At 43.3% G+C, this 280,001-nt stretch overlaps 5 protein-coding genes across 6 annotated transcripts; 3 read left to right on the forward strand and 2 right to left on the reverse strand.

Annotated features, from left to right (window-relative positions):
- Positions 1-25,173: 25,173 nt before the first annotated feature.
- Positions 25,174-208,047, forward strand: SYN3 (synapsin III; the record flags this gene model as incomplete). 2 transcript variants are annotated; one of them, XM_082013648.1, is made up of 13 exons in its annotated part: positions 25,174-25,490; positions 38,737-38,794; positions 50,764-50,855; positions 65,274-65,430; positions 71,897-71,986; positions 175,573-175,635; positions 185,470-185,612; positions 190,451-190,525; positions 193,734-193,836; positions 199,395-199,529; positions 204,575-204,659; positions 206,116-206,413; positions 207,915-208,047. In XM_082013648.1, 13 exons carry the CDS (start codon positions 25,174-25,176, stop codon positions 208,045-208,047), a joined length of 1,749 nt encoding a protein of 582 aa, XP_081869774.1. The 2 variants fall into 2 exon arrangements, with proteins under 2 accessions (XP_081869774.1, XP_081869775.1); XM_082013649.1 differs by having other exon boundaries at positions 204,590-204,659.
- Positions 78,747-116,970, reverse strand: TIMP3 (TIMP metallopeptidase inhibitor 3; the record flags this gene model as incomplete). Its single annotated transcript, XM_082011303.1, has 5 exons — positions 78,747-79,533; positions 80,167-80,288; positions 80,948-81,059; positions 87,476-87,558; positions 116,847-116,970. The coding sequence occupies 5 exons, from the start codon at positions 116,968-116,970 to the stop codon at positions 79,336-79,338; spliced, it is 639 nt and encodes a 212-aa protein (XP_081867429.1). The 3' UTR covers positions 78,747-79,335.
- A 5,967-nt stretch (positions 208,048-214,014) lies between the features above and the next one.
- Positions 214,015-225,970, reverse strand: FBXO7 (F-box protein 7; the record flags this gene model as incomplete). Its single annotated transcript, XM_082014172.1, has 9 exons — positions 214,015-214,419; positions 214,797-214,834; positions 215,535-215,711; positions 216,676-216,768; positions 217,880-217,963; positions 219,134-219,275; positions 221,901-222,128; positions 224,073-224,367; positions 225,849-225,970. 9 exons carry the CDS (start codon positions 225,968-225,970, stop codon positions 214,015-214,017), a joined length of 1,584 nt encoding a protein of 527 aa, XP_081870298.1.
- Positions 225,971-245,907: 19,937 nt separating this feature from the next.
- BPIFC (BPI fold containing family C) lies at positions 245,908-258,159 on the forward strand (the record flags this gene model as incomplete). The annotated part of the gene is made up of 12 exons (XM_081996264.1): positions 245,908-246,680; positions 247,405-247,468; positions 247,556-247,616; positions 249,157-249,248; positions 250,849-251,022; positions 252,006-252,059; positions 252,905-253,075; positions 253,711-253,778; positions 255,262-255,304; positions 256,370-256,436; positions 257,478-257,554; positions 258,103-258,159. Exons 1-12 carry the CDS (start codon positions 246,616-246,618, stop codon positions 258,157-258,159), a joined length of 993 nt encoding a protein of 330 aa, XP_081852390.1. The 5' UTR covers positions 245,908-246,615.
- A 7,176-nt stretch (positions 258,160-265,335) lies between these two features.
- Positions 265,336-279,648, forward strand: LOC309416982 (BPI fold-containing family C protein-like; the record flags this gene model as incomplete). The annotated part of the gene is made up of 15 exons (XM_082014369.1): positions 265,336-265,441; positions 265,789-265,900; positions 266,027-266,155; positions 267,593-267,748; positions 268,550-268,613; positions 269,422-269,482; positions 270,409-270,500; positions 272,206-272,379; positions 273,089-273,142; positions 274,467-274,637; positions 275,222-275,289; positions 276,644-276,686; positions 277,543-277,606; positions 278,385-278,461; positions 279,607-279,648. The coding sequence occupies 15 exons, from the start codon at positions 265,336-265,338 to the stop codon at positions 279,646-279,648; spliced, it is 1,413 nt and encodes a 470-aa protein (XP_081870495.1).
- Positions 279,649-280,001: the final 353 nt, after the last annotated feature.

Below are 280,001 nucleotides of genomic sequence, written 5' to 3' on the forward strand. Positions count from 1 at the left end.
GGTCATTCATTCAGTCTTTCGACCAATTTACAGGATTCTCTGTACAGTAGAATAATTTATGCAGGAGGTCTAATGATCTTCTGAATAGCTGATAAACTCTTGTTGCAGTTACTTTCTGCTCTGGAGAGGACCCAGAGGTGAGTCTTCAGTTTGCTTTGTTCAAGTTTGGGCCCACTATTTCCTGCATCTTAAGTGAGTGCCATACCTTTGGGATATAGCCAAATGGAATCATGGAATACATGGACTTAGGGCATGTCTCTCTCTTTTTGAACCTTTGGGAGGGGGAAACTTGTCCCATAAGTAAACAAGAATATTCTTTTTGCCTTGGAAACTTCCACAGCTGAGGAACAATGTTTTGCAAAATGTGGCAGGTAATATCGTGAAGAAGTGGTATACTTTTATTTTTAAAGTCGATTGTTATTAAATAGATTCTCACTCAAAGAGCCTCATGGAAAAATGTGATATTTGTGTTTTCTGGTGTTAGAATAGCATAGTGGGATAAAATATGGCTTTTTAAGACCTCATATTGCTGTGGTGTTTGAGACGGCAAGCAGTCACTGCAACCAATAAACATTATAGAAAAAAGTTACTGAAGTAAGTAAATACTGTCAGTAGAAAAATTGGGTTTTTTTCCTAGATTAAGACATGATGCAGCCCAACCTACTCCTGCTGCTGACAATGTCATTAGCTAATAAATGCTTTTTGCAAGGCTTTGACAGGATACCGTGGAGGGGCAGGGAGGGGACACAAAAAGAAATAGCTAGTCTCATTTGCAAGTAGATAAACTATTAAAGATTTGTTTTATATTCAGTTCCGAACCAGTCAGAGGATGAATCTTATTAGCAACACATGAAAGTGGTACCCAGGCACAAGGAAGAAGACCTCATCAGATGTTCAACACCCCCAACTCAAGGTGCTGAAATATTGCCACAACATCCCAAGTAAGGCAGACTGACAATCAGTCTTGGCACTCCAAGAGTGAACAGGACATCAGATAGGGGAGTACATATATCTTGAAAATGCATACTTGTTATTAGTGTTTTTTTCATAATTTCTTGAACTTTTTGATCCCTGTACTATGTACGCTTTTGCCTTGGCAAGTATCCTACTTGGAGTTTAACACTCACAACAATATAGTCTCGTATCTCTCCCTAAATTTCTCAATTGCTTCTTGTTTTCATCTCTAAACACAGTTCCTCTCATCTAAACATGAAGACATGGGGGACAAACTTTCACAGTTTACTCCATTTCCCTGTGTGTTTAATTTTCTCTAATTTTGAATATTCTCCGACTTATTGTTCCTAACCTCCAAAAGGGGCTTACGCCCAGTGAGGCATAATTTCAAAGGAGAACACCAAAACTTCCAATGGCAATAAATTATCTGATCAAAAATAATTATGAGGAAGGAGAGATCTTCCATGTAAACTACAAAGCTTTCTGAATTAAAAAAAAAAAAAAAGTTCTTCGCTTTCATCCAAAAATATCTCAGCTATTACAATTGATAACCAAAAGACTTCACTGAAGAATTTCTAGCAAAATAGTGATTTTCTTAGAAGTCTTGCAACAGAAAAATTGTTCATCTGGAAAAATAAGATTACACAGAGAACCAGCTTTGATGGAAAACACTCAGCAATCCTACCAAGGATTTAATTCCTGTAAAAGAACTTGAGTAGCCTGTCTTCCATTTGCTCAGCCTGATGGTTTCTTCTGACACTATTGATCCTGCTTTTTGACTTGCCATTTGGTTCTCTTATTTGCTTTGATTAATTTCTTGGAGTTGGTGGAGGACTGCTTACCTTACTCCAACTTCTGGAGGGCTTCCACAAGCAGTGGCTGGGACCCTGCTTCCTCCTCTGCCTCCCCATCTACTCTGTGAAAGTTGTCATTCACCTTATTGCACTACAGAGCCATGATCTGCCTTTCGATTCAGTGCTTGTCTGCAATGAAACCTCAGGAGGCCACTTCTCCCACCCTGCCTCATGTCTGTTTACTGCTGCCACTTCTGTGATTGCTCTGTGGAGCTCTCAGCTGAGCACCTCTCACCAGAAGTAAATTCACATTAGTGCTGGGAGAGCTGGCTTATGCCCTCTTTAGCCAAAGCTCCCGATTATTAAACCCTTTGTCAAGGAGGCTTTGATGCTAGGAATTAACTTGAAAGGGATTTGATAACCAAGGGCCATATTCATGATGCAGAGCTGTCCATTGAAGAGCTCCCCCACCTGCCAGCATCTCCTGAATTTTGAGCAGATTCTCTAGTTGTCATAGAAACAGCCTAATTTGCTCTCTTTTTGTGATTTAAGTAAGCATCATGTGAAAACTCTTCAATAAATGATGCTAAAACATCCTGAGTTTTGGTAGTGGCACTGGGCAACTTGCCACATGGCTTAATTTAATTGCTCTGAAGCGATCATCAAGTGCATAATTCAAGGTTTCCTTCAACACAAAAGCTTTTAAAAGTTTGGATAGCTGCAAGGTAAAGAGGAGGGGGGAAAAAGAAACTGCTATTCTTCGAAAGTGAAGCATCTTCAGGAGCAGGAGGGCAGTTTTGTCCCTTTTTGTGGCAGAGAAATCCGTAACAGACGAAGGCAAAAACTTGATCGAGACTCTTCCTTTTTCTCTCCTTAGATCACCTTGAACTTGGTGGGAAAGGCAAAAGCACCCACCATTCCCGTGCACCACTCTCCTGGGGAAGGCAGCATGACTCCCCATCCTGCACTGGGGCTGTGACAGAGGTAGACAGCCCAGCAATTTAGAAGGTGGCAATAGCTGTGGGTTGTCCCATCTTCCTAACAGTCCTTTGCCATAAAGGCAGTGCCTAAAGAAAGACATTGCTTTTAGGAAAACTGCTGGTCTGTCATTGGTGGTCTGCTTTGTAGCCATGCTGCTACTTGGGCTTGACTTCAACGTCATGTTCCTACTGCCTCTAGAGAGGCAGGGCTAAGGGCTACCCAACCAGCCAGTCCTGGGAGCCAAACTGAGAGCTGGTGTAGGAGTTACTTGGATGGTTTGGGCTCTAGTGCAAGTTTGAACCTCACATTATTATGATAGTAGGTATATAGACTCTGCTGAGTAAATATTAGCACAGGGGAAGCAGAGTGCAAGGGGTGTTCTTGGACTCTAAGGGACACAGGCTCCTATGAAGGAAGAAGAATGGCTTCTTCATCCTGTCTATTTATTTTTCAGTTGCAGTGGAATGATATGACTGTTTGTAAATATTGCACACGTGAACATGTATTAACAATAGCTTTCAATACAGCTATCAATTTTAATTGTCATTAAAAAGCCCTGATGGCTGCTTGGTCTGATCTGGGGGTCGGAGGGGTTGTCCCACTGAGGTCCTCCACTTCCAGCATGGGTCCCACAACAAAAAACTCGTCAGGCAAATGATGTAGTCTGAGGCTTGACTTTGATAGTGGTGACCCTGTTAAGGGAAGATGCAGTGCACTGTAACTCCTCAAACAAAGCATTACATGAGGAAAAAGAGCAGTGCTTATTTGGGGAAAAATACTTCTTGGGAAATACAGATGTAGTTAGTTGTCACTACAAATTTTTGGTCAGAAAAAATAAAAAGCAAAACAGAACAGCCTAGTCATTTGGTCTGGGGGAAAACTGCCACTTTGGTGTGTTTTTTTTGATGTGGGGATTCAACTCTCACAGCAGGCATGTGAAATCACAGTCCCCAAGTGGTGCGTAGATGAGCCTTTCTTTTTCAGGAACCATGTACTTGCATCCCTTGGGTGTCTGAACTGACAGGATGACAGCGCAGTTGCTGAGCCGGAGATATCATGATACAAGGCAGACTCTCCCATTTCCTTGTGATCTCCTTGTCTTGTCACTCCCTTCTGCAGAATGGTTTTATTCTTTTCTCACATCTTGCATTCAGGAAAGAGGCAAAGTGTTTGACGTGCTGCAGTATCGCTTTGCCTGGACAGAAATCTCTGCATCCACTGAGATGGTAATGACCATTCACCAGGGAAATACTGTGTTGTGGGCTGGGGATAGACGTACAACAATAAAAAGGGAATGCCATAGCTTGAGGAGGAGGAGGAGAAGAGGGACAGAATGGGAAATACAAGTGGGTAATCTAAGGTCTCCTTTTCAGGAGAGTGACAGATTCTGGCTTTACCCGCCTCTCTCTGATAAAAGCCTGCCAGTGGGGGTGAAGTCTCTGACACCAGAGCCTGCACACCCTTGTTGTTTTACTAAATTATTCATGCTGTTCCTGTGATAATATAGTTATAAGGAGGAGCCTAATTGAATTTACTGTTTGACTTTGGCCAATAAGGCGATAAGGATCCAGCAGAATGGGATGACGGTGAATCCTGCTAGTGTGCTGTGAATGTGAAGCAGGAGGGACTGGCAGTTTGTGTGCAGGAGGGAAAGCGAATAGGTCCAGGGGCCCCAGATTAGCAGGCTACGGAAAGGTAAGGGAGCGAGTGGGAACGGGGTTTGCAGAATCATATACTGACCCGGTGCTGCAAGGGTGTTTTGTTGGGTTTTTTTTAATAGGAAAGCACTCTGCAGGCAATGTTTGGTGCAGGGTTTGGAGGGAACAGAAATGTGCGTAGTAGCACTTGCTCAGTGCATGTAGCGTACGTCTTTGTCTTTGTATGTGCTGCAGGGCTTTATAACATTGCATGTTCATTGTACATGTCTGTACGGAGATGCCTGTGTTTTATGTGGATAGAGCAGCAATGTATGAAGCCTGTGCATTATAAATGTACTGAGAGGAGTCAAAAGGGAGAAATTACTGCATGGGCAATGTGGGGTAAACAGTAGTGTTTTCTGGTTTGATTGAAAATGGAAATGCCAGGGCTCTTGGTGAGCTGTTTGCAATCAAAAAAGAGCAAGTGTGTGTGCATCTGGCTGTGTATGTATCAAATCTGCAGTGAGATGTGAAAATGGGAAAGAGGAGGTCAGACCAGAGCATTAGTCATGGCAGGTGGAGATAAATTGCAAGCAATCTGTGTAATCAGATTCTCTAACATGGAGAGCGCAAGTGTGTAGGAAAGTAGATTAATCCTACCTGCTGAGCCAGCTACACCTGGAAAGCAAGGGGGTGGAATCCGGACAGGTTATCTGGCTGGTTCGAAGAACAGATGCTGAAACCATGCTGTTCTCCTGCTGCTAAAGCGATAACCTATTGAGTTGCTTGCACAGATTTGCTATCTCCCTTTTAATGATGATAAGAAAGGGTGAGCGACTCTGAGGATCAAGTTAGAGTCCACAAGTTAGTGTTACCTGGAAGAGCAGGAGCACATGAAGGAAATTAGCCTCTGCTCTTCCCTTTGTTTCACTGCCTTTGCTCTGATGACAAGCGACTGCTAAACAGACAGGGCAGGTGGGGGAAACTGGATTACAAAGGTGACAAGTGGCATTAAGCCATGTAGGCAGGGAATGTTAGCAGCTATGATGCTAGAATTGCACTTCTGCAGCTTAGACCTTTGCAAGCCTTTAAGATGAGGCTGTCCCAAGCTGGGTCCAGTCACTAACCGGAGCGGGGTTCGCAGCTTGCTGTAAGGCATTAATATTAGCTGCTTCTCATATGTTTTCACCACCTCATTCTTTTTAAGCCAGGATCCATTGAGACAAAAATGCTGCTCACCTGTGGATATCTCATCTCGTTTGGAAACTAACTCTTATGATGAGTGCTGAGGGAGGTATGCTTTCTCTCCTTGATCAGAAAGCACTAGCCAGAGGCTCCCTCCAACAAAAGCAGTAAGGCAGAAAACCCCACAGGGAGCAGCATCAGAATGGCTTCTCTTGGATTAAAGAAACCTGTTTGCCCGAATAAGTTCTTCTTCTTCCCTGACACCAAATCTCTTACATCAGGGATTAACTTTCCTCTACCCAAACTCCTTTCTTTTCTGTGGTTTTCTCATGCAGCCCAAAGATGGGAAAATACAAATGACTGATATTCCCATCAGCAAGCACCTCATGTCTACCCTCTGCCCACAAGTTCTCCTGAAGTCTCTCAGATGTGCTGCTGGGGATAGCAGGCTGAGTCTGACCCCTCTGTCTCACAGCTTGTACACATGACCCAAGTGAGACCAAAGGGGCACTCACCTGGCACAGATACAAAAAGGCTCCACCTTACAGAGGATATTTGTATCTGATGATAGAAAACCCAAAGGGAATGTGCAGCAGCTTCTAGTAGGGTGGAACCATGTTCTTCTCATCTCACCTGCAACAGCTGACTGTAAAACAAGTCTAAGACAGGGCTAGCTTTTTTTTTTTGCCTCTTGATTTCTCTAGCCTCTTTCCTGTCCTTCAGTTCCTCTAAGTTAGCAAAAGCTTGGTCATTGTTGAGTTTGACTCCAACTTTCAAAGCACTCACAGCAACAGAGTGAGTTAAGAAATTAAGCAAAACAAGCTTTGCCATCTGAAAATAAACTCCCTGGTGTAATAAACTTCTCTCACCTTACCTCTGCTCCAGCAACAGAGGAATAATTAAATAACTTGCTTATTCACACACTCCAAAAGGCTGCGTAGCTTCCAGGTGCAGAGCAGGAGGCTCTCCTTACTCAAAAGGGGCCAGATACTGGATGCCCCTGCAGAGTCCATCTCTTTGTGCATCAGAGGAAGCCGTTCACACTTGCCTGTTTCAGGATCTCCCTTGGGAGAGGCACGTGGGGGTCTGGCTGGAGGAGCGTCGCTCTGACGCTGCAGCGGCAGCAGCCTGGCATTCGCTTGCAGCGTTTATCGCCGCTTGGGTGACTACATTGTTTGCTTCTACCCTCAGAGTCAACAGCGAGGCTCAGGGGCGGGCAGAACGCCAGCGTATTCCCAGGGAAGCTTACGTCATTTCAGTGGTGCCAGAGACTGTGCTGGAAACCTGAGGTCGTTTTTGCCATTAATTGCCCAGATGATTAATTCATGCAATGATATCATTTGCCTGGGTGTAGGTTAGGAGGTTATGCACTCTAGTAATGAGGGGCGTAAGGGGATGCAAAACTCGTGCTCCTTGTTAATGTTAACGCTCATAACAACAAATTAGCCACAGTGTCCTCCACATCATTCTTCCTCCCCTAGAAAGGGCAGAAAGGGTACCATTTTTCTCTAGCTCTTCACTCTTCTCCCACCTCTTTTTTGGGGGGGTGGGGAGGGCATGTGATATGTGAGCAATTGCTCTTATGGGATTTGTAGTATTGCAAAATTCTACCCTAGAGATCTGAAACATAGTGCCCTTAACTTCCACAATTCCTCCATAATAAGGATAGTTGCTTTAATTTTAACATTTAATTCAGGCTTTTGCCACCTTGCAAATCTCATTCCACCTTCCAAAAATTCCTTGTAGTTATGTCATTTATGTTGCACTTTTCAGAAAGAAAAAAACCAATTATCCTCCTTTAAAAAAAAAAAGAGGGGAAAAAGTGAGTTTGGCTCTTTTTGGACAGTGACTGGTGTATTGTATTGTGGCATTCTCCCCTCAGAGGATGCTGCTCTGGCTGTAGGGCTGTAGGATCACTTTTTAATCAGTCTGGAAATTCTCCAGAATATCAAGCTTTGCAGTAAATACTCTAGAACGTTTTATACTTTTTTGAAATTTTTAGGCTAAAAATCCCTTTCCTGCCACTTTATTAGCTAAGCAAATAAGCACAGAATTCCCAGATGGGCATAACAAAGAGCTGTCCTGGCCAAGATACAATTAATAGCTGATAAAGGTGCAGCAACCTGATCTGATGATAATCTATTCATAGGTGAAACTGCTAGTTCGAAATGTCAAACAAAACACCCAGAGCATTTTCAAAGCTGTTGTAAGAGCATTTTCTTTCAACCATGTCACTGTTCTGCCTCCTGTATCCCTCCATGTTGCTCACTCCAGTGTTTATCTTCTCCCCTCAGGCCTCTGTGTTTTCAGCTGGCTTGCATCCCCAGAGGTGTACAAAGCCCTGGATCATAAGTTTTTCAAACAGACTTGGTAAGACAAAATGGAAACCTTCCAATTTCTAGATACACGTGTTATTTGTGGGACAAAATGGTTTCCTTTCTATTTAAGCAGTGGGGAAGCCATGCTCTCTTCATTCTGGATAATTTTTCACTTCTTCCCATCCTCCATGGTTTGTCATGGTATTCTCCTACCTCATCTAGAGATTAGAAAATGTCAAGGAATTTTTCTTGAATACTGACAAACAGCAGAGATCTAATTAGCAATTGTAGCAGATCTGTTGCTGCTTCAATACTGTAGACTCAAATATATTTATAATATGGTTATCAAGGAATATTAAGTGATTATGCAGAACTAACAATATCTGTATTAATGGCTGTCAGGTTCCAGACACTCATCTATTGTCTGTTTAATGAGAAATAATCCTACTGTTTCTGGGGAGATCAAATGTTAAAAGTGAGGGTTCAGTATGACTTTGCTACCATTAGCAGACTACACTAGCCACAGGAAAGGTGGCCCAGGGCATGTGCTTGTAACTTAGACCCTGCTCGTAAAGGGGAAAGAAGTAATGAGGTGGTCTTGGAAAAGTAGGAGAAAGAGTCCGTGATGTGGCCTTCGGGGTGGAAACGATCCTTTGTCCTGGTGACAGTGCTCCATTGCAAAGGGCTGAATTCTGCATTGCCACCAGCATGACACAAAGGGGAAGAAAAGATCGTCTGCTTCCCAGGGTGGCCTGTGGTGGGCTGTCATGAAACAAAGCAGATTGGACGGGGTGGGAAAGATACCTTTTCCAGGCTTCCTGAAACTGGGAGCATTGCCTTCAAATCACTTCTGAGAGAGTAACTGCAGTTGTATTTAAAGGCACATTAAATGTTGCTGTAAACTATCAGACTGGGATATGAACAAGACAGACACCTTCTGTGTTGCACAATACACCATCCTGAGGAACATCAGCAGCATTATCTTCCTATGGGTCGGAAAAGAAGCCAGAGTTCATGTTAAACGGAGGAAAAAGGAAGGACTGGAGAGACAAGTGAAGAGCTGTACAAAGTGGGGGAGAGGAGCTGTACAAAGTCGGGGAGAGGGGTGTGCTTTTCTTTTGAAGAAGGAAATTTCATTTTTGCCAAATATTGTGGAGTTTGGCTGACATCTCCTGCTCCCAGCATGAACCAGAGCCAGCACTTCTTCCCTGTATACTTCAACTGGGAAGCATGGAAAAGCGTTGGCTTCCTCATTTCTTCTCATACACAGGAGCAAACTCACACATACAAACTCCTTTTAAAAAGATGGCAACCAGTGTCTTCAGTCAGGTCTTCATGGTTTGAAATGGCTGTTTGTTCAGCTTCTTCAAGTGTAAAAAAAATGTTACCTCAAGCCCTACATTCTAATTTACAATCTAATTTTACATTTAGTTGACAATGGCACAAACACAGAAGGCAATATTTTTTTAACTTGCTGGTTCTAGCCCTTTAAAACCACAAGGCTGTTTAAGAAAGGATACTAATAAGCCACTTTTGGTAAAAGTGATAGCTGAAACCATTCACATTATCTGGAGCAGAATAAGAGGTTAACTAATGCATCATTCCCATGCAAGTGAATGGAGAAAGTCCCACTCCACTGGGACTCAGGCTTTCCAACCCTGGTGGAAAAAAACAGCCAGAAATGCTTACGCCATACCTCTTATATAGCCAATGCAAAATATTTTTAATCTAGAACGTCTGGTAGGCTTTCACCAGCACTAAATTAATTTCATAAGCAAACACAAGCATATTTACATAGGACTATTAGAAAAGCAAAACTAATAGCAGCAGATCATTCAAATCCAAGATGATTCAGACCTTTAAACTCTGTTGTTTAAAATATAGTAACACTCCTTTTTTTAGATAAAATGTATGATTTTTAATATAGGGTATCTTGGCCCAATGTGGTTGTCTTCTTTTGTATAATAAGATGAACATATCTGTTACGCTGTCATCTTCCTGCTCCCACTTTAATCTGTAACCTGCTGGGTTTACAGTAGGGCTGAACAGCCCTGTAGTATGTTGCAGCCCAGGAACATGTCAAAGACCTTCTTGCTGCAGAAGCACTTTTGCTTGACTCTGCAGAACAAGCTGATAAACTCCAGAGGAAGATGCTAGAAAATACAGATCCTCCTCAGAGAAAGAAGTCAAGAAAATCAGGAGTTTTCTCATTCAACTTACCAGCATAGCACAGCTGTTTATAGCCACTGCTGTAGTGCAGTAGACAAAAAAATGGAAATTTGGGATAAAGAATGATCACATGGTCCCAGAGGTGATGGACTGGGTGTTTCTGTCCCTGAGTCACTGCATGTACCTCTGGTGCACTGTGCCCATCACAGGCAGCTGCCAGGGACTGCGGACACAACATGTGGGCAGGGAAACACACACAGCACCTGGCTGTTTTCTGAAGTGTGCTTGACAAAACCAAATGATGTGACAAGTTAGGAAGTATTTATTCTTTTTTTAGCCTTGAATTTTTTGGTTTTGCTCCTTAAAGGTCTTTTCCAACCTTAATGATTCTGTGATTCTGTGACTTAGTGCCTGTATTTCCCTTCCGGTTGCTAAAGCGTTAGTGCACTTCGGTGAGAGGGGTTGGGTGAAATGCTGCACTTCCTCCAGCAGCTGAAGGCTGCTGCAATTTAGCTTGATGCATCTATCTACAATAGGCCTGTGTGTATTTATTAATCTTGCAGGCAGGCTTTCTTACTTCAGCAGCCTTGTGAAGTTTCTTTTAACGGGAGAGGGAGGAGTAGGCGAGGTAAGGGAGGTACTCTTTTATAACAAAACTGAAAGCGGCTGTCAGGAATAAACATGAAGGTTACCCTGGTTTACTTTGGGCAGCCTTAATAATTCAACAGAGCCTTTCAGTCAGGGCTTCCCCTGCTGTTCCCCACAGGGGCAGTTCCGTGTATGAGAGTTTCCTGAGGCTATTCAAAGCGCCAGCTCCTAAGAAACACAAGGCATAGGAGAGGATGGCGCCTGTCAAGAGCCAGGGCTGACAATCCCTATTAACGTGCAGGGAGGCTTTTCCCCGGAAGACTCTTTGATGTCTCCGACTCTTGGTCACAGGTCATGAGCCTCTGGCTTTACATGTCATGCCTGTGTCTTGAAAGAAAGTGCCGCCTCTTTTGCTGAGCCCTGCAGCCCTTCCTTGGAGCGACCCACAGAAGGAGCAAGATGGTGCCTTTAGTCACCTGCAACAGTCACAGATCTTCTGAAGTCACTAGCTGGCATCTCCTGCAACAGTCATACCAACCATGCAAGATCATCTGCCTTCCACTCTGGTCAGAAAGAGAGAGGGATCATATCCAAACCCCAAACTTTTTTTATTTCAGTGAGAATCCCATTGAAGTTGATGAGAATTTTGCTTGAGCTGGAAAGTAAGGAATTGACTCTCTGCTTTCTGATATAGTTGCTAGTTAAATAGGTAGTATTGCAGCTTATTCTGTGCACTCTATTCTCGTAACTCGCAACATTGGGGTTTGGTAAATGTTCTGGTAAAAGTAATGCAATAATCAGAGGAAGATATAAGACATGAGCTTCTGCATTGCTGTGACATTTCATTTTTCGGACATAAAAGTTTTGTGGCCAGCTTTGGTTGCCTGGAATAAATAACAACAGTAACATGCTGTTAACTTGTGATATCCAAACTTCATAATGCTCCAAGCCTGCTGTTAGAAGCTCTCAACCAGCAACATTTCAGCACAGCATCTCTCCACTGAGAGACCACAGCTCATCAGCTGTGAGATGGGAAATGCCATCTTTGAAAATTGGTGTGGAAAAGAAAGCCTGCAAATGAATGGGATATTTGATACAACATTCACATGTTACAAGAAATTTTAGGATATTTGTTGTGCTGTTTTGGAGCAAAAACTATTTTGAAATTGCAAAATTTCTTTGAAATGAGCAGTCTGGTTGAAAACTCCTACAAATACAAAAATTTTCAACCGGACGATTCTTAGCCTGACTCCATATGTCTCCCTGCACTGTAATTCCTCCCATACAGCCATGGCTGAAAGGATCTTAGTGCTTCTGTTCGGAAGAACCGACACCTTCAGCTCTGCCTCTGTCAGTCTGCCTTTCTCTCCATCTGGTTGTCAGATGGTTGTGATCTGCTGAGGTCCATGAGGTAGTTCTGAGGTAGTTGTCCTCTGGCTTGAAAACAGAGAGGACACCAACAAGGCTTAATTTTTAGTGAGGCATCTATAACTGCAACTTCCTCCAGAGCCTCCCACACCTTGGACTAGCAGAAGCAATAGCCAGTTACCTTCACATGGTGCTGTAAGATCAGTATATTTTCCCAGAGCAGAGTAGATGGTGAAGAATTAATAGACTCTAATCTCATAAGTGCATGTTTTTATGCTTAGTGGTAGAACATCAAGGTCTATGGGTAGGTAAGAAAACCTCTGATTTTTTAAAGAGAGCATAGCACATTCCTGTTTTATGCTATGGTCAGGGCTAGAAGCTGGTGGGGGAGGTGGAATAATCATCAGTAATAAATATTTGTGAGCCTCTAAAGAGAACTTCTGAAACCCAAAATACAGCCAGGGTGTCCATTCTAACTAACAGCAAGTTCTGCGCTTCCTCTTGGCAAAACTCAAGTTTCTTTGCTAACATAGAGCAGTTGTAACACTTACTAGGTGGGAATACTCAGTTACTAACCAGGTTTTCCACCACAGTTTCTCTAGCCAGAAGGTTCCTACTGCTGCTTCATTAGTATTAAGGAGCATCGAGCGAGTGCTGTGATTCCATGGAGATACCAGCAAAGACCAACAGATTGATCGACGTCTGCAACCTCGCTGCTGCTTCCTAGCAAAGAAAGCTTGGTGGGACATTGTGATGGCTCAGTGATGAACAGTCAGAGGGATGACAGGGCCAAGGCTGACAAACCAGCTGCCATCTCCTGCATCGCTTGGCAATATTTCTTGTTCAACCTTCAGGGTAGCGCAAACTGAAAAATCAGCTCAGGTAGGGATTGCTGCCAGGCACTGATTAGCTCTGCAGATGATGCACTGGCAGCAGCTGCTGCTCAAGATATAGCTGCCCAGGAGACAGCAACTGCTCTACAGTGTGAACATCTGAGATCTTCTGGGGTGCTTAAGCAAATGTCTTTGCACTGGGATATCATATGGTCATGCAGTCCCTGCTGAAGTTGGGGAATCCTCATAGCCAGACAAAATCCTGTTTTCTTCACTTGGGCTTTCAGGGAGCTGCTGCTTTTTCCTTGCTGCAGTGGTGATGGCTTAGATACAGGGCTGATTTGGACCATGCCAGTGAATATTTACAAACTAGCCTTGGAGATGGCTTTTCAATCAGAAATTATAAACTCACGACAGGAGTTGTTGGGAGAAACTACACAAGCTGCACTATGTGGGAGGCCAAGCAAAATGATCCTAGTCTTCAAATCTATTTGATTTTTTACAAGTTCTTTGCAGTGCTTTAGTAGTAAACAGAGATCCAAAGCAATTATTCTCTTTCAGAAATGAGATACTAATGGTGGAGAGCTGAAGCAAGAAGAGAGCAAGTGATCAAGCTGATAATAATGAAGGATTTGTATGTATTTGTTATCATGCAGTGTACATTACTATTAGTGCTCATAATATGACCCTCTCTTGCCCTGGTTTTACATGTGGATTCCCATATGAAGTGATTTAACCAGGGTTCTTCCTGCAGCTCTTAAGAAAATACATGTGGGTGTGCAGGGCCTATCACCAACATGTGAAGGTGATCCACTACTTCGATGGAGTTCAGTGATGATACCAGATTTCCATAAGCCCATCACTGGGTCATGTTTGGGTGATATTTTGCATTGGAGTAGGTAGGAAAGGGGACAGAGATCCTTGTATCTAACCTGGCTTATTTATAAAGGATCACCCCTACGCTACTTTCTTGCACAGTTAACATCTTCTGGGTACACAGAACAGTTTTTGCAGTGATCAGCTCTGAAACTGGACTCTGGTGACCTTAGCAGCTCTCATTTGATCTGAGAACTCTGTATATTCTTCCATGTTAAGAAGTATTCAGGTAGATTTAGGTTTAAACAGCTGCTATACTTACTTTGTCTATTATAGAACACCTCTGCAATCTGCACTTATATCACTGTGCATCTCAGTCTCTCCCAAATGTGACCCAATTTAGCCTTTCCATGTTTTATTTAACAGAAATATCATTACACAATCAGGCACACCAAGGCACAAAGTAGTTAAGTGACTTGCTCCAGGTAAAAAGTCCATAAGAAAAAAAAAAAACACATAAAGGAACCGCTTTTTTTATCCACCAAAAAACCCCCCATAAGATTGGTTTCCTTTTGTGTGCAGTCTTGAAATAGAGAATAATGTTTTGTGTGTTTTAGTGCACTGACTGCCGTACCACAACGTGCAGGAATATCAGCTCTGCACTTCAGCTCAAGCCTATGGAGAGCACTGAATATGCAAGTGTAAGTGCGGGCAGAATTTGGATCATCTTAGCTGGCAGAGACCAGGCTCCATGAGCGCGTAGCTCTGTGCAAAGCTGCAGGGAATAAACACACTTCTCAGCCTGCTGTAGCTAACGCCCTGCCATCCACGCCAGCCTCCGAGATCTCGAAGCTAGGAAGTTGTGCCTGAGGGTTTGTTCGGGGTTTTTATAACCAGTTCTGTGGCTGCACAGGGATGAGAAAGCCAGGCGGTTGTTACGAGGTGGCCAGTTTCAACACGCAAAGTTTTAAACCCGCTGGCCTTTATGAACCTGAGGGCTCAGCCACTGGGCTTGGGAAAGAGCTGAAAATAAACCCAAAGGCGCGAGGCAGCTCTCGAGCTATTACTCGGAGCTCTGTTGAGTCTCTTTTGGACTCTTCAGCTGATCTTACAGCCCACTGTTGGACACACATTTTTTTCTGTAAACACATATCCGCAGTAAAAGTGTCTTTCACCAGTAAGCTTCAGTCACATGGGACTGCACTACCGGTTGTCCCACAGGGGAATAGGAATACTTAACAATACTGCTTCTATCGTTGGCTAAATCGTCATATAATTATACATAAATAGCAACGGCTTACCTGTCCTGCTAGCCAGGACACAAACGCAGAAAGGCAGGCCCCAGTGTGGCCCCCAGATAACCTCTCTCTGAGATTTGCAGGTTGTCCCCGTTTCTGTTCTGCCTGCTGCAACGCTCGTGCTCTCTGTAACCCATCAGTCACACCACGTGTGCCCATGTACCCAGCAAGAGCTCAGGCACGTGGCTTGAGTTCCTCTCACTGCGCCCTGCTCGGGCTGCCCAGCCGCAGAGCCACGGCGTGCTCTCCCTTCCCCTCCTCCCCTTCCTTCTCCCCTTTCTAGGCTTGGGAAAGAAGTTTGGCAGGTATGGGAGAAGGAGAAACTAAAATACCTGTGCAGATCAATCCTTTACATTCCCAGTTGCAACATGGTTCTAAGTGACACTTTTTTTCCTCCAAAAAAGCTGCTTTTTTTTTTTCCCCCACTCATGGTGGCTACCTATTTGCCAGCCCTTGAAAGGCTTGGTGGTTGGGTTCTTAAAGCAAGCTGGCCATTTTTGTAACCCTTAAAAGCTTTGTAACTCAGCTATTGATCAGCAGGGGAACGAGAGCTCTTGAAGCTGCTCATGCTTGGTTCACTGGTGCAGTGTCGTAGGCGTGTGAGCTGAGCCTTACAGTATCTCCTCACTCTACAGAATAAAGCTTGGATTCCTAAATAAGGAACCAAGGTACTGATGTTGAATGGCAGAGGACTCTGTTAAAATCATATTGTGCCTCATTTCCACGTCTGGGCTCAGTCCACTAGCCTACCCTCTCAGAACTTTGTCTGGGTCCAGAATCTATTCCAGTCCTGCACTCGTGTATTATATTTTCTGATTCTTCTTGCCTAAACATAGTTTCCAGCACTGGAGCCAATTATGGAGGGCTCCTACACCACTCAGCATGAATGCAAAACTGGCTAGGCAAGCAGACAGGAACCGGGAGAGAAGACAGCTTGATAAAGGACAGCTAGTGAAATAAGTTAGTGAAATAATTTATCATTAGGCTTTTAAAATATACTTTTTAATTATAGCAGTGCACCTGTGGTGATACAACCCTTTGTTACCGCCATATTCCTATGGAGCCAGCATAACTTATTCGATGATGTTTGAAACCTGGCCAGATGCTTTATTAAGGAAGTGAAACACCTGTCCCCTGACTGTCCTGCACAGGGGCCTGCTGGCACTGCAAATGTATTTGGCTTGTAGCTTCAACCTGGAACCATGCTAGAGCATGGACATTTGTGAGGTTGCAGCTGGGAAGCAGGCACTGGTGATGGTGCAAAGACTGGGGTGCTCAGTCCAGCTCTGGGAGAGAGGATCGTCACCCTTGCTGAGGTGAGAAATGTGTGGGTACATGGTGCGAGCAAAAGGGATGTTTTTGCAAAAGCACACCCACACAGCTTTTCACGTGTCCCCATGTGATCAATAGTAATCATGCAAAAACAGTGAAGAAAAACACCTCCTGGAAATGCTCAGCACAATTTTGGTTGGTTGCCACAGAGCCTGAGACAGAGATAACCAGCTGAACCCCTACAGTGCTCCAGATGAGGAACACAGAATCATATAATCACTCAGGTTGGAAAAGACCTTTAAGATCATGGAGTCCAACCGTTAACCTAACACTGCCAAGTCCAACACTAAACCATGTCCCTAAGCACCAAGATCTACCAATCCACATTTTCTCTGCCTCTTTGGAGGGAATAGTCTAGCTGGTCAATCTCCTACCAGTTCTACATTACATGAAAACATTTGGCATCAAGCTATCTTACAGTTGTGTCAGAAATCTTTCCCACAGTGCAGTAAAACATTGCCTTTCTCTTCCATCACCAGTCAGCAACGGTGCTTAAATTCTGAGCTTATTCTTTTCTCTAAGTGCTGCTACATGAGACGGTCATGTATGGTTAGAAAGCAAATGAACATCTTGCTGCAGAAAGGCAAATCACAAGCTTTATTTATCCAGGTATCTGTTGTTGACATCACTGTGTCAGGTAAATCTTAAGTATTATAAGGGGTTCTCTGCCATGTAGGAGAAATCTGGGAAACTGGGATATGGTGATGTCTGGAATGGTACAGGGGGGAAAAAAAGTGTGGATGCAAATTAGATGGAATATATTAGTAATACAGATGGTTTAGAAGACTTCAGATGTTTGAAGAAAGAATTTTTAACTCCCAAAATCATAAAACATTCAGGAAAGAAATTGTATTTTTGTGGCATTTTAAAATGACTTTGAAGCATTGATACAAGAATTGCAGAGTTGTATTTGAAGATTGGTTATTTCGAAATGTGCAATCCATCTTTGTCTTATAAACATATGAAAAGTAATGCAATCCGTGCTCCTAACAGAAAATCCTTCTTATTGTCATCAGTTAATTAATAATGATCTATTTGGTGTATACTGTGACCTCTTAGTTAATTGTTTCTTCCCTTTCATGACCCGTAGCACTTTTTTTCCCCCAAGATATCTAGTTAGTTCTAGTGACAAAATATTGTTTATCTGTATTTTGAATAACCAGTCTATTGAGGCAGAACTGAAATACACTAGAAAGAAAGTGGCATAGCGATGAGGAAGAGTATGTGATCATAATCAAGACAGAAGCCCCATTAGCAATGGGCAGGCTGCTGCAGTTTCATCTGAGAACCCGTGAGTTGTCAGTCCCTTAGGCATCTTTTATCTGGACGAGCCCTAATGCATATTGGCAGGCCCTACGTATTAAATACATCCAGCTTCTTGATTTTATTCAGACCAGCACTCTTCAAAGCAATGCATCTCTCAGCTGAAGGAAATCCCTGCTCTGTTAATGGCGTCTGGTGCCGCTTTCACTCTTATCACCATGAAATCAGGACTTGTACGGTTACTGTAGGAAACTTGGAGCACGTCTCACAAGCACACAACATAAACTGCATCAGATCCAAGACTGCAAAGGAAAAAGACAGGGGCTCCAGAGCCCTGCTTTCTTCTTTCTTACAATTTCATCTGCCTAATATACAGAGCATTTACCTCTACAAATTCTCCAGTTTGTACTGCTGTCTCCTGCTTTTCTTTAATATAATCATGAGGAGCCACTTTGGCATGTGTGTATTAGCCCTAATGGAAGCATTAGTGTCACTGTTGCTCAGGGTGAGAATGACCACAATACTCTAGGGAAATGAGAAATGGAAACAGTATGCCAACTCAACTGACTTTCAGATAGAGATGGCTCTATAGTATTTAAGGATTAGCACAAGATTTCTTCGCACCATACTTCCTGCTCCAGTTGAGCTGGGTCTGTCTTTGCTGATAAGCAAGTATTGATATTGAACAGAGACAGGCCACAAAAGGCCTTCCTAAGCTCTTTGACAAAGGGATATTGCCACTGAGACAGCACTGTGGCTGTTAGGTGCCAACAGGATTTCCACAGTAAGAATAAAATGAGGAAATATTGTATTGTTTCCAAGAACTAGCACATCATAATTTGTTCTTTGGGGTATTAAAGCATTAGAGTATTATCATAATATTCAGATTTATTTTTCACTAGAAAATTTTTCACTATTGTTCATGGCTTTAGTCATCTTCCTTTGCAATCTACTTGGAAAGCCTGATGATCTTGCAATGACATTTTGTCATTTTAGAGTCTTTTTTTTTTTCCTTCTTTTCCTTGCCCACCATTATGAAAGAACAGGCAAAGGAAGAAACAGGCTAACTCATTTTCTGTGCTGGGTGTTGCTCTTGGGAAATGGTCCCATTGGCACTCAGTTTGGTATGCACACACCCGTTATATTCAGGGCCAAATAAGGCAAACCCCCTATAGTGAAACTGCTATATGGAAAGCACTGACAGCTTTGCAAACTGAAAAAATAAAAGAGTAAGATTTGTGAAGCCTAGACTTCTCCAGTTAAACAGCCACCCCAGAATGTAGAGGAGATTTTTTTAAGGTCTACAAGAATGCAGCAATAGTACAAGAGAGTTGTTGCACCTTTATGTGCGTCAGAGGCTTAAAGAAACATGCTGCACATTGTAAAGCAATCCATTTCTGACAAAGAGACCACCTGGCATGTCTGAGGATCTCTCTAAACAGAGACACTGGATGCACGAGACACTGGATGCACGAGACACTGGCGAAAATCCTTAAAGAGCACATTTCCGAAGGAAATCACCGCTGCTGTGAAAGGTAATAAAGAATTTGGGAAGCAAGTGAAATTCTGGCGAGCAACTGTCTAACACAACAGCCAACTCTGGCTCTGGGTAGCATCACTGTCCTGACAGCGTGCTGTCTCCGCTTTCCTGCCCTGCCACCCCCTCCAGCTGCAGGGTCCTGACTTCTTGCAACCACCTCAAAGAGACAGCATAGCTCTGCTAGTGTCAGTCAGAGCAGAGAGATACACAATTTCTGGAAGTGTCTCTGACGCTGGCAGGAACAAACCCCTCTGATTTTAGGTGGAATTTGTGCTGTAGTTGTACGTGTTTTGGAAAATTTCCACCAGCGTCTGCATTAAGAGCTGTACCGCGTTGCTGATGCTTGGGAAAGCTCTCTGCAAACTGAATGCCAGCATGGAAACTCTCTGCTTTCCTCTGTTTTTCAGGATGGCATACAGTCTTTCCAACCCTTACAGTTTTTGTATATGCTTCACATATAAAAAATATAGGGGTTTTAGTAGGGTATCCTTTTCTTTTTCTTTTTCTAACCCCTGTTGTTTTAATTTCCCAATTTATGGAATTTCAGCTTGCATTGAAAAATACCAAGAAATGTTTGAATATGTGTCCCTCTTGAGTCCAAAACTGTGGCAAGTGAGGTAAAAACACAACAAAAGTTCCAATTAATTTCAGAACTAATTGTTATATTCTGCTTTCAGTTTCTATGCTTATCTTGAAGCCATTCAGGGTGAAGCACTGAATGAAAGCTTGACAATAATAAAAAAATCTCTTGCTTCCCTCTTTTTGAAAATATATGTGGAAAGCCATCTAGCTGGATTTGGAGCTTCCTAACATACTTGTCCCTCTACGGAAGTCCACTCCCACAGTGTGTCAATATGCCTGAAGGCAGAAAGGGACACCTGGGGTTATCTTAAAATGCTGATGGATGCTAATGGCTATCCACAGCATGGATGTGAGGGGTATTAGTACCAGGTGAGGAACATCCTCTCACCTTTCAATCAGTCATGGGGCAGAAGTGTGCAGTTCCCTTACGGCGAGGTGGGAGGATAATCTCTACTATTGACATCGATGTTGGCTTTCCATCTTGCCACCCCCAGCATTGCTCCATCGAGGCTGTCAAGAGCAGGAATCAGACACAGGCTGGTGTGGTCATGTCAGTTCGTTACCTGACAGCATAGATAACAAGCTCAGGGGCAACCTAAGCACAGCTAACAGGTATCAGCTAATGAGTTTGGTTCCCTCTGGTTGCTACTGCACATTAGAAAGTAACCTGGCAAGAGGTTTAAGTGAACATTTTGTTCTTGTTTTCTAACACATGTCAACAGGTTTTCTGAGATAACTTGCATCTTTGCAGAGTATATCCTTGAGAAAAAACAGGTAGGTGCCTGGCTGCTGTCAACGTGCTGAGGGAGCAGATTGCTTACCCTCCCTTGCCCTTCTGAAAATATCAGCCAGGAAGTTTAACTGCCTATTACTGAGGGGCTGATGGTGCCAGCCTCTTTGCTGTTGTTTTCAAGGTCAGCTCTAATTGACCTTGTTCTTGCTTCATTTAGTTGCTCACATCGTTTCCTTTTGATTCCTTGACCGTGCTCTCATTGTTGGGATTTCTGCATGTTCCCACATTGTCTTCTCATTAAGCCGATTCCTGCTTACTTCCTCCCTTTCTGCTTGTGCCTTTTCTTTCTCCTCCTCTCCCTCTCTCTCCTGCCTGCTCTCTTTCCTCAGGACTCACTCATTCTCCTACGCCTTGTTTGTTATTTCCCCATCCTGAAATACAGCCCAGATCCCCAACCTACAGCTCTATAGATGCCCACTGTTTTCACAGCTAGCTTTTGGGAGCAGCTGTTTCACGCAGCAGCAGATTACTCCTGCGTGGTGGGAGGCAGCTGCTGTATTGCAGCTTGAGGAACTCAACAGGAGCTGTTGCTTCTCCTGGAAGCAGCCATATTTCAGCTGTGCAGGGGGCTACAGGCCTTCCTATGGGCAGGTTCATTCCTGGCACAGCATTAAGTAGGTGGCATGTCTCCATGGGAGCCATAGGGAGCCTCTGGTGTGCACAGAGGCGAGGTACGAGTTGATGGTGTAGAGCCAGCAGCTCTCCTACCTGTGGCTCTGGTGTGACAAAATACCACTTAGCAGATTTGTCTGAAAGAGGTGTTGGCTCTTGGCTTTGTTGAAGTTGCAGCCCTGCTTACCTGCTAGGGTAGGATTTGTACGTACACCAGATGGATGGCATGCTGCACGAGAGCTGCATGCTGTGAGAGCTGCACAGAGCCAGGTTTGGCCTGACACGCTGAGCCCTCAGGATGTCCACGGGGAGTTTCAAGCAGTAGGAAAATGAGGTCCTAACCTACTCAGCCTGTGCCTGTATGAAAACACCTACTGCTGAAAGTTAAATAGCAGCAAGTGTGCATGATGCAGAAGCAGACCATGGGGTTTTCCAGTAAGCAAAGGAATCTCCTGGCAGTTTACACTGCTGCCATTGCAGAGAATCTCTCTGCTGTGGTTGCACAGATGACAATCAATAAATTGATACAGTGAGGCCACCAATAACTACATTTTTAAAAAAAGAGAAAGTCTGTTTTAATTACATTACCCAACTCATTAGAAAAATATATGTAATGTGAGGAGGACAGTCTGTGCCATCAGTCTGGCAGACCCAAAGTCAAAGTTCCTGGCAGGTTTGCCACTCCCCACCCCAGAGCAGAACCAGGCCTTACTCTCTGCTGCAGCAATGTCATCCTGTTTGAATTTAGCCTCCGTGTGCTTTTCTGGAGGGAGATTTCCCTGTGACATCAGTTGCTTAGGTTTTCTCTCTTTCTTCCCCGAGCCAACGGCACGCAGCCCAGCCTTCACAGCAAGCAGAGGCAGTGCCAGCCGGCAGAGGGGAAGGCCAGCCTCAGTGCAGTGGCCCAAACTCTCTGGATAAGAGAGTTTTGCCAGGTCCCAGTGTCTCCTGGGCAACATCTTCCACTACCAAACCCCCGGTGGAAGAAATGATGGGGCACTGTAAATATTACTGTTTAAAAGTGTCCAGGAGCCAAGTGGTCATGACCTTGCAATAAGTATGATAAATTGTTTATTGTAAGCAGTACACTGAAGGGCACAATTTGTGACGCCTTGTTGCGGAAGAAATCTGCGTGCCTTCCAGGCACATCACAGGGTACTCTCACTCTTCCCAGCCCTGGGACACCCTACACCACGTGCCTCCAGGCCCTTCTTCCACAGTGCAGGGCAGAGCAGAGACATCTCCCGTCGCTTTACTCACTGATGCTTTGTAAAGAAGCCCATGTTCTTCTGGAGAGCGCAAGCCTTGCAGAGGAGAAAGCAGCCATCCAAGCACCTGGCAGTTGGTGAAAAACACTTTCAAGCGCATGCAAGTCCTGCTGGACCCTGTCCCAAGGATACTGGCTTGTGAAAAGAGCCTTGTCCAGCCTGTACAGCTGGGACCAGGTTCCCTCCCGTGGCTGAGAGCTGCCACAGCAGGGACCGGCAGCTCCTCAGGATGCTGTGCAAAGCGTGTGAGGGGCAGGCGTCTCGTGCTATAACCACTTCTCCTGAGACTGGTATCGAAATTATGTCCCACCTCTTGCCAATTAACACCAAGGTCCTCCAAGAGAGCACACCTAATTACTGTACACAGTAACGGGACAGTCATTTGGAGCCCTTCTGACAGTAGACGGATCTCTGGATGCTCCACTTACCCAGAACCAGACCTACTCTCGTGTCGACTGTCATTAAAGTGAGGGGATTTTTCTTATCTGTTATGCAAGGTAGAAAACACAGGCTCCTGAGCAGAGGGCAGTGTAGCACATTTTTACCCAGCCTGTAGTATATAAATCCCCCAAAGCCTTTGTAGGCTCTACCACTCTGGTCATCCTGGACAGGCAAGAGTGGGTGGCTCTGTGCTGGCACTCAGTTACTGCGGTAGGATGTGAGTAGGCCAAGTGTTGTATGGGTGTATATATGAGCTGAGTAGCTAGCTCATAATTCATGGATACTATATGTTACCTGCCTTTTGGAACAATTGCTGCATAAATAGTTAGTGCTACCGAAGCATTCACCAGCGCATGCGTTTGCTGATATTATGCAGTCACCAGCCGCTCCAGGACCAGGCGGGAAGTCAGCACAATGCCTCGAGATACGTTATCGACTGTAAATGTGGCAGGAAATCATTAAAGATTTCCTGAGCTATTCCCTGGGAAAACACTACCTCCAGGCTCCAGCAAAGTCAGAGGACTTGTACTGCCAGGGCTGAGAAATCAAAAGAAAAATTGCTCTAATAAGCCGATGTCAGCAGCTTCAGCAGGGAGCCCTCTGCTCCAGACAGATCCTGTGCCCACAGGGTCGGGGTGGTGATGGATGACGAGATTTGGGGTACATGTGCCAAAGGGCTCTTTGTAGCTCTCTTACTCCAGACAGGCTCATCTGAGCCTCCCTAAGACTCTGGGGGCTAAGAGAGATACAGACACAGACAGGTCTGAATCCTTTGTCTCTAAAGCTTTGTAAACCCCTATAGGTGAAAATAAACGGAATCTTATTTTAAGAAAGCTGTTTGGTTGCTCCATGAGGTCTCAGACACAGCTCCAGGAGGGAGATTTGCAGACACTGAGCTCTCTTGGACCAACTAGGCAAAGAAATTTTCCTGCCATCAGGAGGCAATCAGAGACTGGGACCAGAGCATGAGCTGTGAGGGAGGTCAAACAGGCAGGTCAGGACAAGGAGCCCCAGTGTTTGTAGGGGGCTTGTTCAGAAAGACTTGAAGGTGGTTTGGGCATGATTTCACGATGATACTAGGAATTCATGTGACTCATCTCACTTGATGTATGGGATAACTCTCACTTTCATTACTGCAGATACGTCATTCTTGAAAAACGTTTATGTTTTACCAACAATATGTTTCTGTGTTTCCTGCCCCCCCCTCCCCCCCAGATCTCACCAACCAGCCTCCGGTCAAGACTCAAAGGCTGTCTCAGCAGCTAAAACGTCTTGGGGAATTACTGTGGAAATCTCATTTGTGGGCTGTGCCTACAGATGCAAAATTTTTTTAAAAAGTAACTACTAACTCTGTGAGACTATTTAACTGCTGAAAAACTTAGTGTTCCGGGTAAAAACAAAGTCATCATACTATGGTCAAGGGAAAAGAGCCAGATAGCTATATTTCACAGTGTTCATTTTCTCACTGGAAAAGATGAGCAGAGTGAGAGAACTTTCTTCTTAAAACAAAACAAAACATCCAACAACAGAAAAAAAAAAAAAAGTATGTGAGGATTAGGCAGCCAAGCTCCAAAAAATCCTACAAGTGAACTTGTAAAATCAGGTAGTCTGCTATAGCAACCACCAGTATGCACCTGGCTCAAAGTCTAATTTTGAGTGCCGAGAGCAGCAGGGACAGAAACAAGTAGTTTGAAGCTGCCACTGAACTTCATGAAGATGTGTATGGGGATTTTTCCACTACTTTTTTCTATATGCTATTTCAATTTAGGATGTTTGTCCTTAAATTCAGAGCCTTGCTTACAAGCCTGCCAAAAGTGATATAAACTTTTATCCTGTTGGATCATTTTCTGGTTATTCTGTAATGAGCATGTGTTATTTCTAACACACATAATACCAGAAATAAGCTGTCTCTCTCTTGAAAATTAACACTTACAATCAGAATAAATTTTCTTTCCCCACAGTGAACAGTTATAGAACTGTTAGCCCTTAAGTTAGTGTAAGCTGGTCTGCCCTAACTTGAAAATGTTTTGGGATGACAGCCATGAAACATCCTTTGCCTTACCTGCTTGGCTGTACCAGAGTAGCATACTGCATAGAAACCAGTAGGTTTTTTTCCTCTTATTGTTGATTAAGGTACCCATATAAATGGCCAAGAGTTCTTCTTATCTCAGACACAGTATGTATCTCATATATATGTCTTTGATTCTCTTCCCACAGGAGAGAAAGAACATATAGCTGAAAAACAAAGGCATATTTCTCGAGCAGGATTTCAAGGGGGAAAGCCTGCCTCCCTGGACTGCAAGGAGGTACCCTACGCGCACACAGAAACGTTCCCCAGGCCTGGTGACACCATTGTGCAACCTTGCTCTTGCTGAGAAGGTTTCCAGACAACTCTTCAACAATGAATTTCCTCCGGAGGCGTCTCTCAGACAGTAGTTTCGTGGCAAATTTGCCCAATGGCTACATGATGGACTTGCAGCGCCCCGACAACTCCACAAGCTCCCCGGTTTCTCCTGCCATGGAGAGAAAGCATCCGCAGCCACCACAGCCCTCACACTCTTCCTCTACTGGCACCAGCATCTTCAGCTCCATCTCCAGTGCCATGAAGCAAACCACGCAAGCGGCTGCAGGACTGATCGATCACTCGGCCAGCCCCACACCACCTGTGGCCCAGAAACCCAAGATCCTCCTGGTGATCGATGATGCGCATACAGACTGGTAAGTCATCGTGGTCCTCCCTGCTGAATTCAGCTCCACAAAGTTTGGAGGATGAGAGGGATCTGTGAGGCACGGGACATCTGCAGCAGGGTGCACAGATACGTTCACCAGCTCTGCCCCCAGGTCAGTGTCTGTCCAGTGACTTGCATAAATGGCAGAGCAGGCTTTTCTCAGATCTTGATTGAAAAAAATGTTCATTTGTCACTCATTGGCAACTTCTTGATAGCTTCAATATATGAGCACACCTAGGGCATTCTTGGCTCAGCAGGCTTATTTGTGCTGTCCCATCTAGCAATGTTCCTAAAAGGTCACAGCTGAAGGTGTGTTAGTGATGTGGTTCAGGACCTTAGCCTACTGGTTGTGCTGGCTCCAGAAGTGAAAGGGGACTCCCCTCTCCAGCTTTCTCTCTCTTGAGCTTTTCCTTGTGTGCAGATTTGTATATAAATTAATAAAAGATTACCCAAGCCTACTACTACCAATAGTAAAGACTGTATTTCATCAACTGGTCAAAAGCCCTTCACCTGCTAAGCATAGTGACTATTGGCAAAAGGCTCTCAGGCTCAGATAAGACTCAAATTTGTCTTGTTCATGCAGGTCTCTGTTTACAAACAGAAGTTTGGAAGTTTGTTTGCTGTGATATTGGGCAGCAGAGGACACTTTCCAAAGCAGAGGACAACTGAAGTCTTCTGGCTAGAGAAATGACTTACTGCTCGCAGTGTGAAATTACTTATTGCTTGCAGTGTGCTCCCTTTCAAAATTGGCTCATTTAGAAAGCTTTAGGAAAGCTGGCTGAGGCTTGTTTTGGGGGAAATCCTGAGCATGTGTTGAGGAGATGCTCATTGTTTCATCTGTCAGCTTGTCACAACACAGAAAAAAGGAAAGGGTAGCACAGGCAAGGAGACTGTGCTGAAGACTTAAAAATGAAAGAAGTTGCATTACCAGATCTTGGCCAAAGGAGATTATTTTATTATTCTTCTCATCCCTCACCACTCTCCAGTAAAGTTGCCACCTTTGGTCTTCCCTGCTTTCCGAGGAGAGTGAGGACAAGGTGGGACCTGCCTCCCCAGGTGTATCTTCACAAAGCAAGAGTTTAGCTCTTATCTAAAAAGGGGGAATGACTGAGTACAACTAGGTCAGGCTTCTTCAGCCAACTTGAAGTAAGAGAGGGAAAACAGTGGGATTTTTCTCAAAGGAAAAACAGCTTTTTAACTGAGTGGGAAACTTCCTGATAAGGTAGTCATCATATCAAATGTTCCATTGGCCTAGCATCTTTTATCACAGTAGCATCCTCTTAATGCTTCTTCCTGAGTCCACCTGCAAGTCTCCCAGAAGGCTCACCAACCTCCACCTCTGCTTAGCTTTTTTGCAGTTCCTTGAAGATGCTGCCAGGTGGCAGTCCCTCAACATAGCATCCTCCAGCTGAGGATGGGAGTGCCTCTAACGCACAGCTCTAGCATCTGGGACTTAGTGGGAACTGCTTAGTCCAAACACTGTAGTCAGAGAGGAAAGCCCTAGCTCAAAGGCCAATCTAGTTTTTCCTTGAGATTAATGGTGCTGAAGTTAGCCGGGGCAGGGGAAAGTATGAGGAGGGGTTGGACTCTGTTGCAGTGTTTTCATGTTTTAAAATACACACTGTGTTCAGATCCCTGCCTTTATATCTCCCAGCTGCTGTCCTGTCATGCAGACTTTGTGGTCTGTGAGCTGAGCTTGCCCAAGGAGAAGCAGCTGGGAGATATAAAGAGGAGGTATGGCTACCCATGCTGTCTTCACTCCTCCATTCATGTGTAAGTACTCCGCACATCCTGCTGTCTTGGATATCCCTCTGCTGTCTAGAACATAGAAGTTTTCACACATGATGGGGGACTCCTTTCTTTCCTCCCAGCTCTCTGCCTCTATCCACAGGCTTGCAGATATCAAATAATGCTGCTTGCAACAGCTTCCTGCCTTCACTCTCTCTAAGGTTGTGAGGGCACTGAACAAAATTAGTGTACACATTCATGACCATATCATGATATATGTATGACATGAAAACCAAGGAAACATTACTAACCCATGCCTGCCACAGATTTCTACAGCTTTTTGTAGCATGGACAGAAACATATGCCTAGAAATTTCACCAAGCCTAAAAGTAGCATGTGGTCCTTTTTGAGAGAGCGTACCAGTAGGCCAGGAGTGCTACTTGACAGGGTTTTTTGTGGCAGAGATTTTCATGCCTCCAGGAAACTCAGTGAACCCTTGAGACCAACGCTGGAGAGCAGTGGCTCCATGGCTCCATAGATGTTTATTCTTGGTAAGGTACTTCTGAGCAATGCCAGTCATCTTCTAGATCTCAACCAGGGTGTTATGTGAGCTCAAGCTGACCAGCCCAAGGCAGCAGTGTTTGCCTTGTGAGAGCACAGCTGAAGAAGCTGGTTATCCAGGGATTCTGGCTGTCCACTCTGCATCACGTACTGAAACAGTCTCAGACTTTGGATGGTGAACAACAACCTATTGTTACTTCTGTGCGGGTGATTTTGCATTTGGAAGAAGCACCACGTTTGCAATGCATTTCACCTCTGCCTGCTGTGGTTCTGCTACTTGTGAAACCTTTGTATTTGGTTTTCAAGAAACCCTTTCCTTCTCCTTTTGAAATAGCTAACTCTACCAAAAAAGATCCCCAAGAAATAACTACTGAAGCACTACCTTTATTTTAAGGATAGGGGTTTTCCACAATACCTCCTCCCCTACAGCAAGTTGCATGTGGTTTACAACAAGGACTAGCTTGTTCAGAGGCAGGAAGGGTGAGAGACGATGGAATCTGCCATTTGATTTCTCCTCTCTAAATGAAAACACTTTCTCATAATTGGAGACTGTAGCAATATTGCCAAGCCAGATGTTAATTTATCATCACTGTTTGTATTACAGCAGAGGCAAAGAGCTGCAATTGTGGATTAGGATGAGGGGTTGCACAAGTGCATGATGAAATGCTCTAAGAACCCAAATAGGTGAGTGCATGTTGAATGCACTTTAAAGTGACAAATGGCAACCCTTTCTATTTTTAAGGAGCTACTATGTCTCTGATGGTACAGTATAGCACTTGACTTCTCTCAGAGGTCTGGAGGAAGCAAAGAGCATCCATGGGAATCCATGGCCTGTCTTCCTCCATAAAATCCTCACCACACTTGACAAGCAATATGCTCTGGTATATTCCAAAGACAAAGTACTATAAAAATAGTGTGAGACCCACAGAATATGATCAGCTGCTTTCTGCATTAACAGCAGTAAAAGAAAGGTATGTTCTATTAAAAGCAAGGGAACTCACCCAGCTTTCTGTTAAAGTGGCAAGGTTTTCACAAATTTTCCATCCTTCTCCAAGACCCTGCTGTAGCATATTGCAAGGAAGCACACGGTGAATCTGCCATATGCAGGATGTGCACAAGAGGAAAACACTATCTGTGCGGCTCCCTCGTGCTCTTGGGTTTGACAGGCAGCCCTCAGAGGCACCCATAGCAGCGAATGTACCTGTGCATCAGCATGCTAGGGAAACACTCTGCTTCTCTTCAGTCATTAATGGTACATATCTCAGCTGGGTAGCCTCCACCTGGAGAATGAGGCACCTTCTTGTGGGCTGGGAGTATCTGTGCCTTGGGAGACTTCCAAAAATGCATCCACAACTCACCTACAGCAGCTGCCAGAAAAAAGGAGCTCAGACATCAAGACACGCACACGCACGCACGTGCCAACGCACAGCAGAAGGGAGCGAGGCCATGAGGAAGGGGGATGGCAGGACTCCATGTAATGGCAGATAGGCCAGCTCCGGCAGCCCGACCTCATCCAGGAGTAAAACGTCCCACCTCTGGCAACTTCCTCGCCCGACATGCTATTAAGTAAAATCATGCTCTTGCTGGATTGAATTTCTCAGCAGATCAAACAGGATTTAGTACTGTGAATTGTTAAACCCCATCCTCTGCAAAAGTGCTCAGCTTTCTCGCCTAATGCTTTGTGTTTAAACAGCTTATTTGGGAAGTGATCAAGCACAGCTAAGGCTCCTATTAACAACGTATGCTAAAAACATTGCTTTTTGGACCAGACAGCATAACAAATTTGTTCTTGTTGCATTTGTTAGATATCTTGGTTGCATTTGTGAAATACCTCGTGTCACTTTGCAAAGCCATCAGTGTGTTTTGTCCAAATTCAGGCTGTTTCAAGAGCTAACAGTGTTACATGCTGTCTTATACAAAATACATGTGCCCTACATGCGGCAGTTCTACACATGAGGATTGTGCCATGTTTCACAGAAAAAAAAAGTCACAGAGGATATTTTAGGAGACACAGAATTGCATTGTTGTTTTCCCATTTACTTTACAGCCAAATGTGCCTGAACGTACTGTCTCCAAAAATTTAAAGATGAAGGAAGAGAAAAACTGTGATTAATACTGAATGAAATCCTCTTAATACATCTGAAATGGTTCTTTGTATAACAATAATGTCATGATTCAGGTCTTATTATGGACTGACCTGACAGGATTACCATTTTATACTGTTCAGAGGAAATTACCAACCCTTTTTTATTAAAATAAAATTATTTTTACTTCTGATAGTACCTGACAATATTGAACATTAAATATGTCATTTCTCCAAAACCATAATTGGTCAAATAATAACAGTCTAGTACTGAATTTTAGTATCATAGGACTTCTTAAATCCTAATTTTTTTGCAAGGAACTCCTTTTCAAAAAATATTCAATGACTGTCATGAGTCATTTCATGCTTTCAGTAGGCTGAAGATGATATACTAAGGCTCCCATTCAGAGGAATATTTCTGTACCTAACTCAGTTAAGTATCATGGGAAGTTTTAGACTAGCTTTTGGCTTTGGACTTCATTATCATTTACCTTTATTATTATTATTCAACACTGGTACTTCAAGATTGACCTCAGGAATTTGCAGGTTAAATTGCAAAGTTTTGTCTATATTTCCTGATAAGAACGACACCCAAAATCATTTAACATGGTGGCAACTGATAATAAATGATTATGAATTATTTCTTATTATACAGGAGTGACCTTTTAATCTTTCACAAGTTCTGTGCAACTATGCAGCTATCATTTGAAAAAAATTTAGAAATGAAATTTGTGTTTTCACAGATCTGGCTAAAAAAATGACATTATTTTCATCATTTAGCCATGTCTACTCAGGACTGAGTATTTCTGTTCCTACAATTCATGCTAATGTGACTTGATGGCAAAAAGGAATTTTAGGGAAAGAGGAGGCAAGTTTGTGTTAAATATACATGTGTGCGCTTGGAAGTAGCATGAAGAGTTTCTGTATTCCCTAGCAAACAGATATAGGGGTGAAAAGGAGGTAAGGCTGTCAAAGATATTCAATAAATTGCATTTATCACATTGCCTTCCAATCTGTTTTAGGTACATCACCATCATATCTGCCTGTATTTTTGTCCTGCGTATGTAAAGCAACTCGGGATCAGTCCTCCTGAATGAAAGGTGATACAGAAATGTAAAGGATTAGTATCATTACAAAAATAGACACAGGGAATATGGAAAACATTCCCCACCAGGTTATAAATATGCTAATGCAAGTCAAATCTGGGACCTTAATTGCTTTACCAGAGTTCCTATAAATGCATAGAATTTAACCTCGGAATGTCCTGCCTAGTCCCGTACATATTAAAAAAAAAAATTTAAAAATCCCTCAGATGTATTTCTCAAGGCTTGTGAGCCAGACTTCTTCTGCTTGAAATCCCGCAGCCCTGCCGCCGTGTTGGTTTGAGTTAGCCTGGTTCCCTTCTCCTCAGGTTCAGGGAGGGCAGAAGTGGGCTGGAATAAAATATTGCACAATCCCCAACAAAATGATACCCCTCGCAAACAGCTCCACGGCGTACCATCTAGATTTAGCAATCTAGAAATGTTCCAGCAATGTACTATTTTGATAATAGGCAAAATAAAGTTGCTGCCTCATGTTGTACTCGAAGCAGCCCCCCACCTCCACTGCCCAGCCCCCAGCTCCTTGTGGCCGGGAGGAATGTGACCGCGATGGAGCCTGGCTGGGAGATCAGACCTACAGCGAAGTGTCCTTCCTCTCCTGGCGGCTCAGAGAAGCACAAAAGGCTGTGCCCACAAGCAATAGCACGGCACTGACCAGTGCTGCTTCTCTAGCGGGGGGGTGGCTTTGATTAGCCCCGTTTCACGAGCAGGAGGTGGCACAGGAAGATGCTGGGAGGCCGATATTGTGTGGGACTCCATAGTTCCTTGAATAGAAAGAGCGGCCTGAATGGTTGTCTGCGATCGTTAAAGTGCTGGTGGCTCGCCAACCCAGGTCTCCCCCGAAAACAGGCCTTCGGTTCCCTGAGAGAAAGGGAGGACTCACAAAAGAAAATTTAAAAAAAAAACCCTTCTCCCTTCCTGCCCTAAAGCTTCTCTCTCTGTGTGCGTTCAAGCCAAGAAAATCCTTCCAGCCCTGTAGGGTGGGACCTTGGGCCTCATCAAGGACTTCACCACGAGGACTTCCTTATCCAAAAAAAAAGAAAAAAAAGAACCTTACCACCATCACAGCCCGATACAAACCTCTCCAGGAGAGGTGTTTCTTCCCTTGGTGTAACCCCATAGCTAATAATGCCTCGAGGGTTGTTTTACGGTAACCAGAGCAGGCTGGGTCTTGTGGTTCTTCCCAGAAGGCAACAACGGCGGCCTGCTCCCGCGGCCCGACCTCGGACACCCAGGGCCTCCCTGCAGCACCACTGAGCTGGCTCTGGATGCAGTGGCCGCAGCCAGCCTGGGGGTGACAGTACCAAGAGCAAGGTGGTCTCGCCCTGGAGAGGCATGGGGCTGAGCGCAGCAATTACAGGGCTGGAGCTGAAGCTTTTGTGGAGCTCCTGGCAAAGTATCGGTGTATTCAGGGCTACTTCTTGACCCAACCCAAAACTTAGATTTACCTCTTGGTCCCTGTCTGTCTGTCTGTCTGTACAGTTTGGGTGTCCTTTTCTTCTTTCTGCATTTGCCTCTGGTACATTTAACCTGTAGTTCAGACCTTGTTTTCTAAGGCATCAAAGCACCCATCCATCATGCTTATCCACCATCTTTAGCATCCTGACAGCCCCCATCTCTGACCCAAGGTACCCTTACAGAATAAATATTAACTACTAACCAGTCCATCCCAGAGCTGAACAGTGTGTCTGGGCCAAAGCAGATGTGGACAAAAGCTCCAGGAGGTCGCAGACCTCAGCATTCATGAAGTGATTTTTCTCTTTCCTATGCCCTGGGCAGTCAGGACTTGACCATCTCAAAAGTGCTCACTATTTGCAACTGGGAACTGCTAAACTGGGGAGAAGTGGCAAAGGGGTTGAGGGCTGGCCCCTGAAAGGAAAACATTCCTTGTTTTCACCCCTGAAGAAAAAAGGGCACAAATGCATCTCTCCTCCCTGGCCCCCCCCCCCCCCCCCCGCCTTTACAGCGTGTAGGGCTGGGAGGGTCGGGGCATTCCAGCGGCTGCTGGCCAGTATCCTGGAAACTGTCTCCTTTTTCCCAGTCCCAGCCCCTTTTATGAAGGAGACAATGCAGACATACAGTGAGTGCCTTGTGCATCACTTGGGCCCCCAGGCCCTCTGACACGGGGATTTCATACGGTGGCAAACCCCCGCCCTCCCCCAGGTCCCCCCCACACCCAGTTCAGGGGGCTTCAGCCTCTCCTTTTCCAGGCTGATCCAGAGAGAAAATACACGCCTTATTTTCCCAAGGGGCTTGAGAGAAATATGTGTAATGTGATTCCAGGGAAATAATTCAGATAATTCTAGGATTTTCCCGTGGATGCCTTTTGGCTTATTTACCCATGTCTCTTCTTCACCATTTCTCTCCCTCTTTCTTTCACCCACTCCCTTGCCAACCTCTCCCCAAGAGTCCCACACATTTCCCTTCTCCTCAGCATCTCCTTCTGGCCCCTCTGCAGGGTAGGAAAGTCTGCTTCCCACTTCGGATAAGAAGTGGTCTCCATCCAAAGTGTGGCTTGGCTTTCTTTGCCTGTTGTGTCTTGCTCCAGAGGCACAATCTCAGTCAGAGGATTTGGAGGAATTTGCTATTACAATATCCCAGTGCCCCTCTTTGTCACACTCTCAGTGATACTGAGCCCATTTCCGGGTTGAAGGTACAAGCTTGCTCCTGAGTTCCTAGGTCAAGTCCTCTGTCGAACAATGATGCCCCAAGAAGTGCCTGGATTCATTCACATTACAGGGCATTTGGGCTCAGGCTTATTTGTCCATCTGAAGGATGGCTTCCCAGTTACTCCAAAACATAATACCAGCCATTGCAGCCACCTTTGTGACGTCAGCTCCACTAAGGTCTCTCACAAGAAGATTTGAGCTATATTTCTTTGATCTCTTCCTATCCTAGAGAATTGCTTCATACAGGAGCCATTTTACAGGATACCCTGAAGAAATCCCATGAATTTAATACAAAATACTGGGCTGTGTTCAAAGCTGCATAAGGTCTCATAACCTCTGCTTCATCCAGCTGATGGACCTGCAGGAACAGCTTTAAGCTTTGAATCATTGCACTCCTCCAGGCCATCATGATCACTTCAGATCTCTTGTCCCTCCTGGCTACTCACGTCCTAATGCTGAGGCCAGTGTTCTGCACCTTTTCTTACAGGGGCTGCTGTCTAGTGGCACTGTACCCAGGGAAGAGCTCCTTAGGCACTTCCTCATGCTTGATACCTGGGCATCTTTTCCTATTCCTCACCTGTGCAGAGCATTTTCCAGCCTGGCAGAAGTTGTGCAGTCCCCTGCTGCATCCCTGGTGTCCCTGTTTCCCACAGATCCAGAGAACACTGAAGCAGTCCTCGAAGCAGCTTGGATACGCTGCTTTGCACCAAGAGAAAAAAAGCAGAGGGAAGAGAGAAGAAATAACTCCAGGAGAGACAGTACAAACTCTGCACAAACAGCTTTTCCTGGATTCCTGTGCTGAGTAGGTGTATTGGCTGATGGGTTGAACACCCACTGCACCTACTTTTGTTTTAAAGCAGAAAGAGAACAAGTCAGATGTAGTGGGTTATTTATGGCACAGGGAGAAATGGCAAGATGATCTGTGCTCTCCTCTCAGAAGTAGCTTGTGAGTTTTGGCCCTGTGCTGTGGATCCTGGAAGTACCTACTCCATGTGTGGAAGCTGCTTCTCTTGTACCGTGTCTCCCCGTGGTGCAGGAGCAGCGCAGCGGCGCAGGAGCAGCACAGCAGTGCAGGCTGGCCCCGGCTCCCATGCCTGTAGCCCACTGGCCCAGCTCTACCTCCCCTGGGCCTGGTGACAATGTGAGGTTTTGCTGGGGGAGTTGGCACTGCATGAGGGCTGAATCCTTGTGTTTGCAGACTACGGGCATTAGTACAAAAGTGCAGGGGAGCGCGCCTATTCAGGCAGCCCTCACATAAGTGCAGCATAAGCTGTCCCGGCTGTCCGTGACACCACAGGGATAAACTCTGGTATTTGAGGGTCTTACAGGTGTGTTTGCAGTCTTGCATCAGTGCCGGTATCCCTTGCTCAGAGAGATGCTTTGCAAACACCTAAGGGCACTAACGTTATACATGGACTTTCTGTGAATTAGCTCTTATGTAGGTAATTGGAGGAGAATTATCATTTATTTTTCCATGCTGCTATTAAGAATACACTTTATATCTGATAGAAAATTGTGTATATGCTTCCTCCAGCCATGGTCACTGAGGCAGACTGGGACCGTTTCATAGCAGGTCTGGAAAATAAGTTTTTATTCTTTCCAAACTACTTCATAAGAAGCATCAGGTTTCTTGTGGCCCTGTAATCATGGCAGGGCTGAGGCAGAAAGTAGAAATTATGTTTGTCTGATGCCCTTGCACCCAGAAAAAACGTTCTTTTCCAGACCGTGTGGCTTCTTCATTGCAAAGAGAGAGGGGTTCAAGGCAAGCTCTCTCCCTGGAAGCTGGGACAGACCTTTGGCTGTTTATTACGGTGCTTCCTCCCTCCCAGCTGGCGCGGCCACATTTAAATGCATTGCCTAGCGCTGTACATCCCACCCAGGAACTGCTGTTGAGCATGGCCCTGCAGTTTTCTTCAGTCAAAACATGTTTACATGCTAATTTTCTGGGATCTCAGCAACCGCACCACCCCATCTGCACCCTGCCTAGCCAAACTATAATGCTGTGTTCCGGTGGGTTGAACATCTGACATGCTTTAAAATAAGGGCGTAGCCAGCCAAGCACTGGTCAGTGCTGCAGGCTGCCTGGGAAAGGGGATGGGTTTGTGTGGCCAGTGCCTTGCCCAGTGTCCCAAGCTGGGACATGGCAGGCAGACAACTCCCCTCCCAGGGTAAAGAGCCGCTCCTCTGATCTGCTGGCCATTGGCTGTGTTGGAGGTGAATGGGGACATTTCTGAGGCTCCCCAGAAAGGCTTTTGACTGGTCTTCTGGGCGTCATTCTCCTGCTGCACTACAGGCTGTCTAGATAACCCTGCAGCATGTCACTTCCTAGGCAGAGGTCTGGAAGAGCCTTGCTGAGGTCGTTTTGGGACAGAGAGCATCCACAAACATCTTGCACAGTCTCACTTGCCAGAAGCATCCATTTTTCTTTCTCCTGCCAGAGCAGCATGGTCTTCCTTTCCTCCATCCCACATCCATTGTAGGGACCAGAAGTCAGTTCATACATCACAAAGTACTGACCAAAACTGTCCCTCCAGCAACAAAGGCATCATGATATCTGCAGCATCAGCAAGAATTTCAGCTTGCTTGAAATTTCAGGGACTCCAGGGTGAGACTAAAGCAATTTTTCATTTCAACATGATAGCCTCTACTGCCCAGGGGCTCCAAAACCCCAGGTGCAAATTGAAAACATCACTCCATCCATTTCAGAAATGTTTCAGTGAGAAGTGTTTCATTTTTACCCTGGGCTGTGTCAAAATGATGGGCTGACCAAAATATTTGGCTGCAAATTGCTTAGCACCTGTAGTCTTCAGAGACATTTGGAGCAGGTTAACCCTCTTGGGGGGCTGCCTTTGAAAGAAAGTGATATATCGTGCTGTTAAAAGAAAGTTATCTGAGACACGGCATGAGACAACCTGTGTGGAAAGAGGGATAAGAAGGAGAGTCAACACAGTGTCTAAGTCAAAGTCCCTTGCTCTACTCCAGAACTCTTCATACTGGATGTGCGCTCTGTGTGACTATCTGTGAGCAAAGCCAGTATTGTAGAGATGGGAGAGAGGACTTCTTATCCATTTGAAGGCTGATTTCCTGGACTAGGCAGTGGAAGCCTCTTTGCTCCATCTGTACTGGGCTGAAGACTGTGGTTAATCACACCTCATTACAAGCTGAAGCAAAGCAGCACCAAGGAGTTTGCAACCAGCTGGTCGGCAAAGAGGAGAGGCCATAGAGGAAGGAAGTGTGCTTCATAAATGTGGGTAAGGAGTATACATTATGAGCATGCTGGGAATAAAAACAAGCTTGTACCAGTGAATAGTGCGCCTCAAATTTCAGACCAGTTCCTGTGGGCCCACTTAAAGCTTATTCCAGTCTTTGAGAAGTCGCTGGTTCCAGCAATATCCCAAATGTTTAGGAGCAAGGAATGCTGCCAGACCCTCTGGAGTCATATCTCCAGAAATACGATGGAATTATTAAGTGCATTTAGCGTTCCTGTTTATTGTTAGAGGCGTGATGTCTCAGCTTGTCTTCTGAGTTGCTTTTTTATGTGCAACACTCATAAATTCAGAAGAGGGAGGAAAATGGACAGAGTTCTGCTTTTTATACTGGACAGGAGTTGTTCGAGCCACTTGGTCTTGGTCACACCTGGCCGCTACACTGTCCCTCACTAACATCTATGCAGGGGTCTTATTATCTTATTAGCACCATCTGGTGGTGGGGGCTGTCTGGGAAAAGAAGCATGACACAGTTTTCAGATACCCTCATTAAAGCAAAGCGGAAAACTTTTGACACTTTTAATATCTTTTTCTAATAAAATGAAAACTTTTGACTTGGTTCTGAGCCAGGATGACAAAACAAAACAACTTTTTTTTACATTTCACATCGCTGGGGGAGGGGAGCATTCAGCTGAAAACTGCTGTGTTTCAGCCATGGGGAAAATTGCCTTCCTACTGTCTCTCCTTTTTTATTGGAACAAATAGACACATAATAAAAATGTAAGCCAGCTTCTTTTTTTGCTAATACTATAAAATAGGGAGCAAAGCCGGCTTCCCCTCATTTTCCTTTACTTCTTTATTTTGTGCTGTCTTTGCCAATTGGAAACAGAATGCAGAGTTACTTTGTCTTTGGAAACAGCTCTTGCAGGGCTTAACTGTGTTTTCATTGCTTTCCAAATAGAAGAGCTTTTTGGATCGTACATGGTCTTCCTGAAGTTTTAGGGGGAAGGTCTTTGAAAATAATATTTTCTTCTGTCAAGCTTGTTTGTCAAGGGGAAGAATCGGGGAGAAAGATTCACAGGGGAAATTATATTGGCAATTTCCCTGCTGAGTAATCAATATAAGGGGCATTATACACAAATATGAATATAAAAGCTAAAACTGCCTGCCCTCTTCCTGTGTTTTCTTCTCCAGCACTCCTGTCAGCTTTCCCCTCTCATGAACAACCGGTCCTTCTGAAAGCGCTTTGTTGTCTGCATAGCATAGGCGGCTAGGAGCAGAGGTGGTGGAAGGAATATGTCCTTCTCATGACACTGTTCAACTCCAAAGCAAACACAGTTTCTCAGTTCAGAAGAGATCCTTCATTAGTGACACTGCAGATGCAGATACTGTTTCTCTAAATCAGTAGCAGAAAGACAAACAGAATCAAAAAGCAGCTCTGTAGCGAGACAGCAAGAGAACAGGCTTCACAGGTACTTCATCTGTGATGATAAAGATCCTTGCTCAACATGAGAAGGAGTTTGTGATGCCGTGCCATATGTTGCTCTCCTTCTTTTACAAAATAAAGGTTGAGCATTAAACGAGATATAGCAAGGAATCATTGATTGGAGTTGTTGCTCTGGAAAAGATTAAGAGAACATTTGGTTTTCAGTTTGAAAATAAAATGAAAAAGTCACAAGCCTTGAAGGAACTTTCCAATGTGGTTTTCATCTGGCTTGGCAGGTTTCTCCGGGAGAACAGAAAGCTGAAAGAAGATAGGAATTAGGAAAACATGCTGTGACCCGGATAGAAATTCTTCAGCAAAAAGGGAAATGCAGAAGCAAAACAGTATGTAACAAAAGCCAAAATTCTTCTTTAACCATGTTTGTCTCTCTCCTTTCTTCTGCAGGGCCAAATATTTCCAGGGGAAGAAGGCAAATGGAGAATTTGATATCCGAGTGGAACAGGTCAGTGACAACTGAATTTGGCTCTAAGAAATGTGTGTGGACAGGGCTGAGGTCTTAATGACAGATAATCTGTGCATATTTCTCCTCTTAAAGAAGGAACTAATAATGTGTTTTAAGACATGTCCATTTTATGGAATTATGAAGCTATAAATGAAAATATTTTATTGCACCATCCCTTCGTCCTCTCTACCTTTGCAGAATCAGTCGCTATTTCACCTTAAAATTAAGTTTTCTATTCTGGTGATGGGATTATAATTTCTTCCATTGAAAGACTACCTCACAGCTCTGTATATATGCCTGAAAAGATGCAAAGCTAGTATGCCACAGTACATGTCGGTGATGATACGTTCCACATGCGAGCTATACAAGTCTTCTGACTTACCGCAATTTAAGCCTAAAACCTTTGGTTTAAGTATGCAAAATAACTACATATGCCCAAATCTTTTTATCTGTTGAAAGTCCATAGGAACAATAAGGAGGTTCATGGCCTGTTTTCTGATGTGCTCTGCAGGGCATTGGACAAATTCTCTATTTCTCTGTTAGCCTTGGCACTAGCCATTCATTTCAGTTGAAAACTCTTTATGTTGGGATCTGTCCCCTTCTCTCTGTGTTGGTGCAGTGTCTGTCAAAATGAAGTTCCAGTATTGACTGAGACTTTGGATACTACGCTCAAAGTATAAATGATTATTAATAATCACCTGCAGGAACCTAACTTGAAAGCAGGCATAAGGAGAGATATAGAGATGAGCTGGTGATTCTGAAGGAATTATATGCTTGTTTTATACTCATTAGAGCTACAAAACTGCTTGGATGGATAACAAAAGCTGGTGAACATTGTTTGAATGACCTGATATTTTCTGTCTTTATAAAGTTGTTGACTCTGCATGTGTGTACGTGTGCACATGTGTGCACGTGTGTGTGTGTATAGAAGTATTAATGCAGTGGTTTTGAAGACTTTCTCAGGACCCATTGCCCTTGATAAGGTGTTCCTCCCCTTTTCAATAGGATGCTGTCCAGTTACTTAGGACTATACATGAGTACACATGCTCTGATCAAAGGCTGTGCCTGGGACAGGAAAATTAAAGTCATTTTTTTGCAACTGTGATACTATGAACACTTAATTGTCCTCTTTTTATTGGTATCACACGTGTCAGTACTGGGTGGTATTAGCAAGAACAATTCTCACTGGCACTTCTTTATCAAAGTCTTTGTTTTGCTGTCTGCATCAGTAAATGTTCTAAAAGGGAATAGGAAAAAAAAAATCACACTTCTCACATAGAAGCATGGAATCAAATAATAAGTCAGATTTTCCCTTCAAACCTCTGATCCAACCCACTCCACCACTCAAAGTGTGATCAGCTTCAAAGCTAGACCTGGTGCTCTTCAAAATGACCTGTTAATTCTTTCCTAAACCTCCAGCCTCAGCCTTTCCCCTCATAGTCCTTCTTCTCAAATGTTATTGCACTTGAAATTCTTATAAAGCAACTGTCTTCGATTGCTTGGTAAGTGGAGAAAAGCAGAAGTGGACTTTTGATCCCTGATAGGTTAAACCAAATAATGACCCTCGTCATCATCACTAGGTAGCTTATCGCATTTCCCCAAGGACTCTTTCAGGGGGACTCCCCCAGTCTGTCTCTTGAAACCCTTCACACAGGCTGAATGCTCATGTTTGAGAAGAGGCACAAAATTGCTCCAAACAAAGACCAAAAGGCTGGCATGACCCTGCTAGAGAGGACCATTGCCAAGTCCCTTGCGGCCACCTTTAAATACTCAGCATAGTGACTGCAACATTGCCCAAGGGAATGAAGCACACAGTGGGTAGGAGAGTTGACGAACAATGAACAAGGGCCCTGGATGCTTCCCCTCACCCCCTCCCTGGCGCTCAGATGTGGCAACTGAGCCTCCATGTAGTGGGCAAGGAACTGCTCTTGTCTCTCTCAGACCTCAAAAGCAGAAGGGATGACCACTTTCCCCAGCTGGATCCACTGTCCATCAAGGGAAACACAGAAGCTGCATTGTCAAGGACAGTCCTCAAATCTGACCTCAGGTCCCCCTGCATATCATTGAGGCCAAGAGAGGGGCACTTCTTTCTTCAAATTCTGGCTTTTTGTTCCCTTCTTTTTTTTGCCCATCCATCCTTTCTCAGTATTTCTTGATATTTACTTTTCATTCGTTGTTCCTTCCCTGATTATCTGGAGCCTTCCTCACTTCTTCATCCTCTTCCTCAAGCAAAATCTAGGAGCCTAAACTGTTGTGGAACAGGTCCCCTGAGGCTGAACAAAGACCCTCTCAACCTTAAAAATGAATGTTCTTCCACTATTTTATTACAGGAAAAAACAAAACAAAACAGGAGACAACTGTGTTTAGCAGCCTGGTCCACATGTTGCTCTTTGAGTTCCCAGCTCACCAGTCTTCACTACTATAACTGTCCTGTAAACAGCACATAGACTGTGCCGTGGTGCATAAGCCCTACCCTGGCTGTTCAGTTCTGAATAAATTCTGCATCAAAGAAAGGTTTGATTCTTGGGCACTTCTTGAGCCACTTGGCCTGCTCATTAAGTTCATTTAGTTTTTTCATTTTTCCATTTGATCCTGCTTCCAATAACCACACGTTATTGCCTCAGTCAGAAATACAATTTGCCTTAGGAAATTTTTTTGTATTTTATAGGAAAAAACCATTTTTGATCTGAAAAGCTAAGTAAGAAAGATTTGAATGGCAGAAAGCAGTGAAAGGAAATATCCAAATGTTAAATACTCTTGAAAAACTACATTGGGAAAAAACAACTGCCCTTTTCTGATAGTGCTAATTCTTTTGCCATTCTTCCAGGTTGCTCTGCAGTTGGTTTAAACCTAAAGAATAGTTTGCATTGTTGCTTTTTCTCTTCCTCTTTCACCTCCATCTCTATTACATCTTAATTCTTTCTTAGCAAGCTATTTCAGCAGTCTTTTGGGGAAGCAGAGAAGGATAGTAGGTGATTTTTTTTAAAGTCATGACATCACTTATTTGTAATGGAGCAAGAGTGCTGAAAGCAGCACTGTCTGTCCCTCTCTCAGCAGCGGGAAATCAGTTATCTAATCTGGTTATGCACCCCTACCAGCTCTCTGAGCTGCTTCTCCCTCTTGGCTGTCATCCGAGGAATGCAAGACGTATGTGATCATGCTGTCTCACTCCGTCTATCCCCCACACCCAACACCATGGAAGATATTGGCTGATTTCAGCTGAATTGGAGAAACAGGCATAAGTTTCAAGATACTAAGTTTCCACAAGAGGTGAATTCATTTCTTATTAGACACTGGATAATCCTCAGGGAAAAGACTGTTAAATGCCATCCTGCTACTCAGGGAGCTTCTCCTTTAAGTCTCAGCTTGCATGAAAATAGGTTTTATGGACTCTCAAAGAAGGTTTTCTGGTTCTTTAGTAGAGAAGTGAATTGCATGACCTCAATACCACAGCCAAGCCTTTGTTCTTCAGCTAGGTCCACTACCACTAGCAAGAGACAAGAGACACTGTGGGCACCAACTGGTGCCAGTGAATAGGAGAAAGAGTTACCAGGGTCACTGTGGTATACGCTCTCCAGCCTCTGCTGTCTCCTGTCATTCATTAAAATGACTGTGAGTCCTGACTTTGTTTCCACCTTTGTTTCTTCTCTTCTAATCTTCAGCGTAACATCCAAAATATATTTATTATTGTGCTTTAGAGGTTGCAGGATTTACTATTGCCCACCCTTGGCTGAAACCCAGGCATGCAACACCATTGTCTCCTCCATGCTGGCTGCAGGGGGAGAGGTGTGGGGCTGAGGGCTGGAGCGGTGGGAAGCAAGTGCAGGGCCCCTTTTTCTTTGGAGGCAGTTTGGATTACATTTCATTATTTGGATACTTTTACACTACAAGTCCTCCTGCAGCAATGATAGTCATTCATAAGACTGAATGAAACACTGATCAAAAAGTGAAAATCTGTTTGACTTATTCCCATTAAAACCTTGATGGTTTAAGTTTTATTCAGTGTGGGTAAACCTCTAAGCTTTAAGGAGTGACTGAGTCTAAAAATACTATCTCTTGTTCATGTTAAAAATAAGGTTCTTTTAGATTTTGATCCATGTTTTTGCTTTTACTTGCCTTGTGATTTCTAGCTGTGAGAACTAGCGTATACATCTCCAGTTCTTTTCTCTAGAAATACAAAAGCTAGAGAAATTCTTTTAGAAATTAAAAGTATAAGTTTGATTAAATAGAATGCCTCTAAGGCTAAGCTAATCTTAGAGAAGAATCTTCAAGTGCCACAGGAGTTGACCACACTACTTTTAGTCCCTCCTGAAATCAATTCTGCTTTTATCTTCTCAGTCCTCCTTCACTGGTCAGAGGACAGGAGACATTCATAAACACAGTATATTCAGGAAGAGGAGGAATAGTACCATAGACCTTATGCTCTGTCAAACATTTTCCATGACTAGAGGCAACTGGTAGTAACTCAGCACCTCCTTCCCCACCCTCTCTGCCCTGTCCCAGAGAAAACCAAGCCTTGCATGCTCGAAGGATGTCATATGACTCTGTGGTTTCCCATATGCATCATAACATACCCCAGGTGGGGGTCTCCTTGGGTGTTAGGCATGCCCCATGCACAAAGGGGGATGCCACACAGCTGTGCATTGCCAGCACAACCAGGTACGAGCAGAAGAGGGCAGGAGAGCTGGGGCTGAGACCTGGACAACCACAGACCCATCAGACAGACCGTGACACTGTGGGTGATGGCTGGATGAGTGGGACACTTGCCACAAAGCAGGAGATGTGCACTGGGATGACCACGGAGACCTGACCTATGAGAGGCGGCTGAAAGAGTTGAGTTTGTTTCTCTTGCCAAAACAGAGGCTAAAGGAGACATGGCTGCTTTTAATAAAAACGCTGGCTTAAGAAAAGGTTTTGTTACACAGTTCCTGCAGTAGCAAGAGGTTGGATCCGATGGCTCTGGTGGGCTTTTCCAACAAGATCTACAAGAGCACAGGAGGGAGAGAGAAGACCACAGACCAGGCAGGCAAGAGCAAGCAGCACTTCTCACAGAGAGTCTGCCACCTTCGGGGTACCTTTCCTTCAGGTATTTCCTAAAGGCTTTTTAATATATTCAGAGACATCTTTCCTGGCATTGGCTAATTGATGGTGGAGAGGGGTAAAAAAGGTGGAGGAGAATTGATGAGGCCAAAAGGTTCATCTAAATTTTTATTCCTGTTGTTTGTCCACCCATCTCCTTCCCACCATTTCCTGCTGTGACGAGGTGGGTCTGTCTGTCCGTCTGATGTGCATTCTTCTTGCACAGCTCATTCACTTGTTCCCGCTGCCTGGTTTATTTTCAGGGAATGATTATTCAGTGAACTCCTATGTACATGCTTCTGGAAAAGTCTTGTGGTATAGATTATGACTCCATTGGCAGCATTGTCAGGAAAAATGTTGTACTTGGCGCTCACAGAAGATAATTGTAATACCAATCATGAATTGCAGCTCCATTGTACTTCCCGTCCTAAAGAGATATTTTCATGTGCAGCATAAAGTGGTCCTTTCAAAAGGTAGAGTCTGATAGGCCCATGTGTGATGAGAGGAAAATTAGCCTCTCATCAAATAACTGTATAATTTTTATTCATTATATGCTTAGGGATTTTTTTTTCCAGATGAAAGCCAGAAAGCAGTTCAAGAACAGCAACAGCAGTTCTCATAGCTTTGCCACATACAAGCATTCAGAAACCATGAATAAAAGGGAACTGGAGAAATAGCAATAATGACTCAAAAACCATTATTTTCCTACATAAATAGTATCTTCATGGTGGGTTTTTTTGTTTTCCATTGGTTTTTGGAGGCTTACAGGGTTCATGTTTTTGAGCTATTTCCTGGGATCAAAAGGATTAGAAATGTGTTTTTGCTAGAGCTCCAATTTTTGGGCAGTCACACAACATCTGAAAAGAAAATTTAAGAGACAGTTCCAAATGCCATCAGAGCTGATGCACCGAAAGGTACTCATACAGGTCAAGGCATGTGGACCTTCAGCATCACTGCTGCCTGTAGGCCAGGAGCATGCATCCTAGCTTCAGGGCTTGTGAAGAGCAGTTGTGGAATCTCCCCTTGGATCCACACAGCAGCATCCTCCTCCCAGCTGGACCCTCTCTATCATTTTCTCCCAGGGAGCAATCCCAGTACTTGGGGAAGGTGGGGAGCAGAGTGTCCCCCCAAGGGAAAATGTCTCAGGAAAGAGACATGGGGAATCAGGATGTGTAATCTCTAATTCTGCATGCATGTGCACACCAAGCACGCACAGCCCCAGCCCTCCCCCATCCATATCCATACAATCTGTTCACGCTTCTGCCTGTGCAGGATTTAGGGATAGCTTACTCCCCCCGTGAAATGCTTGTAATGGTTGTAGTGAAATGTGCTGTTACAGGAATGCAGTCTGGTGTCTGCCAAAGTCTTTCTTTCCTTGTACATATTGGAAGATCCACCAAAAACTAAAGCCTAAAATCCACTGAGGAATGTATGTTATTTGATTAGACAGCAGTAATTCCTCATCCCAAAGTGCCTAAGCCATGACACAGACCAGCCTGTTATTCTGACTGCATTTTGTGTCACGGGACAGGGGGAGAAAAACAGGCATGTAGTGTTAATTGGTGAGGAATTTCATGAGCAAGACTGGGAGAGAGGAGAGCCTTGGTCAGAGCACAATCAGTGGGTAGGAGAGAGCCAAAGGGGACATGGAGACTGGGGAGCTCTGACCACGCAAGAGACCCAGTGCCCTGCAAGCCACCTGTGGCTCCAGTGACACAAGTCAACCCACCTTCCTCCATGCCCACGTGAGTGAGAGGGGCTGGTCAGAGTAACTACCGAACTCATGCTTAGGATCCTGATGAGAGTACTCTGCATTGCCTTATGGAAAGCTACATAAGGTAGTGGTAGCTCAGTGCTGTGATTTGTGTGATGGAATAACCCCCCAAAATGCCAGTGTATGTGTTATAGCACATGGTGTGTTGCACTGAGGAAAGTGCAAATGTTCCCCAGCAGTGCTAAAACCCTCTCTGCTATTTATGTGTGTATGTGTGTGCAGTAAATATGCAAATGGGGATATGTAGGCAAATTTTCACACAAAAGTTTAATATAAATTTGTGTCTTCCTTTTAAGCAATAACCAACCTGAGCAGCTTTTAGTTAGGTTGTGTACAGATGAGGGCTTAGAAAGTTCAGTAGCTCAAAAAAACCAAACATGCTTGTCACTGCATGGACACACTAAGCCTGCTTGCTTTAAAAAAATCAGCGACCATGCCCCCAAAACACAAACCTAAAAACCTGTTTTGCATCCCTATTCCTGCACTTTTGTGCCACAATGAAAATGAGCTGAACCTCAGAATCTGTTCAAGGGGCAAACTGGAACACTTTCCTAGGGTTCCCTTTTGGCATGCAGAGAAAAGTTTAATTAGAACATCTGTGAGATACTAAACATCACAGGACAGTTGAGGCTGGAAGGCACATCTGTGTATCTTGTAGTCCAATATCCTGCTCTGAGCAAGTTCACCTAGAGCAGGCTACCCAAGACCATGGCCAATAAAGGTTTTAGTATCTCCAGGGATGGAGACTGCACAGCCTCTCTGAGCAACCTATTCCAGTGTTTGACCATCTTTACAATAAAAAGGATGTTTTCTTGTGTTTACATGGAATTTAGTGTATTTCATTTTGTGCCTGTTGCCCCTTGTCCTTTCCCTGGGCATGACTGAGAAGAATATGGCTCAATCTTCTTTTCTACCTCCCAACAGATTTTTATAAACATTGACAAATCCCCCCCCTTATGCATCAATCACCAGTGGCAGATGCACAAGATGGGGCACTGAAGACAAGTCAGTAGCCTGGACAAAGCAATGCAAGGATTACAGTGGATCTCAGACAGAATATGAGTTAAAAAATAGTCACGTTGCTGCAAGTGTGACAAAGCCTTACTGGAACATGTGGACAGCAGTATTTAAGGCGGGCGGTCTTACATCTTACTCAACAATGGTCAGGTCTCTGCTGGATCATGGTGAGTTTGGACCATTACAACTCAAGAAAGTTGTGGACCTGTCAGAAAGGATCCCAGTGAGAGCAACAGCATTGATCACTGTGCTGAAATACATCACGTACAAGAAAATCTTACAAGAATGGTGTTGGTTTTGTCTAGGGAAAAAAAGGAAGAAGGAAGAGTAAGTCTTCAAGCAGTAAGCCTTCAGAGTCTGCAGGATGAAGTAATGGACAAAAAAAAAAATCTTAAAAAGTAAGGTGAGAGACTTAGGTTGGACATGAAGAAAACTTTCCAAGGGTTATTAAGGCACAGATTGCCTGAGGAGGTACCTCACCTATGGAAGAAACAAGAAGCTTGTGTAGTGTCTGCACACAACAGCAGAGGTAGAGCTGATCTTGCCTTAGGAAAGACAGACTATGTGATGTCTTGAAGTCCTTCCAACCCAACTTTCTGTTATTTTATAAAAAATGCTTAAAACCCACATTGTGCCTCCCATGAAGCATTAAAAGTTTTGGCTACCAAGCAAGGCATTTCTACTATCACATGATTTTAAATCACAGAATCACAGGATCATTAAGGTTGGAAAAGACTTTTAAGACCATCAAGTCCAATGACACAATCCTCCTTGTTTTATTATCAGCAAACAGAAACAGAAACTCTAAAATAGCTCACCAAAAAGATCTCCAACACCTAAAGAACACTGATGGGAGAAACCGAGAGTAGCTTAAGATTTAGTCCAAAGGATCTGGAGAGATTTCTGAATCTGAATACCTGAAATAGGCACTTTTAACAGAACTATTGTCAAAATATCTGTGGGCATCTTCCCAAATCTGAGCCTCACAGAGATACAAAATATTTCTATTCTCACAGTCTGTATTATGCTATTCTTCAAGACGGATTGTGTCACGTTTGTCACACATGGTTCACTCTTGCCCTAAATGTTTTTGCAGCCACTGGCACCATTGCAAAGCAAGTATAAAACACCATCAGGCTAATCTAATGCCTCCTTCTATTCAACGAGTCCTAATGCAAATGACTCTGTAAGGCCATGGGGAGTTGGGCTCTCCTGTTCTATGCATAGTTACCTGTCACTCTATCTGCATAGGCTGCTTTCAAAGACCTCTTTGTCTGCAAGGTAAATGCACGTTGGAGATGATCTCAGACTTGAAATCCCAGCCAAGGGAAGTCATCAGGCTACATCAAACCCACAAAGCTAAAAATACAGGGAGCACTGGAAAATCAACAGGAAACAATTTCTGCTGACTGAAGTTTTCAGCCTTCTTCCAAACACCAGCTAGCAGCAGCCTGTCAGATGGGACAAAGCAGCTACATGAAAGCAGCAATGGTCCTTAACTTAGTCTTTTAAAGCAGGAGTGAATGGCAGGAAAAGATTAGGATTATCCTTCAGCTGTGACTGTGTATCTGGATGTCAGCAAGGTAGCAGAGTCCTGCAGACCCTCTCTCCACTCCTCTGCCTTTGCCAGGGTAGCCTGGACAAAGGTTGCCAAAGGGGATTTCTCCCTTTCTTCTGGCTTTTGACATTAGCAGGCCTGAAATTGGTCCTGGCAGTTTGGTATGAAGTATTCACCAGCTCGGGGGATTCCCAGGCCTGTTTGGATGTCAGGTATCCGAACACAGCTTTGTTTGGTCTGACTGCCTCTGGTCAATGCCTGTCAGACCGACTTACTTAGATTGTAAGTGCCAGCCAATGAAGATTGCCTATGTTCACCCACAGCAAAACAAAGTGTTAAGCTCTTCAGTAGAAAACATTACAGAAAAAAATACAGAAAAATGCACAAAAAATATGAAAACACAGACCTAAAACTTCCCTCTGTTGCTCTGGATTTCACATGGGATGATGTGTCCCTCAGCTGCAGAAGGTGAAGGTCCAGCTCAGTAACACTCTACTTTCAGCATGGGACATCCCTGAGGCACACACAAACACAGAGGTGGGAAAACCATCATTTCATCTTCCCACTCTATAAAGCCATACCAGCTCACGTGTAAGCTAACAAGCAGGTATGCTGTGTCTTACTTGCCTTGACGTGCTGGGGAGCTCACTGATGGTACCCAGAGCTTCTCCTCTTGCTGAATTTGTTCAAGGTGGATTCCCCTCTCCCTACATCTTTTGATCTTCTTAAACGTATAAAATTGCAGGTGCCTTTTAGAGGCACATATTTTCTTATCTCTGATCCAATATGATCACTGAAGAAGCATGGCTGTGGTCAAGGCAGCACTGTGCACTCTCATAAGAAAAGCCCAGCCATTCACCTGAACCACTGCCATTCTCTCTGTGTGTGTTTGAAGTAGGATTTATTTCTCGGCAACAGGAATTTTCCCTACCCTTTCATTGTAATTGGGAGTTAGAATGATGTAAGATCATGTAAGGGTGTTGCTTTGAAAAGTTTACACAGGGCCGCAGACATGAAATCTCATTACATCATCAGGTCACCAGTCCATGGTCATTGCTTTAAAATTATGCGGATTTTAAAAAAAGAAAGTTGGAAGTGATTTTTTCATTTGTTGACTGGCCTCTGAGCCTTTACAGGTGCACTAGTTCTCCATTAGCACATTTTTTCCATGCATTCATGAGGACAAAACATACTTGTTTTCATTTTGCTTTTTTTCCTCTATAAAAGCTGTTCCTGGCACTATCTTTTGGTTCCAGCTAGTAAAAGTATCAGAAGAACATTAAATACTACAAGAATATCAATAAAATCACAAGCATTAGCAACGCCGTCTGAGCATTCTGATATTAAGTAGCCACTGGTTAGAAGATGGTTTTACTGCTGCTCAGTATCCAATCACACTAAGTGTGAAAGAAATGTGTTAGCAGGAAGGGGACAAAAATCTGTTGAAATGGAGAAAACTAAATTTTCTGTCTCAGGAACTGAAACCTGATTATTTTTATACACAGGCACTATTTTAATACACAGGCACTATTTTAATACAGGATTCTGAATCCGTACAGGCATGTTTGCCTCGTGCTGGAAAGGGAGGACTTACATGGCACAACAATAGGCTGTTCCAGCCTGGGATCTGCTCATTTGCTCATAAAGGACGGGGTTAAGATTTGGAGCCCAAGATGAGCACTGACCAGCTAATCCGGCCATCCTCCTCCTCCTGAGAGTGGCCGGAGACCATCGAGTCTCTCTGGCACTCCTGTCTGAGAGGCAGCAGAGCCAGCGGCCACGCTGGAGGATTATCACACCTCTCGCCCAGTTAATCGCTCTGATTTGTGTCTTAACCTTCACTGACACCCACTGCAGTCGTAATCACCCCCATGCACGTTGCGTTTTGCTCCCCATAGCTGAAATACTCCTCACCAACCTTTCCGACCTTGTAAGTCGCACCTCTTTTAAAAGATAAAGTGTTTTAATAATTGAGCAGTACTGTTAATAGCTTATCCAGCTTTGCTAACCCTTTAATAGTTAAAATCTTAATACGTAAACCGCATTTGGTAGGTTTCTCCGCTTATGACCTTCCTGCAGCATAATGAGGCTTTTTAGCTATTTAGGGAGATTTAAATCTTTTGTATTAGGTTTATAGCTGGCCAGTGGCATGACAGCCAACTCAGACATAATTCTAAATGGATGTTTCCAAGTGGAAACTTGGAATTTGAATTCAAATGACCTTACCTCTTTTTATTATTATTATTCTTTCCTGTATGCATTTTTATCTTGCTCATTCTTAATTCCTTCAGTACTTATTACTGCAATAAGACTAATCCTGTATACTTATACACCCCAAGTGTGGGAGCAGTAAATACTTCTGCAGTCTCTCCAGGGCAAATCAGCTGTAATTGGATCTCCTGTTGCCTGATGGAAAAAAAAAAAAAAGAAAAAAAAAAGAAGGAAAGGCACATTCCAGCTGAAGACAATTCTGCATCTGTGTCCATGTGTTTGTGTCTCTGCTGTCTTTGAGTAATGCTCTGTTCTTTTGCTCTGCTCCAGGCTGAGTTCTCCGAGCTGAACCTGGCTGCTTACGTCACGGGTGGCTGCATGGTGGACATGCAGGTCATGAGGAACGGCACTAAGGTGGTAAGGTGAGGAGCACCAGCTTTTCTTGACAATCAAGCTTTCTGGAGGAATGTAGGAGCAAGCAGGATGATCTCAGGGTCTGACCGGTATCTGAACTAGGGCAACGCAGTCCTGATGACTTCAAGGTTTCCTGGAAGCGGTGGAAATACTGACCTGATTCTGGTGGTTTTATATCAGGTCTCAGTTACACATTATGCCATACAGTCATTGTTTCCAGTCCAGACCCCTCACGCAACCACAAATGCCTCCTTTTCAGGTTCTTTTTAGCCTTAGGCCTCCCAGTAAAAGGGACAACAAATCTTCTTTTCCCTTGATTTTTCTCTCCTGTGTCAACTATCCTTCATTGTAAACAGTGCCTTGCATTCATTAGTCTACCTGTGTTATGTCCTGATCCCGGTGGACTATCCTCGCAATAGCCACAAAGCCTTTCCATGATCCTGACCCTTGCAGATTAATTTGCTCCTGAAGTATCACCTTTTTTGGCAGAGATTCCCAATGCTCCAACCTTGCCCTGTGGTATATCTCAGAGGTAATACCATATCTCTGATGGGGATTTCTGTCCCTGCTAGTATTACTTCATAATTGCAGTTATTGCAGTCTCTACTCCTGAGCAATGCTTCTCTAATCACACACCCAATTCACTTTCCAAAAGCATTGTTCCCCTTCTTTCTGACATCAGAATGCCTGCAATTTGGATTTAATGTTAGATGCATTCTTACTGGTGCTATATAAAGAGCAGTGTAAGTTGTCAAATCTCTGTATGACAGTAAAATGCCTCTGTTTGCATAGCCCTGATATTACCTTTCCCTCTAAAGCCTACATCTTTATGAATTTCTGTCATTGCAACTTGCAACTCTATATTTCATCTTTGATACAGTAACTTTGCTTTGTTTGTGTTGAAATCTCATTGCTATTCCCAATCCAGTTTTCTAGCCTCCCTACAGCTTTTTGTACAATTCCTTTGCACTTTTTGGTGCATACAGGATCTCTGAGTTTAACATGGTTCACACATTTAATCAATGCTTTTGTCTGTTTGCTTCTAGTTCAGAAATAGAGACACATAATATAGCATGCAAGGATATTTTTGAAAGGGATTATTAGAACAGCTGAAAAACAGTGATTCTGAGCATGCTGTCCTCAGTTTAATTTCTCAAGATGTCATTTCCAGTCCAAAGAGTGCAAACCAACACTTGTCACTGTCAATTAGCTATGACTGTGGCCCATTAATTCATTTCAGGTCTTGACAGCTCTTCGTATGTCCACAAGTCTCTATTTGTTCTTTGGTACAATTTCACGAGCCTCTGCTAAAAACTTTGAAGGTTGAGTCTGTTATACCCATTTGCTTTCTCTCATCCCACAAATGTCTGTTTCTCAGTGAAGCAAAGTGTATGTCCCGTGAACCAGCTGCTGGAGCATCCATCAGACAGTGTGCCATGCTAATGTGCTCTTGTGTTCACTTGCTCACGATGCTGGAAGATTTCCCAAGAACCATTTCCTAGGTTGATCACATCTTTTTCCTTCCCGTGCCTTTCCTCCCAAAGCCATTCATACATCTGGCAGAAAGATCTTGAGCTATTAAACTGAAACTGAAGACAAAATTTATTTCACAAGAGTGTCTGGGCCATGGTGTTCATGTTTCTGCTCACAGTAAACACACAGGTATCACAGTGAGCCTTGTTGTATGGCTATTTATATCTGAAAATGCGTATTTTTATGAATGGCATTAGTTCAGGGTTTTTGTTTTCATCTATGCATGTTTAAGGACATACACATTTGTGTGGTGGGAGATGGATTTAGCAAATACATACTTGTCTGGATAGCCAATTTATCTGGCATGTGTTGTCCATGGTTTTTTATACTCCTTATAAGCCCTAGCTGTTTGCTTACAGCCTGTGATGATGTGTCCATGTCCTGCCCAGCTCAGCAAGTTTAAGAGCTCAGGCCAGCCAATTTCCACAGCCACTCTTACCAATATTTCAGAAGTTACGGAGATAATAACTTTTCTTCACTTTAGAAAGTGAATTACAGAGCATAGTGCTACTGAGCTCTGTGGAGTCCCCTCAGCCCATCCACCTGGAGAAAGCTGGTTTCCCATCTCCCCCCAAGTCCCCCATCCTGCCCACAGCCATGTCCTTCCTGGCCACAGACCAGGGTGCCCGGCCACAGACCAGGGTGCCCAGCCAACGGGAGACACCATGTGGGTGCACTAACCCTGCTGATGATGACGTGGTCATATGAAACTTTTCTCCATCACTTCTTAGGCCTCTGTTAATTATTAAGCAAGATACTCTGTCACAAGTCAGAATGTTTCTAGATGGTGAGATATAATACTCGTCATGGTTTTTGAATACTCACTGACAAGTTATAGGAAGGAAATATGACAGCATCTTGCTAACAGACACATTTGGGATTCCCCCTCCTCTTCGAAGTGAGGGCAGGAGAGCATGGCAGTTTAATCAAAAGACTGAGTATACTACAGACCAGTGGATTTTAAATCAATGAAATCATAAATGTTTATAACAACAACAACAACATAATAATGCAACCACTGGGCTATTCTCTCCAGTTTGAACTTATGTTAATTGATAAACTATCTGACAATCTATTAGCCTATTAAATTCTGTCATTTTGCAGCAGATCTCCTAGTTCTTTCTTTAAACTGGGGACATCCTATTGCATATTTAAATCAAAGCTCGCTCTTTGCTGATCCCTTGATCCTTTCTGGCACCTTGGAGTTAAGGCTTTCTTCAACCCCATGCTAACTGATTTGAACTGCACCAGGAAAGAATTGTGGTTCTTTAACCTGGAAGATACACTTACCACTTGCCTTAGGCAAAATTTGAAAATTAAAAAAAAAAAAAAGAAGCTTTAGAAGCATTACTGTCAATTAAAGAGAGCAAGGAACTGGAAGTATACAGACCTCCATGACTACTACCCTGTGTATCTTGAAACAAGTAGCTACAAGTAAGTTAGCAAACATAACTGAAACCAGGCATTATTTTGCTTGCCTGATTTTTAAAACAAGTGTGGCTCCAAAATTCTGGGTCTCCACCTCCTCTTTTTTAGCTACTAAGTTCTGCACATCTGTAGGATGGGGTGAGAGGTTTGATAGTCTCAGTGAAATGTGCTGCTGGAGAGACTATCATCTAACAAATCTAAAAAACTGCATATGTTTTTTTCTGTGCCACTTCCACCGTGGTATGCAATGGCTCCATCAGCCTATTGAGCACATTTTCTTCAGAATTAGAAGAAAAAGAGCTGGCCATGGAGTATCTCATGCAGTCTCTAGCAAGCATTTTCTTTATTCATGCCCCATAACTTGTGCTCTGACTGAGGACAGTGCAGGGGGATGTGCTGGGCACCAGAAGCAGCATTGGGCTCGGCCACGGCTGGCAGGGGGAATCTCCCACGCATAGGTCTTTGTTACTCCGGCACTTCTTTGGGTGCAATTGGCACCAGAGCTTTCCCAGTGAAAAGTTAAATACGGGAAGCAGGAGGTGGCATTTATTCATCCCAAAGGATACCTCACCAACTTAGACATAGCAACCCATTCAACAGAGAAAAGGAATAATTTCTGGATGTGATGGCTGGACTACTAAGCAGTGTGAAAAAACAAATGTGGGATGATGCCTGCTTTTAAAACACCCAGGTGGATTCTTCATCCTCCTTCCAGAGCATCCACAACTTCCTTTTGCACAGGTCTACACACACACAGAGACAGATTGAACTTTCTGGAGTCTAATTTACCTTAGAAAGCTCTTGGGCTGTGTCACCTCTACTGGGGTTAGATGTAAGGAATGGACTTTTCATTTAGAAAGGCCGGAAGGAGGATCCTGGGAACTACAGGCCTGTCAGCCTGACCTCCGTACTGGGGAAGATCATGGAGTGGTTCATCCTGAGAGTGCTCACAGGGCATATGAAGAACAACCAAGGGATCAGGCCCAGCCAGCATGGGTTCATGAAAGGCAGGTCCTGCTTGACCAACCTGATTTCCTTCTATGACTAGGTGATCCGCCTAGTGGATGAGGGAAAAGGCTGTGGATGTTGTCTACCTGGACTTTAATAAAGCCTTTGACAGCGTCTCCCACAGCATTCTCCTGGAAAAACTGGTGGCTCGTGGCTTAGACAGGTTTACTCTTCGCTGGGTAAAGAACTGGCTGGATGGCTGAGCCCAGAGAGTTGTGGTGAACGGCGTTAAATCCAGTTGGTGGCCGGTCACAAGCGGTGTTCCCCAGGGCTCGGTTCTGGGGCCGGTCTTGTTCAATATCTTTATTGATGATCTGGATGAAGGGATCGAGTGCTCCCTCAGTAAGTTTGCAGATGACACCAAGTTGGGTGGGAGTGCTGGAGGGTAGGAGCTCTGCAGAGGGATCTGGACAGGCTGGATCGATGGGCTGAGATCAACTGTATGAGGTTTAATAAGGCCAAGTGCCGGGTCCTGCACTTCGGCCACAACAAGCCCATGCAACACTACAGGCTTGGGGAGGAGTGGCTGGAGAGCTGCCGGGTACAAAGGGACCTGGGGGTGCTGGTTGACAGCCGGCTGAATATGAGTCAGCAGTGTGCCCAAGTGGCCAAGAAGGTCAACAGCATCCTGGCCTGTATCAGAACTAGTGTGGCCAGCACACTAGAGTAGGGAAGTGATCGTGCCCCTGTACTTGGCAATGGTGAGGCCACACCTTGAATACTGTGTTCAGTTTTGGGCCCCTCACTACAAGAACGATGCTGAGGTGCTTGAGCGTGTCCAGAGAAGGGCAACGAAGCTGTTGAGGGGTCTGGAGCACAAGTCTTATGAGGAGCAGCTGAGGGAACTGGGCTTGTTCAATCTGGAGAAAAGGAGGCTGAGGGGAGACCTTATCGCTCTCTACAACTACCTGAAAGGGGGTTGTGGCGACGTGGGTGTTGGTCTCTTCTCCCAACTAACTAGCAAAAGGACAAGAGGAAATGGCCTCAGGTTGTGCCAGGGGAGGTTTAGATTGGATATTAGGAAAAATTTCTTCACTGAGAGGGTGGTCAAGCATTGGAACAGGCTGCCCAGGGAGGTGGTGGAGTCACCATCTCCGGAAGTGTTCAAAAAACATGTGGATGTGGCGCTTCAGGACATGGTTTAGGGGACATGGTGGCACTGGATTAATGGTTGGACTTGATGATCTTGAAGGTCCTTTCCAACCTTAATGATTGTGTGATTTTCACTTGTCTTCATTTTTCTGAAGGGCCTTTCATACCAATATTTCCACAGTGTGAAGAGGCCATCAGTGCTGGCTCGTAGGTGCATTTCTGCTTTCAGGATATTATAAAAGTGTCTTAGTATAAGTGAGAATTTGGGCTGTCTCTGCTTCTGACAACACTTAGACTCCCAAACTATGATCTCAGCCTCTGCATTAGATTAAATGCAGTCCTGTGTTTGCCTTTTGGGCTTTATAAGCCTTCAGCTATTAATTCCAGTAGATGTGGGAATAAGGCAGGGATATGTTGAAAATCTGGACAGCTTTCTTACATGGGGAATACTAATGTCTTTGGGAGCATTTCAGGCTTTTAAGGACATAAATTAATAATGCACCAGACTGCTCTCATCTCCTGTCTCCCTGTGGAGCTGGGTCTTTTGCCATTGGGGCTGATCATCCAGGGAAGAAAGCACATTTTTGTGTGTCTGCATGGGACCTACCACAGTGGTGGCCATACCTCTTACAGTGTGGTATGCAGTTTCACTGTAATACCACAGCATGGACAACAGCTGATGGACCAGGAGATGCCCAGGGTCTGAAATGAAGAGCATGGAGCAATGGCCCTGGCAAGTGGGGAAATGTGACAAAACAGACAGCAAAGCAAAGCAGAGTCAAGCGCCTTGGACAAACCCTTCCTACGGGGAAGGATCTCTGCCATGGAGTGGTGTTTAGTCCTACACTCCTTGTCTGAATTTGGCCAGTCTGTATGAGAAGGTACATCTCTCACCCTGCTCACCCTGGCTGATATACCCCTGTCACTTGCAGCTGTGGTGGGGTCAGTGAATGCTCTGATTCCTCCATACAAGCCCATTCATTCCTGTAATTAACACTGACTCTCCTGTTGGTTCCAGCTGGTCCAGTGCTTATACTATGCTCTGTGCTCTGATAACAGGATGGCAGTCTGCTGAATCAGGGTCCCAAATAAAGCAGGAACTGAAAGTGCTTTTTTCCCAAAAGGTATTTTTGCACTGCAAGCTGCAGTACAATCACAGCATGAGGAAGCAAATCCAAAAGGATTTTGGATGGGGGGAGTGGGGAAGGAACTGGTCAGCCTGGCAGCAAGTGTTTTCCTACTTTCCTACTCAGAGTTTACAGACCCCAGGAGATACGTACTCTGGCTAAAAAAGGTCTGCCAGCTGCAGGATGCAAGAGTCTTTAAAGCCCAATGAGGATACTGTCCCCTTCTCACTGCAACTTTCCCCATCCCAGAAGGTTCACCCACCCCATAAGGCCATTGACAAGCTGCTTCCTGAAAGAGGTGTGTGGGTTTTCTAACCTACAGAGGCCATGTTTTCTCACCACACATAGCACATAGCTATGAGATGGATATTTTCCTTTCTCTCAAGGGCTATTTATTCACAAGAGTTGGTGGTTTCTTGCAGTCCCTCTACAGGGATAATACCCAGGGAGGTCATGGGTGTAGCTGCTGTCCCTGGACACTGATGCAGGACATATTGGTACGCAGTAGGTCGTTTTCCAGTTTCTCATCTTCCAGGAAGCTTGTGTCAAAGAGGAACCCTAGGCTCTGTCTAGTCCCTGTGGTTTTTAATTTAACTCTTATTCTAATTGGGGTCTTTTTTAGACTGTCTTTTTCTACTTTTTTGTTGCTTCTAAACCAAAACTATGAACATTTCTGCAAAGATGCAAATGGGAGAAAAAAATGGGACAAACTGTTTGGGAGTTTAGGTTTCTAGTAGCCAGATGGAAAAATATGTTGAGCGCATGGGTCCCCCAAGATTGACAGAATGTGCCACACAGTGTAGTGCAGTATGTGCTATATATTAACACTGAGCAACATTTGGGCAATTTTTTTTATTGATGGCATGGCAATCTATAAATGTAATGGAGAAATGTGTGTAACAGTGTGTGTAAGCTTTTGAAAGTGCACTTCAGGCAAAACACCAACATGCCACATGACCGCTTCCCTTACCTAAATACCCTGAAGAGATAATGGACTCGGACAAGGTGTCAAATAGGATAGACCCTGGCAAGCTGCAGTTACACACAAAGCAATTTAACACCTCCACTAAACACTTATAAACCGAGAAATTATTTCCACACTGGGGATGATTTACCATCAACTTTCACTAATTATCTCTCCCCTCCTCACCTGCCTGTCCCTCTCCTCTTTTTTTGAGCAGGAGCTAAAAAAGAGAAAAGAATTTGGAGTGTTCTTATTTATGTATTTATTCTCAGCTGCTTCCACCTCAGCTCCTGCTGCTAAACAGCTGCCTGGAGGCCTGCTTCTCTCCTCGGGGTTTACTGATCTCCCAGATGAATAATGTCCCCCTTCACCTCCCCAGCAGCTGGCGCCCAGCCGATGTGCAGGCAGGATGCTGACAGTGATTGGGAAAACATTTGGTGTGCAGGCAGCTGCCAGAAAGCAAAAGTCACTCTGAGCAGACCAGGGTGGGGAGTATCTCAGAGACTAAACTACTCCCTGGCCCTTTTCGCATTTACAGTAATTCTTTCCAATAAGAAATGTGCTGCCAGGGCCTAGAGCACTCATTAATTAGTTAATCCTGGACTGAATGCAAGAATTATTAAAGCCTGTTGTAGATTGGTTCAGTCTTCATCAGGTTTTTTTTTTTCCCCAATCTTGCCTTAATTCATCTCCTTTCTACATGGGTTTTTACTAAAGTTTCTTCCAGAGAATAGCAAACGAGTAAGTGAAGGACCGAGGCCTGCTGCACCTGCGCTGTACTGGTTAAGGTGGATCTTCATTAATGACCTGATACCTGGACAGAGTGCAACCTCAACAAGGTTATGGGTGGCAACAAGTTAGAGGGTGGGGAGCGATAGATATGCCAGAGAGCGGATCTGCTATTCAGAGGGACCTCAACAACTGGGGAAATGGGCCAACAGGAACCTCATGGAGTTCAACAAGGATAATCTCAATGTCTTGCGGTGAGGGAGGAATAACTCCAGTACTGCTGGGGACAGCTGGAGAGCAAACAGCTCTGCACAAAAGGACCTGGAGGTCCTGTGTGCCCTTGCAGGCAAGAAGACCAATGGCTCACTGGGTGGTGTTAGCAAGTGTGTAGCTAACAAGACACTGTTCACATCTGGAGTACTGTGTCCAGCTGTGAGCTTCCCAGTACAAAAAAAAGCATTGACAAACTGGAAGTAAATGAGTGAAAGGCCACCAAAGCTAATTGAACTGGACCAAAGAGATCCAAGGAAAGACTGAGAGATGGTTTTGTTCAGTCTGTAAGAGGAGGCTGAGGGGGATCCACCTACAGCCCTTGGGCAACTAAGAGGAAGGTGAAGAAAATGAAGCCAGACTCTTGTTGAAGGTGTGCAGTGAAAGGAAAAGAAACAACAGACACAAGTTGCAGCAGGTGAAATTCTAATTAGATACAATTTTTTTTAAAATTTCCACAGCGAGGGCGGTCAAATACTGGAACAAGTGCCCAGAGAGGATAGGGGATCTTCATCCTTGGGAATATTCAAACTTTGGCTGGACAAGACCCTGATCAACCTAATGCCACTTTAAAGTTAGCCCTGCAATGAGCAGGGTGTTGGGCCAGATGATCTCCAGGGATCCTCTCTGATCTAAATTATTTTATTCTGTGATGTTGGAAAGTATTTAGATCACCTTCTCCAAAAGCTTTGGGTCACAAGCATTTTGAAGGCAAGCTGCTGTTGGTGGGTGTGGTTGTTACTACTTTGAGACATTGTCTGGGTCCACATGTTTTTCCTTGTCAAGGTTGATCAGTTTAAAAGTAAAATATATGGCAGACTTAGGAGATTGCGACAGTACAGTTTGGAGAGTGTGTGACATGATTTTATGGCTCATTGGTCTGTTGCTGAGAACCAAATCAGAGCATCTTCCAAGGTATCCTGATCTACATATAATGGTACTGGTCCTGCTGCAGCCGTGATTCCTGGTTCCTGCTGCTTTTTCTACACTTATCTCCCTCACACCCCATGGTTTTAGCCCAGCCATTCCCTATTACAGTGTCCCAAAAGATCCACTGTTCCTCTCCTCCAGCCTGGTAAAGCAAGGTCATTCTCTATTCTATGTTGCTTTCTTGTTTCTCTATAACCAGCTCTGCGTTACCTTATTCATATGAGTCATCACATTCAGTCTTTCTTTGAATAACTTCAGCAGGGTTTACTTCTTTCTGTGGAAACTATGACATGAGTTTTGACTGAAATGAGTATTTTTCTCAGCAAGTTTCCCATTTCACTGTGACATCAAACATAACATTAAATCTAACATCATGATAGGTGAAAATGTTATATATTTCTTATTACTTTTCACTAATGTAATAACAATACTATTAACACCCAAGTAAAGCACTCAAAGAACTTGTTCCCATTTGTAAATGCCATTTTCTATTAGCTTTCAGACACCTGAGGCGCTGCATAGTTGGAGGGATTATTGCACTTCTCAGGTAGCTGCAGCCACTTATGTCTTGGACTTGTGCCTCAGAAGCTTGCCTGAAGGCTCCATTAATTGCCAGTAATGCAAAGCTTGTTGTATCATATTGCTTAATTATCCACTTTCTTCCTCTCTGTGTCATGCCAAGCAGATAGGAAAGGCTTTGGAAGAGAACTTACTCAAAATGTGTTGATCACTGGGAAGTGTCAGAAAACTGAACAAAGCCTCCTTTGAATAATGGAGAGTGGGCAGAACCTGAAGTGAGGATGTGCTGCTTCATTGTCCAGGGAAGATCTTTTTCTATTGACATGAAGGGAGAACTACCTTGTAAGACTGGCACTCTTTAAGAAAGAGAGCAGCGGAGCCCACTCTCCTCCTGCAGCATGGGCAAAAAGCTTTCTAAATCCATCATGGTGCTGAATTATAAAGCAGGTCTACCTTTCAGCTGCAGGTGATTATTTACAGTGGAAGGAAACATTAAAAGGTATTTTGACACAATAATCTATTCTTGTGTGTTCTTTCTTTATGCCCATTAAACTGTTTGTGCTTCAGTGAGAAAAGTTAAAGGACCAGGAAGCATGCCAGAGTTACGGCTACATGCAGAGATAAGAAATACAAAATCTCTTTAAGGCATGAAACCTCCCAGGAGGATTTGCTGTCATCATCTTCTCTACCCCAAAGCAGTTTGGGGACCTATTTTCTGCAGAGAAATGTTATCGATGATCTTTTCAGAGCTGATATCTCATAATTCGAAACGTTAGACACACGGTCACCAGAATAGCTACTGCTGCTCCTGAGATGTTTAACTTCCATATTTAACATCAGGAATCTCTTACATTCTTTTATATTCACTCATTTCTGACAAAACTATTTCCAAGGCAGCTAATGCTGTCACAGATTTAAGGGTAGATGGGTACAACCTAAGAAATTATATGCTGCAGTCAGATGTCTTCCTATTAGGTATTTTGGATCCAGGCTTTATACTTAGGTTTGTCTGAAGTATAGTTTTACCACTAAGAAAGAAAGAGATTGCTCAAATGCATTGGAACCAGTTGAAAAAGAGTTAAATGCAAACAAGCATCCTGCACCGCAGTATCAGAGTCCAGGCCCAGGACTGGCAGCGTTAGCATCTTCCTAGACAGACACTCGTCATCACCCAAGGGTGATTGACTCTGGCAATCGCTGGCCGATCTCAGTTGCCAGGAGGGGAGGTAGGCTGAGCAGCTGCCATGTGCCTTGGCTAGCATGTGGGACAAGGAGGCTACTGCAAAGTGAGAAAAGCCAGAGGGACCTGTGGGGGGCTGTTTCGCTCTGGGGTGGACACTTTGGTCGTGCATCACTCAGAGCACTGAAAGGCTCATGCCATGTGTGGCAAAGGCCATTGCCTGTGGCTACACAAGCTGAAAGGAAAGCACCTTTCCATTCCAGAGGAAAAGGAAATCTCACCAGCTATTTCAATCTGAAAATAAATTTTTTCCAGTCTCATGGATTTTATTTTTTTTTAAATAGAGGATTCTTGTACCTCTACACCACTCTGGGAACATGTTACATGCATTTTAGTGGCCTTTATTTTGCCAGGCAGTGCTAGGAGCCAAACTCTAAATGAGAACTGAGCTCTTGGAGTCTAAGAAAGGGCTCCTGTAAAAGGGTTGTGGCCAAAGATGGGCTCCAGCTTTCACCTGGAAGCTTCATCCATCTGGCTATCAAGCTAAGTAAGATTCACGACATCAGGTAGGTATCTGCCATGCGACCCAGGAAGGGCACCGCACCAACATGCAGAGCACAGCTTATTAGAGACACATTTTAAATCTGTGGTTTACTTCTAATTCCATTCACCCATCCCATCTCCCTGTCCGTTAGATGTTTGAATGGGCTCTCCTGTATTCTTCCTGTGATCAAACCATTCCCGTGACCTGACTTTGGCAGGGGTCTAGATGCAGTTTTATTCAAAATTGTTTGTGGTCATCTAAGCACTGGGTGGACAGATGTAGTGGAGAAGAAAGTTACGTGCTCCTGCCATTGCTTTCCTACTCCTGCCAGACTCAGGTACTTAGGACCTCAGCACAGTAGGTGCTACGAAGTTTGGCTCACCCAAAGGTTTTGGCAATGGTGTTTCAAATGTGGGACTTCTGCCTAACGTGTCTGTCTGCCAAGGATTTCGATTTTCTGTCATGGGAGAAGTTATTGGGTTGATCTAGCAAAGAAAACAGTTATACAACTAGCTATTCCAAATCCAAGGCTTGCTATGTTAGAGTAAGATTTACACTCTGAGAATGAGCAGTAGCTTGCAAAAGTAATCTTCTACCAAAAAAGTAAGAATCCTTGTGTGAAACAATTAAGCTGTTTTCTCCCCAGATCACTGGTACCCCCAGTTATCCAGTTTTCATGTCGCCACTCTTACCATGACTATTCATTTTCCTTTTACTGCCAGCTATCTTTTCTAGCCCCTCGCCTCACATTTTGCCACTGGTCTCTGTTTCACCATTACAGACGTCTCACAGACTCCGGAGCTCTCTAGCTGATGTTTATTCGCAGCTAGTCCCAGGCCCTGCACTCCTCTGCCTCGTTCTCAGTATCCATGGGAACATCCTCATTGTCCCACGGCTCAAAACAGGGATTCAGTGTCCACCTTCACTTTAGAGATTCACTCTTCATCTGCTGCATGAGAGAGTGCCCTGCCTTCCTACATGATGCAGAGTTTGAGAATAGGCTTTTCTACATTACTTCTGTATTCTTGTGTCCATCTCCTAAGTTGAAAAACTCTTCCTTTGCCAGGACCTGAAAAGACAAGAGCTTTTTTCTAAACTTTTGGCTGGCAGAAGTGAAGCCCCTGAAGGCGGTTTCCCAGCCGCTGTGTGTCCTTCCCCCCTCAGCTTGCCACACTCATTTGCATCTTTCCTCCCCACCACAGCACCATGTCCCACCCCAGGTTGTTGGGGGAGATGTTCAAGGGCAAATACTGCTGCTTCCTCTGGGGAGACCGGAGCAATGGTCTGAACCATTATCAAGAAGCTCCAGTAAGTGCTGCTCCCTAAGTCAAGTCTGGGGAAAGACTTGAGCTGTAATAGGGACCATTTTCTTCTTCATGTGCTCGGAAAGCTGCATGAAGGAGGGACATGCCTCAAGCTCCTGCCCCTCCAGGCACCACAACTGTTCAGTAACTCAGCGCAGACATTGAGTCCTGGTCTTAGGAAGCTTCCTGAGGGCATGTGCCTGCATCTGGGGGACTTTCTATACAACAAGTCCAGCAGAATGGAACAGCTCAAGCTTTCCAAGATTTGTATTCACTTGCAGTTTCTCAGCAGGGAGTCACCACTTGCCTCACCCCCATTGACACGAGGGAGGTCCATAAATCAACTGCACAGTGATAGCGCAGCCCTCCCAATGCTCATTATGCATCTCGCTGCTGGAGGAAAGCACCACCTTTGGTGCCAAGTACATTAGGGAACATGCCTGGGTTTAAAAACACTCCATTGGAGAAAATCACAACATTTCAAAAGCTTGGCCTCTTGCATCACAAAAGCAGAGCGTGCTCCTCACCATGTCTCGGGCAATAACAAAAGCCCAAGGCCATCAAAGAAAATGAACAGCTTTAAAACAACAAAGCTGCACTGGGTTTTGTATACAGTGTTTGTTGCCACAATCTGGCCCAGAGTCACCATCTCAGATTTCCCTGCCAGAATGATGGAAATATAAATAGGGGCTATAAACCCAAAGTATTTCCAGCTCATACATCCAAAGGATAGAAATTATAGTCTCCTAGCAAGGAAAATGTTCAAGGGTAGTGAGGTAATGGTACATGGTTACAGAGCTCATTTCTCTGAAAAATTTAACACAGCATGGAAATTTCTCCAATGCCCTTGATGCAACCTCTGTTAAAGTACAAAATGATCCCCTGGTTCAGTGGAAAAGCCCCTTCCATGCCTTCGAGAATGGACTGCTGAGCTCCATTTTGGGAACAGTTTCTTTCCAGCTGCCGTTTCTAGAGATTTCTGAATGGCTCCGAAGACACAGTGTGAACAAGGAACGAGATCTGGCTGTTTGGAAGATAATCCATTGCCTGTTGGCTTACCTAGAAAGGGCCTCACTTTGCTGTGCATTTGCTGAGAGCTGCTGCTGTCGAACTATAGGAGTCCCAGCTCCAGTCTTGCTAAATAATATTCTGGAAGTCCACACCATGAGTCACAGCACTGGATGAGGGGTTCTGCTCATTTGATTAATTACATTACCATGCCTGCCCTTTACTTGTTGACTTATAGTCATAAGAGCTTGGGATGTGCTGCGTATGTAGTAAACTGATTAAAGGGGGAATGTATGTCAATGTATGGATGTGTAGGGTAGCTTTTTGAAATCCCTCATGATCTTCCCACCCACTGGGCATTGCTTCAATATCAAGTTCAGTCATCAGGAAACAAACTTGCTCCCTCATCTGCATCGCACATTGCAACAAGCTTGCCAAATATGGCCAAGCTTTTAGAAAGAAAAGAGAATCCCCCCACCAGTGAATTTATGACCCTTGGCTCTGCTTGTGGCTTGTTCCTGTGCATGCCTGAGTGACATGGAAACTGCAGCAAATTTCTTTGGCCTGTTTCTATACTCTCACACTTGCAGCTATGTTCGATTTTTCCTTTTTTTAATGACTACAGTTTTTTGTTTGGTTTGTTACCTTTTAATGCAAACAACCCATAACAAAGGCACAAAGAAAAGCAATATGCGTTAATGAAAAGCAGAAGGATGGAGAAGAAACAGGGGGAGGCTAAAGTGTTGCTGAGTGTTTGAAAGTAAAACATCACTCCCCTCATCTCTTCCAGGTCCTTCAAGCCAGACTTTGTCCTGATTCGGCAGCATGCCTACAGCATGGCACTGGGAGAGGACTTCCGCAGTCTCATCATCGGCCTCCAGTATGGTGGCATCCACACGGTCAACTCCCTCTACTCCATCTACAACTTCTGCAGCAAGCCCTGGGTGGTAAGTGACAATCCAGCTCTACTGCATGCCAACACTGCAAAGTAGATATGTGGTACCAATAAAGCACCAAACTCGGCTTCCAGTCTGTTTCACAAGAACTCGTCTCTTTAGATCAAAACCACCTTAGGCATCCAGCTGGGAATTCTTGGGAGAAAAAAACATCAGCAGTACTTCTTTATCAACCTCTAGTAATATCAAGGTGTTATTTCCTCACCCTGAGTAGGACGTTTCACCTGTCCCAGACTGTAATGTTACAAACAGCCAACAGTACAGTAACACCTAGATTTCTTGTAAGGCAGAGTAGGTGAATAGCAATAGATTAATAATAGCAAATCAATAGTAGCACATCTCTTTCCTGACCAAAACACGGTAAAACTACTTTAAAAGAAACATTAGTGTTCACTGGTTTAGAGGGTGTCTGAACTACACTATTTCTAGCTTCTTTTATTAGATGTACACTTTCGGTAGCCAGATGCCCAAGGCTAAGACTAAGATTATCCATTCCTTGCAGAAGTGCAACCTGCACTTCTCATGTCCTCTCTTTCTACTTTTTCTGGGTGATGATTTGTTGTGAGGAAATTAGCTGAAAAGAAAGGGAAGAAAGGTAGAGAGATGATCTCTTCAACAACTACGTCTAGAAAAAAAGGGGACATAGAATAACAAAGACTTTGGAAAGAGGCAGAAGGAAAGGGGAAAGCATGTGGAGTTTTTCAGCGGTTTCAGAAGGAAATACAAGATTATCATAAAGTGATGGTTCATTGAGCCTGAAAGACTGCACCTTCGAAACACCTTGGGTTGAGTCAGTTCCTGGGAAGAACAGGGCAGTGTTTTGATAGTTTGCACTGGGACCTCCCTTCAGCTGTTTTTTAAATTTTGTCAAGTTCACCTGGAAATCTCAGAAAAAAAAAATTTTAAAATGTTATCATTGGCTTGTCTCAGCCCCAAATCAAATTTTGTAATAAATACCCAGACCTCTTTTATGACCAGCTCTAAATCAGCAGAAACTGCAGCAACAGGAGAGCCAGAGGAATAAGGCTGGCCATTATGAGCCACAGGAGCAAGACTGGCCATCATAGTACCTGCAGGAAAAAGTCAAATGCTGATACCATTTTGGAGTCCACATCTGGGTCTTCTAAGCAGTTTCATCCCAAAGTGCCCTTTCTGATCACTGATGCTACCAAAATGGAAATTTCCCCGCATTGTTCTAGGTCTGAAGCAGGCAACTACAAGCTACATGGATGTGACAAGGAGACAGGACTTTCCAATATATCCCCCATGGAAAACTTTTAGATACATTTTTAGGAATTCTCCTTACTCATTGCACAAATATAGCTTGGGGCAAGGCAGAATGTTTATAAGCAAGTTGTAACTACCTTCCTCATTAAGTCTTTTTTGTTGTTTTTTCCTTGGAATAAATATCCTATTAGTCTTCAGTGTGTTGACTGGTAGTTCAAACCCAGCTGAGATCTGTAATGATTCACACTTTTATTTCCATGACTATGCAGTGTTTAACTCCTTTCTTACCAAAAAGGTACCACTGTAATAGATATGGTCTTCTCAGTTTTCACCTCTTTTATGACATTTGAGGGGGCTTTTGAGACCAAAAGCAGGGTCCTGTCTTTTCAAAAAATGTTGCAGTGCAGTAATGAGAATAGTGAGAAAAATCTCTTTTTCATCGCTGTATAGGTGGATGATGCACATTTGGCCTCAGTCACCATTTGAATGACGAGGGCTGCTGGGATCGGAAAGGGGAGGAAGAGAGGGATCAAGTACCAGGCTCAGTACAACACCTTTCCATTGTTTCCTACAATTGGTCCTACACACACAAACCTATTGATCCTGGTGACCAGAAAAATAGCCTCTGCATTTACACTGGTGTTTGCTGAGGAAGTCACACGGTTTATTCCATCTGATTTTGGAGTTGAGTCAGGCAAGGTTTAGTTGACATTTTTTCAACTTGTTCCTTGTAATTACGTTTCTGGTGGTGTCCAGGGCCCTCAAGATGTGACAAGCCTATTTTTAGGAATCTAAAATAAAAGAAAACAAACTCAGCACATTGCAGGGGAAAAAAAAAAAAGAAAAAGCAGGGCTGGCAAGGCAGTGTGGGAGAAATTGGCTCTGCCAGTAACTTGGCTTTAGCTATTCTGGGTCCTGTTGTGCCATGCTTTCCTCATGGGGAATACAGCTGGCTCAGACAGCCTTCCCAGAGGAGTCAAGGAAACCACTTGTAAACACTTAAAACAGGTTTGCAGAATGCCTCCTTTCCCTACTGCCCACATACACACACATCACCCCTAAACCAATGACTGTAACGCACCAAGTAATCTAAGAGCTCAGATGGGATCTGAGTTGGTATTTGGCACCACTGAAATTTTATCAGGTTGAAGCAAAGGTAGAGATTGCACTGGGGCATTTGAGGGCAGAAAGCTTCACTGCCAGCAGAATCAGAAATTTTTGTTTTGTGATAGCTGGGAAATGATAGAGACAGACCCCTTTGGTCCATGTTCCACTCTGATTGCAAAATAGGCATCTTGAAATAAGGGATCTGCTTAACAAAGATTACTGGAAACTTTTTTGACCTAGAAAACAGTTAAGATAGATGAAGAAATGAAATTAAATACCCCCGAGAAATGTGCTTTTCACTCTCCCTTATTATTTTTTCCAAAAATGGTTCCATTTCATAGAAATGTTTATGATTTTGTGGAGGGGGATGGAAATTAGACTGTTTTTCCTTGGAAATTTGCAACAATGTTTTTTCTCAGCAACTCTAATTACAATCAGCTGAGCTTGGGCTTGAGTTTACTCAAACATGCAGCCCCATTTTTTAATGATATTTGCCAGGTTTCCAGTACTGCAATATACAAATTTCTTCAAAGGTTAAAATTTGCATTAAACACAGGCACAGCTTGAAATAGACGTTTCTGAAAGAGAAACAGACATATTCAGGGGGATCTCTCACACAGAGAAACATCTAAGAAACCTAAGTTTTAAGATGATCCCAGAATTACTGGGAAATAATACTACAAGCACCCTAAACACAATGCTTCAACCACTGATACTTTTTTTTTATAAAGTTACAATACAAAGTACAGTGAGAACAATGCTCAGAGTAGTACTCACATTACACGCAGTAATGTCCATAATTGTAAGGCAACTTTTGCATCTGTAAAACTGCAGGAAATACGAAATCTTGAAGACAGTCTTCTACTGAGTCCAAGAAGCTCCCAGCTAAACTGTTATTGACTGTCAAGGGATATAGGCTCCCTGATGGCCTAGGCACTTTAAAAATTATGCAAAAGGCCTTGAGATCCTCTGAACGGGACTTTTTATTTCTCTTTAAAGAATCCCTGCAAGTAACTCTGATGTCCAACCAGCCAGGCAAGGCATTTCACATGCATACCTGTTCCAGTACTTAAACCCCAGACTACGCCATATTGTTTTGCCCCGTGTCTTGCTCTGTGGTCTGGATGCCATCTCATTAAAATCAGTGGAAACACAGAAAGTAAGAACTGATACCAAAATGTGGAAGGGCCAGTTATATCTAGCTGAGCTGCTGACAGTAACATTCCTACTCATCTGAAATGCACTGGGAGGTGCAACTTGACCTCTGCTATCAGGTGTCTAAAAGGCTGCTGCACTATGCAACATGGGTGTCTCTTTGCCAATATCCTGTCCTTGAAATTGCCCCAAAAAATAGAAAAAATGAGGGAATTGTTCCATGAGGGTCAATACCAAAGTCAGACCTTTTTGCAGGTTTGGCCCATTGAGGAGGCTCACAGACGTCCGAGTCTCTCACCTGTCCATCTGAAGCACTTGTTATTTCAGCAACAGCCTAGAGCTGTATGTTTCAAAAGGAAGCCCAAGGAACAAGTCCAGACGTTGTCTGTCAGCTGCGTAGCTGTTCCAGTTATTTTGTTTGAGCCATTTTCCTACGATGCAACGTCTGTCACCTCAATGTCACGGCATCCATGGTTCGCCAGGGCCGCATGCACACGCAGCGAGGGGCATGTGCTGCTCTCAGACAGGATGTTTTTCCTCCTCTCCCTGTCTCTCTCTCATTCTGTTTAACGTCTAAGCCCTGTTTGCTCACTTTGCTAGTCAAAACAGGGCTTTATTTTTCTTCTCTAGGATGTGCAGGGATAGTGCAAGTAGTTAAGAGAAGTAAGCTGTCCTCCTTCCTCAACATCAATACCCTTCTAGCCAACAAAAATTATTATGCTCTGGGAGTTTTTCTCTTATCTGCTGATGCATGTGAGGGGGTGGTGGTGTTAGTGATGGGATATGCCACCTCCTGATGTTTTCTGAGTTTTCTTAAATGCCACATTTTCACCTATGAGATTAGGAAAAGGATTCTTTGCATTTGTCTGCAAATCTGCTGGCAGCTGCCCCTTCAGCATGTGGCCTGGGTCTGGTACACACCTTGCAGCCTAATTTTTTTGCACACTAGCTGCATTTTTTTTACACCCATACCACCCTTTAAGTCCCAAAGGGGTATTTCTTCTTAACCACCAAGTGAAGTTTCAACTTCTTATACAAAAATGCTTTTGCTTAGATTAGCCCAGTAAGTGGGACAAGAGCCCTAATGTAGGTACTTGGCAGAAAACATTCTCAGTAGCACTCTCTTTGTCTGCAAATTAACCTTGGGGTTGAGATTTGGTACATTTACTAGCTTCAGCCATTGCTCAGAAGTGCTCAGAACATGTAAGATGATGAGGCAGCTGATGCTACTGGGAAGAAAGGGGACTTTCTTTCCCCTTCTTTGTTTCCGTAGATGTCTGTCTCCTTCCCTTAACCTGTGTGTTACCTCCCTCACACAGGTGACACAAAGATCTCCTTCAAGGTGAGTGCATCCCTAGCTTTGCTGGGGACCTTGAGGGAACTTGTGTAAAAGTCTTACAGTGAGACTTGGCCCAGACTGGAGGCCTTTATTAATTTAACTTGATTTTACCAAATTTCAGGGGGCTTGGAAACTAAATTCATTTTCTAAATTACTTTGCAAATAGGACATCAATGGAAAATTCAGTCACATCTACCAGCTCAGCAGGAACAAAAATTCTTTCCTGTGGAGCAATCCCCAATCATTTTATGCTCTAAACATCCGTGAAAATAATCAAGAGACCTTGTTCCGTTTTACACCCCTTCTGCAAGGCTGCCGGTCTAACCACTTCACCAACAGCACTGCCAGTTCAGCATCGTCCATGGTAACAGGGCTGTACCTCTTCAGAGAGAAAGCAGAATGGCTCACAGAGGTGTGATTGTAAAGAATCTAAGTTGCTCCTGAGATCCAGAAGATTTCTGGTATATATATATCACGTCTTATTCTCTTTGGGATACCAACCCTGCTTCAGCAACATTTTCTGTCATGGTTATTAAGTTTCTCTCTTACGGTTTTGGGTTTTTTTCCAGCTGATCCATGACAGATTGAACAGGGCGGCTCCAGACAAAGTACAGAATAGCCTGCTTGCTTCACAGATGGCCAAAGCGGAGCAGGAATTTGCTATGCTAAGCTTCTGTTGGGGTTTTGGAACCTGAAGGGAAATCAAAACTCAGCCCTACCATGGGGAGTTTTGTTGTCAGGCTGGCCACAACCCTGAATGATAAACAGTTTATAATAGTGATGATAGCGGTGATAATGGTGAAGTTCATGCTGACAGGTTGGGACAATGGCAAATGTTCGCCCTTGTACGTGAAATACCAGCACTGTTGCTTTCCCCATTGATGTTACATACTGCTGCCTCTAGATACCATCCTCACAGGCTGATGCCTCCCTCAGACCTCACTGGTAGATGGGACAGGTGTAACAGATGATCTCCCCTTTCTCCTGCTATGCATGGGGGACTGTTGGGAGACCCTTGGTTCATAATAAATGTCAGTTAAGACTGACAATGGGCTCATGCTTCCTTTGTTTAACACTCAAACCAGGTAACATGGGCATTTCCCTCTAGTCATCTCTGTCCCTTAGCAATTCTCCTTCCCTGCAGCAGGATGGGTAAATGTGCCTTGCTTTGGTTTGGCTGTGGGGCAGAAATCCAAAGGAAATCTTTGATTTATTTTGTCTCTGCTCAGGAGTGGTGGCACTGATTTCCTGCCTGGTCACTCCCCTGAGCACTTTCCTCTTACCAAGAAGGGCCCCCCACCCTCTCCCCAGCCACATTTGGAAAACAAAGCTTGTTCATAGCAGATCTGTAACTAAACCCCAACTGATCCCCTTTTGGCTCTTGAACTCCTCTCCTCCACTTTCTTAGTCCAATGTTTGTGTACACAGGCTGGCTTGGTCCTGGGTAAATACAGCAACTTCGTATTTTCTTGTTGCTCTCAGGTCAAGAAAGCAAGGTATAAGGCATAATAATATGTTTCTCTCACCTCCTTCACCAGTATCAGAACATTTTGCAAGCACTTACCTGTTACACAATACGCCACTGACATCCACTGTGTCTGGTTTTTGTTTCCCCTCCCTCACGCCAAGTTCTCTCAACTCATTAAAATCTTCAACTCGCTGGGTCCTGAGAAGTTCCCCCTTGTGGAGCAAACATTCTTCCCAAGCCATAAGCAGATGGTGAGTACCTTTTCTTTCTTCTGATGCCAGCATGGATGGGGGAGAAGCAACGAACGTGAGCTGGGCACAAGAGGTGGTGGTGGGAATGCTGGGAAGGGTCTCAGTTTCACTCCCAGAGAATTACCAGCTAAAAGGAATATGCAACAAGCAGTGCTCAGGAACCTCTTTCCTTTCTTGCCCATCCCTCTGCCAGGTCACTCACTTACGGGGCCCTTAAAATGTGAACAATGAGAACAGGCTCAAAACCAAAACAAAAATCCATTGTAAAATCTAGTCAATAAAAGCTTATCCCTTAGAGTGAGGACTCACTTTATTCAGATAAAGTGGATTTTTTTCCCCTCCTGGAATTGCTTAAAAGATGTTGAAGGTTTGGGACATGGGCCATAAGAGATGTTTGTTTCACAATGGCAGTTTGCTTGGTCTGTCACGTGGTTGCCATCCATGAAACATTTATCAGCCTGACTAGGTACTCGAAGTAAATTGGTATTTTTTAAAAAGATACTGTTTCTGCTTGTAATGCTTCCTTTGCGCTGTGGCTCTGTGGGTCTAGTCTTCCTGTCAACAACTAAACACTCAGTGCCCTGTGCAGCTCCTGGGCACCTTACCAACCCAGGTGGTCCTGGGCACCTTCCAAAGGGATCTGCATAGGTGCCTTTAGTCCTGGGGAACATGGCAAAGCGAGTGGCTTTGCTTAAAACTGATCATGTCTCTTTTTCCATGGGTTGAAAGGGTAGCTAGTCCTTCATGAATTTTCGCTCCCAACTTATATCCATGGATTAGTGGCTCTTCTTACCTGGCTGAGGCCTTGATGAGACCCTGTGTGAACCATGACCCGCCCTGTGAGCCACTGGCTGGCTGAGCTTATTTCCCATGCTTGATTGTGAGCTCAAGCCAGCATTGGCAGACTGAAGGTTAGAGTTGTCGAGATGTCAGACTAGGCCTCGAAAACATTGAAACTCCTCTTTTCTCACACAGTTGTTGCAACACTGTGGGCCAACCAGAGTGTGTAATAGGGTGTAGGTACCTGATGGTGGATATAGGCACCTAGTGGGAGCTTCAAAATTCAAAAGGAGGCCTCATTTAGATTCTTGTGAAAAATCCCACTGGTGCTCACTAGGTACCCAAATACCTTGAAATGCCAGTCCTTCATCTCTCTGTTCCAATGCTTTGTTCTCTACCTGTGCTGTGCGGACAACAGCACTTCCATACTTCACAGGTGCGTCATGAAGGTAAGTACAGCCATGAGTGCTGCGAAGCACTCAAGTAATGCAGTGGTAAGAGTTGCATTATCATTTAAAAGATAAAGAAATAGATGGTCCTTAAACACTATGTGACAGTTTGTTGCAGGCTTTTAGGGCAAATTATTTGATAAAACCTGTTGCATTTAATTCCTGCTGATTTATAAAGAGGTTTTTGTGACATATGTTGAGGACAATTGTAACTTTGTGTGACCACCACTTCAGGAATGGTATTTTTGGAAGACTTGATCGCAGTTTTCATTGTAAATATGTTAGCTAGCACTTTTAGCATCATTTTCTCATTTGGAAATCTGAATCTTGATTCCTCAGCATGTAAATGCATGTTACCAGCACAGTAGTTTGGTTTAGCAGAGCACTTATCTTAATTTCACCTATTTGTCATCTTTGTAACTGATCACCTACTTGGAGATGCTATTGCTTACTTCCAAAAGAATACAGGAACCTTTTGAAACTGTAGATAATCTCATCTGAACACAAACATTACTGTTGACATGCAAGCTTGAGTAATTAGTTTAAATCCATCACCTTCCAAACACTTATACAAATTCTGGCCAGCCCTTCCCAGATGGGGTGGTCTGCCTCACAGAGTGACTGTACATAACTTCTCAAGATCTTTTCTGGGTGCAACTTCACTGTTTCCTGGGCTGTGAGAGGCTGAGAGGGCAAGCGCTTAAGCCAAGTGAGCTCCGTTGCAGTCATCACGCCACTAAACATCTGCAAAAGTTGCTTGACCACTGTGCATCAGCTTCTCTATGTGTCAGATAGGAATATAACAATCCCCCTTTCCCACTCTTTCCTTCCCTTCCCTGGAGGCAATTTCAAGCTGTACCAGTTAGCACTCGTAAAATATGCTGTGGTCCTTTGGTGCTGACCCCCTGGAAGTGTATATGACTAGTGTTACGGTTTTACCTCTTTGCAATGTGGTGCACTTTAAGCAATTAAGTTCTCATGTAAGAGATCCTCATCCTTCTATGTCCAAAATTTTCCACAGCTTGCTTTATAAACCTCTGGATGAAACATAGAACCGATTTAAGAATCTGTTTCATTCTTTCATGCTTGTAGACAATAGAGATTTTCCTAAAGTAAATGTGAGATAAAGGAAATTTCTAACAGTAGATCCATTTTTCTGAGCATTTTAATTTAGTTGAAAACACTTTATCTGAAGCTTCCTTCTCGTGACAACAGTGCGTTTTTAAGCATCCTTCACCAGCAAACCTAAAGAAAGGACACGAGGCTCAGGCATTTCACAGCTGAAAAGATCTGAAGGATGAAATCTCTCTTCCCTTTGCCACAGGCACGTACCTTTCAACCTGCCACCCAGTGATGAGTTTACTGGAAATTACAGCAATCTGGCAACTGTTCTTCTAAGGCCCTACTGGTGCTACACAACATCCGTAATGACTGCCTTGCTCTGTACTGACCCCCTACGGCCAGTTAACATTAATTTCAAAAGGGACTTTTTGGCCCTCCTGGACCTAGGACTCCCAACAACAATTATTAGAGAGAGCAACTTCTTAAAAAGAGGGAGGGACTGCTGGAGGGATGTACTTGCCAAAGAGCAAGAATTGCCAGAGGTGGAATATCAGCTTTGAGCCCAATAAAATGGTATCATGAGAGGGAAGGAAATGAATAAATCCACTTGCAAATCCATTTGTGTACATTTGAAGTGGACAGAAACTAATATAAGTGAAGCAGAGACAGAATGTCTGTGATAGAAATAAAACCACTTTACTGTTTAGAATAAAAGGACACTATAAAAAGTGAACATTATGCAACATTACCTTAAAAGACAATATACATTCACTGAATATAAAATTTATAAATAACATGGAGGAAAACTGTAAACAGTGCTAGAAAATTTAGCAACAAATACATTCCTTCTGGACAAGTTATTTCACATGGGTTTGGTTCCCTCCCCAGGTTTCCATGACTATCAGGAACAGCAGAGCGGCTCTATAAAGGAAGGACAGTGTCAGAGAGAATAAGAAGCCAGTACAGGCAAAGCAGCAGCAAAGGTTTAGTGGATTTTTAAGATTTTTCTTAAGACAGGTAGCCCCAAAAGACACTTACTCTAAAAAAAGACAAAAAATTTTTGGCAGTTCCTTAAATTTTGTTCTGCCCTTGTAAGCTATAAAATACATTATAAGTGAGATATACTTTCAGAGACATCTGAAAGAATGGAAACTTGTTCCCATGGAGGTCTTTATTTCAAACAGTCTTTACTATAAAAAACACAACAGCATGTTTCCCATCACCCTGAGGTAGCATTTCACTCCAGCCAAATACGAATGGGATATGGTGATATATTTAGGTTTTAGAATAATCCTACCTAAAGGGCCATGTAACTCTTGAAAACATAGGAAATTTAGACCTAAAATGGCAGTTTTGCCTCATATAGGGGAGGGGAAAGTGTCCCATAAGAGGACTTTATTCAAGGTACTCCATGCACAGATCTCCTCCTGCTCTCAACCCTCTCCATTTTGGAAAAGGAAAATCAAATGCAATCTTTCACAAACCTTCAATACATTTTTCCTCTTTTTTTTAATTCTGAAGGGGAATACACACTCAAGCAAGTAAGGAAAAATATCTATAAATAAGAAAGCAAACAGCAACAGTCTACAAGTGAGCTATGCATTTTAAAAAAGTACTTTTGGTAATGTTTGTATATCTAAAGCATGGGAAGCAGGGCAAGAAAGCCCTCATCCTGTACCTGTCCAAAGGTCATGCTCACATGAGCTGTGCCATTGACAGTTCCTCTCGCCTTAGTGAGGAGCATGTCAGAGGTGACAGGAAGATATTTGTGCTGCTGCCAAGCCATTGTATGCTCTACAGCCTAACATTTTGGGGAGAACTTCACACTTGCCTCCTCACGTCTCCATGCCTGGGGTTCCCACATATTGCATGGCCTGCTGTAATGAGGGAGACAGTTTTGTCTATTGGCAGGCAGAAGTGTCTTAGCAGGACAGAAGAAAGGAGAGCAGATAGAAAGGAAGAAGTCTTTGAGTCTGATTTAGACTCCGTTCAATCTATTTAATTCTTCCCTCCTGCTTCAGGGGAGCCTTCAGTCAGGTTCTTAATGCAAACACAAGCTAAAGCTTAGCCCAAGAAATACATGTCCCTGATAGCATGCACAGAAACAAAATTAAGAAGCCTCCCAAAAGAAATGTATTTTTACTGGATTCTTCCCCCTCCTTTTGGCTCCACATTTTTAAAAGCCTTAAAAACTGTTTCTTTACACAGCAAGAGGAAAGATTTGCTACCAAACCCCCACCCCTGCCTGTCTAACTGTCTGCATCTCAGAAATATTTTACCATCTGCAATATAAAATGGGAATATGCTTCATTTTCTGGTAATGCATCTGCTGGTTTGTTGTTTACAAAGCACAAAGCTACATTATATCCTACTTAGGGATACAAGTCCTCATAGCATTAGAACGCAAATATTTTCACAATAATTTGAGTGCAATACTGTGATGTCTCAGCTAGCTAAATGAATCAGTGACAGGTAAAATATGCAGAGCTGTAGTTTAATGAAAATTCAAATCAACACTTCACTGCATCGAGGGGCATTTTCATTTAGCCTTCCAAAGCCGTGCAAAGTGGCTGCTGCTCAAAGAGACGTCAGCTTTGCAAAGTCTCCTTGAGCATGAGGAGGGCCATCTCCAGCGATGCCAACTCCACATGACACAAACAGCAAGGGTCGCGAAGCTGGCTCCACTCTGCCCTTAGTGACCTTCAGAGATTTTGTCAGCTGTGCACAGCTCAAACAGAGATTGCTCCACTGTGCCCAAAGCCCAACCCCATTCTCTGCCAAAAGGGGCAACATTCTGACCCATCACCTGATCCTATGATGGGTGCTGTGAAGCACCCTACTTTCCCTCTCATCTCCAACCCATATTTTAGGAGTAGTCACAGGGAAGAGGACTTCTGAAAAGTGTTCCAAGCCTGAATCACAGGAAAATCCAACAGACTTTCAGTGTCTTTTGTGCTACGTTGCCACTCACAGCAGCTGGGAAAAAAAAACACAGCAGACCTAGGCACCTCTTACATCAACTCCTTGAAAATGCCCTTCAAAGCTCATGTTAAAAATGAAGCTATGAGCTTTTTACTGCAACAGTTCATCTAGTAAATGGGGCATTTCAGGGGGTGTATATCTGTCAGAGCTCTGGTAGCAGGCAAGGAACCTAAAAACTCACCAGGGCCCATCTCAGACACCTTTTCCTTTCCATTTGGCAAAGAGGGCCTAAACAACTCTCCAGTAATTTAGGTCACTGACTGTAAAATGGTGTATTGCCCCAGGCTGGAATCACTGCAATACTCTTTCCTGCTGGTGGCAGCTCTGCTTTGTAAGTGGAATGAACTGAAGATATATGGAAACTTAAGATAAATAATCATAATAATACAAAAACAAAGTTAAGCATAATCTTCTCCCTGCCCAAGCCCTCCCCATCCAAAACTCAGTCACCCATTTTGTCAGCACCCCTTCTTCACCATCATTAAACTTAAAATACTTTTATTTGATAAGAAAAATTATATTATAGTTTTCTTAACAAAAAACAAAATAGAACGAAAAAACTTCTCCAGTCGACAGCAAAGCACAAGACAGTAAGGCTCCTCCTCCCACATCACTGCAGGATATGGTAAGAGCTATGCTTAACAGTGCCTAGAGGGAAACACAGCACTTGACACAGAAGGAATCCTCTGGGCAGCTGAAATTTTATGATCCCAGCCAGCACTTATTAGGAGACCACTTTCCCTTGCCTAGCCCCCACACACACTTCCTTTCACTATACAAACAAATGCAGCTAGTGTAGCTGCAGGGAGGAACTGTGGCACAAGGAGGTACAGAGGAAACAGTGACTGTAGCCACCACTGCAGAGACACTGGAGCTTCAATATCTTAAAAACAACTCACTGACTCGGAATGTCAATCTTTCTGTCTTTAAAACACAATCATTCTTTTGTTTATAACACCAAAAAAATTCCACGTCCTGTCAAAAATAGCTTATGTCATTATGTGTATATACATCTTAGTTCAGCAAAACACTATTTTGGCAATAGAGAATTTTTTTTTTTAATAGTAAGAGCTCTAGCAAGTCTCCCCTTTCCCTCTTCCATGTGATTGATTTACAGCTGGTATTGTTGCATCTGTTTGATTTAAGGTGTTCGCAAGCTGGTTTTACTGGTGAAGCTAAACTGGAAAAATTTCAGGGGCCAATGCTGCTCACAACAGGATGGCACAGCACTTCATCTGCTCTGCTGTAGGTGGATTTACCTCCCTGAACACAGGGGATGGGACTTTTGTTTTTTAAACAACAACAAAAAACCCCCAAAATACTCTGTTTTGTTCTGGGGAAGGCCAGAACTTCAGATGTGCTGTTGCATTGACACTGCAACTGAATTAGCTAGGACAATCAGTCAACAATGCTTTTACCAGATGATGTGATCAGACATACCAGGTGAGTTCTCCCACTTCTGGAGTCAATCACATTGCCAATCTCTCCCATAGAGAAAGATTTCTTTTGGACGTCATTTTTTCCAAAGTTTAGGCTGGGTTTCTTTTCAGTTAGTTTCATTTGCCAATCTGATTAACAAAACCTGTTTTCCTTCAGATAGATTTGTCTAGATACTTTCAGCACTTAGTGTATGAGGAAGGGTGACGGGAAGCCAGGACATAGAAGAATATAGTGCCTAATTGATATACTTTTTAGATTTTTGTTTTCCTAAAAAAATAGAGATTGTATTGCTATAGCTAATGATACGTGTAAGAGAGCATGAGCTCCATCTTTTTTCTTTTTTTTTCCTCTCATTTTTCCCTCTGGTGTGCAAAAGTAAGCTCCCAAATGTTGTCTGATCAAAATGAGTGGTATCAAAAAATGGAAAAGGTCATTACAAATTCAGTAAGGTAGCACAGACTTTTTTCTTTTCTTTCCTTTTTTTTTTCTTTTCTTTTTTAAGCATTTGAAGTGCTAAAATTTGCATGAAAACAGGCACTAATTTCATTGTCATCATCATGATCTGGTAAGAGTTAGTGTCCAAAGGAAGATCAGCCACAAGTAGGGGAGAGGGGAGATAAGGAAGGGGTAGCGTGCTCAGGGATCTGTGGCATTGATTATCGTTTTATCTGGAGGCGCCCATCCTCTATACCAGCTGCAGTAACCTTCCACCCTCTGGATGCAGGCATAGTGCTTCGCTTGGTATCCGGAGTGGCCAAAGTTGGAGAGCATGTCTGTCCAAATACACTCATTCTTGGAGGTGGCAAAGCAGGGCAAATAGTAGCAGGGCCTAATCTGCAATTGTAAAGAGCAATCAGGTAAGGTTACATGGAAAAACAACATTATATAAAATGTCTTTTTACCAGAGACAAGGGATTCAAAATTCCACTCCCTCAAACCTTGCTTATTAACCCAAAATTCAGCCTCAGTTCAGTAAGCATGTAAGCGTGTGCTTAGATTCACATACACAGGTAATTCCAGAGTCAAAAGGGCTTCTCAGGTGCAGAAAAGTTGAGCTTCTGTCTATATTTTTGCAGGCCTGGAGCCATGAGCAAAAATCTTAGTGCCAGTGCCAGGCTGTGAAGTTTTAAACACTCAAAATGTTTACACAGGAAAAAAGCTGGACATATCTTGCCAAGCCTCTGGCACCTGATTTCATTCACCTGCAAATGATTCTGCATGGATTCTGAAAGCCTTCCCCAACCCCAATTAACTCCAACAAGGCATTTAAAAGGCATAGACTCCACATTTTTATTTGACTGTTTCTCATCTCAACACTAAAGCTGAGCTTTACTTTTTCCCTGTAAAAACTGTTGTCCTCCATTTCTTTTCCTGGCTGTTCACCAGCATCATTGGTATTACCAGCCAAGGGAAATGGAATTCTAGGGTCTGAATGTCTTAACACCACGTAATTAGAGACACACATACCTTGCATCCACAGCCCAGATGATAACGATGATTCAGTCCTTTACGCTGGGACAGAGTCAGCCGGTCCCATTTCTCATACCAATTGCAAAGGCCAGTGTAAACCTTTCCTTCATACACACGGCCTTGAAAACAAGAGACATGGTCACAAGTTAGCACTTCTCAGCTCAAGCACTTTTCTCGTTTCCTGAGATTGCTAATGCTCTCAATATGTTTGGCTTCAGTCACTGCTCAGCAACTGTTTTCTTTTTATTAACTGGTTCAGGAATCTCTCTCCAGCAAGATTACAGCACTTTTGTAAGTTAGGAGTGTTGTGCCGGCTGTAAGCACCAGCAACAACATGCAGGTGAGTAATGTTGTCAAGCTCTTCTCAACAACAGAGCAAAACTAAGTGAATTGACAGCTTCCCTAGAAGCAAGACTTGGCAAGTGCCACATCTCTATCTCCTTGCATCCTGCCATCTCAGCAGCCTGCATTTCTCCAGCTCATTCCAAAAGTTCCCTGTGACAGACATGCCAGTTCAAGTATGGACTGACAGCTGTGGACTCTCATATAGTGTATTTGTTATAACGTGGCTGTGTATAAGAGACACTTTAGGAAAGAGAGGGAAATCTAGAGAGTGAAATGACTCCTACCATTAAAGAATACTGAACACCAAGATACTCTTGGCTATCTTAATTATTGGGAAACTGCGTATAGAGCCGTGTACACAGCTGCCCATTTCCTTAGCAGATGTACGTATAGAACAGAAGAGGTTTGGATTACAAAGTATACTGTCCTTTACCTGTAATCAGATATTGGTACTTGTTGACCTCCAGCTTGACTCCACAAAGACTCTCAGAGGCTTCTGTGTAGATGTACTGAACATGTGGCATTATCTGGAAGCCCCTGTACATCTAGAGAAACAAATAAAAATGCTTTAAGTCATCTCAAGATAACAACTTTTCACTTAGATTCTTTACAATCTATGTTCCTGGACTGTGGTGACAAGCAGTGACATTCTAGCCTTTACAAGGGTAAAGGACTAATGGCACTAGCCGGACTCTGATGCACATCTTCCCACCAGATCTGCTGATAGAGAACACCCACCTCTTAACAAGCCATTGCAATTCAGCACAGGGACCACTTTTCCCCACTCGCATTAGTTACAGTGAGGCACTGAGTGAGCAAAGCACCAACACTGGAAGCTCTGCCAACATCTGGAAGACTCTTTTTTCTTTATATAGCTCATAATTAGGGAGAAATTAAATTACTTCAAGTTTGGAATCTTTCTCCTTCATGTGATTTAAACAATTTCTTTTGAACTAAGGGATTTTTCTTTTAAACAATGACCCTATTTTCCAGTGCTGCTGCTGTAAGAGTTTCAAACTTTTGGCGCTTGATCTAAATCATCAAGCCAGACACTTCCTTCTCAAACACCTAGCATACGCAACTCCTGCTGACCTCAGCAAGGATTTGATGTTTCTCTAACTAAATGAATACAGAAATAGAATTCTATCCCATCTCCTAAAATTAACCTGGTATTCATGGGCATCATAAAGAAAATATCATGTATACATAATTCCTCTATGCTCCTTCTCCTTTTTCATAACCTTTCTTAAGTGGAAGCCAACATGCAGTTCAGTTTAATTGAAATATGAACCCACAGATATACTGGCAGTTGGATTCAGTCAGAAATTAGCATGTGTCCCTGTCTGACCTGACCCTACCACTGCAATTTAGGGAAATGCACGCCTGTTAGTAGCATAATGAAGTCTGCACATAGCAATGAAACAACTACTGCGTGTGTACATTTGACCCAATAAAACGTATCCTAATTTTGAAACACTGAGGATGATTTTGCACCAAATTTCATCTTTAAAATGTGGTTATCTTTTCAAAGTATTCAGTCTCTCTTCCCTCCCCACCAACTGTATGAATGGCCAATGTTTAAAAGTTAAAAAATAGGAGTCAGAGAGAATCACAGTCTCAAAGCATTTCCCAGACTATTCTCTCTGTCAGCTTTATTGATAGAGAGCCCATTCGCATTCAGTTTAACTGTAAATATTAAAGTGAAGCAAAAGAGGGGAAAAAAAGTCCCAAACAATCCCAGAGATATAGATCCTTGCTGCTGTGTCATCTGAGCAGTGCATTCTCCTCCATGCTGTATTCTATTTCTTGAAGTCCCCTATTATCCCAGGGTACGTGTCCTTATTTGTTCATCTTTCACTATTCCCCCCCTCCTTTAAAAACAATAAACCTTTTTCTTCTACAAAATTAATCTGTGCTATTCTTTCTTGTGTTAGGGGTCTGATTCATACCTCTATGAAGTCAGTGAAAGGATGTCTGTTGATTTAACGGATTTTACGCTAGGCCCAGATACTGCATATGAAAAGAACAAAAAACTACTACTAATCCTACTATGCTGAGAGGTCAAACTGTCTTCTGGGCATCCACGGAATGTCTGCCGGGTTTTTTTTTCTCTTTATATTACCCCAATCAGCATAATCTTGTAACAGTATCACAACTCAGTAACAGCACTGCTGTGTACAGCAAAACACATGCTAAAGGCTCTGCGTTTTCCAGCCTTCCTTCTACGCCCAGCAAATGTGCAAGGAAAGCATTCTTTTAAATTAATCATACTATACCAACAGAAGCTCACAGATCATGTTTGGAATACACCATTGTGTCCATAAGTGAGCAAAGTCTTTCAACAGATATGGAAGAACTGAACCTTGCCTAATCTCTACTCCATCCCTGCAATTTTCTTCGTATGGCATGATCTACTCAGATTTTCCAATCATGCTCAAGATAGTTGTAGATCTAGGTTCTGGCACAAGCATACTGTCTGTCCTTAGATAAGTGAGTTAGCCCTCAGTACACTTTTGCTCCTCCTCCTGTAGAACAACTCTGCCTTGCTTCACAAGGGTACTGTGATGAAAGGCATATACAATAAAGATCATGTGTTCAGACCCCATTCTAGTGTGCGTCACACCAGGAAGCTATGATAACAGTATATAAGCCGATAAGACTAGCTAAGATAACAGCCGGGGCTGCCCAGTCTCTCTAGGCAGTGCATTATCTACACTGCAGACAGCTGTATGCTGTGCATGTGCAGTACAAGTGATTTGTCATTCAGAATTCTAAGCTCCAAGTAGTGCTATAAAGTCTATATGTGCATGGGCATACTTTGAGCCCATTTTCCCCCTTGCAGAAAGGGCTCTAGACTAATCTAGACTAATCACAGCTACACTAATCAGTCCTCTGAGAAGGTGCTCAGGCCCTTCCTACAGGACCCTTACAGTCATCACTCCTCACATCTTCTGCACCACCAAGCTCAGCATGACTGCCTATGAAGTAACTAGTGATGCTGAACTGGGGTCTGGTTTTTGACTCCAGGACCTAACTTCCTGTTCACATTACCATCAGGGACAGCACTGTCAGGTTTGCTGAAGGAAGCGCAGCCTCTCAAAAAACACTTCATCTCACCCCTCAGTGACCTGCATCAATGCTACCAACTTTCATGCTAATTGACCCGGTGTTGGGGGCAGGCAGGGTCTGCCTCATCCTCTGATGACTAAAGAAAATTCACCATGACCTTGGTTCTCAGGGGAGAAAAAAGAAAATTTGGCAAGGGGGAATCTTCTACAGATGCGTTCTTTCAAAACTAATAAAACAATACCTTAAGCATTATTTTTGGATACAGAAAATATCCTGGAAGTGCTATTAGACCAGTCAGAAAAAAAACAACCATAAAGCTACCCTCTGTCCTAACTGCTACCCTCCGAGTCCTCCTGTCGCCACAAACGTGTATTTTCGGAAGCATAATGACAGGGAACAAAGTATTAGCAAGCATCACATGGTGGTGCCTGCTAGTGCTGCTCTATTTACAGCTGTGTCAGCATTCCCCTTAGCAGCCCCCATACTGCCTCAGAAATGCACATGCAAATCCTGTGGTGCCTCCTGCTGCATGTTTCATTTCACCCTGTAATACAAAGTTCCTCCCTCTATCCTTCTCATGTGAGGTTGGACTAGATACCAAGACTTGGAGTCATCTTGCCTAACCTTCAGCTATCTAAAATGTAGGCACTTCATATGAATTGGGCATCCCCTCTAGTCAAACATCAAGGACAGGCACCTCCAGGATAGCTCAGCCCACCCTAAAACAGCTGTCTACAACTGGTGGGCTGAATTACACTTTGGTGGTTCCTGTCTCTCTCCATTGACAATCACGACAGCAGGAAAGACTCAACATCTCATTTTAGTCTGTCTGAAATTAAACTAAATTAATCCCACCCCGCTTCTTTCCCCTTGGGACTATCAGGTTTCACCCCTTAGAGTCATTTTACAGATTAGCAACAAACCAAGGAAAGGCTCCTTTCTCCTGGCAGCCTGTGCAGAGTGCTGCCATGGTCAACCAGGAATGTTTGTGTACATGGAACAGAAATATCTTATCTCCTCATTTCCTTTGCAGTTTCCTGAAATGGGTTTGGGCCATTCTCAGAATGCACTGCAGCATCACAGAACATGCAGGGGTTACATCAGTTATGTGCAGATTTCTGACACGTGATCTTGAAATATTCTTCAATTATTTGAGACAGCAGTAGGGGAGGGCAGAGGGTGCTTGAAAAAGCACAAGGCCTTGTCAGCCAAAAACCTGAACGCTAGAAAGCCTGGCATTATTCTGTGCCTGTGGGCTGACCTTGTGCTCCAGTCCAGGCCTCAAGCTGGTTCAGTGGTGAAATTCAGCAACGAGTTCAGGAGTGTTAGTGAGAGCAAGAATCAGCCACAGCAAACTCCAAGGAACCCATGAAAGAAATACAAAGATTGTTTGTTGCCTCTTAAGGCTCTCAATGCTTTTCACAGGCAATTCAGTACACACTGACAGACTAAATGGCTTGTTTGTTTTTCATCTGCAGGTGCAGACGGGTTTATAGGTGGCCAAAAAACACTGACATGTTAGTTTTATCTTCAGAGTTGATCCCATGCAGCTGTGTAGAGCCATAGGCCTCCTTAGCTTTTTTTTCAGCAGGAGGACAGTCAGCTTTCACTGGGGCGCGCAAGGGAGAGATTTGCTGCGTCACTCCGAGTTCCCTCACTGCATGGAGCTGAATCCCTCTTTATATTGAAGTCTCTAAGCTCAGCAGAAAGACAGCAGGCTTTCAAAGACGACACTTGGTTTGTTTGTTTATCAAGAACTATGTCCTCCGGACATTCCATTTGTACTGAGCACTTTGCTTCAGGTTCCTTCCTGCCAAAGGTCAGTTAAATGTGCAATGCAACATCTCACCAGCCCACCATCTATGTAGCAGGCATAGAGGCAGTTTGACCAACACAGTCTCCCCTTTAAAATCACTATTGCTTTTGTTGGAACGCATAGCTTCCTAACAAAACACTGCGGAACTACTCCTGCAAAAAGGCAATTGTTCTCTTGTAGTCTCGGCACAAGGACATTGCAGATTACTGCAGTATCTGCTATAAACACCCTGGCCCTGTGCTGCAGAATAACCCAATGACAACACTCAGGGCAGGCTCAGGTGATTTATTTAAAGATTGACATGATGGTAGAGTGGCTGCTGCTCCACTCAACATGCTCACCTTGCCTGGGCTTATGTTCCTCCCCATGCCAGCGGACACACAGAATTCTTTTCCATTCATAGCAGGGACACTACCGCAAACTCCCAGGTTAGAGAGGAATGCTTAATGCTGTCCCAGAGATCTGCGATGCTGCAGCTCACTGGCTAACAATGGGGCATGCTGTATCATTAGTTACGAGAGAGCCTAATGTTATGGTTGGTAAAGGGCAATAATTCATTTTGGGGACTACCGTTATTCTAGATCACCACTGGACCCTGTTCATGGTCATATGTTAGAAAGGAAGCATCAAACTCTTGGAGGAGAATAGGAGAAAAAGTAAGGCTCCTGGACAGATGTGGAGAAAATCAGAAAAAAAAAAAAAAAAAGGAGCTGATGAAGCCACTGCAGCATGTAGACATTGAGTACTTTTGTGAAGTGGGGTACACTGGCTGAGCTGGAGAGTGACAAAGCTGGACAAGAACTGCACAGAGTGCTGCAAGCCTGATGAGGCCTGGGCCTGGAACAGCCATCAAAAAAAAAAAAAAAAAAAAAAAAAAGGTGGCAGCATTATCTCACTGTTGCCAACATAGCCAGCTGCCTTGTTTACAAATGTGGGTTAATTAATTAATATCTATTCTCTTTTGAATCTTAAAAAGAATTTTTTAAGATGAAGGGAATTAGTAAGCCCAGCACCTCACACCCTCTTATTCAAGCTCTAGTGGAAGAGCCATGCCAGGACCAGATTTGGCTACGTGTGTGGTTTTGCGACAGCTTATGAAACAGGCTTTGCGTCTTCTCCTCCCAGCTTTCGTGCTTTGCTATAAACTGCCTTATAAAGAGAGTTACTGTTACGAGGCGGGCAAGTGACTGTTTTTTTCTGAACCTTTACTTTGTCTAATATGTTTCAGATTTCTGCAGTCTCTGCCAAGCCTTTCCATTCCCTTTCTTTTTTCTTTTTTTTTTCTTTTTTTTTTTTTTTCTAAGACATAAACCAGTCTTATGACTGGAACAGCATAGCCAAGAAAAACAATCTAGGGCTGATTTTTAGCGTTACATAATAAGGGGTCAGTTTAAGAAAAAAAAACGTGTCCAAAGCAGCAGGTTGAAGTTTGTGCACCAAAGAATCAGAGCTCTGAAGAGAGGAACTAGAGAAACCAAGCAACTGGTGTAGGAAATCTAGCCCTTTTCACCTTGGAATCAATACTTTAAAACTCTTCTGAGTTGATGATATTTGAAAGCTACAGTGTTTGGTTTAGCTTTGTGTAAAGACTTCACTATATGAGTTTCATTTGTTCTATACATGGAAAAAAATGCCATCATTCTAACTGGTGGTCACAAAGAATGCAAAAAGAAGAGATGAAAGACCACTCTCCCAAGGCTAGCAGAGCCCCTACCGCCACCACCACATCTTGAATTTAATTAAAGTGCTGCGTGGAAAAGCTTGCATTTCCACAGTCTAACTCTGTGTTGAACACAAACATGACTCCAATACCTAAAGAAGCCCATCTAGCATCTTTTACTACCAGAAATTTTTAAAATAAAGGAAGAATTCAGATATTCATCATTGTATGTCAGGAATGACCCCTTCCTGCTCCTCTCCCCTCTCCAGGAAATTTCTACCAATTGCCGGTTACCTTCCATTCTAGCTGACTACTATGAAAACCTGAGGTGCTGTTATTTTAAGTATGCAACCTCTGTTAATTATTACATGTTAATTAGAATCGTTATCATATCTACAAGCCTATGTGAAACATACCTTCATCTGCTTGACTGTGTATCGCATTGTTCCAAATGGTCCATCTTTCATGAGCTTCTTCCCCACAACTTTAGCTCGGATCACTGCCACAAGAGAGGAAAAAATAAAAAAATTATAAACAACCTCACACAACATTTAGGCTAGACTGTCCACTTCAAAAAAGCCACTTAGATAAATTATTCTGTAAAATAAAACAAAATTCCAGGCCAACCTTCCTCTCAATTTATTCTAAATCTCACACACAATGAAGGCATGTAAAATGGGATGCCAAAGCAAGTATTTATTTAGAGGAAGTCCAGTTCTGTGTGAAGAATAAGAACAAGCATTATTTATGTTGAAATCTTACAGAAATCTGCAAAGAAGACTATAGCTGGGACCAAGGCAGGTTAAAATCTTTGCATCAAGCCACTGGGACGGAGTTTGCATTTAAGGTCTTCACTCACAGCATATGGAATGATGTTCACCAGATACAACTTTTACATTGTTCTTTGTGTGCCCCATGCAGCTTCTGTTTCCCAATAACCGCAACAATACAGTACACCTCACTGCAATATCCCATATCTGGGGACTTCAATACAGCTGCCACCTTTCAGATACCACAAAACTCCCAACAAAATAGCTACTGTGCAAAATCAGATTGTTCAGCAACCATCAAGCCCACAGTGAAAGCTGCCAGCCTAGCCAAAGGCACCTGGAAGACAAACTAAAGCTGACCCATCAGACCTCAGGTACACTGCATTTCATTTCTTCAAGGGTACTAAGGGGCAGTGTGTGTGCGTGCATGCACACAGCATCCAGCCTCACACAGATACCTCCATTGTACAACAGACACACCACAGCAATGCCAACGGAGCCCAAACCATCATAGATAAGGTTTTTGAGGTCCCTCAGATGGATCTAGTGGGTAGTTTAAAGTCAGTGCTTAATGAAGAGATCTCCTGCTCATCTATTTTTGGGGCATTCCACACAAAAAACTACCATTCCATCAATCCTCTTTGAAAAAGTTCTGCAATCACCTGCTCATCTCGGCAGAGCAGCAAAGCTTAGTGACAGGGCAGGCATTATTCAGCTAAGGTTCGCTTCCCTAGAACAACTGTATCACATTATATAAGCACCAGAAGTAGCTTTATTTTTACAAGGGCTGCAAAAAATTAGATTGGAGAAGAGCAATCCTGGGAAGAATAAGGATGACTGTTTAAAAAACCCTGCAGCCCAAATGCCATTCATACAAACAACAGGACAAAAAAATTAAAAAAGGAACTCAAAAATACATCAATCAAGAGAAGCATCAAAACTACAATATAATGGTGCAAATCTTACCTAAAATCTTATTCATCAAGCTTCTCATTACAAGGGCTATGAAAATGATTCCAGCAGAATAATCCAAAGAATGCAACATACTCATAACACAACTGACAATTTAGTAGTTATATATAAATCCCCCAGAAACACCTTTTTTGTGGAAGAGATGTCAGATATTTTTGCATAAAGCTCGTATCGGTACACAATTGCAAACAAAGCACCTCTGCTGAATATATGGCCCAATGGTTCCAGACTACTGAAATCCAGCAACTAAGACCACATATGGCATTTCCTCTCAGCCTGTAAAGGTCCTGATTGTAACTCCCTGCACAGGACAGAGGTACTGCTTTCACAGGAATTTTTTGCAGCATTTAATCTGTGTTTTGCTGAATGTATCATATTAATGCATCACAGAAAACAATTCATTAAAAAGCAGGAAGGCATGGAAGGGAGACAAACAGATGGAGGTACTCCTCTGCAATCAGGAAAACCCAATGAGTTATTACAGCACTCTCTAAAAGCAGCAACAAAGTCCAGGGATCTATTTTGCTAGATATATAGGACATTAAAAAAGCACCTTCTTGCTTCTTAGCTCATTTAGGTTTCACACAGCTGTAGAAGCCCACTGGAAGAAACAGGAAAAGAGGAGATTAAGTTTTTGTTCACTACCTAAACCAAATTAATGAGGCAAAAAGCTTGCCCCAGCTTTCTGAATAATCTGAAGAACAGATTTAAAGGAAGAGATAGGTCTGGTTATACACACCAGTTCCTGGAATTTGTTCTATAAGGATGGTGTGAAATGAAGAAAAACTCACTCTGCTCTGATTTATATCCTGTGCTTCAGCCAGACTTGTCAAATAAATTTTAAACTAGGTAAGACAGTCCTGCTGGCTGTGATTCAAAGGACCAACAAAACCTTCATTCATTGAGTGTAAAACTTCATTCTTAATTTTTTTTCAACCTTCTATTATCCAGTGGGAGTAAAAGCCAGAACAATTTTATTGATTCTTCTGTTTAACAAGTTGTTCAGACTTCGATTTACTCTCTTCTTCAAAATTTAGTAGATATATTGAAGCATGTCCTTGAGGACTGCAAATGTCTCTAAAGAACTAGGTTCCTTCCTTTGTTGCTCCCAACCACCACAACCACCAGTGAAGCTACAAAACCCGGACTGCCTAAGGGTCAATGAGAAAGAATACAATTTCTTTAAGGCTTTGTGAATTCCAGAGCACTTCACTAATGCTGGAGGCTATAGTAAAGGGTATCAAAAGTCTATCTTCATCTATTGCATATCTGATACACCGATTGAGAGAGATGTGTTTGACCAGCACATCTGAAATCAACAGTGAAATCTCTTGTCTTACTGACAATGATAACAAATATACTAAAAGGCAATATTGCAAGATGCTAGGGATCCCAAACCAGAACATGGTTAGTATAAAAGGTGACAGGCACATTCCAAATTACTGACAAAACATCTAAAATCCCATTTTCTTCATGTAGTTCCCTGCTAGCTTGGCGGACCTTTAACTTCTAGTTAGAGTAGCACAGCCACTTCAGAAAGAAAGCAACTTTCATTTATGGACTAATCAACAGCTTCACCACAGGACCAAAGATTCAAAATGCACATCTATGCTAGCACATAACAGCACCACAATCTTAAGTAATGCTACCCTTGCAAGCAGGTGGAAGGATCTGTATTTTCGTATTCTTGTTCCACAGTAAAGTTACAGAAGAACAATTGTCCTAGCAAATTCACCTAGTAAAAACCATGAAAAATCTTAGCGTGGGCTGTCACTTCAAGCCTTTTGCAAATGTGTCAAGCCCTCTGTATAGCAGAGAGGTTGCCTTTATCACACAAATGGTAACTTTTCTAGGTAAGCTCCTTCCTTCACCAAAAAGAATGAACAAAGAACCCACCCTCCCTCATTTTTCCCATATTAAAGGAAAAGTCAAGCTGTTTGCCAAGGAGCAGAGAATACTCCAACTTAAGTCTAGCCCCTCTATTTCGTGAGGTTAAATTCCCACCCCCTGAGGATTAGATGTATCTGGGTAACAGATGAGAAATGCTGCATGGACAGGACTGCTCAGAGGTTGCTCTTGCATGTCCAGCTTCATCACCCTAAACCTCCACGCATGACAGCCGTTTGTAAATTTGCCCAAAACAGAGCTCCAAGCTACAGATCTGAAACCACATGTTTCCCAGTTCCTATCTTTGTTCCTTCAAACCTCTGCTCACCAGTTACAGTGCTGCACCACTCTTCACAGCTGGTTAGAAGATAAAGAACATTGTTCCTAACCAAGTGGGGGCCATGCGTACTTGCCAGAGGAATTTTTCACCCTGTGCAAATTATCAGAAATTTACAGTATTTCTGCTGCAAATTCAGTCCATGTTATGTTAACAAAGTCAAATGTTTACTGCTGGGGACTCCTACTGCTTGAGCACAACGAGGCAAAAGGTGCTGTGACTGCTCCCCTGAACTCCTTCCTTCTCCCTGAAGCTCTATTACAGTCCTGCTATTACTGATGGGAAACTTTATCCCACACAAGTGGTCACCAAAATAGCTGCATATTTTTAAACCACAATTCCTTTGAAGTACTGCCTATGAAAATACTCCGAGATGAATGTTTCTCAGTACTTTGGGGTTTCAGGTCAGGTCACTTTGTGGGACTGGAGCAGTTGGCAAGGTCTCATGAGTGATTTGTAATTATTTATGAAAAGTTAAATTAGATGAGGATATAAATCTTGATAAGCATGGCAGCCATACCATGAGTCAAAGAGGAGAAAACATATGTGCTGCTTCTCAACATTTGACATGATTAAAAAAAATGAGGGAGAGAACAGACAGAAAAAAAAACGGATATTTAGTTGATATTCTAAAAAAAAGCAATTATTAAGAAAATAACAACCTGCTGTGTTTGAGGATTCAAGAAATACATCTAACAGTGTATCACAAATGATTAATGTATTTATCTCTTTTCCCTTGCCTTTTTTTTTTTAATGTAAACTAGCTTAGTGTTTAGGAAAACAGAGATGGCTCAGATTTGCCACAGGACTAGTATATTGCAAGCAGCTAATGGTTTGTATTTCACTGGCATCTCTAACATGGTACAAACTGTCTGCATGTGCATGTATACCCATAAAAATCACATCTTTTCCAAATGTCACTGGATGAGGTCTTCTAAAGGCAAACAAATCAGAATGGGCATTGTAGAGAAAGGCCCCATATGCACTTTTGTTTGTCCAAATGCACACATATCTAACTCAAGTACTCCTTAACTTTATCCCCTACTCTGTGGCCATTTTCTCAAGGATTCATAGAAAGAGTAGATCTAACAGTAAGGTATGAAGCAGAAGAGGACACTGGCTGTACAACTGAGATAGCAGAAGGCATTCTTTTCACAAGGCAAGGAGTAGACAAACAGGCAATGACCGATGTGAGGGAAGTGGACACGTGAGATTAAGACAAGCATTTGCCAACCTGAGGAACCATCACGGTGAAAAGACTTGTAATTATCAAGTCATTTCATCCAGGCACACACTAGCTACTACATGGGTAGTAGCTCTTTTTCCCAACTGAAAAGCAAAGGCACCAACTGCCTTAGTTCAATTCAGCCTGTGTCCTTTATCGGCGCCAGCCACTAGATGGTGACACTATCACAAATCTCACCTCCCCTTAACGAGAGGGCAGTGGTACATGCACAAGCTAACACCAGGAATCCCAGCTGCATGCCCAACTGCACCATGAGAAACAGATGTTTTCATACAAGTGGGCTGGTTGTCATCCATAAACAGCATCTTAAGTGGAGGCACACACCCTTCGGAGACCAGGATTTGCTCCAAATCCATTTCCCTTGTGACCAATTATCATGAATGGCTCGGGAGAGTAACAAATGCTACACTTCTCATTATTGTTTCAAGGATTTATTTTATTGGTGTGCAATATGAGTATTTTTAGGTGAGAGGTTTGGCTGAGATGCATGCTCACTGCATTTAAGTGAAGAATGTAGAGGATTCATGTTGTTTACTAATGGAGACACAGGGGACAAGTTATTCTCCCAGTCCCTTCTTTGACATCCAAATAGTGGCAAAATACAATATATGTGGAGGAGCAACATGACCAGGCGGCTGAAGAAAGGCTCCTTCTATCCTGAGGCCACTGACTACACCAAGAACTGGACAGCAAAACCAATGCCCAACAGAATGGTGCACTTGGAAATTCTGCCTTAACATGAGACTCAGGACATCCCAAGGAGGATGGTTGCCATTTTATTAATCCAAAGACTATACAAGGGCTCACCCCCAAGAGCAATTTACTGAGAACTTTTTACCAACTTTACTAGCAGCTCTCTCATTCAGCCTGTCTCACAAAAACTCCTTACTGTGCTGGTACATGCTGGAGGGCTCACATCACGCAGGGCTAAGGCAGCTGGTATGTTTAAGACTCCTGAGCATACCTAGACACTACTGAGGTATTAGTTTATTTGCGCATTTATGGGGGTCATAAATGTCTCCTGTCTCCTAACCTGGTCAAGGCAGGATGCTTTTAAACACAGCTTTTCTAGCATTGGTGCTGATGGTACTGCTAAAAAGACAGAACTGCTGTGTCTGCCTTGCTCGCTCACTTCCGCTCACGAGCTGCATTCCTTTTCCCACTCCCCTGGCTGATCTGTTAGCAATTATTACCAACGCTCTTGATCTCCCTAAAGACAGGACCATAACTACAAGTGGACTGTGTCCTTTGGACTGGAAGTCTGACCCAGCTATATGCAGCCTCTTGGGAAGCCCTGCTAAATTGCCTGGTGACTGTAGACCTGTATGAGCAAGTGGGTGGGGCCTGTTTTGGAAGGGGGACAAGAAAGCAGCCTCTCACCCATTCCTCCACCTCCACAGCAAAGCAGAACAGAGAGGGAAAGGCTGATGACAGCAGGGAATTCATGAAGAGCAAAAAAAACCAGATCTAAGTCTCCAGTTTGTTTGATGATCTGTCTGTACTGAAAGTCACCTCCTATATAACCAAAATAGAATTCTTTTACAAATTAGAGTATTGAATTTGAAGGCTTCTTGCAAAGCACAAGAAGGTGGAAAAAATACAATAGAGGAGCTTCCTCTTGCCTCATTCCATCATGACATCCAGCCAAAGCCACAAGAGCAAAGCAAACACCTTTTGCTGTTTCTTGGAAGAAGCCAAATCCAGCTGTGCTGCTATACAGCATCAGCAGAGAATCTCATCAAGAAAGCAAAAAAAAAAAAAAGGTAGTGAAGTAAGAGGTTCACTGCTGGCTGCCTTCCTCTCATACCCCTCACCAACAAACTGGCTCCCCTTACTGGGAGTCCAAATATTGACCTCTTGCCTTTTCAAAGCACTCTGAGGAACACTGAGAAAGTGCACCTTCTTCCCACCAATCACCTCTAGCAGTCAGACAGTTGCCACATAAATACCACCTTGCAAAGGACTTGTGCTTACTTCAGCAAGTGTGTTGGAACATTCTGACTAACAATAAAAATCTAAATAAAACCAGTAAGGCAAGACACACAGATACCTTTCCTTCCCATTTTCTAACCAGAACTATGACATTTACTTTTGGCCTTTGTTTTACAGGTCCAAAATCTTTCCCTGTCTACGGCATAGCAAAGCTGTTTGAAGGCCAACCAAAAAAGTAGAAGGCAATGAAATGGCTTCACCCAGGCCCGAGCTCTGTCTAAAACAAGTGATCACAATTGCACTTACTAAATATTAACCAGATTTCCTATCCTTGCTGATTTCCTTGCCACTGAGAGTCTGTTTGAACAATACACTGTACTGCTTGATTTCCAATGCTGCAAAATAAGGAGTGATACAACTCTTTCATACAAGACTGATTGCATCAGACCTCCCATCACTTCAAAAAGTATAAACTGCTCTAGAAGGGCTTTACTTGTGAGAAAGTTAATCCTCCCAACAAGACCACAAATTAAAGATGTAAGGTTGCATAAAACAAGCAGAACTTGGTTTGTGCTTGGCATTTCACCTGTAGCGTATTAACTGGATACAATTTTTTGATGGCAGCAGTAGCAAGCATTTTTCTCCCTCCCCATATGGTGCATCTCACCTTACGGAAGCCCACACTTCCTTTGAAATACATTAGAATTGGAGAGAAAGGAGAGGTCTCTGTCAGATAAAAAAATGCAATTCTCTTCTAGACATTTCATTCAGGTTCCCGTATGCAATTTGGTTGAAGACTCTTCAGCTGCTCAGCACTGCCCCTGCATCTGACTCCTGATGTTAGCTCCCTTGATTTCCCATCATACACAAATAGCTGGGAGGATGGAGAAAACACTGAAACGAAGAGGAAAGAAAGGAGGGATCTAAAATGCATTTACAAGTAGAATCTTTTAGATCCATGTGTAGATTGCACCTTTCATGCCAAGGGAAACTAGCTTCAGGAAACACCTTGTGATAAACACAGAGAAACTAAATGAAGAAAAAAAAAAGAAAAAACCCAACATCTGTTGCTACTAGCTATTACACCTACTAAATTCAGGGAATCCAGGCAGGCCCAAGAGATTAGCTAGAACAGGCACAGAGTGAGTTGAGTCACAGTAGTTACACGCATCACTTAGCCTCACAGCTTGCATCAACAAAACATTCTACCTTTGCTAGGGATGTAAGCAAGCAGAGACACTGCCGACTACATAATGAGAGTGCCTACAGCTTTGAGAAACCTCTGGTAAAATAAAGAGAGAAACCAGTGTCTTTCCTACCAAATAGCCATTTCTCTGTCTCCTTTTTGGCAGGCTTTTTTTTTTAACTTTCCACCTAAATATTTTTTCAATTCATTTCTGAAAGCTGAATTGGGGTTAGAGGCAAAAGGCAGCAGGCAAGTATCAGAGTAAAGGAAGGAGAAGTGATGCAAGTGGAAGGAGGGGAAGGGAGTGCCTCATGAACAGAGTGCAGTAGAGAGGCACCTTGCACCTTTCTCCAAGGGATGTTTTCAGCAGAGTGCATTTTGCCTCATTTTGTGCCACTGACAAGTGCCAAAGAAAGAACTGCTGTCAGCCAAGGTTAGCAGTGTTGGAAAGATGGCTGTCAAAACCAACACACAAAAGCACTTTCAAAGCCAGCTTATAACAGCAGATAAAAATAAGAAGCATATGACTCAAAGCTGGTCAGGCAACGCTCAGCTCAAAACACCTTTTCCATTTTCTTTTGGTCTACATAAGATTTGTGCAATAAGATTTAACTTGGTCCTCACTTCCAGATCAAGTACTTCTAGACACAGTACACAGAGGACAGGGGAAGCCAGGCTGAGGCAGCCAAGGCTCTGGTTTCTCATAGCTCCTTGGAATTGTTTGAAGGAGCCACAGGTCTAAGCGTTCCGCTCAGAGAATACGGGAGAGCTGAAGTGAGACCAATTAGGGGCAAATGGAAACCATATGCGATTTTAATGAAACAAGGAGCTGGTGCACATGGCTTACTGCTGCAGGAGCATTTACTGCCTGAAAGGAATGTGCATCTGGCATTGATCGTTTCCCAACCCATCAAGTGAGCAGTAACGTGGAAAGTAAATTGGAGCATATGATGAGAGATGAATTGCCTAAAGTAGTACAGTTAGGGGAGCAGCCTCTGCAAGGAGAAAACATGTCCTTTGCCTGTGATTTAGTGATACAGTTGCAAGTGAGGCTGATCTTCCATTTCCACATATCATGATAATAAACTACAAGAACGACTGCTAGAGGGATTAAAATGGAGCGAGTGGTATTTTAAAGAACCTACTACAACCACAGAAATCCCATTTTGATTCACACAGGGCAGACTTTTGCTCCCTTGAGGTCATGGGCATTGCTTAAAGAGTAAAGTACTGTTGATCCTATGCAACGGTAATATACAGTCCTCAAATGCGATGTCTGCTGCTGCAAGTATTCAAATGACGTTGCTTTTACGTGTACATCAAAATGAGTACACAATGAGGAGAGTTGAGGCTGAAGAGGCAGTGTAGACACACCCTTTTGTCCATTTTTTCTTTCTGACTGCAAATTTCCCAGGAAGTTTCAGTACTGCTGAGAAAGAAAAGTCCTTAGCCTGCAAAGCTGTAGATAAGTTGCTCTATTGGGATATGGCCATTCCTTCTGCAAGCTGTTGTGTTGCAGCTTGATATCTGGTTCTTAGAACAAAACCACTATCTTCACCAAGCAGCCAAGAGGCTGCTGGCACACATCGCAAGAGGAAGGGGGGAAAGCGGCTCTGATCCAGCACTCAACCATACACACAATGAACATCCAGGGCTGAACCTGGTAGATGCTACGTTGCATTCCATGTAACAGTGAGACATCTGCAAAGCCAGATACATAGAACTGGCCTGTCTTTGCTCCTTAGTGCTAGATTTCCTCTGCAGGATATCCAGAGTTAACAAGCATAATAAATTCATCACTGTATTTTTCAAGGAGTCAATAGAAAATTTTTGAGCCAAATCTGCCTATTTCTTAAGTCTTCCTTAACCCACCATGCAATCCATTAACACATTGCGAGCTTATATACAAATGGTCCAACAGGAGGAGGAGGGAGGACAGTGCTGCTAAAGAGAACATCTGAAAGCAGTTTTCTTCCATGCTTTAGAAATAGGACAGCTCTGACAGCCCATGTAAACCTTTCAAAACAGGGAGTATCAAAAGCCACAGGCCTAGACACTCCCTGCTTCAGCAACTTACTTCAGAGGACTCTCCTTGCTTCAGCACCTCGCCCAGCTGGGACGGGTGCCAGCATTCTGCAAGGAGGTTGCACTCTACTGATCACATGGTTTACACTCAATTTTGCACGTAGGAGCTAGAGAGGAAGAACTGTTTGGGAACACGTATAGATTTCAAGGGTACTGGGTGGGCCTGCAAATTCCTTCCTGCATTAGAAAACTTGCATTAAACTGATAGGCTAAGCAGCTGTCCATGCCAAAGAGGTATACATATTTAACCATGTCGGCCTATACGTGCTGCTCTGCTGTTCCTCTTTGCGCTGGACCCAACAGGACCTAGTACTAGGCCTGCCTGACCCTGGAATCAAACCTGCATTCAAACAATTTCTCCTGTGAGAAGCCAATACCTTTGCCCACCATTCTTATGCCATTATAAATTGTTCAGAATCTGACAGCCTCTGCAGACTGTTCACATACACTGGACATCTACATGACTCAGTTCTGGTTTATCATAATGCTTAAGGAATTTACTAATTGCCCATTTTATTAATGTCTATTATGTAACCACAATTATTAATACTATGTAGCTGAGCTTAGCTACATGAAGAATTTTACCCTGGCATCTAAGCACCATCTAAACACTTAGGTGTAGCACTTGGATCCTAATTCAGTGTTCATTCAATCACTCCAATCAAGTGGAAATCCTCCCTTAGCCCTGAATCGGCCTCGTGTACCAAAATTCCCAGTCCGACTACAGGTCAAGGTCAGGACAATATCTGGGCAAATGTCACACTGACCAGTTTGCCCACCTACCCAGAACTTTCTAGGATTCCATGTAGTGTCCTGTCATAACTGTGTTTTAAAACATCATCCTTCATTTTGGACCTTCAAAGGGGTATTGAAGAACTCAGTGTTGACTTGTTGTGGGAGGAAGGTAAAAAAAAAAAAAAGGAGAGTGATATGAGACATCTCATGAAAGAGGTAATGAGAAAACCTGGAAGTCTAAGAACATCTATAAGCAACAACTCTTTACAGGAGTAACACAAATACTGCACATCCTCTGGCTCTGAAGATTTTCCCTGTGCAATGACATGAAGCACTTACAGCAGAAAGGGTGGGCAGACACTGGCCCAGTACCTTTGTTCTTCAGTTTTCTCAGAAAATCCCTGACTGTCCTAACAGACTGGCCAAAGTAGTTCCATAGAAACTGCATTGGAGAGAGAAACAGTATAACCATTTCATTCTTTTATTACCCAAACTTCCTTCATACAAACTTTTAATCAAAATTCCATGTTCATGAACAGCCCAATAGGCCTTAATAAGAACAGATTTCCAGAAGTTGTGTGTCATTACTTGGATGCTCATATGCATCCTGGGGCTCCCAATGAAATAATGAGATACGAGACTTAGCTAGACTTCTGTAAGCACAGGCAACACGCTGAATGGTTAACAGTGCCGTGCCTGTCTACCACCAATTGTTGACTTTTTTTTCTTGCACAACAGGTATTTAGACAAATCCAAGACTAAGCTATACTGTTTTATTCCTAGTCAGTATTGCTAATTAGTGGTTTTTATATGGAAATTCTCAGGGCTGATCATATGAATCTGATGGAGTACTTCAAGTGCACCTACCAGTCAGTTAGCTCATCTGTGCTACTAGAGTTTGAGAGCTGCGTAAAGTATCCTTACCAAAAACTTTCATAAAGTTTCAATTTAGGGGAGGTAAGTCTGCATTCTGGTATCATTTCTTAGGTGTCCTTATAACTTTTTTGGAAAAAAAAAGAAATCAAAAGGTCACAAGATATAGTTGGATAGTCATTTCACAGCTGCCCTGGCACAGTGATCGCCATTTCTGAATGCTCTAAGCCCCAGTAACTGTTTTGGGAGGCAGAAGTTCTCTGGACACTGCACTGCTGAATGTTTACAGATAAGGGTAATCATTTCCAGGGTATACACTGAACCCAAATGCTTCCTGCCTGTCTAGGTCTCCTGATGCATTGCTGTAACAGGACTATTTTGGCAAAGTAATGAGCCACCCTCCCAAGAGCTAGCTTTTCAGGGCTCCTGTTAAGCTCACACCTGGAACACAGGTGTAAGCATGTTTAAACATTGACAGGGAGGGAAGTAACAGAAGCACAAGGGGAAATACCTCGTCTCAGTTCAGTGGCAGCAGCACAAACTTGTTTGTTCATTAATGCAGCAAACCCAACGAGAACTGCCCATTGCCAGGGACGGGAACAAGTAAAGGGTATGTAGATTTGTGTTCTATAGGGAATTCTCAGCATTCAGAAAAAGCTAAGTATAAACCTCAGAGGACTAATGAACTGAAATGTCTCCCAGCTTGAGAAGTAGCATATAACCTGGTTGAAATCAGCCCTTCCAGAAGGGGAGGCTGTTACTGTTAAACCATCAGGAGTAGGACTGTTAGAAATGTTCCTGGAAATGCTTTTCCTGTCAGGAAACATGGTTTTACTTAAGTCACAAATTTCTAAGGAAAGCATCAACTTCAGCAAAATTGTTCTTTATTTTTCTTCTCAAAAAACCTGAGACCTATTTTCATCCTGAATCAGCATTTCTCTTCAACTGCCCTTGAAGTCTAAAAGTTGATATGAAATGACACCTTCGTTCAAAATGGACATTTTGAATTAACCTTCAACATATTAGGTTCAGATGCATCAGAATCACTTTTTCCAGAAAATTCCATTCTGAAGACTCTGATATTTTCATTTTCCCTCACATTTCAGATTGAGTAAGTTTTCATCATTTCAAAATTCTCTATGGAACAGAAATTCTGACTCTCTCCAGCAGGGTTCTAGACTCCTCTTTCACTGTATAAATCAGAGGTGAAAACAACAAGCTTTAATGACAGAAGCAAGAGTAAATTCCATTTTTCCCCTCATTTTTCAGAGGCAGCAAGTAAATTCATACCAATGAGAGCTGCAGGTGCTGAGAACAGGCATCATGTCAAAAAGCAAGCCATTATCCCCTATGATCTCAAAAGATTATCTAAACTAAGTACTCAACATCAGAGATCAGTCCTTTAATTCACTGTGCCAATAAAAGTCTGTCAACACTGCAAACTGTAAATGAATATAGACATACTAGAGCTATCTTTAAAAAGCAACTTAGGATACTGCAAACACACTAATTCAACCTGTTCCTCACGAAAAACGTTGGCCTGATGAGTGCTTGTACTTTGAGACTGTAGGGAAGTCAGCAAGTCAACTCTGACAAATGCCTTCCTACTCTCTTTTCCCTTTCTAGCCGTTTCCAACATTTTGAAGCAGTATTGTTTGATTGCAGGCTGCTTCCTGAAGCTGCTTCCTTCAACTGCCTGTTGAACCCAGTGGGAAATCTTTCCACTGATTTTAACTGGAGCAGGATCAGGCCCTAAATAAGTAGTGGTGGAATCCCTAGACTTATGAACTGAACAACTGTCTCTGCCTTTCCGAAAGAAAAGAGGGAAAGTTATTCCTGCAGCTGTTTTCCCCTAAGTGCCTTCACTCCAAACTGTAACAGGACTGGAGGGAGGGGGAGAAGGTGGAATTTTAATAACCCGTTAAAAAGGAGTATGGGCCATTGCGCAGCAGCTCTTTCAGTTCTACTCAAGCAGGGTCACTGCTGCCAGGCTCAGACAGCCCTAAGGGCACGGGAAAAGTCGTCGTCTTGTTTTCACATCTCATTCACAGAATGGATAACGAGGGGGAGGGAGGAATCAGCTTTTGGGTTAATTAGCACCATGAACAGATAGCTGCATTGTCATTAAAAGTTCAAGAAGTCATCAGGGTCATCACTGAACTGCAAGATGTACACACATGTACACGAGGCACACGTCTAAGCCTGGATTTTTAGCAGCCTTGCTGGGCTCTGATTTTCCACTACCCAAAGGAAACACTGAGTTTCCTCCACACAGAGTCAAGAACACTGAACTGTTGTAGCTCTGAGAAGATGACAGAAGCACAAAGTCACTCCCTCTGAATAACAGTTGTTCATCCCCTCGGAACTCTTAATTTCACACTTAATATACCAACTAAGAATAGTTACATGGCTTTTTTCCCCTGAGAAAAATCAGAGGTGTGGCTTACCAACGTATAGTTTCATCTCCGCTTCTAATATTCTGTGGCATAAGCAGAACCCCAGTTAACAAAACAAGGCTATTGGTGTGCACACTGTTCCTTCCACTGCTTCCTTCCACAAGCAAGGAAGCTGAGGAAGTGCAAGTGCTTATTAGCAAATCCAGAAATGAGGATGTATGAATAATAATGAAAAGATAAAACCTCTAAAATGACAAGGACTGCTATTAATAAGGTTTGCAGCAGTGCTAGCCTCAGAGAGTCACAAGTTGGCTTAAAAACAAAACCAACAAATTATCCAACTATGCAAAAAAGCCACAGATGACATTCTCATCGCCACAGTTTGCAGTAACATTTTCTGGTAAGGGATTTTAGTGAAAATACACCAAGACAAGTAAGGATTCCCCTGTCACCTTCCAAACAGGGCAAGGAAGAAATACAACCTTAAACAGCTGAAGCATTACTGCTTCTTAAAGCTCTTTCCCAACATTAATGACTCTGATTCTACAGGAAGCAGACTGGCATTACCTGGTCCTAGCAGCCGTAGCTTTGCTGCCAATACATTCTAAAACCAAAATGGGGCTGAAACCACTATCACTGTAGCAAAATCTCACCAAAACATAGTTTGCCTTTTCTAGGTGAAAGGAACACAGATACTGCTTGCTCTTGCTATTAAACTCGCAGGAAAACACGTAGCTAGCTCATGAGAGTATAGTTCCATTCAGTGCTCGGTCTTCGCCATGGGAAATTACTCTGGGAATACAAGAATGAGATTTTTTTTTTTTTAAACTATTATAGCTCTCTTGATTCCAGCGTACACTGGTTGTCCACATTACTGAATGTCAGTATGTTTATGACAATACAGCTGTTGCAGCAACTGTAGTGGAGATGCTCTCATGAGGAAAAAATAGAATAAAGAGATATAGTCCAAAATTCAGAGGAGAAACAACATGCATCAGCATTTCAGTTCTAATTCATAGAATCATGGAATAGTTTGGGTTGGAAAGGAACTTTAAAGGTCATCTAGTCCAAACCCCCTGCAATAAGCAGGGACATCTTCAACTAGATCAGATTGCTCAGAGCCCCATCCAACCTGACCTTGAATGTTTCCAGGGGTGGGGCATCTACCACCTCTCTGGGCAACCTGTACCAGTGTTTCACCATCCTCCTTGTGAACATTTCTTCCTTAGATATAGTCTAAATCTACCCTCTTTTAGTTTAAAACCATTACCCCTTGTCCTATTGCAACAGACCCTGCTAAAAAGTCTGTCCCCACCTTTCTTATAAGCCCCCTTGAAGTACTGGAAGGCTGCAATAAGGTCTCCCGTGGAGTCTTCTCTTCTCCAGGCTAAAGAACCCCAACTCTCAGCCTGTTCTGAGAACCAGGACACCCTGAACCAGGGTGTTCAATCCCTCTGATCATTTTGGTGGCACTCCTCTAGACCCTCTCCAACAGGTCCATGTCTTTCCTGTGCTGAGGACTCCAGAGCTGGATGCAGGACTCCAGGTGGGGTCTCACCAGAGCAGAGTAAAGGGGCAGAATCACCTCCCTCCACCTGCTGTCCATGCTGCTTTTGAGGCATTCCAGGATACCACCGGCCTTCCAGGCTGTGAGCACACATTCCTGGCTCATGTCCAGCTTTTTACTCACCAGTACCCCCAAGTCCTTCTCAGCAGGGCTGCTCTTGATCCCTTCATCCCCCAACCTGTACTGATACCAGTGTTTGCCTCAACCTAGGTGCAGGACCCTGCACTTGGCCTTGTTGAACCTCATGAGGTTCACACAGGGCCATTCCTCGAGCTTGTCCAGGTCCCTCTGGATGGCATCCTGTCCCTCAGGTGTGTCAACCGCACCACTCAGCTTGATGTCATCTGCAAACTTGCTGAGAGTGCACTCGAGCGCACAGTCTATGTCACTGATGAAGATATTGAAGAGTAACTGCCCAAGTCAAGACGGTTGCTGCTATGAGCTCTGATGGATTTCATCAGAGAAAGAAGTTCAAGTGGGCTAAGCAGCTCCTCTTGGAAAACTCCTTTGAATTCTTTCCCTCCCATTCAGGACTTCGGGTACTTTTTGGAATAAAAACTGCCTGTTCCGTATTTTTCTATGGTGTAACCTGGTGATGCTGCCTCAAAGCACCACCACAATAATCCTTCAGTAACAACTTTGGTCGATCTTTCTTTGTTGGTCCACATATATATTGAGGAATATGTGCTGGAAGGAACTCTGCCACGTGCTGACTTCATGATGGCCTAATGAACAAATATAGGGCCTGCACAAAAATGTGAACCCCCAGGTGTGTCAAGACAACTGTCACCCTAGGACCCTGTTCTCTTCACTCTCCTGTCCTTCTGTCAAAAAGGCTGCCTAGTCAGGATGTGTGTAGGTAATGTCAAATTCAGAAGAGGGGAGCTTTGAACAGCACACAGGACAAAGTTTATGTCAATGGTCCAAGCTGCCATACTGAATGAAAGACAAACAGGAAAACAGTTTCTGAAACAGAAGGGAAAGACAGACACAGTGCTTTCCTTTACCCTACCTCTTCCAACAGCCATTAATACTGGAGGAAATCGGTATGAGAAGGGCTTTCAGAAACAAACATGAGATCTTGCACTGAGAGGAAGGAACCTATTGGCTTGAAAACTTTCCGGTTATAGTGAAAGCTTTGTTTCCCATCCAGCCAAATACACAGGTGCTGTCTGCTTTTTTCAATCCACACTATTTCTTCAACTGATTTAAACATGGCATAGGAATAAAGGCCATAAGGACCTGCTTCCTACTTTGCTTGCTATTTTTTTCAAAAGAGTCAGTCTGTTGGAAAGGACAACTCTCCTTGGGATCAAGCTGGCAGTGCTACTCTAGCAGGCTCCTGCTAAATCACACAACACAGAGGGACGTAGGGCTCTGTAACACAAGGATTTATTAGTCCTAGCTTTATAGTCCCAGAATTATTTGGCATCAGGAGACTCCTCAGAACAAAATATGAGTAAATACATGACTCCCATCCTGTTGGCCTCCCAGTCAAACAGAAAAAGAGCAAACCAAAATACACGGGGAAACTCGAGAGAGCTGTTAATTTAGAATGCATGTGGGAGGTAGATTAGACATTCATACTGATAACAAAAATAGACTCTCCAGAGTTAAAATAACAAATGCCTTTAAAGAGTTTTGGAAGGAACTTAAAACTGCAGGGTTTGAATGAATCTCTAACTACAAGGAATTAGGATGACAGCCACAGAAGAGGGCTATGGGAAAGTCAGACTATCCCTCATCAGGCTTCTGGGAGGTATGTTTTATCAACATCAGAACTCTAGGCTAGCCGGACGATGCATATGACTCACTCTCACAGGTTCTGTTCTGCTGCAGGGTGCTTATTCCAAAGTAAAGGTGTTAAAGGCAACTTACTGATAAGGGTCATTGGCTGTTTGCCATGAGGTCTAGTGGAACTTCTCTCTGAATGGATAATATTCCATTAAAACTCTCCTGTGATAAATTGGGGTCTCTTAAAGTGCCATCTAGGAGTTCTGTCTGATATTGTGGAATCTCTATTTCTGTGCTTCTCTGTAAAGCTGTAAACTGTTACACAGTGGGGGAAAAGCAGGACAGCTGCTTAATTCTATTGAAAATATACTGTCTATAGAGAAAATGGAAACAGACTTATTGAAGTCTCCTTTTTATCTTGATCCTCTAAGGAAATAACCCACTAAACCCTTAATCCCCCACCCCCTTCGGAAGAAAAAAAGAGAAGAAAAAGAAAGAAGAAACAAAGAAAAAAGGGACAGGTGCTGCTCTTCAAATCCAGAGAAGTAAAACAAAGGGCTTAAGAACTCATCTTGCCCTTACTGCCAGCACAATCCTTTGCAATACTGAGTCTCTCGCACAGGAACTGCTGCTCTTGTCTTCCCACGTTTCTCTGGGTTTGTGATTTTTACCCCGCGGGATGCTAAGGGAGGGGGCCGTATATTTTATGGCTATTGAAGTACTGTACATGATGGCTACTTAAGTGCCCCAGGGGTCACTTTGCTGTTTTATTTCCTCTTGGACTGATCCTCTTCACCAGTGCATTTAAGGTATTCGTTATTGCAAGCGCTATACTCTTCCATGTAGTGTGGTCCCTCAACTAGTGTCTCCTGTTCCTTCTTTTCCCCACCCTCCCTTCTCCCAAATACCATAAATTTTTCAGCTTTTAGGTCTGCACCATATGTAGCATATTATTTGAGGAAATTGTTTATCCAGAAACAGGCTCAAGTATTCTAGTCCAGAGTTGAGTATGATAAACAGGGAGATAGTTTCACTCTGAAAGAACTCCCTCCATTTTCCCAGGGAAATTTAAAGCAGGGGACATAGCAACCTCACACTTCGCAAGTTAAAGCTGAGGACCCAGCAATCACACACTTCACAAAAGCAGGTCTAAAAGCTGTTTCATACTGTCACCTCAATCCCCTTTAATCTGCAATGTGTGTTTCTCTAGACCTATGAAAGGCAGGCGGGATATTTATAGCAGTGTCAAAGAGGCAGGAAGTAGGAAACAGGGGCGGGTGTTTGGAAAGTGTATAAAGGGCTTGGAACAGTGGGGCCAGCCTGGAACTCCTTCCCCCAAAAGAACACGGAGCTAAAGGAGAAGTGTCTGGGGAATAGCTGGTTTTTATACAGATATCCTCTGGCTCTCTCCTCCTCTACCTGTTGCCTTTCCAACACCAGCCATTTCCTGTCTTTCAAAGTCAAGTGGAAGTTTTCCATTCTGTGGTTTTCCTGTCTTGATACAAGCAAGCACATTTTTTCCCTTATATTTTAACTGTTTGGAGACCAATACCAAAAACTGCTCACAGAGCTTCCTATTTACAACTGATTGAAGAAATTTGAAAGAGCTGATCAAACATCAGAGGAGCAAGATCTTTGCTTGTTCATGTATTCACTGAGCATGAGAGATTGAACTTGTCTTCACAAATGCTCCAGTGCTCTTCTATAGAAAATTAACAGACATAATGCCAGCAGGCCTCCCTGCAGGCAGCACTGCAGTAACACCCAGTACAGAGGGAAACATGGAGAAAAGGAAACAGATGTTGAAGTCCCCATACTGTAATTACAATACAGCATGAGAGAGTTAAAATTCATGTCCTTCGGTCTAGGCCAGCAGGAGCTTGGGTCATTTTGAACATGGTCCTGTGGAATAGAAGTACTTCTGTTTCCTATGTGCTGTTGCTGGATTTTTTTTTTTTTCCAATGAACCACCGGGGAGCAAGAATTAATAATGTGTTACCTTCATGCTGTTGCATCTGGTGTAGCCATTACTATCTATGCAAGCATTATGCAAATTTGGTGCAAGTTATATCTGCTTTGCTGAAGTACTAGTGATCATGCGAGCCAGCAGAAGCCTGGGCCTTTTCATGTCAAAGTCAAGGAATTAAGAAGGGAAAAATCTATGGGGTGTCTTTTTCAACCTTGGGGCCTTTCACATACCTTTCTTTACCTCCCCAATAAACCAGTTCTAAGCTCTTAAGAGCCAGCACGATTATAATGCTCTGACACTAACAACAGATGAGCAACTAAGGAAGCTTGTGGATTTTTTATTAGAGTGCATATCTTTGTCCAGAATCAGTAACAAATAGGTGTTGAACAACGATGGCTCTGCTGTTTGCATGCTCTCCTTTCATCTCCCGACTGCAGTGGGTCAGGTTACTACTTCATGTATATCAAAAGTACCTTTTGATAGTATGTGACATCCAGCTTAATTTCCTTTGCTTCTCCTGCTGCGCTATCTGCATCATTTTCCAATTAAGCTGTATTTTCCTTCTAACTCACCTGGTGAAAATAAACACACACCCATGCAACTTGCACTTCTTGAAGGGCTGTTTGAAGGAACTTTGCATTCATCTGCACGGAGGAAGGCAACAGCTTGGCTAGAGTCCAGAGTAAAGTGCATGTGCTCTGTCCATGGCCAGTCCACCCAGCCAGGCTTTTTCAAAGCTTATGCCTTGATTGCCAGTCAGAAACAAACATGCTACAGGCTGCTGGATATCAATCAGTAGAGCATCAGATTGTTTTATATGGGTTCTCCTACTTATGTGTTCCCTGAAGCCACAGTACCGTTTCACTCTCCTGGATGGATTAGATTCACCTTGGGCATGTCCCAAGTAGTTTCAGATGGGTTGGCCTGTCATGAGTCACAGCTAATGATTCTTCTTAGCTTGACCAGCCTGTATCTAGTTCTTCATCAATGCTTCCATATAACATCTCTCCCTTCTCCAGTAATCCTTCTCTCCTCCTTACACTCCGAGACTAGTCTTTGAAAGGCCTTTGCCACTCCTACAACTTCTGAAAACCTTCTCCCATTACAAGTTTCCCATTGAGCCTATTGCTCATACTCTTCCCACCTGGAAGACAGAAGTTTTCAGAGCTGAGCCCACTGACACAGACCACTAGTTCCCCACTAGCATAACCCAAGACCGTATCCCCCAAGTTGACAATGGCCTTCCTGACATTCTCCCCAAACAAAGAAACATTGAGGTTGGAAAAGACCTTTAAGATCATCAAGCCCAACCGTTAACCTAGCACTGCCAAGTCCACCACCAATCATGTCCCTAAACACCACATCTACAAGTCTTTTAAATACCTCCAGGGATGGTAACTCAACCACTTTCCTGGGCAGCCTGTTCCAATGCTTGACAATTTTTTCAGTGAAGAAAGTTTTCCTAATATCCAATCTAAACCTCCTCTGGCACAACTTGAGGCCATTTCCTCTTCCTTATTGTTTGTTACTTGAGAAAAGAGACCAATACTCACCTTGCTACAACCTCTTTTCAGGTAGTTGTAGAGAGCGATAAGGTCTCCCCTGAGCCTCCTTTTCTCCAGACTGAACAATCCCAGTTCCCTCAGCCGCTCCTCATAACACTTGTGCTCTAGACCCTTCACCAGCTTCATTGCTCTTCCTGGGACATGCTCCAGCACTTCAGTGTCCTTCTTGTACCGAGGGGCCCAAAACTGAAGACAGTATTTGAGGTGCAGCTTCACCAGTGCCAAGCAGAGGGGGATGAATCACCCCCCTAGTCCCACTGGCCACACTATTTCTGATACAAGCCAAGATGCTAATGGCCTTCTTGGCCACCTGGGCACACTGCTGGCTCATATTCAGCCAGCTGTCGACCAACACACCCAGGTCTTTTTCCACCAGGCCGCTTTACAGCCTCTCTTCCCCAAGAGTTGCATGGGGCTGTTGGACGCAAGTGCAGGACCCAGCACTTAGCAGCATTGAACCTCATACGGTTGACTTCGGCCCATCGATCCAGCCTGTCCAGATCCCTCTTCCTACCCTCCAGCAGATCAACACTCCCGCCCAACTTGGTGCCATCTGCAAACTTATGGAGGGTGCACTCAATCCCCTCATCCAGATCGTTGATAAAGATATTAAACAGAACTGGCCCCGATACTGAGCCTTGGAGAAAACCACTTGTGACCAGCCACCAGCTGGATTGAAGTCCATTCACCACAACTCTTTGGGCCCAGCCATCCAGCCCAGACTATGCCTATCCAAGCCATGAGCAGCCAGTTTCTCTAGGAGAATGCTGTGGGAAACAGTGTCAAAGGCTTTACTAAAGTCCAGACAGACAACATCCACAGCCTTTCCCTCACCCACTAAGTGGGTCACCTTGTCACAGGAGATCAGGTTAGTCAAGCAGGACCTGCCTTTCATAAACCCATGCTGACTGGGCCTGATCGCCTGGTTGTCCTGTACATGCCACGTGCTGGCACTCAAGATGATCTGCTCCATAACCTTCTCTGACACCAAGGTCAGACTGCCAGGCCTGTAGTTCCCCAGATCCTCCTTCTGGCCCGTCTTGTAGATGGGCGTCACATTTGCTGGGACCTCCCTGGTTAACCAGGACTGTTGATAAATGATTCAAAGTGGCTTGATGAGCACTTCTGCCAGAACCCTCAGTACCCTTGGGTGGATCCCATCTGGCCCCATAGACTTGTGTGTGTCTAAGTGGTGTAGCAGGTCACTAACCATTTCCTCTTGGATTATGAGGCTTCATTCTGCTCTCTGTCCCTGTCTTCCAGCTCAGGGGACTGGGTACCCAGAGAACAACTGGTCTTACTATTAGAGACTGAGACAAAGAAGGCATTAAGCACCTCAGCCTTTTCTTCAGCCTTTGTCATTTTGTTTCCCCCTGCATCCAATAAAGGATGGTGATTCTCCTTAGCCCTCTTTTTGTTGCTAATGTATTTATAGAAACATTTTTTATTCTCTTTTATGGCAATAGCCAGATTAAGTTCTAGATGGGCTTTGGCCCTTCTAATTTTCTCCCTGCATAACCTCATGACATCCTTGTAGTCCTCCTGAGTGGCCTGCCCCTTCTTATACAAACACTAGCAGGAATTTGGACTATTCATACTCAACAATATTTACTCAACATACTCAACAGACTTCTATCTTGTTTCCCAACGACTCACAAAATCTTTTTTTTAGCTGGCAGAAATATTGAATAATTAAAATAATCAGGGCTGTGTAAAACTACTTGCATTTTTATGTTATTAGGCATTGTCAGTTAATACACTAAATCTTTACGCTGTTCACTCAAGGGAACTACTTCACATTACAGTAGAAGGTTAACTTTTCTTTAACAATGGTTTTAAGCTCTCTGGTGTTTGTAACATTCATCTGAGAAACCTGAAACCATCAAGTCAAACCCAACTCTGAGGCAAGATGGTAGAATACTCCTTATATCAGTGGCACTGCACCTTTACACAAGTTATGAGGCTGGTCCAGTATTTCCTTTCCATATTGATAACTGGGACAGATTTTAGATCTAACATAAGAGGGTATAAATCCCTGTAATGCACCTTGGTCTTATTTACTTCAGGCCCACCACCAGCCTAATACTTTCAAATAGCAGAAATTTGTAATCCACTAGTTAACATTCTTTTCCCAAGTTATTCCAAAGCAAATCCAATTTAACCCTGATTTTAAAGAAGGACCTAGCCCACTATAGGCAAATAGCACTGGTAACAGAGTCATCAGTAGACAAAGCACTGATAATTTTGTCATCCTCTTTCAAGTATCTGCTTTAGGGGAAGAGCTCTGGGTTTTATTAAAGTTCCAGCAGTGTGCCTCCCTCCTCTGTGCCCCAAGTGCTTAAACACAAGAGGGTTACCAAAGAGGTTAACCTTCAGCTCTGCTATTTGCAACAAGTGTTCAGTGCCACAAAGCTGAAGGAAAGTTAAGAGAGTCTTGCAACAGTTCCACATATAGTCAGCTGCCCTAATCAACCTTGTCTCAGAGAATTCTCTGTAAGGTGTAGTTATCTTAAAGCGCAGTAACAGTCCATTAGAGTTACACCAGTAAAATTTCAAGTGTCACGTGTGGAGGTTCTTCAGAGGTTTAGATGAGCTACGGTAGGCCTTTAAGTTTAATGAACTCTGCATTTGCTTAACTAATTGGTGCTTGAAAGTCCAATTTTCCTCTCTTATCTTTTACACTGGCATCATTTCACCAGTATCACTTAAGTTGCTTCCAATTTGTAACATCATGTGAAAGACAGAATCATACCCTGAAAGTCTAGAGCAATAAGGAGCACATCAGGGCAAAAGCCTCTTCATCTTGAACAAAACAAACAAACAAAAAAATCTCATCATCAAAAGGAAACTCAACCACATGCACTCCAGACATTATTAGGACTGAAATTAGTCCTTCAGCTTAGTCTGGTTCAGAGCTGGCAAGCACAGCATGCCTGGCCTTGCCTGCTAACTTAAACCAAGCTGTCCTCTAAGGTTTACTAGTGCTTATGAACTTCCAGAAGGCATCTGGTGGAAGTTTCATTTAATGACAAGACCTCCTGCCCAGACCAAACGGGCTCGTTTCTTCAGTGAGGCATGCTTGGTTGGGCTACGTAAGAGCACCACATGGTATTGGAGTTGTGAGGAAAAAGAAATATGACCTCAGATAATATCATTATATCAAAAAACTAAGTTTGCAGCTTAATATCTTTAACATCCAGTTAAGGCCAAGGTGACTCACTGAGTGCTCCTACTAAAGATTCTTGGTCCCACCTACTATGACTGTCAGTAAGATTACACATCAGTACAGAGATCCATTTCATCAGATGCCAATCCAGTTGCCATATCTAAGAGACTCTGAAAAGCCAGGACTAATGGTATTTAGTGTCTTGGAAAATGTGAAGTCCGCTGATGAAGCTGAGAATGAATGTGTCACCTTCTGCCACTTCTATAGTCAAACAACCAAATCTGCTCATCCTGAACAAGAGACATGAACAAAGCAGGCCCTTTCCCACCTCAGATAAAAAGTTTTGCTAAGCTAAAGAACACTAGTACTGCATATGGCAGTACATAACTATGTTCCCACCAGCCCACTTCTTCCCAGAAACAACAGAGGAGCAGTTGGCAGGTGGAGAGTTCTCAATAACAGGTGGCAAACCAGTGAAAATAAGAATGAAAGAAATGTCTACATAAAGCAAGGACCTCTAAGACTCAATGTTAGAACATCTGGCTCTCCACTGCCTCAGAGGTCTTGGTGGAGTTACTTCCTGCAGGAAATCTGAAGTAAGCAGATGCAATAGGAACGATACCAAAGGAGCCTTATATAGCATTCTGCACTACATCTTCCAAACACTAATTTCCACCAGATTTTTTAATATATATACTTGGAGAAGTGACAAACTACAGATCGCTCTGCTATGGACTTTAACTGCAAATAACCAACAAAAACAACAAATAACCAGCTTCTATTTCCACTTCTATTAAACAGGACAATTCAGTTTAGAATGGTCATCTTTTTACCAGAAGACCAGAGGAACACCCTCTTTCAACCACATTTTTACCATGGACATTGAAAAGCCATAAAAGTTAAACAAATCTCCTTAATTTCTTCCTATGTAAAATGGAATTCACAACACTTTTTTTTTTTTAAGCTTTACAGGGCGCTTCTCAGATTTCCTGCTTCTAAAATGCCTCAAAGGGAAGTCCAGTCTAAAAATGAAACCACACCATTACTTCCTCAACAAAAGTCTGATTCCAAAGTTGATAGAACACTTTTGCAACCATTATCATAATATGTAACCCATAAAGTATTTGAAATTCATCTCAACTCAAAAGATTGGTATAATAACTAATTTGAGCTGGTTTATTTTAATTTTTTAATTAATTTGGCAGAGCTTACATGTCTGCTTTAAAAGGATAAGACAGCATGTGTGACCTCACTACAGAGTCTATGTCAAGGCAAAGAATGCATGTTCAAAATCTCATTTATGATCAAGTTTTTCTGTGTATATCTTTTAGCTTATTAATGAGAAAGTGGAATGAACAATTCAAGAAAACCAGTGAAAGAAAAAGGACAGCTTTTCAATTAGGCGCTTAGACTTTGGGATAAACAAATTCCTCCTTTTCTGCTGGCTTTTGCTATTCCCATATCACATTCTCAGTTCAAAGGAGGCTAGCCACTGCAGGTATTGTGAACTCAGTGCTCTCAGTGCTACAGGTATGGCAGGATGGAGGAATGAATGGCTTCCTTAGCACCAAGGGACAATAAGAACTTACCTTCATCTCCCCAAAGCTTGCCAACTCCAACTCACCGAGAGTCAGGTTACTTAGAATGGAGAGGGGCACTACCCACTGGCATCCTTGCTGAAAAAGGTATTTCTTCCCCCAACACAAACTACAGAAAAGAATGTTATTTCAAGCTCCTTTGAACTTACGTAAGATAGAGCTAGTAGTGCCGTAGCTCTTTTCTGAAGTATATGCACAAGATGAAACCGAGATAGGTGTGGAGTGGACAAAGTACTTTATCACTTGCAGACTGATTTGTCAAAATCCAGCCTGCAATTTCACATATTTTTCTTTTTTTCTCTCTCTTTTTTTTTTTTTTTTTGAAGGGGAGGTGGGGCCGAGAGGGCCAGGCAGAAGGTGTTTTTTCAAACCTGTGAATGCAACATTCAGCAGCCAAGCTCAAAGGTTCCTGCTGCTCCTGCAAAAAAAGGACAAACAAGTCCTTTTCGTGTCAGCTATGTCCAGCTGGAAATGTCACAGCTTTGTCACAATGGAACAAAGCATGCCTGGTATCTGTTCTTTCAAAAGGTCTCTTAATTCAAACAAAGGAAAAATATTCACATCTGGAAGGGGTCATAGGCAGGGGGAGGGAGTAGAGGAAGGAAAGTTCAGATGGCAAGTCATAGCAGTTGCTGTTTGTCTAATTATTGTACGGCCTGTTCTGGCACTTACCGATCAACTTAAAAAAAGAAAGCCAAGAGTTAAAATAGCAATTTTATTATTGATTGACCTCAGAAGGCCAGATGAGACACACCTCTTCACTTTTGCTCCATTCATCATACCAGAACACAGGCTGAGTGAAAAGACCCCTTGTGACCAGTCTGGCAGTAGCTCCTCTTTTTTTTAATAAAGAAAAAAATTATTGTTGTGTATGGAATCCAAGTTTCCTTTAGAAGATCACAACCTTCACTTTCAAAGTATGTACACATACTGGAATCCTGCCCTTTCCGACAGGTTTATTTGAGCATCTGTTTCTGTAAAGATTAAAACCTTCTAATGACTGCAGAGCTGGGAGCCTGTATCAGAACTGAACCACAGGAAGATCAAAAATTAAATGTCTAGTGAGATCAGAGTAAAGGAGAAGAGAAAAAACTTGAGATTAGGACTTCACTCGCTAGGCATGGAAGACCAACTGTAAGAGTTTGCATTACACTCCTAAACTAAAAGTCTTCTCCTTCTTCAGCATTCAGTGCTTCTGAAGATGAAAAACCTCTCCTAGGCTGCCACCTAGCTAGTTAATTTCTTGTATTGTTTTAGGAGCTATTTTAAAAAGCCCTTTTGCTCCAGTCCTTACTTGAATTGACTCCTCCCTTTTGAGCTGTTATTTTGTCCGGAGTTTCAAGAGCAATAAAAACTTGCTGCCAAGTCCCTTTCTTCTCCACAATGTGTTTTATAACCCAGCGTGTAGTTCAGTCTGCCTAAACACTGGGCTAGTACACTGCCATCAGTTTCCATGGAGATGATTAACTCCTCCAGAGCCAGAAAGCTTCACTGTGCTTTTTGCCCTTTCAACACATGAAGAATATGATGGCGTTTACTAAAAATCAGTCTGCAGAAACACCGCATTTTCCAGACAGTTCTAGCTACGGTAAGGATTTACTTTTGCTTCAACCTATCACACAGAACTTCAGTCTTAACCGAACTTGCATTTAAGTAACCTACTAGAGTGAGTTGCTCTTTCCCCTTCTGCTTCGCCTCCTTTGCATTGCCATGATGTCTGAAGGCATGACAGCTCACTGACATCAACTTTTTAAACTACTATGTCTCAGAGCAAAGCCAAGGCATGAGATATAATGAAGAGTCCAGAACATAGAAAGGAGAGATGAAGGAGATTACGTTAACCTCAACCAGAAATCTGAGTAGAAAACAGAAAAACTTTGTGCCCTGAAGTTTAGGAGCACTGTTATATGAAAAATCATAGTTTACCATACTCCAAGTCACTTATGAACCTAGCAAAAATATACTTATCAGCGTGTATTCATAACAACAATGTATTTAACACCATTTTAAGAAGTTGAATTAAACTGAAAACTACCGTTAATCTAGTATAATGGGACCTAACAGAGCAAGAAAGTAGACCTCCCAAAACGCAGCTAATGAAGGCCACATGCTGTCATCAGCTTTAGCTGTGGAAAAACGGTTTCTCAGTCTCACTTTCACAGAAAAGACAATCTCCCTGGCAGTTGCCACTTAGGTGGCACGCTTGTTGACCCAAAGTATGAAAATGGCAACAAGAACTTTGAATATTGCAGTTTCCTGGAATAATTCCCCAGTATAAAACTATTTTATAAATATTTTCCAGGCTATCATCACTGAAGCAAACTGTAACCTTCCCAGCACTTTTAACATGCAATGTTTTTTTTGGCATTCAAGAGCAGATACACTATATAAACTAGACATGAATAACCAGGCATAACTGCAGTTTCTGTAGAAGAGTTAAAAGCAAGAGAGATTTTTTTTTTGCCAATAAGCTTGGCTAACTTGAAAGAGCTACTGGCAGGGTTCATAGCAATGGGTGTTCTGCTGCAGGGAGAATTATTTTCTATTTGACTTCCATAGCAGTTGCCAGGTGGATTTCTCTCCAGACTCTGCTCAGAGTCAGTACTGTATGGGTACTAGCAGTGCAAAGTCCCTCAACACTTTTTACACTGTACTACTAAGATAATCCAGAGGTGCAAGAAGACTTCACTAATGCAGTCCACTCACAACTGCTGCAGTGACAGCCTGTATTTACTGTTATGTGGACATGTGTTCAGTATTAACTCAAAGGACACCACTAATTGTTTTCATATACTTTCATATACAGGGCACTTACCAAGCAGCAACCGTATTTGGTTAACCACCCTTGGCTACAAACAAACCAAAGAACTTGAATCCAGAGTCTCCATTAGCTCTTCCTCTGAGAGATGTTGGGTTTTCCCCTTGTCCCCCATCTAAAGTTAGTGAACATCCTTAGGGATGCTAAAACCCATAGTGGAGAATATCAACAAGGATCCAATAAAAGTGTTTCAACTTCCCAAAAAAGCATGCACGTTTGCACACCTCCCACAGCTGCAAAGATCACAAGGTAGCCTGCAGAAAGCATGGAGACACTTGTCACCTGCTTCTCCAGCCCACAGGCGCAGCACTACAAGCCTGTGTGAGCCGCACCTTCCAACACCAACGGCCATGGGCAGTTCCCTGGCTTGAGAGAACTCATCCTAATCCTGCCTCTTATTCTTTGTCACCAGTTTGTGGAGGAAATTTTGGCTGCCCACACCTCCAATTGTGTTTTTGCCTTGCTGTGAGAAACAAGCCACTCTTACAATTACTGACTTCTTGAAAGTATTTCTTGAAGAGGCTGCCGCCGCTGCTGCGGGACAGAGCCTGCTGCCACAGCACTTCGCTCCCGCCGCCCCTCAGGAGGGCTGGGCGGGGGTCCGCCACCACACACCTCTCCTCTTCCCCAGGCGCAGGCGGCAGCTGCCGAGACATACCCGTCTTGAAAAGTCAGGTCACCCCTCGCCGGTGTAACCCGCCTCACCTCTGCTTTCACTGGGCCACTCGCAGGACGAAGGTTTACTTGTGGTGACAGCCCGACTGCTGCCCGCACCCCCTCGGGGTCCCATAGAACTTTCTAGAGGCGCGGGCTTCGCAGCAGCGGGGCAGGTGCCGCCTCCCCACGCGAGGAGCCCCGGCTCGCCCTCACGGCGCCCGCCTCAGCCTCGGCTGGGCTGCTTCGCCCCGGGCGGCCGAGGGCGAGGCGGCGGCGCCTGCCCGCGGCACTTACCGATGTCGGAGTTGCAGAAAGCGTCCTGCGGGTGGATGGGGACGCAAGTGCAAGCCTCCACCACCAAGTCCCGCAGGCTCCAGCCGCAGAGGAACACGACAAGGAAGCTCAGCCACGCCGTCATGTTGCCCCCGAGGTGCCTCCTCGCTTCTGCGGAGCAGGAGGGCAGCCGCTGTTTTGTTCGCCTGACTTTACTCTTCGCTTCCTAACCGCTCGCGCGCCGCGGCTGCCTGCCTGCCTGCTCGCGCTGCCCCTCTCTCTCGCTAGCCTCGGCAGCGCAGCCTTCGCTCGGCAGGACGGTGCGAGCCTAAGAGCACGGCAGGTCCGCGGCTCCCAGCAACTAAGAGGTACGGAGCGGTGCAGAGCTGCGCTGCGCCGCGACAGGCCGGTGCGCGGAGTTATAGCCTCGATCGCGCCCTCTCGGGCTCCGGGGGCGCCGCCGCCCCCGACCAATGGGAGCCCCGCATTACCTCATCGGCGGGAGAGGCCAGGGGGCGGGGCGGGGCCCCGGCCGCGGCTTCAGCGCCTTATACGGAATAGTGCGGGGAGCGCCGCGCGCGGGCGGCGGTTGGGCGCCGCGCGGCCGGTGGCGCAGGTAGCCGGCCGCTCTGAGGCGAAGTCCTCATCCGTCTTCCGCGGCTGGTGCCGCTGCCGGGCCGGGGTGTGAGACTCTTAAAAACTAGTTGTAGCTCCGAGGTATCTGTCCCGCGACCGTCAGTGCCCGGGCGGTTCTGGCCCCGAGGAGTCCCCCGCCACTCCAGTCAGGAACAGCCTCCCCTCAGCCGCCCGGCTCCGTGCCTTAGGGTGCAAAAAGGCACCTGGAAAACACAGGCGGGGTTTGTTGTCCGCTTGAAAAGCTTGGGCTGTTTGCCCTCGAAACCATCTCGGCTGTCTGGCAAGCTGATTTTTAAACTGGAGGAGGTGAAATAGTATTTTAAAGGGTTTTCAGAAAGCGAACAGAAAACACAAGGGGAGTGCAGCATATTACTTCTATTGCTCTTTCCATAGGCAGTGAAAAAGAGGACGGAAGAGAAGAAGGACAAGACCTAGTTGAACTGTAAACCAGGATTTCATCCTGCAGTTTTTAAACCTGCCCAAATGCTCCTTCTCCTGCCACTGCACCACCACCACCCATCACTCCCCCTTCACCAGGCTTTTGGTCAGCAAGGGGTCATAAACTGCTAAAACCGAGCTGGGACAAGCATATCTACCCAGGCACTCCCAACATTTAATCTCAAAGTATATTTTAGCAGGGCAGCTTTAGTGGAATTTATAGAAAAATCCTGTTAGTTTTGTTTTCCCTTATCCCCTTTTGGAACCGTAAATTTCTATCAGCTGTAGAAATCTAAATGTTACAGAAGAGCTGGGGCTGTAAGGAAGGAGATTGCCAGCCACAAGATACAGCCAGCCTTGTTATCCTGCAAAGGGGACTGAGGGGTGATTAATCACAGTATCAAACCAGTGTATATAATGTCAGAGTACTTTCCACGGGGTTTACAAGACTTAAGCATGTCTAGTTATAAATTATGCTGGTATTAAAGGCCAGGGACCAGCTGTCCTAAATTTCTAAATAGTCAGCTAAGTCTTTAGATTTACAATTCTGCTCCATCTGGGTGAAGCACAGCCTGCCTACACCTTTTCTTTAATCATACTGTCCATATAAAATTAAAACCTCCAGTCTTATGGAAACACAGGCTTTTATTTAGATTATCAGTACCCACAAGCTCCAGGATGGGTGTTGCTGGTAGAGATCAAGGTTACAACGCTGACAGTGAGAAATGCAGGTTCCTACCCTCGCTGTGACACAGACAACCTGTGTGACAGCTTTGCCCCAGTGTGCTTCAAATTCCAATCTGTGTAATGGGGATAACAGTGATGGGAGCGTCTCATGAATCTGTATTAGTGAACACACTGAAAATATTAGATGCTGTTGAGGTACTAACGGGTCATATAATTATGTATGAGGCGTATGAAGCAGGGTATTAAACAGGACATTAGATTTAGACACATCTGTGTCTGAATCGCTGGGCCCCCAAATTACAATATGAGAAACCCTATGCAAAAAACTCCTTAGGTACTTGGACTGTCTGCTCGAGGTACTACAGCTGAAGTTGAATCCGTCAGATTGGACTGTCATTTCAGTCTCTTTGGGTGTAAACAAGGAACAACTCCACCAGCCGCAGCAGAGTAACACGGAAGAAAAATGAGGTGTGTCTGGCACTTTCATTTATTTCTTTGTTGTAAAAAGTTTGATATCACCCGCATCATGATACACCTGGTCTATGAACATCTCAGATCAGTATCTGAGGGAAGTGGACTTATTCCATAACCTGACACTGGTGTAAATAAGAGAGAGTTTGGCCCCCACACAACTAGATTATAATCACAGCTCCAGCAACACCTCCCTTGGCCCTCTGGCCAAGTAACTCCTCTGAGTATCTTTCTTCATTTCTAAATAACACCTTTCCTATATGTTCTGAGGACTAATAAGCTGAATACTTGGTAAAAAGCTTTAAAGATGTTGGGTGCTGTATGAATGCTAAGAGTGAGTGTAATACACAGATGCAGGACGCATTGAGGAGACTGAAAAACAAACCTGTCAGTCATCTTCTCAATTTCTGAAATGGCAGAAGAAGGGGGCTAGAAGTTACACAGGGCCCTCCAAGGCATGGAAGTAAATCATTTACAGTGAGACTGACCAAGCTTGTTAAAGTACCATGGAGCTTGTGCTGATTACAGGATCTAGTTCACTTTTCAGAAGTAATCTGCAACTACTTTTCAGGATGAAAAGGAGTGCCACAGCTTGATCCAGTGGTAGGACACATGTGTGTGGAAGGGATGGTGTGCAGGCTCTCTGTGTGTCAAGGCTTACCACTGTCTTCTATACCACTACTTGAGAGGTGATCCCCAAAATTTTTAATGCATGTGTTAGCATTACCTGAAGTAGTAGTACCTGTGTTCACTCAGTTAGGACTTAGCTGATTCACCTTTTTTGACACCTAGATATTCTTTTTCAAAGAGATTAACTTCTCTACAGTAGTAGGGATGCAGGTTTTTCAACCAGGACTGGATACTGTACAATAATAACAATATTTATTTGCCACTTAAAAGGTACATTTCATACACAGAAACCAGAGTGCTTTATTTTTGTAAATCACAGGTAAATAATAGTCAGGAAAGCTGAGTCTGGCCAGTGGCCTGCTGGGAGGCCTTGGTTAAATCATTTAACTTGCCTGTACATTCATTTTGTCATCTGTAAATAGAGATATTGTATATTATTCTCTGATAATATCTATCAGATATTTGATATTAGGTTCTCTCCTTTGAGACCTACCAGTAAAGTGCACTCTGGAAGAGGCAGGCAGGGGTTCTGAGTGTTTATTTATGTAAGAAAATTTTAATAATGGGGTCAAAGTAACACAGAAAGTCAATGAAGGACCTGAAAGGAGAACTCTCTCTGAATTTCTGCTCTACGTCCTGTCTGCGTGGGAGAAACTGCAAAGAGAAAAAATAAAATAAAAACTAGCATTCAGCTCCTTTGCCTAGATAAAACTTTAAGCCTTATATGGCCATAAAAATGTAGCAGAGAAAGAAGGAGAAAATAAAGACCTTGATCTTCATATGAGAAAATCAGAGTTCACATTTGGTTAATGTCACCAAATAAAGAAATCTATGTTATTTCAGTCCTCCACCAAGAACACACTGTTGAACACAATTAAGGATCTCTCTGCTTTACTGGGCAGCCACACCACTTCATGCTGTGATCTTGTCGGATCCCACAAGCTAAGCATGACTGGGCTGGGTCAATAGTTGGTGTGAAAATTCCCAGGGAAAGCCGTGTCCTGCAGGTGTTGTTGACTGAGCAAAGTGGCCGCCTTCCCTCCGCCCTGCGTGCGGGCGGAGAGGCAGTGCTAGGGGGCACTGCGCTGCAAGGGATGCTCGCGTTTTTTGGCGGATGAAGGCTAGCTTTCTTGCGATGTCTAAAGAAGCCACTTTTTGGAAAACGAAACATGTTAAGCCGGGTTAAATTTCAGGAGAGAGAATGACCTTACGCTTCCATAGATATTCCCTGCAGTTTACATCAGGAGCGTATTAACGATAAGCATTTTTCTTCCACAAGTCCTGCTTGTGCCTGGGAAGGATGATCCCGGAGCTAGCTGCAGAGACAGAGTTAAAAGCACTTTGGGATGTTTCTTCAAGAGGCATAAGGTGTTGCTGTAAATGAACTAAAGGCATATTCACTTCCCTTCTGACCACATTTCACTGTGAGGGATGCCAGGTGCTGGCAGAAAGCTGCTTCTGAACTGACAAAAGCATCTGAATCTAAGTAGTGAAGAAGGGCTTCAACAAACTACAGGAACTGCTGGCCAAAAAACAGAGAGGGAGAGGAAAGAAAGGCAGGGAGAAAGGAAGGGAGGTGGAAAGCGAGAAAGAGGGAAAGAGAGAAAGAGAGAAAAAAATACCCCCACTACCATCATCACCAGAGAAAAAAACCCTGACACATGTAGTGGATGTACACTCCAGCTCATCACCAGATCTCAGCTGGCTTAAACTGAGGATGGCATGAACGAAATCAGGAGACTTCGGCCTGCAGTCCAAACAGTCCTGCCACCTCCATGAACAATATATTAATTTTAACAGCTTCTGAAGCATGGGCGTTTTTCCATCTTAACTGTTCGACAGTAACTTGACTTGATTTATGAGCACAGAGTCCTGCCATTGTAAAATGTCCAGCTGACAAGTTGCTCAAAAGCCTCTTCTTGTCCTAAAAACTTTTCTTGAAGTTGACGATCCTCATATCTTTTACACCAGCTCAACATCACACCCTCTAGGAGATATCACTGTTTTTCAGCTTTTATGCAGCAGATGGGAAAGATGATGTTTTCAGAGCCATCTGATGTCTTTTTTAACAGCACCATCAGAGCATGTCGTAGAGCAGTACAGAGTGGTCATGCATTGCATTAGCAAAAGATTCTTGTATTTCCTGATTATCAGTTTGTTTTTCAGAACATCTGTTTTTTCTGACACTGTCCTTTGAGAATACTGTTTTGTTTAAAATGTTCGTATTTGCTATGATTTATGAGTGTGGAAAAGGTTGGAAAAAACTCCTCCACTATTAATTCCTCTTGTATCAGTGAACTTCCTATGCTACTTAAAATAAGAAGACTATCTTCAAAAATGTCTTTGATTCTATAAATACATATGAAAAAAATTCATTTGATCTCTTTCTCTGAGGTTACAAAGGAATTATGTCACCTTCCTGTCTGCAAGCCAGACATAGGTAACACTCTATCCCATCCCAAGCTTTTAATTACCATTAAACCTTCATCAGCTCTAACAGTTCTACATTGTGTTCAATGTTCAAGGACCCTTTACAGATTTTGCTTACAGAGAGTGTCCAGCCTGGGAGCAGACCATAGGCACCAGGAGTATTATAGTATAAAGGATAGCAGAATATGCAACCACCCTCTCAGTCGTGCAGGGATCCTCCAGTCCGGCTGTAATGTGGCATCAGCTGCAGAAGGGCAACCAGGAAATATCTCTTAACAGCCTTATCAAGCTGAAAAGGTTTCCTGCACATGACTGCACTCTTTGGCCCCAATCCAGCAAAACACTAAGGCACATGTTTGACTTTAAGCACACAAGATGCTCTACTGAAGTCAACAGGACCATTTACATGCACAAAGTTAAATATAAGCTTAAGTGCATTTCTGGATCAGGGCCAAAGGGCTCAGTACCATGCAGGGTTCAAGCCAGGAGGCTGTGATTAGATGGTCTGACAGAGTCAGGGGGGAGAACACGATGTGATTTTCTTGGCTCTACCTGCCTATGCCTCATTCAAGCAATTAATTTTCTCTCGATTTTGTTTATAATAAGTTTTTCCATTTCTCTTGCTTTGCTTTCATGATGCTGTAGCCATCTCCAAATTGAAGGTTTTTCTTTTTCAAACACTTCTAAACTGCATCAATAGCTTTAAGTGACTGAACGAAGAGATTTCAGATAGATGAAGTGCTTCAAATGGTAATAAGAGCTGGTGTTCCCAGAGCTTTGGAGGCTCACACTAAGCAGAGAAGAGAGTGAGAGCGATTGAAAATCACTTTTCTGTTGTTCCTTTGTGTGAACTGGTTTCTGGCTTATGCAATGCACAGTAATTAAAATGACTGAAATGCCTCACATTTTTAAGAGAGCTTTAAGGCAGCTCTGTGGCATTGTGGCCAGCAGAGTTCATGAGCAGATTCATGGCTGCAATCAACATTTGACGTTTCTGTCAGCCTAACTTGAAGAAGACAATATCTCTGCAGAGGCCTTGGAGGGGAGTTTGAGGAAGAAGGAGTAAACACAGAAAAGCAGTAACATCTGCTCTCTGCATCAGCTCCATGAGCAGCTGTGGGGCAAGCCTTCCTTTCAGTGAGATGAGAGCCTAAAGGTTGGTGTGGTCATCAGAGATCTCATTGCTTGCTTTCACTGGAGCCTTAATGTCCTGCCCAAATTCAAGTGTGGGACAGCACTTACACGTTCTGTATCTCTCACTGTAGTATCACTCATAGTGCCTCCTCCTAGGTACTGTACAGGAAATGTTTCTTTCTCTGAGAAAGGGTTTACATTTGAGTACTGGCCACTGCAGTTGCTGGGTGTATTTGTGGGGGTCCAAACAGCTCCCTGATGTTTAGCAGACAGAGAGCCTGTCAGACTGATAAGTATCTCTGGTCACAGCGGGTTGCTCTCCCTGTGATGAGGTTCACTCTGCTCGGCAGTGGTAATGGAGTTTCTAGCTGCTTTTCGGGCATCCTGGCACAGTCCAGAATTGCATTTTCCTATTTTCCATTTTTGTCATTGAAGGTGGCTGGCCACTGCATCCCTGATCTTCTCTCAAGAGCTGTCTTGGCTTCTCACAGTGATGAAGGGCCACAGGGAAAGCTGAATACAGCCCCTCTCAGAAGGGGAGCTGACTGGCCTGAGGTTATGAACTTTCTGGCATGTTAAGCAACCAGATCCTCCTCCCCTCACCTCTCTGCCTCTCACCAACCTTCTGAGGACACAAACTGAGCCCACTCCCTCATCCCCCAGCATAACCTTTCTCCCCTTCTCCTACACATCAGAGGGCACTGTCAGGATACAGTGGTCTCCACAACCCTGTGTGAGTGTAGGGAGGTAGAGAAAGATCCCTGGCAGAAGGCAGTAATCCTGTATCTCTTAGACCATCCTGAGGCTAGCAGAGCTGCAGTCCCTCCATGTGCAGTAGGCGAGCCAATCCCTAGCATGTGCCACTGGTTTTAAAGCATGTTGGAATCCCCTGGAATCACCATACTTGCAAAAAGCAGAAAGAGCAGCACCACGGGGCTGGCATTCCTCTTTTTGTTACATTAATGAGCCTGAAGACAGCATCAGGCTGTCAGGTCTGAAGGAAAGGTCTTCTCAGAACAGGTGCAGCTGCAGGAAAAGTTGCTGTCTCTTGCCTCTCCCTGCACAACCTGCAGAAACTTCCTGCAGGAATAAGCCAGTCACTTCATCTCTATAGTCCAGCTGTTACTAGTTTCTCACCTGATTCTGCAAAGAAAGGTGTTAGTTATGAGAACGGTCTCTGATGATGAGGATAGTGTCCCAGTAGGGAACGAACTCTTTGATTCCTGTCATGTATGTCAGCACATGGGTGTCAAAAGTGAGCAGCAGTTCCTCTGGGTGGAGATCCCAACAGAGATTGTTTCCTTGGCACAGGATTTTTTTTAAATTCAAATTGCCTTTTTCAATGCTTTTGTTCCTATGTTCTCCAGACAATGCTGTATTGTAAACAGTAGCTGACTGCTCACTTAAGGCAGGGCCTTCCCGCACAGATTCAACAGTCCCAGCCGGTAGAAGCTGGGGGATTTCTGATGTGAGATTTCAAGGACAGATCCCTTTCTTCTCTGGACCAAAAGGCAGCACTTCTGTTCCCTCACTCTTTTGGAATTTTTTTCCATAAATCTTGGTGTACAGTGTGAGACAAAATATGAGGAGATGGTAGATCTGCAGCCTGGAGTGAGGACTCAGTCGTTTGTTTATTGTCTTGCTCTTCCTGAGTGAAGAGCAATCCATTCATCAAAGGACCTTTTCAGGTCAGCAGTGTGAGTTCCACACCTAATGTATTAACGTTAGGAGTGAAAAGATCAGTGTTTGATTTAGCACAGATGTGAGAAAATAGTATTCTTTCTCCACTGAACACAGAGGGAGCAATCTACAGCCCCTGTTGCCCTTTCCTTTACTCTGAATGCCCTGAGCTATCCCTTAGTTGTGACTTTCCATGTGCTTCAGAGGGGTGTTTCTGTGGGGACACAGAAGTATGGAAAGACATCACAGCGTAAATACAGAACCTTTCTGTTCATTTAGCAAAGTAGCCCTGGTTTCCGTTTCACTGTGAGTGATAACGGGCATTGTGCAGCAAGAGTTAATCTGTAACCAGATACAGCATGGCTGGAGGTGAAGCCAAGAAAGAGGAACGGAGCAAACTTCCTCTGTTTTTCCTTCACACTGAATGAAAGTATCTTTACCAGGCACTGTAGGGCTAGGATTATGACCACATGCTTTATTAGCAGAAGCTTAAAAAAACAGACTCCTATACTAACAGGGTTCAACTCTTTTGATTTTAACTTGGCTTGTAGCAAGAGCAACACGGTAGCTCACAGTGGGGTGCTCTTCTGAAGGGGAGGCACACGGTAAATATACTTGCACTCCACTGGTACTACCCAGAAAGAAGGACTTCAAATGCATAGCAGAGGCAGCAATGGGAACTACCCAGAGCCAGCAGGAACCAGGAAGATGTTGAATGTGTGTATGGTTTACACACCAGGAGTTCAGCTGTGAAGGTACCAAAGCCTGAACATGTGCCCTGAGTGAGAAAACACCTTTCTGTAGCTTGCCCTTAGTTAACAACGCCACCAAATCTCACCCGGAGTGCTGGCCAGGGGTTTGGCATCAGCCCAAGTGGTCTGCTGTGAGAGCCTGGACTGCTCCAGTGCAGTGGTTTGTCACAAGTGCTAAGAGGCTGGAGAGGTACTGAACATTTTTAGTGGTAGCAGGTGTCCAACATTAGCTGAGTATAGCACAATCTCCTCTCCTGTCATGACTATTATGCCTATTGGCTGACAGTTGACTGAGGGGCTGCTCCACAGCATAGCTCCCATTCTTGCCATCTCCCAGTAAGTGCGCCAGTTATTTTAGCAATGCTTCAAGCTAACTGCAAGAAGAGATTGATCTCTCACCACAACAGCCAGGGAGGAAGGAGGGCTCTCCCTAGACACCTAGCTGATGTCAGGGAGGAAAGTGCTCTCAGTGTAAAGGTTCTGCAATGCACGGGGGGGATCTACAGTTTTACTCATGGGATAATTCACAGAAAACAACCAACAAAAAGTCTGAGCAACAGCAGTTTCTGCCAACAGAGAAGTGGCTCCCCAGCAGACTTTCCCCAGCACATGACAGTGTGAAAATTAGATAGACAAGTATTCTATGTATTTTCATTTAAGCCGTGTCTTCATGTCCTGTAGATTACAACCAAGCATTTTTAAACCAAAATCTTGCTTCCTCTTCTCTCAGTTCAAGTTCAAGTTCAGCAGAACCACCATCATCCCAGTGAGAGGAAAGGGAAGGGAGGGATGGAGGTCTGCCCAATGCAGGCAAATCCTTAGTGCAGCTAGAAGAGAAGACACTAATCTGGTCTCCTTTATCTCACAGTATAGCTATGGGAATCCCTTCTGAAGGCATTGCAATTCTCACTCCCACTGTTCAGATTAAATGAGGTATTGCTGGAGAAAACCTCCCACAGATACTTGCATAAAGTCACATTTGTTTCAAGGAATTTGTTGTGCCAAAGAAGCAGGATCATCAAACAGAACATAGCCTGCCTCATGGAAGGAGGAGCAGGCTAGGAAGGGAGTATTTTGCTTTATTTGAAATTGATTTCCCCATCCGGAATAAACCTTCACATCTGAACATCATATATAATGGCATCTTAGCCTAGAGGGGCTAGTATAGCATTAGTTGTGCATGGCTGTAAGCAAATAGCACCACAGAGAGCTGGCTGGAGGAAGCAAAAACTTATTCCAGCGAATGCGAGAGCATTTTCTTCTCTTCCTTGCAGAGACAGAACCTAGCTCCTTAGCTCAGACAACGCCTCCAACTCCCCTAAGGTGTTTTCACAAGTATGAATGCAATTACTTTAAACAATCTTCCCCCACCACCACCCCGCTATAATCTGAAGGACAGGCAGACATAGCCATTCAGTTTTATTTTGAAAAAAGACTTTTGAGAATATGAATGAGAAAAGAGGAGAAGCTGGTGCTGCAAAAAAAAGCCCTTATCCCATCAGGCGTCTCTGGGAAGGAGGGAGGAGGGCAGCTTTTAAAGCCATGCCCATGGCTGCATATCAGGGATAGTTCTCAAAGGATTCCCTTAATCAGATTCTGCAGAAGATAGGCTGTCTCTCTCTAATTCACTCTATGTCTTATTCTAAGGCCATATGCTCTGGTCACATGAAGATTTACAGTCTCAAATTTACTGGTCTCAGAGAATCTAAAAGAATTATGCAAGAAATCATGTTCCATGATAACTGAGGCCTCACACAGCCGTGCTTTCTAAAGACTGCTTCTAACTCGATATACGGCCCCTCTAGGGCTTTGGAGCCTTTCTGGGGGAGACGGAAAAGGAGAAAAAGGGGGAGCTGCTGATCACTACCATATGTGAGAAGCATCTCTGTCTGCACGTGGGTGTGACGTCCGTGTTATCTCGGAGGCTGAGCTCTGCATAGCCCCCCTGTTTCCTGTTTCCAGTCAGCAACTTGCTGCTGGAGCAGGAATCCCGTATCACTCTGTACTGCAGTTACAAAAGAGGAAAATGATGGCCAGTGGAGGGGGAAGGGTTGGGGGAAATCCTCTTAAATAGCCATGTAGAATGTCTGGGCAGGGATGTGAGCCAGGAGTCCTCAGAGGCAGCAGAGTAAGTGGGAGTTTAGCAAACAACTGTTTTCTTTCTTTGACTAGTGTTCCTCAGAGACCTCAGCACTCCAGTTCTCAGAGCTAATATTAGCTATTTGTGGTTGGCCTGTTCCTAATGTCCCTTTCCTATATCTCACACACACTGAACCTGGGATACTCTCTGTGGGCTGACAGATGACGTGAAAACCTCTAATCTGCAGGTCAAATATCAAGAATGAAGTGGGATCAGGAAACTGGAAGCACGATGTTATTTTTTCCAAATAAGGGAGATATATTCATATTAGAAGTTCTTTGCATACCAAGTTGGGGGGGGGGGGTTAGAGTATATGAAGGGAATGACTTATTCTTGAAAATTTTATGGTAACCACCAAAGATGTTATCATCCCATGGACACTGCCTTTTGTATGCAGACTATGACTGACATGTTTTCATTATTTATTGGCACTGCTCTTCTGTAGGAAAACCAAAACCACAATGTCCCAAACACTGTACTGATACATAACAGGCAGAGCGAGTCTCTGCCAAAGGGCACAAGAGTACATGTTAGGGTTCAAAATGAACACAGTGGCAATAAAGCTGTGATGCCAGGAGTGAAGGAGTTTGCAGCATGTGGCATTCATACTGTAGATGCCATGTTCATGGAAGTCTGAGTCTTACCTGCTTTACATTCCGGTGATGATTTGATGTCAATGCTTTATTTTCCATAAAATCTATGGAAAGACTATACAGTCTGGGATGAAACTGATGTCCAGAGGTACCACAGGGTATAAAAGGAAGGTAAAAGGTTTAGAATGACTCCTCCTGTTTCAACCAAATTTTCCCAGAAACATGAGCAACAGATGGCACTTTTTCTTCCCCTAAATTTCTTGTGGATACCCTCTCCTGATCTCCACTCCTCTCTACACACAAATCTGTAGACGGTGCTCTGCAGGCCCGAAGTGTATGCTCAGAGTGGTGTATGTGTGGGACTGGAGACAGTAAAAGGGTGTATGGACCCTTAAGGTATCTGGAAGAGATGCTGGCTCCACTCTGTAAGAAAACTGAGTCCAGGGCCTGGGAATCAGATCAGTAACCTTATTTTTAGTTCATGGATTTAAGAAGGCTTTGAGTCAGGTGAGGAATTCTGGGAAGCTGTTTAGGAGGAGAAAAATGTAGTTATTATGTCCCTCAAGGACAGGAGAGCACAATTCCTTGAGATGACAGAAGCCAGGTTTGTGTTATTAATTGGGCAGACAGCCCTGGTTTTGTGTTGGACCGGAAATGAAAGACTGACTAGGACATCTTGGACAAGACTGCCTCTAGCACTCTGCTCTGGCTGGCAGGCAGCAGTCAGCCTCCATATAAAACAGACCTAATGACCTGCCCATCCCTCTTCCTCAGGCCCTGCAGGTATTTCCCAGGTCAGGCTATGCTGCACAAGGAGCTATTTTCCACTCTGCAGAGACCCAGCCAGGACACTGCAGTCAGCATCACTGTTAGCAGAGGCACAGACAGGCTGCTTGCAGTAGGGAGAAGCCCAGCAGTGAGCAGAGCACATGTGGGGGCACAAGGGCCATCTCATGTTGTCTCTGGCCTCCCACAGATCCCTGGGAACATTGCTGATTGCTGAAGAAGCCCTTCATTTTTAAGAGCAGTTGTTGGCAGCTTGTTTCACTTTCAGATAGAGATTAAGTTCTGTCCAAACTGAAGGAATGGACGGAGGGAACCTCTCTCCTCCCCCACCTCCAGGTTTTCCTAATAATCCCTGGGCAGATGGACACAGTCATGTGAGTCCTTGAAACTCTGTCCACTTTGGAGGAGTAATGGGTGTGGTGCCATGGACACGGCCAGATATCCGTGTTTCTGTGTTGCCCTTCACAGAGAAGCTCACTGTCCTCCAAAGACTATCAACAAAATCCTTCCTGTGGGGACTTCCAGCTCTGCCTGAGCCAGCTGTAAATTCCTTTGAGGCCAAGACTAAGAAAACTGGAATCCTGGGAGGACCTTGGTACAGTCCCAAAACCATTTCCACTGAACCTTCCCAAAAATATGGTTTCTCTGACCCAGGAATGTGAGCTCTGTACCAATGGCGAAGCTGAAGTCCTAGACTATTGGCATTAACTAGTATTAGCTCATTATTTCTTTGTGCTCTGTCTCATCTAATATGAAAATCGTTGCCCCTCTGGGAGACAGACTGTCTTTTTATTCCATTTTTGTATAGCACCTGGCACAATGGGGATGCTAGGATGGATTTGAGTGGGGCGCTACCTCCATATAAACAAATAAAAAAAAATAGTGGGACTCCTAGTTTCTCTGTTTACCGCTTTCTTTTTAAGTTGATTATTTTGGAATGAATAATCATAAAGCATCTGAGTTAGCACAGCAAAGCTAACGGCTGCTTCAGCCAGGAAACGGCTGAGAAGCAGGGAAAACAGAGACTGGTGTATAAATTGCCATAGCGCAGTGAGACAGAAGCCATGGACTGGTATGGAGTGGCTGAAGCAGGAGACAGCACAAAGGTAGCTACGTACACAGAGAGCTCCTCAACTGGTCCCAACAAAGCTGGAAGAAAACTACATTTGCTCTAAGGCATATGAAGGTACAGTTCTTCAAACCCAGGACAGCTGGCTACCCCTGGCCACAGGACCTACCAGCTACCTCCTGGCTTGCCAGACCTCATGTTTTTGTACTCTGTCCCTCACCATCTGTTTGTCCTTTTTATGGGAGTGGTGCCTACTGGTTGTCACCCTCTGCATGAACCAGTTGAAAAGTTTGGCTCCCCTACTGTGACAAGTTTCCTGCACATTTTTTGTGCTTCCTTGCACAATACCATTTTTTTTCTGAACATTTGCAGAGATTCTGGAGGGACGTAACACCTCTTGGAGCAAATGCATTCCCCAAAAGCCTTCCCCATGATGTTGTGGCCCCAATTGTCAACACTTTTCCCTCCAAGGATGGAGAATGCAATCCAGGCCTCCCTCCCCTGCCTGGGGTGTCTCTGAAGCAGTAAAGTCTCCAGCAAGCAGCCAGCCAGAATAGCCACCAGCATGTCGGGAAGGGCATGTCCAGGGTGGGAAGGAAGAGTGGCTGCACCACATTGTGTTCCAGGCACGTTTAGTTGGCAGATGGTCCCTAAAGGACTATCGGATGCTGGCACATGTTTAGGACAGCTTCTGGGCTACTTGCACTCATGCTGATAGAGGTAAGGCAAAACGATGCAGCTACAGTCAGCTCCTAGGGGCCCTCTTCCTTCCCAAGGCTTGTCAGCAAAGTCTGAGTGGAGCAGAGAACCTGGCCCCACATCACACCACTTTTACACACCGACTTCTCTGCTTCTTCCTACCTGCCAAAGTAGGAGGGTGGGTGTTTCAGTGAAATCTTCTGTCCAACGTGAGGAAAAAAGCAGATAAAGAACAGCCAAGTGGTGTGCTGTGCTCACACTCTTCCTTGCATCCTAAACTAGACCCATGGACTGACATGAATGGTCTTATTCACTTGGACTCACATGAAATACACACAAGCACTGAGGGGGGGAAGGCTGTCAGGGCTGTTCCCAACTCTAAAGCAGCCCTTTGACAGGACTGGACTTTTTTTTTTTTCCCCCCAGATGAGAGGCTGGTCACCACCACTGCTAGACTCACCTCCACCCCCAAACAGCTGTTTTGCCAAAGGGTGGAGAAGCAGACCTCCTGATTGAGGGTGGAGCAGTTTGAAGGGGAGGAAAGCAGTGACTTCACTTTTTATTAAGTAATAGCAGAGCAGGGTGTGCATCACTCTGAAAAACAAGACTTAGGGTGGGGGCAAATGCTCTCTGCAGCATCTTATGCATGGAGCCTTCCCCTTTGTGGGAAATAAGCAGAACACACCATTCTGAAGAGGGAATTCAGAAAGTTGAAGATGCAGTAGGTTAGACACCTTATAATCTCATTTAAGGGGATCCAAGAAGAGCATCAAGGTGAAAGGGCATGTAATGGTGAAGGTGGTTTGGGCTAGACTTTTAGGAAACACTTTCCTCCAGCAGCAATAGAGGAGCATGGGAATAGAGCAACTCCACATGAATGGAATAGCATGGGAATAAATTCAAGTCCATGTGAATAAAATGGGAGTAAAAGAGTGGGCTGGACACACTGCTGCATCCAGCCCTCAGCCAGGGCAAGGCAGGGCAGGGCAACATCAGGGAAAGGACTGCTGTCTGCTTACCCTGGAACCTGGTCAGCCTTGGCTGGAGCACCAATACCGCCATAGCTCAAAATGCCCTGCAGCCTTCTCTTACTCGTGTTGTTGGCCCAGTCTCTGTAAGTAATCTGAAACTCATGGAGTGTATCCAGCTTGTCCCTTCCATGGTGCCAACACACCACTTACTATGCAAATGGGGCGGTTCAGGCAATTTTTATATGAGGGAGGATTCTTGCCCTGGCAAGGGAATTCTTTGTAGACAGAACAGAGCTCCTCAAGCAGCACAGGGAGGGTCAGCTTCTAGGGGAGCAGATGGCACTAGTGTCCATGTACCTTGGGGGATGATGGCAGAACAGATAAAGGTGTCTTTCACAGAGAGTTAGCCACAAGGGGACTGCTGTTTTTAGGTTGGCAACAGTCTCTTCTCAGTCCTGTGCTAGTGAATGAGTATCATAAGGTCTGGATCTATCTCCCCAAATAATCCTTTCCCCGCAGCTGACTCCTGCAGGATTGTATGGGCAGCCTCAGGCCAGTCTGTAGCCGCATTCCCTTCTCCTCGATTCAGCTGGCTTCTGCTAGCCCTGACTACTACTGAAAGGGTCTCTCAGGCTTGAGAGCAGTTTGGTATGTCAGAGATCATTCCAGGCTGTTCTCACCATCATAAGAGTTAAAAGCAGTCTGAGACTCCAGAGGCTGCAAATGTAGCAAATATTTTTGTACTGCTTATACTGTTAATACTGCTCTGAAAGTGCAGTCTCCAGAGTGGCCACCAGAACAGAAGCTGTTTCACAGATGGTGGCGGGCTGGCTGTAAAAAGCCTTCCCGGTGGCTCTGGACAATGCCGATCGCATGATCACAGTGTACCTCTGGCTGCGCTTACAGTGGGGACATAACCAAAGCCCCTTCTTTCCTCTCCTAGTCCTCCCAGGTGAAACTCAGTACACCCTGACACCATCCTTCAGAGACATAACAGTGTGGGGGCACACCCACCTAGCATCCCTCTAGCTAGCACAGGTACCGAAGTGTAGTGCATCGGTGCTGGCATGTGCTTCATTTGTTGGATATTTACCCAGGATTTTGCCTGGGCATGTTTGACCTGTCTGAAGTCCAGGCTGTTGCGTTTAGACTTGTGCTACCGCTCAAATGAGTTATTTTATATCTGGTTCCTACACACCTTTGCATACTGCAACCACACATGGTGAGCATGTCTCAGACGCAGTCAGGAATTCAGGCTCTACTTAGCAGAGGTGTAAAAGCCTGCTAGGCTGTCAAGTGTTCCGGCCCTTTATCTATCTTCTTCCTATATATAAACTGAATCCCGTTTTGTGGTACCAAGCTCCCAATGGCTCCTTATGCAGACTTTCCCTAAAGACTCACCAAGTCTACAAAGAACTCAAACACAAGCAATAAGCCACTTCCTCACTCCTGCCTCAAGTATAAGAGAGGGAAAAGATAAAAAATTAAGGAAGCAATAAAGGTGCCCTTTCTGCCAGACTGATTGACAGCTGCAAGGGCAGTTCAATTTCTAAGGGTCACTAATAAACAGAATTTTCTGTTCCCACTCCCAACCTGAGAAAATTAAATTAACTGAGTGTTCAGAGAGCTCTACAAATCATAAATGGCTTAGCAGAACAGCACCGTTTCGGAGATAAAGAAGAAAAGGACAAAGGAACATAAAATAACAGGCATCCACCAACTACCCCAGCGACACTTGCCAAAGTGCTTTCTCATTGCTTGCTGACCCAACTGCTACAGCAGACTGTTGCTTCCCCCTGCTCTAGAAACGCTCCACTCACAGCTGACAGTTCAGGGGTACCGCCACGCACCAGCTGGGTGGCAAAGGCTTCTTCAGAGCTGGAGCTGAGCCGTGTGGGAAGCCCTGACCATTCCCCCTGGCTTGCTGCTTCTTGTAGCCATTCTAACTCTGTCAGCGGCTCCTCTTAGTGGCTCCAGCTAAGCATCCCCCACAGCCTGCAGTTCCTGCTAGCCACTCCTAGTCCTCAGTGCATCCTGGCTTTTTGTTGCTCAAAGACAAATTCTTACACAAACTTTCCTGGCTCTCTAGTTTGCTGTAGTTTTACCTCACAAGACTGCAAATGATTACGTGAAGCTAAGGGTGGTCATCTACTATGGGCACAGCTAGTCCCAGCTTTTCACGCTTCCTGAAATTTGTATTATCCTTATTCTTATGATGAGATTGTTGTTGTTTTCTTATACAAATTGTCCCACGTGTGCTAGCATATAAAAATCAGAACGTATAGCTATTAGGCCTGCCTCTAGGCTTTTTCAGCTCCTTTTCTCTCCAACCGAGGCCAGCAGAGCAGTCCTGCCCTTCTAGCTCTCCATCTCTCTGGGCCTCCTTGCTGGCAGGCCAAGAAAACATAAAGGAAAAGATGGTGTCCAAGTTAGTTCTTCATGTCTTGCAGTCAGCCTGAACATCTCAGTAGGATTCACAAAAAAATAACAGTTGTCCTAGATAAGGCAAGACAATCTTCTATAACAATTTAACATCCTACTGTTATATCTGTGCCGCAGACAAATGAACTCTGTGCTCAGGCTGCGAGATCCTAATGAGTTTGTGACCAGTTTCCAATGCTTTTCCACCCCTTCCCTGTTTTCTTAGAGTAGGCAATATTCCCTTCTCAAACCAGGGAATTAGTAACACTAAGGAGTGGATGCATCATCCCTGCATGCTGAGCGTTGACTCACAAAGTCAATATGGCCCTAGCAGCTGAGAGGAACAATGCGTTGCATTCTGTTACTCTTTTTGGTTACGCCATCGCTGGAGCCCAGAACAAGGGCAATGATGTCATGGCCGTAGATTTAATGTGTAAGTAACACATACAGCACTACAAGCTTTCTGTGAGCTGTTACTTCCACATTAACGTAACTTACAGCGTATAGACACAGTTGCCAGAGCCAAGAATAAATAATTTGGAACAGATTATTTTATTTCAGGCTTTTAATAAGAATACTTCTCAGTCCCAACAGGCTAGTTCTGGAGAGGTAGTACCTAGCTCAATGTTGAGCTATATAATTTAGTCAAGACCTCAGCTATAAAGACAAAAGTTTGGAATGTAGAAATGGGCAGACAAGAATCCCACTAAGAAATAGCTTACATTTTTCTGACAATTAACCATTGTTGCAAGTATTTACATAAAAAAAGAGTAAGAAAAAGCTCTGAGGCAAAGAAAGAAATTATTCCCAGCCATTTTCAAGAAAATCACTTTGAAGCCTTTCGTGCACTTGTGTTTGAACAAGGCTTTTCTCCATTAGCCCCTGGGAGGGGTGTTCCTTCCTTTCAAAAATGTGTTATGAGTATTTAGTGGTCCCTCAAAGGAGCCAGCACGGGAGGGGGTGTAGATGCTAAGCATACAGTGACATTATAATCAGAGGCCAGTCAGCGGGTCACGCAGACAAGCTGGTACTAGCTTTAAACTCTCTCTCTCTCGTGCGTGTGCTGATAACCATAGCCGTGGAGTTCACAGTAGAGCTATTAGCAAGCACACTCCTCCAGGGAACTGGGCAGGTTTTGCAGCCTGCGCTGAGCTCTGAGCTGCTGCAGCTCTACTTCTGTTAGCACCCGGCTCAGGTAGCCTGAGCTTAGCACGGACGGGACTAGGTGAGCTACTGTCTGCTTTCTGCGTGGAGAGCTGTGCCAATGGCGGCAGTTCCCGGCTTTACAAAGCTCTTCCCTAGTGCACTGCCAGGTGGCTTGCGGGTGCCTCAGGTGACAAGGCCTGCCTGTGTCCCATATTATGGGCCTTTTTCATCACTTGCTGGGTTAAGCCAGGGTTCCGCTGCCCAGCAAAACAGGGGAAGCCCTGAGAATTCATAACACGAAATCTTATCTCAAGGGAGAAAAACAGAGGCTTGTGTGTAGAGGCTTGTTGAACTACGCATTCCTGTAATAGTTTCCCAACGTTGAGCACCAGTGGGACAGTCACACACTTTGCTGCATGTTCCCAACAGGCTGGAACCTTTATCTGCTGGGCAGGCTCGGGCTGGAGCGCTGCCAGCCTCCCCGGAGACCAGCTGTGGCCCCGTAGGTTCCTGTGCCTCTGCACTGGGCAGTAGATTGTCGGAAGCTGATGCAAAGCTGCCTGTCCGATTAAATTTGTTAATTTGCAAAAGGATTTAGCTTTGTTTGCTGGTTTCTAAATCCTAAGCTGCTGCTTTAACCTGTGTTAAACCTTTCATGGGGTGAAAGAATCTGGTTCCTTTTCTTTCAAGTTGTAAACAAGGAGCAGAAACATAAGAGAAAGCACAGTACACAAAAAAGTTTTAAAGTATTATTATTACATTCGTTTTACTTTCCAATAAAAAATATTTTAAAATTTCCTGTGCTAAAAGGCTGCCACATCAGAAGGATTACTGAACTTAGCTTCTGAAAAAAATCTGACAAGGGGTCATCAGCCACCGTCTCAAACATATTCCAACTCCCACACATACCTGCTGTCTCTTCAGGGATGTAAGCCCATCCAGAAGGGTTTGTAGAATATAAAGTTGATGAGAGACGTTCACATATTTCATATTTTTTTCCTGTACAAACAAATCAAAAGAAGCCAAACCAAATAAACCACTTATTCCAAAACAAGCTTTCTATATACAAGATTTGCTCTGGGTTAATTGAGTTTGTGGCTGACCATTAGTTAAAACAAGAAAATGTTATCTATTGAGAAAGTTTTAGGACAGCAGGGACTGGTAGGCTACAAAAGAAGATGACTGTAAATGTATGGTTTGAGCACAAAAACTGTGCTAAAATACTGTTACGGTTGCAAAGCCAGGAAGTGCCTATGGGAAGTGCCTTTACGAGGGCTGCCACTGAAGTTTTAATTTCCCTTCTCCGAGCCCTGCAATGTAGATAATTTCTTTCACAGGATTCCTGCCTCATTTCTGCAATTAGAAATTAATATTTCATACTTCACTTTATCCTTCTGCTCAGTGGATAGACCTAGATCTTCTCTAGATTTAAACCATGCTCTGAGAGCAGAATGACTAAAACCCCTTTTGAGCTCACGACATTCAGCAAGATACAATATTTAACAGCTTCAGAAACACCAACAATTTTGTTTTCACAGCACTACAGTGGATATTATGTATTTTGTAGACAAGAGGCTGCCTGCTGAAAATGGCAGTCAAAAGATTTTGTGTACCTGATACAGAATGGCAAGACTTGGACGGTTTCTAGCATGCTCCAGCGCTTTATATTCAAAGCACAAAACGCAGATGCAGTTGCAAGCGTTCAGTCCCTTTTGCAAGCCGGCTGTGGTTCAACCATTCAGGGGCTCTGGCTGCAATGCCACCTTCAATAGCTTGTGCCCCTGTCACCAGAGCCCACGCCTTCCCACCCTCGCCCTACAACGAATCATCCCCCACAACACACCCCCCCCTGTTTGCGGGCCTGTTCTGCAAATAGGATCAAGCAATCAAGTCGTATTAAAAATAACCCTTCTGGGCCAAAGAGAACAATCTGGGACTGCAGGGTATGTCAGGCATCCAGAAAGCAAGGGATAGCCATGTCACAATCACCTGCGGGAAACCTGGCATGAAGTAACTTGCCCAGCATCACACTGGAGCTGTGTGGCAGTGTCAAGGACACCGGCCACCTCTGCAGGGCAGCAGTTCATTGCTTCAGTCCCATGATGACTCTTGCTCTTTCTGCAGTCCCCTGCCTCCTCTGGTGACCACCACCACCTACTTTCCACAATGCATGAGGCAGGGGGTACTGCAGAGAACTTTTGTGAGGCTTTCACGGCCATGAGTAGCCCTCAGAGCAGAACCTTCCTGCCTGTGGAGCAAGGGAATATCTGGAGAAACAAGAGTATGTGCGCTTTGAAATGAAGACAGCATCATAACCCACCTGCACAGACGTCGCCTGGGTAACTTTAATCCCAGATTTCTTAAATTTTTGAGTGCTTGACTCCATAATCATTACAAAGCTTCTATGCAGGCTTTTTGTGTGTGATACTGTGTCCTTATTAAAAGTAACTTGTAGTACAGGGAAGAATGAGTAAGGGGAGATAACGATCTGGGCAATGCCACGGATTGGAACAAATGCTTTCTCCTTGCTCTTTATGCTAGATTATTTGGAGATAAAGGAGTTTGGAATGATTTCCAGCAAAGGTTCCCCACTCTCAGAAGCTGACTGTTGTTGTTAACTGCAGAGTTTAACTAGTTGTTGGTTACTCACAGAAAAGTTTGCCCATGCAAAGGGTTATTTTCTATTAGGAATGAGACTGTTGCTGTGATGTTCAGCACAGGCTCCTTCCTAACCCCTGACCACTGCAAATATATAAATCAGTGATGCTGTTGTACATGCAGAGCACGTATGACAGGCTTTGCTCCATATCACTGCCTAGCAAAATCCTTTTTTTTTTCTTCTTGTAAGCAGAAATACATAAAAGAAGTTGACAGTTCCTCTTCACTAGGATGATGGCCTAGGAGATGCCATTACTGACCTCTACACAGATCTGTCTAGCTCCCTTTGGTAGGACCCAGCCTCAGACATAAGCTAGAGAAGTCTCAAAGCCATTCTGACAGCTGCATGATACATGCAATATCCTTGTGTCTCCTGTTTCCTTACCTGAGACCATTTCAGCAGAGGATGGTACAGCAGTGTCATCCACTTTGCTTATATTCCTGTGCAGAGATAACTCTTCACCAGCTCATTATATAAGCTTTAGTGAAGATTCACGTGACATAGAGCCAGCTATCAGAGGGGCCAAAACCTGACGCAGAAAGGGTTGCTGGTGTGAAGTTCGCTAAAATAACACTCAAACTCCACCTGGGTCATCCTTAAAATCATCTTTTCTGGCTTCCTTCTTTCATTGCATCAGATCCAAGCTCCTCATTCTCAATTTTTATGCTCAGGATATCTGTGCCTTCCTGCTCCAGTACTACCCCAGCCTACCTTTGTTTTCTTAGAAGTAAGAGGTATCTTTTGAGGATTACACGTTTATCTTTGTGCTGTGTTGCTTCCACCTCTCCCACTCCAGAACCCATTGGACACACTCAGCTGTGGACAACTAGCTATCCTAAGGGTCCCGTGCATCAGAAAGTCGTTGTGGGGCACACTGTATTGAGGCAAAGTGAGAGGAACCCACTTTCTGGAAGATTATCTGCAGTTAGCAGGGAGGGTGCACATCCAGGCTAATCCAGCAACATAACAATCCCACCTATTCTGAGCCACATCACTTGTCAAAAAAATTCCTATTGGGTGGCAGCTGCATCATTAAAGATGCAGTATCATACATGGAACATTTTTCATACTTTTTCTACCTGAAACAGGTAGCTCTTATTTCCCATACAATATGCAGCCTTCTCATTCTCTTTCCAGAAGCTCCTTAAAGCGCTGACCAACAGTTTTCCACGCCATTTGATATGACATGCCCTTAGCCTAGGTTTAATTCTTACTATATCTGTCCTTACAATCTGCAAAATTCTGAAAGGCAAGCTTGATACTTGGGTTTCCTGTAATGACCTTTCCATAGATATTTCTCTGTTAGAGATAATAATAGCCATAAAGATAATAATGCAAATAGCAGGAATAATGGTAACTGTAAGGTGAGTGGTAGAATTACTCTTGAAATCAGCCTTAAATTTGAACAAAATGGAGTAATATCCCTTCTGGAGAAGCCAGAAGCACTCTCGTCTTGCAGGATGAAAGGAGCTGAGGAATGTGCTGGCTGGCACTGAATCCCTGTCCTCTTGGGCCTTTAATGGGTTTCCTGCTCCCGTAGGTTCAAAGAGCAATTACAGTCTCCAGCAAAAGTACAGCAAATGGAAAACAGATTCTTTGGCTCTCACTAAAATGCCAAGAGAATAAGTAACCAAAAGATGGAGGACTTGAAGTCACTTCATTGCAGCGGTTTACTGAGCTGAAGGGAAGGTTTCCTCCCTGCAACCCCAAGGCCAGAGGAAGTCCACACCATGGGAGGTGGGTGGGGGGAACCCAGCAACAAAGCTGTGTTCACACCCATCTCCCTGGAGGGGTTCATGTTGGAGGAGGAACATGATACCAGACTGCTGGAAACTGCCTCTGGGGTCCAGCTCCTTCACCTCTTTGTTGGGGGGTTATTTTGTGCCTTTGAATTGGAGGTCAGAGAGGAACAAAAGCAAGGTCTGCAGAGATGGGAGGGTGGCAAGGGCAGGGCAGCTTGATAGGGCAAGGGGTAATGGTTTTAAACTAAAAGAGGGAAGATTTGGACTAGATACAAGGAAGAAATTTTTCACAAGGAGGGTGGTGAACCACTGGCACAGGTTACCCAGAGAGGTGGTAGATGCCCCATCCCTAGAAGCATTCCAGACCAGGTTGGACTGGGCTCTGAGCAACCTGATCTAGTTGAAGATGTCCCTGCTCATTGCAGAGGGGATTGGACTAGATGACCTTTAACAGTCCCTTCCAAACCAAAGATTCTATGATGCTAAGTCATCTTAAGGGTATATGGAGGTATATACCCAATACAAGGCAGCTGGGTAAACAGAGATAGGGGCTGAGGAACCAGCCTTGGCTATCACCAACCTGAGAGTGGCGACACTTGCTAGCTCATCCAGGGAAAACAGCCACATGTCCTGTGTAGAGGAGAAAAGTTGTAAAGGCAAGTGATGGAATACAGAGGAAAAAGGCCCTCAGACCCAGGATAATTGTTCCAGAGAGCTGCTGGATGTATCTAGCACAGGGGCTTAATATTTCAGTATTTCATCAAGGGAGACTAGTGGGCATGAGTGCTGTGAGATGCATATTAATCACTTGTGAAGATCTGCGTAGGCCACACAAGATGGCCTCCAACAGGGCAGCGCCGCCCAAGTGTTTCCTCAAGGGTCTGCGCAGTCAAGCACTTAAGGTTAAAAATGAAATCCACAGGTACAGGAGGGCTGGATTTAGGACCAAAAGAGCACATTTTTTTTTCAGATTGGGGCTTTGATATAATAAAAAATACATATAGCCCAGTGTTAATTAATGGAAGGTAGTATAAGTACATTGTCCGTATAAAAGGCAGCCTTGCATAGTTCTCTCTTACGACTGGCTCTAGGAAATGCATTCCCATGGTCAGTAACACCTGCAGTATTAACACACCATAGCACTGGTGTGTTGCGAGAGGCTTCTCTCCCCTCCCTGAGAAGAGCTATTGCTTTACCAGTAGGTTTCTTATTCAGTAAACTATGCCATACGGGGGAAACAAAATAAGCCTGTCTGAAGTGAAAAGCCCTTCAAGTTACTTTGCATCATGTTTCGCTTCCACCTCAGATTACTTAAGATTAAACCCTATCATGGATGGTAGAGAGAAATAACTAATAAGTCTGAGGATCAGTAATAATACCAACTTTGTGCTCAGACAACGATGCTCAGTATCCGGTGACGGTGCAAGTAGGTCACCCAGCCAGCATCGAACCTACTTCTGGCACCGCTCAGTCATACCGCACACATATGGGATGTAGCTCAACCCTGCAGTTTCTCAGATGTAGAGAGGAAACTGCATCCTCATAATTACACAGTTGTGATGTAATAATTGCTAAGGATTTCCTTGGTCATCTTGTATTACAAATTGATGCTTCCTCTAACCTTCCTTACTGTCTACAGAGGAAGACGGAATCCATTCTGGTTTTACCATACGGATGTGTAATTCCTCTTAACCTAACAGGAACGAAAAAGAAATTGAACCCTAAAGAGTAGTGGTGAGGAAGAGATGAATGAATAAAAGGCCCTCTTATAAAAGCTCTGACCTGGATGTGTGAGGTGATTTTCATCTCTGACCTCCTGCTAACATACATGGATTACAGGCATAGAGTTTGGATATGAAATATCTGAATCTAGAGCCATGCACATTTGGACAGGGAATGTTTTTGGTTTGGCCCCATCTTTTCACACCAGGAAGAAGGACTTGCAGCCAAAGCAAAATTAAAGATGGATTGGTTTAATTTGTTCATAATTTGAAATTCTTCCAATATATCTGGGGTTGGGAGAGAAGGCTGTTGTAATTAAATATTATGACAGAATGCCAAGTAATTTTTTCCTAGAAGAGGATGTTCTGAGTTAACAGGTTTGGACAACATAAGGTGAAATGTGGCCTTTTCCACTACAGTTTGTTTGGGTCTCTAGACACTAGCTACCAGTATTAGCTTCACTGTTTCTCTGCCTCAGGCCTCATCCCTTCTCTTTAAACTGCATAATCAACCTAAATCTCAGTTTCTATAGGTATGGAAAGAAGCAAAGGCAGAATGGGAACAGAAAAGTAACAGATTTGGAGCATACAGTACAACAGAACCAGCCTGTCTTCCATGAATGTGTAATCCTTGTTTGAACATAGTCTTTCCTTTATCAAGCCCATACTGTTGCATACAGTCTTTCTGATGAATCAATATGAACTAATTTAGGGAACAATTCCCCCAGTGCTGCTTTAGAAATGTCTAGTAATGCTAAAGCTCTGCTACCTTCTGGGCTCTTGTTGTGGTTTAACCCCAGTCAGCAACTAAGCACCATGCAGTCACTTGCTAACTCACCCCCGGTGGGATGGAGGAGAGAATCGGAAGGGTAAAAGTAAGAAAACTTGTGAGTTAAGATAAAGTTTAATAGGAAAAGCAAAAGCCACACATGCAAGCAAAGCAAAACAAGGAATTCATTCACCACTTCCCATCAGCAGGCGGGTGTTCAACCACCTCCAGGAAAGCAGGGCTCCATTACACCTAATGGTTTCTTGGGAAGATAGATGCCATAACTCCAAACATCTGTCCTTTCCTCCTTCTTCTCCCAGCTTCATAGTCTGAGCATGATGTCATATGGTATGGAATATCCTTTTGGTCAGTTGGGGTCAGCTGTCCTGGCTGTGTCCCCTTCCAACTTCTTGTGCACCCCCATACTACTGACTAGCAGGGTGGCGTGAGGAGCAGAAAAGGCCTTGACTGTGTAAGCACCGCTCAGCAATTACAAAAACATCCCTCATTATCAACACTGTTTCCAGCACAAATCCAAAACACAGCCCCATACTAGCTACTCTGAAGAAATTAGCTCTATCCCAGCCAAAACCAGGACAGCTCTTCAGTGCCAAGGTTGGAACAAAGGACTTCTAGGTGGGGCAAAAATCAGCTGGACCCTGAGACTGAAAAGGTAACAGTGATCAAAGGCTTAGCATCTGCTCGCAGCCAGTATCAAATGGTGCACTCCAGAGGTTGATTCTGCCATCCATATACTTCAGTCTTTGACAACAATAACACAGAAGTGCACCCTCAGCATACCTGTGGAAGATGCAAAATTACGACAGCTGACTGACACAATGAATGACATCTTCAAATGAGAGGGATTTGAAACACTCAGGATTGTGCCCACGGAAACCTTATGAAGCCCAGTAGAGAGAAATGCAAAGTTCGGCACCTGAGGTGGAATGACTCCCTACGTGCAGGGTACCAACTGGCTGAGTAACAGCACTGCTGGGAAGTATCAGGAGGTTACAGTGGATGTCAGACTGAGCTGATAGTGCATTGTCACTGTAAGGCAGCTGTGTTCTATGCTACATTAGGAGGAGCATGACTGGCAGATTAGGAAAGTTGCTTTCTCTGCTGCCTGACACCAGTGAGGCTGCATAAAATACACTGTCCATTCTGGAGCCTCTCCATTGCAGAGGGATGTGAAGAAACTGGAGAGTGACCAGCAGAAGGCTATCTGGAGCACATGATCAGCAAGGGTATGTTGAGGCATCTTGGCTTGTTTAGGCAGGTGAAGGGGAAGCTAATCTAATAGCCTACAACTTCCTGAAGGGTAATTACAAACATAACATCCACATTCTCCTCAGTAGCATCAGGTAGTACAACGTGGAACAACAGCCACAAATTGTGGCCTGAGACATTGAGCTGGACATTTAGAAAAAATTTCCTACAAGGGTAGTGCAGCATTGGAACAGCTATCCCACAGAGGTGATAGAATATCCAATTTAGGCAGTTTTTAGGACTCAGCTATGCAAAGTTAGGGCTGACCTAATGATGTGCTGGCAATAGTACTTCTGTGAATAAGTAGGTGGGCTAGATTACTTCTACAGCTGTTTCAATCACCATATCTATTGTTCTGTGACTCTTTACAGTCACTAGTCTGTGGATTTGACAAGGGGATTCCCCAAAGTTCACTGCCCAGATAGGTTCATGACTTAGCACAGACTTGCATCACTGCATGTCTGACAGCCATTTTTCCTCTAAAATACGGTGAGCAGCATTATAGTTAGATTTCCTCATGCCCAGTACCATAATTCCCATTTATTTTGCTGGCTATAGGTTGGCCATTGATCATGTTTAGGTAGAACTTGAGTGTGCTCATTGGGAGTAATATTGGGATCAGCTGGACAATCAAGCAGTTTTCTCTAACTGGTCCTTAGTCAGAGAGCACCTCACCAAGCAGTAACACGGGATTTTAAAAGCTTACACTTAAGCCAGGTCTTGAGAGCAAGCTCAGACCCATTCTTGATGGTCAGAGACACCTTTTGGATTTTCTCCTTGGTCTTGAGAAGCTATAAAGTCATTTTCAAAGGTATCCAGCCACAATGAAGACATGTTGCCCCAAAAATCCAGAAACAAAAGGCCAATTGGCTTCAAATAATATTTTATCATTTAAAACACCTCCGGAAGCCCATGCCTATGTCTCAGATGTATTTACCATACCTATGAGACAAAATGCACTTATTCAAGCGACAGGAATACAAGAATCATTCCTTTGCTCTGACAGCTAAAATGCTGATGCTATGTCCTCTTTTTACCAGTCTAGTCTCTTTATTAGAGTAGTATCCTGTGAGAATCCTGGCTACGTACACAGAACAATGACAAGCAGCCAACTATCTCTAAAACACAGACAGATCACAGCCCACATTTCAGTCAATGACCCTTTAGCTGAAAAGGCTGAGTGGTACCAAGGAAAAACCCGAACGCAGTGTTGCATTTTTACAAAGAATGCACTAGTTTTACTCCACTGTTTGTGACTAATGAATCACAAGGACTCAGAGAACCACTAGTTAATTTGTAATAATATTTATGAATCAGAAGAGGGACAGACTTGTGGTTAAGGCTGGACTGACATTCAGGATGTCTGGGTCCAATTCCTAGTCTAGCATAGATTTTCCTTTGTAAGCATTGGCAGGCTGCTTAATCTCTCATCCTCATTTCCATGCCTATAAATTTTTCCTTTCTTTGACTTTTTGGCTGTCTGATCTGTTTTAGTTCTGAAGTATTTCTGTAGTTACTGACATCCAGGAAAGTACAGAATAACATGTATGATGTAACAAAATTGTGCTTTGAGCTGCAAATATCTCTAGAACAGCCTACAGGCTGGATGTGTTCACTTCAGCCAGCTAACAAGCATATATTTGAAGAAACCAGCCTGGACAAGTGAATAGTTAGCAAACACAGACTACATTCAAAAGTAATTGTTTATAATGAATTCTGTTAAATGCCTGCCGCTACTATTACCATTAAAACCAGTACTAGCACAGACATCTTTACTACCATTTCATGCAAACCCATTTTAAGTGGTGGTACAGGTTTCCACTGGTATTTATATCACCTGCACAATAGCAAAAAACACAAGTATTTGGGGTTTTTTTTTCTGACCACCAAACATGAGACAGGAATTTTATGTTTGGCATTTTAAAATATTCTTTACAAATTGCAACATTCAAATGCTTATCAGTGATGTCTCCCAGGGCTGATACCTCCAACTTTCAACATAGAAAATAGTTTTGAAACTAAGCCTACTGCTGATTAGGTTGCTTTCTAGCCTGAAGTTTTCAGAGGTTGATTGAAATGTCAAGAATAGACAAAACCAAATGTGGACATAATTATCTCACTGCCTAATTTCAGAAGAAATTTCTTGGCACCAGTAGGTCTGGATTGAAAGAAATAAAATCAAATATAAGCACGTAATATTTTATTCACTTGGCTCTTTGGACCCTAGACTGGAAACATATAGATCCCAGGGTATTAGAACTAGAAAATTATTTTTTCTTCTACCAGCAGAGTTCTACATCCTTACAGACATGTTAAAAGCTGTCCCAAAAAAGTAAACCAAATATAAATACACAAAGGGAATTTAATTAATAAATAATGCCAGGTTCATGCATGTACCTGTAATCAAAGACAGAAGGTGGATACCTATAGAAGTTGGTACAAAGATGCTGAGAGAAAAAGACTGACAAAAAAAGACTTCTGTTTTCCTATCACAAATACAATAATCAGGGGAAAATCCATGATAGAGGGCATATGAGTTTTTCCACACTAAGCAAGAAAAGACAGTGTCCACTAAGTCCAGCAATGCAGTTAGGTGAACCTGCTTTTTCACTCATTGAAAACAGTCTTTGTGCAAGCCATGCATCTTTCATTCTGAACTGGATGAAGCCATGGGTTGGAGTTAGTGGGACAGTGTCTGTTCTGGGCAACAGCATGAGCTGGAAAGGTCTTGAACAGTACAAAAGAAGATAATAATGACCAAGTGGGAAATAGCTGCATATGCATTAACTCTGCCTGCAACACTGAGGGCCATACTGTGCTGTGCACTTGTCATAACACTGGTCATTGTGCCCAGTAAATTGTGGCTTTTCATTATATTCAACTCTGAATGCGGTACTGCTACCAAATCCAGGAGTCTGCTTTTCATGTAGCTCTGCCTCAAATCTTGAGGGACAAAGGAGCAAGCCTTTAGAGCAGGTTTTCAAAATTAGTGGTAGGAGGTGATGGACTCAATGAGTTTCCTAAGACCTTCCGTAGGGGCTGGGGAAGGCTTACAGTGCCTTTGGCAGACAGCATGTTGAACTCTGAAAAAGCCTAGGGATAACAGGGCCTCTGCAATTTTCCAAACTTTACCGAAATCTGTGAGGTCCTATCAGTTGGCCACTCTTCCACATCCTATGAGCTGATGAGGACTTTTTTCCCCTGAAATCTCTAGAAGCCATTAAGAAGGTAAATATTCCTTTACAGTACCATTCTCCCCCTTGTTTAGTTATATTCAGAAATGAAATAGATTCTCAGAGCAAAGAATCAGTCTGAAGAGAAGCTAAGGTTGTATAACCCTCCTGCATGATTCTGGGCTGGCAGCAAAATGGTACAGCTCAGTTTCTGAGGCTCTCACAAACACCAGCTGAATCTCCCATCTCAAAACACGGGAAAACAACAACTGATGGGCTCATCTGAGAGCTCAGCCTCCCTGCTGCCATATGGTGAATCTAAAACAGCGCATTGTTGAAGAAAGGGAAGACAGTAAAAACAAACAGAATAATGTACTGTAAGAACAATGTAGTGTAAGGGCTAGATTAATCAATTAGCCTTTTCCTATAACACGACCATCATTTCAAGCCCTCCCAAGTTTTTTGTGAAGCAGCTGCTAGTGCTGCTTTAGAAACACCTACTTGCAGTTTCTGCTGGCCTGTGCCTGAGACTGTCACAGCTGGGTAGCAAGGCCTGACCCCGGCTTCAGCAGACCACACGGCACGTCCAAACCACATCTACCAGCCACTCGTGGCCCATTAACCATCCCTACAGGTTACTGCAGCTGGCCACCTGCATTGACTTTGACAGCCACATCTATTCTTCGGTAACACCTGTGTTTTAACAAGAATGTGCATAGCTTAGAGACACATACATACTCCATTCTGCCCAAAGAAAGGTTTTTTTAGACAACATATTCTAATCCATATTTTAGACTGGATTTTCACTGCCCAAGAGCACCAGCTATGGCCTAAGATGAGGGTGTTCCAACTCTTCCTGTGCACATTTAGGTACCACTGATTCGCCCAGCTTATCACACATAATTAAAATTAATACTATCCCTCCTGTTTATATTAGAAACTTTTTTTTTTTAAACTTAACTACTCACGATAAAACCTAATGTGCCAACTGAACGGACTCAAGCCTACCAACTTCCCCCATACTCTGCTCTGGTGAGACCCTGCCTGGAGTCCAGCTCTGGAACCCTCCGCACAGGAAAGACATGGACTTGTTGGAACAGGTCCAGAGGAGGGCCACCAAAATGACCAGAGGAGTGGAACACCTCTCCTATGAAGAAAGTCTGAGAGAGTTGGGGTTGTTCAGCTGGAGAAGAGAAGGCTCCAGGGACACCTTATTGCAGCCTTCCAGTACTTAAAGGGGGCTTATAAGAAACATGGGGACAGACTTTTTAGCAGGGCCTGCTGCAACAGGACAAGGGGTAATGGTTTTAAACTAAGGGAGGGCAGATTTAGACTAGATATAGGAAGAAATATTTCACGAGGAGGGCGGTGAAACGCCGGCACAGGTTGCCCAGAGAGGTGGTAGATGCCCCACCCCTGGAAACATTCGAGGTCAGGTTGGACAGGGCTCTGAGAAACCTGATCTGGTTGAAGATGTCCCTGCTCATTGCAGAGGGGATTGGACTAGATGAGCTTTAAAGGTCCCTTCCAACCCAAACTATTCTATGATTAGTCCCTTTCAGTCGCTTCCCAAGATGGTGAAAGGGGACACTGCCCTCTCCAGACCCCCTCTCTGCTCGGCAGATGGGTTGCCATCCCCTTCAAACCTCAGTTATTCAGCTCAGAAATGAAAGCCTGCTTCAAGAGTTAAAAACCGGCCGTTGTTGGTATTACTTACAGTGTCTATAAAACCAAATAAACTCCATCATGGAAGATAATGACAGCCGTTACATGACATGACACTTTCTGGGAAATGGGCAGAGGACACACACTGCTTTTCACAAAGCTTATACATAGCTTCTGTGCTTGTACCAGCTTTCAGAAATCACTCACCAAGGCTGGCTTCAAGCATGAGATCTTGCTCCCTTCATTCCTAGGCTGGTCATTTTTGTTTTCCCACTTGATTTTAAGTCTGATTCCTCAGATATCAGAATGCCATAGAAGATAAACAGGAACAGCTTCACCCAGCTAGTGATCAGTCATCAGAAGTTAGTCTCTGTCAAAGTAGCATTGTTTTGACTCAGGCTCTGAAGTACACTGCAGCAGTCCGGTCAAGGGCAAACCCTCATCCTGCCTTGAAAGTAAACATGCATGAGGATTCTTTTACCACATTTTGGGAAGCATCAACAGCTCTTGGCAAGCAAGAGGAAGGAGATGACTGAGAGGCTGCTGGCATGCTCCTTGAGCTGATATCATCTTACAGCCCAACGAGAGCTCTGGGTGCACACACTTAGTCACACATACACACAGCTACCAGTCACCAAAAGCTTTTGTTATGGCTAAAAAATTAGTTATTTTTGGCTGGAGAGTTCTCCCTCGCTCTCAGACTTGCTATATTGCTTTCTGGCTCCAGCTGCCAAGGCAGCCACTCCCTCCAGAGCACCTGGCATCTAAACACCAGGATAAATCTGTCAGGGAGCAGCAAGAACAGGGCTGCTCCTTAAAGGGAGGGGAGCCAGGAGCCAAGGGGGAGCCTTGACAGCCAGATCTCAGTCCTACAGTGCCAGACAGAGGTAAACAAGACAGACCCAGAGGTGATGGCCAGGTCCAACCAAAAGTTAAAGTCAAAATGCAGTATAACAGTGAAGAGACAGGTCTGAAGTCAAGCCAGGAAGTCAATCAGTAGGTCAGGAATAAGATCGGGTCCAGCAATCAGCAAGCAAGTCCATAATGACAAAAATCAAGCCAGGAAGCCAATCCACAGGTTGCGGTCCAGCTCAATGGACTCCATAGCCAGGGAGGGACAGGCTGTGGCTGTACAGGAGACCAGCACCCCTCCAGTGTAGCTCAAGCAAGGAGTGAATACCCAGAGCTGAGCTTAAATAGCACTCCTGGGCCCATGGGTGTGGGTCCCAGGTGAGGCTCATCAGGGTCATTAGGGCCATTAATGATCTCAGGGCTCTGACAAAACCAGAAGTTCCTTGTCTCTGGGATCATTTTGTATTTACATACCGCCTTCCAGGTGTTGACTCCTTAGCCACATGGTAACTGACATCTCTCCTTCAACATGATCCACTCTTCTAATCATACCTCCCTCCCATCTCTCACTGGGATGATCTTTCCTCTCCAAATCCAGTCATAGAGATCCCATCGGCTTTGCTCTCCACTGTTTTCCAGTCTGTCTTTGTGACCCACATTAGACTTGCAAATACTCTGGACTAAGTTGCTGGTTTGTGTAACTGAGACAGGTTTCTCCCTTGTGTAGGCTCAAAGGAGATACACCTGAATTTATGTCATGCTGCAGTTATGTATTTTACTATATTACATTTTCTTTTGTGTGTCTTATGGAGGATGTATCAGCTAATAAACCGAGGAACACAATTAGTCTGAAAACTCTAGGTGTCTTTGGAATTGCCAGAATCAGGGTTGATTGTGCAACTTTACTCGTTTCCCTTATGCTTATGCATCTATGTGCCAGTCCTTGATTACTGGATCATATACTGTGGGGTTTTTTTGCACAAGTTTTCAGCATCATTCTCACTGAATGAGCTGTTACCTCCTCATATTTTTTTGTCCACTATTCTCACAGTATTCAAATGCTGTCCTGAGATGACAATTATTCTTTTACCCATGGGCATTTCAGTGGTTCTCATTGCTGAAGTTTCACAAATGATAATCACTGCACATTCAAAACTTCTCTTCCAGATAAGGGGAGATTATCAGCCCCATTTTATAGATGTAAAATTGAGATACTAAGAGATTAAGTTCAAAAGTATGTACTATATTTGAATGTCTTAAGTGACATACCTTAGTCCTTGTTTTTTCTGTCTGTGTAGCACTATTTAGCATTTTATATAATCATGGAGAAGTTTCCACTGACTTCAGCTGCAACCATAACTGCCTGGCACTTGGATTAGTAAAGATAAGGGCTGTTAGGTCACAGAGTCTGACTTTCTGTATTTTATAGACTTATATATCTATTTCACTCAGTTATCCCTGTAATTAGTCCAATAATTCACAATTATCCAAAGTATAAAGCAAGTAGTCCAGGAAAGCAGCTAGTCTCAATTTGAAGACCTCAAGAGATAAAGAGCTGATGATTTGCTTGGGTTAATTTTTGATTAATTATTAATATTAATTATATTAATTACTCTTACTGTTAAAGCTTTATGCCAAATTTCTCATCTCTCAGCTTCAGTTCACAGACATAGGTTCTTACTTTATTTTTCTCTACTGGATTAAAGATTTTTTTTACAGCTGGTATTTACTCCTCAGGAAGGCATTTGTAGCCTGTATTCAAGTCACACATCAAAAAGTTTGGTAAGCAACTCACTGATAGACATATTCTTCAGCTCTTAAATAATTTCAGTTGCATTTTTCTGCACCAACTTTTAAGTCTTTCTTCTTTTTTTTATGTAAACACCAGTCCAAGATGTCATTTTTAGGAGTTAATTGCAGCAGGTTTGAAAAATTTTCAAGTCAGTTTCCAATGTTTCAAACTAGGAAGGCAAAAAAATTGAGGAACACAACATTAATTCCTACAGTGTGATTTAAAGGATTTTCTTCAGATTTCATATGGACTTTTTGGCACAGTTAGGGACAGAATCCAATTCACTAAGATGTCTTTTAGCTGCCTTAATCATCAAAGTGCCCTTTCTTTTTCTGCTACTCCGTGACTCGTAATTTATGCATTTTCCAACTTTTGGAAGAGATGAAGCAGGGGTCATGCAAACAACCTCCTCCTTCAGTCCGGATTTAGCCTCAGAGTAGGTCCACCTGGTGGACCCTTCTGAAGAGGACCTGTGGAAAAAATAACTCACAGTCTTGTAATTAAAGACTGATTCATAATGCTTATACACAAGGAAGGAAAATGAAGGTTGCATTTCCTAAAGTTTGGGTGCTTAACTTTTCGACCTTAATAAGGTTCTTTTCACATGATATATGGGCATGGTGATTCCTAGGCTTACCACAAAGCAAATTGGAAAAAAAAAAAGTATTCCCTCTGGCAGCTGTATATTGGCACTCACATGACTCACCAAGGTTGGCACTTTGACCTGCACTTCATGAAGGGCTGGTGTATGTTCACGTTCATCACCTGTGGCCATACAGACATCTTTGCAAATGTTTTCTAGTAGGAGAGAACTAGTAACACTCAGGACATTTAAAATCCACTCTGGGCTCTGAAGGGAAAAGGTCACAGTGGAGACACGCTTTCCTCTCCCGTTCCCTCCAGTTCATCTGTATCTTCATGCTGAGTCTGTCCTACCCTGGCTCCTTAGGCAGATCCCATTCTCTTCATATAGCTGGTTTTAATATATGTCCTATTCTTTCCTATCCTAAATATCTTGCCCACTGAGTCCCGGTGTTTTCCACCAGTGCCACTGACCTTAGCTGAGCCATCCAGTGCCTTTATCCCTGGCTCTCTGTCCATGCTCTCTCCCCTCCCTGCCAGTACTCTGCCTTCCTGCTTATTTCTTCTCTCAGACTCCCCAGACACCTGGTTCATTCGCGGTGTACCCCTTTATTTCAGACTCTCTCCCCAGCCCATCCCAGTTCTCTGTTTGCACCTTGATCCCTGTGAGATATCTGCCTTCCATAAGATACTTGTCCACACCCTGCTCTTCCTTGGTCCATAGCTTCTTGCCCTGCCACTCCTTGCCTTCCTCATTGCTGCACATCTGATCACATCTGTGCTGTCTCTCCAGACTTTTTGCCCCACTGGTCCCCATATATTCTGCTTTTGGGTCCCATCCCTGTTCTTACCCAACCAGGTCTTTACTTCTCTCTTCCACAGCAGTCTTCAATCCCAGTGTCACCACCTGGCTTTCCATTTCTCCCTGTCCAAATCCAGTCCTTCTCCCCAGGGCTGGTTCTTGTTTTTTATACATTTGAACCATGGTTTTCTCAGGCAGTGCTATAGCCCGGACACTGACCCAGCACAGGGAGTATGCTATGCACACAGAAAGCGACAGATATGCAAAACCAACGCCGTGCAGTAGCGCATCCTGTCAGCTTTTAATGACCATAAGCAGTTATCTGTCAGCATGACAACCCTTACCGTGCTGTAAATGTAAGGTAGTTTATTTGCCTTTTATTGAAGGTTAGATTGCAGTGAATTATCCCCCTTCGCCCATTTAGGCAGAGTAAGAATGAACAGGAATAATTGCTACGTATCAGTTCACACAAAGTAATTTGCTTCGCTATATTTGTTTGTTCATGTTTCCACATGCACAGACTCCCCTGTTTCAGTTCAGTACCCATAGCACCTGAGACTTGCAATTGCAGGGGAAGATCTCGGTGAGCCTCTACACTTCAGCAACCTGCTCAATGCAGACGGATGCTTTGATAGGCTTGGGGAAGATCTATGGCAAGACTGTGCTTAGTAGGTGCTAACTGCATGTACCAGAAGTTTGAAATTTGGCGAAATTTGGCCAAATTTTCATAGAGAAGAAGAAATCCAAGGACTGCTACGCTTCATTGACTTTTTTCATAGCTGGAGTTGTTGGTTTCCCAAAGAAGTAGTCATGATTGTTCTTCACTATGGGCAAACCAACAACTCTTCCTTTGCTTGTGTGTGTGAGTGCATGTGTGTAAGCGTATTTAGCCTCCTGGTTTACCTGAAATTCTCCATATATTCGTCTTAAGGGAGACACTCAGGTTGGAATATTCCAGCCTGAATGATCACCAGAAGGCAAATTTTCCAAAAGGTAAACCAGTATCTTATAATAAGCTATAGGCAGCCTGAATATCACCACTCTTCTGATAATGCTGCAGTGTTACAGACCACTGTGATCAGTGACAGAGACCTGATGGCATGTCTGCATGCAACCTGCTCGTAGAAGCTGTTGTTAAACATATGGACTATTACATAGTTCAGGCTGCTGGAAACAAAGAACAAATTGTAATTACATCCATACAATCTCCAACAGAAACACCTGTGATCTAAAAAAAAAAAAAAATCTATATGCCTGAGCATGAAAATTTCTACATACATGCAAGCCCAGGACTGTTTTCAAGCATGCACTTAGACTAATATATATTAGCCTAGCATAAAGCTGGGCTGAGTGATAGGAAACACATGTTTCTTGGTACTTGTGGCTGCACAATGGTATAAAAGAGTCCTGACATTCTATAGGTCTCTGGACAATTCTGCTATTGATGTGTTGTGAGTCACTGCAAACAGACCATCGCATGTTTCTGAATCACTTCCTGCTCAAGGGGTTCCTCCACTTCTTCCAGAGACTGTACACTGAGGAGGAGTTCAGTTGGCGAAAGCCCTGGAGACCCATTCTAAATGCTTTCCCTTGCCTTTCCTTTCTGTGCAGCTGAATGACTCAGAGAGGGGATGACACCTTGAACTGATGTCACTATTCCCTTGTTGGGGATGGAAGAACCCTATGGGGAGTCCAGAAGGAAATTTAATTACATGTTTTATTTTAAGGAGATCCCTTTTTTTTGCTTTGATTTGTTTTTTGCTGTTGGCATTTTGAGGTTTATAGGGTTTTGAGAGGGAAGGGGTTTAGAAGCTAGAAGCTATGCTGTGATAAAATAAAAGATGTTTCAGCTATTTTCAATACAATTGCAATGATTTGTCTCTCTGTCCCAAAAATACTAAGGCCCAGACCACAGAAATGGTTATTAGCTACGTAAGTACCTCTGACGCCTAATAAACTTTACCATTATTAACGTTTGTGACTAGCTGCATTGAGATTCCTGGAACATTCATAGGTGCTTCTCTTAGATTTGCGCTGTTGATTTGGTGGTATTCTGATAACACAAGAGACTGCAATCTTAGCAGATGATAGCAGGTAGACCATTACAAAATTAAAAGTCTTGTGCAATTTGGAGTGTCCCAGTAGTACTGCTTTGCATAAAAAGTAATGTCAATAGACTGTTATAATGTATTTTCATGGGGAAAAAAACCTGCTTTTAAGTGAAATCAAATTTTCTCCTACCATTTAGAATGCTCCTGCTTTCACTTGACATTTCCACTAGAAAATGCTGTCTTGGTGACATTTTTTTCATAGAAAGATAAGCCATTGTGAATGGTAGAAAACTTGCATCTCAAGTACTTTCTAGTTTGTTTTTCCCAAGTTATACTGGATTGATATGTGATCTTTTGGCAAATCAGTATTGTGATGAAAGCACAATCAGTTTCTGAGTAATTGCAAAATTATTTTGACTTCAAGAGATGCTTATCCTGAATGGCAGCTGATGCAGTACTTACTTTCTCACTAAATGGCAGTAAACAGTATTTCTGAATGAGCTGCGCCTGTTGTTCAGAAATCATTCAGAGCAATCGTATCTGAAGGAGGTGTGCTTCACTGGGGCCTGATCTTCTCTTATCCATCAATGCATAATGTGGGCCCCTGATCAAGGCAGTTGCTGCTGCCACTTGCTTTCAGAAAGCCTCTTAAAAGTACAATTCTCCATATGCATCTTTGCCAGGAAAAACATGATTTGGAATGCCAGATACATATATGCAGCATTGGAACTAATATTGGTTTCTCTACCCTGTAGAGTTGCATGGACCTTCCCAAAAATCCCTATCAGTGCAAAAACACCAGCACTGTTGCTGGTGAGCACCTCTGAGTTTGTTCATTCTTACTGTGTCATAACCTAGGATGCAGCTGCCTCAGCCAGCTCCGATAGTCCCCTGCTTGAGACCTTCCTGAGCAAAAGAACTGACCTTGTGGTCTTCATCTCTCTGTCCCTTCTAGAAACTGGAGAAGTCACCTATGCTTTTAGAGATCAAGCGCCCATTTGTTATGACATCATGAATTCAAGGCTACATTTCAGATCTGACTACTGCTTGCGACTGCTTTTTTTCCTTTCTTTTTTTCTTTTTTGTGTGTGTGTAGATCACCTGCTTTGCTTTCATGTACGAGTGGATGGCTCCAGGATCTCAGTTCTTAAAGGTTTGTTTTACCTCATCTGTTTCTTTGTAGATGCGCCAGGCTTCAGTGTCATCAGTTTCTAACACTGCAGGCATTCTTACTTCTTCAGATTTTTGCTGAAGGAAATCTTTGTAGCTGACAAACCACTCATCTTCTGTACAATCCTATAATTTAACAATGCTAGATGCAGGTCACAGTTAAACTCCTTACTCTCTTCCAGTGAGTGGTTTCTTATTTTGATATTTCTTTCTACCACCCTGTTGTACAGAGTATAAATTTGGACTAGCAATAAAACGTCTGATACTGTGCTTCACCACAGACTGCTTAAACTCGGATCCACTAAATTGCAGTGCAGTGTTAGCCATTAGCTATGCCAGGCGCCTAGGTCTAGAAAAAATGGATATGATCACCTTTAAGACTGTCTGGTAGGCTGTCTCTGAAATAAATACCTCTTTTCTCTGACATGAAGAAATTTATGCCAGACTGCGTCAACAGAACAACTGTTCCCATGCCATGGGAGTTTTCACTTGACTGGCCTGTGCTTTCAGTATATGTGACAAGCTTTAACAGGTTCTTTTTCCCTTGGAAGATATCCTCAAACCCTTTTTCAATTGTTTTGATCTTCTGCCTCTTTGGTGAGTTACCTCTTTAATGAGATGAAGGGAGTGGCATGTTTTTATTCGTGGATAATTTTTTTCCCTTGGTGTGATTATAAATTGTACTTCTTCCAATTTGCTAATTGCCCGCGAGTTTAGTCACAATTCTAATAGGAATTAGCTCACTACAGTAAGTCCTGAGCTTCACCTATTTATGGTCAATTGCCTATGGTTTTGCTTTCCATGCTAACATCCCTGTTCCCGGCAACACTTCAGCTTGCACCAACATCCACGTTCAAGACACAGGCATTTCATTTGCTTTTGAGATGATAGTGCTTTAATCCTCTGCAGCACTGCTCACCGGTCCCATGAAGAGTCATCTGAGGACGTGGTGCTATTGTCCTCTGTCCATGCTGGGGAAGCTCTTGGAAAGTAATAGAAATTACTGTGGTTCTTGAAGGTTTTTCCAAATACCAGCCTTTGTCCTGACTTGTGTTGTTTGTAGATCTGTGTGCTGCTCTATGAGGACAGCAGCTCCATGCTCAGTGTACCATTCTGCTGCCAGTCTCTTCTCTTGTAACAGGCTACATCATCTGCGGTGTGATAGCACTGTCTGTCTTCTGTAGGTTTTAGTCTGAATTAGGTAACTTCCTTTGGCTGGCAAATTTTAACTGAATATCTGAAAAATAAGTCTGGCTCCTCCAATAGATTTTGACTGCTTTGCCTCAAGTTCCAGTCATGTTTGCTCTCTTCCTAGAGACTCAGCTCCTCAAAATCAAGGAGCTTGCTTCTTCAACACCCTGACAACCACAAACTCTGCTGCATTTTTGCCTGGTTATTGTACTGCTTAATGACATATGGTTCACATGTTTCATTTTTATGTGGAAGCCAGTATTCTTCAAATTCCTGTGATACAGTGTCCTGGTAAGCCTCAGATGTCAGGCTTAATTCAAAACTATTAGAAGCATCCAGTACTTCAGCATCAGCTATTGTCAAAAATAAAGCCACCTCCAACTGTCGTAGAAGCATCCAGCTGAAGAGTCACTTAGCGCCATTTCCCACAATCTGAGGTCCACATACTAGCAGTGGAGGTCAGAAGGACACAGGGCGTCCACACACTCACGCACAATCACCACAGACCACTGCCCAGCACCTTAGGATCCTCCTTTTCCTTGGCCCCCAATATCTGCTGATAGACAACAAAACCTTCTTTAAACTTTCTCCAGTTACCTTCCATACTCCCGGAGAGCACCATCGCCTGTGAGGGGAGGCTTTCAGTGACTCCACTCTTCCAGTCAGACACTTTCTGTAGCTTTTTTTACCTCTGGGCACCAGGATGTTGCTCAAAATCAATTTCATTCAAGGGCTAGGATTCACCTAACCAAATGCAAATGTGGATCCTGTAGATGTGTATTATGCAGGTGTGTGTATTTGACCTGGTCACCAGCACTGTCTTTGGCATCAGTGGGGAGAAATACAGACATTACCAGGGAGCAGCTCTTCTCAGCCTGAGGTACGTGTCTTAAGTAGTTCGGACAAATCAGGCTCTGAAACACCCAATTTCTCTCCACTGATTGTGAAGTTTGTCCACACTGGCTGCTGCAGGTGTAAAAGTGACATTCATAGGTGTCAAATGTTAGATGAGAGGTATCTATCTCATTGAAGGAGTGCGACGGAGGCCTGCTTTAATCAGTCTCTCATTCCCAACTCTTCAGCAACGAGTAACATAAACCTGTACACAGGAGTGGGATCTATCTAGACCTTATAAAGGTCTTCAAGCTTTGATCAGAAAAGAAAAGCAGAGCCCAAAAGGAGCAGCTTCTCCTGGGAAGGATGCAGTGGCTGGAAGGATGCAGCCAGCAGGTTCCAGTTTGCCAAGTTTCTGCCTCAAAGTGCAATCTTAGACATAATGCTGGGTGCATCAAATATTACTGGCATTTTCCTGACATTCCTCACCTACAACAAAGTGCGTAAAATCCCCAGTGAAAATCAAAGCAGATTTTGTGTCATACTGATAGCAATGTCACACGAAGGGAGTGTTGTGCCTTTTCAGCTCTGTAGTCAAAAACCAAGGGTCTGCCAAATTTTCTAGTTTCCCTTTTAACTGTGGGAAAAGAGTTGCATAAGAGACCCAAGATAGTAAAGGCTGATCTACATGCGAAACATGCAGCGGGCAGACTAGTGGTTGTTCAGCAAGGGCTCTAGGGTGACCAGGAGATACATAAGCCTTCTAGCACAGCACCGAGCTCCAGACGATGTATTCTCATCAGCAGGGGCAGTTGCCTCAGGCTTCGTACTGTGCTGTCAGGAGCAGTGATGTTACCGTGATCTGGCAGGGCTGTAGTGTGCAGACATGCGGCTGTGCTTGCATCATGCATTGCAAGAGTGGTTGCCACAGCTGTTGCCTTTTGACCTTTCCTGTGAATCTGTGCTGGCCAGGGCTACGTGGCCCTTGGCTGGCATGCAGCCCCTGCAGAATAATCTCTTGTTTGCTTGTGAACACCGTCCCCATTGATCAGCTTCCAGCTGGCTTATATTGATTTAGCTTAATTCAATGCAAGTGTTTTGCATGTAGGAAAGGCTCCGTGAATGTTCCCATGAGGTCTAAATCAGTTCCCCTCTCTCTCTCTTGCTCTTTAAATCCTATTGTCACTCATGTGTAGCTTCCCTACACTCAGTACATGCCTGTTCCTGGGGGGAGCAATTGCCAGGGGCTTAATTTTAAAGAGGAATGCTCACCCAGCTGTCTGGGAATGAAGTCTGGCATAGCCAACATCAAAGATGAGACAGATTTGCTGTTGAGCATAAAAGGCACCTTCTCCTTGACTGAGATTTGCTGTTGTATCTCTTACGTTCTCATCTTCCCTTTCAGCGCATGGGAGCGCTCAGGTGCTTTCCAGACTCCTTCCATCTTTGGACCCTTTCAAATGCACACATTAGGTGCTAGCAAATTCTCAGCTCTGCCTCTTGCCTGTTGAACATCACTGAGCTGACTGAGGATGTGGCAGATTTGACAAGATCTGTGCTTAAAGAAAGTGCCATTTAGCTCTTCTGCTTACAAAGCGCCCTGGCACTCAGACAGCACAGATCTAAAAGAAGGGTTATTTTTAATTCTAATAAACTAGCTCAGGAGGAGACAGTTCTTTGCCTTCTTCCTGCACTTCACATCACAATTTTAGTCGTAACGAAGGACTTCACACCAAATATAATAAAGGGCTGAATTATTTTTCCTATGTGCCTGTTGTTTTTCTGAGACATATGTGTTTGTTTATTTTTAGATTATAAAATGCAATTATCATGTTCTCTGAAGTACACATGTAAAATTAAAAACATGTTGAGTCAACTTGCTGCTTAATTTATGTTAATTAAACTATTCAATGGGAAGGATGTTCCTGGTTAAGTTGCTCCAGTGGGATCTGGATTTTATTCTTGGCTCTGCCACAGATTGCCTGTTTGATTCACGGCAAATCACTTAATCTCCCAGTGTTTCAGTTCTTCATTCCCAAAAGAAGATAATTCTCCTTCATCATGTCTGTTCTGACTGTAAATGCTTCAAACAGGTTTTATTTTGCACAATGTTCAGTATAGTATACTCTAAGTTTAGTTTATAATTGTATATATTGATAATAGGTCATCTTGTCGCCAAGAAAAAAGACACCTCTGCAAGTCCTTCCCAATGCATGAATTTGCAAACAAATATACTTTCCACCACACCCAGACAGGCAATAAGTCAGAGCTCTGTCAGATCATGCTCAAAACTGAGTTTTCATCAGTGGAAAGATGTTGATCTCAGGTTTCCAAACCCTGGGCTTCCATTCTGGAAGTCAAGAAGTCATCTTCAAGAGCTTAGTTCTTTGCATCCTTAAACTTCACCTAAGCTAAGGAGCTTGTGAAATCTCACTAGGAGTTTTACTAGAGATCAGGTCCGGGCCTGTGGGTTAGGTAAGGCAGAAACTCTGGCTTGAGCACGCTTGGCTGGCACGCCTGGGAAAACTCAGTGACGTGTGAATGGCTGAAGGACCTGCTTCGCTGTGACGGTTTCTCACATTTCTGTCAAATAATCAGTCTCAGAATAGGCTCTACCAGGCTAGCAGGATCTACCTGTGATTAGCCTGCTAACTACTCAGGAGCAGTGACGATTTTCCGTCACAGCTTGATCTATGCTGTATGATGTATTTGTGCTGACCATCCTCCCACTACGCCTGCGCGCGGCTGCTTTCCTGTTTATTCACCAGTTGTGTTTTGCCTGGATGTTTGCCTTATGGTTTTGTACAATGCCTAGTAACGTCAAGACCTCAGCCCTAAGCTGGCAGCACTGGAGTAGCAGTTACCAGAGGAAGTGCCCTCTGTTTTCAGTCAGTGCTGGCGTTAGCTGAATCATTTTCTCAAACCAGTCAGCTCTACTGAACCTTAGAGCTAATCCTTTATTTCTCCAAATCTGGGAACTCGGGCTGTGCTTGCAGCAACGGAGGTGAGCAGGAGCTAGTGCATGGCGGGAGTACGCCCTTACTTCATTTCCTGACAGCCCTCAGGGTGCTTTTCAATGTCATCTACGGTCAGCGTAAAGCCCCTCGTTACAACAGACCACGGTATCTGTGGGGCTTTCTCCCTTCCTGCTGCACGTGCCTGCCCCAGAGCAGCATAAAGGCCAGTTCAGCCCTACAATTTTTCTACCTGCACAAAGTCCCAATGTAGACACACACTTCCACCAGCCTAAAACTCCTTTCTTCACTTGACGTATATTGTACCATCTTTTGCAAAAGTAACAGAGACACATCTTACACGAGGTTCACCGTGTGAGTTCAGGGTGCCAATCCTTTGACTGCCTGGCCGGCTGGGCCTGGGTTGTCCTGTCACAGAGGAGGAATAGTCCCAGCCTTGCACTGCTGCCAACACACATGCCAGATTTGGGCCCCATACTCCAAATGAATGTCCACTAAATGACACACTTCCCATAGCCAACCTGGCAGCATGGCCCATGCCCCAACCATGACCCAAAGGGCTGAAGCACCCGTTCCCCACTGGCTTGTCTGATCGCGTTCACAGAGAGGAATTGGCAAGGGTAGCAGCAGCACTAAGCTTTCTTAATGTCACCTGGAGTCAGTATAAACCACAGTCATTATAAAACTTTTGTGCACAGTTTAAATCTGCCCTGCTCATTGCTGGATACATTTGCCCAACAGCATTGTAAGTTGCGTGATGCAACTCACCCTGCTCATGAGCAGCGTGGTCATGAAGTAGACCTCTCTTGCCGGCTGTCCCTTGGGAGAAAAGTTCTGGCCACCAGCTGATGCTCCCAAGACAGATCAGACTAATGAGCCTGAAATAGAGGTCACTGAAGTTCAGAGCTTGTTCATTTTGCACCTGGGTATTTAATTCTTCTTGTCTGTGGTTCCCATCAATAAGCTGCAAGCAAAGGAGAGCAGTAGGAACCAAAGACTGGGTGTCAATGGGCACCTGCTTCCCATAACATGGGAATTCCCATAACATTCATGCTGAATTAAAGCAAATAGCCTCTGCTTCACCCCATTTAGCCAGCTCACCTGCAATTCACACCTATCCCATACAGCCATTTCCATTTTCATTTCTTCCTCCCGATTCACTGAAAATTTCTCCCTCACTCTTTCCGTAAACTCAGCAGCTTGTCTTCTGTTGAAGTTACAAGTCAGATGTTAGCTTAGCCAGTGATTAATACAGCTCTTGAAAAGGTCAGCCTTGAATCTCACTGCCAAGTTCACCTACCTCTCTGGGCAGCTCCTAATACCTCTTCTCTTGCCTTCATAACATATTTGCCGTTGAAAATAATTAAAACTGGTAAGTTACTTTATATCTTGAAAGCACTTTAATTGTAACCTTATTCTCGGGTACTGGGAAATGTTTTGAGGCTGTGCTTGGAGAAGAAGGACCTGTTTAATCCACCTCTCGCACAGATTGCCTGCAGCTCTGAAAACCTGATCTCTAGCTGTCTATCTAGTCCTGTGTACCATCTATCCAACTCTCAAAACAGCCCAGTGGATCTGAGGAATTGAATTCAATAGAATTATTGTCATCTATTGGTGGGGACACAAAAGGATCCCATCAAATTTTACACACAAACTAAAGGGTCCTCATTCTCCCTCACTCCCAAGCCAGGGCAGTCTTTGTAAGCTCGGAGAAGTAGTCTCACCACATTAAAAATTAAAGCTGGGTTTGTCACATACTGCACAGCGTAGCTTGTCCCGGTTCTGTCTGGGCCTCTACATGTGCAGCATCACCAAGGAAGAAGCTCTGCTCTGCATCAACTAATGCAAAGTAACCCTTGTGATTGATAGGTAATATTTTAGGGAATTTGATCTTGAAGCCTCTCACATGGGGGAATACAGTTAGGAGCGGGCAGATTTTGCCTGTGTTTTTGTTTTCTTGTTCCTTTTGAAGTAAAAGAGGAAATGTGGGAACCATTTCTAAATTACCCATGCACCAGAGTGACAGAAGAAACCCAGAAACAGATAAAGACCAACAGCTGGAACATATTGTGGTACAAGGAAGCAATTAGCTTATGGCATAAAAGAATAAAATCACATATAGAAATGATTTACATCTCCTAACGTTACCTTGGCAACCCAGAAACTTTGGGGCAAACGAGGCCTGTGGTCACAGGCCAGCACTGGTGTGGTGTGGATATGTGCCACCCTAGAGGGAAGAGTCACAACCTTTCCCTTATGGTCTCGGCTGAGACCTTGCAGATATTTGGGAAGAGACAAGAGGGCAGAAGGGGTCAGCCATTTCCCCTCTCTCCGAGCTTTCCCAGCACTGCTCCAAGTTCCCGGAAGAACTTGCCATGGGGATGCCTTGAGGCAGCTTCGGTCCATGACCCCCTGGGACCTTGCATCATAAGCTGGGTGATCAACCTCTTGGCTGCCCTCCTACTATCAGTTGGCCTCAGCTTTGAGCGCAAAAGGCCATCCTCATGGGATTGCTTAAAAGTTGCATCATCAAGCAATAAAACAGTGAAAATACCTCAGGGTGGGAGAGGAACTGGAGATAAACATTCTTTACCGGACGTTGCAAAAGAAACCATAGATTCATCAAAATGAATGAGCTAAGTCCCATTGCCTTCAGTGCAGCCGGGGCTTCAGTCTTTACGTGTGAGATGCCATGCTGCCATAGTGATGAGCTCAGGACAGTGTTAACCACATGAAGTCAGACAGCTGGATTGATGTATGTAATCAAATTTCCTGCCCCTGTTACAGTTTTACCATCCAAAGCCTCAATTTAATCAGCGGCTGTACTCATGGTGGGATTTGTTTCAGGAGGGACCCTATTTACCACTCCCAGTTTCTGAGAGCTGATTAATCCTTTCACGGGGCAGGGTTCGCATATCATGCCTCATAAACTCCCTACGTGAGGATTTAGGAAGAAAGGACAGCATTTGTCGTAAGTGCTCTGTGAGCGTGTCTTCACGGCAGGCACAGAGATACCCAGCCAGATGGCTTCACCCCATTAGCTTCTCGCAGGTGGAAGCCAAGGTCCAAAAATACACAGCGGCCGGATCCATGTAGGCTAAACCCCCTCTCCCCCCCTAGAAAGGTCTGGGAACAGAAATGCCCAAGCTGTCCCTGCATAAGCCATCTATGTGTGGCTTTTTTGCCACATTCATCCAGCTCCAAACTGGTGAGCCTCCATCATGATGGGCTTCATTGAGCCTATCGGCCCAGGGGATCTCCACCCAGTGGGACGCTGTGTGGAGCAGACGTGCCAGCTCTAGTCCCACTGAGGTTACAGAAAAACTCACTGCGTACAAAGGGTCACAGCAGCATTCGTGCTTTTGGGAACCCCTCCCGCCGAGGACTATCACTAGCCCTGTGTGGTGCAGGATCAGTTCAAAATGACTTCACTTAGAGAGCTCCACGGAAATCCCTTGCCGGTCACCCTCCTCACGTGCTTTTTGTTCTGAGAATCAACAGGCCTCAAAGAGCAGTCTCAGAAGAGGCCACATCTGTACAGAGTTTGCTTTCATCCCCACAAGGGTTCCCAAACAATGCCAGTGCCAGCCGGAGGTTTGCTGAATGGTATGAGAACCAAAGGCTTTCTTTGCTTTCTGTTCATCCATTAAAACCTTGTGAGTCAAAATTAAGAGGACAGGAGTGGGAGCTTTTGGAGGCTGTGGTTTCTCACAAACGCCTAAAGCTAAGTACTAATGAGAAAGTTAAAAAAAAAAAAAGTCTGCAACCCATCACCACAGCAATGCCACAATTAGAGACAAATCCAGTGTGCACTGCTTTACATTTGTGATGCAGACAAACTAATTTAGCTAATTAGGGCTGTCTACAAAATGCATATGAAATAGTACTCTGTCCTCAAGGTCCAGCACCAGAGATTCTTGCTGCTGAAGTCCAAAAGTGCACAGACACACAGCCTGGACACCTGCTACTCTCTGAGCATGGAATTAGCTGAGCCACCTCTGCAGGGGAAGTTCTGAACATTTTCTTCGTTGTCCTGCCCACAGCTGATGGGTTTTCATCCGCAAGCCCATAAGTGAGAATGAGAAGCCCGCAAGCATAAGTGTATACAAAATTCTCTTTGATTTCAGAATTTAAGAAACAAAAGCAGGAAAAAGTGAAAAGCCCAGTTGGCTTCTCCCACTTGAGACTAAATTTTATCTTGCAGGTTTTGAATAGTTCTAAACAGATTGAGGTATGATTTAGCTTTGAGAGAGCAAACGCTTCTTCCTTTGTCAGTGCAAAGATTTTTGTTGTTGTTTAAAAGGAGCTCCCACTCGCTTGAAGTTTGGTCTACACATTTTTTTGATAGCAAATGTTTGTGCAGCACAAAAGCTCAGCAGAGAAGTTCAGCTGCTGTATTTCTGAGGTGCTGGCACTACCTCCACGAGAAGTAAAGCCAGGACCACTCTAAAAGACTTCAGCAACCAGTTTTGGAAAATAATTTAATGGCATGAAGCCTGATGGGAGGAAAAGGGGTAGAATTGTAACAAGGAAACAAGTACCCATCTTTCCAGGCTAGTTTCAGACGTCACCTCTGAGCGCGCACGATGCTCGCGCAGCGATGGGAGGAGAGCGCGCTGGGTGACAACAGGCAGCGCGGGTGAGCGGTGCCTCTGCTGCTCTGGCCTCACCCCCTGTGCCTGGCACTGCCCCCAGCCCGACTGCCGGGCATGAGCTCCCCTGGCGAGCCCAATGCCCTTCTTTCGGGCACATGCCCGTTTACCTCCGTGCTGGTTTCTGCCCACGTTCCAAAATCCTACCTGGATCCCATGACAGCCTCAGTAATGTGCCTGGGAAAGAAACAAATACCTTCCCGTTCTGGGTGTGGACCAGCTCGCTCACATTTGTCTCATTTATCCCAGCGAAGCAGAGATATTGCCTCACAGATGAAATCAGCCCAGGTCTCCACCTCTTTTTCCAGTAAAGGGCAAACCCTTTCTCTCTAGACAAAACAGAAGGAGTGGGCTTATGGAGACCACAGCATCCTTTGCCGCTCCAGGCTTGCCCAAGCTAAAGAAGAAGGTCTATGTGTTACTCCAGAAAGAATTTCTCTGCTTCCTGCTGCTTGCCATTCCTGGCCGCTGCAGCCTGCGGTACATCAATGTGTGTGCTCAGCAGGGGAAAAACGCCACTGACCGAGGTGGTGGTTACGAGATGAAAAAGGCTGATCCATCCAGTGGTTTCTTCTGTCTTCCTCTGAACGTGTTCACTTCAGGAGCCCCTTTCTCGTTACTGCTAGGAAAGATGTAAAGGGAAGCCAGTCCCAGCTGAAAGTAACTCTGCCTGTGTCCTGTGCGGAGCCTGCTCGACATCCCTGCTGGTTTTGACTCCTAATGGCAAACCAGGTCGCCCCTCAGCACCGCGGTTGCAGACGAAGTTTGCACACAGGACAGTCGCACAGGGCGCCCACTCACTGCGTTTCTCCCTCTTCACTGGAAGCTCTAATGGCTTTAGCAAACAGGTGGAGCAGAATCGTATCTTATGGCGTGGAATAAGCCACAAGAGGGAGACAAATACCCATGTGGTGCCGTTGTGGACTCGTGCCCCTAAAGCCCAGGGAGGGAAAGGTTTTTCAGCTCCTCAGAGGTTGCAAGGTTTCAGGTTATTTCTCTAACCCAAAGTCAAAATCTCAAAAAGCCTCAAGAATGAAACATGGAGAAATAAAATGCATGTCATAAAAACTTACCTTTTACAGTTTGAAAGCATTTAATTTCCCCTCTGGATTAAAAAAAAAAAAAGTTAATTAGTGCTTATTCACAGAATCATTGAAACAAGATACTTTCAGCTTTGCAAATATGAAGTTTGTACTTCGGGACCTCATTTTGTTCCCCAAGCAACTGGTGGATTTGGAGAGGTGGTGAAATAGAGCCCTTCCTACAGTTTTTGGCTCCTACCACAAACATGTAATTTGAAAGTTCCTAAGAAATCTCAAGAGACACAGAGCTAATTCAATCATAGGATATAATGCCTGCCTTTCATGTCCTCAGTGTCTCTGACATGAGTCAAAAATTAGTCTGGATAAACACAGATTTTTATCTGGAGAAAGAAACTTGAAACTATGAAGCACAAGAACGAGGATGTAGGAACAACAAGGCTCATACTTGTTCCCCACCTGCTCTAGGTGCCTACAAAAGATGCCACAACAGCTTCAGGGTTCAGAAGAGCTGCTAGCAGTGTTCAACCCCATGTACGGGCCATGGAGGAGATAGGTCCATGCAATAGGGCTTTGGAGTCGCTTACTCCCCACATTTATGTCCCAGAGCACAAAAAATAGAGGATGTGTATCTCACTGCCAGGCCACATTAGTGAAGTATTTGAATTTCTGCATGAGCCTAAGGGCTCAAAATGCTGAAAATAAGATCTGGCTGTAAAATAGGACAAACTAGGCCCATAGCGTAAACATTTCTCATGTGAGGTAATACCTGACTTTCCAGGTCAGTGGACAAAAGTAATGTGGTGTAAATATCTGTGGCTGTAGGTGAAAAATGCACCCACTATGCATTTGGTCTGAAAAGGGTAGTCAGTGGAAATTATCATATGAGAACGGTATGACACATTGCCACATGTGATAGACCATTCGTCTGTACAAACAAAATAAAAGACTAATGTGAGAGCATACAAAGATAGGACATAATGTCAGATAGAAGCTACTCTCCTGCTCAACCCTGGGAGACAGACTGAGGCCACATTAATGGCAGCAAACTAAACCGTGCCAGGACGATTCTCTGGCTACTCTGGCATGGTCCAACCCCAGCTGTGCTATCAAACCCTCTTAGCCTCCAGAGTATCCTGTGTGGTATGGCTGAAGATTTGTGCTGGTTTCCATGTTGTGCTTGGGAATTGTTTGGGAGAAGGCTATTTGCCTTTAGTCAGAATATGCCAGAGATCAGTCTAACAATTTAACAGAATAGGCAACTCAGGGCCGTTGTCCTTGCTCTGTCATCGCTTTATTTACTACTACAGACACAGCCTGAGATGCCAGCTGCAGGGTGGCACTTCCCATGTTCCTTGTTCTTCTTTATGTATGTACAGAGTCCCTTATGCTCTGGAGCATTAATCAAGATTACTAGCTGTGCGTTAAAAAAAGTATAAAAATAAAACAGGGATCTTTCAAAAACGTCCAGCTGTGACTGCCTGGTTCTCTGTGCTGCTATTCCTACAGCTTTGCATGCTGAAGAATGGCAAGAAGGAAGGAGGCGGTGATCCATTGCCCCACAGCTCTCAGGAGCCCAGGGGGTATTTCAAACGTTCCAGCGGACCATGGTATCCCATTCCCTGTAGCGTCCATGGCTCATTGCTTGTGGCCCTCTTCCTGCCAGCATCTGACATGGCAATGTCAGCCAAGGCTGCACGGGGTCATTGGCACGGTTACAACAGCATGAGGCTTAGAATAAAACACCAGAGCCATTTCTGTGTTAGGCAGAGCATTTCTCGATCAATGTACTAATAAGCCCAGGGCCCACTTCTTGTTTTACACCGACATAACAGCACCACTCTCAAATGTGCTACAGAAGGTTGTGAAATCACGGCCAAGCCCTTGGAGTCGTTTGTGATTCTCCCAAGCTTTGCAGTCAGGGCACGCGATTCCACCTTGTGTAAAAGCTGGGGTGAGAACCGTGTTCGCTTTGCCCCTTGGAGACGGGAAAGCGCCTGCCGCAGAGCGCGTGGTGAGGTTAGAGACCAGCAGTAACAGGGTAATGATCGGCTTTGTTGACACCTGCTCCTGCGGCGCCTGTTGCTGAAGGTTGTTTTCCACTGTGAAGTTCAGGGAGGTTTTGGTCTCTCCAAAGAAACTCCACGCTGCTCATTTTGAAATCAGTGAGAATTCAGAATTTGCCCCAAAAAAGGGACAGTCAAGCCTCCTCAGCGAAGAGAGCGCTCTGTCAACCAGGGTCTTGTGAACATTAGGGGTTCTTTGAAGAGAAACGGCTTTGAAGACTCCAGCATAACTTCAGAAAGCATTTTTTTCCACTTGCTGCATCTTCTACCACAGCTTAGGCACTACAGTTTTTCCGAAGGTAACCTATCAAAAGAAAATTCCTAGAGAGTTTACCACCCTGTCGACAATCGCTGTCCGCCATCTCTCCCTCTGCAATGTGTTTCCATGGGGAACGGAAATTTTCTAATTAGAAGAAAACACAGCAAAAAGTACCCAGTTCAGGTCAGGGGGGAGAGGAAATGCAAGAGTTTCTTCTTTTCTTTTTGGATCCCACAAAAAATATTTGAACAGTGTTTCAACATCAGGAGTTGGGGGAATGTATTCACTCTTGTAGCAAGCAAGGAAAGACAAGAGGCTTCCCTAAAGGCAGCACTGCAAAGTACTGGCTAAGCAAACACTACACATGAAGAAATGACACTTTTCTATGTACTTATAACAACATTTTAAAAACTTGCCTGTATTTTAAGACATGGCAATGGGGATTTATTAACCAGGACTGCTAGATATGTGCATGAATACAAGCACGCACGCCTGTATATACACACATACAATTTTTTTTTTTTTTTTTTTGCTGAGCACCTGCTTGTCTGGATATGTTCATATAATTTTCACACTTGAAGCTCCAAGGGAATGAGAATAATATCAAGTGCTCACATTCTTATCCTCCAAATGCTGAGGGGGACCACTGGGAACCCAAAAGCATCCTGTCTCAAATAAAGGAGAAGTTAAGTAACGTTAGGGTGGAATTAATGGCAAAAAGTTCTGTTTCATGCTTAACCCTTTCCACTTGCTTCCATGACCTGTTCTAACCACTGCAAGTGTTAGGAGCCCTGAAACATTGGTTTGTGGTTTGTTTACATGAGGATGTGGGGACTAAGTCATGATTCTATTGGGGTTTGGGTTTGGGTTTTTTTTTTTGAGGGGAGGTGCTTTTTAAAAGCAATGATAGAATCAAAGGATATTTTTTTTACCACCCTGAAGGATCTTCATGCCCTAAGGCACTGCTGACTTCAGTTAGTAGCACAAATTAATTTATGCTGTATCTCCATCTAGTTAGTTACTATGTTCATTCCTGTCTGAAGCTGGAGGTCTCAGCTGCAGTGCTAAATGAAATGAAAAGTCCATCTGTCTCAAGCATCTTAAATAAACCCCTGTGCTTTGCACTTGTTCCTGGTCCTCCCGTTGCTCTCGCAGGTACCCAGGCCTGCAGCAGTGAGGTCCCCTTCAAATTATTGAATGTTTTTTCTCCAAAACCTTGTAATCAGCAGACTCATTCTTGCCTCTTCTTTATGCTACCTCCAAAGCTTGCTTGCTAAAACTTTGGCCTCTGCCCTTCACAGTGCTTTGCATCAAGTGTGTTAGTTTACTCCTATTTGATTTTACAAGTCTCCCTTACAGACTACTCAAACTACTGTGGACTAAATCATCCAGCTCATCCACAGCACTGATTCCATCACCCCAGCTCAGTAAAGCTCTGTAAAACTTAGCTCGTCCTAAAGTGATATGCTATCTCCTCTTTTGCTAGGAAGGCCACTGCAGTACTCCATCTGCCATCCCATCTATCAATCACTATGCTTCAGGTCCTACCTTATACAACGCTGTCTTGATCCAGCTGTTTTTAAACTCCTTATCACTTTTCTCATCATAACCCCTATCTCCTCTTTCCTCCGGAGACCCTTGAGGATACCTACGCCTCCTCAGGATTTACTTCACCTGGCTTGGAAGCATAGGGCCTTTTTCCCCAGCTAATGATTTTTTCTTCATTGTGCTATAATTTTATAATACAGTAATGAATACACATGTGTGTGTTTTAAAGGAATCCATATCATGTGTCTTTAAGAGAACACAGATGTTAATGCTGGCAACTCGTACTGTTTAACATGTTCTCCCATCGTTGCTTGTTATTTCTTACATTATTTCTGATATGGTAAAGAGCAGAGGCAAAGGACTTGTCTGTCATAGTTACTGGCCACCACAAATCTCCATGGGGCCACAGTATTAATCCCCTGAGTGAGCCATGCTGCATGCAGTTGGTGATTATGTCAACTCATGAGTGAGTAAGTGAACAACAGGGAGCACTACTGCTTCTCCTCCATATTTTGGTAAGACTGGCATGCAACCAGTGCTGATCTTCAGCTCAGATTTTCAGTGAGATGATAGTTCCACAAACACAATGACATTGTGTCATGACATCACTACTTCCATGTAGGTTTCAATCAGTGTTCTTTCTTTTACCAGAAATTATATATATTCACTGCTCCTCCAACTTAATTGATGCCAGGGAAGTGCCACACGCATTACTTTCAACATTTAGCTCTCAAGTGCATGAACAACATTCCCATAATCCATTAGGTACCCACCTAGAACAGACTTTGTCATCATAGAATGCAGCTAAGTAAACAGAAAAGTCAATTTTAGAGTATAAAAGCTTAAAAAATTCATCATATTACTTCTGAGGGAAGGGTGATGCAAAAATTACAGTACCTTGAGCTATGGGGCTTCAGGTCCGTAGATACTATACAATACTGGTGCCAAGAGACCCAAGTTTTAATGTCTCCATCTCCCATCTCCCCAGATCCTTCCTAATAACATCCATGATGTCATTGCATCCTGAACTATTCATTTTAGCATTGACAGGGAAAGGCTTTGCAGAAGAATAATACTGGAAACTGGAAGCGCGTCATATGAGATAAGCTGGATAATGTGAACTAATGCACAAAATTAAGTATGGCAGAAGGAAATCAAAAGAGACATTCTGCATTGTTTATGGACTACATTCAAAGTCAGGTTGGACGGGGCTCTGAGCAACCTCGTCTAGTTGAAGATATCCTTGCTCATTGCAGGGGGTTTGGACTAGATGACCTTGAAAGGCTCCTCACAACCCAAAGATTCCATGACTCTATACAGGACAGTACAAAAAATCACAGACCTAAGATCAGCATCTCTCTTGAGGGCCTCAGTGAAAAAAAAAAGTGTGGAAAGCATTGTATTTATGAGTTAGATCAGGTTTCATCTAAGGTTCTTCCCTTCAGATCAGTTCATATCCCACTCTGTTCTACTGCTCCACCAGCAATAAATACAGAAAATATTCATATACTTACAGGAAGTATTGAAAACCTCATTATTTATTGGAAAGGGGGGGCAGAAGGTAAAGGGGAAAGTGTTATAGTTTACAGCTCTGTGTTTTCAAATAGAGGCTAATGTATGCATACCGGCACTCAGTTTTACACACCAGTGCCAAAATACTGATTAACTGCAAAGTGATCTTCGCAGTGACACTACACACAGAGCAGAGACCTTAAAATCAGGGGCTAAAATTACATACTTTGGGCCAACAGTGTTGTAAGTTGGAAACAACTTCATGACTCTCCCTTCACTCCTACCAAAGATGGCTTTGCTGAGTTCCTAATTCAGGATTCAAATTCCTGCTTGATTCTAAACAAGCATCTTGATACACCAAGTTCTAGACACATGTGTAAACCTTTTAATCTCAAGGCTTTTGTGTGACAACATCTGTGAATACATTTATAGCATTTTAAAGGGTTGACTTATGCATATGAACTAACCCTTCATCTTATCACTGAGCTGGCTGCAGTGCTACAATCCCACCCCAAAACCCGCAGACATCATCTATACCAGCCCTGTCAACAGTTCATGCACATTTTAAAAGCATCAAAGTGTTTTCCACCATTTTTCCAAGAAAAAAGAGCCCTTACAACACATAAACAAACACATAGAAAGACACTGACATATTTCTTCGCATGATTTCAGTAAAAACATGCTTTTCTTATTAAACTCTGGTGCTATCCTTTGATTATAAACCTCTTCTTTCCCAGCAAATCTATGACTAAGCATGTGTAAATACTCATCTCAGGGGTCTGCCCTTGTGGCGGCTGTGGCCACCCCCAGAATTTCTCACCACGTATGTGTGTGAATTGCCTCATAGTCACTTGTATAATACATTCTCCCTTCCTTTGGCTTCCCTAGCCATCTGGGTACCTGCCAAGTATGCTGGCTGACCATCTTATTAGCAATAGAAATGGGACTCAAGTCCCACCAAGGCTCTGGTGGAAGCTGGAAGTATCCCCATTGACTGCAGTGGAGTTCAGCCCGCTTCCACCACTTCAGCAAGGGCTTCCTAGCTCCATTATAGGTTGGTTGTGGACTCCGGTTGCTTTAGTCCTGTGGACTATTGAGAGCTTTCGATTCCACTTAACTTCAACACAGACTAAGGGCACTCCATTGTCACGAGATAAACCCATTATAAAACGTAGCTGAGTGTATGTGCTGCTCTCTATCATTGGTTCCTCCATAATGCAGGTTCCCATAGGTGGAAATTTGGTGGGGTTTCAGTGGCAGAAGCAGACTCCTGGAAAACCATGTGCCAGCATTTTCCCGGGGCTGCAGCTTTCCTAGTGAGGCTGCCACACAGTCAGGGTCTGTATCTGTGTTCCACCCCAAGCCCCACATGCTATGGCCAGCCCAAGTGGCTTGTGACTCCGGCGTGCTCTGGCCCCAGCTGATCACCCCTACGTGGGATGAGGCCAAGCCTTACCAAGAAAGCTGAGCTCATGTTTCCAAGAAGCAAAGAGAAAGGGAGAGTTTTGAGCAGAGTGTTGTCATTGCCGGTGGTTTCTTCCAGGCTAGCGGTAAACTTGGGTTGTTTATTGGATCCCAAACTTTCTTTGCATGTACACAGGAAAACAGATGCTTCCCACTCCTGGCCCCATGCTCGAGCTAGCCTCCCTCAGCAAAACCCCCAGGTAGCCAACACAACCGGGGCAGCAGAGACGTCGCTTCCTGCCTCTGGCTGCTTTGAGCTGGTGATACGACATTATCCATCCCACACAATTCTTTGGCCCCCTCGCCAGGGTCTCAGGCTGGCTCGCAGGGCGCAACTTGCTTTTCCTGCGCAGTGGGAACAGCTGCCACCTCCACTTACAAAGAGGGAACAGAGGCTGGAGCTTGCCAGCGCTTTGGCTCTAATAGTGTGCATGGGGCATGGACAGAGCTGGGAAGTAAGCCAGGTCTCCCAGAGCCTGAGTAGGTGGGTGCTCTAACTACTAGGTTACCTTTCGTCCTCCATCATTAAAGGCCTGGCATGGCCATATCTTCAGTAAGCCTCAGGTGCAGTTCTCCATTGGATTCATTTATGCCAGCGGCAAATTGAGTTTCAGGCTCTTACAACGGATTAGAGAGGCAAAGAGGAAATAGAGCCCAAACTCAGGTGCCTGGACATATGCTTAACTATGGGGCTTCAGGGTGGCCACTTGTCACAGTGTCTTTGCCGCCTCTTCTGAAACAGTGGGTCCTGGCCCCTGCCTGTGCCAGGACTGTGATTTATTGCAGTTCTGTGCCCTTCTGTGGTCTGAAGAGGATCCTTCAGCTTTCTGCCTGAAGAAGGTCCTCACAAGACACACAGGTTGTTTGAGAACATGATGCACTCACTGTTTCCCTCTCCTGTGACATTTCTTTACATAAGCAGCTGAACAGCAAAACATATCAGTGTTCGTTACTAATTTTGTTATTTATAGCGAGCTGCCACAGATGGAGACTGCAGCACTATTCTATCTTTAGGGCGTAGCGCCTGCCTGCCCATACAGACAATTGATAATTAGCACAAGAACAATTTGTTTATCTATTCTCAAACTTAAATAAATAGGAGAGCCATTTATCTGTCAAAATTCAACTCCCTCCTATTGCCAGATCTCCAGGTTAACTGCTTAATGAATAGAGCTCATTGCCTCAGGCATTTCGGTAAAGACAAAAGTGTCTTTTAAAAGAATTCTCATTAAAGAAATTGAAATGTACAATTTAAAAAAACCAACAGGTTATGTACTGAAGGGATAGCACTTAGACCACAAGAATCAGGAACACGGGCCACAATGAAGATCACAGGGTTGTCAAGCAGAGGTGTAGAAATGGACCCACCAGTACGCAGGGATGGTGTATATAACCTGGTTACTCCTGGTGCGTGCACTTCCTACCAATCCAGCCACCCAAGTCTCAGGCGATCATTCCTAGTGAATCCTTGCATGAACATGAAACTGGGGAGTAGAAGGCAGAGAGGATACTTCCAGTTCTCCAAGTAAAATCCCACATATGCACAAAGATGGACTTGCATGGGTCCGATGGCAGGACCCTATCCAATGTAAAAAACACACAAGCCAGGGAGAAGACATGACATAATTTTTTGTACTTTTATTGCTGATTCCAACCCTTCCTTGTTTTCTTTTATTCCTTATACTCACCCCTGAAGTTAGAGAAGAGAGGCTTTATGAATGGATGGACTTTGTGAGTTGTACCCAAGGTTTGGCCCCTGTTCCCTCTCCCCTTGCCCCACCACTGCTGATGGGAAGGGAATGGGAGCTGCTGAAGGACTGCTCACTCACTTTAAAGGCCAAACAGGTCTGTGTGGTAAAAAACAAACAAGCCTTGTCTTTCTCACAATTCAGATGTTGTCAGCATCTGAAAGTGTTCACTTACTCAAGCTTGCAGGTGCAGGGCTTTTTACGTGCATATGAGTGCACACACATCCATATGTACAGGGTGGGAAAAGCAACTGGAAAAAATAAGAAGGTTTTAGAGCTTACTGCTGTCAGACAGCAAAAGTGGGTCAGATCTGAGAAATTCTGCCTGTCCTCCATTTTTTATCATAGAGGTCCCAGTGAAGAGCTATTTGCTTATTGCCCTACCACCTGGACAATCTTTATTTGACCTTTTCATCCTCCCATCAGCACCCAGGAAGGGGATAAAAGCTGCTAAATAAAAGTAAGCAATTTCAAATACAGTGGCTGGAAAGAAATAACTAATGAGGAGCTCCTTCTTTTGTCTTGCAGCTCACAACTCCAAATTTCCCTGTAGTGGTCAAGCTGGGACATGCTCATGCTGGAATGGGGAAGGTAAGTAAAAGAAAAAATACGTATAGCTCAGGAAACAGATATGCATGTGGCACAACGTTCCTGTGATTGTACACAGCGTGTGGCCAGCCAGAGAAGGGGTTAAACCTCCCCACAGCCTATCTGGGTCGCACGGACTGTTCCTGTGGGAGAAAAGGCCTTTTTCCACTGTCACGCACTCGGAGACAGGCAGTGGTATTGGGTTGGAGGCTTCCAGGGATGCGAGAAGGGGGGTTTGTGAAGAGTGGGGGAAATGCTGGCTGGGCTGAAGTCATTAGGTTTGTCTTTTATACATTTTCTTCTCTCCTGAAAGCAGAAATGTTTATTCAAGCACCTGTAATGTGCAGCTACACCCCATAGCTCTCACAATGTGGAGGAGGGGCACTGGTCTTTTCGAGCACATTATGATGACCTATTCAATAAAACGGGAGCCCTTCAGTTATTTTTTTCCTCCTTGCAAGGAAGAACAAGACCTTACAAAGCAGAGTGGCTGGTTGCCTGCCAAGGAATCCTGAAAAACAGTTCACTCCCCAGAAGGACCTGTTTGTTTTTCCCAGGCTCTCTGGGATCTTTATTCCCCCAGTGAATTAGCAGCCCCTGTTTCTTGGGGTGACTGGGCTCCCCTTTCAATGAGGCATCGCCAGCACATTCCTGCTGCACTTTAGCCTCTTCTTTCTTGTATATACCTTTTAAAAAAAGCATCCCCTATCGATCTGTCTAAAACTTGATTCGTTCAGAAATAAGAAATTCTGATGTATCGTCTCTGAATCCAAATAGGTGGTACATGAACTTCGTAACTGATAGCCCTGTGACAGTGCTTCCCTAGAGCAGACAGACCTTCTCCCAGCCTCACACTTTGCCTCAAGATTATATATAGGTACGCCAAACTTAAACTTGGTACAGCTTGTTTGCTTGCGCTCTGGAAACAGAAGACCTTTCTGGATTCCTGGATTGCGCATGCTCTCATAACCTTTCTTGCTTTTTTTGCAATGTTCCCCTGCCTGGATGGTAGCTGCTGGGGAGGAAGTGGGCTCGGATCCCTGGGCTGGTGGTGGAGCTGGCTTTCAACATCAAAGAACAAACATTTAAAGAAGCAGGAAATGTTTGTTAAAATACTGGTGCTGCATATGTTAAACAGGCAGAAGTGTCATTGAATTAGAGTACATGCGGACAGCCTAGAGCTGCTTGCAGAGCGAGCCACTGAACATGTCCCTGGGAAGGATTTCATTAGCAAAATCCAGCCAGGACAAACCAGGAGGAAGAAACCTCTCCCTGAGGAAAGATTTCAAGTTCCTTGAGATCCTGCAATCCTGAATCTCTCTGACTGCTCCGCAATTTCGCCTGTAATGGAGGGAGGGCATCACGTGTCTCTCGTGCACAAAGGACCATCAGTGGCTACAGAAATGAGGGCAGAATCAGAGAAAAGTACCCAAATCTTAGCAGTGTTTCCAGACAAAACTCTCAGAATATTTAGCTGTTGTCTTTTGCACCAGACACCAGATCTTCTTCCACCTCTCACTTCCCTCTCATTTTATTATTTAATGATGTTGATTTTTGCTGTCACAAGTTACAGAGGAAGAGAGTTTCTATTCAAACTCCAGGCACAATTGTATGCAGTGGTACAAGGGGGGTACATAGGAAGTTGTTCCAGTTGAAGATAGGCTGACAGCCAGCACCTTAGAAGAAAGAATTGGTCTGAGGCCAAGTTTACTTTAGTCCGTTACGAGATTAGGGACTACTAGCAAAGTCTGGATGTGGGTTTGGGCATAGAGTTTCAACACTGCTCTGTTCAGTAAATGGGGAAGGTAAAGGAGGGAAGGGTTGTTGACCTTATTGTTTTAGTTTGGGCCCTTCTCCAGCCACAAGCAGCCTGAAGGAAAGTTGAGACTGATTAAGTCTTCTTGAAGCCCACTGCCTTTTACTGCATAGAGCAAAAGAGAAGAGAGAAAGTGAAAATAAAACAAAGAACAAGTTGGTTGGTTAAAAGACAAGTAACAGGAATTTGTTTCATGTTGTTTTTAAGACAACAAGGTTCAAGCCCAAGTAGGACTGACAGAAAGAAACCACAGAAAATGTCAGGAGAAATACAGATGAGCAGAACTATGGGTATACTAGAAAACACCTACAGGAAAAAAAAAACAAACCTCCAGTTAAGTAATTCAGAAGAGAAAGTTTCCAAGAGAAATAATGGTGGTTTTAACCATACAATGTAAAAGCAATAATCAGTGATGATAAGGAGATTATAGAGAGCTAAAGGATTTCTTTGCGTTGGTCTTCAGAAGTAGAGATGATAGCAGGAAATAGCTGTAAAACATGTAATAGGAAAAGAGAGAGGTTTGCTTTTGGTTTAGATGAGTGTAAGAAAGTAAATGTTAATAAAGCACCTGCATCATGTCATGTTTTGTATAAAAGCGGTGACTGAAGAAACAAAGGATAAAATAACCAACCCATTAGCCAAAGTACACATGTGAGTATTAAAAATAATACTTACTGCAACAAACAATGCCAAGAGAGCAAGCCATGTATTTGTACCTGTAATGGGTGCTTCGAAGGATGTGAGCATTCAGATTACAATCTCATTACCAGCAGAAATTGTCAAGGAAGTACTTACATTTTTCTTGTTATTAATGACAATTAATTACACATGTAATGAGAAGCAACAAGACTTAGAAGAATGAGCAAAGATGGGAAGTCCAGACACATTCTTTTATACATACTGAGGCAGTGGCCAGGAGCCAGAAAAAGTCTGGACGCTGAAAAGGCCTCTTCCCTAAAGAGCTCCACCATTGACTTGCAGCGACATTTGTGTCATTTCACAGTTCTTCTTCAGTTTCTGTGTGTTACAGATCAGAGGGATTATAATGATTACCTGATACTTATTGCTAATGCATGTTCATAAGGGTCTTGGCCCTATAAGAAGTGCTGAGTGTTTATTATTTTGCAATAATGGCTAGAAAGAGCATAATTATAATAGTCAGACTTTTCATTTTCACATATGCTTTGTTTTCGCAACATTTTCACAAAATTCACTCACTACATTTTTTAATTAGAGAGTTGAACAGAGAATCCTCAAAGCTAAAATGAAAAATAACCATGTTAGAACCTGTAAGAAACAGACTCTATTCACTGTCTTTAGCTTGGAAGAGGAACAGTTAGTATTCAAGTTCAGAACCAAAAGGGGTGACAGTATACCATTAGTGATAGAAGTGCTCTTGCCAAATGATGTGTGCATGTAAGGTGCAGGTGGAGATGAAGAAAACAAATTTGCAATAAAAGGCATCTTTTGTAATTTCCATTAAGAAATCCAGAAACAACAGCCTCTCTGTTGACATGAACAGAGACACCAGGAATAGCCTTCACCCAGAGAGACAAAGGGGCCCCAGATGATATTCTCATCTAAAAACAGGACATATACCTCTCAGTTCCTCCCATGACCATCATTATCCCCCTTCCAAAATTTGGGGTCACTTCGTATTTCGCTGGCACTGGAAGATCATAACAAGTACTTTGTGTGCTGCTGGTCCAATACAGTATCGATACAAATACACTATCTTTAGAAATACTGCTTAGGCAACGGTTTACAACAGACTCAGCAGAGAAGGACCTTTCTCATGTCATATTTAAGTTGCCCAGGCTCATGAGGTCAACAATACTCAAGGACTCTTCCAGGGAAACCAAGGATGGACACTGAGAGGAGATGTCCTTCCCGGTGCAGAAATGAACTATTGTTCACCCAGCAGTTCCTAAAGGTCAAGGCATTTTTTAAGTATTGTGCAGTTTGAGCCTACCAACCTCAGAAGTGATTTGGGGTCTCTGTTGAATAGGGTGAGCACTACAGCGAGAAAGGAATAACACTTCCTCCTGACTCTGGATCTCACAATGCCAGAGCCCATGGAAAAGAATAAAGCTCTGAGTGTGTTAATATCTGCCATTTATGTGCTAACACGACCCTAAAGTGCCCTAGGAACAGAGCCCAGCACAGCAAATTCACTCAAAGAGCTTCTTCACCTCTTCTTGATCAGATCATGAGAAGGAATCAACTGCCAGATCTGCAAAGAGAGGAAAAACAGTATCTGTTCATGTGGCTTTATATATATTTATATGAATTTAATAAATATATATATTTTGCTACTCTTACTTTATTTTTAGACCTCTCTAATTAGGCAAATTTAAGAGTCATCTCCTGTCCCCTCCTGCCCCATAATTATGAAAACATCTCCCCAGTACAAATCCTGGCTCAGATGAATTTATTACATTGTAGAAGAAAAACTTGTTGTTCATAATAATGTGGTCAGAGTTATTTTCTCTCTTACTGGATGGGAAAGACTGCTCTACTTTTTTTTTCCCCCTGGTATAAATATAGCACAAACTAAACAGAGCCACTCTGTAATGTAAAAATACTGCAAGCTTTTTATCAGGAAGGACAGCTCGTCACCTTGTCTCTCTCGGGACTGGAAATAGAATGTTCCAAAAGTAAGAGCTTTGAAAATCTAGTGTGCTAAAGAGGAAAGGAAGGGGAAAGGGCTGCCTCGGTGTGTCAAGGAACAAATATTTTCTTTTACAGAGGACAAATAATGACTTGACATGTAACATCCACAACAGAGCAGCCCAATCGCTGCATTCCCACTGACTCATAAGCGAGGAGGTACCACCCGTCTTGAAAATAGCAAAAGCGTCCCCATTTCTTGCACATCAGTCTGGAACCTTTTGCTGGACGCAGAAAACAGTGACTGATCCAGGGCACCAGGGACCAAAGCTGCCAAGACCTGGGACTGAGAGAAGCTCTTCATTAGGAAGTTATTAGGGATGATGACGTTAAATGCATTAAAGGCAGCGTAACATCTGGAGAACTTCAGTGTGAGGATAATAAGGAAAGCCAGACTCTGTTGTGTCTCCATTATTTTGAGGTGCGTCAATGTTAGGCCTAAACTGAATGTGTGCCAGTTGGATTGGGTATTTTCTGAGACAGGGAGTATAATTTGAGGTAGAAGGAAGGAGAGACTCAGGAAACCCTCTGTACTGAGACATTCCTGAAGACCTGTTGTCTCAAAATGGCAAAGTAACTACAGAAAGGCAAAGTGCAGGTTGAGAGGAATAGAAAATCACAAGCTCTGTGTGGCCATGCCAGTTCCTCTGGAGGAAAACACTCAGACATTTTCACAAGCCTACCAAGAGCCAGTTAAACACCACGTTGCCAAGCCTGGCCCTGGCTCAGCCTTGGACACTTACCTTCCAGCTGAACCTGCCTCTAACCCCAGTTTGGACACACAAACTGCTTCCGCAAGCCATCTCCAAAGTGGTGTGGGTTTAACCTGTGAGGCAGATTTAACTCTGGATGACACTCCGAGAGGCAAAGCTAGGGCAGCCCCAGCAGAATACTATAATTATACCACTTTGGCTGGCTATTTTTTCCTGTGGCCACGTAACTAACGAAAGAAGAAGGGGACTGTGAGGCAACACCTTGCAGTGCTTAGGCTAAAGGTGAGAGAGGAGAGCTGTAGCCCTGGGACTCTGGTGTCCAGGAACATCTGGGATATAGAAGAAGCAGTAAATTTGGGGACTACGAGACAGAGAAAGCAGAAATCTCTGCCCAGGTCCCTCACTGCAGGAACCTGTGCTCACGCAGATCTCCGGGGTGGCTCAGACTGCACGGGAAGTATCCACGGTAGGTTTTTAACGATGCCAGTACCCACTCTCCAAAATCCTGTCTTGCAAGAAGGCTTCAAAAGAAGGTCCACAGCAGGGATGAGACAGAAGTGTTTGTTCCTGATGTGTCCCTCGGTCTGCTCTCCAGGCAAAGGCAGCAAGATCAGTGCCCCTTGGCCAGGCTGAGGATGGGAATGGGCACCAGCTGCAACTTCAGGTCATGTAGTATCAGCCTCTGAGATGCCACCACTGGGCAACGGGACGGTGACATCTATGTGAGCATGTCCCCAGGAGTCCAGCCAGACTCCCCTCTCCACTGCAGCAACAGGGAGCGTGCTGGGGCACGGCCGGTGCCCGAGTTAAAGAAGAGAGCCAGAAGGGAAGCAGGGACTCTCCCAGGGAGTTTTCTTACCCAGAAAAGGCATTTGTCAACACACTGACCCAAACTCTTCACAACAGGTCACTAAAACGCTACAGCAAACAGCAGCTGATGGCTCCAGAATGAGTCTATTGCTGCTCAAACAGCCAGCACAGCTAAGCAAACAGGCCACCGGGGCAGGGGCTGTGTTTGCACTCGCTGTTTGCACTCCTCTACACACTAATGGGATATTGCACTTATCCTAAGAAGCCTGCAAAAAAAAGAGAGAGAGAAAAAAAAATGGCTTCCTGTTGATCTCTTTCCAACTTCTTTTCTCCGTTTCATGCATTGGCCAACCTGCCATTTTAGAAGATGGATTTATCCCTTTTTAGGTAAATTGGTAACTGTTTGCTGTAGAATGATTTTTAACAGTCCCTTCTTAAATAATGCCCTCTGGCGTCACACTGCATCCACCCTGGCTTCGGTTATCTCCAGGGTTTTTTCTCCTGTTAGGAGAATGGATATTTTATTGACATGTAAAAGGGTTACAAGGTAGGAGGAAATGAATTATACAAAATATAAAAGTAGAAAGCTAATAAAATGGTGGACTTGATAGATAAGGCATGAAAATAAATCTAATTTCACTGTAACTTGAGTCTTTCCTGTTTAGGTAGTAATAACTGTATGCTGGACTAAACCAGAGTTAACCCAGGACACGGCTGTTATTTTGTCAAATTTGGCTGGCTCTAACAATTAACAAATGGTAGCTCAGATTTCAGCTTTGGTGTGATGATTATTTTGATGCCTGGTGGGAAATAAGGCCATGATATCCTAAAAGGGGACCTCTGTGAGATGCTTTCTCTGAAAAGTCCATGGAAAGGGCTCTGGCATGGGCCAGGTAAGATGGCAGAACTGTTTCCAGAGGACTGTGCAGTGGTGTAGCATTGAGGGAGTCATCTTCTTTGTTTTCCATGTCTGTATTTGTGTCCTCGGTGATTCTCCCCACTCTTTAACTATTTACCCAGCCAGAAATCCTCAGGCCCATTGGAGAAAATACCTTCGAGTGCTTTCACTCTCTTCCCACAGGGAGGGGGTGATGGAGGGGAGGAAGAAATGGACCCTTCCTTTCCACAGCATGCTGTATTTTTGAGGAAAAATCACATTTAACAAGATGACCATACAGCTCCTTTCTAGCAATAACAATACAGTCTAATTCCAATCTGGGGAGAGAAGTGGCATCCCTTCATCTGCCTCTGGGACAAATGTTCCCGGGCTGGGAATGCAAATCACAGAATCACAGAATCACAGAATCACAGAATCACTAAGGTTGGAAAGGACCCTCAAGATCATTAAGTCCAACCGTTAATCCAGCACCAATGTGTCCCTTAAACCATGTCCTGAAGCGCCACATCCACACGTTTTCTGAACACTTCCAGAGACTCCACCACCTCCCTGGGCAGTCTGTTCCAATGCTTGACCAGCCTCTCGGTGAAGAAATTTTTCCTAATATCCAATCTAAATCTTCCCTGGCGCAACTTGAGGCCATTTCCTCTCATCCTATCACTAGTTAGTTGGGAGAAGAGACCAATACCCACATTTCAGCTGAGGCCCAAAGACATCTGTTGCAAAAGCTGTTTCAGATCCCACAAATGTCCTTGTTCCAAGTAGGTCATTATATAATGGCTTTTGTCTTTTCCCATTGCCAAAAGGGTCCAGGAGAATATGTCATAACACCGTGCATCGCCTGCCCATGTAGTCCCTCCTGCGATCATCTCATCTGGGTGGGACTCTCTCTCACTTGATGTCATTCAGCCCAGCGCAGCTTTTATCTGTGCAACAAAAATACCCGGCCCCGACACAGTCTGCGTTGTTCCCCCTGGTATTTTGTGAGCTGTGCCCAGGCTGGGGGCTCCCCGCCATGTGAGGTGCTCCACACTCCCGCTCCCCGCCGCCTCCGAGGCTTTCCAACTGCCTCACCCTGCCCTGCCGCACCAGGAGCAGCCGGCACCGCACACAGCCCCGCTCAGACACAGAGGGAAACAACACAGCCCAGGGCAAGGCTGCTCCTCCTGGATGACGTGCAGCGGTTGCCTTTACACTTCCCCTTTGTGTTTGTTATTTCCTTTTTTTTTTCCTATTTTTTTTCTACCCTCCCATCCCACAGACGACTGTCATCTTCCTCTGCTCCTTTTCTCAGTGGTCCCTGAATAGCGAGAGCACAGCCCTCACCACAGCAAAAGGGAGGAGGTCTAGGGGTATTTGGTGTTCAGCAAAAGGAGAAGCAAATTTTTCCTTCTTATTCAGGCATCTAGAAATGGTCAAGGGTCAAACTAGTTGCACTTTTCACCTTGTCCATAACCTGTCCAGTTCTCAGGAACTTTTCTGCACCAGGATGTGGCTGCATCTTTGGCTTATGTTACAGCTGGTGCTTACACAAAACCATCTAAACAGAGTAAAATGGATTAGCAACAAGCTTGTCCTCTGTTCTCCAGTGAAGATGGCTCCTGCCCTCTCATGGCTGAAGGCAGATATGTAAAACCACTTGTTTGTTCTTTGCAAAGAAACACCAAATACCATTGCACGCGTTTCCTTCAGCTGGCTCCACATAGTCTGGCATCACCCTCCTTTAACACACACACTGACGCAACTGGGAAACTCTTCTGGGGCAGAGACCGACTGGTTGTCACGAGCAAGTAGACACTTAGCAAAGCAGGGCTGCAATCCCCAACTGTGGTCTCAAAGCGTTGCCAAACTACAAAGTGCAGGTAATACGTAAAGAAAGTCACTCACTTGCCCACCCTTTTCACACAGCGTTAGTCTTTTTTCCACCAATTAACCACCCTTCCTGCATCCATCCAGCTTTAAGGAACAAGACTTGTATGGGTTTCTCTGATGCACCAAACAAGTTTTTGCCAATAGACTAAAGGCCGGGGCTGACAGTATGAATGAGGTGAAGTTGTCCACTACGTTCTTGTTACCTGCTTGTTCAGTTTTTTTCTCCTCTCAGTGAATTTTTGTAGACATTTGATCATATCATTAGAGCTTCTACTCTTTTGGTCCTTCCTTCTTCCTTTTTTTTTTTTTTTAATGAGATACAGAGCGTTTCTCATAACTGAATACAAATCTGTGCAAAGACAACTTCTCAGAAAATCTCCAGCTCGTAAGTCACTGCCCTCTCATTTCCAAGTGCAACCCAAGTCTAACACCCAGCCAGCTGTCCCACACACATGCCCATGGTATCGCACTCACACAAATCTCCCTGAGAATCACAGGCTCCCCCAGAGACATCCTTTTCTTTCAGAGCTTGCTTCCAGCCAGGAGACCTGCACCACTCCTCAAAGGAAGTCTGGAAGGGTGTAATGTGAAATGCCAGGGACCTGAAGCCTAAAGGTTGCAATCAGTTCTCTTGTTGATTTCCTGGCATTGGTTTCTATTTCCTGACCACCCAAAATATTCTGTTTTCATCCCAACATGGGAAATAGCAGTTCCAATGTTTGAATGAAGTAATGGCCCTTAAAAGATCCAATATTTTTCTGAAGCATCATAAAAGCAATGAGCACTAGCAAGAGCCATCTGGGCAAAGGTCTAGCTGCCTCCCTGGTGCCAGGTTTACCAGGGTTTGTGCATGAGGAAGAAAAGGGTTTGCTCTGGATCAGGTTGGTCTGGGGAACTTCTCTCTTTAAACCACATAATGCCTGCTCTGTCCTCAGCTCCATCTTGGTGGCGGCGGGTTAACTGATGTTGTGCTATTCAGGTGCAGAGATGACTCCTGCTCACAAAGTATTCCTGTTCTTTTTGCTCTGTCACCTTTGCAATGGATTTTCGCAATCAAGGTCAAAGTTGAGAACCAGCACGACTTCCGGGACATGGCCAGCATAGTAGCCATGGCAAAAACCTATGCTACCACCGAGCCGTTCATTGACTCCAAGTACGACATCCGAATCCAGAAAATCGGCAGCAACTACAAGGCTTACATGTGAGTGTGTGTCTATACCAGAGTGAGACGGGGGGGAGACAGTGCTGTGGATGTGATTCAGTTGGTGTCTGCTCTCAGCAGGAGTAGGAAGCTGACTTAATTTCCTTGAAGAATAGACCTGCTGTTCTCCTCCCACCTCTGAACCCAGAGCCCTCATCCACTGATCATCTTCTCCATTACTCACCATCAGCTCCCTGTTTCTGGAAGTCAAATCTCTCTCTACCTGTTTCTGAGATTCAGTTAGTTCCCACTACAACTGTGCTCTGCCATCACCTAACTCCTCTCCCTCCTCTTGTCAAAGGGCTCATCTTTCCCAGCAAAATCCTCCAGCTCCCAGTACCCTCTAGTGGGAACTGAACTCACCCCCTTCCCACCTGGGGCAAACAACAAAGATTAAGGCAGCTGCAACTCATGGAGTCCTACAGTACCCAACACATAGCAACAGCCCACCCTCTGCCCAGCTGGAGATAGCGGCACCACGATCACACAAGGAGCACACAGCACCGGGCACGAACAGCCTCAGCCTGGCCAGCTTGCAGGGTTTCCATGGGCATTTTGCATGTGCACTCCTCGAAGCATACAAAGGAGGGAAAAGAGAAGGAGAGACATTTCTGTGGGCATCCCAAAACTCCTCCCTGCCCCTTTGGGGTAGTGAGGGAGGTGGCATGAGAGTAACCCTCAACACTGGCATATTTTAAAATGTTAAAAAGCACTGAGCCAAACTCCAGTAGTCATCAAGCTCAGTTAAAGATGTAACCACATCAGTCAGTAAGACACCTGTTTCTTCTTACTGCAAACCAGTAGATGAGAAAAGCCAAATAGCACAGCTTCTCCAGAAGCTCCTTATCAGGCCACAAAATTCTGGATTAGACAGCTTGAGCAATACATATTTCAGGTCACCAGACGAATTTCGTATATTACCTAACACCCACAACACTGTGAGGTTTGAGTCCATGTTTACAAACCTCCAGGCCAAAGTTCTGGCAAAACATAGTTAAATAAGATAATCAAATGTACACGATCACATATTTTTCAGCTATAGCTGCCTAAAATTCCTGGTTGGATTCCTAGCACAGACGTATTTAAGTAACTAGAAAACGACTGAGTCACATTCTTCATGGGAAGGACTTGTGGGACACTCGGCTACTTCACATGAACTCAATGAGAGAAAATTTGTTTTAAATCTGATCAGCACCGTTCTGTATCAAGAATAGCACAGTTGCCTAATATTACATTAACATCTCAGGGAGTCTGGCTTAAATTGGCCAAAGGAAGGAAGGTTTAAAATATCAATTAAAATTCCCTATTCCTGCCAACCTACCCAGCCTTGGCTCCACAGCCGGCTCCCAGCCTGCCTCTAAATGAAACAAAGGCCCAGTTAGCCCGACCATATCCTCTCCCTGTTTATTATTTGCACTCACCACGCACTCATCCAGACAGGGATCAGAAATAATACCAGATGATTGAGGAAAGAAAGCAGTCACTCTAAGAGCTAATCCCACTTGGGAATATAGCTGCGCAAACAATTGTTTGCTAAATGAAAAATGTTTTCACATGAAAACAGCCACGAATGGAAAACACCTTAATAAGAAATGAAGCCTATTAGCAAAGAAAGCAAACAGCAAAATTCACCCAGCGACTTGCTAACCCAGAAAGTTGACTTATATTGAGAGAGCCGTTTATGGATGTGAGCTTGGGAGAGCGGTATAGTCAGTCCCACCAGGAGCTGTTCCTTCTGTCCCAGCATCAAACAAACAGAATAGAAGGTTATTTCTATGGTATAAATAAGTCCCTACTATGTCCAAGGACAGAGGTAAAAGCACCCAAAATATCAGAGCTTCCACTGGTGTCTCAAATAGAAGACTCAAAATCATTAGTCATGCTAGCAAATCTCAGCCTTAAAGTCAATTACAACATCTGCAGTAGCGTCATACTAAGTGAATTGCTTTGATCTGTGAGCCATGGAATCTACCCAGTATTTTTATACCTTCACCCACACGTATAGAGTTTAAAAGCCCCTTCCCTCTGAGAAACGACTGTGTACCAAAATTCTTCAGAATATGTTTACTTTGCACTAAGCATCTGCCAGAGGGAGGATGCTACAGGGTGACTCATGCATTCCTCCCCGCCCCAGATGTTCAATGCACTTCCTTCCAGTCCATGACCCAAGGCTTGAGTTCAGTTTCCCATTGACTTCAGTGCAGTAACTCCTGATTTACACTACTAACAAACACCTACTTAGCCCATGCCTTGGGCCAGTCTCAAAACAGCAGATAAGCAGCATGTGATACATGCCTAAAATTCCACTAAATGTATTTGACTGACATTGTAATACTAATGAAGAGAAAACACAAATACTGCTCATGTGGCAGGGGAAATTGAGGCAGAAATTATACTTCCACCTTCACCCCAACTGGAGGCAAACAGAGGGATCATTTCAAGCTAAGACTTGTGAAATGTTGTTCACTTTGAATGAAGCCAGCAGTTGCTGACTTCCAGGGGTGGGATATTCTTTGCCACCAGCACTTAGTAAGAGGGTAATACCTTTTCCTTTCTAGTTTCATGAGTGTGACTTCTGATTTTGTCACCTCAAATGTGGTTCAGTGTGCTCTGCAGGGGATGAAACATCAACTGTGTCTAAACTAGAGCTGCTTTTAGACTGAAATGGCCCAGCTTGGACATGGTGAGTAGAGGACACCAACAGCCCATGATCTACTAGTCTATCCACTTATCCTAAGCAATGCTGAAGGTGTCTTGGTCTGCTTGATCAACTGATCCCTAAAAGCCTGGTGTCCTTTCCTTTAAGATCCTGACTGTACACTGTTATGGCCCCCCAATGTTTAGGATGACTGGAAGCACTTGAGAGAAATGGAGTTTGAAGCATGGCATACTTAGGGAAAGATTTTTGTCTTCAGTCTCCTTTTCCACTTCAGGTTGAATACAAAAGGAGAAAGAAAAAAAAAAAGATGAAGATGAATTTTGTGGCATACTTGACACCTGAACTGCTCATACATGCTTGGAAAGGAGTGATCTTGACGGAGGCTGTGGTGTAGGAATTTGCTGACTAGTCCGGAGGACTTCAGATGAAGTTTCTCCACATAAAACCAGGAAAGTTCCCTAATGGAAAAGCTAGGGATCTAGCCGAGAGAACTATTTTATATCTCATGCCCAGTATTGGCTGGAGATGGATAGGCGTAAACAAGTCAAACCAATCAGTCCAACGGTTAGAGCAGAATTCTTATTTTGGGAGCTTTCCCATGTCAAATTTCCTAGTAAAACTGTATAGCGGCGGTTTGGTTTTCTTAGGGACAGCACAGATGCTTACATTTGGTATGCCAGGTACATTTTCTAAACGCTGATATCCAGTCACGTCACTAATCAGACTCCGGGAGTTCTCATCAGTACCAATGGGATTCTGGATGCCATCTGCTACTGCAGGGCAATTTTCTTAACCTAAATGTTAATAAAGAGCAATTCTTCCCATTGCAGAGCTGAAAAACATAATCCTAAGAATCCAATGTCAAAAGAAAAAGAGAAGCTGAGGGTTGAGCACTGACCTTACAGTCCATAAGGGCTCATAACAGTCAAAGTTTGAGGAGAATTACATACCCTTGCTTAGAAAGTAGGGCACAAAGATGGATGTTGGGTGAAGAAATAAGAGACAAGAGTCAACTACATGGAAGCACAGTTATTCAACACAGTAATCATGCTCCTTTGGCCCCCTCCCACTCCTTTAAATACGGGTTACAAAGACCATTTAAATTTCACAGCAACTATACATACCACTTTAGAAGAGAAATGGAAAAAGGACAACAGGCTGTCCCTCACCAGAGTAAAGGGGAACCTTAGGTAGTCAACTATAATGATCCAGGTTTACAGTCTAGCAGGACATCAGTATTACCACAGGTCCACATAGTTGTGCAAGTTCAGAGTCTCTTTTCCACATCATGTTGAAAAGGTGAGAGAACTGGCAGGGAGGGTTTCCACAATCTCAGGTTGAAGTGCTGGATTACACCTCATACTCCCCTCCTAAATCTTTACCTAAATCTCCTTCAACATGGAATTCTCCCTGGATGTATCCTCTCCTGACTTGTCCTAGCTTGTACACTATGCCAGGGTTGTCTGTGCAGTGTTGTTGCAGCAGGCTGTCCAAGGTCTGCCCTGTGCCTAAGGTCAAGAAAAGTAAATTTTTTCACCCCTTGATAGATGATAATGAAACCCAGGATTTGCTAACAACAGGATGTTTTCTAGAAATTAACCATCAGTTGCAGCTAAAAAGGCTCCAAGCATTTTGCAATTATAAATTCTTGAAGTCCAGACATAGTGAGCCATGGACAGGTCAATGAAAAGTCAGTGAAAAGAGGGTATAATCACATTTTCTATGACACCAGTACAACTGAAGTCAAAGATAGGGAGACCCAGAATGTCATAGATTACATTTGTGAAGCTACTCAGTCAGATGTTTACCTGGAGAGTTGCTCTTGCACCTATGGAAGATGATCTCCATTACAGAACACAAGGGTGATTGTGATCTACAGGCATTGCAGCTCTCCTGGGCCTGATGCATAAAGAAAGAAAGTACTCACAGAGCTTGATGTGTGCTCAAGATTCCTTGCAGGTTTCCCTGTCTAACTAACTCCTCAGTCTTTCATGAGTCTGAACAACATATCCTGTATGGAGTGTTGCTGAGGTAGGTTTTAGAAAGACCTCTGTGAGGAAGAACCTCACCTCATCCCCTCCCATACAAGCTGAGTCAAGAATGAGGACTACAGTGTGAGGGAGGAAGGGGCAGGAGTGTATTTTCATGTTCAGGTTATGTTTCTGGTTTGTTTTCCTAGGAGGACATCCATCTCTGGAAACTGGAAGGCAAACACAGGTTCTGCGATGCTAGAACAGATTGCAATGACAGAGAGGTAAGGAAGAGGGTTTAAGACAGTATTAGCTATTCTTGGGTTAGAAGGGAGGAATTGTATTTCAGAGGTGGGTTAAGTGAGAGAACTGGTAAGTGAGGTCTCCCGGGAGGCTGGATAAAGGAGTTTAAAAGTCCGAGGGTTTCCTTAAAAAAATACTAAGCGCACAAAGGCAAACTGTCCTATTTTGGAGAACAGACTGGAAGTACAGCTAGAGACCAACATTGCTGAATCATTAGATCTTTAGTGAGTGTAGCCACAGGAAACAAGACCAGCATACTAAGGTCAAGCACATGAGCACAAACATGTAGGGATAAAATCAGAAAGGTCAGAGCACAAAACAAGAAGTAATAAGAAGTTATTCTAAGTACATTACTAATGAGAGGCAGACATAGAAAAGTGTTTTTCTTCTGCTCAACAGAGGGAAAAATCTGTCAGCTGAAGTGTTGAAAGTGCTTTTTTGCATTAGTCTCCCAAAAGTGGACACAGTGTTTAAGCTAAGGTCTTCTCAGAGCTGAACAGGGCAGAAGGAATTGTCTCACGCATCTTACAGACTAAAATTTGCAGATGGTACTTCCATATATTCAAATTACTGTGATATTTGATAATATTGCCACTGCATGACATTGTTGATTCATCGTAACTTACGCATTGCTGTAACTCCCAAACTCTGTTCTGCAGAACTGCCATCAAGTCACTTTTCTCCATACTTCTTCTTTAAGTAGGTTATTCATAGTTTTATAGAATCCATAAATTATATGTAGGCACTTATCCCTAGCAAATCTAAGTTTTTTTCAGATTATGCCTCCAGTTTGTCAGGGTCATGTTTAATTCTGACTCCATCCAGGTTTGGGCAACCACATTTGAATAAAGATAACAGTGAGATGGATAGAGCCCAAAGGACAATAAAGGGAATGCTCAGAGGACAAAACATAATCAGCCTATGAGAAAAGAATGCAATAATTGCTTATGTAGTTTTCCACCTCTTTCAGTTAGCAGACCATTGATATTTTTCTAGTAGAGGTGTGGACTCATGCATAATGGATGTATGCCTGCAGTGCAGAGGTTCACTTTCCTTCATTAGCTGTCACAGAGCTGGAAGAAGTTGTCCACAAGCTGAACACTGCTTCATCCTAAAGATGCAAAAATTTAAAAGGTACAAGGTCTTCAAATATGTAAAAGGCTGCTAGGACATAACTCCCTCTTTATATTACTAGTACAATGCTTTGAGAAATAATGGGCTTAAATTGTAGCAGGAAAGATTCATTTGGATATAGGAAATATTTCCTAACAGTATGGATAGCATGGTACAGAAATGGATAGCTTGGAGGAGATGGGGAATCTCTGTCCTCTTTCAGACCAGATTAGAGAGATGTCTTTGGGGTACAAGAGTTGTGCAGGTGATCATCTCAGGTCCCTTTTAGTTTTGTGAAACAGGGAAGCCAAGCCCCAAATCAGATGCCGAATGTGACTCTGCAACACCCTAATAGGGCTGTGGGAACCGGCCATTATTATGCATCCTGGTTGTTTACAACACAGCTGAAGCTAGAGAGATGAAGGGCAGATATTCCCTCATTGCAGTGTCGCAGAACTAAAGCCCAGATTCCTGCCAACCTACCACACTGCATTTTGAAGGTTAATTTCGTAGAGGTAGTACCACAGTTCAGCATTCTAGCCTTATCCAGCCATAAATGCAACAAATTCAACTCACAGTTGAAATCTGTGAGTTGTCAGTGCATGCAGCAAGGCAGGAGTGTGCTGAAATGCCTTGCTGAGTAGGAGCAACCTGAAGGACCTCCTGTAGTGAACATTAGCCCAAAGGATTGACATGTACAGGTAATACTAGGCAAAATGGCAGTAAATCCTCTGCAAATGCTACCCCTGATGCATATGCATAAATACGCTCTTCTGTCCCGTAGCACTGCTATTCCACCCTAGCAGCCCTGACGCTTCCCAGCGCTCACCTAGGGCCAGCAACATGTAGCTACTGGGGTCTCTGGCATGAGCAACTATTCCCTGAGCCTGACTGCTGAACCCAGAGACCTAGAGACCTAGAGACATCCCTCAGGAAGAGAGGTGGTTCCCACAATGGTGCTGCTGCGTGTGGGGCCACACCAGTGCGTGGGAGGACTCACCATGTCTCCTGCCTGGCTCATGGGGTCCATAGTTCTCCTCCTCCTGATGCTACTGACTCCTCCTCAGGTGCTGCCTTCCTAAGGGGGGCTGGGGTGAACACACTTGGTCTCCTCATTAGCGATGAAAGAGCACCAGTAGTCATATAAGCTGTATTCTTGCTTCTTCCCGCAAACATCACGTTTGCACAAGTTGATCATTATATTGTCAGGCTATGGGGACTCTGGCTGGCTACAAGGACGTAAACTTGTTCTTTGTCCAGAACAGCTCTTTCCCTAGTCCCTGTGGGGTCTGCAAAATGTCAGTGTTTTCATAAGACTGTGGCCTTCCCTCCCCTCTGCACATCTTGTCATAGCCCTGCTTACAGCTCTGCTGTTCTGAGATTATTGTTTTTATTTAAATGGTCAGGACTGTGGCACAGCTGCACAGGAAATAAAGCCAGGCCACCTCATTCCCTCCTCATTTCCACAGCAGGGGGATGCAGTCCCCCCATAATATGCCTCTTGTCATTCCTTCTCCCCTGACTCCAGGATAGCTGAGGGGGCAGGAGACCGTAAAAGGGTGAAATTGAAAGAGCAAATTGTAAAAAGTAGGAGCCGCTAGGTTACAGATTGGGGGGGGATGGCTACTCATTGCTAAATTCTGCACTCACTTCCCGATCCTATTCCAGCCCCAACGTGCAGGACACCTTACCAGGAGAAAGCTGCCTGCATAATGGAGGACTTACAAAGGCTAAGGGGGCACCACTACTGGGCGACTAAATGAGCTAAATATTTATAGCTTGGCTAAATGACAAACAACTGGAGATCTGATGTAAATACCAAGGAAGGAAAGAAACATTTGAAGGTAGTTTTGAGGGCAGGATTGAAACAATCTGAAATGAAGGGAAACTTTATTCTTTTGCTCCATCTCCTGTGCAAGAGAAGGAGGCCATGACCCAGCAAAGCATACGGAGTATGCCTTGTGATAAAAGGGCTCCAGAATTGATTTGTGCTCCTATGGGCAATGGGGTGGGTGGCTATATTTGGTGGGCTCCAGTGACAGCTAATGCTAGGCCATGCTTCTGTGGTTTCTGCAGGTACCGACTCTGGGCAGATGCCTGCGCAGAAATGTTTGGAGGTCTTGACATCTGTGCTGTCAAAGCTGTCCACAGCAAAGATGGAAAAGACTATATCATTGAGGTGAGAGCATGGGGAACCTGAATGCAAGTCTCCTTTGGGAAGTCTATCCACAAACATGATCTGATCCCTCAGAGTTCACATGCACCAACGTGCGCGCTTACCCCTGTGTGCATGGTCCAGCAGTTACTGCTTCTCAGTGCCCACCCATTTTCTCCACTGGTGCACAAGAAACTGATTTAGAGGCCCAGCTAGACTGGCAGATACGCAGCAAGGTGTCAGGGTTGAAATGTCTTCATTTCTCAGTGTGGACTGTGAAAGGAAATGGAGAGCCACAGACTGCTTGGCTGCCCAAGTTTTACAGCTGATAAATCCCCACAGTGAAGAACCTTACTAGCATGGGACAGATGTGAAGCTGCCTTCTTATCGAGCACATAACAGCCTCCAAGTGTTGCTGGTAGCATCCAAAGTTTGGTGTGTCTCAGTGCACCAGTACCACCCTTCCTACGCTGGGCGCTGGCAAAGCCAGTGCATCTCTTGTAGCTGTTAGTAGGGATCGACAGCATCATGAACAAACATGCCTATACATTCAGCCCGACCTGAATGCAGGTGCCAGGTGATACTAACATATTAGTCACATTAACCTCCCTCATTACTCACGCAGAGGTCCAGCAGGTGATTCAGTCCATTTAAAATCGGTTTCTCTCTGAATGAACCTGTCTTTCTCCAATCATTTTAAAGGGAATCTCAACAACAAAAATCCTAGTTACATCTTATTTAAAAGAGCAGAATAAATTATAAGAGTGTAGCAAAAAAGTCCATAAGGAGGAGGAACATTTTAATAAAAAAAGCAGGTGTATCTTCTAAAATCTTTCGCCTGGACAGCATTCACTACAATAACAGACGAGCAAGACAAAGCACCACAGAGTTACTATGGGCAGTGTGGACTACAAACATTTGTGTTCAGAGCCCTGTTAGCTGGACAGACTGTGGCTCTGAGAGCTAAAGTTCAACATGTTCCGTGCCAGGCCAGGAGGCAGATGTGGGATTGGGTAGATATCACGCTCAGGTCATCCTAACAGGGCAGAGAAGGAAAAGCTGGCCAGAAAATCAAAGTGGAAACTTAAAAAACACTCTGGGGGAGAGAAAATCTGGCAAGTAAGCAAATGTCTCTGTCACTATGTGACTCAAGGAGGCACAGCATCTGACCTGCTGTAAACTCCACCAACGCAAGCCAGCTGAGGAAGATGAGCAGAGCCAGCCTACGGCTTCATGCAGGGGTGCTGACACACTGGAAAGCTATGTGTGGGAGAGCAGTCCCACCCACTGAGGGTTGGGGTGCTGATGAGAACCACATGAGCCCTCCAGCAACTGCGCATTCCTGCATTATGTGTCTGCTCTCCGGGGAGAAGCGACCTGTCAAAGGCCACGTGGTATAAGCAACCAAACGCTGGCGAGCCTCTGTCTTTCCTGAAGTGATGGGGCCATGGCTGATGGGTCTGCTCCCGTGTGCAATTCATCAGCACCTAGAGGAGCATCCTCCAGAGCAGACTGTCTCCCTGCCATGCACTTTTATATCTCTGCGCACGTGTAGCTGAGAAAGGAAGAGCAAGAAAGCAGTCTTGCTAGAGACAACTGTGAGGACATTTGGACTGTGTCCATACATGGTCAGACATGAGATGTGGCTTTCATATCCCTGCATCTATTCTTGCACATAAGCCTATGTACATGCACACGTGGCTAATTCGGTGCTTAAGGATTATATGCCTCTGTCTGGGTATACCTCTGGGCTTTCACATCTGCCCTGTGTGTGACTGACTGGATGAAAAGCACATCCATGCGCTAACAGCCATCATCAGCTTGCACACAGGCAGAAATGCACACTAATACTCCTCTCTCTGAGACCAGGGCAAAAAGCAATGGATTTAGCATGACACAAAAACACATCAGCTTCAGGTGTGTCGTGCTGAATTATCCCAGCAGAGAACCTGATTGAGCAGGCCTGATGCACCAAAATCTAGCAGGCATTCAGATGCCAGGCTGATGGACACTGTTGGGAAAGGAGAGGAGTAGTGCAATACAAAGAGCAGAACAAAGCCAAACAGGCACCTTTTCTACTTTATGCAGATCTGGGGGAGATGCTGACAAGTAATTAATTGCCTCCAGCCTACTTCCTGGGGTACTTTTCTTGGTCTGAAACTGATCCTTTATTTTGCTTTTTTCTTCTGATAGTGGAAGAAAAAAGTTATTTGACAGTGTGACAGTTGTATTTTTCTCGGTGAGAAGGAACAGTGTGCTGTGACATTTTACAGGAAAGCACGCCTAAATGGGCTGAACAAATAAGGAATTTACACAATGCAATTGCAGGCAGTAATTAATTTTCACAGTGCAAAGCAGTTCTCTAGGAAAGAGTCGCAGAGGTAGTGATGGGCAGTTCTGTGAACTGAGATTTATTGTTGCAAACAGAATCAGATTAAGACAGATGAGTTATTAACACAGAGCAAGAGTGATCTTGCACCCATGGTATTTGCTGTTACTTGAACTTCACCTTCTTTTCCCATGGCAAACAGCTGAATCTAGTATGTTTCTGCCCTTCAAAGCACTAGCACATGTACACACCGTTTTCATGGCTCATATTGAAAGTTCCATTAATATTCTATTAAAACAGCTGTGAATTTAACGGTAAATGCTGGTATTTCTTTTTCCTCTGCTTTACAAAACTTTGTCACTTTAAGGGAATATGTAGCATGAATGGTCGGCACTTGATCAGAAGGCCAGATCCTGAAAACACTGCAAGTTCAGTACCGCTGTTAGCAGACAGATTCTCAAAAGAGCTCAGCAGCGTGTACGGTTTAATAACCTCCCCGCTCCCTTTTTTTTTTTTTTTGGTAATTAGCCCTTTTCCACATCTCTACCATGCTGAACAAATACAGAGTGAGTAGAGGAAAGTAAAATGATCCATGTAATTTATGCTTCCTCCTGAATCAGCTAAGCCCTACTACCAGCCATACAGCTAAACTGTTGTTACTAGACATGCTCCTTGCTGTCCTGCAAGAAGCCCTGCCCATCCCTTCAGCGCTGCCATATCATTTCTTTTGATATGTCTAATCATCTGTTTCCTTCCTTCCTGCCCTAAAAATCACCTAACACTCCACTCTTGCACACCAGAGCAGGGAATAACAAATCCAGCCTTCAGGCCTCAGCGTCAGATTGGCGCAGGAGGAGGACGGGGATGGGGTTTTCCTGAGTCTCTTCTTTGCCCGGCTGCTTTCCGCTCCCCCCTCGTACACCTTATCAGGCAACAGCAGCTGCATCAGGAGCAGCCACTGACCTTGGGCGGCTACAAAGGCCGGGTCCATATGTGCCGACGTCTTCTTCTCTTGCCCAGCTGTTCTGTGATCTCCCTGGGAAGCGATGAGTGCAATCTGCCTTGCGATTCATGTATTCCTCTCAATCGTTTGATTTATTTCAGCATTAGCACTCCTATCTGCCCAGTTCCTGAGCAATTCCACTTTCCCAGAGGACGGACAAGGTGACATCTCATGCTCCTTTCCAGTTCAGTGGCAACCAGCTGTGCCATTTGGCCCACAGAAATCATTGCCATTTTCAAAGGTCTTCCCTTACGCATGTGATTGATTGTTTATTCCCATATTTGCAATGTCCCTCCGCTCACGTTCCCCTGCCAGACACTACACAGCAGGACAGCAGATACCCTCATCCCTGGTGCATCTTCACCGGTTCAGGTGGGACCTGCTCCAGGGTTCATTCCCCCTGGTGCCTTTGTTTCATTACACAGCATCTTCCCCTTCCTCTCCAGCCACTGCTGCCACAGAAGTAGGAGAAAGCAGTCCTTACGATGGGGAAATGAGGGGCCTGGGGTGTTTCGGCCAGAGCTGCAGCTCAGTTGCTCACAGGGAGGGCTGGGGAGTCAGGAGCCAGGCTTGGCTGGCCAGCCGCGTAGCAGAGTAATGGCATCATCTAGTGGTCAGACAGGTCCCCGCACGGGCCGCTGCGGGGGGCTGGAAGACCTCTTTTCTCACGCGTGAGCTGGAATTGCCGAAGGAAACGGGAATGCTTTTAAGGTGGGAGTGGAGGGGAGGGAAACCTGCGCAGGAACCTCCTGGAGGGCCCCCAGGAGCCCCTGGCTAGTGAGGAACAGACGGGAACTGGCCGTTCCCTGATACCGCTAGGAAGCATCACCTTTCCCCACCTCGCTTTTTAACACAGAAACAGCGAAGCAGACAGTGGAATGAGAAGCCACTTTGTGCATTTAGCTGAGCACTGCCGTCTATAATTTTCTATCCTCCTACTTTCACTCTCTGGGTCAAGCAGTCCATGGATATAAACACCAACTCACTCTTCATGAGAACCGCAATTAAAACTTCCCAGGCAGCTCTTCTAGTGTTTGTACGAGACACCTGTAGAAATTAATCCAAATTAATACTCTGCAAGAAAAGACTAGGATACAAACTCAGTGAACTCACCTCACTGATTTCCCCTACTTTAAAGCTTAAAAAAAAAGGATGCAAAACTTTCCATTTCACGCCAAGAGTGGACTCTTGCAGCCTTGCCAGGGTGGAGTGCACTTCCGATTGTTATCTGAGCGTGAGTCAGTGCCTTTCTTGAGCAATGCAACCTTTAACTCTGCATTTCCAAGGGTTTTAATGTTTGGTTTAAAAATAAAAACAAAATAAAATAAACTCTTCCAACCCCGATATTTTGGTACAATTATATATACTCCAGCTGAATCTTAACTTCATCATAGTGCAGTTCTTCCTGTGGGATTTAGCTAATGTTTGCAAAGAACTTGATTTATGATGAACTGTTGAAAATTATGTTTAGGGCTGCTATACAGCTGAGAGTCTGCTGTGCTGTCATTATTATTGTTGTCAGACCATTTCTTACCTCAAAGACCCTTTGACAGCTCTCCTTCCCCCATCCCCACAGTCTTGCTTCCCAGCTTTCCCCAGCACAGTTGTAGTACTTGCTTCAGAAGTGGCCATATCGCAACAATATCAAGAAGACAAGCAGAGAATAAGTTTACTTTCCTGCACTGGGTGCTGTTGTTTTGGTGACATCCTATTCATTAGACATCTGTGGTATTTGTGTCCCCTCTCAGGTTGCAGTGCTTTGTGTTGATTAATCCCAAATGTTTCCTGGTTTCCTCCAGTCCCTGTTGCTTTCATCTCCTCAGGCTTCAGTACATGTTGTTTCCCTTCTCCTGTGGCCCTTTCTGCTGCAATGTCACCCCCAAATACTGTGGGACAATGCCAGAAAGACCTCATCCATCAGAGGCATCTCCTCAGGACACATGAAGAAGAAAATTTGTGTTTAGTTCATTTAGAAAGCCTCCAAGCCACCAGAAATCTTGGTTTGGCTTCCAAGTTGTGAAGGGAAGGAAGATGGGGAATGGGGGAAAGTACATCCCATTTCCAGAAAAAACAAAGCAAAACCCCATGCCTAGGCAAGTCAAGCATGCTTCAGCATGGAGGGGAGTGGTGACTATGGATGTTGGCAAGGCTGCGGAGACACAAAACAGGTTAATGTGAGAGGTGAGTTGAAACAGACATCTGCCACCAGGAAACCTCCTTGTTAACTGTTTTTTTTCCCTCCTTTTGCAGGTGATGGACAGCTCAATGCCCTTGATTGGGGAGCATGTGGAAGAGGATAGACAGCTTATAGCTGATCTGGTTGTTTCCAAAATGACTCAGCTTGTCATCACTGCTGGATCTACGCCATCACCGCTGAGGCCTTGGGTATGAGTGAATAGAGACCTTATCACCAAGTTATTTTCCTGAACCTTTTTCTCTCTCTCTCTCTCCTCCCTGTGGGTCTCAGGCAGTCAGACATCTTAGAGAGTTGAACAGTCCCATATGGAGTGTCTTGGATAGACCGACTCCTGCTCTTCCAAAGTCTCTCATAGACTCTCTGAAGTAGGTGCCCCTAAGAAACACCTGTCTCCCTTCCTCTCCTTCTATATCACTGTGATATCACACCAGTAGTGTGGTCCATGCCTCTAGACATTCTGGCTTGCTAAATTCATAGATTCATACTGAAGACAGAAATTTTTAGAGGTTCTTGTAAGGCCTAACTTCATCTCCGTCTAACACTATCCCTCAGGATAGGTTTCATTCCAGTTTTTGCATCCCTGATGAAAATCTGTGCTTCCCAGAATGGAAAGTGGGAATCTCCACCAAAAGTTGTTCCATTCCTTACTGCAGCCTTTTTTCTTTCTTCACCCCCTTCATCAGGAGGAGGCTTGACTAATGCTGAATTCATATAAGAACTTGACATTTTTGCATTTACACTGACCCCTTAGTGCTTCTCATGTACATTCATTCTGAGTATCATCAAATGCATCTAATCTTAGTGCCACATTTCCCAGTGGCAGTTCTGTATAAGTGAAACACATCAGAACATAATCTGTGTCTCCAGGTGTATGTGTTACACCACTTTCAGTATCTAGCAGGGAGCCAAGCACGAAGGTTTGAGGACAAGAAATCTGTACAAAAGAAAGGACAGGAGAGTAAACAGGCTGAGGGATAATACTCGCTGCAACACACTGGAACAGTTTCCATTCCCACTTGAGACAATAAATGGTAGAAAGCACTTTATGGCTCTTTGCTTTTGTCATATGACAGCCTACTCCTGCTAAAGCAGGTCCCTAGCATGAAGGGTATTCAGGGTACCTCCAAACCAAGTTTTAGCTAGAGTGAGGGGGTAAACATTTAATTGACACTAAAAATGCTTTGAGGCAGGGAAAGTGATACAGAAAGGATAGGATTTACTCTGGACAAAGTGGAATCAACAACTGCCATCTGAAATACCCAAGATACAGAGTGTATAAACTATGAGCAAAGGGGAAGCCAACAGAAACTGAGAACATGGACAGATGCATCTGTTTTCTATGTCTGTAATATATTGGTACAGGATTGGATTGGATTACAACAGACCTAGAATAGAGCCAAAATAAGAACAAAACAAATGGTCTTGGAGGGATAGGATGTCAAATGGAAGAGTTAAATAAGAAAAGGGTCTTCATCAAGAATACAACCTACAAATATCTGCATACAAAATCAAGAAAATTAAAACCACAGGCAGGTTAACTAGTGTTTTGCTATAGAGAAAGATCTTGGGACAACCAACATTGCAGAAACTGCACAAGCTACAGTTACTAGCATAATGCTATAACACAGAGTTACAAATGTGCAGACAGAAGTAATTACATGTGAGGCTGGTGAGATGCAGAACGAGAGCTACAGGTGAAGACTGCCATAGAAGAAGAAAAATAACAATTCAAGGACATCAGTACTGAATACATAGAAATATGAACCCTTGGATATCTTATGGGTATGCGTAAAATAGCTATACATATTGTTGGAGCTGTCTATGCTAGTCTCTCGATCAAGAAAACCGAGAAATTATGAAACTGAGCGCACAGCATTAACAGAGATGGAAGAAGCAACAAGTCATAATAATGTGAGACTATAGCTATCAAGAAGCAAGTCAAACAGCAAAGTGGGACAGCAATTCAGAGAAAGTTCTCCATTTCTGTAGGTGCCTACTTCCTGGAACTGCAAAACCCAACAGGAAACACCACCTTGACCCACCCTTAAGAAACACACAGGTACAAGTTCAGAAAGTGAATATGTACCATTAGGTTTGATGTCTAAGGGACAGATGTGATACCAAAGAGTAAAGGTATGACACAAGCAGTTAGAAAAGATTATTTTAATAAAATGAGAAAATTAATCAACTCCCTAGCATTAAAAGTAAAACTGTATGGACACAATTTGAGACACCATTGTTTTCCAGAATGCGTATATACATTTCTGATCTGCTCCTGAATCAGGAATGCAAGAAATAAACTTCTAGAGTCAAGTGGCAAAGTGATAGAGGACATTCAAGACAAACAGAAAAAAAAAAAATCTTCCAAATTTGGAAATCTGACATTTAAGACGACCTTTATGCACCATCATGCAAGTAATAAAAGAAAATGTAAAGAGGATAGAAATTGATTTTGAAGACCAGATAGAGGGAAGAATGAAAAAAAAATTCTCTGAGTTCATCAGAAGATGGAACCCTACCAAAGAATTAGTGGGCTCTATGGATCATCCAAATTTAAGGGAGAAAAGGAAGAGAACAGGGTCAGTGTTGTGACTCTAGTAAATTTAATCGCTGAAAGTGGGGAACTTCTTAAACTACATATAGTTTTTCCTGATCAGAAAGACAGGGAAGAGAACAAAACCAGTAATTAAATCAGTGATGACTGACATTTTTTTTTAATTATAAAGCCCCCAGACCCAGATGGCTACATCCAATGAACTGAATTTAGGAAGTGACTAAGCTGCCAAGAAAAAAATGTGTAATTTCATTAGAAAAAGTTATTGCTCCAGAGGATTGGTGTACAACAAATACAAAATATGTGTTTAAGAAGTTGTAAGAGTAATGTAGAAAAATGTAGACAAGTCATGGACCTTACAAATTATCTCAGTGATACAGAAGACTAATAAACCAAAAGAACCACAGCTTAAGAGCATCCACCACATTATTTTTTTTTTGTGAATAGAAATGTCCCATTAATTTCCTTTTGGTTATTTCCCCCTCATTTCTTTGAGAATTCTTTCATAAAGTGGAGGAAAACAGGCAATCAGTCAAAATAAGGTAGCTAGACTGTCAAAAAGCCTTAGACAAAGTAACAGACAAGAGCTATTAAAGAAAGCGAGCAGGGAGGGGCTAAAAGGCAAAGTTTCACTGTGGAGCAGAAGCTGGCATCAGATAAAGACATAAACACGAGAGATTTTAATTCTTGCAAACAGTTAGCAGGGGGGTACTTAAAGGATACTGAGCCTGGTCATGTTGATAATTGGGTTGGTTGAGCCCAGGACAGGATAAGATGTTAGACAAACTTGTTTTCATGCCTACAACATGAAACCTGGTTTCACAGTTACAGCTGCTGTTCTCCCCTTGCCTCTCTGCCCTACCTCCATCCTTTCCCGTCACTGTTTCCCTTCCAAAGGCAGAAGACCACGGGCTTGTTCTCACATCTTCATCTCTGAGCCTCAAAATCTTGTTTTGCTTTCATCCCTGAGAAGCCTTGGCTGGCTGTAGGCAAAGGCCAAAAGGTGAATATGAGATCTGATTCCCCTTCTTTGGCTGGTCTAATCAGGATGTCTCACAGCATTAGGACAGTAAATTTCCACCAACACCAAGGCAAGGTTTAGTATCCCAAGCTATGCAGGACTAGAAGTCATGAATGGAAAATTCCTTGATTTTCTTCCCCGTCTCTTTGCAAGTCCCAGATAAATAATGTAAAAGATAGGCTGGCAACCTCATCACAGTTATGTTAGTCAGCTGAAACTCATTTCAATGCTTCCAGCTATGAAACATTTCTTTCTGTTTCCAGAATCACTTAGCTCATTCTCCTGACCTTCCAGGAGCCTTAAAGACCCTTTTATCATTATGTTCTCCATGTAAATAATCCGGCACGTACCAGCCTATCTGTCTCCATCGTCCCCCGCTTTCATAAACAATTTTGTGCAATAGGCTTACTGAGACTTTTGTTAACCTTGGACCGGCCCTCTGTGCAAAAGTTCTCTGTTGCTTAATCTGTTTATTAAAATATCTGTCAAAAACTAAAAGCTGAGAGAGAAGAAAGTGCAGATGGCACCAGCTTATTTGCATTAGTCAGGACCAGGGATGGCAGTGAAGAACATCTGACAGAGCTATGTATATTAAGTCACCACAACAGCAAATGAAAACTCCATACAGAAGAATGAAAGTTAAGCCAATCTGGGGATAGAGAGAGGAAGAACATAATCTGTAGACCTTGCAAATGGCACTACCCGTGTCCCTTGAGAAAGACTTTGTCGCAAACAGGCTAATGAAAACCACTGCTCAGTCTATGGTTGTGTTGATAAGGGAGAAGCAGGAAATTAGGATACAGGAGAAATGAGCTGGTGATGTATACAGAGAACCCCGATACTGCTGCATCTGGAATAATGTAAGCAGACCTGCCTCTGGCATCTGCGGAAGGAATCACAAAGCTGAGAAAGGGAAGTGGGTGATGAAAACTATTAGGGACCTGGAAACATTCCCATGTAGGGACCGGAGGGAATTCAGTCTCTTGGCTTTAGAAAGGAGGTGAATGAGAGAGGGAAGTAAATGTTTGCAAAATAATGAATGTCCTAGCAAGGGCAGGTTGTGAGAACTATTCCCAAAACTCAAAACAAAGCAATGGAGTTAAGAAATGGGAAAGGCAGTGAGGCTGAGAGCTGAGCAAGACTGAAAGGGTCTGGGTGTAAATATCAAAACAAAATAATCTGGAACTGTAGCAAAGATTTTGTGGAGCACATAATAAGCTTCATGTTTCAGGGTAAAAGCTGGGCCCTGCTTATTAGCAATCAAGAGTAGACCCCTTAGGGTAAAGAGATGATTACTCCATACATGTTTCCATGGTTCATCCCTCCTTCCTTTGGAACATCTGGTGCTGGCAACTGTCCAAAATGGGAGAAGGGACTAAGAGACCCCCTCAGGCCTGATACGTTTGGTAATTCCTGATTGCCTAAAAAACACTCTAAACTGTAACTTCATTGTTATTCCCTGTGAGCAAACAACTTCTGTGCTCTTTATTACTCAGCTCTCCATTTTAGTCCCATGCGATTTTACCAGCCAGATGCGCTGCATGTGTGTGTGTGTATTTAAGGAACACTTCATGACTCCGCAGTTCCTGTATTACCTCAGGGCTTCTCTTTGGGGACTCTGTATTAAGTGGAATGGTGGTGTTTTTTTTCCCCTCTAGCCTCCACAAGTTCAGCCTGTGTCAATGAAATCTCAGACAGGACCTCAGCTTGGACAACTGTCCCAACCACGGCCTCCTCCCCAAGGTACAGTTCTTTGGGCTCCATGACAGTGTGGACAGATTTCCTCCTAATTAAAAGACATCAGGATAAAGGTTTCACTCATTTTTCCAATTCAGTGACAAGCAGGCAGCAAATTCAGTGTGCTGTTAAAGCAGCTGCTGTCATATGCCACAGCAGCTCAGAAAGTGGGGTGAAAACTTTTATACAGATCCAGTTGACACTGCTGGGAGGATTTGGCTCAGGAAACCGAGGCCAGTTGAACTGGCACTGGAGCAAGGTTCTGGGCACAGACTGTATTTGCATTTGCACAAAGCTGTAGTGACTACAAGTGTTAAGAAGTGATGGGAAGATGCTGGTGCTGTCAGGCTTGGGACAGCAACATGGTGATGCCAGGATACTTGATCCATCTGTCCAGGTGTTCCCCTGTCAACAGGAGCACACTCCCAGCTCCTCCTGAGAGCAAAAGCAGGTTTGACTTCTGTGGTTGGTCAGAACAACAGATTTGGCTTATTGTCCTGATTTACGCTGAGATGATGAAGCACTGGACTGCCCTATGGGTACCCAGACCACACCAACCACTCAATGCACATATCCAATTAGACCCTCCTTTTTGCCACCTTTGTCCTTTCCTTTCTCCACCCCAATCTCCTACTAAATTAACATCCACCTCCAATCGGTCACAGCTTTGCTGTATCCAAAATCTGGTATTTCTGATACCAAACATATCTATGTAATCTTGGCATTACATGTTACTACTGATATGATGACCTAGGAATCGCTGGCCTTGCAGGATACTATTTCCCCATCTGTCTCCAAGTACTGCCCTTCAATTCTCTGTGAAATTTTTCCTCATGTAACTCCCCCTTGACCACCTGTGAAATCCAGCCAGCCCTTACAATGCTGTCTGGTCAGCTTCTCACACTATTATCTGTCACATCCAGCAATTTCTCATTCCACATCCTCTTCAGTTTTGAGTGCCTGCTACCAACACTGCTGAAGCCACCTGCTGGTAATGCTGGAATAGATGTACAGATAGCAACAGGGTGCACAGTCTCACATCAAACTGCTGGGCCCATGAAGGGACTGCTGACCCAAATCAGCAGATTCAGCTTTCGTTTCCTGCAGAGGGTTGGTTCTCCAGTGACTCGGTTCTCCAGTGACTCTTCCTTCCTAGTGAAGGAAGGGCTTGTCAAGGATAAGAAATACTAGTTACACGGCAGCGTAAAGCACGTTGAAGTGACTCCCTTTGGGGAGACTGGCAGAGCTGCTTTAGTGCTGAAGGAGGTAGAGATATGGACAAGTCTAGAGATGTGGGCATGTCACCAGTGTTAGGCCTATAAAAGAGGTTTTCCTTTATCCTTCTGCGTAAAACTACTCTGAATAGTCTCTCCCCTTAGCAAAACCCATTCTTCCACATAGATGTTCCTTGCTTGTTGTCCGCCACATGCACTTCTCATGTCTGTCTACATGTCCCTTTCAGGTGGACCACGCCAGCCTCAGGGATCTCAGCCTCCACGGACAAATGCGCCGCCACAGCAGCGGCTCTCTCCTCAAGGACAGCAGCCCCAGAGTCCCCAGTCCACTTCACCCCAGCAGCAAAGGTCACCTGGATCTCCACAGCAAGTTCGATCAGCAACTGGGTCCTCTCCAGTCCAGGCTTCCAAGGCAGGCATGTTCCCTCCACAGCAGCCTAGACCTCCTGCTCAAGGACGGGCTCCTAGCCAGCCAAGCCCCACTGAAACATCCAAGCAGCAAGCCATCCCACACCCGCATCTGAAGTAGGTGCTCTGTTAAACCACTAATATCTGTAGATATTAGGATAAGGCTGTCAAAAAAGTACCCTGAGCTGGCATGAAGGACATATCACCAGTTGTCAGGCAGTAGTTCCCAGGGACAAAGGCCTGGACAACTGTGAGTGACTTCAGAGATACATATGCCTGGGCATAACAGGCCACCATTGAACTGTTGGCAGGAAGAACAAGTTGTACTTGACATCTAAGATTTCACATTCTTCCTCTTGTTCATGTGCTCGTTGTTAATCATGGGCTCTACCCCAGCCGTATCAACACATCTACTACCTTCCCAGCTGGGTGTACAATCCTTACAGGCTGCAATCAGCACATTATTGGCCAGAAAGCTCAACAAGAGTCATTCCTTCACTCTTCCCTGAATGCAGGAGCCACACAAAGGTTCTTTACCAGGCAATATTTTGCAATTGGTAGCAAAAAGGTGAGGGGGTGGAGGGAGTGGAATATATAAATATAAAAAACTCCGTATGGTGACCATATGTTTAAGCACTCTTTTGGAAAGGAGCACACCACTGAATTATTGTGGACCTTTAGTAGCAGCCTTTGTTGCCACCCTTCATAAAAGCATATCTGGCTGGCACCATGGCAGGAAAGACTGGCAAAAAAATGTTTAGCATTGACAAAAAGTTGACACAAGAGCAAATTGGTATGAACAGGCCAGAATAAAATATAGGCTAGGAACAAGAAGAGTTTCTAGGCAGCAGAGTGATGTTCTGGAATAGGCTTTCAGTGATGATGCCTACATTAGCAAGGCAAACCAAGAGCAGTGAAACTAAGGATCAAAACGTTGGTGTTAAGGATGCAGTTGCCACACTATACCTGTTTCACGTACTTTAAGTCAGAGTCTGGTCTTGTGCTGAAAGCCTTTTACTGACCAGGAGAAACCATTCAGGGACAAAGCATGGTAAGTGGGGAAAATTGGGAGATTTACTTCAAAAGTACAGTCCTGACCTGAACTTCAACACTAGGAGATACACACCCAGCAGGGGCAGTGTGGCCAACCAATCAACCTGCGTAACACAGCTGACAGAGCAGACATGCCAGGGAGAGCAGGCAACACCAACTTGCCAAACCTCTTGAGCTCACGTTTGAAAGGACAGGACCACCATTCTTGGTATGTCTGTTGAGAGACGGGTGACCCTCAGTATGAATCCATTCTTCTGTATTAGTAATAAAATGACTTAACTGATCCTCACAATAGTAGCACCAAATACCGATTGCATGTTTTTAAATCAGATGTTTTCATAAACACCTACTAGTTTGGACTGTGATCAAGATCAGCCACCTGCCCATGCCCCATCCTCTCCCCTCCCCTCCCCTCCTTCCTGGATGTCTTCACATATAGAGATTCTCCTTGCTTACCTCTCCTTTTATCCTTGAATTTGTCTGTGTGATGGAGCACAAAGCATCAGTAAACAGCTTTGAACCACCACCTTCTCCTGCTGAATCTGAACTCTGTTTTCCATTTCAGCAAATCGCAGTCCCTGACAAACACCTTCAGCATATCAGAATCATCTCAGCGGGGAAATGCCAGTGAAGATGAAGCAAAAGCCGAGACCATTCGCAACCTGAGGAAATCATTTGCTAGCCTGTTTTCTGATTAACAGCCCCGTAGCTGGATCTGTGCTTTTGTCAGCCCCCACTCTTCATATTGGCATACCTGATGTCATCCTGGAATATACTCAATGGTACCCAACGATTTGCAATTAACATCTGGGTGAAGGGAATTCAGAAAACTATAGTTGTTTCAATACAAAGAAAATATTCTAATAACTGTCTGAAAAGTGACTGTATAAAAGTGGCACTATTTCATTGGGGTTTGTGCATTATCAGAATAACATCTGTTCAAATGACTGACCTGTAAAGCAAATTTTAGTCTTGCTAACCCTTGTGGAGTCAGTGAAGTTATGACAGTGCAAACTAGATTTTGTTCTGATTTGTATATAGTCAATACAATTGCTAACTTCCAATTACTGAATCCTTGTTGAGGTAGAGCTAAAAAAAAAAAAGGCAGGCTTATTTCAAAAACGGATGTGCAAAGATAGAGTTAAGAATAAGTATTCATTGATGGATAAAGTGAGCATGCTTGAGCATAGAAACAGTGAACTGTGGAACTTCATGATATCAACTTTATAAATAAAGTCACTTTTCAGAGCAAAATTACATTCAATTTAAGTACAGTACCAGGCATCAGTAAACGCCAAAAATCACATGAGCAGGTCATCCAGATGGACTGCTGGTTTGTTCCAGATCACTCTGCTCATAGCAGATAAAACATCTCTGTGTTATGCCTTGCATTTATGTCCCCTGCACATGATTCTGAGTTCCGAGAGAAAAATGTCATGTTCTAACCCTGTAGCCTTAGCTCAAAAATAACCTGAGAAATGGGCCTTCCACACAAATAACAACTTCTTCCCCTGTCCCTGGAAACATCAGAGTTCATGTTCACAGTTCACACAAATTCCAGACAATACCCAAGCACTTTGGTGTCTTGGTCGCATCTGGCTAAGTATGTCCCCCAGGAATATGCTTAATTAATAGCAGAGCTGATGAAGTGCACATACTTGTGTGCTGAGTGTTCCATAATACAGAATGGACAGAGAGATAGAGTGAAATCCTGTCTCCCTCCTTGAACTCCCATTGACTTCACTGGGGTGAGTGCAAAATGAATGCAAGGTGACAAACCTGCAACAGAACAGGAAAACTATCCTTTACAAATAAGACAAACTGAGGTCCATCCAGAGACCATGGAGGGGCATGTATGGGATTGCCCCAAGCAGGTAATGATCAGTATTAGTCTTCCCCAGCCACCACCCCTGAGAATTGTTCCTCCAGAGAAGACAGAGGTGCATCTTTACCAGGTGTGCTTTTCCTCTAAGCCTGCAACACAGAATGAAGCTGTGTATGAGCACATATACTAGAACTGGGACGTGGCAAAGAACAAGAATGACACAAACAACATTCATGATTGAAAAAAACACCTCGGGTAAATCAACGTGTCTATGGCTATTTCTACCAGCTGAGAACCTAGCCCTTGCACCGTGGTAGTTCTATCTGTAACACACCTACTGCAAGCATCAGTCCCCATCCCACCTCCTGAACTTGATTCTTCAAGTTTTGTGCAGTACTTTAGTTACAAACCACGCATACATCTTCAAGACCAGACTTTTGGCTTTGTGTTTCCCTTAGCAACTTTACACTGATGACACTTCGGAATGCCAAGGGAGGCAGGGAGGTCAGTAAGTTAAAAACATTTGAGTCGATGGCACAGATCTTTGCTGCCACTTAAAACAGGGAGATGCACAAAGCAGCAAAAGCAACAGCAGCATTTGCCATCTTGGATCTTATGATTCACTGGTGGGAATAAAGCCAAACAAGCAATTCCTTCCTGCATAGCAGCTGTAATGAACATCTAAATCCAAGAGAGTCATCGGGACCTTGTATGACCTATCCCTGAGCAGGCCTTTACACATGTAATGGCTTTTGTGACCTATGCACTTTCAGGCAAATAATAGCATAGCTTTTCCAGGTTGGAAGGCTCTCAAGAGACTCATCTGGATCAATGATTTATACCTCAAATTCAGTATTATAGAACCACCCTATTCCCTAATGATTTTTTTTTCAGTTCTGTGTTGTCCTTCCAGGTTTGCTAAACAGTTTACAATGTAGCATCATATATACATGTCATTGCCTGAGAAAATAAACAGACCCTGCTGTTTTGCAGTCTCCAGGAGCAGTAAGAGTGACAAATGGCCTTGAGCGAGCACTGTCTCACTGGCAAGAACAATAGCAGACTAACAGGCTCCACTATATGGAGGTAATACAACCCTGGTGGGAGAGGATTTCCTTCTGTAACACTTCCCTCAGCATGGTTTATGCCTTTCTCTACTAAATGATCACCAGAGATGCAAAGACAAAAATAAAAGTTTACTGCCAGAATCCTCAATTGCTCCATCCCCTGAATCTTCTTATGTCTCTCTTACCAACACAACCTGTACAACAATGAAGTAAAACTAGTAACTAGCATGTCATGGTCCCATAAATCAACCCCAGTCATCACTGAAACCACAACAGTTGGATCATTTGCTGATACTGCATTTGAACACAGCAGGTCTGTCCTCCATCAGACCACAGTAACAAGATAGCACTGTTGACTTGATACCCAGCAGTGACTCAGATCTCATTTCCCTGCAGCTCCCAGCTGTCATCTTTCAAGGGACAAGCAAACAGAATGGCATCTCCCCTCCTCCTAGCTCCAGCTAGCAAAAACAAGTAAAAGCAACGGGTACTCTCTGCTTAACTTGGTTACTCCCATAGTTCCAGAACACCTTCAGTTCTATCCACAGAAGTGCTTTACTGAAAACACCAAGTTAGTTTCCCAAGTTAAAATGATGAAACTCTTATATTGTGTCCTATGTATGTTCCAACATAATTGACAATTGTGATGCTATGGCTAGCAGGAGATTCACAAATGCATCATCATATATCCAGGTTATCACCACCTTTTATGCAGGATTTCTATTCCAAAATCCCAACAAGCTAACAAAGCAAGACAGAGAGGGAATACAAGGGGTATATTCTCCATTTCATGAATGAGGAACTAAGGTATACCCAAGAGGATTTAGGTATCTAAATATCACAGCTGGAGTTAGGGGCAGTAAAAAGGCACCAGAAAAGTTGGTGAATAGATGTTACATTTAAATCACGGGGCAGACATGCCCCACAGCATGCCTTTGGATTGTTCTCACAATCCAGTGAAAACTGAGCACCTGGTCAAAACCTCCCTTTTGACCTGCATGCTTTAATTTTCTTCACATGGAAGTCAGGAAACATGAATAGATTTGTGTGTTTGGATCCAGCCCAAGAAGGAGCTGGGACACAGCTAAGACACCCACTCATATCCACCACCTGGAAAATTAATTTACATTTGGCTGTTTAGATACAGACTGAGAAACATCTTTACTTTCTTGTAATATCAAGGTGTGGTATTTCAAGAGGAATGTCACTCATGTTCCCGTGCAACTAAACAACTTGTATAAAGCTAATACTCAGAGGAATAGCCGTCCTGCTCCACTAACAGTATTTTCTTTCACTAATCACAGGCAGGTACATAAGACCTTGCACATGACCCATTTACTTCATCTGGTTGGCTCAAGTTTCATGAATAGGATAAAACAGTAAACAGAAAAGCCAAGGACAACAGTTCCTTATTTCCAAGTGACTGTAGCAACACAGAGTGCTGGATGCAAATGAACAGTACAGGTAAGAAATGCCCATCTTCAGGCATTCCTTCTTCTATGATTTCTATACAGTTTGCCAAGATACTTTATATTTCATATCCTGCTTCATGAATAAAGGGAACACCTCTTTAGGGAGCTTGACAGTTCAGGGTAAGTCAGATTCCTTTACCTTCGGTTCACAACACCTTTGCTACAACGTGAAGGAACAATGAAGAAAGGGAAAGAATATCTTCAGGTCACTTAGTGGTGTAACTGCAAAAAGGCTGAGTTCATTTCTTCAAAAACAAACATTCAAATGACAAAATCCAGGATAAACAGAACCTGTGACATCAGCATGGCAGAAGTATGACGAGGTTGTGTACACGGCAGAGAGGGCCCAGCTCCAGAGCACCACAGGGCCTGCCAGCAGGGCAAGCAACACGACTGTCATCAGGGCACTGATAATGTGAGTACCACTGGCACCAGAAAATTAACAGATCTCACACACATAGAGATCATTGTTCCCAGAAACAGCTTGAAAAAAGTGAAAAGAGTAAGTTACAAGTTATTTTATCAGTTAAAGCTGTATAACCTTATCTGAATATTACATATGCATTTCTAAAGCACTCATAGCAACGACAAAACGGTACAAGACCAATGCAGAGTAGATTTCCCTTTTCCTTTTTATAGTCAGCGGAATATAAGGAATCACTAAGCTCCAAGAGACCTGAGTATACAGCTAAGAGAAAACTCTGTAGAAAAAGAGCAATTCAACCACTGCAGGCAAATGTTTAAAGTTAAGTCTAATCTGGGTATTGAAGGGAAATCACTGCCTCCCGACTCTATAAATACACTCTTAGGGGCTTAATCACAGCAGAATTTGCACTGGTATGCTCTTCCTGTGAAGCAGAAAAGGGAGGAAGAAATACAACATTTGACAGTAAAATAAAGTATTATATTTTACTTCCACTGGAGTCAATGGCAAAATTTCCTGACCCTATTAAAGTCAGCTGATTTTATACAAAACAAGAAGATGAATCACTGAAATATCACCTGAAAAAGCACACAAGTATTACTGATTAAACAGCTCGTATTTAATAGGAAATGTTATTCCATTTCCACTGTTGGAATTTCAAAAAGATTTTAGAAAATAGTACCAGCTGTCACAACGGTCATCAGTACCATTTACATTTACAGAAACACTGAGATCAATTCATCTTAAAAAAATACGTAAGAAATGAAAAGTTCTAGCAAAGTTTAGTAATTCCAGTCTTCCTTTAATTGAGCTCCAGCATCAGCCTGCAGATCTCATCAGGAGGCTTTAACAGTGGTCTTGTTAGTTGCTCATTAGTTAGTAAGACAATACTTGAAAGGTGCTCATAACATGCTACAATACATTTCCTCTTGGCAAGATATATTTTGATACTTAAATAATGGAATTAAATGGAATTTACTGCAGAAAAGTCAGAATTCATTCTGCTTCTCTTGCTGTGATCCCATTTCCATTGCAACTTAGTTCCTAAGTTAGGCAGGAGGAAAGACTTATTTTTGCACCAGTTTTAGTTCCCACACAGTAAATGCAGCCATGTACAACAGCTCCTTATTTGTAAAGTCAAGGAGAATGACAGAAGTTTTGCTTGCTGGTTCTTTGTAAAATTGCTCTGCTTCTGTTCAGACTTTTGAGTTGTACTGTAGCATGACTTTACTCAGTTGTTTGTAAAGCGAGTTGTGTTCTTATACCTTCAACATAAAGAAAATCCCTTCCATGTATTCTTTGTGTAATAAGTAACAATACAAAAATGCTTTTTACCTAATAAAACATTAAAGGAAAAAGGAAATGTCATCTTTGAAAATTTCTATGAACTCATATCTACCATAACAAATGGTAGCATCCTGTTCTATGTGGAACATGGTAGATTTTTTTTTGTTAAAGATTATTAGCCAGGTAGATTTTAAACATCATTTTTCCTGGCAATTTAATAAAACTTTTCAAATAAGACATACAAGTATAGGGTTTGTATTTAAAGTGCTCTTTATCTGATGCAGCAAGTATTTGGCCAGTATCCTTCCGGTCTCTAAGTAGCACTTCACAGACTATTAAGGGTGAGGCAGGAGGAAGCAGAACAACCTGTTCTAAGTTGTAGCTCTTTGTGAAATAGACCTTAGTGCTAGGTGGTGCAGTACTACCAGAGCATAAAACAAACCCAGCCTTTGTGGTTGAAACATTTACCATGCACACGTTCTTGCCACAATCTGAAGAGAAGGCAGATGTTAGTGCCTGGGATTTGCAATCTCCTGCTGTTAGAAAGCAAGCTCAGGGACTAGAAAACTCACTGAAGGAAAAAGCAGAAATCAAATGAATGCACGGCGAATGTCCATGGGGCGGGCCCGGCTGGGTCTAGGTGGAAACCTGTCACTGGGACCAGCTCGTCCTGGAAGTGTAGGGTTTGCTCCAGGCAAGGAACCAATTGGGTCAAAATGTGGTCTGAATGGAGGAAACTGGCCTGGTGCTTCTCCTGGGCCAGGAATGAGCGAGTTAATTGGGTCTCCAACATATGGAAGTGTTGGTCTCTCATCATATTCTCCACCAATGATCATTGGGGGATAGATAGGGTTTGGTGGGAATGGGTTGGGAGGAAAGGGATTAGGATAGAATGGGTTGGGATGAAAGGGGATTGGATGAGGTGTAGGGGGCAAAAACATCATGTGTCTCCATCTCAGGGCCTCCTTCTTCTGTTTCAACTTTTTCTTGTATAGCTGCAGACAGAAACAAAAGAATTTTAAAGCTCTCTAAGTGCTTTGTGTTCCACCTTCAGCAACTGCATTCAGTTCTACAGCACATCTCAGAAAAGCGCTCCTCCCGGTCTGAAAACCCAGAACAGCAACTCCCCTGCCTGCCAAAGACCAAACACAGCATCTCTGGAAGACCCCTAACCCACGATTTGGGCATGCACCATGTAACTTGTTGATGCTGTTTTCTCCTACTCTGACCAAACTCAACATGTGTACACAGAACACCACACATTTAAATTAAAATTTAACTCAAAGTTACTGCCTCCCAAAGTCTATGCTTTATTCTCAAATTAGCCCGTGGAGACTAATCTCAGAGAAATTATATAAAAAAAGCCACCTACTTCTTTCCAGTCTGTGTCACGAGACCTTGCAATAGGATCTACAAAAAAAAAAGGCAAAAAATGAAGAGCAATCTGTTTTATTTTTAAGTAGTATTCATGCCACAGATGCCCAGTTTTGTCAGAACTTGAAGAACAATCAAGAGATGAAAGAAAACCCACACCCACTTTTGGTCAGTACATTTTTCATAAAGATAATGCATCTTAAAAAATATAAAGCTCCAGGACCATTCAATAAGTAATCAACTTATGGGCACACCCATTCTACCTAAAGCATTATCTCCAAATGTTACTAAGTACAGAAATCCCAGAAACACTGTCCCCATCTTTGACTTCTGACAGCACTTCCCTTGATCACATTATTTCTTCAGTCTCTTCTGAGAAATTACAGCAGGAATATCTGTTCCCTCCACTTCCTAATATCTGCAATAGCCAGTACGCCAAGGTAGCCAGGGAAACAGATGAAAACAAGGGAAGTCTGCACCACACAATGGGAGTAACTATGTGGTCCATCAGTAATGGTTCAGCAGATTGTCACCAGTTTTCACGGCAGAAAACTGCACATCTACCTGAATTACACCTGACCAACTGTACTGGTTAGCATCAAAAATAACTGTATTTACTCACAGTGTTTAAAAATCAGAAGTGGTTGCCTGAGGAGCCTCTTATCAAAAGTCTGTCAGACCTAATCCCTCTGTTCACATGAGAATGTAATTAGAAAAACATGTGTCTCAACATTACCTCTGAAATCTCGCAGATACATAAACCTCCACAGAAGCTGGTCATTTGAAGCTGTGTAAAGGTCATGGCAAACAGCAGAAAGAGAGATGAGTGAACGAACATCCAGAAGTCTGAAAATCCGAAGCTTGAGCTCAAGAGGAAGGACCACTAACCCAAACACATCTGGCAAGTTCAGAGCTACAAAATGGAGAAAATAGAAGCATTATCTAAGTGGTGCAGAGTTTACTCTATCTCTAAAGACCCTAAAGGAAAGAAAGGACATTATAATCTTTTCCTTAAATCATTTCCCTTTGATGCCTGAGTTACACCACTTTTCTCAGAAAGTACTGTGACGTGACTTCTTATAATACAGATCTCTTGCAAATGTAAGTACATTTACAGAGTGAACAAAATAGGGCAAACAACACTTTATACTGACTACTATTGGCCACTGTAAGCCTAAGAAACATTCCAGACACCTAACTACGTTTATAGGCTACAAAACAAAGGAATAGGTAAAGAAAGACAAACCTGCCCAATTTCATGGGCCCACAAAAACCACATTAAATACAGAGCACACGTTTCACTTAAAACCTTACTGCATTGAAGTCTAGAGGGATTAAGTAGTCTTCAGAATACAAAGTTGACACCCTTTATGGCAATACCTATGCAGAGAATGCCTGGCTTCTTACTGCTCCAAAACACTAGCTTGGGTTAGTTCCTACCATCTTTTCCGAGCCCTCAATGATCAGTTACTAAGAAGATCATTCCTGGGGTTAGACTTCCAAATATGATGCTATGTAAACTTTTCTGCTTTGACAAAGAAATGGATCAAAACTACAGAACTACTGCCACAAAAATTATTGTGGTATGATTTTCCCATCACTAAGTGTGGAAAACAGCCACTCCGCTTCAGTCTCTTAAGTGAGACTAGAGACAATCAAAAATGAAAACCAGGAAATTATCATTACATTAACATTTTCTGAGATACAAAGATTAATATAATTTCTTTAGAATGTATAAATTACATTATGCTTACTCTTTATATACCCATCACTGAACAGGTGTTTCTAACACCTCTCTTTCAAGGCTTTAGATAGACCCCCTTCCTTCCACTCCCAACCATGAAGTACCATCTCTAATTGTAAATATTTTCTCTCACCTTGTCGGGCAGCAGCCAGAAGAGAGTAAACCAGCTGGTCTTTAAAGAGACGGGATAATTTTTGAAGATCTTTGTAAACACCTGCAACCTTTTCTATCAAAAGAGGAGAGGTAAAAAGCTTAACTTCAGGAGGTTATAGTGAAAAAATTATCTAAGAGCAAAAGACTTATGGTTTTCTTATAAGCAGAACTGTAACCTGCTTGTAATCTTGATGGGAGCAACTCTGCAGCTAGAGTGTAACAATCATGCACTAAGTAATTCATTGACAAGCTACAAACCAGTTCTATGGCCAGACTAGGCTTTCCTTTAGCCTTAAAAAGCACCTTTAGGTGAAATAACTGAGTTCTTCAGAAACAAACTGACTCTCAAGCTGTCAGAGATACCTTTGACAGATTTCAAAGCTCATGTGTAACACACACCTATGTTGTAAATGCTTGCAATAGTCATTTTTCTGACAGGAAGGTCTTTACATGCTCTTCTCTAAAGAAACGGGACACAGAAGATTCTTACTATTATATCGGACACGTTTCAGTGCTCAGTTATTCTTCTAAAGCCTTTTGACTAGACTTGTACATCAGCAACTGGGGCTACTCAGGACACAGTGCAGGACACCGAGTCAGCCTCAACCACCAACGAAGCCGTTCATACATACTTCAGAGAACAAAAAGCTAGTGAGGTCTGTGCTCACAAAGATCCACATCTATCTGCCCTTCTCTTCTCCCTCGCCTTAGTGTTCCCTCTAATTTTGGCATTCTGGAGAGAGCCATGTGGTCAGCACATGTTTTCTGACAAAAAGAATGTAACAATTACGGTGCCACAAGAAGAGTGTAAGTACCATCAGCCTGTGAAGTCCTGAACTGCCTGGCAGAAAGGGGGTATAATCCAGCATTACTGCCCCAGAGATTCACACATATGCTTAGGACGTCATAAATAGGAGACATATGGGCCAAAGGATGACTCTGCTTTGCAAGGTTCTTTCCTTACACAGTTAATCCAATAAATTCAAATTGTTTCAACAACAAAATGGCTACACTCTGAACTCCTTTTACCACAAAGCTATGACTCACCTAAATGGTAACTGTATTTTTTTTTTATTCTTTGCTGTTCTCTACCTATTTGGTCCTCTACTGAAGGATATCCTTACTCATTGCATTATTTCCTTACTTTTCAGTTTATTACTATGACTATCACAGCACAATCATACCTGGCTCCTGAAAGCAAACGAAGGATGCTGGCAATAGCTGTATTCTCTTAACACCTTTAATCTCTTTGTTGATTTTTAATGTTGCTGCAAATGACAGAAAAGAAAAATATTTTCAAAATTTAAAATACATTAGGAGATGACAAAGATCACTTCATTACTGCCTTATCCTTCAGAGGTGTTTTGCTTTCCTCCCTTACCAGATTCCCTCAAGGAAAATACCCAACTATAGGAAGCAGCTAGACAAATGAAAATTTTAGAAATATAAAGTGGAACTTAAAATAGCAGGGAATAAACAAAGATCTTGGTGACAGAAACCAAGTATTGTCTTCAACAGTTCTATCACATGGACAGAGAAGTAACACAGCAAGCCATTATAACAACCCAGTCATTAGAGAAACACTAACTAGAAAAGACTCAACAAGCTTACTATATGAACACTACATGCATGGAAATTATAACACTGTCCTGAATCTAATCATAACCTGACTTGGTTAAAACATTTGATCAAAATGTGTACATGTTCTGTGAAAACATATGTGTGTATCCAAATTGGCATAATCTGTTACAAGTTTCACAAATAAAGACAAAAAAAATTTTAATCAAAGATATATTGAAATTAAAATCAAGCCCCAATTTCATACTGGTTCTGCAAAAATGTGGAATCGCTCAAGAAAAAAGGCAAACAAAACCACAAACAAACTCAAAAAACACCAAATGATATGGAAATTGCTTCAAAAAATAAGATTTCCTTAAAGTTTCTGGATTGAGTAGCTTAAACTAAATACAATTTTTGAGACCACAGTTAAACTGTTAAGTGTGATACAGGAAAGATTATACATTAAAGCTGAAGAATACATAGTCTGGAAGTTGTTTACAAGTCTTGCAAAGAACATGAGATAAGACAAAATACTGTACCTGGAGCAAATCTACCTCTTCTAATGTTTGGCAATGTATACCAAAGTTCCCATGAAATGAGACAAGAAACAGATTTCTACAACATTGCAATGAAAAGGCAAGGTGAATCCCCTAAGGACGATCTGTTGTTATGATTAGAGGTAAAGAAACAGTTAATACAGAGACAGGAAATACCAAGAATATTCAGCATCAGGAAGAAGCATTTCTTGCACCTCAGCAACCTGAATAATCAAGGTGCTGTTCTAAACCAAGTTCACAAAAGTGCATTTAAGTTTTCTCTTGCAAAATAATGGTGATATTTAGCAATGTGCATCCAGGATAAAAACTTGACTAACTTACCATTAACAGCAACAAGATCTCCCAAAGGTACACAAGTCAAACCAGCAGAACCTTCTTCGCAAAGGGGATGTGTGTAATGTAGCTTATAAACACCATTCCCTCTCCATTTCTCTGGCATAGACACTGCCTTGGCTTCTGTCCCCTAAAAATACACAGAAATAACACTACCATACTTTAGCAATGTACCAAGACTAAGGGGTGAAAAAAAGAGAATTAAAAGTTAGGAACTGCCAGAATGCTACTTGCAATTCAAATCTTGGTGTAGTCCTTATGCGCATTATGACACAGACTACAATTGCATGATTATATACTATTTTCCCCAAGACTAACAGCAAATCTAAAGTGAAGTTCATTAACTTTTTTGTCCTGTCCCACTTTCTGACAGAGGAGTTTCCTCAGTGAGCAGACTCACACCTATTTCTTTGAGACATGTACTTCATTCTGTCATTTATTCCAGCATTCTGACAACTCCTGCATGTACCTTAATTTACTGCATGAAAAACATGTTATTGCACCTTTTCTGAGAACTTACAAGGTCTGACAGGGCTTCAAGAATCACAGCTTGAAATCCATTCAAAAATCTGAGTGGACTAACAGTTTTTCCTTTCAATTTCAGCATGAAAAGGCTCAGATAGAATCAGAGAGAGGGATATAACATAGTCACATGTACAAGCAGACGTTCTCTTTCCTCTTAAGTCTGTATAGCGATCATCTTCCCTACTTCCAAGCCTATTGATTAACATAAACTTTCTTCCCAGTAGCAAATATATTCTTCAGATAGTATTTCAGGCTATAGGAATGCAATTAACTTAGCAGATTTATTAAACCGGTATTGGTCAATCAGACACCTAAACTGAACCCCTACATGTACTTAGTTAGCCCTACCGCAAAAAAAAACATGAGAATTTAAACACCTTCCCTGAGAGCAAATCTTTTTTTGAATGGCTAGCCACATATTAGTAAACATACAATGCAAATCTGAAAATCTAAAGGGAAAAGGTGAATTCATATATCAGAGGTACTGCCGTAGGTGCTCAACCACATGTTGGATTCCTCTGTAGGTTAGTGGAACCAAAGCCTAACTGAACTCAGTTGACATTAATAAGGAATTGGAGACAACATTTTGTCAGACATAGGCATTGTTAACCACCATTTGAACAGGATGCCGTTGAGATGGGTTCAGGAAAGGCAGGTCCTCCTTGACCAACCCGATTTCCTTCTATGACCAGGTGACCCGCCTAGTGGATGAGGGAAAGGCTGTGGATGTTGTCAACCTGGACTTTAGTAAAGCCTTTGGCAGCGTCTCCCACAGCATTCTCCTGGAGAAACTGGCAGCTTGTGGCTTAGACAGATTTACTCTTCGCTGGGTGAAGAACTGGCTGGACGGTCGAGCCCAGAGTTGTGGTGAATGACGTTAAATCCGGCTGGCGGCCGGTCACGAGCGGTGTCCCCCAGGGCTCGGTTCTGGGGCCAGTCTTGTTCAGTATCTTTATTGATGATCTGGATGAGGGGATCGAGTGCTCCCTTGGTAAGTTTGCAGATGACACCAAGTTGGGTGGGAGTGCTGGAGGGTAGGAGGGCTCTGCAGAGGGATCTGGAAAGGCTGGATCGATGGGCCAGGTTCAACTGTATGAGGTTTAATAAGGCCAAGTGCCGGGTCCTGCATTTCAGTCACAACAACCCCATGCAACACTAAAGGCTTGGGAAGGAGTGGCTGGAGAGCTGCCTGGCGGAAAAGGACCTGGGGGTGCTGGCTGGCAGCTGGCTGAGTATGAGCCAGTAGTGTGCCCAGGTGGCCAAGACGGGCAACAGCATCCTGGCCTGTATCAGAAATAGCGTGGCCAGCAGGAGCAGGGAAGTGATTGTACCTTGGTACTCGGCACTGGTGAGGCCAGACCTCAAATACTGTGTTGTTTTGGGCCCCTCACTACAAGAAGGATGTTGAGGTGCTGGAGCGTGTCCAAAGAAGTGCAACGAAGCTGGTGAGGCGTCTGGAGAACAAGTGTTACAAGGAGCAGCTGAAGGAGCTGGGGTTGTTCAGTCTGGAGAAGAGGAGGCTGAGGGGAGACCTTATCACTCTCTAAAACTACCTGAAAGGGGGTTGTGGCAACGTGGGTGTTGGTCTCTTCTCCCAAGTAACTAGCTATAGAACGAGAGGAAATGGCCTCAAGTTGCACCAGGGGAAGTTTAGACTAGATATTAGGAAAAATTTCTTCACTGAGAGAGTGGTCAAGCATTGGAACAGGCTGCCCAGGGAGGTGGTGGAGTCACCATCACTGGAGGTGTTCAAAAAACGTGTAGACATGACACTTCAGGATATGGTTTAGTGGGCATGGTGGTGTTGGGTTGATGGCTGGACTTGATCAACTTAAAGGTCTTTTCCAAACTAATGATTCTGTGATTCTCTGAGATGATACTGATGTTTAAGGCAGGACTTCTTTGAAGCGCTACATCTAAGCACATCTATGCAAGCTCAATGGTATAAAGCAGAAACAGGAGGTTATCAGCTGGGTCCCACTGAGGCTGGGGACTAAAACAAACAGAGGCAGGCCTCTTCTCTCACACCTAAAAGCTTCTCCAGTCTTTAGCCTTATGGCTTACTGGTCAGGCAAATTAGAGAAGCTGATACTTCAGCTGCCCCCGCTGCTGACTGACATATACAAAGCCAGAAGTGGATCTTCACATGCAACTTGTATCACACATGCCCACGATATTTCACAGCTTTCTCACACTGACCAAGAAATTTCCCGATTGGTTGTGCGCCTACCTGAGGTACATAGCCTGTCTCCATCATGAGAAGATGTACTAGAACGATCAAGGCATCAGTGGCACTGGTACACTCAGCAGAAAGGTAGAGCATCTCCAAGGAATGTGGTATTTCACCATCAGCGGCTTCACTGCACAGCATGGGTTCAGACGGATAAGAACCTGTACCTTCTTCCAGGTCAACATCTTCTGGGACTAATCCGGAAGGAAATTCTAGGCTGGATCCTGCCTTCAAGGGAAAGCAAAACATACTTTCATTCAGAAAATTACACCTCTATATACATCAACATTATTTGTCTGCTTATTCCAGTCCTCACAGGCACCAAGTCTACTCTGCTGATTTCTCACACAAGTATTACAGATTCATTACACCTCCATTTTCTAGCATCCCAGCTGGAGACTGAGATTATACACATAGCTTCTGTATTTTTTGGTATTTATAATGCAAGCCCTTCATAAAAGGGTCTATTATTCAATTGCATATATTACTTGAAGACAAAATGATAATATATTCAACCTTCATAAGAATTTTTGCAACATACACAGGAGTAATTTACTCACTGTAGTACCACTATTTATTTAAATACAGCCAACATGCATGGCAAGTAACCAAAATGACTTGGACTGCTTAGAAACACAATGGGTCTAAGTAGCTGGGGGAGGGGGAAAGATCAATGAAGTGTATCTGCTGACACTCGAGAAGCACTGTGGTTTTATAGTGGCTTTCTTTCTTCTACCAAAATCTCATCATATTATATTAGCTGATAAAACTACACACAGACACATTAAAAATAATGTGAATGAAAACTATAGGCAAATTTACCTCAGGGAAGGGTCAAGGCGGGGGGGAACAGTCTAAAGGAGCTGTAGCTACTTCTCCCCCGCATCCATGCCAAATGACACCCTCACATTTGTATGAGGCTGGCATGGCCATCCACCTGTGGAATTTCCCTGCTCTCATTAACAGCAATGGACATAGCCCCAGTTAAACACAGATCTTCAGACTTCTAAAGCTCTTCTACAATGACACCTAGTTGCTTAGAAATTTTCCTGACTCTTTCACCACAATTTTGCAGGAGATGTGAGAGTCTTTCATCTTGCCTTCAAATATTAAATAAATATGAAACAGATACTTCTGCACAGCTTACTGACTGACAGACATAAGGAGTTTGCATGCCCACAGCACCATGCAAAGATTATTGCTCCTGAAAAGAATCAATGGGACAATGGTTCAACTATATTTTCTTTCATTACTTACAATTCTTTTTATCCTAAAGCTTAATTATCATACATTAAAACAGTGTTTTTAAAAACTTCATACAAAGGTTGTATTAAGGGACATTTTGTATTTGAAACCCGTTCCAAAACAAACAAAAAAAATACCTACTTGCTTTGAAAGAATGTTGGAAGACAATTTACGCCCAGCTTCTGAAGCTCCTACCTAAACCAGACAGGATCGTATAACAAGATAAGACTGTGGCACTAGGCTGTACCTGCAGTCTCCTTAGGTAGACCATCTATCACAGAATCCAGCAGTTGGTGGGAGCTGTTATCTCATTAACTATTGTATGTACTGTCACATGGGAAACAAACCACTGACTAGTAAGAAAAAGTGTGCTATTAGCTGCATGGAGCATACAGGGTCATACAGATGTACACTTAGAAAGCATAAGGCATGAGCTACCTCAGCAGCACAATCTCCATGCACAAGACAGACAGGTCTCACTCTATGGCAGGCTGTCTGAATCACAGGGAATTGTTACAAACTGTTAGAAAAGAATCATGCACTCATCTTGTGAGTGATGTTTCCAACAGGCAGTGCCTGTTGCATTTGTACAGTACCTAGAATCACTTTCCTCAAGAACACAGCACTGAGGCAGGTAAGAACCATACTCCTAACTTCCTTATAGAAAAAGCATGTTCCAGTAAAAACATTAAATCCTGTAAAAATGTCAGACCGGAAACATGTCAGGATCTCTAAACTAGCTTCTGTGTCACAGCTAATACACAATGAATAGAGACAAATTTCCATCCAAATAACTGGCTATATATCAGACAAGTAAAAGGAGCCAAATATTCTGAAAAGATTCTCTACTATATAGTACAGCAACTGACACAGCAAGATATCTTCATTTTTGCCTTCTGTTGTATAGGGCAATTTTCATGTACTTACCCTATTGTCACTCTTTTGACCTTCCACCTGAGCTTTCTGGTTGTCAGATTCCTCATTCTGCCCTTCTTCTTTCAGCCTGTTGGCCTGACTTTTGTTGGGGATCAAGGTGGGTGGCTCATGACCATTCTCAAGTGGGGGAGGAGTAGAAGGAGGAGGTAGGTTGGGTTGTCCATCTGCTTCTTCTAGTAATAAGCATATCAAATCACCAGAAACAATCCCATATGAAGCTAAGGTCTTCTGGTCTTCTGTGAGAGCATCTTTTCTGTTCAATGTTATTGAAAATTTGGTATCAGAACTGCAAAATAGAAAAAAAAAAAAGGAAACATGTTTGGCTGCACCTGGGTAATTGCACACAGAGGTATAGTTAGGAATGCATACTACAATAGTACTACACAGTGGGTTTTAATCCATTAATAATTATCTATATATTAAAGGAAGAGTAGGGAAAAAAATATGGTATGACATTACTTCCCCTATGTTTCTCTCCCAGTACATTTTAAGTAGCCATAGCTGCTTGGTAGGTATAACTTCATTTACAGTAATGGCTTATAAAACAATTATGAAGGAAAGCAAACAAGTGCCCTCCAAGTTAGAAGACATCACACCTAACAAAACCAGCTTTAAATAAACTACTAGCTGAGATTCTTTAAAAACAAGACAGTGTTTCAGACTCAACCATCTTGCTCTCTGATTAAGCAAAACGTTCACTTCAAAAGGTCAGCAGCTGCCCTACAGCATGCCAGTTGCAAATGAGGGTATTAAGAAAAGATGCTTCAGGGCAAGCACCTGAAAAAAAACAACAAACAAATAAAAAATAGAAATGCAACTGGTTGGCACAGAAGCAGCTATAAAACACACCCACTGTGGCAAGACAAGGAGTAACTTTAGATTTCACCTGTGCACACTGCTATACAGTGCAGGGCTATCAATGTATGTTATCATCAGTGAAACGCTGGTACATTGTACCTCATTAAAGGTTTGTGAATACAAACCCTTTAGCCACCATCGGCAAAAGAGCCCCTCCTGTAGGCATTTCTTAACCTGACTGTGCAGATGTCACTTCCCTATAAAGGCTGCCCTGAGTTATGTATGAATAAGACTTTTATGAAATGCAAACCCAGAAATTGTCCAAGAAACCTGCAAAACTCTGAACACTGGTGCCCCACGGCCGTTTTCGTAACGTAAAGGCCATGCGGAAATTTTAAGTCAGCTCTGACTGAGTTGCAATCCGTGCTTCCCCGCCGAACACGTCCCAAAGCGAGGTTTGACTTCCCTGCTCTGCAGCGGGCAGCCGGGAAGCCAAACCGCCGCCCCGCCGCCGGGTCTGTCGGAGGAAGCTCAGCGGCGGGCGCTGCCAGGCGTCGCACGAGCCTCAGCAACGTGCCCACCGTGAACCCGGTAACACCTCGGGACCGGCAATCTTTCACCCACGACTCACTCCACGATGTGTTACCCAGCGCCCGGGCGGAGCCCCGCCGCCGGTCGCCTTACACGGGGCCTACCAGCCACGGCGCCCTCACACCGCGGGCCTGGCTCCGGAGCCGGTAGCGCAGCTCGGCGCGTCTCGTCCCCGGACGCTCTGCCCCCTCCTCTGGGCGCCCGCCCCTGGCGCCCTCGCGTTTGGGCGGAGGAGGAGCCGTAGGCCCCAGGGCCTCGGCCTTGCGGCCAGCACCCGCCGCCCCTCCCTTCCCCCGCACCGCGTGGTACGGCCCCGCGCAGCCACCCTCCACCAAGCACACCCCCTACCCCCACACGATGGTTCGCTCCGCACGCTACCTGTACCCCCAAGCGGGCAGCAGGGCCCGGCGCAGCTGCGCGCGCAGCTCCCCCAGAGTTGGCTCCGCCCCCTGCAGCTCCAGCGGCGCCGTTCGCTTCTGCACCCGCACCCGAAGCTTCATGGCGGCAGCGGCGGGTCTCGGCGCCCGCCTCGGGCCCCGAGCGGGCCCCGCTGAGTAGCGGCTATGGTGATGGTGGCAGCGGGGAGCGGGCGCAAGGGCTGCCGGGGCGTGTCGTTGTTTTGGTTGGCGCGGCACCGCCTCAGCCAGCCCGGCCACGCCCCCTCTCGGCCACGCCCCCGGGATTCGAGGCGTCACCCGAGCGCGCCGCCGGCCGGGCGCCCGATCGGTGCCTCGGCGTGCCACGGCGTGGCCTGCGCTACGGCGATCGATGATTGGGCGTTCGGGCTGAATCTGCGCATGCGCCGGAAGGAGTTACCCAACGCTCGCCGCGTCCCCTGGCCGGAGTGGTTTCTGTAGGCTGGCTGCCTGCCGCCATGCGGAGCGGTGTGGTTGGGTTGTTTCTCTTCTGTCGTCCTCAGTGTAATACCGGTTTGGGTGTTACTCGAAGAACAAACCTGCCAGGGAGAGCCTGTTCCTAGCAGGGCATTAAGCTCTGTTGGCGAAGTTCATGGAAATAGGCACTAGGGGAAGGGCTGAAGGAGGACGCTATCCCCAAGAGCGCTTAGTTTTATAAAGGAACCTGTTTTTTTTAAGGCAGACTGCTGAATTGTCATTTCGGAGTTAATGTGAAAAGACACCTGCAGTCAAATAATCTCACCAAAAATAGAAAGTGTCACAAACTTAACGCTTCTGGGTTTAGTTCTCCTTTATCTGTCATGCTTGAAGAAAGGTTCCTCCCCACACCTTGTATCTTCTCGGAGAGTATGCTTGACTTCATCTAGAAACACACACTTTTGTATAAGGATAATGTCAATAAGGGAAAAATGTAAAAGGCACAATAAGTTTTACTTACGAATAAAGTTCAGAGAACAGTGAATTCAGGGGTAACTTGTGAACACACTCTCAGATTATACTGGTTTTTCTTCTAGTGATACAATTTACCTCATTTCTCCACATGAGGAATAATATGAGGTGCAGGAAAATTGGAGTGCTTTCTAGGAATATAATACTAAACAGGTAAAGTGAACTTGAAAGATCTAGCTTGCATAGCTACCACCAAGTACAACTGCTTATTGCAGCACTATTTACGTTGCTTAACCCTACATTTATAGGAACAGCCCTATCTGTCCCCTTTCAGCATTTATGGAGCCAGTCAGAAAAAGGAGACTGAAACTTCAAAAATTCTATTCTGGGCTACAGGTGAAATCTCCTTTATGCCATCAACATGGTCTTCTAACCCAGGTAAATGTGATTGCTAAATTTCTCTTCACTTTAGAGTTTGCTGTCAAATACATCTCAAACTGAAGGGCAACCATCATCAACATGTCGATGAATTCATCAACAAAAAGGAGATGCTTGTATTGATGAGGTGATAAAAGGAAAGGCAAAGAGACTACTGAAATGGAATATCACTTACTGAACAATGGAAGAGCTGATGCTCATTACAGTGAGCTTGGTGTTACATACTGGGCCATCAGCTGCGGGCATTAAAACAAGTGATTTCCTGAGAAGCTTGCTGGGTCCTTTGCCACTGCCCCAAGTTGGAGAAGTACTTATGCAGTCGTCATCAAATGGGGCCGCCTCCTGGACAAATCCAGAAGAGTAGGTTGCTGTGGCAGCGGGGGATGAGAATGGAGGGAAGTGGCAAAGGCAGGGACAAAGAGGACAGAAAGAAGGAATGAAGAGCACCATGCCTGTTAGAAACTCCGCTTTCCTCTCTCGTGAAGAGGGTTGAATCCAAAGAGAGTCATGCTGCTGCCTCAATATCATGACCATTTTCCATTGGTCATGGGTGTGCTGCTCTGTTTCGTCCTTCAGTGTGGTCCCTGTCCTGGACCACCCAGTGGTGTGTCCACCTCCTGTGTTTCCACTGGCTCCAGGACTGCTTAGTCTGCACTCTGTAGGAAATGTGGAGGAGGCTTCCCTAGTATGAGAAGTGTTCATGGGTATAGTTGTGATGTTTCCAGCAGAAGCACCATTTCAGTAGCTTGCACAAGCTAAAGTAATTGTGTGAAATAAAATGGTTCTGTTTCTCAGGAGCTGGCTGTAGTATTCATTAGGTAACCAGCTACACCAGTTACAAGTGAGCATTTCTGCTGGCATTTTGCTAATTTTTCCTTTGAATTTTATGAGTCATGCCACAATGTAAGGTTTAGACACATTTTCCACACAGCAGTAAGTATTAAACAGGAAAAGCCCCTAAGAAACAATCATGATGAAAGGCTAAAACGTTTTCTACAGCTTTCACATTTGCCTGTGCAAATTTCAAATAACCCCAAAACACCATCATTTCTCCCCCTCACATATCTTTCTAAAACGGCTGTTATTTGAGGAGTAATATTTTATTTCTCCACCATTTTAATTTTGTCTCTGCAGGCAGGAGACTTCCAATGGCCAAGTATGAAGTTGCCCTCAGGCCAGGAAAGGCACTGTGTCAAAATAGTACAGGAAACCTGTGTGCTTATGAGCTTGAAGAAATGGTTGTATACAGAATAATTTTAACTTTCAGAAATGGTGGTGGGTTTTTTTAGTCTAATTCATTAGAAGAATACACAATATGGTGACAAAAGAAAGCTCTTTATCAGCATTAAATAGCTCAGAATGGTTGTTAAAAACAATGTGGTTTCTCAACTCAAAATACTTCATTGAGAGTTTTTCTCCCCTACATGGTCAATGTAAAACACAAGCAATAGAACCCGTTCCACCAAAAGATTTAAAACACTATTGATAGCCCTAGTGGTTTCTCTTGAGAAATTTGAAACTTAATATAGCTGTAGTCTTGCTGACCTGCAGTCAACTTCCCATGGCAGAGGAGAACTATAAAAAGCAAAGGTCTCTCTGGTTCAGTTACATACCTCATGGAATTTTTTTCTTTTCCCTGAAAGCTAAGTGTAGTAATAAAGCTGTGAACCAGTGGACCTTTTCCATTATTTTTCTTTCTGTATTTGCCACTACAAAGAGTGTATTTTATAATATGCATAAATAAATATATATGTGTATATATTAACCCTTATGATACTGATATTTTGAATGTCTAGGGTCACACTGAAAGATGTGAGAGTGGAATGAGAAGGAGAAGAGTATGAAGGCTGGAGTATTATCAGGAGATCTGTGAAAGTCTGAAGTGCCATTTTAAGTGTGGCATAGGGGAGGAGGTTCAAATCAAAGCCAGTGGAAAGAATCTCCTAACTTCTTGCAGCTTGATGGTGGTCAACTTTATGCCTAAAAGGTATTTTAAAGCCCTTTATGCTAGTGCTCTACAGCTAATACATTTAGTGGAGCTCTTCTTTACTCCATCTCAAGTTGTCTGTCTACAGATGACCCTTAAGCAGTGTCTGAAGTTTGCTCACGTGGCTCTTAACTTCTCTGTTTCTGATTAAAATCTTGGCCATATGAAGCAAAGGACCTTTCAGCGGGTTTTCTGGGGTTTGCCATATTGCTTCAGACCTTTTTAGCATCTACCAAGTTTTCTTGGATTTATATATTTCTTTACAGTATTGGATTGCTGAGAGTTGTGTGCAGAAGTGCCACATCAGAGACAGAGTTTGATATCTGAATTAGCAGACCAAAATCACATTTCTCTGCGTAGTAAAAAGAGGCTCCACCCATGGAGGAAGATCTCAGAGGAAGATTTCCTATGCCTTGTGATGAACCAAAGGGGGCACGTTTTTCTTAGTGAGATTATTGCATCCACCTTCTAGGAATCTGCGGGAGAAGGATGGACTTCACAACTCTATGAGAGTTATATTCCGAAGCCGTTTATTGTCTTGTCTGACTCCAATATATATCATAATTTTCGCTTAGTCACTGCGCACACACTCATGATTGGTTACAGCTTGTTACACACATTATTGCAATTGGCTATATACAAAATATCACGCGCTGTCCACGCGCCCCTCACATAGTCAGGATTGTTGCTTGCAGGTGTTCCTGTTTTCCTCGCTTCTTCTTAGTTGTTTATCACAGCTCCTTCTCCTCAAGGCCGAGCCGTGCAGATATCCAGCTGTTTACCAGCTTCTCAGTGCCACAGCTCCTTCTCCTTAAGGTCGAGCCATGCAGGGTGATCCCAACATCTCCCCCTTTTTGTTTATCTAAAAACAAAACCTGATGGATCATTTGTAACCTAAGGACTGCGAGGAAGATGGACTATCTGTACATTCTTGTATCATCCTGTGCCACGAACTCAGCCCAGCAGTCGGTAGGTGCCAGCTTTACGTGGGCGTCCCCACGGAGGCAACGATGGCCTTGCCATACACCGATCCCCCTGCTCTTCGGGAAATCCCAGTATTTATACATTTGCCAAGGAACGAGTTTCAACACACGTGGCCAGCGAGTGTCGGAACATGCCTCGGTTGTCACCTTTCAACATAGGGAACCTATGGCGCATGTGCCCGCTGGCCAGACGTGCTGCACGCGCCACAGCCATCCCGTCTATTGGTTCGTAGGCTTTGTTCACATGGCATCTTACCATAATCCAGCAGTCACATATCAACTATGCTTAAATTAATAGCAGAATGTTACAAGGCAAACAATTCTAGCTGTACTACTCCTAGCGATAGAAGCTACTTCTAGTGATGGAAAAAGTGCTTGTATAAAGCTATGAAAACCAATATTATATCTTACCAAAGGATTTGTAGTTATAGAGCGGTTTGCCCTAAAAGCTTTCCATGTTCCTCTCATGATACTGCTAATTTCAGTGTGATTTACCCATACATTTTCTTTTGGCTGAGGTGGCATCCAGATTGCGATGACACCTGATAGTGTCAAGATGTGTCCGACGATGACGATGGTGACTGTTTCACCCATGGTTTTACCCATTTTGTGGGTACCCAACGAGTTCCAGAATCTGCAATGACACAAGCATAACCTCGTCCCCAGGTTAGCAGTTGAAAAGGTCCTTCCCACATATTCTTTTCCAAATTTTTAACTTTTACTTGCACATTTTGTGTTAACTCAAACAGACTTCCTGTCATTCCTTTTACATGTTTCTCCTTCTGCTAGACGGAAATAATTTAACACATGTAAGGCTTTATTCAAATGTTCTTGGGGTGGTATGGTAGCCTCTCCCCCTTTTTGTTTTTGCAATAAACACTTCAGGGAATGATTCATTCGTTCAACAATAGCTTGTCCAGTTGGGGAATGCGGTATTCCAGTAACATGCGTCACTCCCCATTGAGCAAAAAAACTTTGGGTTGACTGGGCTACATAACAAGGACCATTATCAGTAATTTGTAGGGGTATACCATGTGCTGCGAATGCAGCTCGCAAATGCTTTTGTACATATCTACTAGTTTCTCCTGTTTGTGCAGTGGCCCAAACTACTGCAGAATAGAAATCAATTGAAACATGAACATATTTAAATCTTCCAAAGTCAGAAACATGTGTCACATCCATCTGCCATAGTTGTAGTGAATGCAATCATCGGGGACTAACTGTAATTGCGATTCCTGGGCCTATTTGTTGACAATCAGCACAAGTCTGTATAATAGCTCTAGCGTCACCTGCACTTAGATTAAATTGTCTTGCTAAAACTTTGGCAGATTGATGGAAAAAGGCATGAGAGGCTTGTGCTTGACCTAAACGGTCCGGGACAGGTCCAGCCCATACTGCGGCAGTCAGCCGATCAGCTCTTGCATTTCCTTCCACCAATTCCCCTGGAAGGTTGGTATGGCTGCGTATATGCATAACGTAATAAGGATGTCGTCTTTTCTGCAATAAAAAACAAAGCGTTCTAAATTGTTGATATAGCTGTTCCTGCTGTACCTGTCTGAGGATTGAACCTTCCAATCTTTGGAGTACTCCAACTACATATAAAGAATCAGTAATTATATTCACAGGTTCTTCAGACCATTAATTTAAAGGCTTCAATTACTGCCTGTAGTTCTACCTTTTGAACTGATCCTGGCACTACAAGTACCCGTTCTTTCCATTCTCCATGCTCTCGCCATACTATTGCTGCCTTGCCTGTTTTCCCACCACCATCCATAAATATGTAGCACCTTGAACTGGATATTGACTACACTTTGATTTTTCTTCTACTTCATGTTTGGGTTGTTTTTTGGGGGCTTTTTGGGGGGGTTTTTTGTTTTTTTTAAAGGTAAACATTTTGTGTGATGGATAATGAATCTAAATGTCACCCTCAAATTCTGCTAATGCAGTTTGGAAGGGAACCGAGTGCTGCAAAGCCCAAGTCAAATATTCTTGTTGTAATGGTATTAAAATCGTTTTCAGGTCCTTTGCCGATATATCAATAATTCTGTTGCGCCCTTTCATAATCAAATTTGCAAAACACTCTACTTTCATGGTGATGGTTTTTCTGTGCTACTGAGGTAAAAAGACCCACTCTATAAAATTCTCAATGGGTCCGCTTTTGATTCTAGCTTTGTTATCTACTGTATTATAAGCGCATAGGGATGTCGCTCATGATTGATTACTGCCAAAGTGATCCCTATCGAGGGGTCTATCCTAGAACTAAATGCTTGAGTTACCTTTTCAGAAATGTTTGCTACTGCTTCCCAGGCTTCCTTGGTCAATTGCCGAGGAGAGTTTAACCTGCTATCCCCTCGCAAGAGCTGAACCAAGGGCTCCATATCTTGGTTTGTGATCCCACAAATAGGTCGAATCCAGTTAACGTCTCCTACCAATTTTTGTACATCATTTAATGTTTTAATCTGAATTCTTAATTCAACCTTCTGGGGGGTTACCGATCAGTGATCATCCACCCCAAGTACCTCCAAGGCGCTTCAGCTTGTATCTTTTCTGGCGCCACTTGCAGCCCACTTTGTCTTAAAAGCTCAACGAGCTCCCCGATCATTTCTTCATGATTTAATTGATCACCGGCCAACAATATGTCATCCATATAATGATAGATGAGATATTGAGGCCACCTTTTTCTGATTGGCTGTAAAGCCCAATTGACATAAATTTGACACATCGTGGGTGAATTTTTCATGCCTGGTGGCAATACTGTCCAATGATATCTTTGCATGGGTTGCGCCTTGTTTGTACTTGGGACTGAGAATGCAAAATGTTTGGCATCATCTTCATGCAGAGGGGTTGTAAAAAAGCAATCTTTGAGATCTATAATCAAAAGCTTCCAATACTTCAGTATCATACAGGGAGATGGTAGCCCTGGTTGCAAGGCTCCCATGTCCACTATACCTTATTGACTTCTCACAAGTCATGTAATAGTCTCCATTTTCCACTTTTCTTTGGAATCACAAAAACAGGTGTGTTCCAAGGACTAGTGGTTGGCACAATATGGCCTTTTTCGTCAATGACTCCAGGGAGAACAAAAAGTCCCTAATTTGTTGCTGAAGATCATCCTAATAACAAAGCACTCAATCCATATCCTAATGGTCCATTTGCGTTAGTCGGGACATCATAAACCGACATGTCCCATAAGGTAACTTCTACTGTTGTTTCCACCTCCATTCCGGCGCTCCCTCTGGTTTGGGCGCTGAGGCTTGCCAAGCAGCCTGGTGGTGCTTCCCCATTTGTGTCGTCGTGTGGGATGCCTTCGCGCTCGGTCGCCCGTTTCCCAATTTCATACCATCCCGATGATACTTTGAACAACATTCTGAGGCTTGATGACCAAATTTTTGACATCGACCACATGGTGCTCCTGCTGGGCCTATTCCTTGCTGAAAGGGTCCTTGTTGGAAGGATTTATGACCTGTCTCAATCTGCCTAGGTCCTTTCCTTGTGGCCTTGCACTGAGCTCTAAAATGGCCTGTTTTTCCACAATTAAAACATTTTTTCTCCCCTTTTCCATTTATAAATGGCTTAATTGCTGCTGCAAAGGCACTTGCGAGTGTTTCTGCCTGATGTGTGGCAGAGCCTACTCTGTTGCAGGCTTCTATCATTTGTACTAACGTTGCTTCTTTTGGCAAAATTAACAAAATTCTTTTACAATCTACATTGGCATTTTCTACTGCTAAATTCAACAACACTGCTAGTTTTGCCTCTTCATTGGTATACACTTTATTCAAAGTGTCTCTCAGACGATCAACAAAAGACATATATGGTTCATCTCTCCCTTGTCTAATTTGAGTGTAAGATGGTTGCCTCTTTCCCTCCTCAGGGACTGTTCGCAACGCATTCAATGCTAGTCGCCCAACTAATTGCAAGGCTTCTAAGGGCAGCTGAGCTTGCAATCTAACATCCACAAACAGTCCCTGGCCTGTCATTTGTTCCATAGTAATGTTCTGGAGTGGATCGCCGTCTTGACGCTCCAGGTTTCTCAGGGCTTCTTGCATACAGAGTTTATACCATCTGTCTGCCCACAATAACCTTTGGGTTGGTGTCAACAACATATCTATCATCTGCCGACAATCCCATGGTGTAAGAATCATTCCCGTGAATATGTTATCTAATAGAGCTTGCGTGAAAGGTGATTGCAAGCCATAATTTTGTACTGCCTTCCGCACTTTCTTAATCAAGTCCCAGTGAAATGGGTCCCAGCGATTGGGCCCGTGAGGCTGTACACTAACAGGAAATGCCATCGGTAACTCTGTTTTCTCGTCTTTCATCGCTCCTAAAAAAAGGTCTTTCCACCGCTCCCTAGGGTCGCCTTTCATTCTAGGCTCTTGCCTCCCTATAGTCTCTACAACAGGCTCTTCTCCTTTATCACTGCTATCAGGCAACAGGGGCCGTAAAGGTGGCAGGGGCTCGGCTGAGGGCTTCAAAACTACGGCTTTCGATCGGTTAAGCCTGGGTGGTTTCGGGAGTGGTGAAGCCCGCCCCATCAATCTTTCACATGGGCACACAGAGGAACATTGAGTACATTGTTCTGGGCAGCTTTGTCCCGTCTTGCCCTCACATATATCATCGTAGATCTGTTTCTCTGACTTATCTAATGCGGCCAGTTCACCCGGTGCATCTGGCACCTCAGGCGGTGCATTTGGAGTCGCTGAAGGTCCTGGACCCTCTGACTCGGTTAAGAAGGGATTGGTTGAAAGCAGTTTAACAGCCTCCTCCACATCAGCTGCAGCTTTTCTCTCTGCCTTTAAGGCTTTTAATGTGGTTAATATCAACTTCCACGCCGTCACTAACTCTGCGGCGGTTTTCTCAATACGCTCCCATAACATTTTTCCTATCTCCTCCCACGTCTCTGCCTTAAACGCCACAGATGGATCGGGGGGGTACCCTTTCTTTCGGCTCCAAATTAGAAGCCTTCTAAGTGTATATTCATCATATTTCAGTCCTCTCTTAGAGAGCATGTGCAGCAGGAGTCTGACTATCGCCCCTTCTTCATGCGATGTGTTCTGCCCCATGCCGCCCCGGTTGCTCACCTCACCTCGCTGGGTGCTTCTCCGTTGCAATGTATTCCTTTTTCTTTTTCCTTGCGTCAGTCCCGCTGACTGCAATTCTTCCAACCGGGCTTCTCCTGCGGCATCCTCTGCGCTCGACCGGTGTTCAACGATGAGATCCCAGAGATCGTATCACGTCGGGGTCACCAGTTGCGGGAGAAGGATGGACTTCACAACTCTATGAGAGTTATATTCCGAAGCCATTTATTGTCTTGTCTGACTCCAATATATATCATAATTTTCGCTTAGTCACTGCGCACACACTCATGATTGGTTACAGCTTGTTACACACACTATTGCAATTGGCTATATACAAAATATCACGCGCTGTCCACGCGCCCCTCACACAGTCAGGATTGTTGCTTGCAGGTGTTCCTGTTTTCCTCGCTTCTTCTTAGTTGTTTATCACAGCTCCTTCTCCTCAAGGCCGAGCCGTGCAGATATCCAGCTGTTTACCAGCTTCTCAGTGCCACAGCTCCTTCTCCTTAAGGTCGAGCCGTGCAGATCAATGCCACAGCTCCTTCTCCTTAAGGTCGAGCCATGCAGGGTGATCCCAACAGGAATCTATGGTGACTTCTTACAGGACTGCAATTTATGCGAAACCAGGGTAGGGGCTGCATAGGTTGAGAGAGTGCCTCATCCTGATGTCAACTCCATGGAAGTAACTGAATGGTTGTACAGGAGACTAATGAGTGAGCCAAACGACTGGAAGAAAAGCAGAAAAGAAAGCTGAGAATGGACCTACTCAAATGATGAACTTGGGTCTGAATCTGGGCAGATCCCAGACAAATAATGCTAGCTGCATTCCTGTTCAAGGTCTCAATATTTCTTACTCTTCCTCTGTCTCCTGGGGACTAGCTTAAGAGACCCTTACAATTCTTAGCTGTGAGGGCAAGTGTGCGGTGCAGAGCTAGAATAAGAACTCATGGGGTATTTTGCTACATGGACTTTGGTAAAAATGAACCTAGTAGTCCTGGCTCAGGTGCTAGGATAGGGCAGTTACAGAGGTCAGCAATGGGAACTCAGTGGGTCCAAACGTAGAAAGTGTTCATTTTCCATCACCTCATCAGACAACTGCCTCTCAACATAGCTAACATTGTTAACAGATTCTTTGTAGGCATTGCAGCTATGTTATTTATTTTGCAGTGTGGCACAGATTAATAGTTCTCTGACAACTCTGCCCCAAGGCTTCGAGAGCCTTTATGTAGGCAGTCCACACTCAGGAAGAGCTGTGGTAACAGCTCCTTTGCCAAGCCTCCGAAAGAGTGGCGGGGGGTGCCAGACCTACTCACGTATATAACCTGTGTGGGGGCAGGGGTGGCTGTTGCCTCCTATGGATTCTGTCTGAAGCCTTCATTGAGCTGGATCGCCTGCTGCCTTATGAGTTGGGAAATGGATAGCATTGCTTTCCACACTGAATTGAGGAAACTGTGAACAGGAACTTAGTGGAGTTTTTCTTTTTCCATGGGTATTTCTAGTGGTTGTGGAGAGGATCACCTGTTTTTATGTCATTTAGCAAACTGTAGCATGTCTGTAGCATTTGCTGGTTTCTTTAAGCATTCCTACCAATGTATCTCTCCTGTCAACCATATAAATTTAGTATTGCTTTTCCCCCGGAGGTGATTTTTCATATGGAGTATCAGTGTATAGGAAGGGTTAAAATCTTGAAGCTATTGAGTCCTTTTTAATTTGGCATTGTTGAGCTGAAGAAAGTCTACCTGTTCTTGAGCAGGTCACAGAGTAACTAGAAACAATGGAGCAAGAGAGAAACTGAAAAATCCATTCCCGGTTCTGTGATTACAGCAGAGAAATTTGTGAAACTAAAGTACCCTTTCTGGACTTCAGGTTGAGTAGACACTATATTTGCTCTTATGTTTGAGAAGTGTTTGTCTTGTGTTTGTTAACTATTGAGGTTTCTTTTCTGAATTTTTGGAAGTGAAAGGAATTCTTCTGTGGGCTGCAACTGGGGAGTTTTGTGCAGGACCAAGGCAAGACAAGGGCAAAATTCTTTTTCAGAGACATTCTGTTCTGTTTTGGAGGTTGGTCAGTTTAAGATAGTGTGTTTTTATGGCTGTGGTAAACCTGTACAAGACAATGATAGTGACTTTTTTTTGCATCAGAAGCTGTCATTGTTCTTAGGCAGATTTCAGCTGTAATCTTTATTGCAAGTTTTATTGAAAGTTTTTGCAGACTGTTCACAAAGGAGAAACCAAATGTGCTATCTACAGACTGGTAAGTAGAGTACTTCATTAGGGCGAGACAGGTACACAAACTGAAACAAAGGAGTTTTTCATCTTTTTCGTCTACTTAACTTACTTGAATACACTATCTCTGAGAAGACAAAAGAATTAAGAGAATGATTTACATCAAGGAATTGGTCGATGCACGCTCAGTTACTGAAGATAAAAATCAGAGCAATTTGTCTGCCATCTATTGTCATCGACAATGCAATTGGCAGCTCTGATTTAGACTATCGGACAACTAACAATTTCCATCTCCTTAGCTCTGTCTTAGTCATCTGACTAACCCTGTACAATCAACCCTAGCATCTGACAGAGGCTTGGGGCTTTGATGAAACCAAGAATATCAGCCTTGGGAGTGCAAAAGAAACCAAGAATATCAGCTTTGTTGGTTTGAGAAAGCAGTATGATACCGTCTTTTATTGCCATGGCAGTTCAGTTGTTTGTTGTTTCAGCTTCTAGCCTGGCATACATTCAAGATCCAAACAAGAACATATTAACTACAAAGCACGGTAGTGACTAAGATTGCTGTTTTCTGTTCCTCAGTGGGAATGAAATTCAATGAAAATGAGGTACCTCATCTGCATCAATGCTTCTAGCAATCCTTCTAGATAAATATCTAGTAAATATCTATGTACTTTAATGATAGAAAAATATGTCTTTCTGATTTTATACTGATTTTTAATTGATCTGTAATAATCAGGATAGAAAGTGGCACGTTTGCAGGACACTTCTTGGAAAAAGTTTAAGATTTATGACTGGAACTGGCTGTTCTGCATAATATACCATTGCTACCTTAAAAGTAATTATTTATTTTGAGTTGCTTAAAATACAAAAAAAAACCCACCAAAAAGGCATAAGAACTAGAGATGGAACAACCAATTAAAAGGGGGATTTTCAAAATTTGTCACAATGTGGATTATGTTTTCAGAATGTTTTTTCCCTGAAACCACTTTTTCTTGCATAGTATCTTAGGGTAACTGTAAGAATTCCTCAGAGAACTGATATCAGGGCAATATTGATAATGCATTTTGTCTGTCTTATAGTTCAGAAATCCACCAAAGAGCAGTATTTTATGAGCTACTGGGTAGATCTTGGATTTGCAACCATTTAGAGTCTGACCTGATAATACTAATTCCAACACAGAAGTACGACTACAAAAAGGTGCTGCGTTTGGGTTTTTTTTTTTTTGGTGGTGGAGAGGATTTTAAAAATTACTTTTTTTAAAAAAGCATTTATACATTTTCTGGCAGAATATGGAATAAATTGTCCAAGACAACATGGTACTTATTAGAAATCCAGGAATGACCTTATAGGCTGGAATAGCTGGGAAGCTAGCAAGACCTTTTTACTACTTATTAATTAGCATGGTTTTGTACATAGGCAGGTATCATGACACAATCTGACATGTTAGAAAAGGATGTGCCACTGATGTCCCCTCAGTGGTAAGGCCAGAGTAAAGTTCCCGTAGGTCCCTAGTAAACAATTTCCTAGTGCAGCACTGAAAAGACTTGAAGTTGTCTTGAGAAACAGTATTGTTATTTCTAGGAAATGGAGCAGTGGCTGTAATTGGTAGTGAAAATCAGGATGAATGCAAGAATTCTGAACAAAGAAACCTTACTTTTGTACTAGGAAAGTGTATCAGAAAGACGAAATTTGTCACAGTTTTTGTGAATTTGTGTTGTGTGGTTATGTCCCACCGTACAGGGACTCACAGTCTCACTTTGCACTCAAAGAGACTGTGCTGCAGACTCATACCAGGACACCCTTCTCTATTCCTGTGTAATTCTCATGTTCACTTTGAATTTACCCTTGCATTTCCTTCTCATGTGACCTGATTTAGTCAATCATCTCGTGTATCAGTGTTTGGATTAAGTCAGAGGTTTGTGTGTAACAGGGAGGCAAGTTTTGTAGGGAGGCTAGTGTATTTTATTAGACCTGCTGATTTATTTGAAAACTTTTGGACTCACAAATCCAGTATAGCCTAGGGGGGGTGTATATAAAAAGGGTGTTGTTCTACAGGAGGACGGACCTGCTGGGATTGCTCTGACATGTTCACTCTGCAGGAGGTAGGACAGGTGGTAAAATAAACCAGCCAAGACATGCGTGTGGGGAAAGCATAGAGTAGTGGAGCAGAACCGTTCAGTCTCAGCAACAGCTAATGCCTGACAAAGTGCTATCCCAGTAACCAGAAATCTGTATCTGCTCCCACACTGACTGCTTGGTGCAGTAAAATCGTTGTCTAAAACTCTCTTGACTATCCACACTTTCATTGAGGGAAGTGATGGATACAGGTTTTTTGCAACTCATGGTATGCATCATTTATGAGCATGTTTGCATCATGAATGTTGTTAACAGTTCCCCGTGGCAAAGGTGCGAAGATGCTGAAGACATGGTATTCTTTCCTGCTGTGTTGGCTGTCCTTGCGGTTTGAGGCTAATCCTGGTGTTAAAGTGAGGATTACTCAGAAGGGGCTGGACTATGGTATGTCTAACATTGCCAGAAGTTAATTTATGATAAACACTCTATGCACAGAATAGAGTTCCTTAACAAAGGTGCAACGTCGAAACAAGCCTCGTAATATTGAAACAGAATAAATTCCTTTTGTTACCTCACACCAGGAACACCCTTTGTCTATTCTCTCACTTATTTCCTTCCTTTTTGTGCACCCCAGGTGTGAATTTATCCTTGCACCGGTGATTGCATTCCCCTACAGTCCAACAGTGTTTCTCCTACATCCTTCATATCGATCTACTTTCTTAGAACTAGAATGAGATGGTCACCTAATTGCTCCTTTTTTAAAAGTGTCAAAAAACTGATTTTGAAAGTGCAATATTTAATTGAAGATAATAAGACATAATTGGAAAAAAAGCTTACAATTTTGGAACAGCCACATAGCTGCACACTTACTCTTATTCCTCCATTTGGCATGGTATAGCATCTGCATGTGCCATTCTTTCAAAAATATCTAGTAGCTGCCATAATTCTGCTGCTTTACAGAATATCAGCAATTTCCACAATATATTTTCTTTACTCTTTCTATCATGCCAACTTTTGCTGTCTCTTACCTAAGGCTTACTCCATGGGTGTGGAGGGCACACAGTACAATTTCAATTGTTTATAGAATTAATATTAATAATAAAGGTTAACAAGGCACAAATTCAACAAAGGCTGGGTCATGCTAAGGATTAATCATCATTTATGTTCTGAACATGCTGACAAGTAAACAATGGACTTGTGAGATGAACAGTAGAAGCTCAGGGTTTATGCCTTCAAGATGAAAGCAAGGATCAGGTCCACTTATTTCTCTGTATAAGCATTGTTATAAAGGCATTTGAGGAGTTGAGAAGTGCAGGGCAAACATCAGTCACCCAAAACAGAACTGATCTCCATATCTTTTCATGACACACAGGAGAAATCACTCCCTAGGGGTCTCTCATGCCTTTGGAAATGAGAATTCAGCCTGGTGTTTCTTAATGTGAGCCCAGCAGTTCTTGTGACATTCAGCATAGCCTTCAGGTGCTGAACGAACAGATTAAGTTTGCACACCCCTGCATCAGTAGTAAGAACAGACATAAACAGTATGCCTCCCAAAGGTATTTCTCATATTTGAAGAGCATGGTGCCTGTCATGGCTTTTCCCTAAATACGAGATTCAAAGGCTGGGGCAATAGATCCTGCCTGCATGCTCCTTGCCTGCTGCAAGAACCTTGAGAGAAATTCCACTGGGATCACTGGCTGCCTTCACTGACACTCATAAGAGAGCTTTAAGTTATTTCACTCAGAGCCCATATTTTGCTTTGGAGGCAGGAATTCCCAGGGAATCATAACTTACCGCTCCTTCATAAAAGTTGCATTTTATAAACAGGTATTCCAGTGTTGAGTTATCATTGACCTCAATTCTTTGCTTTTTTAATACACTGAAGTCTGAGGGAGAAAAAAAATAGATATTTTGTATTCAGCAATTTTGAGGCCAAAAGCTGAAGAAACTCATGCTAAAAATATCTGAAAGCAGGACATCATTAAAGTTTTAACAGTGTCTTCATCAAAGATGAGCAAAAAGAAGGAAGACACAAGGAATCTGGGATTTAAAGATGTTCTGTTTTTTGATGATAGGGTCTGTGTGTATTATCAATGCAGAGGTAGCATTGAAGCATTCAGGGAAGTAGGGATTCCTTAAAGCAAGGAGAGAAGGTAAGGAAATAAGTCAGAGACCTGCAGCATGCTGTAACGGATAAGGTGCAGTGGCAAAGAAAGAAACAGGAAGAAAACATTTGAAAGGATTGTCTTTAAACCTCAAACAACTTCCTGTACACAAGTAACAATCCAGATAGTTCCTCATTTGACATAGCAGCCTTTCAGATGCATATATCACACTTTTTCCATAAGTAAACACTACATATAGAAGTTATCTTGCTACTTCTTAACTGGCTTTTTCATTCAACAGGTATGAGACAATCTGAGGTAAAGGTAATGACCAGTTGTTTCCCAAGGCTATCCACATTGTGAGTGAAGGAAGTATAACAGTTTCAGTAACCTGACAAGAGTTCTAGAATATAAAATACAATTCAGGGACAAGATGATCCTAACAGATGATCTTGATCTTGGGTTAAATGATTTGTATGTGAGGCTAACAGAAGTTATAAATATGTGTATAAGTAGTTGGAAGGAGGTCTAGGCAAGGATCATAGAATCAGAGCGTTTCAAGAACAATGTTAAAATTGATGATTAAAATATTTGGCAGTGTACCTGGACCTCTTGGTACCTGAATCCAATCTGCAAGGCCATGTGCTTTCCTCTGTCCCCTTGTAGGCAGGAGAATTGGGATGGAGCTCCTGAAGCAAGCAGTATTGAAAGAGACCTTCCCAAGTTGGAGTGGGCAGGAGAGTTTCTCAGTTGTTAAGGTCAACTATGTAATTTCAAGGTAAGTAAAGGAAACACATTTCAAAGTTTTAGGAATAAACATCTTATGGTATTGTTACTGCATAGTAATAATTATGCAGCCATTATTTTTGTTCCTTGTAAAATTTTAACGGTTCATCTAACTCTGCTCCCACTGCCCAAACACTGATTTGTTTTATAAGTACTTCCTTCTACCATACTCAGAGATGAGCTTTAGAAAGCTTCTGAATGAGCACTTTGGCTGGTTTTTCAGTTGGTTTGTCTCAGAATTTGGGGAAAGGCAAGTGTAAGTGTGGCTATAACAGAGCAGAAGAAATGGGTGGGAAAGAGGGAAGAATCAGTGTTAGTCTGCTACTACGAAGGACCTGTAGCAGTGAAAGTAATTTGTGTTTGATGAGAAAAAGCCACCAAAAGGATAGATGAAAATGTGTGTAGGGGGACAGTGTATCTGGGCTGATGTGTCAAGAAGATGACTTTTACAGAATCCTTTTTGATGGATTTACAATGGTAAATCAACACTTCGATTGGATAGGGCTCGATACCTATTTCCTGCTGAGGAAAAGCATTGTACCAGGAGCAGGCAGTAGAAAAACAGGCTTGTAGAGTTTTCTACAATTTCTCCAAATAAGGAGACTAATATAAAAGGTTTTTCTACAGCCTTCAATGCCATGTTCCAGTTAAAGCTTTCCCAATAGGCTATAAACAGAAACACAGAAACTTCTGCTCTTTTAATATTACTATTAAGCCAAGTTCTGCTGCTCAATAGCACTTTACTTCTTTTTCCTTACAAATTACCCAGAGCAAGAAATGTCAATCTGGGAGACTTCATGTACTTTCTGCCTGATAGGGCCTGCATCCTTTATCGATGCCTAATATTTTCCTAATAGCCTGCTTTCCAGCAGGCTTCATTGTATTATACCATCCTTGCAACCTGAATCCCTGCACATCTGAAAGAGCTGTGTTTGTACAGTCTGGAGAAGAAGAGACTGTGGGGGTGAAGGTACGTGTGTCTTACTGCATGTCTCCCGCTGTCTGCTGGGTGGTGATTATAGAGAATATGGAGCCAGCTTCTTCCTGGAGGTACACAGTGAAAGGATCACGGGCAACAGACATAAGTAACATCAAGAAAATTTCCAATTAGAAGTTAGGAAAAAATGCTAGGGAGCACCAGAACAAGGGCCCAAAGAGGTTGAGGAATCTCCATCCTTGGAGGTGTTCAAGACTTAAGTGGCAAGGCCCCTGAGTTGGCCCAGCTTTGACTGGGGGTTGAACCAGAAAATCTCCTGGGGTCCCATTCCAACATAATTTATTATATGATCTTCAAAACCCCAACTCATTCTCCCAACCATAGTTCTTGAAATTGGCCATCTTCACAGTGGATAATCTGATTTTAGCTCACTGCAAACAAGATTACTAAAGGCAGCCTTACTGCTGCCCAGCATGTTATTGGAAAATTATGGTCATTTTAACTAAAAGTAACCGGTGCCTTCTACCCCGGGGAAAGTAGATTAAAGACAGTTGTTTTAGAGATCTCTGCCAGATATCAGGAAACAATAAGGAATGTGTATTACATGATAAGATTACAGCTGATATCTTTAAAATGTTCAACTCAATTCAACACACCCATTTGCAAGACAATATCCTTGAACATCAGAAACATTCGTTTTGTCAGGGAAATCTTCAAGTAAGATTTTCTTTAGAAAAATGGATCCTCTCCAGAGCCCTTTGCTGAGGTAAGGGAAAGGATACAGAATGGGGAAGGAGAAACTTTGATGTTCTTCAGCAAATGCTAGCATTTCAACAACCTGGATTTATTTATAGATGTAGCATCTGGGTTTAACACACAGACTTATTTTCCCCCAGTGAGCACAGTTCACTTTAAGGAGTTTTTCTCCCAAAAGGAGATTTTTGTTTTGGCCAGGCATCTTTTTTCCCTGGGCTGATATCAAGGATTCTAGTTTCAAGGATGCTACTAAGTGTAATGGTACAGGTGTCTTTCCTTCCTAAAATATACAAGGGTCAGTCATTTCTGAGAAATTCTTGTACCAAAGCATAGACTTTACCTTTTGTAGCGGTAGGGTTTTCAGTGATCAGAAGTCCTTTTTACTCTTTTGACATGCAGTCTAATATCCCCCTTTCTGTATTCTGTAGGCTCAGAATTAATGCTGTAGATTTCCCAGAAACTTCTGCTTCCTTTATTCCTGGCACTGGGATTAGTCTGTCGGTGGCACATGCTTCTGCTACAATCAGTGCAGACTGGAGAATGAACACGTGGCTGCTGTAAGTATTGTACAGTGCAATGCAGGTGCAGGGGACAGTTCTGGGAGAAGGATTGCAAATGAAATTCAGAAATCTAGTTGTCAATTATTATTTTTTAGGTCAGATATGCTTTATCAATTAACAACAATCTATTTTAATAAACTTCTTAAGAAGGAAACATCCCCTGCCAACTAATGCTTTTTTCCTTTTTTTTTAATTATTCTACCCCACAGGTTGTCTCTTTGGGAAGTATCAGGTCAGACATCTGTTAACATGCTCAGTTTGTCCAGACTGTATATTACATGATATTACGTGAATATTCAGGACCACAGAGTTTGCAATGGCCACTTTTGTTACTTTCTTTGTACAGTATAACTGAAGGGTTGACTCTATAGCTAATTATCTATTTGCTGGTACAGTGTATATTGTCTTCCAAGGGGCTTCTGTTAAAGAAAGGGCACTCACAATGCCAAACATTCAGAACTTCGGAAACTCCAGAATTTGAGTTTCTATGAAAAACTGACTTAGCTTCTTGAGCCTGTCCAGTATGAGAGTGTCTTTAATGCCATGATTGCATACTGGTTGTTCCACTTTTTTATCTCAGCATTTTTGCTATAGAATTTTAATACAATATTCTAGATTTTCTTGGGGGCAAGGGGAACGACTAAAACTTCTGGGATATCAGAAAAGTTTGCAAGGTGCTAATCTCTAGAGTTTGGCTTAATGGAGTAACTGGGAACAGCAGTAAGCGTTGCTGTATTTGCAAGCCAGATGGTACAGCAAGATGGATCACCAGGCTGCAAGTTTCACAGCACGTCCTGATTTCAAAGGAGTATGGACCTGCAGTTCTGCATTCAGTCTCAGTACTGGTGGCTGGAAGCTGCCATCACTGTGCCCCCAACGTGTCTGTTTGTTCCTTCTGTCATAGCAGTACTGTGAGGAAAAGTATACTGTGTTCAGCAGGGTAAATCAGCTGTTCCCAAACACAAAGCCTAGTCTGGAGAAGAGGAGGCTGAGGGAAGACCTTATCACTCTCTACAACTACCTGAAAGGAGGTTGTGGTGAGGTGGGTGTTGTCTCTTCTCCCAAGTAACCAGCGATAGGACGAGAGGAAATGGCCTCAAGTTGCACCAGGGGAGGTTTAGATTGGATAGTAGGAAAAATTTTTTATGGGAAGAGTGGTCAAGCATTGGAACAGGCTGCCCAGGGAGGTGGTGGAGTCTCCATCACTGGAGGTGTTCAAAAAACATGTAGACGTGGCACTTCAGGATGTGGTTTAGTGGGCATGGTGGTGTTGGGTTAACAGTTGGACTTGATGATCTTAGAGATCTTTTCCAACCTTAATGATTCTGTGATTCTAGAATGAATGGGTTTGGGGCAGGATGGAGAATGGAGGAATGTATATGTTTTAAAGGGTTATTGAAAATTGTTACAGGAAAGAGGAAAGTGGAACAACTGCAAAGTTGAGAACCACTGGGCTATGTATTTATTAGCTAACTGACTTCTGCTGCTGCAGTCCCAGAGGCCTTCAGGGTGATCTGTCATGAAGGAGTGGAATGTCTTGTGTTGCTGTGAAATTTTCACATTTTTGCAAACTTGTCAAATCCTGCACAACACTGGAAGATTCATGTCCTGGAAAGCCATGCATATAATATGTTTTTGAATACCATACCGTAACCTAATGTACTTTAATCCCTAGAAAACCCATTCTTCATCCTAGATGGTAGAAGCAAAAAGTCCTTTCAAACTTGATTTACAGGTAGTTTCTTAAATTTTTCTCTTAAAGCAGATGTTTCTGTGACCGGGTTTGGTTTTTGGTTTTTTTTTTTTTTTCTCTGAGCAGCAAAGACCAAGGAGGAATTACTGTGTCCATCTCAGGACTGTTTATTGCAGTTATCTTCAAAGTGTCAAGGGATAGCACAGGCCGCTTGTCCATGTTGCTACACAATTGCCAGCTGAGCATTAATAGTGTAAAAGTCAAGTTAAATGGAGGACCTAGGTACGTACAGTAGATTTTCTAACTACTCTGTGGGAGGTAGCAGGGTTTGTAGCATAAGGGCCACTTTTCAAATTGTGACTTTTAGGGATCCAATTACAGGATACAACTAACTATTGAAGGCTATGTAAATAGATTTTTAAATGTCTGTTTTCAAAACCAGGCTCCTTTGCTGAGTGTGTGAAGTGCGGTTAATCTACACTTCTTGGCATGTGCCAACAAATGAGGTGACTAAACATACCGCATATGAAAAAATGCCATTTGGGTATATTAAAGAATAGCAGATTGCAAAGGGAGGTTTGCAGATGTGAAGGTGGTCTAGACTGATTATGCCTTTTGACATGCTGACCTACAATTTCAGAATAAAAATTTCAAAAGAGAATATGAAACAATGCTTCTAGTTCTCCTAATTTTGATTTTCTAGAAAATTTTTTTGTCTTACTCAAAGACAAAATGCAGCTAATTGAGTATTATTTATCAAAACGTTAACATGAACATTCACTACTTTGTAGATTGCCTTCTAAATAGCTCTTATGAGTCTGAGAACCCCTAGCATTTGTCTGAGACTCACAAATCAATAAAAATAGTCAACTGCACAGTCTACCAATATTGCTGTAATTGCATCTCATTAATATAAATGACATTGACGTCCCAGTCTGCCAGATTTTGTATTTCAAAGATTTCAATTTACGGTAAAAAGCCACTGTGTTCATTTCCTTTCCTTCAGCTGGATCTACAGCTTTCTATATGGTTATCTTGAGAAGTCCATTCACACCAAATTGGATAAAAATGTAAGTTTGCAAGGATGGTTTCAGCTAGTGAAGGAAGATGTTGAAATACAGCCCTTGTATTACTGACTTGTCTCTCTTTTCACATAGCTATGCCTAATTATCAAATACAAAATCAAAGTGATGGATGCACAACTAAGAAAGCATAAGGGTGAGTTGTTGATAACAGCTTTCTGTTAAGTAATTTTCATAGTGTTCAAATTGTAGCCTTTTTTATTAGATGCCAAACCATTCCTGTGTTCACAGTAAGAAAAAAGTGAAGGAAGAAAAATACAGCCATTGTTCTGTACCTTAACCTAATTCAGAGTCCATCCTAGAAATCTCTTGCATACACCTTACATACAATATTCAGATTTCTTATGTGTCCATGGCAGGTCACCTGTAATCTTTCAGTGTGTTGTAGCTGACCTATGTTATTTCCTTAGATCTTTGAGATGAACTTTCTCATGCTGATCCTTTACATTCTTGGTACTGTGGACGTAAGAAAACCTGAATTAGCAGTAATCCATTAAAGAGCTAGCAAACATCCTTGTAAGATCTTATAAACTTGGCACATCTTGTTTTGAACTTGAGTTCAGTGAGATAAGATGCTGCAGGAAGACAGTGTCACACTAAGCATGCTTTTCTTCACACCAATAACAATTCCTGTCTCACTCTTGCAGAGACATGAAGTCAGTAGATACCTGTAGCCAAAAAGCATATATAAGATTTTCACTTCTATAATAAATCCCACAGCTTTTCCTTTTTTTTTTTCTTTTTTTTGTTGTTGATGACAGTTTTTTCCAAGACTGAGAATATTTGTAATTTTCACCAATCCAATCCAAATTCATTCACCTAAGTCATATAATTCAGGTCAGAGAGTTTGTTCCCACTCTTCACTTTTCATTGTGGATATTTCTATTATCTCCTCTGCTATTCAGAAGCAGAGTAAGTGGACTTTTACTTTTCCTAAAATGGCTTATACCTGCCATGTGCCAAGCAGTGGCAAATATTACTGAAAATCATGGCCATCGAGAACATTTTCTTATGTAGCACATGCCTAAACACTTCAGGCTTAAGGTCACTCCAAGCTGTGCTGTCATATTGAGGAGTTCATAATCTCAGTGTGAATTCACCACTTCTTTTTAAACCCATCTGATTTTTATACAGTAGCAACAGACCTCACAGTCCAATCAAAAATAACAATCAGACTGAAGTTGCATGAGAGCGCCTTTCAGAAAAAGTCTTCAATCATTGTCTGATGAAGTGCCCTCTGTTGTTGTGAACAAACATCCCTTGTCTTCAACACTGATGTGTAAAAATGTGCTAATGTCATCTTCCAAAGTATTTAGTATTATTTACCAGTATTTCACTAATCATATAGGAGAGTTTAGTTCTCCTGTGCAAACACATAACAAAAAAGGGGACTCAGCCCTAGATACTCCTTCTTTCACTGCATGGGAGAGATTTCCGAGAGTGTATTCTGTTGTGAACAATAGGAAAACAAGGCCTAAACCAGAAGGAATCTATGACTTTTCCAGGGGGAATATTCTCACTTTTTCCCTTATAACAATTTTTTTTTTCTTCCTTCTCCCACCATTCTTCTTCAGATTCATAATTTCTATAATGCCTTTGCCTTTAACTAAACAATAACTGTTTGTGATGTGTTTTTGTAATAATGGCTGTTTTGTTTTTGTCCGTCATTCTTCTAGTCTTAAGCCAGATTGATGCCTTTGCACAAATTGACTATTCCCTAGTTAGCTCTCCAGCAGTCTTCAAATCATACATTAACTTGGATTTGAAGGTAATTTTTCTTTAATATCAGTGTGCTTTCTAAGACTTTTCTGATGCTCTTTTGTGTTGATTCATTTTCTTTCACTACAGTCTTACTCAGCCTCTCCAATATTTAATTAGAAAAGCAATAAGACATTTGGACATTTTGGTCAAGAGCTATCTTGGAAATCAGATATGATTGTTTATTCAGTAAATTAACTGCTTTTGTTAATTAACCAAAGCTATTATTTAGATTTAAATTATTTCAGAGCTGAAGCCCTTCAGCGGTGCTTTATAAACAGCATAAAAGTGTTCTTTACGTACATAGCTCTTCCACTGCTGCTTGGTCTTTGCCTATTACCGGTGATACATAATCGATGATGGCTACCAACTGATTGCAATCCAAAGCATTTGTTTTGACATGACTCAGCATCTTGTATATGTACAGGTCACACCCAAAAAAAAGACTTCTCACAGTCAGTCCTTGAGCAGCACATAGCAGTTCCTTTCTTATCTATTTTTCACCTTTGTTGGCAAGAGATATCTCAGCAACGCCCAGCTTTTCCAGCAGCTTCAATTGTCCTTGTAATTCAGAGCATCCCCATGGCTCTCAGAACTGACTTCAGTTAAGAAAGGTGTGCTAGAGCTGTGGTTGAAACTCTCCCTCTTGGTTATTTTGTTCAAGCAACTTTTACCACCCACAAAAACCATTCTGCAAGCAGGCTGTACATAGCTTAAAAGTACTAAGCAATTATTTATCAGCTGCTATAGCTGACTAAAACTTACAGGCTAAGCTTTAACATGCTGACATCCCAACAGGATACTGGATTAGTCTTTGTATGTCAGTTATTAACCAGTTAAGGAAGTTACTGGCCTTCAGTCCTCCTTGGAACAGGCTGATTCTTGATGATAATGAGTTGCCATCTTCCAACTCTCAACTTTTTTTTAGGGTTTTATACCTTTCCATGTCAGTATTTTTCCTGTTGAGTCTTTCAGCTACTAACCATTACAGTTGTCAGTAATTACATTACTTACTGTCTGTTCTTACTTTTCTTGTCTTACATGACCTGAGCTCACATACCTTCTCACATTTTAAGAATTATTTTCTTCGTATAACTGAACCAAGGTGGCACACCTGTGCAGCAACTAGGTCTTGGAGGACTGGCAGCTGGACCAGGGCTAAGAGCTAGGTGGTATAAAATGCTCCTTTGTGTCCCTGTCCTAAGAAACTTCCAGTGCTTTTGGGGTATGCCTGAAGATTTTCTTGAAATGTCACCCTTAAAATTAAATTAACAAATGTGTCTTTGTCACAAGAGAAGGAAAACTCTGGTCTACAGGATTTTTTTTTTTGCATCTCATAGCTGCAGTTCAGAATATTCACTTGAATGCTCAAATTCAAACTTTGAGAGGATGGAGGCCAGATTTTCTCTGTGATTCCTGTATTTTTCCAAAAGAGCCTGAATTTGCTGATTTTCAGGGCATGTCACAAACTTATTTGCTTACTCTAGGTTTTCTTTAATGCCAAGCTTTTCTTCAGATTAGGAAGAATTCTTTCTGTTCAACCACCGCTAATGCATTCTGACAGATGCAAATGTTTACAACTAGAAATACTTGATAATGACTTTTTGCAGGGCACAGTCTACCCAGTAGGAAATCACACAGACCCTCCTTTTGTGCCAGCTCCGTTTGCTCTCCCAAACCAGGGTGATTCCATGTTATACCTGGGAGTCTCCAGTTATTTTCTTAAGTCTGCTTCACTGGCTTACTACAGAGCAGGGGCCTTTAACATCACCATCTCCAAAGAGGTGAGTATAATTTGCATGTAATAGAATTACAAATATCAACAGTAGGGATAGTCAGCAAAGGAGACTAACACATTATGTTTCCCATTTTACAAAGATTTGTGTCACACTTCTACCACTTGTAGGAGGGATTCATGACGTTCATTCTGTAGGTCATCATTTAAAATAGTCAAAGTCTCCCTCAGCCCTAAGTCTGAACTTCTTGGCAGCTGTAGGCAAGGAATGACAGATGTGAACATCACAGAGTTGGAGTGCAAGGAGTGGCAGAAAGAACCAAAAAAAAAAAGCTTGTCTCTGCACGGATTCCACATCGGAAAGGAAAGAGCAACGCAGGAAAAAGTGTACTCAAGCCACATTCTGCAACATAGAGGCCCGCAACAAATGTACTGGCTGCTTTGAGAGCTAGAATAAACCCTCAGAATTAACAGAGCAGCAAAATGAGGCAAGAAGCAGGTACAAGGAAACTAAGCTTTCATCTGTGGATGAAGAACATGCAAGATTTCTCTCTGAAATGCGTTTCCACACTGGCATTAGCAGTCAGAGTTTCCAAGAAGTTTTGCTAACTGAAACAGTGCTAAGAGGGTCTTTATAAAAATTGGTGACACAAATGGCACTGAAAAACATCATCACAGTGGTCAGCAGCAAAAGGGCAAATGAGATTTTTGAGTCCTGCCTCTGAGAGATTCAGCATATTTCATCTAAGAAAAGTCCCAAAGGCAGGAAGTAAGCATGATGCCACGTCTGTTCTTTTAAAGAATAATGCTTGTTCACTGGTATGTGCTTCTGAAACATGGCCATGAGAAATCTGTCTCTCTTCTCTCCTACAAAGCACTGTGGGTTCCCTAGGAATCATTCTGAGGCAAGGAAATACTAAATCAAAACATGGATTACCTAAAACTAAAGAAAACAGGATATGTTTTTTTCCCCCAAGGAAAACTTCATTTTCAAGCTGATATAATGATCTAATTTATTTCATTTGTTTACAGATTGCTACTACTTTTAAGCTAAATACTGCCTTTTTCAAAGACTTTGTTCCTAAGGTGGGTACTTTTACTTGTACAGACCTTTTAAGAAAGGTTCTTCCTAACTAAATCACACTACTCTTTAGTCATTCTCTACCCCTCTAAGTGCTGGATTTGCTGTCAGTCTCTGAAACACTTATAAAGACTAAGTGGTAGCCATCTGTGAGATCAAGTCTCCTTTTATTCCTGTTCAAGGTAATGGTATCTCTGCTATTGGTAGCCTGACTTCTCCGTGCAAAGATACCTGATTTATGACTACTGGAGATATACAATGGGAAGTAATAGTCATGAGCAGCTAAGTTTATGGATGTGATGCAAGAAATTAAGATACTATGAGATGCTTTAAAAATCCCTAATATGGCAACATTTACTATAAAATTATGAAGCTTGCAATCTGTGGCATTGCAAACTAAAGTTTTGTCCTCTAGGAGTTTCTCTATTTTTCAGAAGATCGGCTCTTATGGAAGGCTGCCTCTTTTCCAAATTATTTATATTGTCAGCGTTGTTAATTTTATTTTTTTTTTACTGGAACCGCTCATTTCCCTCATTTCTTTAACATGCAGTGCTAATTGCCTCCTCTTGAAGTACATTTTTCAGGAACAACCTTTAAATTATTTCTTTATTTATGTTCAATATCAGTGGTTTAAAATTTCATCATTTGTTTTATGGTCTCTAAAACTCAGAGTATATGCAATACTAATTCCATCATTTCAGCTGGTGTAATTAAAATTAAGTATTTTTAATATAGGTTAATTAACAAGAGGATTGTTATATAGCACCTGATTATGATGCAGCCACAGCAACTGTAGCTTAAGAAAAACTTAACATTGCATTCCTCGTTTTTTTCCTCTGAAATTCCACAGACTGCTCTGAGTTACGTAACAGCGAGCCCAGTGCTGCTGAAGCTGATGGCTACATCACCACCTGCGGTCAGCTTAAATGCAGACAGATGCATCCTACAGATCACTGGCTGTGTAGAAGTGTTTGCTATTCTTCCAAATTCAACCACCCAGTACATCTTTACAGGGAATCTAGTAAGTAACAGGAGCTCGAAGATAACATTCAGTGCTGGGGCTGAACAAATCACACAGTAATCTTCCAGATCCTTTGAAAATCATAAAGATCAGCATAAAATAGCATATACTGGTCTGCCACAAATATGCATACTGTCCTGTTGCATTTCACAGGGAAGAAACATGCACCACATATTGTAGAATTTAATAGGCAGGTGCAGAGCACTACTTATGAAAGCCCTTTTTTTCATGTGGGAGGTTGAATGATTATTCAAGAATAAATTGTAATATATAAAAATGTGGTTATCTGATGCCCAGTCTTGCTAACTTGTTTGTTATAAAATAGTTCACTATGTCCCCAGGCATCTTTTCATTAGGTTGAAAGTGGACCAATTATGTCAGCCATGCAAGGACTTAAATGATCCTAAAGATAAGGAGGCAATCAGGGCAGTATTATCACTTCACTCACACAATCTCAGTTGTTGGCAGAAAGCGGCAAATTCACAAATGATTTCACTGTCTACATGTATTGACCGAATAAAAAGTTTAGACATTGTGTTTCCAATCACAAAAGTAATTGCATTTGTGCCTGTATCTAAGACAGTATCTATCTGTGTATACAGTCACAGAAGACTTATTTGTTTTTTTCCCTGCAGACAGCCAGTACCAGAGCCAATTTGACAATAACCAAACAGAAGTTGATTATCTCATTACTTCTGAAGAGGTAACCAAGGAAAATTCAGAAAGCAACATTAATGATCCCAACACTAGGACACAACAGAACTTCATTGTGTCAGCCTGACAGTGCTTGTTTCACCATGAGAAAAAGAAAATTAGTTACCTTCTTTCTCACAGGGACTCTCAGATACTTTTGACTGGTTGGTCTAAATCTTGCAGATGAAATACAGTAATATTATGGAACAACCATATCTCTTGTGTAACGTGATACTACCCCTTTCTGTAGGTTAAATACCTTTCCAGATGACAGTGTTCAATTTATTGGTTATCTTAAAGGCATCTGTTTCAGTCTGTGCTCTTGGAGAATGAAGTTCAGCAGTTTATTCAAAACCCTCTTAAATGTTGCTGCCGTGCCATGTCTGAGCATCATAAACAGAACCACTAGAGTGCAAACACTGCAGTGGACCACTGTAACTATGGCATACATGTAACTATGGACCACTGTAACTAAGGCATGCACTCTCTGTATGCCTTCCCATGAGGGTAAGGGAAAAATGAGACTACATAACATATACTGCAACAGCAGACACCATGCCATCAAACAAATGTGACTAGAAAGGTGTCTGTAGTTTGAAGCAAAGCTCAGAGCTTTTTAGATTTTGCTTAGATCTAGCTGGTTCTGTGGTTACCTACAGCTACAGGTGTTCTCAGCTGTCTTACAACAAATTTTATTCACACTTCAAGTTGGGCTAGGTTTATAGCCCCCTTCTCCCTAAATGGAGCAGGTGGGTAGAAGCACAGACTTTCAGGCAAGTAGCCCACATTGGTGTTTCATCTGGTTAGCTCTATACTCCAAGTTGGGGCAGAATTCCAGGATATATGATATTTTTTACCCTATTGCATTTTCAGTACAGAAAACTGTGAGCAGCCTTTTCTCTAGTTTTGGTCACTGGACCTTTTTAACAGGAAAAGAGGGCTTAGAGATCAGAGCCTCTCAATATAAGTTTAAGCAGTAATGGTGCCACTCATTTAGAGCTGGCATGACATGAGAATGTGTTCTGTTCTTCAAAATGTTGTTTTTCTACAGGATTATATTTACAGTGATCTGCAATGACGATGCATTACAGGCATCAGTGGAAAAAGTTAGGAAATCATAATGGTTAGGAATGCATATGAGTTTATCCAAATCATAATGAACATTTGAGGAATGTGTAGTTCAGACACTGCAAGAAATGGCCATTCCAGAAAAATTTGATTTCCCAGGGCTTATAGTCACAGCCCAGGACTACACATGACTGTAGGAAGAGATTATATCAGAAAGATCCCAGAGATTCTAGAACTCATTTGTAGTTGTGCCAGTTTTGATTAAAAGCTGTTGGGAATCAAAGAGTCTTTGATCAAATCAAAATTAAATGTGTGAATCAGCATGAAATCTGCACGAAATTCCACAAATGAATCTTCAAGCAGTGTGCATAATTTGTGCCTTCATCCTTTCTAGTGAATACTCTTCTTTTGCTTCTTTTCCTCAGGCTCCAGTTCTCCCTGCTGCACTCCACTCCTGGCTTCTCTGAGGTACGTCGATGGTTTCAGTGCCTAGGAAAGGTAGCCGAGCCCTTCAGAGATAAAAGAAATTCATCTAAACTTGTTGCTGGACAATTCTTGGTCTGTCTTGGGGATACCATCTGCCATTGCTCTTTCCACTTTGAAACACTATATTCTCTGCTTTTCTTTTTCTTTCCAGTAAGAGGAAATACCTCTTGGAGTGCTGTGGGGTTTTTTTCTCATCAGAGGCTCCAAATGTTATGGAGTTATTACCATGTAATGTTAATTGAAACAAAGAGAAATGTCTGCCTGGGTCTGCATGACCTAGCAAGCTGTCATAGTTGATTCTGCTCACTTCTGTATCCAGCAGCACAAAGGCCAGCATGGGGCTAACACCTCTTCTATCTGTTTCTGACAAGCCAGCCTGAATTCACAGCTGGATTGAGTAGGCTTAGCAGTTGGAGAGAATACAAAGTCAGGCTTAAGCTCAGTTTCAGTAACTATCTTGAATCACTTCAACTGAATATCGTAAAAAGGGGAGTCAAAAATAGGGAATAAAAGCAACACCATGCCACTGCTTAGATCATTCACTGTAGACTGAGAAACAGTCAGTGTGACTCTGCAGCAGCTCAGCCCAATCTACATCTTTAAGTGAGGGGGGGAGGACACTAATGACAGTGGCATATGGCAGAGCACCAGGACAGGGCAGTTCTTGCCACCCAGAAGTTCTTGTCATTTCTGAGGGCTGAGTCCCGGCATCTGAAATGAGATTGAACAGATTTCATTCCTAAAGTTAAGGTTCAACCCAGATACTTAACATACAGAAAAAAACCAAACAAACAAAAAAAAAACCGAAAAAAAAACCCCCTTCAATTTAACTTATTGTGAGAAAAATGGACACCTCTTTGCCATGTATATTTTACATTGTTTAGCTGCAACTTAAACCAAAAAAGATCTATTTTACCTGAGATTTTCTCTTCAAAGCTCTGTTCTGATCTTTTTGCATGTCACTCCAGTTCTAACCCATCTCCCCCGTCAAGCTGCAATCCCGCAGGCATCAAGCACTAATCATCAAATGTGTTTTCCCCCTCACAGCAGATGTCACTGGTGGAGAATTTTCTGTCTTACACTTTAAAGAGTGCAGTGATCCCAGTAATCAATGGTAAGGATTGTGGCCAGTTTTTGAGCACACTTGGTGGCAAAGCAAGACTGATACCATAAAAAGGAGTGCCCAGCTTTAAAGACTGTTATGGGAGGTTTTACTGTCCATTTGACTACACCTGGACGGGTCTACTCTGTGCTGGGCTTTAGTCCTGGTTCCTCAGTCACCTGGATCAGGGGCTGGGACAGAGCAAGTCTTGTCTCCCTTTCAAGCACTTCGGCTTGGGTTTCCTTTTCACTGGATGGCAGCATGGCAGCAGAACTGAGACATGCTTGAGTCTTGTCCTGACACAGAGTCAAGGCATGACCAGAGAATGGCCCAGGCTGGGGAAGCGCAGAAGCACACTTGAGTCTTGGGGCTTCAGGGTAGCATCTCTAACTTTATCACCTCCCTCTGCCTTTGTGCTTCACCTGCTGCGACAGGCAGGACAAAGTAGAAAACCATCTCAGTGGGATGCAGAGAGTGAGGGATGATGAAGAAAGAGGGGAAGGTGGAAAGAAGCAGGTGGAAGAGTACAGAAGGTGCCTATGAGGTAAAGAGAGGTGAGGAGAGTACTGAGGAAAGAAGTGAGCTCTTGATGAGGAGAAAGGAAAGAGAATGAAAGGGAGGGATGCAAAAGTCAGATGTTTGGAAAAGCAAATAGGAATAGAGCTGGGGCTTGATCCAGGAATGTAGGGATAGATGAGAATAAGAGGGACCAACAGGATTAGAGCATCAGGTAGAGAAGAAAATGAAAGGAAGATAGATAGTAAGCCAGAGTGGGAAACAGCAGAAACCAGATCTTGTGGGGCAGATATCGGGAGAGGAGCAAAGGCAGTCAGATCCCAGTGTCAGACAGCTGAGAGATTGTAAGAGGTTTGTATGCAACTTTTTCACAGGATTTTTTGCTTTTTAGCAAATACAAATAATAGTTCCCTTGAGAGGTGCAAGGGCAGCTGATTAAAGGGGAATTGCAGAACAAATTCAGTTCCCTGACAAAGATGCTTCTGAAGTGCATTTTATTATTACATTCAAATGTATTTATATTTGTCCTTTCCAAAGATAAACTGGGAATAGGATTTCCTCTTCTTAACTTGGACCACACTACACTGACTGGACCTGCAATAAAAATTAATGAGGTGAGAAGCCCAATCTCTTGTTAAAGAATATTGCTTCTCTTTCAGGCCTGTGCATTTGTGTGTGTTCCTGTGTTGGGTAGAGCCAAATGTTGCTAATAGTAAACCTTTAACTATACACTAGATATAAAATCCAAACTCTGGATCAAAAATGAGCCCTCCACCCTCCCACCCCTAGCAATTGTAGTTTATAAAGGGACCACTAGCCCTTTGGGGTATGCCAGCGTGGGGACACCACAAGGACATCTCTGCTATCCCCAGCAGGGCTTAGGAGCATTGAGTGCATGAGTCCTCACTACTCTAACCATTCTCTAGGAAGGCTCATAGGCAACCTGAGTGTCTCTGTCACATTACTCAGCCTTTTGGAGGGTTGTATTAATATACATCAGAGCCCATTCCTACCCTCAAGTTGACTAAAGTTCAGGAAGCATAAAGCCACTCTTGTCTCCTGCCCTGCTGAGGGACTTACCATGGGGTCTGCTCCCAGAGTACTGACTCTGAATATGTCTGTCTGAAATTTAAGGTAACTTTACATGTTCTTCTTTCCTCAGGGTCATCTGGTTATTTCCACTGATGTTCACTACAAACAAGAGGAAGGGGGGAGATGAGCACCTTCACAGTCATTCCTAATGTCCCTTTACTTTTAAACAACAATAAGAGAAAAATGTAGTCTTCCTTCTGTTGGGTTGTAGGAAGTAGATGCTATAACATTAAAAGCATGGCTTTTCATCACTATTTTTAATGTTTTGGTAAAACTTCTTAATCACTTTTCACAAACTGAATCTGTTGTGTTTTACTACAGTAAGTGTAGCTGACAGTGTTATTGATGCTTTGGAATACTTGTTGCAGCCTGATGAGAAGGAGTGACTGGTTCCTTTCACTAGAGCTATAGACACCACATTTTATTAATTTTAGGAACCAGTTCTTGCATTATTCAATTTATCTCCATTAGTGTTAGCAAAACTTTGTGTATGGAGTGACACCTTATTCTTCATAAGAATTTCACAGTTTGCCCCTTTGTAACTGGATACCAAGAGTGGGAACAGATTTATAAAATCAAATTTATCATACAATTATATCACCTAGTCCAGATCCTGGCTTAAAATAGGGACTAACTAGATCAGGTTGCAGAGGTCTGTGTCCATTTGAGTCTTGAACCTCTCCAAGGGTGGAGGTTCCACAACCTCTCCACTATTTAACTACCTTCAGAGTAACATTTTTTTCCTAATATCTAATCAGTATTTCCCATGTTCCAACTTGTTCTGTTGCCTTTTATCCTACCACACATTTCTAAGAAGAGTCTGGCTCCATTTTCTCTGTATTCTCTGATCAAAAAGTTGTAGACAATAGAAGGGTCTTTCAAGCCCTCTCCTCTCCAAGCTGAACAGGCCTGATCTCTCAGACGCTCCTTCTAGATCATGTTCTCCAGCCCCCTTGGTGGCATCTGCTGGACTTGATCCAGGATGTCAATAGCCTTCTTGTACTGGGGAGCCCAAACTGGACACAGTACTCCAAATGCAAGTGTCAAATAGAGAGGAAGGATCACTTACCTGGACCTGCAGACTTATGTTCAACTTGTTGTCCACTAGGACTCCCAGGTTCTTTTCTGCAGAGCTGCTTTCTAAACAGCCACCAGCCTGTACTGCTGCAGTGAGTTATTCCCTCACAGATGCAAGACTTCACACTTGCTCTTGTTAACTTTATGTGGTTCCTGTGAGCTCACTTCTCCAGCTTGCCCAGGTTTCTCTGAATAGAAGCCCTGTCCTCCAACATGTTTACTGCTCCCCCGTTTGGTGTCATTCACAAACTTGCCGAGAGTGTGTCCTGCCCCATCATCCAGGTGGCATTAAACAGTATTGGTCACAGTACTGATTCCTGTGGGACTGCCACTGGTTACTGGTAAACAGCTGGACTTGGCTGGTCACAGCTCTTTGATTCTGCCAGTCCAGCCAATTTTCCATCTTACCTTTTCCAGCCCATACATCACCAACTTGGTGATGAGACTAAGGGAAACTGTGTCAAAGGCCTTGCTGAAATCAAGGTATAGAACATCCACTGCCCTCCCCTTGTCCACAGTACCAGTCAGCTCATCACAGAAAGCAATGAAGTTGGTCAGGAATGGTCTGCCCTTGGAAAACCCAGGCTGGCTGCTCCCAGTCACCTTCTTAACCTTCTAAACATGTGCTTTAGAAATGACTTCTAAGACATTTTGCTCCATAACCTTCCCAGGGACTGAGGTGAGACTTTACTTCTCTGGATCATCCTCATTGACATCTTGTAGGCAGGTGTGATGTTTGCCTTTTTCCAGGCATGGGGAACCTCTCTCAAGTGACTTTTTGAAGGTGATAGACAACAGCTTCACAATGAGATCAGCCAGGCAGAACCTTCAGCACTTCCAGATACATCCTGTGTGGTCCCATGGATCTGTGTATGTCCAAATGGGTTAAGTGATCCTGAACTCTGTCTTCCTCTGCTGTGGGTGCTGCCTCACTCCCACAGACTCTGCTAGGAGCTCAATGACCTGGGAGGCCAGAGGACAAGTCTTGCTAGTAAAAATGGCCTTTTCTATGTCCCTTGCCACTAGTCCCCCGGCCCACTGAGCAATAAGCCCGCATTCTCCTTAGCCTGCCTTTTGCTATCAATGTACTTACAGAAACCTTTCCCATTGCCCTTCACCTCCCAAACTATTTCAGCTCCAACTGAACTTTGGCTTTCCTGACTTCATTCCCACATGTGCAAGCAATATCTTTGTGTTCCTTCCAAGTAGCTGGTCTGTTTCCATCTTCTGTATGCTTTCTTTTTGTGCTTGAGTTCACTCAGGAGCTCCATGTTCATCCATGCTGGCCTTCTACCACAGTTGCTCAACTGTCTGAACATTGTAATGGACTGTTCTTATGCTCTGAGGCAGCCGCCCTTGAAGATTAGCCAGCTCTTCTGGGCCTCTGCTCTCCGGGGCAATTTCCCACAGATCCTGCCAAGCAAGTCCCTGAAATCTGCTCATCTGAAGTCTATGGCTGTAATTCTGTTCTTTGTCTTGCTTGCTCCTCCCAGGATCTGAAACTCCACAGTCTCATGCTCACTGCAGCCAAGGCTGCCCTTGGCTTTTACATCATCCAGCAGTTCTTCCTTGTTTGTGATTAGCTGCAGCTCTTCAATCTCCACATAATTCTGTACCTCTCATATTTGTAAAATGGAGCTGGAAGTGTTCTTTTGTCTTATGTCAGTGTCACCAGAAACATTGAACCAGGAGATATTAAGAGTATGGAAAGGAAAACTAGTCTACCAATGTCACACTACAGAAAGTTCTGTTCCAACTTTGTGACAGAACTGTGGCTTGCGTTTGATTTTTAGCTGAATCAGTTTATTTACCTAGTTGGTTGCCACAGTTTTTTACTAAAAAAAGCATCCTGAAACCAAACAGCAGTAAATCACAGCAGGGCTTCCAATTCATTATATTCTGTGGTAGGTGAAGAGTGACTAGAAAAAGAATAGAACTCAAAGAAATTGAGGTTTTTAAATAGTTTGGTGTCACTCATTGGTAACATTTCAGGCACGTTCTTCTGCCTATTTGGGGGAGAATTCGTGAGAAGGGGGAAAAGAGAATTAATGTCCTCGTGCCCATCTCTTCTCTCTTCCAATGGGACACATGCTGACCAATGAAGTGCCATGGCTAGATGGGCCTTTTCAAACCAGAACCATGGCTTAGCATGACACTGCCCCTTAATCTCAAGTCCTCTGGCTGTTGTTCACAAACAAAGCAATTGTTTCTCCTAGGACTAAAGAGAATGCTGTATACACCACCAGTTCCCCTCTATCATCCTATACTTACCTACTGGTCAGTATACCATCTTTGATCTGGTATTGTTTCCTGATTGACAGACCAATGGAAATGATGCATGTCCCTCCGTGTGCCGCAGACTAGAGCACATGGAGAAAGGAGAGAATTGGGGAGGCAAGGAAAGGGGACCACAAGAGCACTGAGCCAGAGGCAACAACTGGAATCATGCAAAGCCAAAGTGATCTGCAGAGATGCAGCAACAAGTCTCTGTTGATTGCCATACTGATAAGCTCATTGAGTTTCTTGTATATTGGGTAAAAAGGATCACAGTTTATATCCCCTTTAGCATATAGATTGAAGCAAATGCTTGGTGATGCAGAGAAAATTGAAATAAAGCATTCCTTTTAGAGGCTCCTTGTAACACCTTGAAAGGTGAGAAGTTTGGGTGTAGAAACTATTTATAGCATATTTGAATGTGCTATCTGAATGTGTCTGCAAGCCGATATTTGGCTTTTAGTGCTATATTGGTAGAAAGAAATGATGAAACTGTTCTGGAAGCCTTAGTTTGTCTTTGTTAACTTTTGCTGAATGTTTTATCTAAACTGGGTGGTGCTCCATTAGAAGAACCATAAAATGTTAAAAGAATATTATGAGGATAAGCTGAGATAGTTTTCAGACAATTTAGTTGATTGTAAATCTTGGAGATCTATATGGATGGAAACAGTGGAGATTTTCCCTTGCTTTGAAGAAACTGCAGAACTTGTGCCAAAAATTTAAAGGAGAGGTTTATGTAACTGAGGGTGTGATTTTTATTCATTCTCAGTTGCCAGAGATATAAATAATGAAATTATTATGCATGTGACTCTCTGCAGTGAATGTTATATCTGTGTAAACTATGAGTATTTGTTGACTGACAAATGTCTCTACCCTTTTCTATTCATGGATTGCACAATGAGGTGACTCAGATCATCCAGCAAAGTACTTCGTGCCTGAGGGAGCTTGGTTTACGTGCAAGCTAATTGATTAAATCACCTCTTTAACAAGCCAAGTAGTACTGGTTAGCTAAAGTACTGGTTAAGTGGATAAGCAAGCAGAAGAAATAGAAAATATTGACTGCAAGGACTGGATACTATATATTTGTATCATATACATACATTGTAGTGTGTATATATACTATAAGTACTATATAATTTATGGTTTTCTGTGTCCTGAGCAATTTCAGAACAGATGGACCTAGACAGTTGTTTTCCATCTGTTCTTCCTAGTAACGGCACATTTGTTTATTTCTTTCACAGTACAGACCTGGCTATGAGTATCAGTCCTGTGGAACTACTGGAACAGAGTCTCCACTGGGGTTTCCTCTCAGGTCCATCTGAAAAGTCAGTGCTGAAATGGTATGCCACAAAGGCAGCATGTCACCCCCAGCTCAGCATGCCAGTGCCTCGGCACCCCCACCCAACAGTTTACATTGCCCTCTGCTTAGTCCCTAAATTAAATTAGAGAGATAGATTTAACCCGGGACACCCAAAATAGTTTGGGACATGATTACCGGAGAGGCCACTCCCTGTGTGATACCGATTAAGATGACAGCAATTGGCTCTCTTCAAGCTCACAGGTTTAAAAGTCAGGGTTGTGGCTGCAAAGGATTTTCCCTGCAGCATCCTCAGCCCTGTGGTCTGGTACAGGAAGGGTCTTCTCGTCGGCCTTGAGAGGAAAGGTACGGTAACCAGTACGTTGTGATTACTCTTTGTTGTGGAGTGGCTTTGTTGGGAAGATATAGATGTAGCTAAATCTGTCTAAATTTTGAGATTTTAAGGTTTGAGATCTATGTGAAAAGCACATTTCCTTTCCATACTTTGTTTTTGTTCTACACATGAAGTGTGTTTCCTTCACCTCTCAATCTTTGTCAGTTTAAATTAAAAAGGAAATATTAGACTTACTAAAAGGCAAAGGTGTTCTGTGGGATTATTTGAAACTGTTGCACAAAAATTAAGTCAATGTTATCTCATAATTTTGTAGTTTGCTTAAATTGTGATCATGTCTAAAAATATTTTAGGGGTTTGAGGTATATTATTACCTCTGATAATGAAACAGCTAGTGAAAGATGCAGCAACATCAAAACAATTTTTCAGGTATTAGGAGAGAGGCAATTGTCTGTTTCTAGATGGTTTCATCCCAGCTCTCCAACAACCTTGTGGTAACTAAAGTATTTTTTTACATAAATGTAATGTAAGACACTCTCATGTATTTTCAGCTGTCCATAATGCAGTGTAGCAACTGGGAATAAGGAAAACCATACTAATGTGACCTGTTTGCTATTTACACTGTCAACCTCAGATGACAGATAATTCCACAGAAGACTGTTCACAGTTCTTGGGGGGGAAAAAAACCAAACCATTCTCTGATTTTTGTCCAGTTTGGTTTTAAAATTCTTCATCAAGGTGTCTTCTCCCACTCTCCCTTGGAGACCTTGCTGGCAGCAACAGCTTCTGGCTTTCACACCACATGCAGCCCATGGTTCATACAGCATAGCTCCAGTTCAATCTAAATCCAGTCACAGAAGCCCCTAGCATGGGAATTTGCTCCACTCATTCACTACGCCTATGGTAAATACTGTAGAGCCACCGAGGACTTCTGTGTGACATGCACGAGAAGCTAGGGAGAGCCAAGTGATCAACCACTGCATAGCTGGTCAGTGGTGCCACCCATACCTTTCCATTATTGTGGGTTTCTGCTTGTTTTTTGGGGTTGGGGTTGGGGGGGGTTTTTTGGGGGGTGCGTGCTGTTGGGTTTTTTCGTGCCATCAAAGGGAGTGACAGATCTCATCCACAATATTATAGAAAAGCTCCCATTAGCAGAACTTACTGTCAAAAAGTAAATTGTCTCAGGTTATTGACAAGTTACTTGTTGGCATCATCCAGAAGGTGAATGATTCAGAAGGCATCTGTGTCTTTAAAACCAAGCTCTCTATGTGAAGAATGACCATCTGCTGTGGGGGGTCCCTATTAATTGAAGGATCACCCCACAACCACACCATGATTGGTCACCACTGGCACATAATATATATATAAAACTGGTATAGGTTCAGCTTACCTACCTCAGAGGTAGACATTGAATCCTGTAGTTACAAGAGGAAGATGAGCAGTCCACATAGGGCAATTTGTTTTAAGGTAGGTGGGTTGTTATCCTCTCCACTATAAAGATGATTGTCTTAGATGAGCGACCTAATTTTTGAATGGCTCTAATTAAATAAAAACAGTCTCATCCAAGTATGTTGGGGAAGGGCAAAACTTCTGTGAATGATAATTTTTTTTTTTTTTTGTCCTGGACATTAAGTCACTGTCCCAGGCTATAAGTATCCCCTGAAAATTTTCTGAGAGGAGATAATAAAAGAGCAGAGTTCATTGGCTGATGAGCCCAAACAAGTTAAGGGAAGCAAGAGACTATCAATAATATGTAAATAAAGGCACTTATGTTGCCTTTATTAATTTGTTCTTATAAAATACTTTGAACATTGAAGTCCCTATCTGTGAATGGAGAACCAGGCTATGGTTCTTCATAGCCAAGAGGTTTTCTGTATCACCAGGAGGCACTGAGCGCTCCATACATTTTGGGAAAAATAAGCTACTTATTTCACTAACTAGAGGGAAAAAAAAATACAGCTGAAAAATTCAGTGCAACTTCCCTTTCAAGAGGGTTTTTCCAGGAGGATGTATTCCAAGTGCTTTCTCCACTCCCTATGACAGTGAATAGACTGACTTTTTTCCCCTGCCCCAAGGAGCGCTATTTCTCTAACAGTCTGTGCAGAACAGGTCCTCTCTTCCATGGTTGCTGGGCTTTCCATTTTATCCATTCTGGAGGGAAAGGTGGTGTCAGAACAACTCACTTCTGGGAAGGAAAAGAGAGTACAGTCAGCACATGACATAGCACGAACTTCCACTATCATAAATATTTATTAACCACTATCATAAATATTTATTAACAGGTCCTGTAAAAAAGAAGGAAGATGATGAAGATTTGCTGTTCTCTCCTCCTCTTAAGTTTGCTGACTGGGCAACTCAATGCCAGCCCTGGACTAAAAGTGAGGATCACCCAGAAGGGGTTGGAATATGGTATGTGTGATGTTTTCAGGATCTGGTGGTGGTATTGCATCTTGGGAAGCAACTGCAGTGGAGAGAAATGACCTGATCACAGGCTATAAAGAAAAAATGAAAGTTTAAGAGCACAATATAGCAGATAACAGTAAACTGCTTGACACCATTGATTTCAGATATTGAATCAGTAAGTTCGACTCCTGCCATGACTAGAAGTGAGATCTAAAATAGCACTGCTAGGTCTCAAATGAGGTACCCTCTTCTTTCTGATTCTGTGTCCATCCTATCTCCTGAGCCAGAAGTACATAACTATAAACTCTCAGGCAGTATCAAAGACAACTCAACTGATCACTGTTTTCCTGTAGCCAAAGAGATTGGGCTGGAAATCCTGAAGCAGAATATGGAGAAGGAGCATTTCCCTGATTTGAGTGGCTATGAGAAATTTGGACTTGGTAATGTCAAATACAACATCTCAAGGTAAGTATTCTATCCGGGGGCAATTTGTGTTTGACTGAAATTTGAATCTTGTTTTGTGTTCACCGTGACTTGTGGAATACAAACGTTTCCTTTCCTTCTCTCCCCCTTATCTCCCTTATGCTCTAGAATACATGTCACTGCTGTTGAATTCCCCAGTGCTTCCATCTCCCTCATACCTGGGACTGGGATAAAACTGGTGATTGGAAATGCATCTCTAACCATCGATATGAACTGGAACATAAAGACCTGGATGTTGTATGTACAGCCTCATGTGTCCTGGGATTTTTTTGATGGAAAATACAAAGATAAAAATGCAAAGTTCAGTTTTTCTTGTGACCTCTTCATGGCAAAGGTGCCCTTTAACAGCTACTAGCAGTAACCCAGGAGTACAGACAGGTCTTTCTCAACAGGTCTGCTGGTGGGAGACAGCCTCTGCCCCCTCAGACATGAGCACTGATAAAGAGCCCATGGCTGAGAAGCACCTCTGTGAATAGTAAAGGATTGATACTCTAGCTGAATGCTGTCCTTAGCCAGCCTGCCAGCTAATGACACATTTAGAAAAATTGTAGTACGGTGGATCACAGTCCAGTATAATAAACCCTCCCAGTGCAGCTACACTGTTAGAAACCCTGTGCTATTCCTCTGAGAGATACAGCTCAAAAGCTGATGGAAAATGGACATGCAAATGGCAGTGTCCTTAAAGCAGTCACTACACCTTCCTAGTCCCAGGCTGTTTCAGAGGAAAGAAATCCCTCCTCTTCTTCCCCACAACTCACATTACCTGTATTGCCAAATTGACTGAATTACAGCAGCCTCTGTTCTGCACTTCTGGGCTTCTGCGGCCAGGAACAGCAGAGCTGGCTGCTTGCAAGGGGAGGGGACCCGGCAGCAGAGGGTGATGGCATGGCAGGAGCGGCAGTGCCCTCACCTGCAAGCACCCAAGACAGGCAAGCAGAGCAGGTTAATGGCAGTGACCAGGAACAGCCACCAGCCCAGACTGCCAGGCAGGTCCATAGTGAAAAGGCAGGTCTCACGCAAAGCCAGGAAGTCAAGCCAGCAAAGCATTGTCAAGATTAAGTACAAGGTCACACATACAACTCGAGCAAAGACCTTGAGCTCGAGCAAAGACCTTGAGCTCCCATGCAGCTCACAAACCAAGGGTAGAAACTCCCAATGAGGCTTTTCACAGCTCTTTCTCACAACAAGGTTATGAACAACTTGATCCAAAATAACACAGCTTCACCATACGGAAGCCGGTCTTAAGCATGGGCTGCCAAACCCCTGGGAGGGGTGGGGAAGAGAGCACAGAGCCCATTGGGGCACTCCAGGCCATGATATGTGTTTGTATGGACCCTCCTCAGACACCAATACATTAGATTCCAGTACAGCCCTCTACCCCCATTCCCTCTGCTGTGGGCACAGGTCTGGTTACTGGAACAAAATACTTTACAGTAGTGAATTACCTACTTTCCCAAATCCATCATTTTCCAAAACTCCTAGCTGGAAATCTGTGTAGAGTACTTGATTCTTTGCAGACATATTAGAATCTATTTTCATTATGAGCAATGCAATAAAAAGTATTCAGATAAACAGCTTCATCTTCAGTGAACAGAAAAGTCTGTGTAAGAATTGAGTCTTGAATGTTCATTAAAAATAGTTTTTTAGTTATTCCTTTATTTTTACTTTATGCAGCAAAGACAGCGGAAGAAGCACAGTGTACATTTCAAAGGTGTTTGTTACTGCAATCTTTTCAACACCCCTGGATAATACGGGTCATACATCAATATCACTTACTAGCTGCCGGACAACTTCTGGTGATATAGACATCAAGCTGGATGGAAAAAGTGGGTAAGTGGAAGAGATCTGTATATACTCTGGGAGAAAATAACTGTCAATGAATGGCACAAAGACAGCTTCGCAAAATAGGGCACTTATTTTGGCTTCTAAAGGCACCACAAGTGAGAATCAGGGCCCTAATCCAGTGTTAAAATGGTCACATTTTACCATTGTCCTTGTATTTGTGCACGTTGTCCCTCGAGTAGAGGATAAATACAGCAGTTCTGCTCAGATCAAACAATCCCTTGTGCTTCTTCAGCACCCGCTTCTTTCCAAATACTGCTCTACTCTTCAGCTCTAGGTAGAGGTTACATGCTTGTACCATGCTTTAAGTACCCCTAGTCACAGTGCTATCAAAACTGAACGGAACCAGACTGCTCTCTGTTGTGCCTCTGGTTACAACCCTGTGCAACTTTAATTTTTTTCTTCTACTTCTCTCACTGTCTGAATACAACTTTTGCCACCCAGTTTTAGGTTTGTTTCTTTGTTTGTTTGCTTGTTTTTACTTGTATTGGAAGTTCCTAGTGCAGAGACTACTTATTTGTTCTGTGTTGGTACATACATGATGGTGGTAAAAGAATTCCTTATTCATAAATATGAATCTACCCAGACTAATTGCTGAGATGGCTAGTGGTGAAATTACCTCCTTCTGTAAATGATGGCTCTCTGATAGCTGTTACATTTCAGAAAGCTCCCTTGTGTACTAGAATATCATACTCAGAGGCCATTAAATTCATGTTCTGCAGAGATATCTGATTTCCTGTTAATGACTCTAGTGCTTGACCCATGAATTGCTTTCTTCCTTTCCTCTAGCTTCCTGCATAACTTCTTTATCAAGTATCTGAAGAAACCCATTCACAGGAGCTTGGTCACTAACGTAAGCCTTTCAAATTGTGTAAGGGAGGGGTTTGAGGAATACGACCTTCACAAGTCAGTGCTGTGGACTTGGCAAAGGAAGAACTAGAAAAATAGTATAGTTCTATTCTGGTCTGATCAGCACAGTCACCATTTTGCCAGACAGAAATGCTTCCAGATAAAGTGCCAAATTTGTGGCCAAGATATTGTCTAGTCCACAGCTAGGTTCAACCAAGGCAGCAGCAGGGCTGGAAAATGTAGTTATTTTCCCATTCCAATGCAAAATAAGCCTCTGCCTGTGTTACCTACAGGAATCCTGGGTTTTGGGTAACTTTTATACTCAGCAGACAAAACATATATTGGGTGCTGCATAGAGATGTTGTAGTACACCACCTGATAGTATGACATATTTAAACTTCATATCAAAGAGGTGAGTAGTTCTGACGACAGCCTGCCCAGGGCCCCTGAGAGGAGACAGAGCTTGAGATGGCTGTGATTCTGCACCAGCACAGGGATCTCTTCTGTGAGACCAGTGTGAGATCTCTGTCTCCTTGCACTATTAAGGCTGTGCTTTTGTCACCACCACCAGGCTGCCTTTGGCAACTTCTCACTTTGCTGCCTAAAGGCAGCTCTGACCTGGGATACGCTTACAGTGCACCAAGTAGAAACCTTGGGGAGCCAGACGGCTGAAGAAAAAGCTAGTTTAGGTGTTTTGACAGACAAACGCTGCAATCTGTGTCACATAAGCAGACAGATTTGCTAGCACACAGGTGAGAGATGCTTACAGGTCCATGCTAATCAGGCCATAACTTGAGTGTACTTTTATATAGTCATGTCCCAACATCAGATCTGGGATCCGGTTGATAGATGAAGACCTCCGATCACTGAACGGTGAGTCACTAGTGACATCTTCTCCTTCTGCTTTCTCTCCTCTGTTCAGTGAAATTCTACAGTTTCCTTAACAGCAGCTGGTCAGCAAAGCCTCCAGGCGAGGTATCAGATCCCACATTCTGTCTGCTCCCTTGCTTACAGGACCACAGTTAAATAAAGGGAGCGGTACTTGGACAAGCAAAGGATATTTCTGAGAAGCCAAGGACTTGGGCTTGATTCTCAACTTGTGAATGTGGCAGCGTGCACGCCTGTTGTCAGAAACACCGCTTAGAGGCCACACAGCACCGATGCAAAGGCAGATTTCCCTTCCCTCCCATGCCCACATGAGTCCTCCAGCACACATAGCACTTCACAAGCTGAAGCCTGCTCCCCTAGACTGCCTGAAAATTTAAGTTTTACTTGTCAATTTTTCAGACTTGCCAACGGCAAAATGAAAAAGCTTCTTTGTAAAAAAAACTTCTCACTTTAACCTTTTTGGGTTAGATTTGCAAGACTTTAAGGCACCTAAAGTGTTGGGCAGATACCATGTGCAAAACACAAGTACTTAAGCAAATCAGATACCCACCTTTTCTGGGAAAGTATTTGCAAGTTAGAGGCGCCTCGGATGCTTTCAGAAAGGCTTAACAAGAAATCCTAACACCTCCTTATGCCCTGAAGCACTGGCATGACCATTTCCTTTTTTTGGTTAGTCCAAATTTACTTTTCCACAATGAGAAAACGTTAGACAAACTAAAGAAGATGCAAGTAGAAACATCAAGCCTTAGGTCAGAATGCATGTTAGTAGGTCCCTGGTTGTGTTTTTCCTTGCCCTTTGGAACAACTTCTGTCATTCTCCTTCAGGAACTGACTTAGTTTTAAGTGTATATAAAATTCTTTCTGTGCTTTTTGTAATATTGGGTATTTTGTTTTATGTACCACACTTGCAGTCCTAATGCCAGTTGATGATTTGGTCGAAGTAGACTACTCCTTAACTAGCTTGCCAGCAGTATTCCAACCATTCATTGACCTGGACTTAAAGGTAATTGCCTGTAGTGCTGTTTGCCAAGATTGCTGTGGTTTTTATTATTGTGTGATCCACTTTCTAAGATGAACATGATTGCTTTTCTGAACATTAGGATTCAGTATCTGAGAAGACAGACATTTCAAAGTTCTATTGCATTGGTTATTGTAATCATTTTTTAACAATCCTGTTGTAAAATTAATTATTTAAAACCACATTTTTTTAATTGCTGAGTTGGTTATAGCAAATAGAGAGCAGTAGAAGCCGACTAAGCAAGAGAGAAGAAAAAAGAGAAAGGGAAAGGTATTCAACTTTACCCTTCTCTTGCTGTTTATTAATATCTGGGACTTCTTTGTTCAGTCAGTCAGGTGAAGATTTCTATACATTGCACTAACTAGATGAGTCTGCTGTCAGATGAGAGAGGAAAAGAAAGAGCAAGACTATAGGAGCAAGAATTAAGCCTCTGGCACCTTGAATGGGAAGACAGATGATCCTTGAAAAGGCATGGGAGCCCAAGGAGTGCTGCTGAGTTTGAAGGCCCGAAAGTTTCTTTCAAATAAAGGAAAAAAATCTCCTTATGTATTGAAACTAAAATCAGACTAGTTCCTCATTAGAGTTACTTGACTGTCATTCTGTGTAAGGTGATTTTGTTGAGGTTAGTTATCATCATCATAGTATCTAAGATCCTTAATTAAGTGTTTAAGATGCCTTGCACTAGGTGCTCTACAAAGGGAGAATGCAAAGACAGCCTTGTCACAAAGATCTTACAAATTAAGTAGAAACAAGAGAAAACAAGGAAATGAGAGGTGGGAACACAAAGGAACAATAAGCCCGTATCAGTCAGCATGGTAGACGCTGGTCTCAGCACACGAGCTCTACAGCTGCTGTCAAGCTCTTCTGGGTATTGTGGCAACTAGATTTTAAGCAGAGTCTTCAGGTAGACTAAAGAGGTAATGTCATGGCTGTTTACAAGAGCTACCTCCCACATAAAATGCAACATGGGGGAAAAATACAAAGCAAGTGGCTGTTAAATTCAGCAAGTGAGGAATGGGGAGGTCACCTCGTCACTTTAAATTAGTTTTAACTTTTTGTTTAATTCTTATGCATTTGGAAGTATTAAATCTGCAAGCCTTGGCTAATATCATGGGTAGTGCATCAGACAACATAGGTGTTTTTAGGATTGTCCAACATAACTTTCCTTTCTCTCATAGGCATTCTTTTGTCTGCACAAGTTACCCACTTGCTTCTGGGTAGAATGAGGTGCTGATTTTGACCTAGAAAGGCATCTGGTTTTAGAGATCCATTCTGTAATTGAGACCATTGAATGAACTCTAGGCAACAGTTCTCAGGTTTAAATTCCTGGACATGGGAAAAAGAGAAAGTAAGGCTTTGCAACAAGGACCCTTAGTCTTACTTTTCATGCAACAAGTAGACCCTTAATTTAGAGGCTTAGTTTTCTGAGGTGGTAGACTGTCTTCAGTAGGTGATCAGCATATCAAAAGATAGATCTCAGGTGTCATCTACGAAGGTGTCCAATCTCTGCAACTTGTCTTCACCACGGGCTGGAAAGCACCAAGGCTTCAGAATGTACTACAAAGCCTATGTACTCATTTATATACCAAATGAATAGTCTGAGCAAAGGAAAGTAGCATTAACTGTCTGCAGTCACATTAAAGTCATATTTTGACTCTGTTGTTTTTTTATCTCTGTCAATACCTTTCAGGGGATAGTCTATCCAGCTGGAAACTATACTGGCCCTCCCTATATGGCAGCTCCCTTCACTATCCCAGACCAAAATGACTCCATGCTCTACCTTGCCTTCTCTGAGTATTTCTTTCAGACCTCCTCATTTGCTTACTACACTGCAGGGGCTTTCAACATCACCATTGCAGAGGAGGTGAGTAGGACACAGAGGAATGGGGTCAGAATGGCTCAGGTCATCCAAGACGAGGCTTTGACTTGCCAGTTGTCAGTATGTGGCCGTATAAAGCTGCTAATTGGCTTGCAAAGCCCTGAGACAGTAGATCATAACACTAGGGTATTGTTATGTTCTTTTATTTATGTTCTATATAGATGCCTCAGGCCACAGCCAGGGATGCCAAGTTCCACTGAGCAAAGTACCAAATACTGGCAACTTTGCTACAAAAAAGAACGTTTTTGTAGACTTTGAGGCATAGACTTTTCTGACACGGATAAAGGGTGTACTCTGAGGAATTTAGCAGCTTCCATGGCTGTTTTCTGAGGGGTCTTAACAGACTGAGAGTACTACAGAGGCCATGGAAGCAACACATATGTCAAAGTACAGTAGCTGTGTCTTGGAGGCTGTCAGACTCTGCTAGCCTGTCTCCAGGAGGTTCACTAAGTCCCAAAACCTATAGATTGCAGCCCAAACTATAATGATATTAAGCATTTGCTTTCCCAGAAAGTATTCTGGCACACATTATTGGAAATTGGCTTTAAGTATCCTTAGTCCCATAAGAATATTCTGAGAACAGAAGGTACAGAATCAAAAATTCATTGAAATGTCAGTAATAATGGACTTAAACAAAAGCTGACCATGAAGGTCAAATGCAGTAAACATTTTATCTTTTTTCTTTTTTCTCCAGACTTGCAGCTATTTTAATATAAGCACAGAGATATTTGGCAGTATCATCCCTGAGGTGAGTATCATTACTTCCACAAACTCTTAGGAAACCACCGGGTGTGGGTGTCAGACACCGCACTACTGGTGTATCCCAAAGGCTTGTAGGGCCAGCAGGGCTCTGGCACTGGAGAACTGGGCACGTGTACGCCTCCGAACAGCAGAGCGGATGGGCCTTGTCACCTCCCACCCCTACAATGAGTCGAACGACGTACACTGTTACCAAACTTGGTCTGTAATCTTGCACATCAGTCTTTACTCTGGCACTGTGCCCAAGCCACAGCTCTTCCCACTGAAAACCAGCTCTAGGCAGGAAAAAGCTTCCAGTCATGAGTCCTGCTTTGAGAGACTTGTGAGAGGGCCTCAGCTCAGAAATAACACCTTTCTCCTGCCCAAACCTGTGTAATTGCCCTTGCTTCACTGCTAGCCTGTGACTGACCAGCAGAAAGGAATCCAGTAAACACCTGGGAAGGTACTATAGTGGCCACATGCAGGAAACAGAGCTAACAGATGGGCAGGAAACAGTACGTCTATGGAACAGACAGGGCAGATGCACAGGATTTCCATTTATTTTAGGTGGAGTTTCTACATTTATTATTAGGTGGAATATAACAGGACAGAGAATATAAGCATGCATGGCTTCCACCAGTGTTCTCAGACAGAATAAGAAACCAAAGATGAGCATAAGAGACCCTGGGCCATGAATGCCAAGGTTGGATGAAATCAGACTCATGGTTCAAACAACTTCACATCCTTGTTTGCTTCCCAGATGATATTAAGTTCCTCCCTCAGAAATCTCCAAGGGCAGTCATCATATGGTCTTCTCCGTAAAATGCCAGGAGCACTGGTGCTGATATTCCACCCCCTCTGTTCTAAGTAATGAAATTGGTGAGCCTGCTTGCTCTTCAGGCAATGGACAGAGTGAGGCTCCTCTGAGGATGGTCCAGAGCAGCCACCTGTCTCATGAGATGGGTAACTCTCAAACTGAATGACTCCTGAGCTCTTTTATTGTGTGACTTAAATGTCACATACCTGTTCCATTCCTTTCCTGTGTTCACAAACGAGTATTTAATTTTTCTCAAAGTGATACAGAAGAACTCTGTTCCTAGAGTGGAAGGAACTTTCCACTGCATTCCTGATGTGGCCAAGATTGTTAATTTATCACCATGGAAAACTTCTACTTCCTGCTTGCTTGAAAGAATCTTATGTTAGCAACTGTCCTTAACTTCATCTTAAGGAACAACTTAAAAGTGATTACTTCAAGAATGAGTAAATGCAGTATTCTGCTCTGTTCGACAAGAAGAGTGTTTTTCTGTCTCTTTTTTTGTCTTGGAACCTTACAGGTAGCCAAATATTCAGTTACACCCTACCCAGTGATGTTGAAGCTAAAGGCTACTGAAATACCTATCATCAGCTTAGAGCAGGATTCCTTCACAGCAGAGATTCAGGGCTCCATGGAGGTGTTTGCTGTTCTGCCAGACTCAACCACCCAGTTGTTGTTCACAATGAACATAGTAAGTACAACAAACAAGGTGACCTTTAACTTGGGGTTAAATACGTTTGTTCATTCCTGCTGTTAAAACTCTGTACAAGGAACAGAGTGCCGGATTTCTAGCACTTAAACATGCAAATTCCCTTTAGTCACAGGTGGTGCCTATGTGGCCTCACTTAACCTATAGGACATTTCTACGGCAAAGAACATTTTCCTATAGATGGACAAAAATCCAAACACATAGTGCCTCTGATTAACCAAAGCTTTGTTCTCTGGAATGACATTTCTGCAGGTATGTCCATGCTCGTATCCTACAGATATGAAATATCCATTTCATGTCTCCTGGCAACTTGTTCATTTAACTGAAAATGTCTTTGATAAGTGAAATCTCATTACCCACATTTGATGTCTTGTTCGTGTTATTCAGATAAGCAGACATTTACTGTGTGCAGCCTTGCATGGGCCATAGGCTAAGAAGAAAGTTGCATCTACGTGAAACAGCTTCCATACATAACTGGGAAGACTGTATTTCTGTATTTGTGACTAATTCACAGCAAGGGTCCTGGTTTTTTGCATCTGGTAACCCATGGTTTCCTTCTTCTGCAGGCAGCCAACACTAGCATTGCACTGAATATATTTGACCAGAAATTGATGGGCTCACTATGTTTGAACAGGTAATTCAACCTGGCATGGAAAGGATTTGGACTAGATGACCTTTAAAGGTCCCTCCCAACCCAAACTATTCTATGATTTCCGGCCATTTGGAAGTGTCAGCAATCCCAACATTTGCTGTTTAGGCACATGATCAGATAACCGTAATTTAATGAATGTTTTCCTCGTGAGTTCATCTGCATTAGATTCTCTAATTCTGTATGGGGCTGTACTTGGACAGTTTAGAGGAGTCAGGAAGCTTCTTTGTGACAACTGCCACAGTTCCCAAGGGACTGCCCACCAGCTCTGGATTGCTGCAGGGCAGTGGTCTCATTGGACTTCTCTGCTCCTGACATCTACTCCCCTCTCTGAGCTAGATAAATGAAGTGTGCAGGGCAGTTATGATGACCATGAATCATGTGAGAGCTTCCCCCATCCCTTTCCAGTTGGCAAGCTGCTTTCTAGCCCACCTGTGCCACTAGAAAAGGGAAGAGGGGTCCAGGACAGTAAAGAATCCAGACCCCTGCAGTTCTCCTACACTGATATTCTTATAGCAGAGATTCTCCAGCTAAGGCACTGCAGCTCCCAAGGGTCAGAAGCTGGAGACCAAAGGCTTGGGCATTTAGACATTTAACATGTCACATTTTATAGAGAGAAGCTCTGTATACCAGGACCTCACAGCTGGGAATTGGGACCCTGATTTCACACAAGTCCCTTGGGAAGACAGTCGTAGGGTTAAAAATATGCAGAGTTCATCAGGGCACAAAGACGTTAGGAAATTAAGGAGGATAGTGCTGTTAGCATTTTTTGCAGCAACATTCAGAGAGAAAAATCTAGTGTGCTGAGAGCTGGGATGATGGTTCTGTAGAAACTCAGAAATCGTGTTTTGAATACACGTTTGGATACTTGAACATGTGCTGAGTAAGTATTTGAATTTGGAAACAGAGACATTAGCAACACAGCCTTCAGCAGCAGTACTCAGTTTTCTTCACGGCCCGGTAAGGCTCACATCAAAGCATTATGTAGCTGTACCAAAATCCTTGCAAAATATCTGAGAGCCTTCAAGTCCTTGATGCTAGCCCCGGTAAAGTCAATTGTCAGTAGGATTTCCAAAATACAGCACAGAGGGAGGAGCGCACTCACATTGCTGGCTACAGCCCTTCTAGCACACGCTTTTGCATGCATGCTCAGCAGTGCCCTAAGAAAAGCACCTCTTTCTCTATGAGGCAGTATGCATTGTCTGAAATATATTGCTTCCAAAGTCTCTCTACAGATGTTTCTTAAGGCCTGGAGCTCTGCAGCAGTGACTGCACATGACTAGAATAACATGTGTTTATCCTTTCTAGTGACTCATCTTGTTTCACTTCTTTCCCTCAGGCTCCAGTTCTCCCTTGCCCACTCCAATGTTGGCTTTTTTGAGGTAAGCAAATAGTTTAAGCACACAGGAACTGCAAACCAGGAATATCAGTGATATCAAGGCTGAAGAGTAAGCAGCTAAATTTTATTTGTATTTCTAAATCAGTTGGCTTCATTCCTGGATGGCTCTTTTCCTGTCTTCTGGCAGCCACCTCTCTGCTGTGGACTTAAAAGTATGTTCTTTGGAGCAAGTTAGTGCTCTGAAAATGAGATATTCTGTGGTTATGTGGATATGATACAACCGACTGGTGTATCATATTTCATAAGTAAGCAGAGAGATCTCTCGAATCATAATGGTGAAACACGCAGTGGTAACCTGAACCGTAGCAGTGTGCTGTCTAAGCGATCACAGGCACGACTGAAGCAGAGGCACTCCATGTGGTGCAGTGGTGCTCATCACAGATGCTCAGAATTACAGCAGGGAATTGAAGCCAAAATACTAGTCTCAGATGCCTGAAATAGTGCAGTTGTAGGCTTACAGGGGAAAACTGTGCCTCCGCAGAGAGTCATTTAATTCTGAACACAATCAATCAGTTCTGAGTTGCTGAGGAGAAAGTATTAAAACTATTCTGGTCCTGTTTTGCTATTGGTGATAAATTATCTCACGAATAAAGGAAACAGACTGTTTTAAATAAAAATGTTGTCCAAGCATGATGAAATCCATTTGCATTTTGCATCTCACTTCCTTTGCATCATTCCAAAGACTTAAGATCCAAAGTTCACCTGACCTTACAACTCTTTTGGGCCAAATAAGGGCTGAAAGTTGAACATGAGCCTACTAACTCCATCCAGGATTAGGGCATGACAGTTCTACCTCCATCAGGAAGTGATGGCTAACTCAGTTTTCTTGTCTGTGGCAGATCTCACTTCTGGAGAACATCCTGTCTTACATTTTACAAACTGAAGTCATTCCATCAGCTAATGGTAAGCTGTATTTCTAAGATAAAAGCTAAAAGCTTCCAGCAGAGTGGGTGATTCTAGGAACTTCTACTGACTTTCTGCTTAAGTTTCCAGTTCCCATTAAGTTGAGTGGAAAATGACCATCAGCCAGTAAGCAGTGGAAGGGGGAAATTGATTTGTAGAGGTGTAAGTATGCCCTCTCACTGGCACTGTTCAGCAAAAAGGGCAAAAAGGGCTTGGAAACTCACAATGCATCTGCCTTCACCGCATTCAGGGTGGCCCTGATGCATCAGTGAGAAGCATGTCTCTAGGCTGCAGACCTGCCTGAGGCCACTGTGTGTGAAATGTATTCCTCTTCATTAGACCAGCACAGGGCTTTTGCCTTTTATAAATCTTATTTGAGGCCCTTGAGGGAGACACAGCTTTGTGCCAGCCCTCTGTACTGGGATGAACTTCGCCTTCATTTAATTAATGGATACAAATGGGAACAGGCTCTAATGATGCTAGAGCTGTATCAACAGTCCCCCAGGTCACTAGGAACAAATCACGGAGTATGTAATGTGTTGAACATGAAATGCCTTGGTTTGGCTAAAACACTCTGCCAAGAGAAAAGTATCTGTAAATCTTTTTCCCTGTTGGTAAATGAGCACCATACCTACCTCCCAGGCTTGCTTGTGAAGACTAAGAGGTTAATTGTTGTAAATGACCTAGAAATCTCTGGACAAACAGCGTTGTTGAAGGGCAGGTATTTATTATCTTCCCAATGCATACCTAAATCATTCTGTCTGTCTTTTTTTTTAAGCTAAACTATCAAAAGGATTCCCTCTTCCCAATCTGGCCAATGTTACCTTGATGAGACCTCACATTACAATTGTACAGGTGAGATCTTGACACTCATGAAAAGGTTTGGATTTTTTTTTTTGGCTAGGCATTTATTCACATTCTGTCTGTACAAGAAACTTGCTGGATTTGAGCTAGTTAAGCAGTAAAAAGATTGGGGTTTAAAATTAGATCTGTGATAATGTTCTAAATAATTCTAAAAATATTAGAAACAAATGTATCTTTCTTTGAGAGGAAAAACTAGAAGTGCATTAAATACATAACCACAGAGTGATCAAATGCACAGCTTTCTCAGCCTTTCAAATTGAGTGTGAAAACAGGTTTACCTTTAACATTTCATTCAAGTTTGGCCAATCAAATCAAATCAAATTGGAGCTACCGCTATCCATGCAGTCGTGCTGAATTTAACAGGAATAGTTGAAATATGAGAGGGAGGTGAATTCAATTTTCACCTAGGATGACTGGATTTTTTTAATAATTGTTGATAATGGCTGAGGCTGTTAGTGAAAAGCAGTTAGTGAGCTCTCAGAAAATATTTCTTTCTCTAAAAAACTTTCTCTAATCAGTCTCCTCATCAGTAACTAGGAATGAGAGAGGACACAGGAGAATCACTACACCCTATCAACGTGAATGGGATTGCTGTTTAAAAGTTATTTTTATAGTTTCCACTTCATTGGTTATGGTCAATAGGAAGAAAGACAATTCTTCCCACTTTTCATAGATAACCGTATTAGACTGTGATGGGCTGCTCTCTGCAGGTTCCTTGCTCTGAGTGCGCTGACGATGGGGGAAGCCTTAAGGATAAGTTTAGATCAGATGGCTAATTCTTAAGTGGCTCAAATTGTGAAGATTGTCTAGTTGCCTCAAGGCTCAGATGAGCTTTCCTGTGTAGGGTGTATGATCTTTAGATGTACCGACTGTTGCTAGCATGGTGCAAAGGGATGGCACCCAGGGAAAGATGGGGCTCTTTTGCAAAGTTCAAAGGACAGAGTTTAATAAAACTTGGTACTTCCAAGGCTTGGCTGTTTTTAGTAGATTTTCTGACTTTTAATGCCAACATTTAATGCCAACAGTTGAAATTTAAAAACAAACAAACAAACAAAAAACCCACAAAACCAACCAAACAAAAACACACCTCCATTTTGTAATTCATAGCACTTCAGTGACTGTTTTTCTCCCCACAGGGATACATGTTGATATCTACTGATGTCCACTACAAACACTAAAAAAGAAGAGACACTATTTGTTAAGCATGAACTTCAAATCAATAATGTGACTCTGAAGGCTAAAAACTGTCAAGTTCTGCTGAAGTGTCTAACTTGAGCTCTAATAAGGGCAATGTCATCCTGGCTGGGGGCAAGGTATGCAGGGGGGCAAAGAAAGCTGATGGAATGGTTAAGCTGTACAGTGAAAGAGAACATATGATACATACTTGACATTATTTATTCTGGAGTTTAACTGTTGCAAAAATGTTTTTAAGATCAATGCCTCTCTTGAAATACAGTCTTGTCTGTACACTTCCAGAAAGATGCTGCAGTCTCTCAGCAGAAGTACATTGTCAAAGTGCTATTAGGGCAGG

The sequence above is a fragment of the Phaethon aethereus genome, assembly GCF_964289735.1.
Source record: "Phaethon aethereus genome assembly, chromosome: 1".
Classification (NCBI taxonomy): Eukaryota; Metazoa; Chordata; class Aves; order Phaethontiformes; family Phaethontidae; genus Phaethon; species Phaethon aethereus.